This window comes from Periplaneta americana, chromosome 15, assembly GCF_040183065.1.
Source record: "Periplaneta americana isolate PAMFEO1 chromosome 15, P.americana_PAMFEO1_priV1, whole genome shotgun sequence".
Classification (NCBI taxonomy): Eukaryota; Metazoa; Arthropoda; class Insecta; order Blattodea; family Blattidae; genus Periplaneta; species Periplaneta americana.
The window spans coordinates 13,930,107-14,218,464 of NC_091131.1; the positions used below are offsets into that span (position 1 = coordinate 13,930,107).

General features: G+C 35.8%; 4 protein-coding genes, 1 long non-coding RNA gene and 1 other non-coding gene across 7 annotated transcripts; 3 read left to right on the forward strand and 3 right to left on the reverse strand.

Moving 5' to 3' along the window:
• The first annotated feature begins 34,592 nt into the window (after nucleotides 1-34,592).
• LOC138715606 (ionotropic receptor 75a-like) lies at nucleotides 34,593-67,767 on the forward strand. Its single transcript, XM_069848681.1, has 9 exons — nucleotides 34,593-34,731; nucleotides 36,077-36,240; nucleotides 45,081-45,371; nucleotides 45,478-45,491; nucleotides 50,761-50,934; nucleotides 54,674-54,894; nucleotides 56,077-56,285; nucleotides 60,250-60,521; nucleotides 67,383-67,767. The coding sequence occupies exons 1-9, from the start codon at nucleotides 34,593-34,595 to the stop codon at nucleotides 67,672-67,674; spliced, it is 1,776 nt and encodes a 591-aa protein (XP_069704782.1). The 3' UTR covers nucleotides 67,675-67,767.
• Nucleotides 67,768-87,632: 19,865 nt separating this feature from the next.
• LOC138715614 (uncharacterized) lies at nucleotides 87,633-90,025 on the forward strand. The gene is made up of 3 exons (XR_011336510.1): nucleotides 87,633-87,754; nucleotides 89,662-89,770; nucleotides 89,865-90,025. It is a non-coding gene; the product is annotated as an uncharacterized lncRNA (long non-coding RNA).
• A 6,832-nt stretch (nucleotides 90,026-96,857) lies between these two features.
• On the reverse strand, nucleotides 96,858-99,609 carry LOC138714654 (tigger transposable element-derived protein 2-like). Its single transcript, XM_069846717.1, has 2 exons — nucleotides 99,443-99,609; nucleotides 96,858-99,336 (listed from the first exon to the last, which is right to left on the reverse strand). The coding sequence occupies exon 2, from the start codon at nucleotides 99,318-99,320 to the stop codon at nucleotides 97,413-97,415; it is 1,908 nt and encodes a 635-aa protein (XP_069702818.1). The 5' UTR covers nucleotides 99,321-99,336; nucleotides 99,443-99,609; the 3' UTR covers nucleotides 96,858-97,412.
• Nucleotides 99,610-103,732: 4,123 nt separating this feature from the next.
• On the reverse strand, nucleotides 103,733-103,805 carry TRNAY-GUA (transfer RNA tyrosine (anticodon GUA)). Its single transcript has one exon. It is a non-coding gene; the product is annotated as a tRNA-Tyr (tRNA).
• Nucleotides 103,806-108,040: 4,235 nt separating this feature from the next.
• AlaRS-m (alanine--tRNA ligase, mitochondrial) lies at nucleotides 108,041-170,696 on the forward strand. 2 transcript variants are annotated; one of them, XM_069846718.1, is made up of 15 exons: nucleotides 108,041-108,226; nucleotides 116,326-116,548; nucleotides 120,486-120,659; nucleotides 122,341-122,486; nucleotides 126,490-126,684; nucleotides 134,359-134,503; nucleotides 139,273-139,412; nucleotides 142,490-142,637; nucleotides 148,579-149,377; nucleotides 154,301-154,512; nucleotides 157,158-157,336; nucleotides 160,142-160,361; nucleotides 162,389-162,537; nucleotides 165,744-165,939; nucleotides 170,275-170,696. In XM_069846718.1, the coding sequence occupies exons 1-15, from the start codon at nucleotides 108,198-108,200 to the stop codon at nucleotides 170,515-170,517; spliced, it is 3,198 nt and encodes a 1,065-aa protein (XP_069702819.1). In that variant the 5' UTR covers nucleotides 108,041-108,197; the 3' UTR covers nucleotides 170,518-170,696. The 2 variants fall into 2 exon arrangements, with proteins under 2 accessions (XP_069702819.1, XP_069702820.1); XM_069846719.1 differs by lacking the exon at nucleotides 165,744-165,939.
• A 4,995-nt stretch (nucleotides 170,697-175,691) lies between these two features.
• Nucleotides 175,692-221,749, reverse strand: LOC138714656 (kanadaptin). Its single transcript, XM_069846720.1, has 10 exons — nucleotides 220,947-221,749; nucleotides 218,656-218,872; nucleotides 216,621-216,798; nucleotides 207,572-207,714; nucleotides 203,934-204,100; nucleotides 195,156-195,341; nucleotides 192,545-192,730; nucleotides 190,767-190,971; nucleotides 185,053-185,261; nucleotides 175,692-178,661 (listed from the first exon to the last, which is right to left on the reverse strand). The coding sequence occupies exons 1-10, from the start codon at nucleotides 221,616-221,618 to the stop codon at nucleotides 178,545-178,547; spliced, it is 2,280 nt and encodes a 759-aa protein (XP_069702821.1). The 5' UTR covers nucleotides 221,619-221,749; the 3' UTR covers nucleotides 175,692-178,544.
• Nucleotides 221,750-288,358: the final 66,609 nt, after the last annotated feature.

Here is a 288,358-nt window from a genome sequence, read left to right on the forward strand (position 1 = left end):
TTACACGACCCTAAACAGGAATCTAATCGAATTTAAGTCCGGTGACCTAGGAGGCCACGGCACTGCCCCTCCCTCTGCCTAACACAATATCGCACGAAGCGGTTAATTCGCGGACTAATGTTTATCAGAGCTGTTTTGCTTCTTTGAGTTTGTACTTTTCATCTCTAAATTATTGACCATCACTTTTGAAACACTCTGTATTACGTCTTTATTTAAGTGAAATCAGCGTCACTTAATTCGCATATGTTTCTTACAAGAAATAACTGATTGATAATAAGGGTGTTCAAAACATAGAGAATATAAATACGGTGTACTGATAGTTGTTATTGAATTTAATGTCGTTACGCCTTTTGTTCCAGAGAAGGTACGGCTGAACAAACACCTGTCAAGGAGCAACATCATGTCGTCATTCCAAGACCCTGGCGCTGATGTTAACGTCTCACTCTTGCTGAAGTCTGAATACTTTCATACTGGAGTCGTTATAGACCTTGAGTGTAAAGGCAGTATTGATTTCATGTCAGCTGTAAGTGTCTACATTTTATTTATTTTCTTAACATATTTCAAATATTGAGAATCGTAATAAGTATGATGATAACTATCATCATCATCATCTCCTCCTCCTCCTCCTCCTTACGAAATTTGAACACGTTAGTCTAATTTTGAATTCATTTTAGTATTCAACGTAGTGCAAGATTACAGCTCAAGACAGCACAGTTTTAAATAAAATAATCTGTGGTAAGAAGTAGAAATATTCCTACTCTGGATATATTTTATGTTCTTCAAAAAAAATTAATTTCCTTTTTATGTTGGGAACATTGCCGTTTTTTGTTATTTTCTTCAATTATTATTCAAAAGACGCGCGTAATATTACATTACGCAACGAGCCTTTAATGGTAGTAATTAAGACGCGAGGATGTTTATGAAACGAGCGCAACCGAGTTTCATAATTTTCATACGAGCGTCTTAATTACCATTATAGGCAAGTTTCATACGACTTTTTATGCTCGACCATATTTCTAACTTGAAATTATTCATAACTATTCATGTTATTGTTATGTGAGTGCAATAGCCTACATCATAAATTGTGAGATGTGAGCGGACGCGAAAATATTGATTTTTTTTCCGGGAAACGAATGTCGACGACCTTGATATAATCTAGAGAGTAAGATGAACATTAGTCTTGATATAACCTTGAAATTGAATTCGACATTGAAAAACGAGATGACAAATTGAATTTATTTGAATATTATTTACAATTAACGATAATTATTATAGTAACAGAACATAACCTTCTGCGACAGTATTGGATTTCCAGCCTCCGTGAAGTTTTCGATACTTGTCTTTCTATTGCATATCCGAGAATAATCGTAAACCTGAACTTTGATGAATAGGTGTAATTTAATGACATGCATTAAAGGACTGCTACCAGGTGTATAATTACTACATTTCGGCATGGTCGAGCATAAAATAAATAAATTGAATATGCAGGCAAATAAGGTGAAGGATTATAACTTTATTATGCAACAGTCACTGGAATTAATATTTATTATTTATTGATTTTGTTTAAAAGCTTTGATTCAGTGACTAGAAAAATATCCATAAATTTATTTAATAAATTAAATTACATCCATAAATTTCTTAGACATCACAATAACAAAAACAGACAACAAACCTAAGTTAAAAATATGCAGGAAACCTACTACTACGGCAAAACACACAAATAACACCTCCAATCACCCCACTCAACACAAACACGCAACATTTCGAGAGAGAGAGAGAGAGAGAGAGAGAGAGACTAGCTCTGGCTGCACATGTGCCATGTAATAAAATATCCCGTGCCGCACTTAGACATTTTTGTGTGATTATCATTTCGTCTGTTAATATTACTGTATCTCCTTTTTATATTGGTTGTATTTTATTTCTATTTCTACTAGTGGCTTGTGCAGCAAATGCTGCTGCAAACTAAGTTCGTTAGATGTTCAAATAAAAATGTTTCAGATTTATTTTCAATAAAGAATACTTGTCTTTTTGATAGTTATTTGCTTCCATAATAATGAAACATACTCCCTCTGAATGGATTTTTTTATGCCAAATACTTTTTCTTGAAACTATCCAACTTCAGTTTTTGAGTTTCAACTCGAAAACGCAAGTATCAATGTCAGGACGATAGCAGTAGCTATTTCAGGTCATTGTGGATTGTAGGCAACAGTTAAAAAAATGTCAGGTTTGCTAAGCTTTCGAATAATAGCATTTTCGTATAGCTGCTGCATGTAGAACTTGAAATGTAGAGCGTAAAATCATTTTATCCTACTAAGAGATCTTGCTGAAATGATCTGGAGACTACATTTTCTAGCCCTCTTATTTTATCAGTAAGTAATACCTTTTGATCTTTCCTTAGGAACTGTAATTTTTGCGCTCTCTCGAGCCAATACTGAAGACAATGACACATATCAATATCTACACTACACCGCCATTAAGTATATGAAAAAGACCCAATCCCACTGGGTTAATAAGTATAAAAATATTTGATTTTTAATAACAATATTATTATCTTACTTAAGTTTTGTAGTTATATATAGCAGTCACTCAGTAAATTATAGAAACGAAGAACTAAATTAAGATATTCTCTACATTTACTTACATAACCTGAAAACGTTTCACTTTCAAGCCATCAATATAGCATCAATATTATGTACAATTAATGAAGAATAGACGCATCATGATATTAACTACAATAATATTTAATTTCTAATGGTAATAATGTCATTAAACCACCTCAAGTTTCGTAGATTTGAATATCCAATACACAGCTGTACTCAGAAAATTATACACTGCAGAATCAGTTTTTAATAAAAAATTGAATTGAGCTCTAAATATGTCGGCAATCCTGCAGGTCATGGCCTTCGTGTAATAGCCTATTGTTTATTGTAGTGTGTGTTTTGTTCTGAAATTCAATGAAGTCGGCCGTGAATCAATAAAATTAGTTCTGAAAACTGACAACAGATGGATTTTGGAAAATAGGAAAATTATGTACGAAAATTGACATTTCACTGAAAACTACTATATTTCCGAAAAACTTTGGATGCCAGGCATGAAAATGAGGGGTCACTCATTAAAATCCGTTCAGCCGTTTTCCCGTAATGTCCATTACCAGTTCAAATTATATATATAGATAGTTGTAATTATATTCTGTACTAGTGGCTTGTGCAGCAAATACTGCAAACTAAGTTCATTAGAAGTTCAAATTAAAATTTTTCAAATTTATTTCCAATGAAGAATACCAGACATTTTGAAAGATATTTGCTTCCATAATAGTGAAACATGCTCCCTCTGAATGCTTTTTATGCCAAATACTTTTCCTTGAACCTATCCACCTTCAGTTCTTGAGTTTCAATGCGAAAACGCAACTAACAATGTTTGAACGATCAGGGAATTTTTCATGTGGGAGTAATGCAGTAGCTATTTCAGGTCATTGCGGATTATAGGTGAGATTAAGAAAATTTCAGGTTCGATTATACCAAAAGAAATATGAAATTAATTTTGATTTAGTTTTAAGACGCAGCTAAAATAGGAAGCATGACTCATTACTACCTAGGAAAATTAGAGAATCACACATATAAACATCTACATCACACTGTCATTAAATATATGAAAAAACCTACATCACTTGACTAATAACTATAAAAATATTTCATTTTTAATAACAATATTGTTACCTTACGTAAGTCTTATAATTTTCAATAACAATATATATAGCTGTTACTCAGTAAATTATAGAAATAAAGATCTAATTTAAAATATTCTTTCTCTGCGTCTACTTAGGCCTACATAAAACCTCAAAAGGTTTCACTTTCATATCACCAATATAGCATTAATGTGTGTAATTAGTGGAAAATAGGTCTACTCACATAATATTGCGTTAACTATAATAATATTTCATTTTAATGGTAATAATCTCATCAAACATTCTTAAGTTTTGTAGTTCTTAATATCCAATACACAGCTGTACTCGGAAAACTACAGACCAGAGAATCAGACATGTAAATTATTTTCATACACCATCTGAACTCTAAATATGTCAGTAATCCTGCAGATCATGGCCTTCGTGTAATATTGTTTATTGTAGTGTGTGTTTTGCTTTATTCTGAAAAGCCATATTTTTCAAAACCTACGACAGATGGATTTTGGAAAATAGGAAAATGATGTAGGAAACTTGACATTTCACTGAAAACTAATATTTTTCTGAAAAGCTTTGGGTTCCAAGCTTCAAAATGAAGAGTCATTTATTAAAATACGTTCAGCCGTTTTCACGTAATTTCCATTACCAGTTCAAATTATATATATATATTCTGTATATTTAAATTTAAATAATAAATAAATAAAAATAAATATACTTGGACGGTCCCCCAAATAAAGAATTTGCAATATTTTAACATGTTAATGACCAACTCTGCTTATTGTGCGCAGGCTGAAAAGAGTAACCACTTGAAATTGCTGCATCAGTGGCTGGTGCTAGCGATGACTTACAAGCCAGCTCCACAAGGGGAAGAAGACCAGCTGACCTTGGCCCTAGAGCCACTCACACTGCCCGTGGACAATCAGCTGATGGTCGCACGTCCAGGATCTCATCCAGAACAAATTCTACTGCAGGAGATGTACAGACTGGCACCTCACTTACCCATCATAACCACACCTCTAGTGTCTTGGTCTCCAGGTCAGCTACTGCCAGACAGAGTTTCAAGACAAGACTACCACGGAATTATATTGAATTCTGCCTTAGTGGTGAGTGGTTAAAGTTATAGAATAAATTTAGATGTTTAAAGTAAAAAAAAGAAAATTGATTTAAAAATATTTATGGTAGTAAATTGTGAAAAGAAGCAGATAAATAAGTTTTAAAATCTTAATGGTTATTACGATTGGTTTAAACATGCACTGAAACCAGACGTAAGTGCAAGTTTGAACCAATAAATTATTAAGATTTGCGATAAATTAATTAGTTTAGGAAATTGTATATTAATTATGTATAACTATTTTTGTATATAAATATTTTTTTAATTTTTTAAGTTTTGTACGCCATGTATTGTGGGTCACTATCACCACGGCATGGCGCGTCCTCAGGTTGCGGATAGAGGAGACGGCCCCCAGATATGGAGGGTAGCTGCGAATATATTGAATAAGCAGTCGTGGACAGCCGATAAGGGGTGGTCCTCCAGCTTGGGGGTTGGGCGAAGGGCTAACAACCCATCACCGTAAAAAACAGCTTGTTACGAATCCCTACAATAAGCCTCGGAATAGGACTGATTCTCTGGCACGACCTTTGAGATGGGCAGGGCATGTAGCACGTATGGGCGAATCCAGAAATGCATACAGAGTGTTAGTTGGGAGACCGGAGGGAAAAAGACCTTTAGGGAGGCCGAGACGTAGATGGGAGGATAATATTAAAATGGATTTGAGGGAGGTGGGATATGATGATAGAGACTGGATTAATCTTGCACAGGATAGGGACCAATGGCGGGCTTATGTGAGGGCGGCAATGAACCTTCGGGTTCCTTAAAATCCATTTGTAAGTAAGTAAGTATTAAGTTTTGTACTTTTGTGAACTAATATCAATAAATCTATCAATCTATCATAAGTCCGTAAGAAATTCACCACAAATAAACTAAGCAACGGATATACATTTTATTACACAGAAATGTAGGTAAACTCTCCAAGGTTTTTCTTTACACATCTCACAAATTCTCGTACGGTAGACATCTAGTCGATAAACCATTTCATCTCACACACGTGTCACTATATCACGATCAATCAGTGCCACAGCCGCGGTGATACGGTCGCGAATTTCCTCAAGGTTAGCGAGGAATGGTGATACAGAAACAATGTCCTTCACAAACCTTCACAAGAAAAAATTGCAAGGTATTAAATCAGGTGACCCTGGTGGCCACCCCATTAAGGAGTTATCTTATTGTCCACAGCGCCCTATCCAACGTAGTGATAATTGTGAATTTGAAGTACAAAATTTTGGATCGTTGCATGTGTTTCGTTACAGGCAAGAGACGAACCTCTGGAGAACTTCCGGAATTTATACACCAAGGATAAGAACACCGTAGACAAGTGCAGCTACGAGCTTACGTCACTCATCTCAGAGATGCTTAATTTCACGTAAGTCATATAATCATGATCTGTCCTGCTTCTAGGTTAATCGTATTCTGTTATTTTCTTTTATAGTGCGAATATTTGTCCTTTTGTATTCACTGTGTTGTAAACAGCTCTATTTTTAACGTTGAATAAAACTGTTATTCGCGAATTAGGGCTACTAGGATGGAAGGGGTAGATTCCCAATTAACACTGATGTAGCGCCTTGTTTGAATTGTTCCTTGTCTCTGTATTACTCTCTTGCATATTACTGTGTTGTAGGCCTGCTCCTGTTTATTGTCATTCCATTCTCTATGCTACTCTGTTCTAGTATCTTGTAATTAAATTCTTCTATGAGACTTTACATCTCATTTAAAGAATAAACGCAGCTGCTTGAACCTGGTGTTATGTTTGCCGTAGCATGAACATAACCATTGTAGACGCGTGGGGCTACCCCAAGAAGGGCACCGACTGCTACGACGGCGTAGTGGGGGCCTTGCAGTGTGGCCACTGCGTCATCAGCGCCTCGGGCATCTTCTACAAAAACAGCCGCTGGGACAGACTGGACTACGCCGGGGAGTCTTCCTCCTACAAGTGAGTCGCAACTTTCATAACTTGAAAAGTACTGCCTGATTATTCGAAAAGTCGGAAAATCTGTCACGAACACACATGTTATGTTATATTACAATTTGATTATTGTTGTTGCTGTTGTTGTTGTTGTTGTTTACTCAGCTGTCCGAAGACAGGTCTGAACCTCACAAGTGATACCAATTTGACATCACTCATGAGCAGGCTTCGAGACTTCGGACCCGATAGAGCAGTTCAGTGGGAAATCCGCATAACTGCGTACTGAGTATAGTGGTAAAGCGTACAGTGGGTGGGGGTACTGTAGAATGAATGCCAACAAATACGCAAAGGAAAACGCTCTGGATTTGAAGGTTCTGGCGAATAATTTGGTTTTCACACAAATATATTTTCAAATTGTGCCTGAAACTATTACACGGTTAGAAAAGTCAGAGCAAGAGATGCCGAAGCCCGCGAATTAGTTGAGGAAATGACACAGAGAATTAATGAGACACCAAGTACACCGGTTACTGAACGTCTAAAACAGAAGTGAAATCAATTTTATGTAAAAATAACGGATATGGAGCATTGTGTAATATAAACAGAAAATTAGTGGACATAGAATCACCCGAGAATAAACGACTGCCTCTTAGAGACTGCAATGATGTTAGGTTTCTTCGTTTTGCTCCTGTGACGTCATGCGACGTAGAACGCAGCTTTTCACAGTACAAACTGTGTTTGGCAGATGACCGAAAAAGATTTACGTTTGAGACACTGAGAATGTATCTTGTAGTACATTGCAATTCGGTACTGTAACTGCACTACCTAATGACGACCAATAGGATAAATGAAGAAATTAAATTGCTACATGCTTATTTCCACCATTAACACTGTGTATAATTAAACAGAAATGCTTATAAAAGACAGGAGAATAAATGCTTTTCACATTCTTTGACATTGTCATTGTGTAATGTATATCTACTTTCAGAATGTGCATATGTGTCTGTTTCCCCATACTACCGTACTCTACTCTAAATAGCAACGTTATTACCTCAACACGTCTCTACCTTTCACTACCTGCAGCGAGTCAACAACCTATAGTCCATGCACAGTAAACTTATTGTATCGGGTCCCAAATCTCGAAGCCTGCTCATGAGGTAACTAAAACAGCACATGCTGAGGTAGGGTGGCCAGTTCCTTTCCCCCTTTCATTGCATACATCGCGGACTAGCTACATATCACACTAATCAGACTTCAGATGCATGCAAGCAATTGTTCTTCCTCTGACACATTTAGTCAAGTGAGATGTACTGCCTGATAATAGATGTACATATCAGCCAGAACCTATTATTATTATTACTTTCTTACTTACTTACAAATGGCTTTTAAGGAACCCGAAGGTTCATTGCCGCCCTCATATAAGATTAATCCAGTCTCTATCATCATATCCCACCTCCCTCAAATCCATTTTAATATTATCCTCCCATCTACGTCTCGGCATCCCTAAAGGTCTTTTTCCCTCCAGTCTCCCAAATAACACTCTATATGCATTTCTGGATTCGCCCATACGTGCTACATGCCCTGCCCATCTCAAACGTCTGGATTTAATGTTCCTAATTATGTCAGGTGAAGAATACAATGCGTGCAGTTCTGTGTTGTGTAACTTTCTCCATTCTCCTGTAACTTCATCCCGCTTAGCCCCAAATATTTTCCTAAGCACCTTATTCTCAAACACCCTTAATCTCTGTTCCTCTCTCAAAGTGAGAGTCCAAGTTTCACAACCATACAGAACAACCGGTAATATAACTGTTTTTATAAATTCTAACTTTCAGATTTTTGGACAGCAGACTAGATGACAAAAGCTTCTCAACCGAATAATAACAGGCATTTCCCATATTTATTCTGCGTTTAATTTCCTCCCGAGTATCATTTATATTTGTTACTGTTGCTCCAAGATATTTGAATTTTTCCACCTCTTCGAAGGATAAATCTCCAATTTTTGTATTTCCATTTCGATTATTATTATTATTATTATTATTATTATTATTATTATTATTATTATTATTATTATTATTATTATTATTTTGTCAACTGGCCGAACACAGGTTTGAACCTCATAAGCAACACCGAAAATGCATCGCTCATGAGGCAACTAGGTCAGGAGATAATGGGTTAGGGTGGCCAGTTCCTTTCCCCCTCCATTAATCACACTTCAGATGTATACAAACAATTGTTCTTCCTCTGATACATATCGTCAAGTGAGATGTACTGCCTGATAATAGATGTACATATCAGCCAGAACCTATTATTATTATTATTATTATTATTATTATTATTATTATTATTATTATTATTATTTCAGTACTTAGCATTGTGATTTTACCCTCTTCAGTGATATTTTATATTACAGTAGAGCATCGATTATCTGAAACAATTAAGGGCGAGGGGGTGTTCAGCGCGTCTGGCCGCGAAACCAGTGGCCCGGGTTCGATTCCCGGTCGGGGCATGTTATCTGGTTGAGCTTTTTTCAGGGGGTTTTCCCTCAACCCAACATGAGCAAATGCTGGGTGACTTTCGGTGTTGGACCCTGGACTCATTTCACCGGCATTATCACCTTCATATCATTCAGACGCTAAATAACCTGAGATGTTGGCCGACATCTACGGCCGACCACTAGGATCCAGAATACAAAGCAGATGTTAAATTAAAAAATAGGATACAATATGATTTGCGGAGAGAATACAGAACAATAATAAATTTAAAAATAAAGTACAATTTGATTTCAGAGAAACATGAGATAAAACTACAAGTAAGAGTAATGAAATGAAGTAACAAAAATAATATTACGTAGTGTTATACAAGTGATTGTGTAAAATGAATAATGAATCTCTCAATACCATTACACAAATTTTGTTAATGTCCTTATTATAAAATTTGAGAGGAAAGAGAATGGTTTTGTTTGACTTAAATGAAGTTCCCCTAGCGTCAAAGAGAATTCCTTTTACTTTCCAAGTTTTCTTTTTTTGGAATTATGCATAATATTAACATTACGTAAACAATACAATAATAACAAAATAGCTCACTTTGTTCAAAACCTAAATTATTAATATAAACTAACAGAGGTCTGCATCGGACGTTTTCGCTCGAGCGCCAAGTAGTTCATAGCATAATCCGATAGGTAGCGCACATGCATGATGGGTAAAATTGTCACGAGCGATAAATCCTCGAACGATATACGCCGAGCGTTAGACATTCGTCCTTGTTACAGTGATGAACTGTGTAGTAACATCATAGATATTTATAATTTTAAAACTTTGCAGTGTTTAACTAACCTCTCCATAGTACAACTACAAAACTTGCTTTAAAATGTAATATAAATGTTGTAGGTAAATGTTTTTTTTTTTTTTTTTTTTTTCACACAGGAGTGATTTTGTTTTTGCCACATCTGATAGATATTATTGGATATAAATGTAATTATTATAAACGGAGAACACAATCACGATAATGCAAGAACTGTATCAAGTTTTCTAGTAATAATAATAATAATAATAATAATAATAATAATTAGTGTATCAATCTTAGCGTCTGTAACAGTTGTGCAGCATGATTATTCGTTTTATTATATTTTCTGTGACGTTATCTCTGTACTAATATTGTTATTAATCTACTGCTATATCAATAATATTTTGTAAAACATTTCTACATTGTCGCAGTATATAGGCGGAACACTATGTATGGACCTATCATATAATATATGTGGTAAATCAAATATTGAATAATTATTAATTAGCAATAATAACTGTATATCGAAGTTTTTCATACTATTTTATTTGTAACTTCATGTTCCTGTTTTGGTACGTTCCATTGACTGTTCCATTAAACGTTTGTCATAAACGCAGAGAATAAAGCCTTATTTTTACCGTGTGAGCAAAACATATGTGTATCTTATCTGTCGCCTTCCATACAAGATAAGACATGTCGGTGAGATGACCTTGTATTGTGCTTCTATGTATTACGAGCGTATCACGACCGATCTTATCTCACTCGAGGGTGCGACACTCGACCGAGTTCAATCGAGCGATTTAACTCCAATGCAGCACTCTGTAAAGCAACAATATTCCTCAAACTATTCACGACTTACAGATCTCCACAAAATGATACTATTCGTGTTTATGTGAACGTATTGTGTATCGTTTGTAGCGAGCGGGAGCAGAGCGAGGCACGGGTGACATCTGTACTCCTCGCTGAAATCTATTGTTTTGGTACGAACTTTCTACCAATGCTGTGGATGATTCAGTATGTAGCGACTAAACTGTGCTCTATTCCAGACTTTCCTTCAAGTTCTTGAAGCCGTCGCTGTCAGAGGTCTCCATAATCTACACGCTTCCATTCAGCCGATCCGTGTGGATTACGTACATGTCTATGGTGGCCGTTCTGGCAGTGGCGCTGTATGTTACGGAGAAGCTGGAGCGCTACATGAACCCACGCGAAGAGCCGCCTCTGGTGTTTGGAGACGCCGCTCTCAATTCTTTAGCAATTGTGTGTGCAGAAGGTAAGAGGATGTTGTTGTTGTTTTCTAATGCCAGGCGTTTGACAATAAAGTCATTTGACCTCTTGCACTCCATTATTTTTCAAAGATATTATCATGGCCAGCCACTGAAGCACAGATTTTGAGGTGTTCCGAATCCATTTCTTGGTTTGAGTTGCACAATGGACACTTAGGGGACTGATATATTCCAATTCTATGCAGGTGTTTGGCCAAACAATCATGGCCTGTTGCCAGTCTAAATGCAGCTACAGACGATTTTCGTGGTAAATCGGGAATTAACTGTGGATTATGATGCAGAGAGTTCCATTTTTTTCCTTGAGATTGCGTTATCAAATTTTGTTTGTTGTAGTCTAGGTATGTAGATTTAATCAATATTTTCACAGAGTAATACGTAGATTTAGTAACAGGTCTGTAAGTAGCAGTGCTGCCCTTCTTTGCTAAAGCATCCGCATTCTCGTTTCCCAGGATTCCACAAGAGGAATGAGGATGTAGTGATGTAGAAGTCATGAACAAAATCAGTTCAGTTGAATTTTAAAACAGAAGACGGCTTAAATAGCTCTGGGGTAGTTCCCTTCGTACTTCGCTTTATACACCTTGCATATACGAATCTATGATAGGCTAGGTTTGGTTAGTTCAGGCTTTTGTTATACCTTGCATGTACAATATATATATAATTTTCACAATTATGGATTGCATTTATTAATTGGTTTGGAACATGACATTATTTCCTAATTTCAAATAACTTTTTTCTGTTAACTTTATGAAAAGCCTTTTCAAAATCGATAAAAGCCAAATATGTCTCTTTGTTAAAATCTCTTCGTTTTTCTGTTATCCTTTTTCAAGTTCCCATCAGCACATGATTTACCTTTCCGGAATCCATTTTGTTCTTCCATTAATTTTGTGGGACTATTTTACCTCCGGAGAATTTTACACTGAGGGACTCCATGAATCAGAAGCAGTGAAAAATATAGTGGGACTGCGTTGGTGTTAATGCAGCGTATGTGGGTACCTCTTTGTTACTTGTTAGCTTAAACAACTAGTTTAAGCCCCCTCACCACGACAAGGTGAGTACCCACGAGAGGGCTACTAGCAACAGGCATCTATAATGAACACCGATCAAAATACCCCTCATTTCTCGTGAAAAACAACAACTGAATAGACTACAGTGGACTATAGTGGACTTTACGTTGTCAGCAAACAGCTGGATACATTAAGAAGATTGATTATTCCATTAATTTTGTTTCATAAAATATATATAGTTTTTGTTTTAAAAGTTTTGCGTAAATTTCATATCCTGAATTTAGAACACTAATACAGTACCTCTGTAATTTTCACAGTTATTCCTATCTCCTTTTTTAAAAATTGTTATAACTAGAGCCTTATGCCAAATATCCGGGCGGTTTTCTCCAGCTAAAATTCCGTTATACAATGTTAATAGTCGTGCTTTGATTTCACTGCTGGCGTACTTCTAAAGTTTCATATTAATATTGCCACATCCTGGAGCTTTGTTCTTCTTGCATTGCTTTAGAACATCATTTAATTCATCTATGGTAAAGTGTTCCTGATGATCATTATTTGAAGTTGGGCAATTAGCCTACCAAGTAATATCTCATTATTCCATAATTGCTAAAAATATGTTATCCATCTATTTTTATCAGTTACTTCAATTTTGGTAGTATAATAATAATAATAATAATAATAATAATAATAATTTATTTTATTTATTTATTTAATTAGAATATTAATGTGCGAAACAACAGCACAAGGCCAATTACAGTTTAGCACGATACAAACAAAACAACAAATGATGATCAGAATGAATGACAGAAATGGCAGTGAGATGAAATACAATCAATATAATAGTCTACATTAATCAATTGACCAAAAGCACAAATAATAATTATTGAAATTAGTTCAGTGAGATAATTAAAATAATGACAATTGAATAGAATGAATTACAAATGTATTAATGAAATCAAATAAATGAAGACTGGAATAATATAAGTAATATTGTAAAGATATGAATTGGCAAGAATAATAACAATAATAATAACCATAATAATAATAACAATAATAATAATAACAATAATAGTAATAATAATAGTAATAATAACAATAGTAATACCAATAATAATAACAATAATAGCAATAATAACAACAATAATAATAATAACAATAACAATAATAATAATAACAATAATAACATTAATAATAACTATCATAATAACTATAATAATAACAATAATAATAATAATGTCTTAGGATATAAGGCAAGCTGACAGCTGACAAATTTGTGGTTCAGGAACTCCCCGCTCGCCAGACAACATGTCGTCCCGGATCGTGTTCCTGTTCCTGCTGCTGCTGGCGCTCTTCCTCACGACGTCGTACTCCGCCATCATCGTGTCCCTGCTGCAGACGCCGAGCGATGCCATCAACACTCTCACGGAGCTCCTGGACAGCCCCTTCAAGCTGAGCATGAGGAATATCAGCTACAACACCAAGTACGTCAATGTAAGTACAGAACAAGCAAAATATCCGCCACTGCTCTGCAATCACGACTTGTAAAATAGGCTGAAGACCCATTCACAAGAAAACAACATTAACGTGAAGACATAAACGTATGAAATGAAAATACGATTCACCTTACCATTCACAATGACAACAGAACGATAACGTCAAAATAACACAATAATAAATTATTGAAGAGTGTGACAAATAAAAATGGATGCTTCAGCAATGAAAGACAAAGTAGCAGTGCAATTTATGTTCCTGCAAACTAGGCTCATTCACAATGAAAATTAAACTTAACGTAAGCGTTAACTTAAAAATGTAAACGTTACGGTAAAATCAAGAACATTCAAGATGGGAACATAAACATAACCTCAAAGATATTTGGTAACCATGGAAACATAACAACGACGTCATTTCCCTATATTCTGTCGTATATTTCAGTGCACTACAATTGTGTTCTGTTTGCAAATCACGTAAGCATAAGCATGAAAGTTTGGAGTTCGCAAACTTTCATATTAACAGATCGTTAGACAACGGTAATGTTGTTGTTGTTGTTTTCTATTGCCAGGCATTTGACAATAAAGTCATTTGACCTCTTGCACTCCAATATTTTTCAAAGATATTGTCATGGTTAGCCACTGACGCACAGATTTTGAGATGTTCTAAATCCATTTCTTGGTAACGGTAATGTTAATGCCAGTGTTTATGTGAATCATTGTGAATGATCCCATTCGGTAGCCTGGGCGCAAACTTCTGTGTTTATGTTACGGTTATGTTTAATTTTCATTGTGAATGGGCCTTTTAGTTTGTGCAAGGTGTACTACTTTTGATGCTATAAATACTACCACAATCTACTATATACAGTCACGAAGCTTGAGTTTTGAGGGTGCTAGAAACAATAGATTGTGACGGTACTATTTTGCATTGCCTGTAATGAGGCGATATTAGCGATCCTAGTGGTGAGCAACTACTTAATGTTTGCATATTTACTACGTATTGAGCTTCGCGACTGTATATACTAGACTGTGATACTACAGTGACACTGTTTTTTTTAGCCCCGCAATTTTCATTTTCCAGTCGCCCGCCGTTAGGAGCTTATCTGCGGCCACCCGGTCTGCCGGCACTAAAACATTTAGTATAGGAATTTGTACTTACCAGCTCAAAGTAGGTGTTGAAAATGTCCCCCACTAACTGCTACACACTGTTGACATCTTCTTATGAAATTGTTAAATACTTTAAGAAGTTTTGCTTCACTCATTGACTCGATTTCAGTTCTTATATTGTCTTTAAGCTAATTTGTTATGTATTTATTCACACTGCAAATGGGTAAATATCCGGTGGCAGTGGTAACTAATTACACTCAATAATTACAATAATAATAAAATACAGTCATAATCTACACTAGTAATAAATCTGTAGCCGAAATTTTTCAGGTAATTTTCGATTTTCCAAAAATAATTGGTCCTAACATATATAATTAACAGCTATGAAACCGAAAATCGCTTTTCTTTATTTTTGTTTGTCTGTCTGTCTGTCTGTCTGTTACCTTTTCACGCGATAATGGCTAAACCGATTTATATGAAAATTGGAATATAAATTAAGTTTGTTGTAACTTAGAATTTAGGCTATATGGCATTCAAAATATTTTATTTAAAAGTGGGGTTATAAGGGGGCTTGAATTAAATAAATCTAAATATCTCCCTTATTATTAATTTTCATAAAAAATATTACATGACAAAATAATTTCCGATAAGTTTTATTCTATGCAAAATTTTGATAGAACTGATATTTAATGAGATAAATGAGTTTTAAAATTACAATAACAACGCAATCTAAGGCGGTGTAATGACTTCCTCTATAACAGGCCTTGGACAACAACAATCGAAAGCTATGAATCATAGCCTACAGAGAATGTTTCTGTGTTTGTATGGAGTAATATCGGAAGCTAAATTAACCCATTTGTATAATTAATTATTAATTCACCATTGGAAAGTGTAGTTTCTCTAGATGGACGTAATGCTATAATGTTATTACAGTAACTTCTGAGTGAATCGAGGACAGGTAAGATTGAAATAGCTTCTTATGCACAGAAAACTTGATAGGCTATTCTGTACATTCGTTTCCTGTATTTCCTAAAATAATTTTTATGACCAAATGAGTGGTCTCTGAATCAAAATGATCGCATTTTAATTATTCAAATATAATTTAAATTAAGTAACATAATAAACTATTTATCCTTATATCAAACACGAATGTTCCCTGGTTCAAATGTCCTATTTTAATTATGGAATTACTTTATATTTATTTCTAACGGGTGCAGCGGAGCGCACGGGTAGGCTAGTATTAATAATAAAGTAATAATAGCAATATATAATAATATTAACAAGCAGCATCCTAAATTAAATGAATCACTTAATATAACTTAATTAATTAAAGTAAATCTAATTTATATCTTAACCCTAAGTTAGAACTTAAAACCACGAGTATATATGATATATGAACAAACTTGCATAAGTATCTTTCAGCACTACACTCATTTCGCTATCAATTCACTCACTGCACTGGAACTAAGACACATTTAACTGACACTATCCTGATTTCACTAACACTTCAAAAACATTTCTTTGTTCAAATACTTTGCACTACCACTATAATCTATAGAACTTCACTGACACAAACTCACTTCACTGTCACAACACATTTCACAGACACAACACACTTCTTCACTGATACAACATTTTAAATAACATAACATTAATTACATCCTTATTATTCTGTAGAATTGTACTTACTGTATTAACCTCAAATCGCTAGCCTAGACCCCATTACAAGCAATTTAGGACGATCACTATAACTCACACCCGTTCACTATAAATTTATTTTTTCTGCCACTACAACTCTCAGAATCTATACTAATACTAATTCTGTAGCCAAAATTTTTCCGGTAATTTTCGATTTTCCAAAAATAATTTGTGTTAACATGTATAATTAACCAACCTGAAACCGAAAATCGTTTTTTTTTTTCTTTTTGAAATTTTTGTTTGTATGTCTGTCTGTCTGTTTGTTACCTTTTCACGCGATAATGGCTGACCCGATGTATATGAAAATTGGAATATAAATTAAGTTCGTTGTAACTTAGATTTTAGGCTATATGCCATTCAAAATACTTTATTTAAACGGGGGTTATAAGGGGGCTGAATTAAATAAATCGAAATATCTCCCTTATTATTAATTTTCATAAAAAATGTTACATAACAAAAGTTTCTTTAAAAATAATTTCCGATAAGTTTTATTCTATACAAAATTTTGATAGGACTGATATTTAATGAGATAAATGAGTTTTAAAATTACAATAACAATGCCATCTAAGGCGCTGTACTGAAATAAAAACAAATGACTTCGTCTATAAGGGGCCTTGGACAACAACAATCGAAAGCTATTAAACATAACCTACAGAGAAATTTTCTGTGTTTGTATGAAGTAATATCGGAAGCTAATTAATTGTTTAATTATTATTTAACCATTGGAAAGTGTAGTTTCTCTAGATGGATATTTTCTACAATGTTATTACAGTAACTTCTGAAACATATAGCAAGTAATATAAAGTATACACATTAAAACTAAATGATATGTCAATCTTCATTAAACTATGGTTGCATGTAATAACAATTAAGAAACATGTTAAAGGAATTGTCATTGCACCAAATGATTGCTCTCTGGACCAAAATGATCGCATTTTAATTATTTAAATACAATTTAAATTAAGTAACATATTAAACGATTTATCCTTCTATCAAACACGAATGTTCCCTGGATCAAATGTGCTATTTTAATTATGTAATTACTTTATATTTATTTCTAACGGGTGCAGCGGAGCGCACGGGTAGGCTAGTTTACTTATAAGCTCACTGCACTTTCACTACAACACACTGCACACCCAATATAAATCATTGGAGATTCACATGCGGGTATAAAATTTCGTCGTTGTAGGACTCAACAGATCCTGAAATAAAGAGGCTGTTCTACCAGAAACTGTACACACGACCTCCACATGAAGCGTTCACCTCAGAACGAACAGGCATTGAGAGTATCCGCAAGGGACTGTACGCCTTCCACACTGCACGGGAGGGCTACAGATACATGAGCGAGACCTACGAGGAGTATGAGAAATGCAAACTGAAGGAAATCCAGATAATTCCCTCCAGCATCCTCGGCTTCCCTGTCAAGAAGAACAGCATGTACAAAGAACACATCACGCTGAAGTGAGTAACAGAACAGAATTAGTCAATAGGTCACGAATATCCTTCACATTAACTTCAGTGTTTATTATTGTAATTAAACCTCTGTATTGTTTTTCTGCATGTGAGATGTTTAAAGTCCTTGCGAAAATCGAAATATTATCACTATAAAAACATCTTATCTATTGGTATCGAACCCAACAGTTTTTTCTGTTTTCCTCCCTTCTCTGATAAAGAAGCAGAGACGTAGTTTCGAAATGTTGGATCTTTCTGCATTTATGCCGTGCTGCATAAACCCAAAAGTATTGCTTCCAATCTGCTTGCCACTCGTATTTTGACTTTGATGTTTTATTCAAAATAATAATTATTTAGTTTGGCCTTTCTGTCTTGTTGATATTAAATATATCTAATAATTCGGAAATATTCGTAGATAAAACTATCAAGGTTTCTCCAAGACTTGAAGAATCGTATTCTGTTCATTCCCTATGTCTGGGTGATCCCAACAGAATATAGGATCCTTGCGGTCTTTCTATGAAATTGTTATTCTGATAAAGTGATAACCCAAAATGCTTGTACAGTAGTTCCAGCACGTTACTGTTATTATCTCTCGTAATGTGGTTACAACACGAAGTAAAAAAAAGTTTGATCTCGAGCGTATTTCTATCTGAGCACAACGGAAAAATAAATAATACAAATTCTGAAGGTAACAGCAACATGACACAGTACAATTTCTGGAGGTAAACAGTAACATGACACAGTATAATTTCTGAGGATAAACAGTAACATGACACAGTACAATTTCTGGAGGTAAACAGTAACATGACACAGTATAATTTCTGAGGGTCAAGAGTAACATGACACAGTACAATTTCTGGAGGTAAACAGTAACATGACACAGTATAATTTCTGAGGGTCAAGAGTAACATGACACGGTATAATTTCTGAAGATAAACAGTAACATGACACAGTACAATTTCTGGAGGTAAACAGTAACATGACACAGTATAATTTCTGAAGATAAACAGTAACATGACACAGTATAATTTCTGAGGGTCAAGAGTAACATGACACAGTACAATTTCTGGAGGTAAACAGTAACATGACACAGTACAATTTCTGGAGGTAAACAGTAACATGACACAGTATAATTTCTGAAGATAAACAGTAACATGACACAGTATAATTTCTGAGGGTCAAGAGTAACATGACACAGTATAATTTCTGAAGATAAAGAGTGACATTACACGGTATAATTTCTGAAGGTAAACAGTAACATGACACAGTACAATTTCTGGAGGTAAACAGTAACATGACACAGTATAATTTCTGAAGATAAACAGTAACATGACACAGTATAATTTCTGAGGGTCAAGAGTAACATGACACATTATAATTTCTGAAGATAAAGAGTGACATTACACGGTATAATTTCTGAAGATAAATACCAACATGACACAGTACAAATTCTGAAAGTAAACATTTACATGACACAGTACAAATACTGGGTGTTCAGTTCAAAATGTGTCTTGGCTCGCTGCATGCCGTCATGTGGCTAGCTGATGAGCATAGAGAATTCAATCTTCCTACACTTCCGCGGCTCAGGTGTATAACCTAAGAGGCAGAGAAGTTGGCTAGCAAGTACGGCGTTCATTCTGAAGAGTACGTGCCGATACGTACGGTAACGCCGGTAGTGGCAGGAATGTGAACTGTTTGGAAATACGTACTGTCGAGATATGGGGAGAGGGTTAAGACGATTACTTACGTATTTGTTGACATTAACTTCGACGGTCAACATGGACACGGAGCATTTGATTTGTGTTGTGGAATGTTACCATACGCAACCGATGATAACAAATACCCTGCGTACGACTTGCCGGCGCAAAACACAGTTCGAAAGAGGTTATGGTAGCACACAGACCGTACGGACCGCCATCTGTTGCTACGACGTTCAAGTTATACCGTACACATTCTCAAGTTCAGATTGAAGAACGCCTTGATTAATAGGCAACTTCTCTGACACAAAAGCTGAAACTCGCTTCAAATTGCTGATTCATCAACAGTGACGTCATGACACACTTTGAAATGAACACCCAGTACTGAAGGTAAATAGCGACATGACATTGTAGAATTTCTGAAGGTAGATAGCAACATGATAAAGTACAATTTCTGAAGGTAAACATCAAAATGACACGGTATAAATTCATTGTTCAGATTTCTGAGACGTAGTATGTCACCACTGGCTTTATCACTCTACTATTGTTAATTTTGATCTCCTGGCCATCATTTGTGATTTAAGGCAGTTTCTATTACCTGCAGCTATTCTATACCTTACTTCCGCATTCGTGTCATTATCGTCTGTGACCACTGATCCCAAATATTTGAACTGTTAACGTCTTTTATAACATATTCCATGTATCCCGACCTTATTTACATTCCCATTTCTTTTTTCCTGGTTGAATACATAATTGTATTATAACACATTTTACTCTTAATTGACCTTTAATAATATCTCTGTTGCAAATGTTTCCAGTCTTTGTTCTTCCACATCTTATCATCTCCCTGATGGGGAGTTAATATCATCTGTTTAAGTCATATGTGTGTAAATATTCTATTTAATAATGTTCTTCCAAAATTACTTTTCAACTTTTCTAATGCTACACTAATAATATTGACAAGCTAAACTAATGCGCTCGATATTGTTATCGCGTGTTATTCGTGGTTAGCGTTGAGATTTGTGTTTTCTTACACTTTGTTTCACGAAATTGATTAAACCAATGATGAATAAAATGGCTGCATTATGAGGTTAACTTGCCCAGAATACGTTCGTTGAATGTTACGTTGAACAAACAAAATTGACTTTACAGCCTACCTCAAAATGCTATTTGCTCTCTATCGCACGGCCCCCATCGCACTGAATTAAAGATTACTAGGATCACAATGGTATGATTGTTTATGAAGATCACCAACTCACTCACTGTTCATATGGAAACAAAAAGCACACCCTTCCTCTACACTTTGACACACAAATCACTTTAACATTTTTTTAATAATTTTGGCGTTATGCATTTTTCGATAAGCCTAATTTATAGACACAGGCTTCGATAGAATTTTGTTACCTTAATCAAGAAGTAACATACAATCTTTGAGTAATGTGGGTAATTCTTTCCTTTAGAGCTCGTGTTCTGAAAGAGACGGGCATGACAGATCGAGCGTTCAAAAGGTGGTTTCCTCAGAAGCCTATTTGTGGCGCCAACAGCCAAGGGTTCGTAAGCGTCCGCATCAAAGATTTCTACCCTACCCTGGTGGTGCTGTCCATCGGTCTCCTTGGCTCCATTGTGCTCATCTTCATAGAGTTAATATACCACAAGGCGAAGTATGGTACTTACTGGCCTGCAGTAAATCCGACAGACAAGTAACATAGTTATTATGATGAGAGATCGCTTAACATACGAGGAGCAACTAATCGAAACATAATATGTCACACAAAACAAAATTTTCAGAAAAAGCCAAAAACCTGTATTTTCTGAACTCTTTTAGTAGGAAACATGAACAAAACATTATAGCCTGGTGTTTGCTATACTGGCTGAGACATACAGAGCGGGCTATGACATTCTCTACGGCATTCGGCGGCAAGTGGGCCCGGCGTCAGCGCTTGTCATTCCCGGTGAACGGGGTCCGCTACAGTCGGTAAAGTCGGCTGTTAAAATTACAGTATTGATGTTGTTTAGTAACCTTGACTGCAGAAGGTGTTGAAAATGATGTATCTCTGCTGCAACACATTTCATTTTCTGTAATTCTCTCGATTTCTCGTACAATATTGTCTTTTTACCCACGGATTATATGCAGATTGTCTTTGTATACTTTATTTTTTAGATTTTACAATAAATAAAAATCGCATCCTGACAAATCGGGGGACCTATAGCGCCATGAGCCTCTACTAATAAACCTCTTCTTGAATATTTCTGTTATCAAACTCATTGTTTCGGCTGCTGTATGGACAGCTGTTGAATCCTGCTGGAAATAAGCACTCTGATACTCGATGTCTGTTAACTGTTCAAAAAATTGGGTTGAATAATTGTGTTTCTAAATGTCACCATTGATTGTGTCGTCAAAAAATATGGAGCCTATAATCCTATGTGCAGTTATAGTACACCATACGCCAACCTTCTCATTGTGTAAAGGAGTTTCATGAATGAGATGAGGATTTTCTGTACTCCAGTATTTATTGTTTTGCGTTATACAAGGCCATGTAAAATGCTTCATCTGTTAAAATAATTACTGTAGGCTCCACAACGCCATCGGCAACACTGTAAAAACCACAAAAATTCACACGACTCACATTATCTCTAGGCTGTAATCATGCACTGTTGTCTCTCTGTAGAGCTTAAATTTAAGAATATTTTAGTGGATTCTTTTTTCATTCTCTTCTTGGTACCCCTGTTTCCTGAATTCTCTCCTACAACCAAACTATCTTCAAACTCGTTCATAGTTACACAATTATTAAAACTCTCAAGATACCACAACAAGTCTGCTAACAATGAACATCCAATATAAAATAAAATAAATTGTACCAACAGTTGAAAAGCAGTAGTATTAACACCTTGGACATATTGCGATTCGATTCGTTTTCAGTGATGGACAAATTGCAATTCGTTGTGGAGGTTACTATTGTGACTAGTTTTTCAAGGGGATATAATCCGAATTGAAGCATTTTGTTAGTGCAGACTTGTAGAGAAGGCAGAAAACTAAAGGAAATCACATCAAACTCATTTTATATCGGAGGTGGACATTACGATTCGATTAGTTGCTCCTCATATGTCCATTGCTTGAAAAAATGCAACCAAAAATTATTCGATGTTCATTAAATCTCTAACTGCTTGATTGAAATAGGCTAAAAATGAAATAATGTATCATTGAATATCATCAAATAGACAACTGAACGACTAATTCAAACATTTTCTTTCATTCATTACGATCAGACAGCTAAAAATCTTAAACCAACTTTGGATTCGACATAACGCCGGTAACTCTCTGTAGTATCTCAGATGTAGCTGATGCTTCAAGAGAAACATTTTGTAATATCTCTGGAGTTATTTGTTCAACAGCCTATACAGTGTTAATGTTTTAAATATGGTAGGTTTGTAGTTCTTGACGGATAAACATACGACTTGATAGGGTATGAAGACAAAAATCCACAGCGATGTTATAGCCCTGAAAATGGTGTTTAAGACCTGTTGCAACACTTATTAGATCATTGAAATACAGGGTGTCCCATAAGTCTGGAACCAAATGCCATATCTCTGAAATACTCTTTCTTCTTGTTTTGAAGCCTGAGTGATGGTATTCAAGTGACCGTATTTGTTGACAACCGCAATTACAGACCACGGACGTCAACAGAGGTGCAGACTATTAGCAATTTGAAGACAACTTCCTTACGACTGTGGGTGCCAACAGACGGAATCACTTGACATATCACTCAGCTTCAGAAGCACCTATTAAGAAGAAGAAACAGTTCGGAACATGTATTATATGACTTTCCCGTGTTATATTCTATCCTACCTGGTTTACAGTTTCGACCTGTTATTGGTCATCTTCAGAACTGGTTGTTGCTGGTCTTGGCGCCTCTTATTTTGTTTCCTATGGGGGTGTGTTTGTGTAGTGTAATGTGGAGTCAAAGAGAGTGTGTGTTCTAAAATTGAGTTGTGTGTTGAGAATTTCATTTGGATGTGTTTTTGTGTGTCTGTATATTTCATGTTGTTCTATTGTGTTTAGTTTTTGGCTTTTTTGGCTGTGTAGAATTTCCATGTCTGTGTTGATGTCTCTGTCGATGTGGTTAGCATTTGTGATGTGTTCTGCATATGTGGAGGTGTTTTGTAATTTTGTTATGGCTGTGATGTGTTCTTTGTAACGTGTTTGAAATGACCTGCCTGTCTGTCCTATGTAGTTGTTGCAGGTGTTACATTTGAGTTGTGTGGTTGTATTTTGCTTGTTTGTGTGTTGAGATGTTTTTGTAGAGTGTTATTTGTTCTGTATGCGATGTTGTAATTTAATTTCTTGAATGAGGTTGCAATTTTGTGTGTGTTTTTGTTTTCGTATGTTAGTGTGATGTATTTTTTGTGTCCTTGTGTTTGTGTTGTGTTCTTATGTTTTTTGTGATTATGTTCTGTCTTTCGTATTATGTTGTCTATTATGTTTGGGTTGTATCCGTTTTCTTTTGCCATGTATTTGATACATATTCCGAAATGATACAGTGTTAAAAGTTGTGTAATCAAGATGTACGAAGAAGAAACAGTATTTCAGAGATTTGGCCTATGGTTCCAGACTTATAAAACACCCTGTACATCTGAACAATAGTTTCATAATGTCATGGCTCTCCTCCATCTTGCTGAAATACAACTCGGAAAGCAGTGCCTGTGTCTCCGGAAATTATTCGAACATAACGAGACAAAATAAATCCCGTTGAGGGTTTAGTGAAAACGAAAGAATCATTCATTTTATATGTGTTATTCCTAGATGCACATTGGTCTCAGGCGAATCTCTCCCATGACATGAAATCAACAATTAACACGTAGTATCTCCATGACTTACTTGAAACTGTCTACAGTAGTTTATCACACTTCGTGTTAACATAATATGCAGCTGAATGTTTTTCTTCCTTTAGGTAGTACATATTTAGCACTCTAATTTTTATATTAAAAGGTAAAAGGTATCCCCGCAACATGCCATGAAGGCACTTGGGGGGCATGGAGGTAGAGCCCCATGCTTTCCATGACCTCGGCACTAGAATGAGGTGGTGTGGTCGGCACCACGCTCTGACCGCCTTTTACCCCCGGGAAAGACCCGGTACTCAATTTTATAGGAAGCTGAGTGATATATTAACAATTGATAATACAATTTTGTCAGTAATATTCCATTAAAGACCTTCGCAAAAAAGTACAGAATTGAGGAGCGTTTTTGCAAAAGTCGATAGATGCAGAAATCAAGATTTTACAGAAATTACACTAAGTGACAGGATCTATCGAGTTTTGAAAAAAACCTGGAAGGTTTGGTAGTCTCTACATACGGTATGAATCAAGTTTTGGTAAATCTGATTTCATAGATCGATTCCAGAGGTAGAAAACATACGATATCCATATGTAACTCACTTTCGAAAATTTCTGCATCTATCGACTTTTGCAAAAAGCTCCTCAATTGCTATAGAGGATTCCAGGTTAAGAAAAAAGTACTGGTTTCATGGACTTTGCCTACTATACCACAGTCTAGTACAGCGATGGGCGTTGGAGTGCATTTGCCCTCCGTGCGCACGGGGAATTGCAAGAGCGAGCGCTGTAGTGTGCCAGCAGCTGTAACAGATCTTACAGCTTTTAAATGAGCTACATTTAGGACTTCAGGGAAAAGAAATTCTTAATACACAATTTTCAGATAGAATTGCAGCTTTCAAGGAGAAATTGCTGTTATGGATACGTCAAATGCAAAAGGGCGAAATATATCATTTCCCGTCCTTATCTAAGCGCATAGAATTTTGAACAATGAAAATTTCGAAATGTACGCATGTATTCTATCCGGTCTATTAGAGGAATTTACATCAAGGTTCCACGATTTAGATTGCCTGGAAATGGATTTGCGTATTTCTGCTACATGTTCTGATTCCAACTGATTATTGATAACGTCCCCCCTTCATTATAGTGTGAATTTATTGACCTGCGATGTGATCGAGAGATGCGAGCGAAATATGATTCAAGGTCGAGTCTTATACAGTTTTATGACGGATTCCCAAGAAGACGCTTTCCCAATCTGCATAAGCTGTGTGGGAAAGTTTTGTGTTTATTTGGTTCCACTTATAGATGTGAACAGTTATTTTCTATTACGAAAATAAACAAATCTCAAACAAGAAATGATGGGCTTTTAACGGCAGTTCTTCGCATAGCTTGTGCTAATACAGTTTCTCCAAATCTTGAGAAATTGAGTAATATGAATTAATGTGCAACAGACGTGTTTTGTTTTCTGTTTAAAAAAGTGTTTCATTACTTTGTGTTCTTATTTAGTTTGGTAGAATAACATTTTCTTTTGAAACATACAGTACGTATCACAACTTGAATAAACCGGTTTTCGTGCACTCTAGAAGCACACTTCTCTCGTAGTACACCGTGCAAACACAGAGTGCATAATTCTGCCCAACCCTGGCCTCTAGTATATACAGTCACGAAGCTTAAATTGTGAGGATGCTAGGAACAATAGGCTGTGTCAGTACTATTTCGCATTGTCTGTAATGAGGCGATATTAGCGATTCTAGTGGTTAGCAACTATCTATGGATGCATATTAACTACGTATTGAGCTTCGTGACTGTATACACTAGACTGTGACTATACTGTAGAAGCTATGTGGTAGATAGACGTTTCTATAGCAACTGGTCATTTGATGGAATAGCCCCATTTGCTGAATGCTTTTTTTCTCAACCTGGAATCCTTTACAGTATATAAAAATGTCATTCAAGACTAACCAGCGTTTCATGTTAGAAATAAGTGTAAGTTATACGGGATGTAACAGAATAACTATTTCTAGTTTTCTGAAGCGACAGAGAACATGAAAATAAACATTTTTTCTTAATAGAGTAGTGTCCGGAAATGCTTAGTATAAAATACAAAACTCATCATCACTCACATTATGGCTGTATTTATGTTTCATTTGTTCTTGTTACCATGGAAATAATAATATTGAAGTTAGTTTGTTGTTATAATTACAAAATATCGTCTGTGAGATCTGTAAATTTAATTTCATGGTATAAAAATGCATCGGTATACAAATATTGAACTTTCAGACATGCATAAGGAATTTGGAGCGACTTACAGCAACGCTAATTTGGCAAAGCGAATCTATGAGGAGAAACGCCCTCAGCGCCATATTCCATATTAATATTCGGAGAAACATGATCTTTCAACACGACGGTGCACCCGCACGTTTCTGTTATTGTCGAAATTATTTAAATGTGCATTTTTCCGAATCGTTGGATAGGAAGAGCAGGTCCAGTTGATTGGCCGACACGTTCCCCAGATATGACTCCAGTTGATTGCTGTGTTTGGGGTCATATTAAATCAATTGTTTATGAAACACTCATCGACATATCAGAAGAATTAGTTGCTAGAATATTCTTGTTCTTGTCTTTCTTCGTAATTGACCACAAATATTTCGAAGGATTCGTCGTTCAATTATAGGACGTTATACTTTGTGTCAACAGTACCGCTCGCAATTTTGAACAGTTCCTATAGTTTTTTAATATAACTGTCTTAATGTTTGGTATTAGATAAAAAAATTACTGTGAAAGTAAATAAAGCTGAGTTGAGTTTAATTTTTTTTCCTTCATACGACTATCACTTGAAAACTAAGCATTTCCTGACATTACTTTATTAATAAAAATGTTTAGTTTCATGCTCTCTGTCACATTAATGAAATTAGGAATAGTTATTCTGTTACACCCTGTATAAGTTTAAAAATTGTTGATGGATTTTCTCACTGTATAATTTCTACCTTAACATGAAAGTAGATAAACGAATGAAATGTACAGGACATCATTTTATTTTTACTTCAATTTTTGTTGTACCTGAGTTTTTAATGTACTTCACTCCCTCCCCCCTCTACTAGTAAACTTCCAACCGTCCTTTACACAGAACCAAGGCCGCGAATGCAATCAAAGTCGCCTTACGGTCATAGTAAACAGTACTGAGTTAGTGAGTATACTATGTTCCGGAAATATGTTCGCGTTTTCAAGTGACGAAAGAGCTTTCAATATTGAATCATATTTTCGCACAGGTACTGTCGTTCGTTTGCCTTCGTTGCATCCCGGTTTCCTCCACCCGCTTCTTCTCGCCCCTCTGCAAAGCCTAGTGGCTGGACTGTCTTAGCTCTTTTTTGAAAACATTAATTTCTTTAGGAATTGGACGTCTACGTAATATTAGACAACTGTTTAAAGTAACTTAAATAAAAGGGCCTCGTTAAGTAATTAATTGTCACGTGATTTCCCCCCTTTCTATTAACTGCGATAAAACCACTTAGGCGGACAGTAGATAGCATGTCTGAGTAATTTTATCTGTGCGGGTCGAGCAGAAGTGAAGATTGAATTTACAGTACGTAAGGTACTCTTTTATAGAGTAGGTGCAGAATTATTTCAACGTGAGTTACTAGTACGAAGGACGAAATTGGAATTAGGTACAATAATCTATAGTGCGATAATATGCACAAAAGAACTGAGGCCTGTATCGAAATGAACCGCCACCATTTTCAAAAATGTGTTTAAATATCCATATTATGATTATTTTTCAATTTAACTTCTTTCTCTATATTGTACGCTAATGTGCTGTAGACAGTATAATATACACTGCATAATGAATACGTTCGCATGGACAGCTCAGTTCGTGAGTAAAAACACTCATTGTTAATACAGAACTGTATTTTTATTAAACAGAAACCTAATGAAAATTATCAAACTCAAAATCGCGATATTTCCTAGTTTACGTAAATGGATGAAATACTTTTGTTCCCTCCTATACCTAGTAAAATGATATGTTTGTATTTTACGCCAGTATTATCGAACTCCAGTCGTGGAAGGGTATAGCAAACGGTGTTTCCGGTTCTCAACCGTTAATCCAAAATTATAGCCAGGTTAATATTAGAAATGTTAGTAAAAATAAAATGATGTCCCTGTACGTAAATGACATAAATGTGTTGATTTCTATCTGCTCCGTTGATATTAATGACTACAATTTGGTAAACAGAAAAAGATACGAAACATATCACAGAGAATTAATTTGACACAGTGTTGTTGTAAATCTCATGTAAAAATTCATAACCATATCCTGATTTTAGTTCTCTTGTGGACACATTTTGTTTTTTCATGAGAATCAATTATTATGATGATCGTCAAATTTGAAGTCTTGTACGTTTGTTATATTTTTATACCATTGAAAATAAGGCTGTCTTTGATTGTCATGTGTTCTGTCAGTCAGTTGAACAGAGAGATCAAAGAATATTAACATGTCGCTGTCTGTTAACATGTCTGTGTATGGGGACAGGTCAAAGAGGAAATGTAATAATTAATTACAAGACTTCAAATCCAACCGACAGGAGAAGGATGTATAAAAGCTTGTGTTCTGGTTAGAAATCTGTTTTGTCATGTAAGTTCTCGAGTAATAGTTGTATCTGTGATGTGTGTTTTATTGTCACGTGACGTATTATAGGCGTATGCACATTTCATACGAGTATTCTCATAATCAAAAATGTTATTACTGCAACAGTTTAGAATCGCTTTGCTTTAATATATAATTGTCTTATTTAGATAGTAGGAAAAATACAGCAAAAGTAGTTGATGAATAATACATTATGTAAATGCATATTATTCTCAGTAGTCAGACACAGAAGATTTGTTAAAATAATATCTAATAGTCTGTAACATAACATTATTTCATACTTGCATGAAATTACGAATTTATCCTTTATTTCTAGTTATGCATAATTTTTTTCAAACGAAAAGAAAAACGTGTAAATAGTTCTTGAATTTACAAAATATTCAACGTTAAAACACATTCACACGTTATAAAAATAAATATTTGAAGAAGTAAACATATTTCATCTTCAGATTTAGGTCTCAAAAATCGTCAGATTCAGCTGATATAAATGAAGGGTAAGGGGAAAAAAACAGGTACGTAAGTCAATTTTCTTCAGAATCGAGAAAAACGTAATTACAGTTTCAAAACCTTACTTAACAATTAAATTAACAGTGAAAAAACATATGCATTGAATAAATGAAGTTTCAAATGTAGTACATAAAATAAATCTGAAGTCCGGGATTTCATCAACTCGAAGGAAAGCCGATAAACCATTGAAACTATCAATTGTCTTGGGAGAAAAATCAGGCAAGTCATCTGAAAGAGACAAGAACCAGACTATGTCAACTAACAGAACTTCTTACGGAGATTTTATCATAGTTATAGGCTAGTTATAATAAAATAATTATTAATTTAATTGTTTTATGATCAACTCTTAGTATACAGGGTGTTTAAAAAATAGAGGACATAATTTCAGGTATGTATTCCCCATATGTAGACAATACAAAAAGTTAATTACAACATGTGTCCGGAAATGCTTGGTTTCCGAGTTATGGCCTTCAAAACAGTGATATTCTCCGGAAAATTTTTCTTCCCGCAGGTCGTTGCCTTTACAGCTGATGTTCAAAATGCCCACCTCCTGCTCGAATACAGGCCTCACATCATGGCTCTGTGAACACGATCCCAAATTCCAGGAGTATTGCGTATTTTCTCACAACCTGCCACAATTCGATTCCAAAGGGATTCCATGTCAGGCACCGGAGACGAATACACCAGTAATTTTAAATGACTCCACAAGTATAAATCGATAGGGTTTCAAATCAGGTGAGCGTGGAGGCCAAGCAATTGAGCCACCTCTACTTATCCATCGATCAGGGTACCTCTCCTGGTACAAACGACGAGGCTTACCGTACATGAAGTGCACTTCTGCCAGCTCCAGATTTGAGTACATGTCCCATAGTACAAGCCAAACACAACACTCAATGTACCCTTCGCCTCAGAATTAACTGTCAAAGTGTCCTCTGTTAATATCTTCAGTCACGGCACCTACGTGCGGAGAGAAAAACGTTCCGGTGAATATCACTGTTTTGAAGACCATATCTCGGAAACCAAGCATTTCCGGACACATGTTGTAGTTAACTTTTTGTATTGTCTACATATGGGGAATACATACCTGGAATTATGACTTCTATTTTTTAAACACCCTATATAGAATGTCCGGCCAAAATGTATACATAAATAACGATGTATAATGTGAAAAATTTTTCATTACAATTTTTTAAGGTAAAGCGCAATCGATAGGAAATCTCTCGAGATTTTTGTTCTGTCAATCTGTCATACTTGCTCGTCACCTGCCGCACAAGCGCAGAAACGGAATGAGGGCAGGTTATGATCAGTCGTTTCCAGTCCAGTAGAAGCTTCAAAAAGTAGTGCGCGACATAAAGATATCATCACCTTATCATTTTGGCCTTTTCATTTACATGGGTGGATTAGATTTGTGGAGTGACTGCTTCACTTAGCATACTCGTGCAAGCTGCCACTGAAAAAAATGACGAATTTAGAAGGAAGAAAAACATATTGTAACCAAAGAAATAAAAAACATTTTCAAAAAAGTCTAAAGACGAACTGGGCTTCGTGATTGATAAACCAAAGCAAACCAGAGTAGAACTACTACAAATTATTTCGTGCGGTCTAATGATAGCAGTAAGTCGGCTGCCTTAACTGGTTCTTTTACTTTTTCGCTTGACTTACGTGTTTTTTTTTTTTTTCAGTACATAAAAATTTTCGAAGCAAATAACTCTTGACTCTGTTTCTTTTCCCATTTCATAATATTTCTAATAGAAGCCCTTTTCATCATGGATCGAATTCCATCACTAACTCCATTTCGAAAAAAAAATAGGTTTACCTGTTTTCCCCCCTTACCCTTCAAATGTATTAGCAACAATACGTAAGGGATTTACTTTTAAAATTATTTTATTATGTGTATATACGCCTACTTAAATATTTTATTTTTATTTGTTGTATGAATAATGAATCTTTGACGACACATTCATAGATAATACACAGTTGCAGTAGGTACTGTTATTGATATTATGCTAATAACATAAATTGCATGTTTAATAAATATTCAGTCGAATGCTTAAAAAAATAAATTAGTTATATTGCAATTCATTTAGAGGTAATTTATTTTTCTTTACAGTCACAAATATGAAGTTTCATTGCGAGAATCATAATTGGATTTTATGCTAGAAACAATCACCTTTTGTCTGTAATTAAATTTGTCGAAATACTGTAAACTGAGGTGATTTTCACTCACTGAAGTGACTTCAGTTCATTTGAAAGAATAAGTGTATATATGTATATATATATATATATATATATATATATATATATATATATATATATATATATAGACACACACACACACACCACACACTGCATGTAGGCCTATGTATATCTTCCTGTGTTGTTTATAAATATATGAACTTGACTTTTGCACTATACTATGAAGAAAACCTGCCTAATTTATTGAATAGATAAAATGTTTATTATTTTAAAGTCAAGAAATACACTCTTTAAGGGGAGAGGATGGTATTTTTTGGTGAAAAATGAGTAAATTAAAAAAATCATTAAAATACTCTGTGATATGTGTGGAATGCATAGTATAACATTTTGTGGATATTTGTGCCCTTATCGGATGTTGAGTCGCCATTTTTAAACTTCCTACGTTATGGATTTTTAAATCACTCGCCCACTTTTATTGTTGTTTCCGGTAAATTAAATTTTCGAAAAATTTTTTTTTCTTTAAAATACCCTTTGATATGTGTGGGTATTTGTGCCCTTATCGGATGTTGAGACGTCATTTTTAAACTTCCTGCGCTATGGATTTTTAAATCACACGCCCGCTTTTATCGGTTTCCTGTAACTTTATTTTTTTGCTACATTACCAGACAAAAATAGATATAATTTCTGAACTATTAAAGATATATGCATGAAATTTAGAACACACATTCTTTAGACTATTAGAAAACCTTTCTTCGTAACAGTATTTTGTTAATTGATTTCATTTTAAAAATACGTCCGTTTGTTTGCAAGAAAGAAAATCAGAAAATTGTTATTAAATTTTAATTGTTTATTTTACAAACATAGGAACTAATATCAAAATTCTGTTACAAACAGTTTATAGAACATGCTTTTGCAAATACATTGCAAAAAACTGTTTGAATCTATCTTTAAAAATGATTTAGATATATCGGTTTTAGTACAATTCTGCATTGGGTATATTTTTTTTTTCAAATTTGGGCCCCCAAATAATTTTTTTAAATATTTTTAATTGGTTGAGTTGCCACAACTATGAGCTATCTACGTACAAAAAATTAATATTTTACACAAAATAGGAAAAAAGTTTTAAAAAATACCATCCTCTCCTCTTAAGTTCTTATAGAATAGTAGTCATTACAGGGCTGCTTGAATTAATGATTTGGAAAAATAAATTTCCGTTGAACATTAGTAAACATTCGTATTTTCACATCTCAGAATGATTGAAAGATATTAATATCCTACTAATGTATTGTTTTCATTTGCTACTGTTTCATTACAAGCTGCATAATATGTCGAAGTAACAACTATTTATGGGTGACTTTGTCCCAGAGCTCGTTATCACGAAAGGAACCAATACAAATATCAGTGAGACAAAGTGATCTCACTAGCTAAGGTGACTTTAACCCACAATATTTAATTTTTCTATTCATTAGTGTCTTAAGATTGAAATATAAATATGAGTGAATATGGTAAACAATGCTTACATCACTATTCGTCAAAAAATTAAAAACTTGGCGAAACAATTTTTGCAGAAAATCCTTAGCTTAATTTGAAAACTGAGCTGAAGTCATCCCAGTTTACGGTACCTTCAGGGTACGATATAATTATTACATGTCATTTCCCCACCTCCAACTTCATTATCACCGCCCTCCCAAGCTTTGTATCTAACAATCCTGGTACTTCAAGTAGAGAACTAGGGAATATCTATCGTTTTGCCTTGGCGTCCCTTCAGACGAGGCTACTTTTAGTGGCGCGTTAGTGGCGCTTCGAACGCGCGTCAATAGCGCTGCTGTCAGTAGCAACGGACGACTCTTGGGCCACCAATTCCCTACACCGTCACGACAATGTACAGGCTTAATTAGAAAAATATCACGACAGAATAATATAGAATGACAATAATAATAATAATAATAATAATAATAACAATAATACCATAGACTACTGAATTGCTGGACTAGTGCGAATTACAGATATATCATTTATGTAGTGAAATTCCCTTTATTTCACTTTACAATAAAATAACGCATCTAAAATAATGTACTAAATAAAATATTAACAAAGAGACGAAAAATTAGCTGATCTCAGGTTCGAACCTAGGTTCAATTACACCACGGCCTTTGATTTTGCCATTACCCTACAGACACCTATTTCTAGTATATTGGTTGAATTATTCGTACGTGCTATGGTTGGTTTCATGTTTGGTACTTATTATATTTAATTTTTGAATTCTTAAAAAGTAAACAAAAATATGTTTTATGCCATATCGTTCCTCATTTGCGTAATTTTAAATTAATGTTTTTTTTTCTTCTGATGTAAATCATCAAACAAGGTGTGGAACAATCCTCGATTCTGTCATTCCAAAACTAATGGATGGACTCAAACTCTTCTTCTATTTTTACGTCTATTCTTTCCCCGTATGAGCAAATTTGCCAAAAGTATATCTCCTTCAACGTCCATGTTCACTGGAAGACTGAAAAATTCTCTACAAAAATTTAGCAGCGCCACTAGAAGTGGCCTCGTCAGGAGGAAGCCTTACTGTTCATATAGAGTTCAGAAATCTAATTAGGGTCATATTATATCATAAACTCTTATGCAGATATGTGAAATAAATAAGTTCTATTCTTATGACATTATGTAAAGTGAAAATGTTATAGTTTAATCGACATAAGGAAGCAAATATGAAGGTAGCGGCATTTCTTAGTGTGTACTGGATCCAGGCTTTGGCTATAGATCCGAAAACATTCTCCCTAATCTCAGCGTTCACAAGTCACACCATTGCAAAATCTGCAGTTATCTTCTCGTGCTGGAGCACTTCAGGTAACGTATTCTGTTTGTTTTCTTGGTCAAACTATAAATAGAAATAATATGTATTTGCAGGCAAGTTATGTGAGCCCTACATTGCTTAAGTTAATCCTTTTCAACACTAAGGCCCGGTTTCTTTTGTTAAAATGCACCTAACATAGCGTTAGTTAATTAACTGTAAGTTAAAAGTATGAATTGCTGTTAAAAATATTGCGTTTCTTCAACTTTAAATTTCACATTTTAACATTCTGTTTGTTAACGCTCTGTTAGGACCAGAGATTCTAGAGTTTAACCATAACCTATAACCAAGTATAGGCTCAATTCTGTTTTCTGAACTCTGACAAATGCGATTCTCGCTTGTTTCCATTGTTTTATGCAGAGAGGATAGAAGTCTTTCTATTGTCTCAGGTTTTATTTCTGCTTCTTTCCTCGTCTGTATCACAGTAGCATGGAGCGGCGTATTGATATTGCTGTTATGAAATGGAAAACACTGGAACAAAAAGAAATCTTGGGACTAATTTCTCTTCGTTCGAAAGAAGCCTTCTGCTGGAAATTATTTCGCAGTATAAACCAATTAATGAGAATAAACAAACAAACGGATCTAAGTTGAAAGCGAAAAGTGAGGCTTGGCAGAAAATAGCCTATACCTTTGTATAAACTTCTGGTCTGTCAGATCACAGAAATCATCTGCTGTGTTTATGTATTCAAGGGTATCATTTTCTAAATAATCCAGATATATAAGTTCAGCATCTAACGCAACAGCCATATTGGATACTTCTATGCTAAGAGGGAGTTAAATTATTTAACTGCATGAAATTGGGCAGTTAAATTAACATAGGTTTTAACAGCCTGTTACTACTAACAGTAGTTGAAGAAATGCTTCAACTGTTAAGTTTACAGTTAAAATGGAATAACACACCATTATAATTTAACAAAGGTTGAAGAAACCGGGCCTAACACTTTTCTGGGCACTAGGTAGTGTTGTTAACAGAATTTTTGCGTATAAATACGATTAAATAACATATTTTTTCCTTCTGTTTCTGTCAAGCATAGACTAATGTCTTTATTTACATACATCGCATAAAATAAATTGTGAGATTTAATCTCCCTTATTTGTCAGAAATTTGGTCAACTATTTAAGCATTTTGTGAAATTGTCTTTCCATAATTCAGTTCTCTTTGTCAAAATAATATCAGCCCAACATCTTAAACTGATTTATCGAAATACCAGTGGCGTACAAATCACAGTTGAGTGTCCCTATGCTAGTATTTAACTCGCTATGATTTTAACGTACTGTGTGTTCATTTATAATAATTTCTTGACTTAACTGTTAATTGTCTGTTCTTTATTGTGTACCCAGACATGGTGTTCATGATGAAATTCATGTCTGCAAAGGGAATGTTTGTAAGTATTTATAATACTGATGAAGAAATAACAACAATGAAGATGCTGCAGACAAAATACGAGCATGTTGCAGTTATTGTAGATCTTCAGTGTGGAAGAAGTGATCGAATACTGGAAACTGTAAGTAAATTATTATTATTATTATTATTATTATTATTATTATTATTATTACCATCGTCATCATCATTCCCATCTTTTATTCGGGAGGTACGGGACTCGATCCCAGAGGCTGGCTATCTTGACTTGGGTTTTCGTGGTTTCCAAAGTCTCTCCACACGAATGCTGGGATAGTACAGGGACATCATTTTATTTTTACTTCAATTTTTATTGTACCTGAGCTTTTGAATGCACTTCACTCCCACCCCTTCTACCAATGAAGTTCAACCGTCCTCCACACAGATCCAAGACCGCATATACAGTCATAGTAGCCTTACGGTCATAGCGAACAGTACGTTCCAAAAATATGTTCACGTTTTCCAGTGACGAAAGATCTTTCAATATTGCATCATTTTCCATTTGCCTACGTCGCATCCCGGTTTCCCCCACATCCTTCTAAACGCCTCTCTGTAAATGCTAGTGGCTGGGCTGTCTTAGTTCTTTTCTGAGAACATTAATTTCTGTTAGGAATTGGACGTCTACGTAATATTATTATATTATACCCATACAATTGTTTAAAACAACTTAAATAAAAGGGCCTCGTTAAGTAATTAACTGTCACGTGATTTCCTTCCTTTCTACGACGCTGTGACGTAACCACTTGGTCGGACAGTAGATAGCATGTCTAAGTAATTTTATCTTTTCGGATCGGGCAGAAGTGAAGATTGAATTTACGGTAAGTAAGGTCTCTTTTATAGAGTAGGTACAGAATTATTTCAACATGAGTTACTGATACGAAGTACGAACCTGGTAATTGGAATTACGTACAATAGTCTATAGTGCGATAATATGCACATTAGAACTGAAGCCTATATCGAAATGAACGCCCACCATTTTCAAAAATATGTTTAAATATACATATTATGATTATTTTTCAATTTAACTTAATTCTCTATATTGTACGCTAATGTGTTATAGACAGTATAATACACACTGCATAATGAATACGTCCGCATGGAAAGCTCAGTTCGTGAGTAAAAACACTCATTGTTAATACTGTACTGTATTTTAATTAAACAAGAACCTAATGAAAATTATCAAACTCAAAATCCCGATATTTCCTAGTTTACATAAATGGATGAACTACTTTTCTTCCCTCCTATACCTAGTAAAGTGATTTGTTTGTATATTACGCCAGTATCATCGAACTCCAGTCGTGGAAGGGCGTAGCAAACGGTGTTTCCGGTTCTTAATCGTTGATCCAATGGTATAGCCAGGTTAATATTAGAAATGTTAGTAAAAATAAAATGATGTCCCTGTACTAACTACAATTGTCACGATGCAATTCCTTCCCAATCCTCATTTCCCCTTTATCATCATTTCTCGTCTGTCATTCTATCATCTACCCGCCGTAGGCTTGCCACCTGTCCGAATGAGTAGCGCACTCGGCAAAGTTGTGCCCGGTGGGTACAACGGTAAACTACTACAATGTGGAAAACCCTTACAAAAAATATATATACAGAGTAAAAGGTAAGAAATGTCAATTTCAGGTGGTTATTCTTTGAGATATTTCAAACAAAAAAGTTTAATACAGTTTTGCTCGTTTTTGCTTCCTTTTCGAGATAAAAATTGTTTTAGGCCAATGGTGGGCATTCTTGCGGCATTGCCGCAGTGACGTCAGACCTCAGCGAAGCATCAAACTTACCCCCTACCTTCCCCTTCCCCCACTCCATGAAAATACTGCGCATGTACGTGACGAATTATACTGGATTGCTGTACTTCGGAGTTTCATTAGTGATACAATGTCTTTCGCAGAATCATATGAATCGAGAGGATCTCACACTTACAAGAAAGGCGGTTCTTTCATTTCTCATGTTTAGGATCAGTTACAAATATTCAGGACGCGAACTTAAATATGTACATTCTTAAAACAGATCACCTGTTATACGAGTTCAAAGAACACAGATTTAGTGATTTTCAAAGGATGGAGAAAGATTTCAATATTTTTGGCACTCCTTTTCATGTTTAAATTGAAAATGTTATCCCAGAATTGCAGTTAGAGGTACTGGATTTGCAGAATGATGGGTTCTTGAAAGCAGAATGTGAAGGTCTACTGGGGGCTAAAATTTTTTAAAAGATGTCCAGTACTACATATCCACTGCTTAGACAGTTTGCTTAAAAATAATGAGTACGTCATTTCCCATAACTATGATCTTGGAACGTAACTATTGTCCACGATACTACTATTCAAATTTTGTACTCCATAACGTTGTACCTCGTGTATCTATATTCTTGCTGTACTGTAGTTTGAATTCAAGTCACTGCAGCTATGTACGAACGATCTATGTTACTTCAACAATGATCTTTGAATGGTTGTAACGTGAACCATAGTTGTGTTCCAGGACCATAGTTATGGGAAATGACGGCATGTATTCATCAACCTAACAGTGCGAACATCTGTTTTCTAGAATGAAATTTATAAAGTCCAGTCACAGATCCCGCTTAAGCGATGCTCATGTCCTTGCGCAACTGAAAATAGCATGCACAGATATTAATCCCAATTTCGAAGAAATTGCCTTGAAAAATGATTAATTAAATATCACGTGAATGGACTATTCTAATTGCATATGGTAGGTAGGAGTGTAGTGGCGCAACTGTCTATAAATCCGTCACTGCACTGTAGAGTGCAACCCCTCCCACAGTATGTAGTTGCCATTTAAATCCTGTCTTGTGGGTTGCGTTCATTTTGCCCACCACTGTTTTAGGCTATATGAAACATTTCATAGCGTGTTTTGGGATAGCCATAATATGCTCAGTCAACTTAAGACAATTATGACAATAAATGATTGAAAGAATTTTAGTTTTTTTTTTTTTCCTTTAAATGTGCAGAAATTTGATCTGAACAAATGTAACATTTTTTTATATCAATGCCGCCAGGTTGTCTTTTGACATTTCTGGTCTTCTCTCCTGGCAATGACTTATTTGTAACCCACTTCTGAGGTTGGGGTTCCTGGAAAGAGGAGTTACGCTGCCCCGATGATATTATGATAGGATGATTATGAAATGCCAGGAGAGGTCTTAAACCTAAGCCTAACCTAATTTCCCGTCCAAGGACGAAAAGAGGAACATTCATCTTTAAGGAAAAATTTATGTGGTTTTACCGGGAATCGAACCCGGCATCTCATGAACTGTAGTCAGAAGCTCTGATCACTGGCTCATAAGTTTGGTCAATGTAACATTTAAAAATCCCTTTTCAGAACGAAAAATTAAGTTAACTGAGCATATTGGGAATTAAATCAATGGCTTTCCCAAAACACGCTATGAAATGTTTAATATAAAATAATTTTTATCTCGAAAAGGAAGCAAAAACGAGCAAAATTGTAATATACTTTTTCGTTTGAAATATCTCGAAGAATAACCACCTGAAATTAATGGTATTATTTACGATTCACCCTGTGTATTATTATAATTATATGTCTGAGTTCCAACTTACCTGCATATTCACAAATCTGTGTCAGTATTCTACATGTCATGTGCTCTGTCCTTATCTTCTTTGATCCTCCGTTTTCTTCTTTTTGTGGTAGATTACAAAGATGTTTACTTGAATAATGCGTTTATCTCATTCTTAAACGACGTCTGTACCAATTTAATATTCTTGTTTTTTCGTTATTTGAAGAAAATAATAACTGTACAAATTTTAATATCTTATTTCTTGGATGGAGTATAATTTTAATACACTATCTACCAGAAAGTAATTGGGCACTGTTTTGCCTCTTTAGAACCTCGTGGTACCACCTCTTGTTGCTATAACAGCAGCCACCCTGTCAGGCATGCTCTCCACTAGTTTGTGTAGGATATCCACTGGAATGCGTCGCCATCCCTCTTGCAACATAGCACTCAGTTGGACAATTGAAGTTGGCCCCATGTTTCGGCGGCTATTATGCAGTGGTATGCAGACAATACTGTTCACCGGTTGGACTGGCCTGCACAGAGTCCTGATCTCAATCCCATTGAGCACCTTTGGAGAAAATTGGACCGGCGATTGAGGTCTCGGGAGATGCGGCCAACTTCCATTGTCCAACTGAGTGTCATGTTGCAAGAGGAATGGCGACGCATTCCAGTGGATATCCTACACAAACTAGTGGAGAGCATGCCTGACAGGGTGGCTGCTGTTATAGCAACAAAAGATGGCACCACGATGTTTTAAAGGGGCAAAAAAGTACCCAATTACTTTTTGATAGATGGTGTATAATATTAGTCCCAAATTAATACTTTTCTCAGAAAAAATCTCCCAAATATTAACGCCGTTTCACTCCAGAAGTATTATCCGTGCGATTCTGATTTTACCCTTGAGGTACAGACATCACAATAATCAAACTGGGGCATTAATAGTGTTTCCACTAGTATTTTTGTAGTGATAGCGGGAGAAATTTTCGAATGCTGTTTAAAGGATGTAAAGGCGCCTGAGATCAAAATGGGCTATATAACTTTTTTTTAGAAAATGAGTTATTGACGTCATTGGTAAATTTGAGTTGAAAACTTTACACAGTGAAAGGTTTAGTTTCGAAATGATTTATTTTAGACGTGTAAAATGCATAGAAAAAAATCGGTACATTGATCAGATGTAGGGAATTTTGCACTTTCCTTGACATTTACTTTGGATAACATAGTCCATTTTGATCTCGGGCGCCTCGCTATGAAAAGCACTTTTTTGATAATATGAGTTACTTGGTTGTTCCAAGTGTTGTGGGATTTAATCGATTAATCGATCAATTTCTGCTGTAAGATTAATCGATCAAAAACATTTAATCGAATAATCGAGTCTATTAAAATTAATCGATTGTAGTTGATATTAATTATTATTTTGTTAATACAAATTCATACCGAAAATTCCGACAATATTTCTCTCTCTAAAATTGCTTACTTAAAAGCAAATAGTACTGTTATTTTCTAACTGTAAACCAGGTAGCGTAGGAAAAACCTTTGCACAAACACTTCAGAAAGAGATGGAGCTATGAGGACAGTGATCTAGTCTACCTCTATTGGAAGTTCAAACACAATGCGGAACCCTTATTAAGTTTTATGGTTTTCCAAGAAAACGTTCATCTTGTTGTCAGCTCATCTTCCTAGCATATGAAATACATACTTTTCTGGGAATCGTTCCCCTCATTCCTTATAAAATAGCCATGTCTACACTGTGTGCAAGTGAGAACGTAACTATCTTTTTTTTTCTAAAATCTGGTAAATCGGATTACAATAGGGCCAGTCTTCTGTTTCGACCGCTGTACTTGCAGTTTTTGTACTGAGTTTATGTATGACGGTTGTGTGTTGAGTTTGATAAAGAAAGAAAATCAGTTTTCTGTGGTCTGTGAAAAGTGTAAATAAACTGCATTATGTCATATGAGAATTTGAGAGGTAAACTCGGTGAAACGTTTGGATTTAAATTGAACAATCGTGGAGAAGTGCTTCACAGGAAACATTGTTACTAAACGTAGAGCGGTACTTAATTCGGAGCATGTGAATGCACTCACATGTTTAAAACCATGAATCGTGAGTCTTCATACTTTTTCTTATTTATGTTTGTCTCAAAAAATTCTCGGAGAAAATGACATGATAAGTTATAAGCCCCATAATAAATATGTTAGTGTAATTAAAATATTTGTTTTGTAATATAACGATACAATATATTATACAGATATACAACATTTAATACTTATGCTTATCACCGAACGCAAGTTAGATTTAACAATAGTTGTGTATTACAGTATATTAAAACATTTTTTCAACTGGATCAAAACTCTATTCATCTATCATTATTCATTACAAATTATGACACTTCCATCTTTGTATATTTATGCATGTTTTTTATATGTTAAAAGAAATGAAACTCGGCTTCCTTTACGTAAAGACTATCACGAGCACGCTACCAGATATTGTAATGATTAAAGCTCGGAACTTGGGGACTTGTGTGTCGTGTGCATGAATAAGGTTACAGGTATAACGTACACAAAGCTCACGCTGTAAGTGCTCAGGGACAGTCGTATGTACTAAGAAAGTGATCACATCGAACGACAAGAAGACGGACGAGGGAATTGTGTCATGACGAAGCCAATGAATGACATTCAGAGAATTAGAGGTAAACGTTTATTTAAGGAATTAGAAAATACGTGTTATTCGAATGGGTATTATAGAAGTTTGAAAATACATTTTTTAAACTTTAGGTACAGAATTTCGTGGAGGACTTCGGAGGAGACACATTATTTTCTTCGAATGGAAAGTTTATATTTTGTAAATTGTGCCAGACACAAACTAGAGGTTGGAAACGGTGAAAGACATTGCAGTCCCTTAAATCGGTGGAAAATTTGTCGTCCACAGCCATGGAACAAGTCGCAGAGGGACCTGCCCCCTAGTAGTGACACACAAACTAGAAACTATTTTCGAGAAAAAATTTGGAAAATACTTGTCTTTCTCAGATAGCTAGCTACTGCTGAAAATCGAATAGAAAACAGTAACAGTGAAAAACATTCAATATTTTAAGTTTGTTCCCGTCTCTTCATGTGACGTGGAAATAAGTTTTTCTGGTTTCAAATCATGTTTAACTAACAGGCGAAGAAGTTATGGGTTCGAAAATCTTCGAATGTACGCAGTCATACACTGTAATAAAATGTACAGAGCTGAAGAGTAAATTTGATATATTTCTCGTGTTTATTTTCATTATACATATGCTGCAAAATTACGTGTTTCAACCTACCATAATACTATCAATACGTTGTTACAGCCAGAAACCACTTTTATAGCAGAACTGACTTACCTCCGTGCTGGAAGCGTGAGTTGTTGACATAGAAGTCCAGTCGCTTAGCCACGTGCAAAGGCACAAGTCCCCAAGTTCCGAGCTTTGGTAATGATATTCAGTTACCATTGATTAGACTTGAAAAAACGAATTCTTCATTTATGAAACAAAGTATAAAGTTTTATAACATGTTGGATAATGACGTTAAACTTTTGGATATTAGACATTTTAAGATTGTATTAAAAACACATTTTACTAATCATCGCTATTATAGAATAAGTGGTTTTCATGGTATGCTTAAGAATGTGTTGTTATGACTTATGTTGATTGTTTCTTGACTTAGTTTGATTGTCTGTAGACACAAGCCAAACTTAATAAAGCATATCTATCTATCTATCTATCTATCTATCTATCTATCTATCTATCTATCTATCTATCTATCTATCTATCTATCTATCTATCTATCTATCTATCTATCTATCTATCTATCTATCTATCTATCTATCTATCTATCTATCTATCTATCTATCTATCTATCTATCTATCTATCTATCTATCTATCTATCTATCTATCTATCTATCTATCTATCTATCTATCTATCTATCTATCTATCTATCTATCTATCTATCTATCTATCTATCTACCTATCTATCTAATCTACCTATCTATCTATCTATCTATCTATCTATCTATCTATCTATCTATCTATCTATCTGTCTGTCTGTCTGTCTGTCTGTCTATCGATTAATCGAATAATTCAAATACTTAATCGATTAAATATTTTGATTCATCGACAGCACTAGTTTAAATGCGTATCGAAGTAAACTAAGAATAAGTATACAAATAATAGGCCTACGTAACAGAACTGACTGCCTCATATTGCTTCCGCGTAGTGAGAATTAGTCTATGAATAAAACGTGCTTTCCACCCACCCGGACATCTGACCGTTTATTACTGTTATTCATTCCATTATGTCCTACGGAATAATAATTTGGGGAAATTCTGCAGGTATTAAAAATATATTTTTATTACAAAAAAGAGCCATTAGAATAATAGTTGGAGCAAAGGCTAGAGAATCATGTAGATTATTTTAAAAAAAATTAGAGATTCTAACCTTAACAAATCAATACATATACTCTGTAATAAATTTCCTCTTATGTAATAAAGAAAATTTTCCAACTAACTCAGCCATACATAGTATAAATACCCGCAGAAAGAATGATTTTCATACGCCTTCATCAAATTTATCATGCTACGTTACATGGCGACAAAAATGTTCAATAGTCTTCCTGAAGACATTAAGAATCATAGCCAAAACTCTGCATTATTTAAGGTAAAACTAAAAAATTACTTAATATCTCACACTTTCTATTCTGTAGATGAATTCTTGACATTTCACAGTACTGTGTATATATTTTAATACTATTAAATAGTAAACATATTACATTGTATAAAATATTATTTTTATTAAGGTATTAATTCTATACATATTTCATATTTGCATTTTATATGTATTGCATTTTTATTTAAACGTAAGAATTGGACATGTTCTTTATTCTATGCTATAAAGCAAATTAAAAATATTATGGAACGAATAAATCTATATATCTATCTATCTATCTATCTATCTATCTATCTATCTATCTATCTATCTATCTATCTATCTATCTATCTATCTATCTATCTATCTATCTATCTATCTATCTATCTATCTATCTATCTATCTATCTATCTATCTATCTATCTATCTATCTATCTGTCTGTCTGTCTATATCTATCTATCTATCTATCTATCTATCTGTCTATCTATCTATCTATCTATCTATCTATCTATCTATCTATCTATCTATCTATCTATCTATCTATCTATCTGTCTGTCTATATCTAGCTATCTATCTATCTATCTATCTATCTATTTACCTTATCTTATCTTGTCTTATCTTATCTTATCTTATCTTGTCTTTCAGTGTGGCGGGAATCACAGCGTTCTCGCCCGCTAAGCGGAAGAGTGAATTCCCGGCGTGTAGGAAAAAAACTTTTTCTGGAAATTTAATTAATTAACTTTCTTCTCAGGCACATGAGAGTAACTACGTCAGACGCTTGCACCACTGGCTACTTCTATCGTCTCCAGAATCTAGAATCACAAATACTCTAGATCCACAAAGCGCGCCGCTAGACAGTAATGTGATTGTAGCCAGTCTGGAGCCTAGTTCAAAGCATGTCGTGTTGCATGATGTATACACACTAGGAACACGTGAGGCTCTGACAGTGACGCCTGCACGCGTCTGGACTCCTGGACAACCAGTGCCACCTAGCCCTAGGAGGGATAATTTCGGTGGCGTTCTCATTAATGCAGCAACGATAGTAAGTCAGCGGGATGGATGCGTGATGGAAACTGAAGATGTGACTGGTTTAAGAAATGAAGTTCAATAATTTATTTAAGTTACATAATTGTACTTTTCTCTTACAGGTGATAGAAGATACGTGGGAAAACTTCTTTGATATGAGGGTTAGACATCTCAATACACAAAACAAGTGTAACTACGTCCTAATGTCTTACATATCCATAATTCTAAATTTTACGTAAGTTCCTGCAAACTGATATGTATAGGATTGTGTACCTCGTTTTTACTGTGACGTTTTTTTTTTTTTTTTTTTTTTTTTTTTTTTTTTTTTTTTTTTTTTTTTTTTTTCCCGCATTCTGGTTGTATTGGTTGTGTTTTATGTTTTGTGGCCAATTTTAGATAAGGGCGCAAAAGTCATAGTTGCTGACGCGCCCTTTTTAAAGCCCACTAACTATAATAATAATAATAATGATTTATTTTAGCTGGCAGACTTAAGGCCGTAAGGCCTTCTCTTCCACTCAACCAGCAAAAAGTGTATATACATATGCATGAACTTACAAAGAATCCAACAATTTGATTTAGCTGAGAGTTACATGTATACAAGAGTTATTTACAAATTAAACAACAAAATACTATGAACTATTAATTAAACACTGAAATAAACTGTGTAGCAGAATTAAACTAAAATACATAGAATGTTAATATATTTCAAATAATATTAGATAATAGAAAGAGATTATTACGAGACAATTAAAATACAGCACAATCAGGATGATCTCTAAAGAAAAAAGTAACAATGTAGTCAGTGATAGTTTAAATCAGTAAGATTGGAGTGAAATGCTAATAAGGTTATCTTTTAAGCTGTTCTTAAAGGTGTTTATTGTCTTGCAGCCCCTAATACTTTGTGACAAGGAATTCCATTGACGCGAGGTGGATATTGTAAAAGATGATGAATAACAAGATGTTCTATGAAGAGGTATACTTAGCGTGCCACAGATATGTGATCTGGTATTTACGTCGTGGTTAGAGTATAGATAAGAGAAACGAGACGAAAGGTAATTTGGTGTTGAAGTGTGCAGAATTCGAAAGAGTAAAGACAAAGAGTGTAAAGTTCTACGTTCTTTAAGTCGGAGCCACGAGAGACTTGCGAAGGACGGTGATATGTGATCATACCGTCGGATGTTGCACACGTATCTGACGCACATATTCTGAGCTCGCTGTAACTTGATTGACAATTCAGAACTTAGGTCACTTAACAAAACGTCACAATAATCGAAGTGCGGCGTTACTAGGGTTTGCACTAGGGTAAGTTTTAGTTGCTGTGGCAAGAAGTTTCTCAAGCGACTCAAACAGTGAATGGAGGAACAGATTTTTTTTATCGTTTCCAACTTAGATTATTATCAAAAAAGAAGCCAAGATTTTTTACGACAGATGAATAAGGGATTAGCGTGTTGTTAAGGGTAACAACTGAAAGATTACTGTTATTAAGGGAGTTAACTAAACGCTTATGTCCAATAATTATGGCTTGAGTCTTATGTATAAGAACAAATTATTTTTCTAATAATTATATTATTTTAATGTACCGAAGTACATATGAAGTTTCCATGCAGATATTCTGCGTCATCATACGATGAAAGAGTAATGGAACGGAGAAAAATTCTCTCCGACACAGGGATTTTAAGCCGGGTTTTCAGCTCTACGTGCTGATGCTTTATCCACTAAGCCACATCCCAGTGTCGGATCGAATCGTCTCAGTTTAAGTTCCACCTCTTGGGTTCCCTCTAGTAGCCTGCCCTTTTCACTATGTCATAGATGTCTATGAACGTAGGACAATGTCCACATATCTGCTTTCGGCTTTACTACTTTTCAAAATATCCCCCTTGAACTTATATTGAATTTCGGGAGGGGGCATATGAATCAACACTGCGATCTTTCAAGATCTATTGCACTAACCCTCAAGCTATAGGCCTACCCATTCCCAAACGCACACCGGCTGACTACACTAAGGTTCGCTGCGTACCCAGATTTCGAACAGGCAACCCCACTCGTTTCTACTCCAGCCTCGTTCGTGCGTCGCCAGTCAGCGTTAAGGGAATGCTATGGAATGATGACGAAATGGAGAAATGTTGACGAAATGATGTAAATGCCTAATAAGGGGAAACGGAAGAACCCCGAGAAAAACTACAACTGCGACCTTGTCCGCCATAAGTGTCACTATGGATTTTTCATTGAATGGGACTCGAACCCTGAATGCCTGCGTGTCAGGCTGAAGGTGTGACCACTCAGTCACTGCAGGAGTTAAATATCCCCCTTAAATTTATGCACTTGTCTATTCTATGAAACCAGACATCGAAGATTTGCACCCACTTTTCTAGGAGCACTTAAGACACCAGTTCGTTGAAGACCTCAATCGCAGCTTCAGAGGTGTTAAAAGAAAAATCCGTGTATTTTTTCGGCAATCTAATTTATTGTTACACATATCAGTTTGCATAAACTAATTACCCTCATCTCAAGAGTAAACAATTTAGTTTTCTTTGTTTTTAATCCTTAATTTCTGTGTGCCGCTGCTTCCTCAGTGACTAGATGTTGTTTCAACACACCTGTGGAGTAACGGTTAGCGCGTCTGGCCGCGAAAACAGGTGGCCCAGGTTCGATTCCCGGTCGGGGAAAGTTACCTGGTTTTCCGGGATTTTCCCTCAACCCAAGCTGGGTAACTTTCGGTGCAGGACCCCGGACTCATTTCACCAGCATTATCACCTTCATCTCATTCAGACGCTAAATAACCTGAGATGTTGATATAGCGTCGTAAAATAACCTACTAAAAACACTTCTGTTTGTGTTCTGTTGTTTCAAGCAGTGGTCTTGCGTCATGATCAACCCATGACCAGAGAATCCAACTACTTGTGAATAACTGTTGTTGGTCCATAAATAACAATCTTCAGGAAGAATTGAATCACAAAACCCAATCCTTCAAATGGAAGGAGCACTCAACTTTGCGATACAGCGCAAATAGGCATAATAAAATCACACACTATTTCAGAAACGTGTGTGTCAAAGATACATACTTTAGTGTTATACGCTTTGCAACACTTCAATAATATCCACACCTGTGGAGTAACGGCTAGCGCGTCTGGCCGAGAAACCAGGTGGCCTGGATTCGATTTCCGGTCGGGCAAGTTGCCTGGTTGAGGTTTTTTTCCAGGATATTTCCTCAACCCAATACGAGCAAATGCTGGGTAACTTTCGGTGCTGGACTCCGGACTCATTTCACCGGCATTATCACCTTCATCTCATTCAGACGCTAAATAATCTATGATGTTGATAAAACGTCGTAAAATAACCTACTAAAATTATTAGCAAATGCTGGGTAACTTTCGGTGCTGGACTCCGGACTCATTTCACCGGCATTATCACCTTCATCTCATTCAGACGCTAAATAATCTATGATGTTGATAAAACGTCGTAAAATAACCTACTAAAAATATGAGCAAATGCTGGGTAACTTTCGGTGCTGGACCCCGGACTTATTTCACCGGCATTATCACCTTCATCTCATTCAGACGCTAAATAATCTATGATGTTGATAAAACGTCGTAAAATAACCTACTAAAATTATGAGCAAATGCTGGGTAACTTTCGGTGCTGGACTCCGGACTCATTTCACCGGCATTATCACCTTCATCTCATTCAGACGCTAAATAATCTATGATGTTGATAAAACGTCGTAAAATAACCTACTAAAAATATGAGCAAATGCTGGGTAACTTTCGGTCCTGGACCCCGGACTCATTTCACCGGCATTATCACCTTCATCTCATTCAGACGCTAAATAATCTATGATGTTGATAAAACGTCGTAAAATAACCTACTAAAAATATGAGCAAATGCTGGGTAACTTTCAGTGCTGGACCCCGGACTCATTTCACCGGCATTATCACCTTCATCTCATTCAGACGCTAAATAATCTATGATGTTGATAAAGCGTCGTAAAATACCTACTAAAAATAATATCCATGGTGCATTATTTTTGGGTGTAGCTGTAAAAGGTTGCTCCTTTCACTTTCATCACGGATGATGAACTTTGTACGTAACTGCAAAACGTCTAAAGTCTCGAATCATAAATAGAATTTTCACACAACCAAACAATGATAAACGCTAAACGCTATTTGTACAGAACAGAAACAGAAACTTATGTCCTAGGAACGCACACTGTACATTCTGCTTCATTTTCATTCCTACCATTCCTAAGGCACTTATATTTAGATTCCAACTCATCGCTGAGTTTTCACTTTCGTTTTGGTTTTATCTGGCAATAATAACCACCTAACACAATCTTCTTCTTCTTCTTCTTCTTCTTCTTCCTTTCCAAGGATTGGGGTTTATCCCGTTCCGCGCCAAAGACATTTATTCTTGAAACTGGTCTCTCCATCTGGTTCTCGGCCGTCCTATATCCCGTCTTCCATTCGGTTTATAAAAGAAAGCTTGCTGCGGTAGTCTGTCAGAGGACAACCTAACACAATGTTACAATCACAAACTCATAAACATAGAAGCATGCCACAAACACGAGGCAAACAAGCGATGTGCGCTTAGCAGTGTTGCCAACTGTGTCATGCTGAAAAGTCTGTAAGCGGTGTGCAAAAAAATCTCCAAATTCATGTAAAATACCTCAAATTTGAATAAATAAGTAATTATACTTGTTTTTTCTTGAAAGATGGGACATGACAGCTAAGCGGCCGAGCTTGGAACTAAAGTGCTATGTTGCCAATATGGACTACCATCCTGCCAGCTGATGGAAGGTAGCAATTGTCGTTAAGATGGCTGACGTTAAAACATTCATTGACAAATGACGAGAAGGTAAGAAAACAACACAAAAATCGTCAGAGAATCAAAGACGAAACGTACCAATGCTAACATTGTGTGCACAATAAAAATGGCGCCAAGAGAGCTATTAAGCACTCGCCACGTGCGAACTGTAAGTTTGACAACTCAACCGTTGTTACCATAGCAACAGGCCTACCACGCTATGTGACATTCAGTTGTTTCTCCGATCGCAACGCTCCTGTCATGTCCCATCTTTAAAAAAAAACAAGTATACATTTATTTTACGTAAAATTCAGTACTATTAGTACCAGCCTTCTCGAGTCAAATGTCTTCGAACCATTTTAAACTCTCATCATCTATTGATTTTTAGCTTATTTCAACTATAGGCCTACCGTAATAAAAATGAGATGAAATTACGACGACTAGCTTTAACTTAAAAAAAGAGCACAATAGCGGACATTGTCGAAAGAAGAACCTGGACAAAAGAGGACGTCTGGCAGCCCTAGTTGAACCAGTTGTCTTGTTATATTTTATACCAATTCTATAACGCTGTGCAAAACTACATAAATCCATTTTCTTCTTTGTAGAATGAACTTGACTTTAACAGACTCGTGGGGCTATCCAAAGATAGGCTCCCGATGCTACGACGGAGTGGTTGGCCTCTTGGAATGCGGTGATATTGAAATCGGTGCCGTCGGCCTCCTGCAGAAAGATGCTCGACTGGACAGAATCGACTATGCTGGCGAGACTATCGATTTTGGGTGAGTGCACTGGAAATACTATAAATTAATTTCTGTATACAGATCACTTGCATTGCATTTCTAAACTGATGTGTTTCTTTAACTAGTAGTATCCAGCGTCTTGTATTTTATTCGTTATTATTGTTTTTTGTTTTAAATAACCTGTACAAAAACACAAACGTACTTCCTCCCTGAAGGAGTACAAAAAAAACTCGTGCTCAGGGAGTTATCCACACACATACTTAATAAGAATAAACATAATAATTGGACGGTGATTAGTAATAGTGATCCAAGCGGCAAAAACCTGTTTCGAAATATTGGCCATTGAAATAAATCTGTTTTTTATAAAATGTTTTATTCAAGAAGTATTAAGGCTCATTCACAATGAAAATTAACCATAACGTAAATGTTAACTTAAGAATATAAACGTTACGGTAAAATCAAGAAGTCATACCATCATTCACGATGGGAACATAAACATAACAGCAAACATACTTGGTAACCATGGAAACATAACAACGACGCCATTTGCTCATATTGTCGTATACTTCAGCGCTCCACAATTGTGTTCTGTTTGCAAATCACGTGAGCATAAGCATGAAAGTTTGGAGTTTGCAAATTTTCATGTTAACGTCTAACGGCAATGTTTATGTCAATGCTTATGTGAATCATTGTGAATGATCCCATTTGATAGCCTGGGCGCAAACTGCTGTGTTTATGTTACGGTTATGTTTAATTTTCATTGTGAATGGGCCTTTATAACATTTATACTATTACATAAAAATAGCACAAATAATACCAAAAAGAGCTAATCGAGTTTTAATAAGAGACCACCAGTTGAATTAATATTTAAAAGCAAAATAAATTAATTTTATGCAATAAACGAATTTTTGCTTGTAAATAAATAGCAGCAAAATTCAGATATCGCATTCTTGATTTTTTCCGAGTTAAATTAGCCTACCATCAACAGATTTGTGCAAATATATATATATTTTTTAAATTGTCGGTTCGTCTATTATTGCGTAACTCCATCCAATTATTACACACAACCGGTCTTACTAATGAAAACTCTTTTACAGAGTTTAACTATCTTATACAGTGAATAGCTATAGTCCCGTCGCTCTAATTTCCGGCAGCCAATCACGTTGCAGGTCGGCTACATTTAAACGTGTGCGTCTTGTGATTCGCTGATGAAGGTGTTATTCATTTCTTAAGGCTCGATAAATACTTAATATAATTGCCCGCCATTTTGGCTCTTTCGTTGGCGTTCGCAGAAAGCACACGAGGACGTTATTTGCCGCTCAATTATTTGCTGAATTACAGTGCGTTTGATTTATTATCATAGGAGCTACGACATGATAATGCTTAACAGTGTGGCAAATAGATTCCTCGTCTGGTAGCTCGGCAACGAAAGAACAAAAATGGCGAACGATACTACCTACTTAGACTTTATAGAGCCTTCACTTCATAAGACGTAAGCAAACAGAAGGAGTCACGTCGGGAATAACAGCGTCGCGACTATAGTTTATAAGTCGTGTGTAAATTCCTGACTACCTAATCACTACATACCTACGTCGTGTATAACAGTACAACTGTTACAGAGCTACGTCATAGTTTCGTCATTACTTCATTACGAAAGGTAATAGATTATCTGAAGTTCCTTTTTGCATCCGATAGTGTGCGCTAGTGTGCCGTACTAAGTATCGATAATACAATTGAGCCTGATCGATTACCACGCTATATTTTGATCAAAGAGTACAGCTGCAATAATATTATTCTAAAATTATTCTGTGCTCTTTATCTTGTTCTTCTGTGGTTGCAAGGCAACCATCATCATAAAATGACAATCGATGTAAACAGTCGTTAAAAAGCGGACATTTTTGCTCTATATACAACGTTTAAACAGAGGGTTTCACGTATATAATTACTTCAAAGCAATTCCCATATATAGTTACAGGCTGTTTATACATCCATAGCTTATGCATGGTTTATTAGTAACGTTTTCCGTCCCAATTCTGCATAAATCTCGTATAAAAATTATACACGGATTATTAGTAAGACCGAAAGTGGATTAAAAAGCTTAGGGATAAATTAACTTAAAATACAATTTCAATTTTAACAATTTAACTCATATAAATACATATACATACTAAACCAATATATATTCTTTAAAAATTAAATTCTAAATGAGATTCTTTAATTTTCCGACACTAAAAGTTTTCAAACTTGAACATTTATCAATTATTTTATTAAGTAACCTTGGACCAAAGTAGGTGCCATGGTTAAAACCTCTGCTTGTGAAGCACTTTGGTTCCTGTAGTTGTATAAAATCGGATCTTTTAGTTCCGTATTTATAATGATGCAATTTGAACTTATTGCGATTTTTACTAATTTGTTTAATTTTAAGAACATTAAAATAAGTGAACAATAGTTCGACTGAGTAATCAAGTGGTTTATTAAGGCATATTTTAACTATTCTTTTCTGAACTAGTATTAGTGGAGTGAGTGTAGAATTAGAGCACTTCCCCAGCAAAATAAGCACAAATTTAGAAAATTGAAACATTATTTTTAAGAGTTAAAAATAAAATTTCCATTTTTAATGATTTTTTTTCGTTATTTTCATCGATCCATAGTCTTATGTGCAATTATGGGTTTCTTTTGAAATACCCTGTATATTCGTTGGCCTAACAGAGCAAAATTATTATTATTATTATTATTATTATTATTATTATTATTATTATTATTACGTTATTAGGGAGATGCACTATCACCTTTACTTTTTAACTTCGCTCTAGAATATGCCATTAGGAAAGTTCAGGATAACACAGAGGGTTTGGAATTGAACGGGTTACATCAGCTTCTTGTCTATGCGGATGACGTGAATATGTTAGGAGAAAAATCCACAAACGATTAGGGAAAACGCGGAAATTCTAGTTGTAGCAAGTAAAGCGATAGGGTTGGAAGTAAATCCCGAAAAGACTAAGTATATGATTATGTCTCGTGATCAGAATATTGTACGAAATGGAACTATAAAAGTTGGAGATTTATCCTTCAAAGAGGTGGAAAAATTCAAATATCTTAAAGCAACAGTAACAAATATAAATGACACTCGGGAGGAAATTAAACGCAGAATAAATATGGGAAATGCCTGTTATTATTCGGTTGAGAAGCTTTTGTCATCCAGTCTGCTGTCAAAAAATCTGAAAGTTAGAATTTATAAAACAGTTACATTACCGGTTGTTCTGTATGGTTTTGAAACTTGGACTCTCACTTTGAGAGAGGAACAGAGATTGAGGGTTTTTGAGAATAAGATTCTTAGGAAATTATTTGGGGCTAAGAAGGATGAAGTTAAAGGAGATTGGAGAAAGTTACACAACACAGAACTGCACGCATTGTATTCTTCACCTGACATAATTAGGAACATTAAATCCAGATGTTTGAGATGGCAGGGCATGTAGCACGTATGGGCGAATCCAGAAATCCATATAAAGTGTTAGTTGGGAGACCAGAGGGGAAAAGACCTTTGGGGAGGCCGAGACGTAGATGGGAAGATAATATTAAAATGGATTTGAGGCAGGTGGGATATGATGATAGAGACTGGATTAATCTTGCTCAGGATAGGGACCGATGGCGGGCTTATGTGAGGGCGGCAATGAACCTCCGGGTTCCTTAAAAGCCAGTAAGTGTAAGTGTATTATTACGTTATTAGCAGCATGATATTCTCTTTCATTCATGTCACGAAATACTCATTTTATTTCAGAGGTAAGTTCATGTTCCTGAAGCCTTCACTGTCTGAGGTGTCCAACATCTACACACTTCCCTTCAACAGCTCAGTGTGGATTGCTTACACAGTGATAATGGCCATATTGACAGTTGCACTCTACATGTCTCAGCGTATGGAACAACATACGAATCCTGACGAGCCTCCTCTACTCTTTGGCGACGCCGCACTCAACTCTCTGGCCCTCATTTGCCAAGAAGGTGAGTTAGAAGCTATTTAGTATTAAAACTGAAACTAATTAGTCTACAGAAAAATAATTGAATCGTTTATTTTAGAAAGGGCACAAGTCACTTTTTTTTCAATTTTACAGGTGACACAAAAAACTATTTAAATTAAAGAAAACAATTTTTTTTTCAATTCTTTGTATTGCATCTGGGAAGGATACTAAAATACACTTTACACACGAGTTTGAAATTAAATTGTTTTTTGTCTTGGTCATGTGCCCTTTCTAAACTAAACACAGGAACAATGAGAGTTCAAAAAGTGGACACATTACGAATCAATGCTTTAATGGACAATTTTTTATTTTATTGGGTTATTTTACGACGCTGTGTCAACATCTAGGTTATTTAGCGTCTGAATGATGTGAAGGTGATAATGCCGATGAAATGAGTCCGGGGTCCAGCACCGAAAGTTACCCAGAATTTGCTCGTATTGGGTTGAGGGAAAACCCCGGAAAAAACCTCAACCAGGTAACTTTCCCCGACCGGGATTCGAACCCGGTCCACCTGGTTTCACAGCCAGACGCGCTGACCGTTACTCCACAGGTGTGGACTTTAATGAACAATATGTGTACAAAATATTTTCATTTTTCACATAAAAACTTTACTCTCCGTTACTCAGTGTTGTAGCCCAGATCACATATAACAGATTGATCAATCTTATGGGCTTTGAAGGCAACAACTTTTATCAATTGCACTATGCTGCCATCTAGCGACAGTAGAAGAAGTCACATTATAACTCCCATTTGAATTGCATGGAGTAACTATACTTCCATCTAGCGGTCGTTACTAATCGACAGAGGCGATCCTGGTGGTGGTTCTCTTCTACATATTATCGTTTTTAACATGGGGATGGCCAGTTTGTTATATAGGGCGATTAGGGGTTGTAGTTGGACAATTGATAATGATGTCATAGAAAGACTTTGCCTCTTCACTTACATTATTTGAGAACTTTTTGATGTCTCCAATTTCTTTTTCCGTTAATAGGATTTCTTTCCCGCATCACAATATTTAACGCGTAATCATAAATTCTATTAAAATTAATAAATAATTTTGTTCATGAACTGCAGGTTTATTATGAAATTATTATTAACTGGGTAAGCTGAGCTTTTTAGCTTACATTGACGCTACGCCACTGAACACAATGAACTTTTTTTTCAGGCACCCCCCGTTCGCCAGAGAGCATGTCTTCCAGGATCCTGTTCATGTTCATCCTGATGCTGTCTCTGTTCCTCACCACGTCGTACTCCGCCATCATCGTGTCTCTGCTGCAGATGTCCAGCAATACCATCAACAGTCTGTCGGAACTCCTGGACAGCTCCTTCACGCTCAGCATGAAGAACATTATTTACAACACCAACTTCGTCAACGTACGTGCTGTATAAGCCACTTTACTTAATATTTTTTCAAACTTAAAATATATTTTAAGCTTTCTCCCGTCGCTCTCAAAGGTTAACTGTTTACTGTGCATGCATCTGAACAAAGCATCATGGCTTCAAAACCCAACCGAGTGCTAAAAGTACAAAGTATATTATTTTTATCTAACAAAGAAGCAAAGTTTGGTTTTTATACCGCACTAAATCGTGGCCCACAATAGAATCTTTCGATATTCAACTAATAAAATTAATGTCAGAAGTAGAATAAAAAAAGATAATTGTATACATGACCAGGAAACGTATACCTACAAAAAATATGATAAATGGGATTTTGTTGTTTCGAATACGATATAATCCTAGATCATATATACCCAGATTGCTCGGCGTTACAGACCATTTCAATTTAGTAGCAATCCCACTTACAGTTATATGCTACATTATTATTATTATTATTATTATTATTATTATTATTATTATTATTATTATTATTATTATTATTATTATTATTACTTCTTTACTTATTTACTTACTTACTTACTTACTTACTTACTTACTTACTTACTTACTTACTTACTTACTTACTTACTTACTTACTTACTTACTTACTTACTGGCTTTTAAAGAACCCGGAGGTTCATTGCCGCCCTCACATAAGCCCGCCAGCGGTTCCTATCCTGAGCAAGATTAATCCAGTCCCTACCATCATATCCCACCTCTCTCAAATCCATTTTAATATTATTTTCCCACCTACGTCTCGGCCTTCCTAAAGGTCTTTTCCCCTCTGGCCTCCCAACTAACACTCTATATGCATTTCTGGATTCGCTCATACGTGCTACATGCCCTGCCCATCTCAAACGTCTGGATTTAATGTTCCTAATTATGTCAGGTGAAGGATACAATGCGTGCAGTTCTGCGTTGTGTAACTTTCTCCATTCTCCTGTACCTTCATCCCTCTTAGCCCCAAATATTTTCCTAAGAACCTTATTCTCAAAAACCCTCAATCTCTGTTCCTCTCTCAAATTGAGAGTCCAAGTTTCACAGCCATACAGAACAACCGGTAATATAACTGTTTTATAAATTCTGACTTTCAGATTTTTTGACAGCAGACTAGATGACAAAAGCTTCTCAACGGAATAATAACACGCATTTCCCATATTTATTCTGCGTTTAATTTCCTCCCGGGTGTCATTTATATTTGTTACTGTTGCTCCAAGACATTTGAATTTTTCCACCTCTTCGAAGGATAAATCTCCAATTTTTATAGTTCCATTTCGTAGAATATTCTGGTCACGAGACATAATCATATACTTACTCTTTTCGGGATTTACTTCCAACCCTATCGCTTTACTTGCTTCAACTAGAATTTCCGCGTTTTCCCTAATCGTTTGTGGATTTTATTTAAAAAAGGTAATTGTGTACATGACCAGAAATCATATACTTACAAAAATATGGTAAATGGGATTTTTTTGTTTGGAATACGATATAATCCTAGATCATATGTACCCAGATTGCTCGGCGTTACAGACCATTTCAATGTAGTAGCAATCCCACTTACAGTTATATGCTCCATTATTATTATTATTATTATTATTATTATTATTATTATTATTATTATTATTATTATTATTTATCGAACTAGGTTATACTTTTCGCAGAGTCCTCAGGTAAGCATTTAGGTTCAGAGCTTGAACCCTAATACTCCAGGGTATACTAATCGATAACTTTCCTAACTTCTTTGGAAACGAAAATGTGTTGCCTGCTTATTATATTCTATAGCAGGCCTGCACAAACAGCGCTCAACGAGCGCGCGCGCTCCTTCGTAGCGGGAGAGCTGTGTTTACTGCTCGCCGAAACGGAGAGGAAGATCAAAGACGTTTTATAGTTTAGGAAGATACATCAGAATGACATAGACTTGCTATAGGTAGAGGAAAGGGAAACGACCACTCAGTTATCTAGTGGAGTGCAGTGTGTAGGCCTATTCTCAGTAACTGCTTCACGTTGCTTACCTACTGCTACAGTACAGTATGGAGGAATCTAAAGGACGGAACATAACATTTAACATTTAACGATTTACAGCTCGAACTTATTGATCTTCAATGTGACCTAAGGGCTAAAGATCATTTGAATAATACTACTAGCCTGGTTGAGTTTTACAACATTACATTAGCAATAATATCCACGACTACACAGGCTGGCTGTGAAAATGATTGCTATGTTTGGCTCAACATTTATATTTGTTAGCAACTGTTTTCTATAATCAACTTTAATAAAACGATGAAAGAGTAATGGAACGGAGAAAAATTCTCTCCGGCGCCGGGATTTGAACCCGGGTTTTCAGCTCTACGAGTTGATGCTTTATCCAATAAGCCACACCGGATACCACCCCGGCGTCGGACAGAATCGTCTCAGATTAAGTTCCAACTCTTGGGTTCCCTCTAGTGGCCGCCCTCTGCACTACGTCATAGATGTATATGAACGTAGGACCGAAGTCCACACATGTGCTGAGGTGCACTCGTTATGAGTGACTAGTTGGCCGGGATCCGACGGAATAAGCGCCGTCTTAAATCACGAAGTGATTTACGCATATCATATATATTATTTTAATGTACCGAAGTACATATGATATTTCCATGCAGATATTCTGCGTCATCATACGATGAAAGAGTAATGGAACGGAGAAAAATTCTCTCCGGCGCCGGGATTTGAATCCGGGTTTTCAGCTCTACGTGCTGATGCTTTATCCACAAAGCCACACCGGATACCACCCCGGCGGCGGACAGAATCGGCTCAGATTTATTTATTTTATTTATTTAAATTTAAATATACAGAATAAAGAATATAATTACAAAACAAACAAGAGAAATAGAAAATAGATTAAGTTCCAACTCTTGGGTTCCCTCTAGTGGCCGCCCTCTGCACTGCGTCATAGATGTCTATGAACGTAGGACAGAAGTCCACACATGTGCTGAGGTGCACTCGTTATGAGTGACTAGTTGGCCGGGATCCGACAGAATAAGCGCCGTCTTAAATCACGAAGTGATTTACGCATATCATATATTATTTCAATGTACCGAAGTACATATGATATTTCTATGCAGATATTCTGCGTCATCATACGATGAAAGAGTAATGGAACGGAGAAAAATTCTCTCCGGCGCCGGGATTTGAACCCGGGTTTTCAGCTCTACGTGCTGATGCTTTATCCACTAAGCCACACCGGATACCACCCCGGCGTCGGACAGAATCGTCTCAGATTTATTTATTTTATTTATTTAAATTTAAATATACATAATAAAGAATATAATTACAAAACAAACAAGAGAAATAGAAAATAGATTAAGTTCCAACTCTTGGGTTCCCTCTAGTGGCCGCCCTCTGCACTACGTTATGGATGTCTCTGAACGTAGGACAGAAGTCCACACATGTGCTGAGATGCACTCGTTATGAGTGACTAGTTGGCCGGGATCCGACAGAGTAAGCGCCGTCTTAAATCACGAAGTGATTTACGCATATCATATGTACTTCATTTCATGAACACCTTGTGTACATTTTGTACGAGATCACCCCTTCTTCCAGTCCACCCTTATACAGAGCGCAGCTACACAGTTTATTTCAGTGTTTAATTAATAGTTCATAGTATTTTGTTGTTTAATTTGTAAATAACTTTTGTATACATGTAACTCTCATCTAAATCAAATTGTTGGATTCTTTGTAAGTTCATGCATATGTATATACACTTTTTGCTGGTTGAGTGGAAGAGAAGGCCTTACGGCCTTAACTCTGCCAGCTAAAATAAATCATTATTATTATTATTATTATTATTATTATTATTATTATTATTATTATTATATAATACCTGCATTCCGCTCATGAGCTGTGAGCCGGCTCGGAGAGCGCAAACCTTGTGCAGGCCTGTTCTATAGATAACAGAAGTGTGATGATTTGTTGAATTTTTTCAGGATTCCAAAGATCCACTGGTAAAGAAATTATACTACGAAAAAATCTATCGCCAACCGTTTGACCAGGCATTTACCACTCAAGCAGAGGGTGTTGAGAAGATTCGAAGGGGACTGCATGCTTTTTACGGTGATGCAGCAGCGTATAAAGTCATGAGCGACACATATGAAGAAGACGAAAAGTGTAGACTGAAGGAAATCACAATTAACCCTTCAAATACAATGGCAATTCCAGTCAAGAAAGGCAGTCCATATAAAGAACTCATCACACAGAAGTAAGCAGAGTTCTTTTATACCTTGTTTTGCCTCGTTGGCATCTTCTAATTTTGTGATTAAAATTAGCTTATTGAACTTGTCCGCCTTTAGCGCCTTTCCCTGTGGGTAATAATGTATTAAGCAGCGTGTCTCGAAACATCGATACCAATCAGACAATAGGGATATCCTGAACTAGCACCAACAGATAGCGCGCGTGTACTTTGAGGGATGCGCTTTGCGTGTGCATTTGTTTTTCGGTATATAAACATTGACGGTCTTACTAATAAAAACTCTATATACAGACGTTTAACTGTCTTATACTTATACAATGAGTAGCTCGTTTATACGTCGTGTGTAAATTCCTTACTAAAAATCACCACATACTAGAGTTGGGCAACACGATTTTTTTTCAGAAGTCGATTCCAACGATTCAATCACACATTACGAATCGATTCTATCGATTCGTTCACGATTCTTCTCAGTCTGCGATTCCAACTATTCTTTTCAATCGTCAACGAGTTCACGATTCTTCCCAGTCTGCGATACCAACTATTCTTTTGAATCGTCGCAAGACACTTTCCTTTGCAAACCACGCGTAGAACAAAAACGTTCTACATCTCTCGCATAGATGGCATAAGAGGCGAGACATTGGATTGTCTCTTTCTCATTTGCTGCAACCATTCAGTATGACCTCCATTAGTCTACAAAATTACCTAAGATAATGTCTCTAAATTATAATTTATCAACTGAACCTTATTACGAAGTACATTTTTTGCATTACACCTCTATTTAACTATGCAAATTTCAGGTTTGTGTTCATTATTTTCCATACTTAACAAATGCAGTACATATATTGATTCCACTCTCGCTCGGGAGCATTCGACACGGTTCCGAAATGTCAGTTGACAGGGTACATCAAACAACTAATAGAATCGTGGGTTACGATACCATGCCGATTCCTTACTATTGTTTTGAACGACGATTCGTTACGATTCTTTTCAACGACGATTCGTTGATACCACGAATCGATTCTTACGATTCTTCATTATTAGTCGTTCGAATGAACGATTCGTTCACGAATTGACCCAACTCTACTACATACGTCGTGTATAACAGTATAACAGTTACACAGCTACGTCATAGTTTCGTCATTACTTCATTACGAAAGGTAATAGAATTCTGAGATTCTCTATTGCATCCGGTAGAGCTCTCTAGTGTGCCGTGTTAAGAATCGATAGTACAACTGGCTCTGATCGATTACCACACTATATTTGGTCAAAGAGTACAAGCTACAGCAATAATATTCTACTTATTCTGTGCTCTTTGGTGTGTTCTTCTGTGGTTACAAGGGATCCATCATCATAAAATGACAGTCGATACGAACAGCTGTTAGAGGGACGGCCATTTTTTCTCTATATACAACACTTAAACAAGGGGTTTCGTATATATAACTACTGCAAAGCAATTCCCATTGTATAATTACAGATTGTTTATACATCCATCGCTTATGCATGGTTTATTAGTAACGTTTTCTGTCTCAACGCTACATAAGTCTCGTATAAAAACTATACACGGTTTATTAGTAAGACCGTGAGAAAATATATAGTGTATTAGTATTTAAATACTCTTAAAAACAACTAAAAATGGCAAATTTTTGTTATGTTTCTATGTATAAAAACCAGGGAAAGCTTTTTGTCTTCAATCATGTCCCGAAATATTATGAATATATGCTTCAAATCTTGAATAAATAAGTAATTAAATTGCGCCTCGAAAGTGCTAACTATTAAATAAAATTAACTACTTCGAGTAAGGAATTGTTGACTACAGTTTCATTTTGGAAGAGGAAAAATAAAAATTAATAAAAACATATGCAACCTCGACAGCGAGCTATGTTAGCTTAGATTATATGCAGGAGTTGTAGGAGTCTCCGAAGTTTACGCCTGCAGTAAACTCTCGATAAACTAGGATGTTTATTATCCAGGACGATCCGTAGTGAAATCCATTTCGTGAATAATGTTTTTAATGTACTGTACTCTAATTATGAAAATCATGTTTTAACTTCAAATTTTCAAAATCATCCTACATAGTATTCAAAACTGCATGTCCTTAACCTACAAAACGCAGATTAATCGTGCTACTACTGCGATCATATTAAAAATTGCATTTGATCTTTCTGTAACTACAGAAAAAATACAAAGAATTCAATCTCGATAATCCTTTCCTATAAAAAAAAAAAAAACATTGGTGGCTGCATATCCTGTTTTTAGCATACGGTTCTTAAATACTAATGATTAAAGAGGCAATATTCACCTTCGACATAGTTCCTATTTTTTTATTCATGCACCTCGTTCTCAAAGTTCTCGTTTAGGTTCATGAACATTCAATTTACTCGCATCCATATTCTGCATACTGCAGATTTCTCCATCCATCTCTTAAGGGAAATCCCTCAGTATTATACAGGTTTACGTTATTATTTATTGTAAATTAAATTATGAGGTAAGAAAATATTGAATTATATTAAATTATACTAGATTATACAAAATAATTGTAAATATAATTTTGACATGCACAGAAAACCAACAAGCGGGAAAACGTAATCAACTGTAGGATATGACATAACACAGCCCTACAATATGTTGCGCCGCATGGAACGCTCCTGCCATCTCGCGGTAAAACTTCGCATAAGATATCCCTATTGAAGATTTGAGGCAAACTGTTAGGGAAGGCATTCAGGGAAATCACACCGCCTTTGCTGCAGAAATTTCACACAGGACATGGCGGCGTATAATTTTGTGCCGCTACAATGATGGTGCCATACTGATGTTCTGGATCACTAAACAAGCTGAAACGTAAAGTATCAACCATTGTCACCAGAGGTCTGCATCGGACGTTATCGCTCGAGCGCCAAGTAGTTCATAGCATAATCCGATAGGTAGCGCACATGCATGATGGGTAAAATTGTCACAAACGATAAATCCTCGAACGGTATAAGCCGAGCGTTAGACATTCGTTCTTGTTACAGTGATGAACTGTGTAGTAACATCATAGATGTTTATCATTTCAAAACTTTGCAGTGTTTAACTAACCTCTCCATAGTACAACTACAAAACTTGCTTTAAAATGTAATATAAATGTTGTAGGTAAATATTTCCCCCCACCCCCACAGGAGTGATTTTGTTTTTGCAACATCTGATAGATGTTATTGGATGTAAATGTAATTATCATAAACGGAGAACACAATCACGATAATGCAAGAACTGTATCAAGTTTTCTAGTAATAATAATAATAATAATAATAATAATAATAATAATAATAATAATAATAATAATAATAATAATAATAATAATAATCTCTAATAATTTGGGTATCAATTTTTGCGTCTGTAACAGTTGTGCAGCATGATTATTCGTTTTATTATATTTTCTGTGACGTTATCTCTGTACTAATACTGTTATTAATCTACTGCTATATCAATAATATTTTGTAAAACGTTTCTACATTGTCGCAGTATATAGGCGGAACACTATGTATGGACCTATCATATTATATATGTGGTAAATCAAATATTGAATAATTATTAATTAGCAATAATAACTGTATATCGAAGTTTTTCATACTATTTTATTTATAACTTCATGTTCCTGTTTTGGTACGTTCCATTAAACGTTTTTCATAAACGCAGAAAATAAAGCCTTATTTTTACCGTGTGAGCAAAACATATATGTGTGTCTTATCCGTCGCCTTCCGTACAAGATAAGACATGTGGGCGAGATGACCTTGTACTGTGCTTCTATTTATTACGAGCGTATCACGACCGATCGTATCTCACTCGAGGATGCGACACTCGACCGAGTTCAAGCGAGCGATTTAACTCCAATGCAGCACTCTGATTGTCACACATCTGCTATGACATGTTCAAAATGAATGCACATCAACATACAAACAAGGGAGGGGGCTGGCAAGACTTTCGGATGTTACATTAATTCTTGCTTTCTTACAAATCTCCATTGCAATAAATTAATTTGGAAAGAGTACAGGTATAATAAGACATTAGTTATTTCCTCATAGCACATAGTGGTGCGCAACACATAATTGGTTACTTTTAAGTAAATAAATAAAAGTTGATTTGATTCATTTACTTACCGCACGTGTGTTATAAGTTTAACTTACAAGGCCTACCAACAACATCGGTAAGGTTGTTAAAAAACACGCTCGGGCAAAACAAACTACTGGATTAGCAATGGGTAACCCATTACCTGATTATGTATAAAAATAGTGAAATAGACAAACAGTTAATACAATCATTTAATAACTTACATTAAAATTTAAAACTCACACAACAAAATGAACAAGACAACTCATATACAGTATGCGCCAAAATATACAGTACTGGAACAATATGTTACTGTTATTTGTTGTTAGTTATCGGGATGATAATGTAAATGTTCAAAATATGCTCCATTGCGCTGTAGCCAGTGTTCATAACGATCACGCAGATTTTGAAACATATTCTGGAACATAGGTTGCTGCAGAGTCCTGAAAAACGAGACGATCTTCTGACGTAATGCAGGCACAGTTGTGGGTGGATCATTACAGTTGAAAATGTTCTCCTTTGTTTGGCGATTGATAAAACCGTCCAAGTGAATGTGACTTTCGTCGGAGAACCACACGTTGAGCAAGAAATCTGGATCCTCGTACACCATGGCCAAAAATCTTGCACAATATTCAATCCTGACATGCCTATCTTCCTCCGTCAATCGTTGTCCAACCTGTATTCGGTACGGAAATCCACCTAAGTCTTTAAACAATCGTCGAAGTGACGTATTGCTGATGTTTAATTTCAGGGATGTTCGTCGAAGACTTCGCTTTGGTGACTGCAACAGCTGATTGAGGACACGTCCATAATTGTCATTTGTGGACACAGTTATTGGCCTACCAGACCTTCCCTTCCGTTGACACAATACACTACCCGTACGACGAAATTTTGTAACGATAGACAGCATAACAGTTGCTTGGTGCCGGCTGATTAGTGTTCACGAAATTGTACCGCCACGAACTTTAAGCTCGGCCCGCCCTGATAACCATTTCCGTATGAGCGAATTATAATACTCCACTATGAACACTTTTTCCTCCGTCGCGAGACCCATCGTCAATTCCAACCACACAGCACAACGTTCGTTACACAATTAGCAATTCATAATGGTGATGCAACAATACGCAGACGCACAGGTATGCGGGCTGCGCGAAATCCAGTACTGTATATTTTGGCGCGTACCGTATTAAAGAAAAGTTGAGATTGAAAATCTTTAAAATAAATATTATAGATTTTTAATATTAGACGTATCGAATCTAAAATGAGTAATTGCAGAATACTCTAGATGTGCTAAAAGAAAAACATTGGAAAAGAAATTGGCGCAGAGGAACTGTCACGTGCAAGTGAACATTTAATATGTAGATTATGCATCAAACAAAATAACATCACCCTGTACCGGTGCCTTCTGTGAGAAGGGTGAGTGTCGAGTTAATTACAATAAATGTATTTATTTAATGTTTAGTATGCCGCAACTTTACGGACGGGAGTGTAGGGGAATACCCATGCAGTCTTCTTGCCCCATGAGTTCACGGAATGATAAGGTTTGTTCCAGCAAGCAATTCAGAACACATTCCGAAATAATGCCGAAATTCTTTCGACGCATGCGCCAGTTGTGTATGGTGCCAGAACTAGTTCGAGATTTTACATTGTTGGAACGTTTCTTGAACTCTTCTTTCACGGCCTTCGGAGTTTCTTCTCATATTAAAATTATATTCATTTTTCGAACTTACTTAATTCTTTATAAAATATATCACTATCATCTTTCAAATCACTCGTGATGGTCTATTTTTTATATTTTAACCTGCCTTGTCTCGAAGCATTTTAACCATACAGCGTATTCCGAATCTCACCGGAATGGTGGACAACAATGACGTCACGCTGCAGCGAAATAGGAACAAACTGCTGGAAGGATCGATGCTGTCATGGCGACTGTATAAGTTGTTGTCTGTGCTACGCTAGCAAAATTTTGCGAAATTTCCGTACTGCCATCTCGTTCAAAGAAAAGAGAGCATAAACAATTTACTTCTTGAACCGGTAGTAATAACGGGTCCGTTGACATGTTCGCTCATAAGCCATTAACATACTGTTTTTACGTTGTGCTAATTACAAACAATACAGCAGAACTAAAACAGAACACACCGCCATGACACAACAGTGCACGATGTCATTCGTCTGGTAATTCCCGCCCTATACAAGAACCAAGCATATTCACTGATGGCGGCTGATGGAGACTGCCACCACCTCTGCAAGCTGATGGCACCGGTGCGACACCGGTGGAGCATCAATGACGTCATCGGTGGAATTCGGAACACCGTGATGCCATCAGATTGCTCAGCGCTGAGATTCGGAATAAGTTCATAATTTCATAATGAACCATCTACGCATGCGTCAACAATTCAGAATTCCCAGTGCCTGCTCTTAATCGAGAACCAATTCACTCGTTCCGAACGAGTTCTAAAGCACGTCGGAATTTGGAACAGGGAGTTCAGTATCGGTTCGGAATCAATTCTAGTCTTGTTTGAACGCACATTGAGCTACTGTGCATGAGCAGGCAGTTCAGAATCGATTCTGAACGTGCTGGAACAAACCTATTGTAAGTGACCGATTTGCGAATCGATAGTTTTAAGAAAAAATCTCATTGCATTTCTTATATTTCATACGAAATTTGTATTGCCTTATTTGTTTGTGTAATGTGATCAATATCAGATTTAATAATATTGTTAAAATCCATTCTCGTTTAAGAACAAATCATACTCAGCTAATTTTGGTCAACTTTGCTCCCTACAGAGTTCTCTGGCTGAGGGAGAGGGGAATGATTGATCGTGAATACAAGAGATGGTTTGTCCAGAAATCCAAATGTGACTCTGATAGTCGAGGATTTGTGAGTGTGCGCATTGGCGACTTCTACCCAACGCTTGTGGTGCTGGGATTTGGCGTTGGAGGTTCTATTGCATTCTTCATTTTGGAATTTTTGTACCACAAGTTGAAGTATGGTACGTGCTGGCCAACCCATCCAACCACGCCTCGCGATAAATCGGCCAGAGTCACAGAAGTGCAGCAAAGATTATTTATCAACTAGTCATGTTTACCGCCTATGACTTGGGGGCTTAATGTTGAAGAAATTTGGGAGTAGATATAGCTGTCCTTCATGGGAGGACATCGGAAGTTAATTTTGATTCAGTAATTCAGTTATCCTTCATTATTATAAAAATCTGAAGTAGGTAATTTTATACGATGTAAGAGCAGTGGAACGGAGAAAAATTCTCTCCGACGCCGGGATTTGAACCCGGGTTTTCAGCTCTACATGCTGATGCTTTATCTACTAAGCCACACCGGATACCACCCCAGCGTCGGACAGAATCGTCTCAGATTAAGCTCCAACTCTTGGGTTCCCTCTAGTGGCCGCCCTCTGCACTACGTCATAGATGTCTATGAACCTAGGACCGAAGTCCACACATGTGCTGAGGTGCATTCGTTATGAGTGACTAGTTGGCCGGGATCCGACAGAATAAGCGCAGTCTTAAATCACGAAGTGATATACGCATATCATATATATTATTTTTCTCCGTTCCATTACTCTTACATCGTATGATGACGCAGAATATCTGCATGGAAATATCATATGTACTTCGGTACATTAAAATAATATATATGATATGCGTAAATCACTTCGTGATTTAAGACGGCGCTTATTCCGTCGGATCCCGGCCAACTAGTCACTCATAACGAGTGCACCTCAGCACATGTGTGGACTTCAGTCCTAGGTTCATAGACATCTATGACGTAGTGCAGAGGGCGGCCACTAGAGGGAACCCAAGAGTTGGAGCTTAATCTGAGACGATTCTGTCCAACGCCGGGGTGGTATCCGGTGTGGCTTAGTGGATAAAGCATCAGCACGTAGAGCTGAAAACCCGGGTTCAAATCCCGGCGCCGGAGAGAATTTTTCTCCGTTCCATTACTCTTACATCGTATGATGACGCAGAATATCTGCATGTAAATATCATATGTACTTCGGTACATTAAAATAATATATAGGTAATTTTAACTGAGTAAATGTATTATTAATAGGGACCGGATTTTTATGTAATTACATATTATATTCCTTTCAATCTAACCGTATATAAATAATAAATCTTTGCGAATCTTGTAATTACCATTAATATATTAAAATTTGATACTACATATTTTTATATATTTACCCCACATTACATATTATGGCTTGGTATTACATAAATCTACATATTTAGGGGTTTTATTATTTTTTACTTCTCTAAAAGGAAAAAAAAAAACTTCTGCAGAGGAAGTTTACATTTTGAAATACACAGATTTAAAAACCCTTTTTACCTACCCTAGAAAGGATATATTTCGGGACGAAACATAACGTCCTTAGTTCCAGGAAGTAATAGAGGCACTCACCCCATACCGCCCACTGTAAATATGAGTGAACAAAAGGCAACCTTTCTCATACAATCATCTTGTATTGTAAAAAAATCACTCAGAAAGTAGCGTTGCCTTCATGCGGTGGAGCGAGACGAGGGCGACAAGATTTGTCTCCAACTATAATTGTTCTGCACACGTCTTAACAAGCCGTTCCCATGCAATTTGCAACCTTACTCACCCTCTTCCTTATCCTTCCAGGGAAAACCCGTGTCAAGTCTGACATGAGCCGCAATAAAGTAGCCGACTTTTGAAAAGAAGCTGGAGTAAAGGAACAAACTGGAAAGATGTTGAAAGATTGAAATAAATAGCTTTTCAGGTTATTGCTTGACCTCTTCACTTTAAATTTAGTAGACCTATACGGAAATGGGATTTTCTGAGCAATTAGAAAGTATGGTTCTCGGCTGGAATAATCCTACCCTTCTGAATGAGACAGAAATGTCACTTTTCAAACAACAGTTTGTAAATGCCTATAGTTTGAGGTTTTAGTAGGTACTTTGTTTCTTACAGGGAGCAGCTAAAATGCATGTGTCCCACATCTCCTCTTATTTTCTCCTAATCCAGTAAAGCGAAACAGTGCTTGTTGTGTCATTCATTTCACTCAGTTCTCTAGTTTTAGTACCTACTTACAGTACCTATAAAGTGCAAGTGAGTTTATTTACTGCTTTTAACTAACTAAAATGGCCCCTGTATCTTCAACCCTAACGACAAAAATAAAATCATGGATTGCGATGGACGAAGCTTTCACTATAGATGGAAAAATAGTAATATGTCAAGTGTGCGGTAAAAAAGTCAGGTGCTCTATGAAATCATAACTGGAGAGTCTTACCTATCTATACTTGCCAGATATTGATATTTTACATATTTTGATACATATTTCACACCTTGATATTACATAAAAATCCGGTCCCTAATTATTAAGTTTAGTTTAGAGCAATAATAATAATGATAATAATAATAATAATAATAATAATAATAATAATAATAATAATAATAATAATAATAATAATAAATGTAGCCTACTGTTATATTGGCAAGTTTTTTTTCTCTTTCTCTTGTACGGAGGAGGAACCCGAAGGTTTACACTTAGGGTTGCCTTACAACTTCCCTGCATGGATTTGTTAACACATACAAATCATACATAAAATTCTTTGTTGCAACGTGTAAGTATGTCGAGGCATTATGTAAACTATAGCACAGCATTAATATAGAAATCACATTTAATACCAAGCACAATAACACTTGTAGCACTAATACAGAAATAACATTTCATACGAAGCACTTCAAAGCACGACCACGCTGAAGCAAACCCGCTGTGAGACTGACTGAAAGACTCCCACGCTCCTACGAAGGGGAAGGGATTCAAGTCGGCCGCAGTGCCGGGAGCTCGGTTATCAACGGTTGCTATCACCGGCCGCCGTGCAACGGGCGACACGACAGCGAAAGACACTGTATATTACAATACAAACTTAATACTAGGTAACATGCAAAAAATCGTTCTTAATTTTATTGTATAATGTTACTTAGAGTTCTGTAAAATGCTGCTGGAGCCAACTTCGGCTACAAAGCCCATCCGGGAGCATTCAGCTCGACCTCCCAAACTCTGTTGGAAGCATAATTCTTCCAGTCTCCAGGCTGATGCGGCACTGTCCTTCCAGTCTCTCAGTTTCCTCTTCACATAAGTAAACAGATGAATAGATTAATGTGTAAATGAATGAATTAATGTATTAATTAATTAACAAATTACTGAATGAATATATCAATGAGTGAATAAATCTGTGAAAGAATAAATAAATAATCCGTGAATAAATGAGCGAATGAATGAAAGAAGTAATTAATTAATGATTAATTCAGTAAAAAATAAATCTGTGAAGAAATAAATAAATACATATTATATAACTGAATCTATACTAATAATAAATCTGTAGCCAAAATTTTTCCGGTAATTTTCGATTTTCCAAAATTAATTGGTGTTAACATGTATAATTAACCATCCTGAAATCGAAAATCGCTTTTTTTGACAATTTTGTTTGTATGTCTGTCTGTCTGTCTGTCTGGATGTTTGTTACCTTTTCACGCGATAATGGCTGAACTAGAGATGGGAACGATATATCGGTTTTTACGAAATACCGATATTTTCGTTTCGATATAGCGATATCGAAATTTTGATTCGGTATATCGTATAATATATCGATTTTCTCAAAATTTATCGACTTTTTTTGTGGAATTATTATCATCAACAACAACAAAATCCACACTAGACAACTCCGATAATTCCCGAGAGATGGCGCTACTGAAGGTGGACAGTTACATAATTGTGCAACCTCACTCAATGCCTTGTTCTAATTGGCTGGACTGGAATTCGAATTCAAACTGTTTAATATGCAGCACCAAATTCAAAATGCAGCGTGTGCGAACGTGAGACATACAGGAGGTTCTTCTATTGTTTTAATATTGTTATTAATGTTCTCCAAGTCAGGAGCAACTCCCACCCTGAAAGGGAACCGTCTGACCTCAGAATGGGTATCAAAACTTTTATTTCTGTATTCTGAAATGGAAAGAGAAACAAGGATTTAATACCGATGTGACATTTGTTTACGTCTATGATTTCTATGCACAACCTAGTGCTGACATCCTGTTTTCTTTAATCTTTTAGTGCATAAAAATTCTATCCCTATAATCATCACAATTGTTGTTTGGATTGTTGGAGTATAACAATAACTTGCAATAGGAACCTACTATAGAAGGATTGTATCAAATCAACTGTGAAGTTTGTTAAAACTTATAACATTCAAAGTACTGTTTACTTACATTTAAAAATAATTACAAGTTCTGTTTAGTTACATTTAAAAATGATTACGTTGTTAGGTAGAAAAAATCATTATATATGTGTCCTGGATTGAATCCAATATAACTTACTTACTTACTTACTTACTTACTTACTTACTTACTTACTTACTTACTTACTTACTTACTTACTTACTGGCTTTTAAGGAACCCGGAGGTTCATTGCCTCCCTCACAGAAGCCCGCCATTGGTCCCTATCCTGAGCAAGATTAATCCAGTCTCTATCATCATATCACATTAGAATAATTTAATCGTATTCCAATATCAAATAGTCAACCATGTAAAGTTCACTTTAACTCTTTCCCACTGTATCATTTAACTCCCATCAAAATTTTTATTTTGGTTATGGTATTGAAAATGTATTGTTTATTGTTACAATTTTACATTTATGCTTTTGACTGTTATGATGTTAATTTCAATGGTAAAAAGGAATATTAAAATTTAAATAATTTTATTGTAATACAGTAAATGTACGCCTGAAAATGCAATTTGCTTACGGAATAGCGATATATCGATAATCGTTCGATATATCGATATATTTTCTGCGATATATATCGTTTATCGAAACTAAGTTAGCAATATATTGCAATATCAATATATCGGTATATCGGTATTTAATTTATTTCCTCCATCACTAGGCTGAACCGATTTATATGAAAATTGGAATATAAATTAAGTTCGTTGTAACTTAGATTTTAGGCTATATGTCATTCAAAATACTCTATTTAAAAGGGGAGTTATAAGGGGGCCTGAATTAAATAAATCGAAATATCTCGCTTATTATTGATTTTTATAAAATATATTACATAACAAAAGCTTCTTTAAAAACGCTTTCCAATAAGTTTTATTCTATGCAAAATTTTGATAGGACTGATATTACTATGATGTATCGAAGTACATAATATTTGCGTGCAGGAATTCTGCAATACCATATGGCGAGATATTTCTGTTTTAAAATAACAATGCTATTTATATGGTGGCCACGTCAGATTAGCCACGAATATGAAACAAATGACTCTGCATCTATTTAAGGCGGCCTTGGAGTCCTTGGACAACAATCGGATTGATGTACGGATGATATGATATGTGTTTATAATATGCTAAATATTATTATATTATAAAGAGAGAATGTTGGTGTGTTTGTGTGAGGCAATCTCAAGAAACTATTTAAATAATTCTTTCATCATTGGAAAGTGTACTTCCTTTAGATGGAAGTAGGCTTTACGTCATTACAGAAGCTCTTTAGTGAATCGAGGACCGGGCACAAATGTATATAAGGTAAGACTAAACAGAACCTTACGCACAGAAAACTTTATATAATATCGACACTAATAATTAGCTATATGTACTGCAGTTAAATTTAATGCTATTTGGAGGTACCGTACTGAAATTTGATGTCTGATTTGCGTTGCGTTTTTTATGAAAGAATGAAAGCCAGAGATGGAATAATTTTATAAATATACACGCGGCACATATTAGGTATTAATTATTGAGTAACGTAACTACATGTTTTTCATGCTTAATTACGTATTTGGGTGAGCTACGGTAATGTATACTTAATAGGTAACAGTTCCATGTAGTGCACAATACTCTGTATTGAATAATTATCAAACCAACATCTCTAGCATGACTTGTGGTTTGTAAACCATCTCAAACCCCGAACTCCAACCCTCTGAGCGCGAGTTATTATATACTCAGTCAGTTATGGTCGAATCTATACTAATAATAAATCTGTAAGCGAAATTGTTCTGGTAATTATCGATTTTTCAAAAATAATTGGTGTTAACATGTATAATTAATCATCCTGAAACCGAAAATCGCTTTTTTGAAATTTTTGTTTGTATGTCTGTCTGTCTGTCTGTCTGTCTGTCTGTCTGTCTATCTATCTATCTATCTATCTATCTATCTATCTATCTATCTATCTATCTATCTATCTATCTATCTATCTATCTATCTATCTATCTATCTGCCTGTCTGTCTGTCTGGATGTTTGTTACCTTTTCACGCGATAATGGCTGAACCGATTTATATGAAAATTGGAATATAAATTAAGTTCGTTGTAACTTAGATTATAGGCTATATGTCATTCAAAATACTCTATTTAAAAGGGGAGTTATAAGGGGGCCTGAATTAAATAAATCGAAATATCTCGCTTATTATTGATTTTTATGAAAAATATTACATAACAACAGTTTCTTCAAAAACGCTTTCCAATAAGTTTTATTCTATGCAAAATTTTGGGAATTTCCTAGTACCCGGTACTCGTTACATAGGTCGTTTTTATGTTTAACATAATTAGTATAACTTGTTGCTTGTCGTGACAACCTCATAAAATATCCTATCAATTGAATAATTGATCTCGCTACGTACAACATAATTATATTATATTATTATATTATCACCTTTGGGTTGAAGGTACGAGTTACATTTTATAATGTCTTCTTTCTTGTTTTGGGGGGCTCTGCCCCCTAAAAACCCCTGTTGGGGACTTAGTCCCCAAAACCTCATGCAATTAATTTATAGTAGCCTAATAAACCGGTCCATCACCTTTGGGTTGAAGGTACGAGTTATATTTTATGATGTGTTCTTCCTTGCTTTAGGAGGCTCCGCCCCCTAAAACCCCTCTTGGGGACTTGGCCCCCAAACCTTCGTGCAATTAATTTATAGTAATTAACCGGTCCAACACCTTTGGGTTGAAGGTACGAGTTACATTTTATAATATGTTCTTTCTTGTTTTAGGGGCCTCCGCCCCCTAAAAACCCCTGTTGGGAACTTGGTCCCCAAACCTTCGTGCAATTAATTTATAGTAATTAACCGGTCCATCACCTTTGGGTTGAAGGTACGAGTTACATTTTATGTGTTCTTTCTCGTTTTAGGGGGCTCCGCCCCCTAAAAGCGCCTGTTGGGAACTTGGTCCCCAAACCTTCGAGCAATTAATTTATAGTAATTAACCGGTCCATCACATTTGAAGGTACGAGTTACATTTTATAATGTGTTCTTTCTTGTTTTAGGGGGCTCCGCCCCCTGAAAACCCCTGTTGGGGACTTGGTCCCCAAACCCTCACGCAATTCATTAATAATAATTAACCGGTCCATCACCTTTGGGTTGAAGGTACGAGTTACATTTTATAATGTGTTCTTTCTTGTTTTAGGGGGCTCCGCCCCCTAAAAGCCCCTGTTGGGGACTTGGTCCCCAAACCCTCATGCAATTAATTTATAATAATTAGCCGGTCCATCACCTTTGGGTTGAAGGTACGAGTTACATTTTATAATGTCTTCTTTCTTGTTTTAGGGGGCTCCGCCCCCTAAAAATCCCTGTTGGGGACTTGGTCCCCAAACCCTCGTGCAATTCATTAATAATAATTAACCGGTCCATCACCTTTGGGTTGAAGGTACGAGTTACATTTTATAATGTATTCTTTCTTGTTTTAGGGGACTCCGCCCCCTAAAAACCCCTGTTGGGGACTTTTCCCCAAACCCTCATGCAACTAATTTATAATAATTAACCGGTCCATCACCTTTGGGTTCACGGTACATTTTATAATGTGTTCTTTCTTGTTTTAGAGGGCTCCGCCCCCTAAAAACTCCTGTTGGGGACTTGGCCCCAAAACCTTCATGCAATTAATTTATAGTAATTAACCGGTCCATCACATTTGAGTTGAAGGTACAAGTTACATTTTATAATGTGTTCTTTCTTGTTTTAGGGGGCTCCGCCCCCTAAAAACCCCTGTTGGGGACTTGGTCCCCAAACCTTCGTGCAATTAATTTACAGTATAGTAATTAATCGGTCCATCACATTTGAGTTGACGGTACGAGTTACATTTTATAATGTGTTCTTTCTTGTTTTGGGGGCTCCGCCCCCTAAAAACCCCTCTTGGGGACTTGGTCCCCAAACCCTCATGCAATTAATTTATAGTAGCCTAATAAACCGGTCCATCACCTTTGGGTTGAAGGTACGACTTATATTTTATGATGTGTTCTTTCTTGCTTTAGGGAGCTCTGCCCTCTAAAACCCCTGTTGGAGACGGCCCCCAAGCCCTTGTGCAATTAATTTATAATAATTAATCGGTCCATCACATATTTTGATTTGAAGGTACCGGTACATTCTTTAATAAATCACTGAAAAACAAATGTGAATATAATAATTATAGGATGTGGAGTGAGTACGAAATTATTATTATTTTTGGCGCATCATTTTTACGTAAATAACGACAAATAAAAACTAACATGCCACATAACATTACTTTTAAGAAATACAGGAAACAAGCGTGAATAATATTCACCATTCTTAATGATCGTGGGATAGAAAAAAAAAACATATGGAATAGAAATTACATACGTATAATAAACAATAAGCAAACCATCTTCGATTAATCATTTCAAAACAACGTGAATATAGCGTGCATTGTGTAGGAAAATAATTTCTTATATGTTGCTCCCAATGTGCATCATTGTTAACTGATGAAAACAAATGAAATTTAACATGGCATATAAACACTATTTGTAGAAAGATAGGAGATATTAAGTGATATTCATCGTTCTTAATTATCTTCGGATGGAAAATAACAATGAAATATATATAAAATAGAAATTACATACAGGTGAGCATATAAAAAACAGTAAGTGGATCATTTATTTGATTAATAAGTTTAATTTACTCCAGGTTTAGTGTAAGAGTGGTCTATGTAACGAGTACAGGGTACTAGGAAAATTTTTGATAGGACTGATATTAGTATGATGTACCGAAGTATATAATATTTCCGTGCAAGAATTCTGCAATATCATATGGCGAGATATATCTTTTTTAAAATAACAATGCTTTTTATATGGTGGCCACGTCAGATTAGCCACGAATATGAAACAAATGACTCTGCATCTATTAAAGGCGGCTTTGGAGTTCTTGGACAACAATCGGATTGATATACGGATGATATTAATTATATGTGTTTATAATATGCTAAATATTATTATATTATAAAGAGAGAATGTTTGTGTGTTTGTGTGAGGCAATCTCAAGAAACTATTTAATATGTTTAAATAATTCTTTCATCATTGGAAAGTATACTTCCTGTAGATTGACGGAGGCTTTATGTCATTACAGAAGCTCTTTAGTGAATCGAGGACTGAGCACAAATGTATATAAGGTAGGACTAAACAGAATCTTACGCACAGAAAACTTTATATAATATCGACACTAATAATTAGCTATATGTACTGCAGTTAAATTTAATGCTATTTGGAGGTACCGTACTGAAATTTGATGTCTGATTTGCGTTGCGTTTTTTATGAGAGAATGAAAGCCAGAGATGGAATAATTTTATAAATATACACGCGGCCATATTAGGTATTAATTATTCAGTAACATAACTACATATATTTCATGCTTAATTACGTATTTGGGTGAGCTACGGTAATGTATACTTAATAGGTAACAGTTCTACATGTAGTGCACAATACTCCGTTTTGAATAATTAACAAACATCTTTAACATGACTTGTGGTTTGTAAACCATCTCAAACCCCGAACTCCACCCCTCTGAGCGCGAGATATTATATACTCAGTCAGTTATGGTCGAATGTTACAATAAAAACATTTAACAACATAGATATTTCAATCATAACGTCATACAATACCACATAAAACAATGAAGTAATTACTTACTTACCTACTTACTTACTTAGTTAGTTACTTTCTTGCTTTTAAGGAACCTAGAGGTTCATTGCCGCCCTCACATAAGCCCGCCATTGGTCCCTATCCTGAGCAAGATTAATCCAGTCCCTACCATCATATCCCACCTCCCTCAAATCCATTTTAATATTATCTTCCCACCTGCGTCTCGGCCTTCCCAAAGGTATTTTCCCCTCTGGCCTCACAACTAACACTCTATATGCATTTCTGGATTCGCCCATACGTGCTACATGCCCTGCCCATCTCAAACGTCTGGATCTTATTGTTAGGTTTCGTAACAAGCTGTTTTTTACGGTGATGGGTTGTTAGCCCTTCGCCCAACCCCCAAGCTGGAGGACCACCCCTTATCGGCTGTCCAGAACTGCTTATTCAATATATTCTCAGCTACCCTCCATATCTGGAGGCCGTCTCCTCTATCCGCAATTAATTACATAATTAAAACATGACTATTTGGTCTAGGGAGCGTCCGTTTTTGTTGCAAGAATAATTCGGTTAACATGTTCGTAAATTAGCCTTCAATACGTTGCGCTGCTGGAAAAGTTTTTCTTCCTGAGATTTAACCCTCAACTGGTATCTATGGGTCAATATAGACCCATAAGGATAGATACCGTCAACGTACATTTAAAAAGCAATACCAGTTGAGGGTTAAGAGCCTCCACAACCAATTAAAAACTTAAGTACATCCGTTATCAACACCGTTTTAAATAATATAGGGCAGTAAAAGGTAAAAGGTAAAGGTATCCCCGTAACATGCCATGAAGGCACTTGGGGGGCATGGAGGTAGAGCCCCATGCTTTCCATGACCTCGGCAATAGAATGAGGTGGTGTGGTCGGCACCACTCTCTGACCGCCTTTTACCCTCGGGGAAGACCCGGTACTCAATTTTATAGGAGGCTGAGTGAACCTCGGGGCCGTTCTGAAAGTTTGGCAACGAGAAAAAATCCTGTCACCACCTGGGAACGAACCCCGGACCTTCCAGTCCGTAGCCAGCTGCTCTACCAACTGAGCTACCCGGCAGTATAGGGCAGTACAACACCTTATTTCTAATTATATCTTTTGGTGACAAAACCTTCTTCCAGCTGAGAGTAACAACCTTCAGTTCTTACAAATATATTCTATTTCAGACGCTGTTAGGTCTAACATAATACTAAGCTTAAAAGAAGTTGTTGTTATTGTTGTTTTCTAATGCCAGGCGTTTGACAATAAAGTCATTTGACCTCTTGCACCCCATTATTTTTCAAAGATATTATCAGTGAAAAATGGCAACTTGTAGCCGATTTAAGTGAACACCATATTTTAACGTTTTGGTGGCTACTTCATTCACACACAACCCCCAGAATGTCTGGAGGACCAACCTGCTGTTGGTCGACGGGTCCATTGGACCTAGCTGGGAGATCTTGTTAATCACCAGGTTTCCCTCCTTAAGCCACTGGAGGACGATTTTAGTGCCATAGCAGGTCAGCACTAGGAACAGAAAAGTAGAAAGAGGAGGAAGGGAAGTGAAATGAACCCCTAGGCCTCGAATGCTCTAATGCCGTCGGGGTCGAAGAAAGTAAGAGTTCAGTCAGAGGACTGGGTAGGAAAGGGTAAAGAGGGAATTAGGTATTGGTTAGAGGAAAATTATACCAAATTCAGTCATTAACTCATCAAGCTGACCAGTGCTAATTGATGAGTAGCCCCTCCCTTTAGTTCAGCTTGTAAAATTATGCTTACTAACAGCTGCACCACGGGAAGATAGGGATGGGACATTGGGTATTTGTCCAGGTTGGTTCCTTAAAGCTTTCAATGGGAAGGATTAATGGCTCTCCCCCCTGTATCCGACAGATACCCTTTTGCAGCCACTAAGCTTAAAAGTAGAATTAATCGAACAACTCCAGAACCTATTTCGTGGTAATAACATTTGAATTCATAGTTCTAAATACAACTTTGAAAGTAATTCAGGAGCAAACGATTTATAATTGATAATAAATTAATTATTAACTAACAATAAGAAAGCTCTGTATTTGGACATATAACAGATTTAAGTGAATGTTATTTATTTATAACAAGTGCAGCGAAGCGCGCGGGTATGGCTAGTATACTAATAAATAAATTAATTAATCACGAAGAGATCAGATAATAAACAAATTAATAAATCAAACATTGAACAAAACAATACATAAACGATTCTGTAAATAAATATACCAGTAAATAAGCGAATAAATACATCAGTGAATAATTGAGTAAACAAATAAATAAACTGAAGAATAAAAATGTAATAAATTAGTGAGTAAACAAACAAATAAATAAATCAGTTAATAAACTAATAAATACATCAGTAAATGAGTGAATATTACATGAGCGAATGGATGGGTGGATGGATGGATGGATGGGTGGGTGGGTGGATGGAAGGATGGATGGATGGATGGATGGATGGGTGGATGGATGGGTGGGTGGGTGGATGCGTGGGTGCTCGAATGGATGATTGGTTGAGTGGGTGGATGGGTGAGTGAGTGGGTGTTTGGATGGATGGATGGATGGATGGATGGATATTAACTCCATAATTAGGTTACATTAAGTCTTACAAAATGTAAAACATTTTGACCACTGCTACTTGAAGCGTAGCCCAGGATTGAAATTTCTGGATTAGTAGTACTCTATACAGTATACTTACTTACTTACTTACTTACTTACTTAATTACTTACTTACTGGCTTTTAAGGAACCCCGGAGGTTCATTGCCGCCCTCAATAAGCCCGCCATTGATCCCTATCCTGAGCAAGATTAATCCAGTCTCTACCATCATATCCCACCTCCCTCAAATCCATTTTAATATTATCTTCCCATCTACGTCTCGGCCTCCCCAAAGGTCTTTTTCCCGCCGGCCTCCCAACTAACACTCTATATGCATTTCTGGATTCGCCCATACGTGCTACATGCCCTGCCCATCTCAAACGTCTGGATTTAATGTTTCTAATTATGTCAGGTGAAGCATACAATGCGTGCAGCTCTGCGTTGTCTAACTTTCTCCATTCTCCTGTAACTTCATCCCTCTTAGCTCCAAATATTTTCCTAAGAATCTTATTCTCAAACACCCTTAATCTCTGTTCCTCTCTCAAAGTGAGAGTCCAAGTTTCACAACCATACAGAATAACCGGTAATATAACTGTTTTATAAATTCTAACTTTCAGATTTTTTGACAGCAGACTAGATGACAAAAGCTTCTCAACCGAATAATAACACGCATTTCCCATATCTATTCTGTGTTTAATTTCCTCCCGAGTATCATTTATATTTGTTACTGTTGCACCAAGATATTTGAATTTTTCCACCTCTTCGAAGGATACTCTATACAGTATAAACAGAATATATTCAAACCTAAGAATTCGGGCTTTCTCGTATGTATGAATTGCTGTACTCAGTTGAAGAAAATATTCTCTGCTTTCTGTTATGTTCAGGTACATTAACTGACAAGAATGTTAAGTATATTAATATATTTTGCTATTTAGAATTCAGAATAGACTACTATTTGAGAGAGGATATTTTAATGTAATATAATATGAGACAAAATATCTATATTATGCTCCATCTTTCAACGCACTCCTCAGCTAATACAAATCCTGGTCCAGTAGCGCACACACGGAGCTCAAGCGCCCCCCCCCTCAATCAAAAGCAAAATGGAGGAAAGAAAGAGAGAAATAAGAAAGCTTTTTAATCCCTTGACCCTTGACGTATATGTATCTATTATCGTGGAAAGTGTGATCTTTAAAATATTTTATGTTTAAACATTTATGTATGTGAATGGGTTTTTTACAACATACTTTTTTTTTTTTTTAAAAAAAGCTCGAACTTTCGATAATGTTCGAAATTCTGTAGCTTTTATTCGGAGCGCTTCTGATAGCTCCAACTATTCCAACCAGCCAATCACATCTCAGTGACGTAGTCTGTACTTCTCAAAACAGCCACGTTTCGCGTAAGGATACAACTACACAGCTTTAATGTTGCGCTATGAGATTGGCTATAAATAGTCCCCCAAACCATATTTCTGAGTGCGCCACTGTTTCGGTCATACCTGAAAAATTTCAAATGATATAAGCAACAAATGATTTCATGTACATTAAAATTTTTGTTACCTATACCCATTGTCTTATTATTCTTTGTTGAGTTCTGAAGAGTTAAATATAGGTGTGAAATTATATAAAAAAGAAAAGTATCTTATAAGTTATAACAAATTTTTCTTTATAACAAAATATATTATGTACTATTTCTTGCAACAAAAATTTAACTTTAATTCGTGTTGCTGACTCATTGTCTTGGATTAATGGGTTATTGTGTAAAGTGAACATTGTGTAAGTTAATAAATGTTGTTTGACTGTTGGTCAGCATGCTGGCTTGCAGATCCGGAGGTCCCGGGTTCGATTCCCGGGCTCAGCTCTCGGTGAATTTTTCTTGAAGAAGAAAAATTACCTGGTGTCTAGAGTCTGGAAATTTGTATGAATGTGAGTGTGCCGGGTTAATATTAATTAACCAATCATCAAAATATAAAATACATCAAGACTGTCGCTGAGCAGTAACCTGAACACACGTTTCAGTGTCACATTGTTGACAAGTAACTCAATCTGTTAGCATAACCATAAAGCATCTAATAGATGGTATAGAGTTACCAACAACGAAAAAAAAAATAAATAAATGTTATGTCATTTGTAATGCTTATGTTTCTCATCGTTCTTCTCCTTTCTTTCTCTTGTCTGTTTTCACTTCTAGTCCTCCTCCTGATTCTCATCTAGCTCTTTACCATATTCATCACAGCTAGTGTTCACCTTTTCCGTGGTTTCTTCTCAATAACGATGTAGCCGCTAGCGTAGCTCAGCCAGCTAAGGCGCTTGCCTGCCGATCCCGAGTTGCGCTTGGGCTGATTACCTGGTTGGGTTTTTTTCCGAGGTTTTCTCCAACCGTAAGGCGAATGTCAAGTAATCTAGGGCGAATCCTCGGCCTCATCTCGCCAAATAGTATCTCGTTATCCCATCGACGCTAAAAACCTAGTAGTTCATACGGCGTCAATAAATAATCAACTATAATAATAATAATAATAATAATAATAATAATAATAATAATAATAATAATAATAATAATAATAATAATAATGTAGGTCTACAGTTAACTTCCATCCTTTTGTGAAGTACATGGCTACGCCAGCATATTTAAGTTGATCAGGCTTTTTCTGGTGAACAGAATTTAATCATGGGCAACATTGCTTCCTTCCTCCTTTCTTTGTGCACATCACCATTGCAATTATTACCAGATCACATTTCTACTGATGAAGACAAATGTTTTATTATCAATTACTGTTCAGTGTAAGATTAATTTACTATTTTGACACCACTTAAATGTGATATGGATATTTATTAATAATGGTTAACAAAAAGTACATAAACTTAATAAATTACAATTAACATATAGGTACAAGAATAGCAATTATACGCAATAAATAGACATTTAATACCTCATTTTCCATCCTATAGGCTATTTCAATTTATGTTGGCTTTAACTTGCACTTACGTCTAGTTTTAGTGCAAGTTTCAACCAAGCGCGTTTATTTAAAACAAAAAAGAGCTTAAAGCTTATTTACATATTAGTTTTTTTTAATTTTTAAACTCTATAATAAACAAGTGTACACACTTAAATGTGAAATTTTAGGAAGATCTAACAAACCAAAATACGAGTACGAATATTAGACCCTACTGGTTTATGCACAAGGTTGACATAAAATGTGAAATAGTAGTTAAAGAAAATGTCTATGCTGTTGCACTTTCAATGTTTTGTGCACAGTAGAGATCAGAATAATGGATTTTGGTTGTGAATAGCTCTTGCTAGCATCGGCCCTGGTGACAAAATGTGATTGTTATACCTACAAGCCACTTTTTTTAAGGTATAAATAGGATATTATCCTCTGATTCAGGTTCTGACTGATATGTACATCTATTATCAGGACGATATGTATCAGAGGAAGAACAATATTGTTTGTAGCCTATGCATCTGAATTCTGATTAGTGTAATATGTACCTAGTCAGTGATGTATGCAATTGAGGAGGAAAGGAACTGGCCATCCTACCTAGGGTTGCCAGATATCCGGTCGCCCGGAGTGCCCGGTTTTATGAATCCATTTCCGGCCGACAGGAAACCTTTGCTCGGGGAAAACAATTCACAAGTTTGTGGGAGCAGGGGCGAAGCGTCAGGGGAGACATCGTGTACCCTAACATTTTGTGAACGAAAAGTTTTCTACTCATTCAATTATTTTCCTTTTGAATTCAGATAGAGCAACACTAACGCTATCTGGCTGTGAAACTATGACTTTCCTATAGCGAGATTTCACCGTCCAGTAGACAGTCGCACCAGCGTTTCTTCTTGCTCTCATTGGCTAGTATTTGAATCTCAGTAACAAAGGTTCTCTTATTGGCTACTATCTCAGGCATGCTTTTTAATGTAACTAATTTGAATTTACTTCATTATAAGACACATTTAAAATAAAATAATGATATAATATAATAATATTCAAATACGAAGTATAGCAAACTGACAACTAATGAATGATAGCATCACTCCCTTCAAGTACATGCCTTTTCTTTCCCGCCAATATTAGTTACGGTATTATAACGGAAACGAACAACGAGCAACACTAACGCTATCTGGCTGTGAAACTATGACTTTCCTATAGCGTGATTTCACCGTCCAATAGACAGTCGCACCAGCGTTTCTTCTTGCTCTCATTGGCTAGTATTTGAATCTCAGTAACAATGGTTCTCTTATTGGCTACTATCTCAGGCATGCTTTTAATGTAATTAATTTGAATTTACTTCATTATAAGACACATATAAAATAAAATAATGATATAATATAATAATATGCAAATACGAAGTATAGCAAACTGACAACTAATAAATCACTCCCTTCAAGTACATGCCTTTTCTTTCCCGCCAATATTAGTTACGGTATTATAACGGAAACGAACAACGAGCAACACTAACGCTATCTGGCTGTGAAACTATGACTTTCCTATAGCGAGATTTCACCGTCCAGTAGACAGTCGCACCAGCGTTTCTTCTTGCTGTCATTGGCTAGTATTTGAATCTCAGTAACAAAGGTTCTCTTATTGGCTACTATCTCAGGCATGCTTTTTAATGTAACTAATTTGAATTTACTTCATTATAAGACACATTTAAAATAAAATAATGATATAATATAATAATATTCAAATACGAAGTATAGCAAACTGACAACTAATGAATGATAGCATCACTCCCTTCAAGTACATGCCTTTTCTTTCCCGCCAATATTAGTTACGGTATTATAACGGAAACGAACGAGCAACACTAACGCTATCTGGCTGTGAAATTATGACTTTCCTATAGCGTGATTTCACCGTCCAGTAGACAGTCGCACCAGCGTTTCTTCTTGCTCTCATTGGCTAGTATTTGAATCTCAGTAACAATGGTTCTCTTATTGGCTACTATCTCAGGCATGCTTTTAATGTAATTAATTTGAATTTACTTCATTATAAGACACATATAAAATAAAATAATGATATAATATAATAATATTCAAATACGAAGTATAGCAAACTGACAACTAATAAATCACTCCCTTCAAGTACATGCCTTTTCTTTCCCGCCAATATTAGTTACGGTATTATAACGGAAACGAACGAGCAACACTAGCGCTATCTGGCTGTGAAATTATGACTTTCCTATAGCGTGATTTCACCGTCCAGTAGACAGTCGCACCAGCGTTTCTTCTTGCTCTCATTGGCTAGTATTTGAATCTCAGTAACAATGGTTCTCTTATTGGCTACTATCTCAGGCATGCTTTTAATGTAATTAATTTGAATTTACTTCATTATAAGACATCTAAAATAAAATAATGATATAATATAATAATATTCAAATACGAAGTATAGCAAACTGACAAGTAATAAATGATAGCATCACTCCCTTGAAGTACATGCCTTTTCTTTCCCGCCAATATTAGTTACGGTATTATAACGGAAACGAACAGTTTCTTATTTAGAGAGTTTCAAAGTTCCGAGTGTGGCGTAAGACGTGAGAGCAGGCGGATTGAAGTCATTTACAAGAATATTATTGAAGGTGAGTTGTAAGAAAACTATTTATTTCTTATTTCTCTTATTAAATCCACATAACAGTGAATTATATTTGTATTCTAAAACGAGTGCACGTAAGGTTATAAGTTGTTATAGGTTTTGTCCTAGTTTTGGTAATTCCCTAGTACCCGGTACTCATTACATAGGTTACCAATCTTACACATATTTAGTATAATTTGTTGCTTGTGGGCCATCCCAAACACCGACCTCCACCCAGCGGTCCTTATATATTGTCGGCACAGCATATCTTGAGGTATTAAGATGCAACTTCAACATTTTTCCCCCATTACGTGATCACCAGCTGAAATCTAGTGTTTTTGCAGCCCCCAGGTTCACTTCACTACTGGCAACACTTGTGCGTTGAACTCAATGTTCTAGATATCATGATAGTTAGTCATTTTGTAGTTCTTATGTTGGTACACTTGGAATTATTATTAAAGCGGAAAGCCCGCCTGCTACTAGATTTATTCAAACATAATATTGTGCGTGTATTTTATATCGCGATTATAATATGTTCCGGGAATTGCGAGTTGTACGTGAAGTTACTATTTCCATCAAATCACATAATACAACTCTGTGGTGCAAATTATTATTATCAGAACTACCGGTATTGTATGTTTCTAGGTAAGTAGAAATTTTGGAGCATTACATTGCAATATTACAATAAATTAACATTTTTATTTATTTATCTAAACGATAACAGCTCCCTTTATTAACAGGCTGCCACAAAGACAGAGCATATTGTGCAATAGGCAGTTGGAAGTATAAATAATATACATAATTATGTAATTATAAGTAGGTACTAATTAATTAGTTGAAGATCATTGTTGACCGTAAGGCCTATTACTTCAATTTGTTGTAGACCGTATTTGTCCATGAAATATGGAACGGTACGTACATAGATGTCGTTTTTTTCCCTATTTACATCTTCAGGTTGGCTCTTTTGTTTTTCAAATCTAACGGTGGGATCGATGATGTAGCCATTGTTGTTATTTGGCGGGATGGCAATCATGTCTATTCTTGTACTGCCATTGTCTGCCAGTCCGTGAACTTCTTCGAACACTTTAAAATTTATTGATCTAAACTGTTCGGCGATCATCGAACGAATTTTATTAATGTTGTGTTGTATTAAGATTCACTGTTATTTAATATATTGTATTAAGATATTATATTACATAGGCATACTTATATTCTAGAATAGTGAAATTTATAATTATGCCTACAGATGATTCTGCTGAGGTAAGAGCATTATTTTAACTTTAAAACATTATTCATATAAAAATAAGTAATATGATATAACAATTACATTTTTTACCATAATATAAGGTATTCTCCAGAGAAGCTACATCAAAGAGGGCATGTTTCACTGGCTTATGAGGGATGTATATAGTGATAAACACATGGTTTATTAGTTTGCTGTAATAAAAACTTCCAACTATCCATTAGAATATACAGGTAACAAATGACTTTTATATTGAAAGTATTTATAGCTCCAAACTAAATCCATGTGTTATCATCTCACAGAAGTCAGTGGAACAAAAGACAATAGTGTCTCATATGGTGCAGTTATTTTGGAGAATTGCGTAATATAATTTTACATAACCTTACAAATATTCGCTAATATGTTTTCGCGGGATATCAGCCGAGTTAAGATTTTGGAATGCTCCAAGCTTTCGACTGCTATCTCTTGGAGCATAGCTTGGAGCATTCCAAAATCTTAACTCGGCTGATATCCCGCGAAAACATATTAGCGAACCAACGCCGAGAAAGCCTCAAATCATACTTACAAATATTGTCTAATGAAAGTGAATAAAATCAAGGTTGAAGTTAGGTTAATGTGTAGTTCATATTTTAAAATGCAATAACCATTTTATTTTAAGGTTATAACATGTCCAGAAGGAAAGAGTCTGAAGAACTTATAGGCCTACATCAAAAAAGAAAATACAGTTTACAATAAGCAGTGGTTAATATGTACAAACAATTGAAGGCTGAAGCAGAATAGGAAGATATCTGTCAAACCAAAGCGGTTCTAATGGCAAGAATTGCAAATCTCTTGTAAGTAGGCCAACCTGTTTTTATAGATAATATTTGACAGGATCAGTACAGATCTTATTCCATAAGGATGCATCCATGATAGTGTGTTAAAAAATATTTACACATAATTTAACATACGAAGACTTTTCTGTAACCTAATCTAATGCAACTTCATGATAAACTAATGCATGTGGTTGAGTTTACATGCAACTGAATTTTGAAAAATTTTAAGCTTACTTAGAAATACAAGTCCCATCACTGATAACCTTTCGTATGTATAAAAATATTCTTGTTAGAAATTAAGTAAAAAAAAAATACGTATTCAATAACGCAGAAGAATATTTTTATTATTGTCCCAAGTACTTCAGTGTATTACCATAATCTTTAAGGCTATAGGTATAATTAAAAAGGAGCATAGTATATGTTTACTTGTTCCAGATATTGTTACACCACAGGCATGTATGTATAAGAAGCATTAAATTGGACTCTCACTTTGAGAGGGGAACAGAGGTTAAGGGTGCAAATTAAGCTTTCAGGAATAACTCCCTGTAAAGTTAATTTGAATAATTTCGAGGGAAAAATTGTTCCGGGGCCGGGTATCGAACCCGGGACCTTTGGTTAAACGTACCAACGCTCTCCCACTGAGCTACCCGGGAACTCTACCAGACACCGATCCAATTTTTCCCTCTATATCCACAGACCTCAAAGTGGGCTGACAACAGTCAAGCAACCAACATTTGAGTGCACACTAACTCTGTGTGACTTTAAATTGTGGTTTTCTGTTACGTACAGTGACGTGTATTATGCAAATTACGCTTTCAGGAATAACTCCCTGTAAAGTTAATTTGAATAATTTCGAGGGAAAAATTGTTGCGGGGCCGGGTATCGAACCCGGGACCTTTGGTTAAACGTACCAACGCTCTCCCACTGAGGTTAAGGGTATTAGAGTGTAAGGTTCTTAGAGGGATGAAGTTACAGGAAAATGGAGAAAGTTACATAACGCAAGCATTGTATTCTTCACCTAACATTATTAAATCCAGACGTTTGATGTGGGCAGGGTATGTAGCACGAATGAGTGAGTCCATAAATGCATATAGAGTTAGTTTGAAGACCTTTGGAGAGGCCGAGACGTAGATGGGCAGATAATATTTTGAGGGAGGTGGAATATGATGCTAGGGACTGGATTAATATTGTTCAGGATAGGGACGAATGGTGGGCTTATGTGAGGACAGCAAAAACCTCTGGGTTCCTTAAAAGCCATTTGTAAGTAAATACTGTAAATAAAATATATATATAATCTCCATACTTTTATCACAGCATTCATAGACTGCAGTAGAAATAATTATTACCAAATCTGAAAAGAGGCATATGCTGTCTACACCAGGGAAAAACAAGAAATATCCACAATCTATAACCTGCATCAGATAATTTTTCCAAGGAAGTCATTGCAAGATTTGTATATGATAGACCGAATCAAGATGAAGAAAATTATGGCAGTAACATTTTATTTTTTTTAATTTTAATAAGTTAAAAGACTGTAGACTTTACTCTTGTAATTACTTCTTATTTATCACTACCAGTACTATTTTCATTCCTGTTCAGGAAAAAGAGTAACAGCCATGCTGGTACTGGGCCATGTAACAGGAAAACTATGATACATACTTCATTTGAAGGATCACGTTCGTCATTAAGGACAATTTTGAAGGAAATATGGTTTAAATTGAAAAAAGAGGGCAATCTCACATAAGAGAAAGTAAAAATATTAATTTTAAGAGAATATGTGAGAAATATGAAAAGTGAGGGTCCAAAGTCTGTTGTTTTTCTGGATCAAACGTGGATTTTTATGAATGGCAGGCTTTATTACAATATTTTAAGATAGTAAAGGGAATAAATGTTGTAACATTATTAATTCCATGTATATTTCATAGACTGCAACACATTCATGGAGCAAACCAGTATCGTTGGTGGTAAGGTTCAAGGAGTTATGCATCAACCTGCTGTGGAAGGAAGACTGGTCATTGTACAAGCTGGAACCTGGTAATGTAACTACAATACTATTAAACTATATATAGTGTAGTAACTTTTATTATGTGTTCTATTCTAGAATCTAAATATCTTGTCTCTTTTATAGATGCAGATTTAACTTTTTGCATCCAATTTGAAGACTGGCCAAGATTACTATGGTGCCATGAATACAATCCAGAAGTGGGTGGAAATGATTATTATGGATAATGCTTTCTACCACAATAAAATTGCAGAATAGAAACCCACAACAAAAGGAGACGAGATCAGCTAATGGTAAATATAATTTCTGTAGAATCTGAGTAATGAACTGTGATGTTAAATTGCACTATTTATGTTTAAATGTGAATTTTGTAGACATGACTGAGACAGAATGGAGTCAGTCAGTCAAGGCCTTCTGACATACAAAAGTAATTGACAATAGATATCTCAGTTGTGACAATCTCATAAAATATCCTATCAATTGAATAATCGATCTTTCTACTTACTTACTTACTTACTTACAAATGGCTTTTAAGGAACCCGAAGGTTCATTGCCGCCCTCACATAAGCCCGCCATCGGTCCCTATCCTGTGCAAGATTAAGCCAGTCTCTATCATCATACCCCACCTCCCTCAAATCCATTTTAATATTATCCTCCCATCTACGTCTCGGCCTCCCTAAAGGTCTTTTTCCCTCCGGTCTCCCAACTAACACTCTATATGCATTTCTGGATTCGCCCATACGTGCTACATGCCCTGCCCATCTCAAACGTCTGGATTTCAAGTTCCTAATTATGTCAGGTGAAGAATACAATGCGTGCAGTTCTGTGTTGTGTAACTTTCTCCATTCTCCTGTAACTTCATCCCGCTTAGCCCCAAATATTTTCCTAAGCACCTTATTCTCAAACACCCTTAACCTATGTTCCTCTCTCAGAGTGAGAGTCCAAGTTTCACAGCCATATAGAAGAACCGGTAATATAACTGTTTTATAAATTCTAACTTTCAGATTTTTGGACAGCAGACTGGATGATAAGAGCTTCTCAACCGAATAATAACACGCATTTCCCATATTTATTCTGCGTTTAATTTCCTCCCGAGTGTCATTTATATTTGTTACTGTTGCTCCAAGATATTTGAATTTTTCCACCTCTTCGAAGGATAAATCTCCAATATTTATATTTCCATTTCGTACAATATTCCCGTCACGAGACATAATCATATACTTTGTCTTTTCGGGATTTACTTCCAAACCGATCGCTTTACTTGCTTCAAGTAAAATTTCCGTGTTTTCCCTAACCGTTTGTGTATTTTCTCCTAACATATTCACGTCATCTGCATAGACAAGAAGCTGATGTAGCCCGTTCAATTCCAAACCCTGCCTGTTATCCTGAACTTTCCTAATGGCATATTCTAAAGCGAAGTTAAAAAGTAAAGGTGATAGTGCATCTCCCTGCTTTAGCCCGCAGTGAATTGGAAAAACATCAGATAGAAACTGACCTATACGGACTCTGCTGTGTTTCACTGAGACACATTTTAATTAATCGAACTAGTTTCTTGGGAATACCAAATTCAATAAGAATATCATATAATACTTCCCTCTTAACCGAGTCATATGCCTTTTTGAAATCTATGAATAACTGATGTACTGTACCCTTATACTCCCATTTTTTCTCCATTATCTGCCGAATACAAAAAATCTGATCAATAGTCGATCTATTGCGCCGAAAACCGCACTGATGATCCCCAATAATTTCATCTACGTACGGAGTTAATCTCCTCAAAAGAATATTGGACAAAATTTTGTACGACGTCAACAAAAGTGATATTCCTCGAAAGTTACCACAGTTGGTTTTGTCCCCGTTTTTAAAAATAGGTACAATTATGGACTCCTTCCATTGTTCTGGTACAATTTCCTTTTCCCAAATAGCAAGTACAAGTTTATAAATTTCGCTATATAATGCACTCCCACCCTCTTGTATTAATTCTGCTGGAATTTGATCGATACCTGGAGACTTGTACTTTTTCAGATTTTCTATCGCAATTTCGACTTCTGAAAGCGTGGGTTCGGGTATAAATGGCTCAGCAGTTTGTATTTCAATATCGTCCCGATCATTTCTATTTGGCCTATGAACATTTAGTAGTTGCGCAAAATAGTTTTTCCATCTGTTTAGGATTGATGGAGAGTCTGCAAGCAAGTCACCATTCTCATCCTTGATCACGTTTACCCTTGGCTGATATCCGTTCTTAAATTCCTTTATACTCTTATATAAATCTCGAATGTTTTTATTCTTACTATTTGTTTCTACCTCATTCAGTTTTTCCTTCAAGTAACCTCTCTTTTTATTCCTAAGTGTACGACTTGCTTCCCGTCTTTCATTGAAATAATTATCTCTCTTCTCCTCAACTGGATCCTGTAAGAATTTCAATTTTGCCTGTTTCCTTCTTTCTACTACCACGCAACAATCTTCATCAAACCACGGTTTCTTTTTCTTAGTTTCATAATAACCTATGCTCTGCTCAGCTGCAATTTTGATACTATCTCTGATAGTTTCCCACACGCTATTAACATCTAATTCTTTCTCAACTTCTTCGGAACTTTCTAAAGTGGCAAACCTATTCGAAATTTCGACCTGATAATTTTGCTTAGCTTCCTCGTCCTTTAATTTCAAAATATTGAATTTAGTAATATTAACTTGTTGCTCTACTCGCTTGGCTACTGATAATCTTTCTCTTAATTCTCCAATCACCAAATAATGGTCAGAATTACAGTCTGCACCCCTGAAAGTTCGAATATCTACTATACTAGTATGTCTCCGTTTATCTATCAAGATGTGATCTATTTGGTTGTGTGTCAATCCATCTGGAGAAGTCCAAGTATATTTATGTATATCCTTATGGGGGAATGTTGTACTTTTGACAATTAAATTTTTCGATGTGGCAAAGTTGACTAATCTAACTCCATTGTCACTACTAATTGCGTGTAGGCTCTCTTTTCCAATAGTTGGTCTAAAAATATCCTCCCGTCCTACTTTAGCGTTGAAATCCCCCAATAAAATTTTCATGTGATACCTAGGGAACTGATCAAAAGTATGTTCCAATTCCTCATAGAAGCTATCCTTTATATAGTCGTCTTTCTGTTCTGTAGGGGCGTGAGCATTTATAACTATGATGTCGCACCATCTACCCTTAAGTACTAAATATGATAACCTGTCACTGATAAATTCGACCTTTTTTACTGCTGATTTTATTCTTTTATGTACAAAGAATCCTGTTCCTAATTGGTGATTATTGTTTCCTTCCCCATAATACAACAAGTAATCTCCTATTTGTGATATGCCATTCCCATCTAACCTAACCTCTTGTACTCCCACAAAGTCTATTCTATATCTAGCTAGTTCTTTTGCTACTAATGTTACCCCTCCTGTTCTATAAAGACTAGTTACGTTCCAAGTGCCAAATCTCAAAACCTTATTCCTTTGCTGTGGTCGTGCCAGAGAATCAGTCCTATTCCGAGGCTTACTGTAGGAATTCGTAACAAGCTGTTTTTTACGGTGATGGGTTGTTAGCCCTTCGCCCAACCCCCAAGCTGGAGGACCACCCCTTATCGGCTGTCCACGACTGCTTATTCAATATATTCGCAGCTACCCTCCATATCTGGAGGCCGTCTCCTCTATCCGCAACCTGAGAACGCGCCATGCCGTGGTGATAGGGACCCACCATACTTAATATGATCACTTAGGAGGCAAAACAGACGAAGACAAATGCCATTTCTCTAATGCAATCCATGGATTGTATGGATTTATGTGCTGATTATGACAAATAGTGCTTAATCTTCAGATTGTAAGTGATTATACATTCTATTTTACGTTCCAGTTAATGTGTGTCTTAAATATGATATAGAATACCAATTTAACGAAACAGTAGGTATTTACATTTTACATCAAATCTATAATGAAAATAAATAAATTCACACACAACTCTGTTCACAATATTCCACTAATAAATTAATTATCAAACTATAATAATTCAGTTATAGTAATTACAGATTCATAGATCTTCGAAACTGATGTCACTTTTGTTGTATGAACATAATTTTTAGATGTAATGAAACGTTCGTTATTTAATACAGAATGTTTCAATGTTACAGTATTCGTTATAGCATTTTAATGCATTTTCCTAACTAATTTTATACTAACTATATTATACAAATATTATGTTATGTCACAGTATAGTATATTACAGTTTATGATATATCATATATCATATCATATCATATTGTATCGTATCATATTATATTATATTATATTACTAGCCGTACCCGTGCGCTCCGCTGCACCTGTTAGACATAAATATAAAATAATTACATAATTAAAATGGGACGTTTGATCCAGGGAACAACTTTTACAACAGCGTAAGATAATCTGCTTCGCTCATTACCCATTTTTTTTTTGCATTGCATTTATTGCATATATATTTTATGTATTTTAACACGATTCAATTGAGCATAGTTAAAATTTGAATTATAAAATAATGGATTGCTAAGCTAACGTACTATTACTCCATACTAAATCAATACACTCTCGTTGTTCGTTAATTCTCTGAGATTAAAATGAGTGTACATAAATATTATTTTAAGAAATACAGAAAACGAATGTACAAAATAGCCTATCAAATTTTCTGTGCATAAGAAGCTATTTTAATCTTACCTGTCCTCGATTTACTCAGACGTTACTGTAATAACATTATAGCATTATGTCCATCTAGAGAAACTACACTTTCCAATAGTGAAATAATAATTAATTATACAAATCGGTTAATTTAGCTTCTGATAGTACTTCATACAAACACAGAAACATTCTCTGTAGGCTATGTTTAATAGCTTTCGAGTGTTGATGTCCAAGGCCCCTGTTTCGATTGTTGTTGTCCAAGGCCCCTTATAGACGAAGTCATTTGTTCTTAATTCATTGCACCATCTTAGATGACGTTATTTTAATTTTAAACTCATTTATCTCATTAAATATCAGTCCTATCAAAATTTTGTAAAGAATAAAACTTATCGGAAATCATTTTTAAAGAAACTTTTGTCATGTAACATTTTTCACAAAAATCAATAATAAGCGAGATATTTCGATTTATTTAATTTAGGCCCCCTTATAACCCCCCTTTTAAATAAAGTATTTTGAATGCCATATAGCCTAAAATCTAAGTTACAACGAACTTAATTTATATTCCAATTTTCATATAAATCGGTTCAGCCATTATTGCGTGAAAAGGTAACAAACATACAGACAGACATACAAACAAAAATTTCAAAAATGCGATTTTCGGTTTCAGGGTGGTTAATTATATATGTTAGGACCAATTATTTTTGGAAAATCGAAAATTACCAGAAAAATTTCGGCTATAGATTTATTATTAGTATAGATATGAAATGAAATATTTCTCAGCTTCCAGGGAAGCAGTAGAACTGAAGTTAAACAAGGATATTATAGCAAGCAGAAACGACTTGGCATCAACAATGGGAAATGAAACTTAAATAATACAGCTGCAAACCTTCACGCAGCTGGTTCATATCTGCCACCTGTGTTGCCAAGTCAGCGGTTTTGTAGCTAAATCTGATGTTTTCAGGACTATGGTCAGCTACAGAATTTTACCGTCAGGGGCTAGCTATTTCTTTGGCGGTTTTTTATGATTCCGACAAGGGAGATGATATTTTTAAGTTTTTTTTTTTGTAAAGATGTTATAAATTATAATTGTTTCTATGTACTTCCAGGGGCCTGTTTCTCAAAACTCATGGACTGGTAATACTAGTCTGTACAGTAGTAATATTAGTTTATTGTAAAAGTTTTTGTTTCTAGAAACTATAAGGGTAAAGTAGTAGTTACCAGTTCACAGACTAGTAATATTGGTCGATTTCACCAGTTCATAAGTGATTTTGTTTCTCAAAATGCTAATCTAGTTGATTACACTAGTATTCAACAGGAATATTCCTACAAGACTCTAAAGACTGATGATTTCTACATTATCAGTTACCAGTGACAACCTTTCCCAGATAAAACAAAATATTGTAGTTATTTTCTTTTAATATCTGGTTTGGCGATTCCAAATGAAGTGATGAAGAAGTTGTGAGAAGAGCTAAAACTATATCGAGTAAGAACAATCATTATTCCTTTACGGGAGCATTGTTTAAATATAATGAACGGTTTAGGTAAAGTACTGAAAAGCTTGAAAAGCTGTTAAATATAGTGGGACCTGCCATAACAAGACAAAAAAATAGAAGTCTTGCATTATCAGCAAAGCTTCAAATACAAATTGCTCTACAAATAGGGATGTTGATTATTTTCCAATGCGTCTAGTCTTTCTGTCCTAGACCAGCAACACTTGCAGAATTTTTTCCTAATACTATAATACCAATTCATTAACTGCAGTAATTTTTACTGGCTTTCCTCCCCCAGCCTACAAATTAAATATAAAACGACAATAATTTATGAATAGATCAAATATAAAACTGAAAAAAAAATTAGCGAATTTTTCATCAAGTCATAAGTGGCATTCATGTCGGCAGTAGACCCACTAGCTACATCATATGTTCATATTACGATACTGTGAACTTGAATTGGTACTTATCAAAATTACTTTCTTAATGTTGGGCCAGTAAGTGTCCCTAACGTATGCATAATCTTTGTTCTGAGGAATCAGTTCCATAGCCCCACACATTACAACACTTTTTGTCCATTCGTTTACTTCATCATTTTTTGTTAACATGCTTGAAAAAGCACCGAATGATAATCCTTCGATTCATTAATCATATTGAGTATAGTTAATTTGCTTTCAACTGATGGAATTTCAACCGAAAAGAGAAATCACAACCAAAACACAAACAACTTAGCCTTCTAATATCAAATAACAATACCTACCAATGGCTATAAACAAATGAACTCAATCAGCTGACTAGTGAAACAGATCATGTGACTAGTGAAAAATTGTCACAAGTTACTAGACTGGTAAAATAGTTTGAGAAACAGAATCTACTAGAGCTGGTGAAATATACTCTGGTAACTAGTAACTGGTGAACTATTGAACTAGTATTTTTAAGAAACAGGCCCCAGACAACAATATTAGTTACCGTAAAGTGGGGTGACTTTGAACACAAAAAAAATATTTTTGCGAAGTAAATGAAAACTTCTCTAGCTATTAATAATCAACTTTCTTCGAAAGTTGCAAGAGGTGCTACAGATTATAGAAATGCTAGTTCAATAATTTCTAAACCTTCAAAAACAATTTTAAAAAATTATTTTTCATTGTTCAAAGTCACCCCACTGGTCGGGGTCACTTTGAACACAAAAAGATTTTCCCATTCTATGCCCATCTCAGCATATGTTGTTCAATGATACCCCTTTCATATGAAAGGGCATAGTATTTTCTGTAGAAATAAAATTTTGAAGTTGCTAATTCAAAATATTTTTGTTATTATTTATGAGTTTTCTTCGAAAATCTGGAAGGTTCTGTTATGATTGTAGTTAAATTTTCACAGTAATGCAAATTTTATGTTAGATACTCAAAAAATGAGAAAAATTATTTAAAAACAGAGCTTTCTAGAACAATTTTATTAATCTGCTAGTAATCAAAATAGCACATTTTTGAGAAATACATATTTAACACAGCAGTGAAAGCAGTCATTGGATATTATAACTGTCAAACATGACACCAAAAGAAAGTCTTCCCCTTCTGTCTACTTTGGGATCAGGTAAAACCTTGCAAATATCACCTTTTTCAATTAAGGATTTATCAGGTACAGTAGGCCATACAAAAAACACTTCACTTAACTCCACCTTCGAATGCCATTTCCTCAGAAATGTAATTTCATCCTCACTCTCAAGAAGTCCAACATAATGTTTTACAGTTTTCTTCCCACAAAACTTCACTAGAACATATTTTCCTTGAAGCACACTGGTATGGTCATCAATATCTATGTCCTCAGTAGCTTGTTCTGTTTCATACTCCTTCAGAATGCCTTCTCGATAATCGTCTCCTTCTTCGCTATCTTCACTTGCACTTAGTTGGTGAAGCAATTCTTCATCCACTGACTCATCACTTGAATCTGGTAATGTCATTCTTTTTTTGTTTCTTTTTCCTTCCGAAGGATGAGCCACAGGCAACTGTTTAGGCGGATGACTTGTCTTCTTCTTGGCAACGACTTGTTTGTCTTGACTTGTCGAAGGCTCTGTCTGCTCAGTAAAATCCTCTATGCATATACTTTTACCAGGCTGGATTGCTACTTTTCTCCTTCTGGTGGTTGTAGCAGTCTTTCTTCTTCGAACTTGTAACATTGCCAAGACAGAATCGTTCAACTTCATAGAAAATTCATTGTCTTCTCCATTTTGAAACTGGCATTCAGGAAGTTTTCTTATTACTTCATACATGTTCAGGGGATGGATGCCAGTAGCTCTGAATCCAGATATTAAATTTGCAGGAGAACTGGCTTCATTTGCACTCAGTGTAGCTTTCAGTAGTGAAGGGAAAACATCTTTCGGTAAATTACCATTTATCCCTGATTCCTCTCTCCATTGCGCCAAAGTTTTTCTCCAATGACCCTTCAAAGGTCTGAAGAATGCCACATCAAGTGGCTGCATCAAGTGGGTGCAATTGGGTGGTAGGCAGAGAAACCTAACATCATTTTCATTGGCAGCTTTGATGACCTGAACTGAAAAATGACTAGACAGGTTATCTCCAATAATCACCTTTGGACCAGTTAGCCGTTTAGCATGAGGCAAGTAGACAGTGAGGAACCAATCTTCAAATGTACACCCATCAAACCACCCACTTTTTGTGTGGTTGTAACGGGCTTTTGAAGGACCTCCTCGGCACCACGTACTCCACATATTCTCAGATTTGTATACAACGTATACTGGGAGGAGAACACCTGTAGCTGTTCCACAAAACATGACTGAAAATCCAGTTTTGGAATGTGTCATTACTCTCTCAGGATATTTACTGCCACGTTTGATGAGAACATTCTTGCTCCCAGGGTCATCGCCGAAGTTTGTCTCGTCAAAGTTGGAGATATTTTCAGGTGGTACACCGTTCAGTGATATTTTCAAGTTGTCAAAATACTGTTCAACAACCTCCCTACTAAGAGATGCTCTGTTTGGATTGATGTTGGTGCTTTGTCGCAATGATAATATATTTTTGTGCCTACTTAGAAAGGACTTCGCCCAATCTAAACCAGGAAGGTTTGTAGGCCCAAACTTTGCAACTCTCCGTCCCATTCTGTCCAACAACATTTTAGTTATTATCCTGATATCAAAGAAATCTAATGGGTATCCCCAATCCCCCATTTGAATCACACAATCACACAACTGTTTTTCTTCTTCTGTTGTAAAAACAGTTTGTCCACCAGGATTTTTTGAATGTTTATTTTTCATTTTATTGCACAGAGTTCCTTTCGGTATTTTGAATATTTGGGACACCCTGTTCAGTGACATTTTGTTTTCTCGAATTAATTGCAGGGCTTCCTCAAGAGTACTTTCTGAGTAGTTCCTGTAGTTCCGAAAACCAGGACTTGGTTTGTAGTTCCTCACCATACCGGTATCTGTAGGCCTACAAATGAAAACAAAGCAATGTTAATTTAGGCCTAATTATTAAATAATGCCATTTTATAATAATATATTAGTAAATGCATGAACTTACTATTACATATACATACCTAGTAAATTTACAGATCAAATAAACACACTATAGCTTTTCAAAACACGCAAACAATTCACCATTACTGACCAGCTGATCTGTCATGGCAGCCACTCCCACTGTTCAAAGCCGCCCCGTGAATAACAAGCCCTCACATTTTATTTAATTATGTCTTGGCGAATAAACTTAGCGTCTTAAACTTTTAGTAGACTTTCGTTCAGATATTTACCTTGGACATAAAGGCTCAATTACAGTTCTATTACCTAAACTGCTTATTATACAGTGCAAATGTTTTTGGGGTATCGAAAAATGTACATTTCGGGAAATTTTATTTTCCCTTTTTTCAATTGGTGAGCATGACAATATCTTTTCGATTGTTACATCAAGTGAAAGTATCGATATTTAGCTACTTATAATGTTTGTGCAACTAGTTCAGTTTTATCGCAGCAGGGTACAGCATTTAATTTAGAAAGGCGCTAAATTACTGTTCAAAGTCACCTCGGCGTTCAAAGTCACCCCACTTTACGGTAACCATAAACCAGATTTTAATATGATATTATCATAATTTTCCACTGTGCGAGTATAAAAAGAAATATGAACGTTTTATGTTAACTGGATTTGGTACAACCAAATCCATTTCCTGCCTCACCCATTGTTGTTGTACAAATAAGGTATTATCGCCGCGCTCTCATGCTTAACATGTCGGCATCATACAATAACGTGCGGTGTGCTTTTAAAACATCATTTTGCCGACTGATTGTTGCTCTGTAGGTTTCACTCTAAGCGTTACATTGTCACGTCTACTTCCTCGATAAGAATAAGCACTAGTTTGTTATATTGTTAAATGGCTATTATTATTATTATTATTATTACTATTATTATTATTATCATTTTTTCATATACGAGTACGTTGACATTCTTAACTCTTAATAATAACTCTTTAATAATAATTTTTAATCACATACCTTAATGTTCGTCCTCAGCACAAGACATTGCAACCTCGGTTTTAGTCTACGTGGGTTAGACAAGTAGGTGTCATTTAATAATGGAAGCAGCTTATTGGTTGCAATATTGAAATTGAGGCGAGTGATTGGAGCGGCGACATAAGAAATTGAAAACAATAATGTAATTAAATTTCAAAGACCTGCCGAATGTTATGCACGAGGCCACTCAAAGTCCTGCCGAATGTTAACCATGAGAGCGCGGCGATAATATGCCACATTTGTTAAATTCTTAATCTAATTATGTATGAATTGTTTTTGTAAATGAATTTATATATTTATTCATAAAGAGTAGATAAAACTGAATTATTATTTTCACATATGATATAATATGTTATATTATTTAATTTATCATTCTGCATTATACTATCCAGTATATTCTTGATCTACTTCATTCAATTATGAAGGAATATGCCGCATATGTTCAAAAGTATAGATGTGGGAAAGCAAAACACAACATGTCGAAAGATTCGGTGGAAGAAGTTGCCGGTAATAGTTGGAAAGCTCGATGTAAATGGTGTAAGGTGATATTGAATGCAAAATATTCAGATTTAATTGTCCATACGATTTGGCATAGAATATAGAGTCTACAAAGTGATACACACTTTCCATAATTTAGTCTACATTTTTTTTATAAAATTCTCCACAGAAAAATCTGGAGTTTTTGAACTACAGTTTAGCGGTTTCTTTAAGCTTGTGCAGCGGTAAATGCAATTCACAGTTTGGCAACACTGTCTGCCACATTATTAGCTTCGTAAATAACATATTCTCCGACATACCTCACGATATAATACAACAAGAGCTACAATCTTTTAATGAAAAAGCAAAATGATCGGTATTATAACACTACTAGTGGCTTGTACAGCAAATGCTGCAAACTAAGTCCATTAGACGTTCAAATAAAAATTTTTAAGATTTATTTTCAATAAAGAATACCAGACATTTTGAAAGTTGTTTGCTTCCATAATAATGAAACATACTCCTTCTGAATGGTTTTTTATGCCAAATACTTTTTCTTGAACCTAACCATCTTCAGTTCTTGAGTTTCAACGCGAAAACGCAAGTAACAATGTCAGGACGATCAGTGGGTTTTTCATGTGGGAGTAAAGCAATAGCTATTTCAGGTCTTTGTGGATTGTAGGTGAAAGAAAAAAATATTTGCTATGTTTTCGAACAATAGACATAGCATCTTGGTATAGCTGCTCCATGGAGAGCTTGAAATGTAGAGGGTAAAATCATTTTATCCTGCTAAGAAATCTTGCTGAAATGATTGGGAGGCTATACAATTTTCTAGGCCTCTTATTTTATCAGTAAGTAAATACCTTTTGGTCTGTCCTTAGGAACAGTAATTTTTGCGCTCTCTCAGCCAATATTGAAGAGAGTGATTAATAACTATAAAAATATTTCATTTTTAATAACAATATTATCTTACGTAAGTTTTGCAGTTGATATACATACTATACTCGTATAGCTGCCACTCAGTAAATTATAGAAATGAAGATCTAATTTAAGATATTCTCTACGTCTACTTATATAACACCAAAACGTTTCAATTTCATATCATCAATATAGCATTCATGTGTATAATTAATGAAAAATAGTCGCATCATGGCATTAACTATAATAATATTTCATTTCTAATGGTAATAGTGACATCAAACCATCTCAAGTTTTGTAGATTTTAATATCCAATACACAGCTGTACTCAGAAAATTACACACAGCAGAATCAGACCTGTAAATTATTTTTAGTAAGCCTTGAAGTTTTTAATAACCAATTGAATTTGAGCTCTAAATATGTTAGTAATCCTGCAGGTCATGGCCTTCGTGTAATAACGTATTGTTTATTGTAGTGTGTGTTTTGTTTTACTCTGAAATGAAATTAGCCCTAGTTCTCAAAAGTGACGAAAGATGGATTTTGGAAAATAGGAAAATTATGTAGGAAAACTAACACTTCACTGAAAGTTACAATTTTTCTTAAAATCCTTGGATGCCCAGCTTCAAAATGAGGGGTCATTTATTAAAATCCGTTCATTCGTTTTCCCGTAATTTCCATTACCAGTTCAAATTATATATATAGATATCGGAATTACCCTATAGTCCCGACGCTGTTATTTCCGGCGTGACTCCGCCTCTTTGCTTACGTCTTAGAAAGTGAAGGCTCTATAAAGGCTAGGTAGGTAGTATCGTTCGCCATTTTTGTTCTTACGTTGCCGAGCTACCATACGAGGAATCTATTTGCCACACTGTTAAACATTATCCTGTCGTAGCTACTATGATAATAAATCAATCGCAATGTAATTCAGCAAATAATTGAGCGGCAAATAACGTGTTCGTGTGCTTTCTGCGAACGCCAACGAAAGAGCTAAAATGGCGGGCGATTATATTAAGTATTTATGGAGCCTTAAGAAATGAATCAGCGAATCACAAGACGCACACGTTTAAATGTAGCCGACCTGCAACGCGATTGGCTGCCGGAAATTAGAGCGACGGGACTATAATTTACGGTATGTGTAGCATTAATAAAAAAAATTTAAACAGTTTATCTTAATGTATCTCCTTAAATGATCGGTAAATCTTTCTTATGTCACAGCCACTAATAAATAAATATAAAATTCCTTGGGTTTGAAGTAATGAGTAGTAGAAATTGATGTGATCACTGGGAGAGCTGTAAGCTCATCCAATCCGCCCTAAATACGTACCTTACTTATATACGAAAATCGTCGTGCGTGAACGAAGAACACCACCATATTTCTTTAATGTAACAGTGGGTTTCAGTGTTGCCAAGATAATAATATACACACCTAATCAAACCTAATCTAACCTGTCACATAATACTACACACCTATGGTAACATTCCTCACATTTAGTATCATTTCTTTTTCATGTATTGCCGGCTCTGCCAATCGTGTCGGTTTCCATCTAGTGGAAGTGGATCATACTACTAATTCGAAGAAGAAGCAATGGCGACTTTCATAATAATTACATTGTACATGTTTCGTCATATACTAAATGTGTTAATGTAGTAATAATAATTCTCTATATATAATACAATAAGATTTGAAATGTGTTGTGGTTGTGATAAAAGTATTGGAAATTGATTTATAGTGTCACATTATAGTGTACAATATTCGTTCAGTGGCTGTTGGATGCTCTAGATTGACCTCTTTTAAGAGAGTAATTAAATTGAGGAAAAGCCTCAAAGACCCCCGCCATGCATTCCAGGGTTAAGCCGAAATGTTAATGCTTTTTGTCCAGAAGTTTCTAACACAAACCTATTATTTATTAATATTTGAGGAGAAAAATTCGCTCCGACGCCGGGGATCGAACCCGGGTCCTTGGTTCTACGTACCAATCGCTCTGACCACTGAGCTACGCCGGATTCAATCCACAGCACCGGATCGAATTCTCCTCCTTCAATGTTTCCCTTTGTGGCCTGACTCCAAGTTAGGCATATATGTTGACATATATGTCCAATGTCAACTGCCATTATACTAGGAGCGCACTCAGCTGAGTGACTTGTTTGGCCGGGATTCCGCAGTTAAGTGCACAGAAATCTGTACAGACATATGCACTGCAGCTATGAGAATATTATAGATTTATTAATTTAGAGTGTTATTTTAATGTGATTCAATTCTTTCATCAAATTGTATAATTGAGGGGCGTTTTCACAAAACTCGTTATCTACAAAATCTTCTTTTTTTCAAGACAACTCATTTCTAAAATACACAACTGTAGATACCGAGTTTTGAAAAATCTCTTATATTTCAAGATCAATTTACTGATATACTTATCAACTTTAGCTTAATTCTGATAGCACCATTGGATTCTCCTGACCCAAAAACATAAGGAGACGCTAAAACCTCAAAATCGAAAAAAATGTAGATAACGAGTTTTGTGAAAACGCCCCTCAATTTAAAACCTGGGATCACTTAATTTATAATTTAAAATGCTACTTTTATTTTTAAGAAAATTTGTATTCTGATCGCTCAACAATTCTCACTCAGTGGAATGTGCCAATGAATCTCACCTGGTAGCATGATAATTATCTTCTTTTTTTTTTAAATTCCAGTCTTGCAGTTTTAAATTTACTATATGTTTACACTCTTTACAAATGTCTGTATAAGTTATTCCATTTTCTTGTCTCCTAATAATAGTTAAAACAAATTTTATCCATCTTTGTGATATATTCTGACCTATATTCATAGACTTACTAAGTGCTAGACCGCTCACTGGCGCTAGCGTTATGCTCCCAAATTGAACAGCCGACGAGCGGCCATTTGATTGGTTGAGCTGAATAAGTAGGCTATGGTTCGTTCGTGTGCTGCTTTTAATTGCAACAATCCACACTGATGTAAAGATAAAGTAGGAAGGAATGCTACATTTCACTGATTAGTTAATCTTTAATTTCTACAACGATTTTTCCTCCGTATTATGTTACAGAAGACAAACTATTGTACCTTTATAGGGACATCACTTTATTTTTACTAACATTTTTAACATTAACCTAGCTATACTCGGAAACACTGTTACCCCCCTTTCATTACAGGAGTTTGGAGTTGCTAGTGCAATATGTAAACAAATCATTTTACTAGCTATAGGAGGAGAGAAAAGTAGTGTATCCATTTATGTTACAGGGAAATATAGTATTACGATTTTCAGTTTGGTCATTACTTTACAGTATTTTATCAAAAAACAGTAGAATAGTAACATTTTTTTTTTCACAAACTCAAGTCTTCAGGCGGTCATATACATTATGTAATGTCTACTTTATTCAGCATATTACTAACCTAATTTATTCCTGAAAATTTTGTGAGCACTTCCGTAAGAAACCCCAATTTCTACAGCTAACTTCTCGACCGACTTATTAGGACCTCGCTGCATCCTTTCTCTAGCATCTTCTACAGCATCTTTTGTCACCTTTGTTGGCCATCTTACACATTTCTTCCTTTCTGTACACTCTGTTGCTCTAAATTTATCTACCAGATTAATGACATTTCTACGAAAATATCCCGTAATGATATAATCAGGAAATTGTGAAAAAAAAAGAAAGAAAAACTGCTGTTCACATTAGGTTATATTGTAATTCCAGTTTCCATCATCGTCCTTCATACCTATAAACAGTAAAACAAAACTCTTGTTTAAATAATGCTGTTAAGTACCGCACCATATTATAGGGTAACTCTAATCTTCACTTGTGCTCAGTCCAGACAGATAAATTCAATTATGCTACACACCATACTTGTGTGAAAATAAACTTCAATAATATAAGCTTTTTCTTCTACAGAAAATGCAACATATTTCTGAAACACACTGTACTCTGTACTGTTTATTTCACTGCTAGCAACAGCGACCGTAAGTTTGTGTGACTGACGTTAGCAAGGATATTAGTGAAAGGGGTGGGAGTCAAGTACATTTAGAAACGCAGGTACAATAAAAATTGAAGTAAAAATAAAGTGATGTCCCTGTACAACTATTTGTGTTTCAGGTTTCCTCTGAGTAAAGATTTCCTTAACCGAAAATGGATAGGTGCAATCCGCAGAGAGAATTTCTACCCTACAATGAATCATTCAGTGTGTTCAACGCATTTCGAAATAGTTGTTACCAGTGGCGTAGCATGAAATTTTGAGCAGGGGAAGCTAATTCAAGTTGTCTTTCATGCAATATGAGAAAACGTATTACAAAAATATAGTCTTAAAATAAATAGTAGTCAATGTCAAGTCAGCAGTCGAAGATTGGTTGGAACCTCGTAACACCAATAAGGCATGACCTCAAATGGTACGTAGTAAAATATGATTTCACGGTTTACACATATCTCTAACAAATAGACACGTATACGTATAACATTAGCTGACTCCCTGTCATAGAGGAATCACAATATTAACGGTCAATAGATACAGTATTAGTATCATTACGTAAGTATGCGTCTCTCTTTTGGTTGTATCCTTCATTGACAGCAAGGGAGTCGGTCATTTGTTTTTTAGATCACACTTTTGTTCGTAAGTCAGTCTTGATAATAGAATTGTCCTAAAAAATTCAAGTAAATTGGTGTCAGGAACTGTTATTTCACTCATTATTTATTATATCAGCCACAATGCACACTAACACTTCAACTGAACACAACTGATGAAAAGGGATAACTCGGAAACTACTTATTTTCAATGTTAAAGCTAGCTTCTTGATAGCCTTACGACCAGGATAGTTAAGTTAGAAAGGGATGGAAAATCTGCAGAAGAATGAGTGTGAGAAACCAGTCTGCTTGGAAGCTGGTGTGTGCAGGCTTCTAATTTACTGCTGCATCACAAATCATCCTGAGCTGCCGCATCACAATATTTAACGCGTAATCATAAATTCTATTAAAATTAATAAATAATTTTGTCCATGGACTGCAGATTTATTATGAAATTATTATTAACTGGGGAAGCTGAGCTTTTTAGCTTACATTGACGCTACGCCACTGGTTGTTACCTTTCAAACTACGCTATTACCATACACATTGTTATTGTCCTTCATTCACTCCATTGTGTTCAAACAGCTGTTGTTTCAGTGCATACATGAATAATTATTCACCGAATTTAAAGATCCAGAAACTGTATAAATTATAAAAAGTTAATTTTTTAATATGACCGATTGAAAGTAACTCTTATCTTAGTTACGGATTAATTAAGCAGTTTCTCATACTACTACTACTACTTATTGCTGCTGCTACTACTACTGATAATAATAATAATAATAATAATAATAATAATAATAATAATAATGTATCCCCGTCACATGCCATGAAGGCACTTGAGGGGCATGGTGGTAGACCCCCATGCTTTCCATGACCTCGGCACTAGAATGAGGTGGTGTGGTCGGCACCACGCTCTGACTGCCTTTTACCCGCGGGAAAGACCCGATACTCAATTTTATAGGAGGCTGAGTGAACCTTGGGGCCGTTTTGGAAGTTTGGCAACGAGAAAAATCCCGTCACCACCTGGGATCGAACTCTGGACCTTCCGTAGCCAGCTGCTCTATCAACTGAGCTACCCTGCCGCCCAATAATAATAATAATAATAATCTTATAATATAAAAATGTGGAGTAATGGTCAGCGCGTCTGGCTGCGAAATCAGGTGCCCCGGGTTCGATTCCCGGTCGGGAAAAGTTACCTGGTTGAGGTTTTTTCCGGGGTTTTCCTTCAACCCAATACGAGCAAATCCTGGGTAACTTTCGGTGCTGGAGCCCGGGCTCATTTCACCGGCATTATCACCGTCATATCATTCAGACGCTAAATAACCTAGATGTTGATACAGCGTCGTAAAATAACCCAATAAAAAACTCTCACCAGTATCAGGAACGAATGTCTAACGCTCGGCTTAGGCATATACCGTTCCTTATACCGACTAAACAACAAATAGAATATCCAGAAAATGCATGAAAATCTGTATATCTGTTAAAGTTCTAAATCACATTCCCTATCAATTCAGATAAAATTTGGAAAACATGATTGGGATTCTTCGCATGAAATTTTGTGTACAATACCAGGGCTCTCGTGGTAAGAAAGTCCATGGTTACTTAAACATTTTAGCTGCGAAGAAGACATTTTATATTGAAATCGACACTAGAGTGCACTGGTGTATCCACTTTGTAAAATGTATAGAAATGGTGGTGTCTGTTCTATTATTACTTCACATTTTGTTTGATTTTATTGCTGAACTTATGCGAATGTGATATGACTAACTAAGATAGAACATGTGAATACATATTCTAAGATAATTACCAATTTGCTGACGGATGTATGTAATGTCTTCATTACAATTTATGTAAGTACGTATGACATAACCTTTTTTTTCGACATGTAATTTTGTAATGATTTGATAAGCAATATATAGACATTTACTTCATAAGATTGCAAATATGATTTGATAAGCGACATATAAATATTTGGCCCAGCTGCACCAAACATTTACTTCATAGGGTTTGATCGTAATCGGATTAATAGACTGATCGGTCAGAATACCATGGTAGGTCCTAATGTGATTAGATTTGTTTCTGTGTGTGGTTAAGTGGACACGAAGAGACCTTCCGACCTTCGCTACTCGCCATCAACATTAATATTGTGTAAATGTAGTTTTATGGTATAATTTATTACGGTGTAAGTGGTGTAATGAATTCTGCATTACAATAACAACGATTTTGTGAATAAGACAAAGTTAGATTTTATGTGCACTGATAAATTATGATAGCTAAAGTCAATTAGCTACATTTAAACACAAAGGAAATAACATACTGTCATATTCCAGATTTCAACCTTTCAAGTTACTTCTGTCGGGACACTTACAAAAATGGAGGAACAGCTATTTTTGTGAGACAACATTTATCACATATAGAAAAAAAGAATACGTATTATCTAAACCAAGACAAAGTATTCGAACATGCTGTGACTGAAATTAGCGGTCAGGATTATAATTTAACTGTAGTGTGTGTCTATAGGTCCCCAGATGGCTGTATAAAAACCTTTTTAGAAAAGTTTGAACTTCTTTTAAATCACCTAAAAAGCAAAAAGAAACAATTAATTTTGTGCGGTGACTTCAACATAGATTTTTTAAATAGTGATGCTACCATAACAGAATTCAGATCACTAATTCGATCATATAATCTGATAGAAACAATAGACACTCCAACTAGAATAGCCTCTAATTCTAAAACATGCCTAGACCAAATAATTATTGACCATGATTCTTATCCATTCTCAGTAGGAAATATTGATATGGGTATCGCAGACCACAATGCTATATTCTTAAATATTTATGCATTTGAAAACCCTAAACCAAATAGCATTAAGCCAATTAGGTATAAAAGATCTTTTAATGATGAAAACGTTGAATATTTTAAACGTTTGCTAAGCAAAGAAAATTGGATTGAAGTAACCAACTTAACAGATGTGGATGCGAAAACAAACGAATTTATAAACTCAATAACTCATTATTTTGATGTTGCTTTTCCACTAAAAAAATGTACACTTACAAATAAGCAGTTCAACAATTCAAAAAATTGGGTAACGAAGGGGATTGTAACTTCTTGTAGGAGGAAAAAGGAGTTATATAAATTGTGCCAAATTACAAATAGCCTAGATCTTAAATTACATTATAAACGATATACCAGCATATTCAAGAAAGTTATACATGCAGCTAAACTGAAATTCAATGGAGAATTCATTATGAAAGCACAGAACAGAGGTAAAGCTATATGGGAAGTTGTAAAGAAAGAAACTTGTAAAAATACCAAAGTCTCAAATCAAGACTTTTCAATAATACATAATGGTCAAACAATTCAAAATTCCTTCGAAATAGCTGAAATTTTTAATAAATTTTTTGCAAATGTAGCAGACAATCCTAATAACCAGGTAACAGGTAGTCAGGAAACAACCTTACATGGAACAGGAAATGTAAACACCATATTTCTATCTCCCGTGACTGCAGATGAAATTCTCGATATAATAAAAAAATAAAAAATAATCTTTCCTGTGGACCTGATGACATTCCGGATGGTATTGTAAAGAAATGTGCCGTACTACTAGTAGCTCCACTAGTAAACATCTGCAATTCATCTTTAATTAGTGGTAAATTTCCCGAACAATTCAAACTCGCAAAAGTATGTCCTATATTTAAGAAGGGAGATAAACAAAATATTAACAACTATAGGCCGATATCTCTATTATCTACATTCTCCAAAATCCTTGAAAAAGTTATGTATAATAGATTAGTTCGGTTTTTAGATTGCAATGGTGCACTATCTAATGCTCAATTTGGATTTCAAAAAGGCAAAGGAATTAATAACGCCATATTCACTTTCACGGAATTTATTCTAAATTCAAAAGACAACAAGAATCAAACAGTTGGGCTATTCCTGGACCTGAGCATTTGACACAGTTGACCACATGATACTGATCCAGAAACTACAATGGTTTGGCATAAGGGGGTTAGCTAAAAGTTGGTTTGTTTCTTACCTAAGTGCAAGGCAACAATTTGTTGAAATAGGCTCAATGAAATCATATCCCACTATCATGAAAAGCGGGGTGCCCCAGGGTTCCATACTTGGCCCAATTCTATTTCTCCTGTATATAAACGACCTTCCCTCAAGGATAACACAAGCTAAAACCGTTCTCTTTGCAGATGACACCAATATTGTTTTCAATGCTCTTGATAAAAATAATTTACAGGAGAAAATAAATGAAACCTCAAGACAACTAGAACAGTGGTTAGCTAGCAATAGACTAAAACTGAATGTCAGTAAAACCGTTTGTATGTATTTCAGTCAGAAACAACTACACGACTCCATTGAAATACTACTTAATAATACTGGAATAAAGGACGTCGATTGTACAAAATTTTTAGGGATATGGATTGATTCCAACCTCACGTGGGAAAGTCATATTCAATTCTTAACTGATAAACTAAGTCGTTTGTGTTATGCTTTCCGTGTCCTAACCAATATAACTCCCAAGGAACTACTTAGAGCGGTTTACTTTGGCTATGTTCACTCTGTATTATCATATGGGATAATTATCTGGGGGTCATCATCAAAACTTGCACAAGTGTTTAGACTGCAAAAGAGAATATTGAAAATTATAAAGAAAGTACCTATTCGCTCGGATAGTAAAAAAATATTCAAAGAGTTTGATATTTTGCCCCTATCTTGTATTTACATTCTTGAAACAGTCTGTTTCATCCACCAAAATTATGATAGTTTTAAAATAAACTCTGATTATCACAACTACAGCACAAGAACATGCAATAATTTACATTTTAATCATCATAGGTTATCCAAGAGTCTCAATAGCTTATCACATACAGGGATAAGACTTTACAACAAACTCCCTGTTGAAACTAAAGCCCTTAGCTATGCTAGATTTAAAAAGTCAGTGAAACATATTTTACTTTTCCACATGCCTTTTACTGTCAATGAGTATCTTAGTTTAGCACTCCAAATTTAGCTTACAGTAGTTAGTATCTCCTTTTGTGTTTACTGCTCTTTTCTATCTGATTCATGTCTGGGGTGAGACTGCCCAAGAAGATAAGGAAACCAAGAACCTTGTACAAGTAATGGTCTGAAGAAAACTGTGGAGAATTGACTTCATTACTGAATGTGTTGATTGTATATTATTGTAGACATCTTGTATGTCGGAAAAACATGTATGTAACCGCATATTTATTATGTATTCACTCTGACGATGCCATGAAATCATTGTATTTCCTAAGGCTAATAAATATCTATCTATCTATCTATCTATCTATTTTTTATTATTAGTATGAAAATTACATAAGCCGTCTTATTGCCAACTTGTAAATTATTTTGTCTTTTAGTCTCTATGGAAGGGAGTTAGACCTCCTGCTGCATCTGCTTACTATTACAAGAACAGGAATTTCTTTTGTGGTGATCTTGTGATGGAATTGATGTTACACAGTTTATTGTACAACATTTATGATTCATGTAGTAGGCTTCTCAGACACTCCACTCGACAAGTGCAAAGAAGGTTTTCAGAGAATTTTCGGTTGTCAATAGTCATCCTACTGTGTATGGTGTTGTAAAAAAATTAAGGTGAAACGTTTATCCTGCTACGCACTACACACAGGAGAAAGAAACATACTTAAGTTATTGAAAATAACCTTAAAATTTTAGTACACCACTCTAGAGACACGATGTAATCACTTTAAAAGTTATAAACACACCCAAAATACCTTCATTTGTAATAAGTATACGTGACTATGATTTTCTCCAACATTTTCACGTGCAATGGTCTTCACATGCATGTAGTGGTTCACTGTGCAGGAAAACACTTCTTTCTTCGGTCCAGAATAAATCTATCTGTGTACCTACTAGCTACCAAAATGTGTACATGCAAGGCATACTGAAAGCCTGAACAAACCAACCAAACTTAACCTGTCACTGATCGTAGACTTTGAGAAAACTCGTTTTCTATCTGTGTACCATCATATTCCACCTCCCTCAAATCCATTTTAATAATATCCTCCCATCTACGTCTCGGCCTCCCCAAAGATCTTTTTACCTCAGGTCTTCTAACACCACAGTCTAGTATATACAGTCACGAAGCTCAATACGTAGTAAATATGCATATATTAGATAGTTGCTCACCACTAGGATCGCTAACATCGCCTCATTACAGACAATGCAAAATAGTACTGGCACAGTCTGTTGTTTCTAGCACCCTCAAAACTCAAGCTTCGTGACTGTATACAGTGAAACCTCTCCTTACGGACAACCCCAAGATACGGACACTCTTCATATACGGACAGATTTTTATGTTCCAACTGAAATAATATAGAAATAATGGTAAATTTAACTCTCGTTTACGGACACTCTCAGACACCAAAGTTTAATATTCACGAAATAGCTATTAATAAACAAACATCCCCAATTCGATTAGATAATGCAGTAATTATTCCTGCAGAGACACGGACACGGACAGCTGTTTCACAGTCCTAAAGCTTGCTTTACCTCCTGACTGCGGACAGAACTTGCATTTCAAGACCTAATGTGTTACAAAAATGGAAAATTTAGTTTTGAGAATTGTACAGAAATTCCTTAACATGAAAGAAGACAATAAGCGTCTCTTAGGCTACTACTAGCCCAGCCGGCTACCCCTTGTTAGCTCGAAGGGGGTGGATAAACAAAGTCATAAAATTTAACCTGTCTGATGGGTCCAAGATTTCCGCGATCGTGAAATTGTATTCGACACATGATGGGGGCTATATAGTAGGATTATTCTCTTCACTTCAATCAGTTGTTCTGCTTTGAGAGACATGGCACCTGAACGTAAAGATTAAGTTGAAAACTGTAATTCGCAATACTGCATAACTGTAGACCTAGAATAAAATTGCATGGCACAGTACTGCATTTTCCTTTTTTCAGTTTTATCAGCTGTAGTTCAGAGTTGCAAAGAATTTACTGTAGTACTGTATACTGTATTTAGAATTAAACTACAGTAATACATTTCATTTAAAGAGTGAAGGGATACATAATGCATATTATAAATTTACTGTTAGATTGGGGGGGCCTCCCTCCCAATAAAGGACACCTCCCAGATGCGGACAGGTTATTACGTCCCTTTGATGTCCGTAAATGAGAGGTTTCACTGTATAGTAGACTGTGCTAACACTATATGCATTTCTGGATTTACCCATATGTGGTACATGCCCTGCCCATCTCAAACGTCTGGTTTTAATGTTCTTAATTATGTTAGGTGAAGAATACAATGTGTGTAGTTCTGCGCTGTGTAATTTTTTCCATTCTCCTGTAACTTCATCCTTCTTAGCCCCAAATATTTTCCTAAGCATCTTATTCTCGAACACCCTTAACCTCTGTTCCTCTCTCAAAGTGAGAATCCAAGTTTCACAACCATTCAGAACAACTGGTAATATAACTGTTTTATAAATTCTAACTTTCAGTATTTTTGAAAGCAGACTGGATGACAAAGGCTTCTGAACCAAATAATAGCACACGTTTCCCATATTTATTCTGTCTTTAATTTCCTCCTAAGTGTCATTTATGTTTGTTGCTCCAAGTTATTTGAATTTTTCCACCTCTTCAAAGGATAAATTTCCTGTTTTTATATTTTCATTTCGTTACTATGTTCTGGTCACGAGATATAATCATATACTTTGTTTTTTCGGGATTTACTTGCAAATCTATCTCTTTACTCTCTTTAAGTAAAATTCCCATGTTTTCCCTAGTAGTTTGTGGATTTTCTTCTAACATATTCACGTCATCGACATCTGACCCTGTACCTTACGAAAAACACTTTTATTTTTCCTGATATTGTAAATTTATGAAGTTTAATTTCATCATGAAATAACGCAACACAAATCAGACATCAGTCCTGTGTGTGGTGTGTAGCAAGATCGAAGTTTCAATAAAATTAGCAGTGATCAGAAGTGTACAAGAGGAAAAGTGTAGAAAGAGGCGACATGTTTTGACACAGAAATCTCTCAGAAGGCCGCCAGCAGTGTATTTCTATTGTGTCCAAATGCCGTCATGCAGAGCAGTGGGTTAGTTTCAGAAACTTCTATCAGCACAGATATACCAAATTTAGTATTACACAATAGTAGATTTTAAATGATTTTCTCTGGTTTAAAATGTTTCACCAATACCCAAGTCGGGAATTTTATGAGTCTCTAATGATGAGAAAGAGGAATAGGATGACCTTCACCATCATCATCATCATCATCATCATCATCATCATCATATAGCCTAATGTTTCTAATTTGACTAGGTTTACAAAACATATTCCTATATGCCATCACAGTATTCAGTCAATGTTATTTATTTATTTATTTAATTACTTAATTTATTTATTTATTTATTTTATTTATTTATTGATTTATTTTATTTACTTTATTTATTTTATTTATTTATTTATTTTATTTTATTTATTTAATTTTATTTATTTATTTAATTTATTTTATTTATTTATTTATTTTATTTATTTATTTAATTCATTTAATTAATTTATTTATTAAATTATTTATTTATTTAATTTATTTATTTAATTAATTAATTTTATTTTATTTATTTATTTATTTAATTTATTTATTCATTTTATTTTATTTATTTTATTTCATTTAATTAATTTATTTATTTAATTAATTTATTTATTTATTTAACTTAGTAGAGATAAGGCCATCAGACCTTCTCTTCCTCTCTACCAGGGGATTACAACTACAATATTAAGAATACAATTACAATTAATATTAAATTTACCAATACAATAAAAATCGAAATACTAAAAGATTAACTGATTAATAAAAGCTAGACAGTTTATTGTAAAAGTTAAGAAGAGAGAAGCCCACACCTGTGGAGTAATGTTTAGTGTGTCTGGCCGCGAAACCAGGTGGCCCAGGTTCGATTCCCGGTCGGAGCAAGTTACCTGGTTGAGGTTTTTTCGGGGTTTTCCCTCAATCCAATATATAAGGCGTTCAGAAGTCAACATGATTAACTCCTTTTCCAAAGATTTTGAGATATTCAAGGTTAAAGTTAAACACACACTATTAATTCTGTGATGTAGTCGAGAAGAATACTGCAGTCTGTGGGCTTTTTACTGAACTAAGGAACAAATGACATTGACCACTGAAAATATGGTCAATTTAATACATTGCCAACTTATAAACTCTGAAATAACCAAACGTAGAGTTAATCATGTTGACTTCTGAACGCCTCATTTGAGCATATGCTGGGTAACTTTCGGTGTTGGTCCCCGGACTCATTTCATCACCTTCATCTCATTCAGACGTTAAATAACCTAGATGTTGATAAAGCGTCGTAAAATAATCTAAAAAAAAAAGAAGAGAGAAACATTTTTTTTATTAATTAAGTAAAAATTAAACCTACTCTATGCAGTAATAAAATGCTTAATAAGCTTCTTTTGAACACTACTAAATTCCTACAGTCTCTGATGTCACTGGGTAGGGTATTCCACAAGCGCGAGAGCGAGATTGTGTATGATGATGAATACAATGATGTCTTGTGTGTTGGTATGGCTAGTATGCGGCTATTTTGCGTGCGTGTGAAGAGATTATGATAAGATAACAGATAACTGAAACGGGAGGCAAGGTAGGTAGGTAGGTAGGTGTAGAGGTGTGAAGGACTTGGAAAAGGAGAACAAGAGAATGAAAATTTCTACGTTCGTTAAGCCTTAGCCAGTTTAGAGTTTGGAAGGATGGGGTAATGTGGTCAGCGCGACGGACATCACAGACGAAGTGAACACAAGGATTATGAACACTTTGTAATTTTTGCGACTGGTTGACATTGAGGTCAGTCAGTAGAAAATCACAATAATCGAAGTGTTATATGCAGTGTTAGAATTGACATGTTTAATCGTAACAGAGAAGTGGTTGTCTTTCAGGAAAATGTGGGGGCCAGCTCTGCCTCACAATCTCTCTGTGCTTCATCTCTTCCTGCGACTTGCAAGGCATTGCCACACTGCTGGTTCCTTGTCTGGGAAAGCTATTCGGCAGTCGTTCATAGACTATTATGTCAAGGAACATGATCACACATTCCTGAGGTCAAGTCCAGTTGTGCCATTCTGCGACCCAACTGTGGCTTTTGTCAACGCTGGAATGAATCAGGTACGTATCTATATTATGAAGGCCTACATTTTGTGTTTTTCATGTTTTTAGTATGTGTATGTTGCTGTTGTTTAGCCAACTGTCTGAAGACAGGTCTGAACCTCATAATTGATGGAGAGAGTGGAACGGAGAAAAATTCTCTCCGGCACCGGGATATGAACCCGTGTTTTCATCTCTACATGCGGATGCTCTATCCCAGTGTTTCCCAATCTTTTTAAGTTCACGGCACCCTTGAGAATAACATTAAAAACTGGGGACACCCTTTCTTGAATTAAAAAAAATTAGGTTTAATATATTCATTTATTGAAAGATGATATAATAAGTAACATACATCATAACATAATACGGTAAACCTTACTACAATCACTTAGTAAAAATACATCAATTTTATATATTGTTCTGTCGAAGTCTCGGGAATGTTCATGAGGAAGCGAGTAGTCTATACTGTTCTCCAACCAGGAGATCAACCGTGACAGGAATGTGCTTACTATTGCGTCATCTATTACAGCAAAGTAGATAGATAATATTACCACTATAACGCCAGTTTAAAAACCATGCGCCCTTCTGCATATGTTATTTCCTGTATGGAGGGATTAAAAGATCAGGGGTGCTATTCATAGACATTTCGCTAGCCCGGGCTATGAGCGTGCTAAACAGGATTCATATCATATCACATCGCTGACACTGGTTTATGAATACGAAAAACGTTAGTTCTCTGATCATCCACCGAAAGCCCGCGCTAAGAATGTCTATAAATACGGCCCCAGGAGATTAACAGTGATCTAATTTTGTAACTAGGGCAGTATAAATATGTGTATCAACGTTATCGTTTGTGCTGTGAGAGCTAGCCAATAGAGATACGAGTACCCACGTGTGTGACCTTATGACATCTTATCACATAAACATTCATTCACAGGATTACCCCGCTGCGTCTCATTCCCCAGAGACTTTCTCGTGGTTGGAGTACAGTACTACTGTAGTATACTGAATCGGGAATGTTCGGCAGGGATTGGCTGTAATGCCATCTGCCAGAGCCGGATACAAGTATAATTGAATCATCAAAATGAACCGATCTATAGTGCATGAGAGTAATTAATTTGACTTATTTTATTTCAAGACCTTACAAGACTTTATACTTAAGTAGACACTAATTTGTTTGGTTTATTTCAATATCTCACGGCACCCCTTAGCCGATCACGCGGCACCCGGGGCACACCGGTTGGGAACCACTGCTCTATCCACTAAGCCACACCGGATTCCCATTCTGATGCTGGACAGAATCCTCTCAGTTTAAGTTCCACCTCTTAGGTTCACTCTTAGGTTCCACCTCTTAGGCCAACCTTCATGCACTGTGTCGCAGATGTTTCCAGTGATACAATGTACACACAGTGTGCAGAGGTGCACTCATTACGAGTGACTAAGCGGCCGGGATCTGACGGAATAGTGCCATCTTAAATCACATTAAGTGATTATTTTTCGCATATCATATATTACGATGTACCAATTAATGTGATTTAAGATGGCGTTTATTTCGTCGGATCCCAGCTGCTTAGTCACTCGTCAGAGTGCACCTCTGCACACTGTGTATACATTGTATCACTGTCACACATCTGTCACACATCTGCGACACACTAGAGGGAACCTAAAAGGTGGAACTTAAACTGAGAGGATTCTGTCCAGCATCAGAATGGGAATCCGGTGTGGCTTAGTGGATAGAGTGTCAGCACGTAGAGTTGAAAACCCGGGTTCAAATCCCGGTGCTGGAGAGAATTTTTCTCCGTTCCACTCTCTCTTCGTCATACGATGACGCAGAATTTCTGCATGGAAATATCATAGGTACTTCAGTACATCGTAATATACTCATAAGTGATACCAAAAAGCACCATTTATGAGGCAACTAGGCCAGGAGATAATGGGGTAGGATAGCCAGTTCATTTTCCCCCCTCAGTATATGTATAATCCAGAAAAATGTAGGAAGTAAGATTTTTAAAATGAAGAACCTGGAATATTGTCAAAGTAAAATGCAATAAAATACAGAAACAGAAGTTAATTGAATCAAAATGTATTTCTATAATAATGTGACATTTGTTTACTGTCTACAATATCATATTTTCAGAAATTAAGGATTTTTTGCACAACTTGGACTTATCTCTTATTGTATTTTAAGAATTCTTGTTAGGATAAGTATTTCGTTTATTTATGCTGTTGAATTTTGTATATACTCACAGGATATCACTTTTGTAAGATATTACGATGATACAATAGTGTTCTGCCCAATGGAAGGGCCTTCACTACAAGCCCAGTATTCTAAATCTTCCCTCTTGTCTGCCTTCCTCTTTGTCTCCACAGATGATCCATGTAGTCTATCTTAATTATGTCTATCATGTTATATCTTGAATTGAATTCGATTATTATTATTATTATCATTATCATTATCATTATCATTATCATTATCAATAATTGTCTTATTTTTTTTTATACTTTGTCTCATTTATTTTGACCTGCTGTTCACATTTTATTATGCTTTTTCCTTTCTTTCTGTATGTTATATATTATGTTTGATTTCTACTTACTTATTGTTTACATTTTATTATTATTATTATCTTATTCAGGTTTGTGTGTAAAATTGTAGTGTAAAAAAAAAGGTAAAGGTATCCCCGTAACATGCCATGAAGGCACTTGGGGGCATGGAGGTAGAACCCCATGCTTTCCATGACCTCGGCACTAGAATGAGGTGGTGTGGTCGGCACCACGCTCTGACCGCCTTTTACCCCCAGGAAAGACCCGGTACTGAATTTTATAGGAGGCTGAGTGAACCTCGGGGCCATTCTGAAAGTTTGGCAACGAGAAAAAATCCTGTCACCATCTGGGACCGAACCCCGGACCTTCCAGTCTGTAGCCAGCTGCTCTACCAACTGAGCTACCCGGCCGCCCAAAATCGTAGTGTACTTTGTAAATTTGTAGTGTTTTTTGTAACGCAGTTTTACTACTGGTTGAGTGTTAGAGAAGGCCGTATGGCCTTAACTCTGCCAGATTAAATAAATCATTATTATTATTATTATTATTATTATTATTATTATTATTACTTACTTACTGGCTTTTAAGGAACCCGGAGGTTCATTGCCGCCCTCACATAAGCATGCCATTGATCCCTATCCAGTCTCTACCATCATATCCCACCTCCCTCAAATCCATTTTAATATTATATTATTTTGAAGTTACAGGAGAATGGAGAAAGTTACACAGCACAGAACTGCACGCATTGTATTCTTCACCTGACATAATTAGGAACATTAAATCCAGACGTTTGAGATGGGCAGGGCATGTAGCACGTATGGGCGAATCCAGAAATGCATATAGAGTGTTAGTTGGGAGGGCGGAGGGAAAAAAATACCTTTGGGGAGGCCGAGACGTAGCTGGGAAGATAATATTAAAATAGATTTGTGGGAGGTGGGATATGATGATAGAGAATGGATTAATCTTGCTCAGGATAGGGACCAATGGCGGGCTTGTGTGAAGGCGGTGATGAACCTCTGGGTTCCTTAAAAACCAGTAAGTATATGTATCTTTGCAAGTTTTGCTAAGTTTTCGATAAAATATTATGTAAATTCGTTTATACATTTTTTCGACATGAAAAACACAGTGAACTGCTAAGCCTATGTAAGAACAAAACACTGCTGTAAAGAAACTGACTGACAAGAATAGGAAACCTGACTTAGAGCACGCACGCACGCACACAAACACACACACACACACACACACACAGTACTGCGACAGACTTCTGGGCTGTGCCATTCATCTTTATGAAATCAGTTAGGATAATTTCTTATTATACATTATAAATGTACGAGGTGTACTAATTAAAATCTGATCCAATCCATGTGTAATGATGCTATTTTCCTAAAACGGTTTAATGCTGATGATTTTCTGGTTGCAGTTCAAAGGTGTGTTTCTGGGAAACGCAAAAGCTCCATGTGCACGTGCTGCCAACAGCCAGAAATGTATCAGGGTAGGAGGAAAACACAATGACTTGGATGTCGTTGGTGCAGATGGCTACCATCACACTTTCTTTGAAATGCTGGGTAGTTGGTCGTTTGGAGATTATTTCAAGGTTTGTTATTAAGACATTACATTAACTCTTAATTTTGCCTATTACTTACTGTTAAGAGACGAAGAGAAAAACAACCTTTAAAAAAATGGCATGAATATGTCGAGACCACATAGCAGTGATGTCAAAGTAAGCGCATTTTTCTGACCTTGATGTCGTGCACAGGCATCAAGCGCTAGGCATGGAAGGAGAAATAAGCAGCCTGTTGGATTAAGAAAACAGTGGTGCACAAACTTCAAACGGAACGTGAAATTTTATGTCGTTATTTTTATATCGCTTTTTTCGGTTTGATATTATCTGTATTGTCTGTAAAGCAAAAGTACTAACATCAATTTCTTAATATTGCAGTTCTGTTTGAAACGTTAATAACATAATAAAGAGTTAAAAAGGAATATTCACATAAATTACATAGTAGTACAACTGTACCGTACTAAGTAAATGAAACACATCATTCATAAAGAAAGTGATATCCAAAAAAATAAATAAATAAAAGAGACTGAGTATGATATGATAAGTTGGAATTATATTGATGGTATCTTTAGCCTTATAAAAGTAATCAATAAACTAATCAATACAATATTATAGTACAAAGTAAAGTTACCTAGGTACTGTAAATGTTTTAAGTGTAACTAATATTCCATAAAAAATTCTTATCGCATTATGCTTTTAAAGTGATATTGGTGAGCAACTTCTTATCATCAGAATATTAAATTATTTTCTCGAAATCTGCTGAAGCTATAGAGCTGACATTTTTACAACACATGGGCACGTATCTTTTGCTTATGATGTACCAGTAGTTGCTTTGTTAATTCATTTCCTTACAAACAATTTCCATGCGAATATCTTCAAAATTTTCGATACACTATCTTCAGTAATACGTATATACGGTATATTAGATTTACGAAAACATTCTGTAAGGCTACTAAATAAATACGCCTATACCTGAAAATTTCACTTTTCTATACGAAAAGTTGAGAAAATATTTGTTTTGAATAAAAAAATCAAACTTGTGAAAAAAGAATATTAAAATTAAAACTTACATTCTTATAATGCACTTTTACTTCTCAGGCAAATCTAAAAATTAACATGGATATTTTTAATAAGTTCTCTTCCCTTTATCCATTGAATCAGTGCTGGCCATCCCTGAATATAGCTCGACCAAGCGGCATATACTACCTCTTTCGTCTGTCTCTTTCCTTTCCACTGTAAAGCGCTCAGGCTCTCCTGAGCTCTAAAGGGCGCGCTTGCGCCTATGGGCATCATTTGACATGACTGCCACATAGTATCACTAGGTTCAAAAAAATTTTAAATTATGGTTTATTTAATGATGCTGACAACTGCTGAGGTTATATCAGCGTTGTAGGTGTGCCGGAATTTTGTCCCGCAGGAGTTCTTTTACATGCCAGTAAATCTACTGACATGAGTCTGTCGCATTTAAACAAACTTAATGGCATCGATCTGGGCCGGGATCGAACCCGCAACCTCGAGCACAGAAGGCCAGCGCTATACCGTCTAAGCTACCCAGGCCGACTACTAGGTTCAATGCATGAGCTTGAATGAAAATTATTTTTTTTATTAATCACTTTCTTTCATTTTGAAGTTTCTGTCTCTGATTGTTTCATAAACAGTTAATGTTACATGTATGTGAGTAAATTGTACAAACTATTTGACTCCTCATTTGCAGAAGGAGGCATGTGAACTCGCCTGGAACCTGTTAACAGACCGTTATGGTCTCCATCCATCCAGATTATATGTCACATATTTTGGAGGTGACCCTGCTATGGGTTTGAGGCCCGACTTGGAGACTAGAGACATCTGGAGGCAAATAGGGTGTGTACTTATTAGAAGAGACTCGTTAGGAAAGTATGTTCAACAGTTTCCTTATAAGTAAAAAGATTCTGCATTAATAATATTTTTTTCACCCATTCTTGAGAATCTTAACCATTATTTTGAAGCATTCATATCTGAATATAAAAAAATGCTGTATTGTTGATGTGATTTTAGATAAACATTTCAAAAATGTCTATTTTCATAATCTTTCTTTCTTTCAGCCTTTTCTTAATATCTTGTCCTTTCTTTTTTGCTTCTTTTCTTCACGTGTTTCTTCCTTTCGCTCTTTCTTCAACCTTTCTTTTTGGTTATCTTCTTTCTTTCAATCTTCATTTTCTTTGTCTTTAGCTTTTCTTTTTTGTGTCTAATCTGTTTCTTTTCTGCTTATTGTCTTTCTTTCTCTGTATATTTTCCTATACATCTCTCTCTGGCCCCCTTTACTCTATTCCTTTGCTCCTTTTTTCTTTCTCATTCTCATTTTATATATATGTTTCAAAAATACGGGGCATAATTTCAGGTATGTATTTCCCACATGTAGACAATCAAAATAGTTCATTACATGTGTCCGGAAATGCTTCATTTCCGAGTTATGGCCTTCACAACATTGAAATTCACGGGAACGTTTTTCTTTCCGCAGGTCGTTGCCGTCAAAGGAGACATTAAGAGGGCACTCTGACAGTTCATTCCAAGGCAAAGGTTACGTTCAGTGTTGTGTAGGCGTTAGACTGTGCGACATGTATTCAAATCAAGAGCTGGCAGAGATACACTTCATGTACGGTAAGGCGGACGGCAATGCTGCGCTGGCTCGTCGTTTGTACCAGGAGAGGTACCCACAGCGACAATGTCCAGATCGGAAGACATTTGTACGTCTGTGCGAGTATGGAAAATTTAACTCTCCTGGTTTGGGAAGGGGACGACCAAGATCTACAACTCCAGAAGTACAGGAGGAGATTCTGGAGGCTGTGAACATGACTCCTTCTATCAGCACATTTAAAATCATTGGTTTATTTGTCTCCGGTGCCTGATTTGGAATCCCTTCGGAATCGAATTGTGGCATGTTCTGAGGACATACGCAATACTCCTGGAGTTTGGGATCGTGTTCGCAGGTCAATGAGACATCGATGTGAGGTCTGTATTCAAGCAGGAGGTGGACATTTTGAACATCTTCTGTAATGACAACGACCTGCGGAAAGAAAAACGTTCCAGTGAATTTCAATGTTGTGAAGGCCATAACTCGGAAATGAAACATTTCCGGACACATGTTGTAATGAACTATTTTGATTGTCTACATGTGGGAAATACATACCTGAAATTATGCCCCGTATTTTTGAAACACCCTATATATATATATATATATATATATATATATATATATATATATGCAGGCTATATTTTTTTTTACTTTGTTATTTAACGATTCTTGGCATCTCTCAGTGCAGTCCCTACCGGAGATCCGATTGAGGGACTATTTTACCTACGGAGAATTTTACACTGAGGGACTCCATGAATATAAACAGTGAAAAATATAGTGGGACTGCGTTGGTGGTAATGCAGCTTATGTGGGTACCTCTTTGTTACTTGTTAGATTAAACAACTAGTTAAGCCCCCTCACCACGACAAGGTGGGAACCATGAGAGGGTGCAATTGGCTCTCTTCTGACAAAGGAAAAATTTTACAGTCTGTACAAAAGAAACCAAATGACCTGGAAATGTACAAAAACTTGCCCAGACATGTTCAAACATTTTTAATAAGAGCCAGAACAGGTCACATTGTCACTCAATTGTACCTACACTGATTTCACATTTCTGATAATCCTACCTGTCTGTGGTGTAATAATCATGATGAAGATCTGGAACACATTCTTCTATATTGTCCATCCATAAACCACAAGAGAAGTAAAATAAAATCATCAGTACCAGTTGCAGAAGACACAGCCCTGCAGTGTATATTGACTACATCCCAACTCTGGCTACTAGCAACAGGCATCTATAATGAACCGATCAAAATACCCCTCATTTCTAGTGAAAAACAACAACCGAATAGACTACAGTGGTCTTTATGTTGTCAGCAAACAGCTGGATACATTAAGAAGATTGATTGATTGATTGATTATTTAATGATGCTGTATCAACTACGATGTTATTTAGCATCGATCGAGTTGGTGGTAATAAGGTGAGGCCTACGATTTGCCATAGATTACCTGACATTTGCCTTACAGTTAGGAAAAACCTCGGTAAAATGCAACCAGGTATTCAGGCCAAGCGGGAATTGAACCCGTCCTCAAGCACAACTCCAAATCAGCAGGCAAGTGCCTTAGCCGACTGAGCTAGACAGGTGGCTCTCATTCTCTTTCTTCTTACCTTTATTTCTCTTTGTCTCTTTCTTTCTGCTTTGAACTTCTCCTTTTCTCTCATTGTTTTGATCTCCTTTTTACCTCTTTGTCCTAATATGTCTTTTCTATTTTTTTTCTCTCGTTCTTCATTTTAATTTTCTTTCATTTTATCTTCTCTTTTAATTTTTTTTATCTCTCCATTTCTTTCTGTTCCTTCTGTCACTTTTTCTTTTTTCCTATCTTTGTCTCATTCTCTTGTTTGCCTATACTTTTCACTTTCTCGCCTTTTGTTTTTTCCTCTCTTATGTTTCTTTTTCCAATTTAATTAATTCATTCTTTTTTCTCCTTTCTATTTGTTTTTCTTCTTTTAATCTCCCCCTTTTGGTCTGATTTTTATGTCTCTCTTGTTTTATCACTTGGCCTTTCTTCCTGACTTCAATTTCCCTCATCCTCCCATTATTTTTTATTTTCTTACTTTTTGCCTTATTTCTCTGCTTCTTTTCTTCCTGCACTTTTTAGGCAAAAGTCCAGCATTGATAGTAAGTCATCATACATCATTTGCTGTGACTGTAAGAGCTGTAAATGACCACTGTTAGTAAATTATTGCATTGAAATATCACAGAAAAGAGTTATCTTGGTACATTGTACAAAATTGGTATTCTTCATGAATATAGAACAAGAAAATGCACTTGTCTTCTGTAAGTTAAAATATTTTAGTAGTTGCTATGGTAATTATAAGTACTGGTATTATAACAAGAGTCAACTGTTTCCCAGTTTCGTTTTGGTTCCTGCTTAAGGGGAGTCTGTACTTCCATATCTTACAATGTTAAATTCCTCAATTTTGAGTACACTTTTCTCAGAAGTTATAAAAGAAACAAATGTAGAAAAAATAGGGCATATATAACATACCTTTATGTACACAACCGGTTGAATAAATTTAAAATCCCACTGAGCGGTTGGCAAAAAAAAAATTGATAACATTTTTTGCATTAAGAATTACTACAAATTATTTTTTATTTTTGCTGAAGATAGAAATAAACACAAATTTTTTAACCTACTGTGTAAAATGTCATCACATTGATGTTGTATATTAATTTCAGCCGTCTGGGTACAATACTTTCTGAGAAAAGTGTACCAGAGCCACAAAAAATAAGAAAATGCAGAAAAATGGTGTCAAAGTTTTCATATCTTGCAATGTTAAATTCCTCAATTTTGGGTCCACTTATCTCAGAAGTTATAAAAGATACAAATGTAGAAAAAATAGAGCTTATGTAACATACTTTTAGCTATAGGCCACAACTGGCTAAATAAATTTAAAATTCCACTGAGCGGTTGGCAAGAAAAAAATTTTCATTGATAACATTTTTTTGCATTAAGAATTACCACAATATTTTTGCTGAAGATAGGGCTAAAAGCTTACAACTAGAAGAAATAAAATCATATCATTTTACACATATTAAACTACCGAAAAACGATAAAAACCAAAATTTCATTTTTTGTCAAAATTCGGTGTACAGACACATTCCAAGGCACTAGTGTATTTAAACTAATTAAGAGGAAAATGTAGTGTAGACTACAAAGGAAGTGTAGAGTAGAAATTGTCAGTAATATCAGCAGTATTCTATGTACAAGTTTGTGTGATGGCATATTTTTTTCCATTTGCCTGCCCAGTGTTTCATCAGATCGCATTATGCCGTTTGGTTCAGATGACAACTTCTGGGAAATGGGAGTGAGTGGACCATGTGGTCCATGCACAGAGATTCATGTGGACCACATTGCCGGCCGGAAGCAAGCAGCAGACAGGGTCAACAAGGGACATGACGACCTCACAGAGATCTGGAATCTGGTCTTCATACAGTATGACAGGTAATTTTGGCAGGAAGTGTTTTGTGTACAAATTTGATGCATGGTTCATCTTCTGTGTTTGGTACTACCTTTGGATGCAGGTATTACAACTAAGGACCTGTATTTTTAGAGAAAAAATAATCTTAAATGTGTCTTTCACTGCATGAGAAAGTAAAGGTTGGTGTCTTGTAGTGATTGGGTGAATAGAGGGTGAGACAAAGCCACACACACTTATGCTGCCTTTACAGTTGAATTTTAACGAGGGCAATGAATGGCCACTAAATTTTGTATGACGCCCTGTTGTTCAGTGCCAGGGTTTTTTTTTGTCATAAATATATGGTACGGGCTTTCTAGCTTTCTTTTTCTTTGAGTCATGTTAAAAGATTTTTATTGCTTGGTTGGATTTGAACTCTCATATCTTCATTCCAGTGCAAAGTGTGGTAGCCACTAGACTAAGAGTGGATGGGTAAATTTATTTACAGGAGGGTCAAATGAAAAATCAACATTTTTTGGCTGGCCAGAGGCTTTTATTCTGTAATTTTACTTCAGTGTTCATTTTTAAAAATCTGAAAACGAAAATTATAGATTGTCATGAACCCATGAATGAATTAAAGTTAAACACTTTTTCTGAATACTGCGAGAATCATACATAGCCTATCGAAAAAAATTGTGTAATTCTGAAATACAGTAGAACTTGGTTATAGCGACCTCGTTTTGTGCGACACCTCACCTATAACGTCAAATATTCTGTGGTCCCAACTAATTCCCCATAAAACATATGCTTTTCTACCTTGCTTAATACGACAAACGCATATGCGTCTACCTCGCATATAACGTCATTTTCAACCTCAGTTTGGAATACAGTTTTCTAAGAACTAAAGTATTTTAAGAAATATTTTGCTGAAATCTGGCAAATCCTTTACTGTTCCCTTCTATCATAGACCAGGCAGATTCCCCATCCCATTGTAACCTGCCCGAATTCATGTGATATTAATGATACCTGCATGCGGTCAGTTTCGACAGAAAGTTTCACTAACTGCACGCATTTTAACGCAGTATGGCCACTAAAAGAAGTGAGTGGCACTTTAGAAGCCATTAGAATTGTGAACATTTCTATGAAGCTAGAGGAGGGAGTATGAAGGTAGGAGAAGGAGCAGTGAAATTGCAACTGAAATAATGAACATAGAATTTAATTTAGAAAGTGTATATTGGGCAAGTAGGAGACAACAGAGTAAAATGACTGATTACTTCACTCCTCAGTAAATAAGTTTGTGAGTAATGAACAAACTGTTTTAATACAGAATACTGTATTTATAATTGTACATGTATTTTATTGTGTTCATGGTATGCTTAAAAGTGAATACATAAATCTAAAATAAGCCTAATATTATATTTATTATTTTTCATTTTCCACCTCACTAGACTGATAATACATATGAATCTCGGTTACTACGACACTCGTTTATAACAACATAATTTTCAAGGTCCCGTAGATGTCGTTATAACCAAGGTCTACTGTACTTAACTGTGGTATTACCGTATATACACAAATACTCCGCGCCATTGAATAATCCATGCACCCTGATTTTAGGAGAGAAAAATTAAAGCAAAAAATAAAAACAAATAAAATTGGCTGTAATTTGTGTTTTAAATAATGTATGCACCCCAGTTTTTCTTCGCTAAATTTCAGAAAAATATGCGCGGAGTATTTGCGTATACTATCAAACAGGGTTTCGCACCAGAAAATCTACAATTAACCAGATTTTTATTTTACGACAAATATTAGAAAAAATGAAGGAATTTTGTATCCCAATTCATCTGCTTTTTATCGATTTTAAGTGTGCCTATGATAGTATTAATAGGGAAAGGCTCTACGTGGCAATGGAAGAATTGAATATCCCAACTAAATTAATTAGAATGGTTAAATTGCTAATGAGTAACACATACAACCAAGTTAAAATACAGAACCTAACATCGAAACCATTCCAAATACACAATGGAGTTCGTCAAGGAGATGCGTTAGCATGCCTCCTATTCAATATTGCATTGGAAAGTGTCGTCAGGAAATCTGAAGTGCAAACACGGAGCAACATTTTTTATAAATCCACACAAATATTGGCATTTGCGGATGACATTGTCATTATTGGCAGATCCGTGAAATATGTAAAGCAAGTGTTCCTTTCCTTGGAACAGGCTGGAAAAGAAATAGGCCTTATTATCAACGAGAGGAGAACAAAATATATGTTGGCAGATAATGGAAAGATAGTTGACAAAATAGACAGCCTGCAGATATCAGATTATAATTTTGAGAAAGTTGACAACTTTACATATTTAGGATCAGTGGTCACTAGCGATAATAACATGTCCAAAGAAATCTCTAATCGATTAATGAAAGCAAACAGAGCATATTTCGGCTTGAAATATCACTTTAGTTCGCATGCTCTATCCAGGAAAGTAAAAGTTATTCTTTACAAAACATTAGTGAGACCAGTTTTGACATATGCGGCAGAAACGTGGTCAATCTCCAAAAATGATGAAAAAAGACTGGAGATTTTCGAAAGAAAGATTCTGCGAAGGATCTATGGCCCAACATTTGAGGAAGGTCTCTGGAGGAGGAGATGCAACTATGAATTATATAGACTTCTAGGAGAGCCAAATATAATCAATACAGTTAAAACTAGCAGATTGAGGTGGGCAGGACATGTAATACGCATGGACCCAAGTGAACCTTGCAAAAAAATTGTAATAACAAATCCGGGAGGTCAGAGAAGACGAGGTCGACCGCACTTGCGATGGATTGATGGAGTGGAAGAGGATGCCAGAAAGTTGGGGTGCAAGAATTGGAAGGCTGCTACACAAGATAGAGACGGATGACGACAATTACTAAGGGAGGCCCAGGCCCACCAAGGGCTGTAGCGCCAATGATGATGATGATGATCAGGGAAAGGATTTATATGTAAATACATATTTACTTATAAAGCTAATATAATTTATATTTTGCATTATCTTTATGTTTCACAATGTGTAGGGTTGAAAAATCCTACTTTTATTTTCCATATTTTTCCATATTTTAGAGTTTAGTACATATTTTCGTTAATTTCCATATATTTTCCATATTTCATATAAAACAGTCCATATTATATTAGGTTTAACAATAAAACAAAACAAAATTCCATTAACTTTTAAAAATACATTTCAACAATAGAGATTTAAACACATGTTCAGTAATCCCTTTAACATCAGAGTTATTTGAAAATTAGCAGTCCTATCAACAATGGGAAAGTAAGTTACAAAACTGTATTAATTTAATTTAAAATTTTTAACAGACTTCAGTTGTGCAGCTCAACAGTTAAATGCCAGTCAGAGTACACATAGGTTCAGTTTTGTAAATCATACTATAAAGACGGTAAATATGCCAAAAGTACGTCATTCAGTCAATTTAAAATCAAAACTAACAAGTTACATTTCAGAATTTAAAGAAGATGGTTTATCAACTGACAATAAAATATTATTTTGTAATTTGTGTCAGTGTGCAGTATCATCTACACAAAAGTTCCTGGTGCAACAACACATTACAACTAGTAAACATCAGGCCAACAAACAACTAAATTCCAAGCAGAGACAATTGTTTTTAACACAACCAACAACATCGAATGTAAGATCTGAGTTTAACATCGACCTGTGCCGTTCTCTCATCTCTGCTGATATTCCTCTCTACAAACTAAAGAATAAGGTCTTCAGGGAATTCCTTGAAAAATATACTCAACATACAATCCCGGATGAGTCAACACTTAGGAAGACGTATGCTCCATCCATCTACGATGAGACAATACAGAAGATAAGAGATGAAATTAAAGATAGTTCAATTTGGGTTTCCATTGATGAGACTCCCGACAAAGAAGGTAGACTTGTTGGTAATGTAGTTATCGGTTTGTTAAGTGAACAATATTCTGAACGAATTCTTTTACATTGTGATGTTCTAGAAAAGTGCAATAACAAAACTATAGTTAAACTGTTCAACGAAGCTATGGGTATCCTGTGGCCAAAGGGTATTATGTACGATAATGTGTTATTCTTTATTAGCGATGCTGCCCCTTATATGGTCAAAGCTGGACAAGCATTATCTGTTGTATATCCTAAATTGACTCATTTTACTTGTGTGGCGCATGCATTTCATCGTGTGGCAGAAGTGGTCAGAGACAATTTCCCTAAAGTAGATTTGTTGATTTCATCAGTGAAAAAAGTATTTCTCAAAGCTCCCAGTAGAGTTAACGTGTTGAAAGAAATGTACCCTGAAATTCCATTGCCACCAAAGCCAATTTTAACTAGATGGGGTACATGGCTAGAAGCAGTTGAATATTATGCCGAACATATAGACTCTATTAACAATGTTCTCCTTGCATTGGACTCTGAAGATGCAGTCTCAATTGATACTGCGAAAACAGTTACCTGTGACATAAGTGTGAAGAATGACTTAGCTCACATTCAGCATACATTTTCATGCATCATAAAAACGCTCAAAAGTCTCCAAAATAGGCACCTTTCACTATCTGAAAGTTTTGAAATTATAAATAGTACTGTGGAACAACTGAATCGTGGTAGAGGTAAAGTTGCAGATGCAGTAAGAGCTAAGGTGGACACTGTACTTTCAAAAAACCCTGGATATGAAGAACTACAAAAGGTTGTTGCTGTGATGAGTGGTGAATCAACAGTGAAGATTAACTTGGACTTATCCCCAGCAGACATTGTGAAATTGAATTATGTACCAGTTACTTCTTGTGACGTCGAACGCTCTTTTAGTCAGTATAAATCTATCCTCAGAGACAATAGAAGAAGATTCACTTTTCAGCACTTGAAAGAAATGTTTGTAACCTATTGTTATGGTAACAGACAATAAAAATTGTGTTTTGTTGAAACTACATTGGAAGATAAGGTACGTCCATTATATTTTTTGTTTAGCTTGATTAAAATGTACCAATATTTAACGTACATAGTCATTTTTTTATAATTTTAAGTCCATATTTAATTCCATATTTTGGTAAAAATCCATATTTAATTCCATATTTTGGTAAAAATAACTACATATATATTTACATATTTCATATATTTTTAGTCCATATAAATCCGTTCCCTGATGATGATGATGATGATTTGCGTATATATGGTAATTTCCAAATGAACCAGTTCTCTGTTATGACATTATTATTCATTGCAATTGAGGCATTCTCTGAAACAAGAATTTAACTGCAAAATATTAAATTTGAGATACAGAGCACCAAACATTTTAGAGTTCGTATAACATTTAAAATGTTTCTAGAGGACGTTGGTTGTGTTTGTTGCAAGGAAATAATATTTTGTTAGAAGGAAAATGTGTTATTAAGTATTCAATATATGCTGGAAATGGAAAAACGACATTAAATAGGTACATTCAGTTGTTATTTCAGAAAACACCTCAATTCCTAACAACTCATTGGCATCAATCGTTGTGTGAATCGTTTCGACTATCAATTTCATTGTTATCTCGAGACTGGTCTCATGGAATGAGGACACAATTATGAAGTAATTAACGAGGCTATTAAATTTAAATGTGGGGACTATGAAGACAGAAATGAAAAGAAATATCAAACTTTTATTTCAAATCCCAAACACTTTTACAATCTCAATAATTCTCACAATAATAATCAAGAACAGCATAAATGTTTCACGCAATTATAGAGATTTGATGAATTTCCTCTCACTTTTTTTTTGTCCACAAAGTTTCCTTTTGTGCATAGAGATGTTTCTACAAGTAAAATTATATGGGAATGCGGATATTTCTGATGATGTAAAAGGGAATGTTTTTACAAAATAAAGAAAATTGAGACAGGTCATTCACAACTGATTAGTGGAATGTCTCTTAAAATACCACTAGAATTCAGTTTGAAATTATATCAGTATTACGGAATTGCTAAGGTAAAATGAATCCCATGAGACAAATAACAACTTGAAAACTCTGAAATTTGTCCCAATACCTAGAATATGGCAAACAACGAAATCACTTCTCGTAAATTTTTTGCAGCTGTGATGTCTATCAATATCTTTATCCTTCACTTGTGCATGTAATTCATATATGTTTAGATCTGATTTTATGTCGCCTGTTTCGATATCAGTTTTCTTGGATCTCCTAGAATATAAGGTTATTTGAATAATGAAATTATTAATAATATAATTAAGACAATAAATTGTAACTAATTTGCTAAGATGTCTTTGATTGTAAAATTATGAATGAAATGAAATTTTATCCTTATACATCTTGATTACACAACTTTTAACATTATATCACTTTGGAAAACGTATTATATATCTTTCACGTGTTAAATTTTATGTTACCTTGTTAACATGTTTCGGCTTGCTATTGGCCATCATCAGAACTGGTCGTTGCTGGTCTTGGCACCTTTTGTTTTGTTTCCTGTGGGGGTGTGTTTGTGTAGTGTAATGTGGAGTCAAAGAGAGTGTGTGTTCTGAAATTGAGTTGTGTGTTGAGAATTTCATTTGGATGTGTTTTTGTGTGTTTGTATATTTCGTGGTTAGCGATAGTGTTTTGTTTACTTTTATGGTTTACTCCAAGGCTTCAATAGGTTATCTCATTTTTCATTAGCCAATCAAATGGCTAATTGGCTTATGATGCGCGAAGAGTCTATGCTCATTGGTCCTTTATTTTCAAATTGATAGCGACATCTGTGCTTCAGTGGCTGGTCATGATAATATCTTTGAAAAATATTGGAGTGCAAGAGGTCAAATGACTTTATTGTCAAACGCCTGGCATTAGAAAACAACAACAACAACATATTTCGTATTGTTCTAGTGTGTTTAGTTTCTGGCTTTTTGGTTGGATGTGTAGAATTTCCATGTCTGTGTTGATGTCTCTGTAGGTGTGGTTAGCATTTGTGGTGTGTTCTGCATATGTGGAAGTGTTTTGTAATTTTGTTATGGCTGTGATGTGTTCTTTGTAACGTGTTTGAAATGATCTGCCTGACTGTCCTATGTAGAAGTTGTTGCACATGTTACATTTGAGTTTGTATACGCCTGTGTGATTGTATTTGTTTGTTTGTGTTGTGTGTGTGTTGAGATGTTTTTGTAGAGTGTTATTTGTTCTGTATGCAATTTCTTGAATGACGTTGCAATATTGTGTGTGTTTTTGTTTTCGTATGTTAGTGTGATGTATTTTTTGTGTTGTATTCTTATGTTTTTTGTGATTATGTTAACCCAATTTCAGAACACACACACTCTTTGACTCCACATTAAACTACACAAACACACCCCCACAGGAAACAAAACAAAAGGCGCCAAAACCAGCAACGAACAGTTCTGATGGTCAATAGCAGGCCGAAACATGATAACAAGGTAACATAAAATTTAACACGTGAAAGATATATAATACGTTTTCCAAAATTAAATTTTATCAATATTTCTATTTAATTCGTTTGGATTATTTAATTCTGTTTGGTGTAAAAATAATAAATGTATGACTCTGCATGTTTTACTGTGCCTTTACAGTTTACACAGATTCACTTTTAAAAGCTGTTATTACATGAATCCTAATACCACTAAGTTATTTTTTTATTACATGCCAGTTTATTTTAAATTATATTCTTTATTAGAAGCATTTCCACACTTGGTTTCCATTTTGTTAGGGATTGAATTTTGTGTGTTTAGGAATATTGATGGAAGTTTAAAAGAGCTGCCCTGTTGCCACGTTGACACTGGTATGGGTCTGGAACGTCTTGTTGCAGTACTTCAAGGAAAGAGATCCAACTATGATACTGATCTATTTCGGCCTCTATTCAGCGCTATTCATAAGGTTAGAATCAATGTGCTATTCTTTATTTTATTTTTTTCGTACTTAGCCTTATACCATATGGATGTACACATCAACACAAACTAAGTTACTGTAGTACATGCTGGACAGCCATATATGTACATGACTCATCTGTTTCATCTTGTATCTACAATGGACTGTTTTCGTGACTGAATGGGACATTGTTTGGCTATGAATGATTTTCATTTTAAGCATCTGTTGTCAAGTTTGGTTAGCGATAGTGTTTTGTTTACTTTTATGGTTTACTCCAAGGCTTCTATACACTCAATAGGTTATCTCATTTTTCATTAACCAATCAAATGACTAATTGGCTTATGATGCGCGAAGAGTCCATGCTCATTGGTCCTTTATTTTCAAATTGATAGCGACATCAGCGTACATTATAAACATAACCACCTGAAATAAAAACATTACAATTGGTATAAACCAATTGTGTACATATCATGGCATCTTTACTAATAATAAATCTGTAGCCGAAATTTTTCTGGTAATTTCCGATTTTCCAAAAATAATTGGTCCTAACATATATAATTAACCGCCCTGAAACCGAAAATCGCTTTTTTGAAATTTTTGTTTGTATGTATGTATGTATGTCTGTCTGTCTGTCTGTCTGGATGTTTGTTACCTTTTCACGCGATAATGGCTGAACCGATTTATATTAAAATTGGGATATAAATTAAGTTCGTTGTAACATAGAATTTAGGCTATATGGTATTCAAAATATTTTATTTAAAAGGGGGATTATAAGGGGGCTTGAATTAAAGAAATCGAAATATCTCGCTTATTATTAATTTTAGTGCAAAATATTACATAACAAAAGTTTCTTTAAAAATAATTTCCGATAAGTTTTATTCCATGCAAAAAAATTTTGATAGGACTGCTATTTAATGAGATAAATGAGTTTCAAAATTACAATAACAATGCAATCTAAGGCGGTGTAATGAAATAAAAAAAAAACAAATGACTTCGTCTACAAGGGGCCTTGGACACAACAATCGAAAGCTATGAAACATAGCCTACAGACAATGTTTCTGTGCTTGTATGAAGTAATATCAGAAGCTAAATTAACCGATTTGTATAATTAATTATTAATTCACCATTGGAAAGTGTAGTTTCTCTAGATGGACATAATGCTATAATGTTATTACAGTAACTTCTGAGTGAATCGAGTACAGGTAAGATAAAATAGCTTCTTATGCACAGAAAACTTGATAGGCATTCGTTTCCTGTATTTCCTAAAATAATTTTTATGACCAAATGAGTGGTCTCTGGATCAAAATGATCGCATTTTAATTTTTTTAATACAATTTAAATTTAGTAACATAATAAACGATTTATCCTTCTATCAAACACGAATGTTCCCTGGATCAAATATCCTATTTTAATTATGTAATTACTTTATATTCATTTCTAACGGGTGCAGCGGAGCGCACGGGTATGGCTAGTAATATAAATACTTTGAAAGTGTTCATACCGTGTATATAAAAACTGTACTTACACTTGTCATGGCATTATTTTTCTGTATTTCTTAACAGTTCGTCTGCTCTCAGTGCCTGCCGTCCATTTTCGCCTGCTAGTTTCCAGTCTTGTGTTTATGAAAATCCTAACATTGAATGTTTTTTAATATCTCTTTCTAAAGTTTGGAAAAAGGAGCGTGTATCGGTAATGAAATGTCAGCCACATGTTCATTTGCAATAATCATTATAAATCAACAATGAATTGTCACTGGAGGCTTTTATGATTAACCCACTGAATATGCCATAAGGACAAAATGTCATAAATCGTTAATATAAAATCAATATAATCAGAATTATAGCGAAAAAAAATTACTGGTATCAGTCGCTAACTCTTCACCCTTTTGGTATGCAACTATTAGTATAAGTAGCATGATTATTTTGTAAGTAATGTACGACCCAGCAAAGATTACAACAGAAAGAAAATAATAATAATTTGAAGGTTAACATAGATGAACTTAATCTAATTATTATGCAAAGCTGGTATTAATGTAAGCTATATGATTTATTTAAACTTACCTGTAGGCTTTAACATTGTCGGTCGCTTCGGCTTGATTTTCATTAAAGCTGCTTGAAAATCAGGAACAAAATCGTCATCTTTAAAATGATCAGAGCATAATCTGCTTGTATCAGGATTGAATTTATCCCGTTTTTGCACGCAATTATCCATTTTTTTTCTAATTCCTAAATCTTTAGAAATAGTAAAGAGAGACAACTCTTTATTTTTATCGTTAGAATTGTTGCATACCGCAACATAATTTGACTGGCATAATGCATTCAAAACAACATAAACATGAAAAAAACACGAGATACTGCTTTGAAGCATTTGAGCTTTGGTGTGCTCAGTTATCTTGTGACGTCAGAATCGCTCTCCTTTCCCCGTCGATCCCTCGCCAACAAGCTCGATAATAATGCAACCTATGAGAAGTTTAGAAGCCTTGGGCTTACTCAACATGATTTTACATATTTTTATGCTCGACCATGCCGAAATGTAGTAATTATACACCTGGTAGCAGTCCTTTAATGCATGTCATTAAAGTACACCTACTCATTAAAGTACAGGTGTTCAGCCAATGACAAGTCAGCTTTGTACCGTTATAAAACCGCAAGTATCGATTATTCTCGGATATGCAATCGAAAAGTCACGGAGGCTGGAAATCCAATAATGTCGCAGAAGATTATGTTCTGTTACTATAATAATTAGCGTTAATTGTAAATAATATTCAAATAAATTCAATTTGTCATCTCGTTTTTCAATGTCTAATTTAATTTCAATGTTATATCAAAGTTAATATTTAGTTTACTCTGTAAGTTCTTATAGGCTATCAAGGTCAATGTGGACATCTGTTCCTCGGAAAAAATCAATTCTTTCGCGTCTGCGCACATCTTACAATTTACAAGGTATTGCTCAAGGTCAGTTAGATACAAATAAAATTAATAATATCAAGTTAGAAATATAGTCGAGCATAAAAAGTCGCATGAAACTCGCCTATAATGGTAATTAAGAAGCTCATATGAAAATTATGAAACTCGCTTGCGCTCGTTTCATAAACATTTATACTCGCTTCTTAATTACTACCATTATAGGCTCGTTGCATAATGTACTAATTTGTTTCAAGTTTGAAGTTCACGAAACAAGTTTAATAAATAGTTAAAAGACTGAAATGGATGAATGGGTAAAATTTCTACACATTCATATGTAAAATTTAATGGAGATTTGGAATATGTAAATTTTAATATAGGATACCATTTAAAAAATAAGGTTTACTGTCACACCCTGTATGCCTGAATAAGTCATTTTTTTCGAACACAGGTATTATTGTATGGCTTATCTCCAACAATTTTTGTATAGAACTATTTTTTTGTAAAATTAAAATTTAAGAAGTTATTAGTAGGGAGCGGATTTTGATGTGCTAAAAATTTTAAATATATTTATTTTTTATGTGCTAAAAAGTACGAAAATATTTGCTAAAAATAAAAAAAAAATGTTACTATGTTCTCACCAGCCACACTTGAGTGCTAGTAGTTGGCCAAGAATTGCAGTGAACAACAAAGGTCATCTCAAATTCTCCATTACAAATGCATGCCGATTATCTCTCAACAACGACTTATACTGTGAAAACGATCTTTCCACGTCATAGGACATCAGACGTGTATATTTAAAGAGAGAGGAATGTCACAAACACAAACACTGTCAATTTCACCTACAGGCACACCCTCCAATACTTGAGAGCAACTTTACACATTTTTTTATATCCACTGTTTTTCCCAAACACATTCTGGAATTTGTCCCTTAGTACTTGTACTTCTGAACCTGGTAGCGAGTCTAGTTTAATTTTCACAGCACGCACCTCCCTGTTTCAGACAACAGGTTTTTGGATGTTTCGAGTTTTTTTATGGAGTCACACAAAAAGCTTAGATTTGCTAATAGGAAAGCCAAATCGTTTTTTAAACAACCATCTTTCAGTGTATCTTCAAGGATATTGATTGACGAAGCCCGATAACAGGGAATCACAAGATATATTGCCTTACTTGATAGACATGAGCGAGAGGTCAGAGATTTGTTTAAATTAAATAATGTTCATACCCGAGCTCTTATCTGTTGTGTTTCACAAACAAAGCGTGGAATGAAATCATCTTCAGCAACAATAAACATTCGTAATTATGTGTTGCAAGATCTCTCCTCCTTGTCCATGTTAATTTATTCTCGAATAATAACATTGATTGCTGCCTAGCAGTTCTCAGAACTTGAGGCGATACTATTAGAAAAATGGATCACGGATACACCACACAGCGCTTAGAAACACGAAGCAACCAAGAATTCTTAAAAAGATAACGTACTTCTGAGTGACATGATTGATTTAGTTTTAAAATATTTAAAAGTTCTTGTAAAAAAATTATTTAAGTAAAAAAAAAACTCAAAGATTTATGTGTTTATAATAGATTTCCTGAAAATATGTATTTATATAATTTTTTTGTGAAAATGTGTGTTTTTATGTGAAATAAAATTCGGATTTTAAACTTGAAAGTTCATGTTCGGAATGTTTAACTTCGTTAATTGTGTTTTATCATACGCAAAAAGAATATTTAATTACATAGGAATCCGCTCCGTAGCTATTAGCAATATTCTATAAATTGTTCATCCTGTTTGAAGTTCTGTTTAACAAATTTTAAGCTGTTAAAGTCTGTTCCCGGTAGTGGTAGTGTAATGCCGACTATAATTTTAATGTGATTCAGTATTGTAGGAATGTTCCAGTTTATCAGGGACGCTTTGGAGACCAGGATGATGCTGGCATTGATACGGGATACAGAATACTTGCTGATCACACCAGGATGATGACAGTTGCATTGGCGGACGGCATGTTCCCAGATCAAAAGTGAGTAGACTCTTTTTTTCAGCTATTATTGTTAAAGATTTTTATTTGAATCAAGTGTCTTGTATAAAAAACAGACACGTGACACCTATATCTACACCCTTTGCCTTGGCGGAGTGGGGAAAAAGAAGGTGTTTGCAAGCAGGTACTCAAGTTGCTCGTATTGTTTGCAAACTGCAGTGTGTGACAAATTGTCAATGTAAAGCTGAACCAGTAATGTAAAAAGCGTGACATTAGGTCATCCCAAGTAGGTTACTTAGAGATGGTTCACAACAAAAATATAAATATAAGATAAACTGATGCAGTAGTTGATAGAGCATCGTTAAATAACCAAGTAAAAAAAGATAAACTGATGGTAACATATCTCACAAACAGGGGCGGACGCAGGATTTTTTTTCGGGGAGGGATTTGAGGAGATAGTAAAAATGGAGGAATGCGAAATAAGTTTATATACTCACAATTTGTTTCCGAGTCACAAACATTTACAAGTTGGCCTGAGTAGCGTAGCCGGTATAGCCTTTTGTGCTCGAAGTTGCAGGTTCTACCCCAACCCAGCTCGATGGCATTTAAGTGTGTTTAAATGCGACAGGCCTCATATCAGTCGATTTACTGGCATGTAAAAGAAGTCCTGAGGGAAAAAATTGCGGCACACCGGCGACGCTGATATAACCTCGGCAATTGCGAGCGTTGTTAAATAAACCATAATTTTTTAATTTTAACATTTACAATGACTGCAATACAAAAACAGTGACAGAATGGCATTTACAGAAGAAGGCGACGAGGCTTCTTAGACATTTCATCCAGTACTTCATGAGCTTACTTCTACATTTTTATGTATATACATCAAGGCCAGTCCATTTAATCTGTCTGATCCCATCGTGCTCCTCAAGTAAGTCTTCAAATTCCGCAAAGTTGAGAATGACCGTTCTGGTGTTGCTGTAGTTACAGGCAACGTGCAGTAAAGTTTCAGCGCCTTGTGAGTGCAGGGAAAAACAATTTCATTGCACCTGTTCAAAGATGATATAAAATCAGTAGGCACTATGTGAAGATTTTTCTGATCAAGGAAATTTCTTCTCCGCATCCTCAATTCATTGAAGAAAGACTTTGGTGATGCATCAACATCATTGGGCCACTGATTTACTATAGCCTCAACACTAGTTTCTAAATCTTCATCTGATGCTCGCACTATGGTTTTAGGCAGAAAAGTTTGTATGGACTTTAGTATTCCCTTATGATTTAAAAACCTATCCTTGAGCTGACTAATGAAATAGTCTAAGAAGAGAAGGAAAATTAAAAGCCTAAAATACTCTTCATGACTCTCTGTCTTGAAGTAAGAATGCTTTGTTTGTCTTCCTGCAGTTCTTGGAATTTAACATTTTAGCAAAGAGAATTTACGTGGAAAACTCTCTAATTCCTATGTACATTCACGAATTAAAATTAATATTATTTTTTGTTTCTTGTTTCGTATTTTTCTCAAAATTTCGGGAGGGGATATATCCCCTTAATCCCCCCCCCCTTGCATCCGCCCCTGCTCACAAATGAATAAAGTGACTCTGTAAAACCTTACAATGTAAACTAAAGAAGAAACAAATAATTAATTGGTTGGCCTCTAAAGAGAATATCAGATGGAATTCATTTGGTGATTGGAACAGGCCATATTAGTCTAAATTCTTGAAGGATAACTGTGAGGGTGATAATAATGTGTGGATTTTATGCTTATCTACAGTAGAATCCCAATTTAGGCGACCTCCATTTAACGTTTTTCCACATTTAACATTAAATTTTCCAAGGTCCTAATAATTATTACATATGATTAATGTATTTTTAAATTCGATTTAACATTCTCCTCTTTGCTGTGAAACCCGCATTTTACGTTAAAAATATTTCGGAATATGAATGATAAGAACTTTCTTGTGTTAGATATTATTAACGTACCTTGTTAACATGTTTCGACCTATTTTCGGTCATCTTTGGAACTGGTCGTTGTTGGTCTTGGCGCCTCTTGTTTCCTGTATAGGTGTGTTTGAAGTGTAGAGTCAAAGAGTGTTGTTGTTGTTTTCTAATGCCAGGCGTTTGACAATAAAGTCATTTGACCTCTTGCACTCCAATATTTTTCAAAGATATTATCATGACCAGCCAATGAAGCACAGATTTTGAGGTGTTCCGAATCCATTTATTGGTTTGAAGAGAGTGTATGTGTTTTGAAATTGAGTTGTGTGTTGAGAATATCGTTGGAGTGTGTTTTCGTGTGTCTGTAAATTTCATATTGTTCTAGTGTGTTTAGTTTCTGGCTTTTTGGTTGGATGTGCAGTATTTCCATGTCTGTGTTGATGTCTCTGTAGGTGTGGTTGGCATTTGTGATATGTTCTGCATATGTGGAGGTGTTTTGTAATTTTGTTATGGCTGTGATGTGTTCTTTGTAACGTGTTTGAAATGATCTGCCTGTCTGTCCTATGTAGAAGTTGTTGCAGGTGTTACATTTGAGTTTGTATACGCCTGTGTGGTTGTATTTGTTTGTTTGTGTGTTGAAGTTGTTTGTTCTATATGCGATGTTGTAGTTTAATTTCTTGAATGAGGTTGCAATTTTATGTGTGTATTTGTTTTCGTATGTTAGTGTGATGTATTTTTTGTGTTCTTGTGTTTGTGTTGTATTCTTCTATTTTTTGTGGTTTTGTTTTGTCTTACGTATTATGTTGTCTATTATGTTGGGGTTGTATCCGTTTTCTTGTGCTACGTATTTGATTGTGTTTAGTTCTTCGTTGTAATCCTGTTGGTTCATTGGTATGTTGAGTAGTCTGTGTACCATTGTTCGGAATGCAGCTTGTTTGTGTTGTGTTGGGTGGTTGGATGTGTTGTGTATGTGTGTTGTTGTTGTTGTGGGTTTTCTGTATATTTTGAATGTGTGTTTGTTGTCTACTTTTGTTATTGTGATGTCTAGAAAATTTATGGATTTGTTGTTTTGAATTTCTAATGTGTAGTGTAGTAGACAACAAACACACAACCTCCATTTAAGGTTAATTATTCTATATCCACAGAAAAACGTTAAATAAGAGTTCTGCTTTACCTTTTGTTTATTACAGCTATAAACTGCGCCGTATCATGCGAAAAGCAATGCTGGTGTCACAACAGAAGTTTGGAGTGGAGAGTGGGCTTGTGACAGAATTAACCAATCACGTGGCAGAGTCACTGGGAGATGTTTATCCTGAGATACGAAGCCGTCTTAAACAGGTAATTCTCAGTCTCAGAACTAGTATTAATATATTTTTTTTATGTTACCATTTCGTGTTTGCATGCGCCATTAGCTAAATTATACAGTAGAACCTCAATTATCATAATGGAGAGGAAGAGGTTGACTGTTAACCGGAAATAACGGATAACCCATTTTAGTTAGATAATATTATAGTTTAACTAGTGGCTTGTGCAGCAAATGCTGCAAACTAAGTTCATTAGACGTTCAAATAAACATTTTTCAGATTTAATTTCAACGAAGAATACCAGACATTCGGAAAGTTATTTGCTTCCATAACAATGAAAGATACTCTCTCTGTCTCTCGAGCCAATACTGAAGAGAACCACGCATATAAATACACCACACCACCATTAAATATATGAAAAAGACCCAACCCCACTCGATTAATAATTATAAAAATATTTTATTTTTAATAATATTATTATCTTACGTAAGTTTTATAGCTGTCAGTAACATATTACTATATATACTATATAGCCGCCACTCAGTAAAATATAGAAATCAAAATCTAATTTAAGTTATTCTCTACATCTACTTATATAACCCCAAAACGCTTCACTTTCATATCATCAATATAGCATCAATATGCATAATTAATGAAAAATAGTCACATCATGGCATTAACTACAATAATATTTCATCAAACCACCTCAAGTTTTGTAGTTTTTAATATCCAATATACAGCTGTACCCAGAAAATTACACACCACAGAATTGAACCTGTAAATTATTTTTAGTAAGTTAAATTTTTAATAACCAATTTAATTTGAGCTCTAAATATGTCAGCATTCTTGCAGATCATGGCCTTCGTGTAATATTGTTTACTATAGTATATGTTTTGTTTTATTCTTAAATTCAACACGACCGACTTGATGCTCGCCTCGCTTCTCCTTTACAAAAAAGCGAAGGGTATATCAAGTCGGCCGTGAATGCTATTAGCTAGTTCTCAAAACTGACGACAGATGAATTTTGGAAAATAGGAAAATTATGTTTAAAAATTGACATTTCACTGAAAATTACTATTTTTCCGAAAAACTTTGAGTTCCAAGCTTCAAAATGAGGGGTCATTTATTAAAATCCGTCGAGCTGTTTTCCCGTAATTTCCATTACCAGTTCAAATTATATATATATATATATATATATATATATATATATATATATATAGATGTTACTTTGCAACGTCCACACCTGTGGAGTAACAGTTAGCACGTCTGGCCATGAAACCAGGTGGCCCGGGTTTGATTCCCGGTTGGGGCAAGTTATCTGGTTGAGGTTTTTTCCCCTCAACCCAATATGAGCAAATAGTGGGTAACTTTCGGTGCTGGACTCCGGACTCATTTCACCGGCATTATCACCATCTCATTCAGACACTAAATAACCTAAGATGTTGATAAAGTGTCGTAAAATAACCTACTAAAATTAAAATACTTTGCAGCAGTTTTTTTTTAAATTATGAACTATACCTGTTTTTTTCTAAAGATGAGACATGACATTAGTGCTATGATTGGGAAAACAACTGGATATCTCACAGCATTTTGTACTGTTGTGCTTGTAGGCATTAGATTTTCCTTTGGTGATTCATGTTTCTTATATACTGTTTGCTTATTAAAAAAAAAAACAACGAAACAGATGGTTAATCCACAAAACTGATAACTGGGGGGATGAAAAACCGAAGTTCTACTGTATATCATGGAGAAAAGGAAAGTGTAAATTTGATGTAATGGAAATCTAAAATAATTATTTATACATATCCCAAATTGAGGGGGTAAAAATGGAACAACTGAGATGTTGGACTTTGTAGCACCTGTATTTAAGATTCATATTCCCAGCCTTGCCTAATCCAGAAATGCATATAGAGTGTTAGTTGGGAGGCTGGAGGGAAAAAGACCTTTGTGCGAGATCGTGCGTATTTGCTTGGTTTCCGCACAAAACCAATCCGCGGTAAGTCTAAAATTCCACATTCAGTATTCCCAACCTAACACACATAACAATTTCCCTCTTCTTACCGCTTAAGTGACATATTGATTTTACTGCTTTAGGCTTTTAACATATTATTTTTAGAGACGTTCAATATAGTAATAATTATAAATTGGAAACTTACCACTACAATTTCACCTAAATTGCACTGTTAATTATTGTTTTTAAATACTTGCAAAAATTAAGTAAACTCTACAACTCCACTAAAGTTACTGCATTCGTGATGCAAGTAACATTAAGGAAGCTGTGAAAAAATCAACAAGATTCCAGATGCCGATGTTATTACTGCAATATGTTATATAAATAATATTGTTAAAATATTAAAATGAAAAATAAATCATTACATAACCTTACCGTTTGTTTTAAGTTCGCATTTATAGACCGGGGGGAAAAAAAAAAGACAGACGTATATCACGGCCTGCTGGAGTATAGTAAACACAGAAAACATTTTAAAGCAACAATGTTGAAGATAGATATTTTTGTTTTGCAAATTTGCCGTCATTGAACAGAAACCAAGATGGAGATTTCATTGCAACTAATTAGAAATTCCTCTTTCAGGTATGTAATAAACGATCTTCGCACAAAATAATGTGCGATACACGAGCGGTATGTTTTCTTTCAATTCTCGGAAATTAAAAAAGCTCAACTAAGTTTCGCTTTTTCAAACTTTTCCTCGAACATGAAAACTTCAACATACCGCTCTTGTAACGCATATTACTATTGTGGAGCCCGAGACGTAGATGGGAAGATAATATTAAAATGGATTTGAGGGAGGTGGGATATGATGATAGAGACTGGATTAATCTTGCTCAGGATAGGGACCAATGGTGGGCTTATGTGAGGGCGGCAATGAACCTCCAGGTTCCTTAAAACCCAGTAAGTAAGTAAGCCTTGCCTAATCTCGTAGGCAATGGTATTAGCAATCTTCTAACAGTAGGAATATCTTATGCTTTTACCGCTAGATGGCAGGAGCGTTCCATGCGGCGCAACATGTTGTAGGGCTATGTTATGTCATATGCTACAGTTGATTACGTTTTCCCGCTTGTTGGTTTTCTGTGCGTGTCAAAATTATATTTACAATTATTTTGCACAACCTAGTATAATATAATATAATTCAATATTTCCTTTCCTCATAATTTAATTTAATTTAATTTGCAATAAATAATAACGTAAACCTGTATAATATTGAGCGATTCCCCGAAATGGATGGGGAAATCTGCAGTATGCAGAATATAGATACGAATAAATTGAATGTTCATGAACCTAAACGAGAACTTTGAGAACGAGGTGCATGAATAAAAAAATAGGAACTACCGGGATGTTGAAGGTGAATATTGCCCTGTTTAATCATTAGTATTTAAGAACAGTACGCTAAAAACAGGATATGCAGCCACCAATGTGTGTTTTTTTTATAGGGAAGGGACTATCGAGATTGAATTCCTTGTATTTTTTTCTGTAGTTGCAGAAAGATCAAATGCAATTTTTAATAGGATGATATAATATGATCGCAGTAGTATCACGATTAGTCGTGCGTTTTGTAGGTTAAAGACATGCAGTTTTGAATACTATGTAGTATGATTTTGAAAATTTGAAGTTAAAACATGGTTTTAATAATTAGGGTACAGTACATTAAAAACATTATTCACAAAATGGATTTCACTACGGATCGTCCTGGATAATAAACATCCCAGTTTATCGAGAGTTTACTGCAGGCGTAAACTTCGGAGACTCCTACAACTACTGCATATAATCTAAGCTAACATAGCTCGTTGTCGAAGTTGCATATTGTGACAGCGACGTGAGATTCGAACTCACGACCAGCGTCCCACAAGAGAGCAGACCGCGCGTGAGCCGACGCGGGCTTCACGGATCACTTTGGGATGGCGCGCGGCGGAGAGAAGTAAGAGGAAAGGGCCTACGTGGCGAGGGAGTTTGCGCGCGCATCTTCTGCTTGCCTAGAGAGGCCGAGAAATCCGTCGAAGTGGAAGAATCGCGAATTCGAACTTTCGAGGCTACGTCGCTGTGGTTATAAATTACGGACGCGAAGGAACGACAGCAGTTTTCAGTTGATTAATCAGCCAGTCAGTGAGAAAGCCAGAGCAAGCAAGCCAGTCTTGTGTACTGGAGTTCGACTCGAGTGTGCGTCCGCATCTGCGTCAGCATCCGAAGGCCTGAGTTCGAGTGCAGTGGACCGCAGTTGGAGGGACCTGAGTTCGAGTACAGTGAACTGTCTCGGGAGGTCTGTGGTTCGAGATACTGTGAACTCGAGTGACTGAGCTAGAAGAACTGTGAACTGAGAACTGATAGTTCTGATTTGTAAATAGTGCTTTGTAAATATTAGTTAAGATTAACAGTTCATTGTTGTTCGTACTAGTCCAAGTAAATTGTCATTGTCGTCGGTGGAGTGCTATAACGAATACTGTGTTAAGTGAAAATCCAATTGTTGACGAGAGCGTTTAAGGCGAATTGTAGAAAGGAATTATTGTTGTGGTGAATAAGTTACATTGTTGTTACTAATAAAATTCACAATATGTTTTTATTAATTTTCCTTTTTCCTCTTCCAAAAGGAAACTATAGTCAACAATTCCTTACTTGAAATAGTTACTTTTATTTAACAGCTAGCACTTTGGAGGCGCAATTTAATTACTTATATTTTTTAAGGTTTAAACCATATATTCAGAATATTTCGGGATCTGATTGAAGATAAAACGCTTTCCCTGGTGTTTACATATAGGAACATAACAAAAATTTGCCATTTTTAGTTGTTTTTAAGAGTATTTAACAGGGACAAATGCTAGTCACGAAAGTTAGGCTTGCTCTTTTATTCATAGGGGAAGATGGGAGGATATAATAATTCATAATTAATAAAAATAATCAGACCCACATAAATAATTTATTTTATAATTATGAAATCATTATGAGTCATGGATCATATTCACTTATCAGATGTAGAAGTTCGATATGATATAATATAACAAACATGGCCAACAAAACAGTTTATTTAGTTTTTTCGACCCTGCCAACCAATGCACATTGTTGTATTGAGATGCACTGAACGAGCGCACACATTCTCTATAATGTCTGTCTTCTCTTGAATAGTCCTTCGGGAAAATGGATTTAATAATAAGGTTTCAATAACACACAATTCCGAACTCATTGCAATACTTCAAATTAATGTTTAAGAATTAATAATACATGCAGCAGCTAACACATGCATTCCGCTCATATAATTACATTGCACTCGCAAATCACAGCACATTCCTGCTGTCAATACTGCTCTGTGTAACGTTAAATAGTCGTTGGTGTAGCTCTCAGACCAGAGCTTCTAACAACACATAACAAGCATGGGCGCCTAGAACGGACTAAGGAGGAAGGCACTTGCGCGCGCATCATATTCTCGCTGTTTCTACGTCTTCCCTGTAGCTCTGAGAAACGAGCAAGTGTTGCGATACTTGCGGTGTGCAACCTGCGGATGGTATTACGCCTATACAGTATTCCAAAAATCAAAATAAATTTTAATGTACGTAACGCCATTTTGAGAAATAAACATTCTACGAAAATATTGGGCTTGCGCAGCAAGCATAGCATGCCCTGAGAAATCGCCCCTGGTGAAATGAGTCCGGGGTCCAGCACCGAAAGTTACCCAGCATTTGCTCGTATTGGGTTGAGGGAAAAGCCCGGAAAAAACCTCAACCAGGTAACTTGCCCCGACCGGGATTCGAACCCGGGCCACCTGGTTTTGCGGCCAGACGCGCTGATCGTTACTCCACAGGTGTGGACCCGAAAAATAAATGCACATGCAAAGCGCATCCCTCAAAGTACACGTGCGCTATCTGTTGGTGCCAGTTCAGGATATCCCTATTCAGACGGTATTCAAAAGAGTTGCTTCCTTTTATGTTCCTTTTATGTAAACAGTAGTAATTCTGTTATTTGTTCTTGCCAGATTCAATTGATGGTGAATCATGAAGAGGAATTGCTTCGTTCTCTTCGACTAGGAGCTACAACCAACTGGCAGAAGATTCTCAGTGTGAAACCTGAACTTGCTGAACTGGACATTGTGGAGATGCCAGGTGTGGTCGCAGGCTACCATGAACTGGCCTCTTACGCGAGATCATCAGGGGTTGTGAAAACAAGCGACAAACCTCAATCGCAAATTGAGTTGGAGCAAAGTGAAGGAAAATCGAAGAAGGCTGCGAAATCTGAGAACGACAAGAACTTGGGTGAAACAATGCTATCTAATGACTTAGCATTTAAATTGTATGACACTTATGGCTTAGAGGAGAACGTGATAAAAGACCTAGCTAAAATGGAGGGTCTTCAAATGGACGTAAATGGATTTAGGAATTTATTAAACATGGCTAGATTTCGGACGAAAGAAAGCTTTAGTTCTGAAGTAGAAAATGAACAACTGCTAGAAGCGATTGCCCAGCTCGATAATTCAGGTTTGGCCACTACAGAAGACTCTTTAAAGTACAGTTATACTAAGCAGCAGGGAAAGTACCTTTTTCCACGCATAGAGTGTGAAGTGAAAGCTATTATTGTAGGAGGAAAGCTTGTGGCAAAGGTAGAACCCGGAGTAAAATGCAGTGTTGTGCTAGACAAGACTAGTTTCTACCACGAAGCAGGGGGGCAGGCCAGCGATGTCGGACATTTAGTGCTGGAAAATGGGTCACTTTTTCACGTGATGGAAGTGACGAATTGCAGAGGATATCTTCTTCACCACGGATATGTCAGCACAGAAGGTAATTTACTACCAGGAGTTAAATAACCTCGATGTGTATTTTCTAGTTGTATTTCATGTTCATAGCTTTCTCAGTTACAGCCCAGTTACTTTATGGTGATAGCTCGTCGACGCGAGAGAGAAGGTTCGAGTGTGGGAGGGAGACCGATCCGAGACGGAGGGAGCGTCTTATGAATGAATGGAGGGAGGGAAATACAGTCATATTAGAAATGAAGTCTCACGTTGCTCTTGCATGTTGCGGCGTCTGCATAATTTTGAGCTCCTGTCACTGTGTTCACTTCATACTCCGGAACAATAGTCACTAATAAACACTAAAGTAGTAAACTAATGGAAATACAATGAGCAGGAGTTCGGAGCAATAATAAACACTAAAGAAGTAAACTAATGTGAAAATACACTGAACAGCAGTTCGGAACAATAGTCACTAATAAACACTAATGTGGAAATACAATGAGCAGCAATCGAATCATTATATTTAACAGTTAATCATTAATTAACAATGAACTATACTCATGCGGAAATACCGGTAATGTTCATCAGTGCTTCACTGTTACCTTACCATCATCATCATCATCATCCATGTGAATGATGGGGCGGCCTTCTTCTCTGTACTTCTTTATTTTCCTCAAATACTGCAAACTTTTGGCACTAATGCTGTGATTCTCCATCACAATTTGGCGATTATTTTGTGTTTTTTTTTTTTCCAATGAAATCCTAATTTGAAAATAGGCCTAACTTTCCTTAAAGTCGAGATACCTCCCTGAAAGTCGATAGTCTTTCAATTTCAATTATATATATATATATATATATATATATATTTTTTTTTAAGTGTGGGCCGCTATTTCTGTGAAATATAGAACTCGTGCTTTGGTTCGTCTTATGACAGCTTCATTAAAGTTGTCCATAGTTGATTTCGGCGCTGATTATCAATGTCTTTACTCTCCCTTATTATTTGGCTAACACAGCTCTCAGACAGCGGTAAACTCTGCTACAAGTTTTCCAACATTTGTTACGTTTTTTCTTCCGACGCTATCTTCATAAAGCGCTATACGTTGCTCACGACTTCTCGCGACTGTGAATGCAATACCCGACCTTTCAGTTTGCTTCTAACAGGCAGCATTTTCACAAACAGAACATAGCAGTGAATCTAGACAATAAATACTAGGCCTACATACTAAACAATACAAAACAGAAGCACTACAACTATTTAAGTAACTAAATGAAATGTACGTAACAAACACTAAATTGCAATATACAAGATAGTGGTGGTGTAGTAGGTCCTTAGCACGACTGTACGCCCACACTAACGCTCCCGAGATGTGACTGCTAAGGCAGCCAGGGGAAGACTAAAATGAACACCCCTTCGAACAAACAGTGAACTCGCCCAAACCACTGCGTCGCCAGGCCAGAGCTGTCACCATAAAGTAACTGGCCTGTACCTGTATCTTACTAGACGTGGTAGTGTGTATACCGTAAAGAATGATATGGGACACCTAGAATTGGTCATTCCATCGTCCTTCTTCCTACAAGCTTCGAGAGTCATGGGCTTCAATAGCACGGAATTTCTTGTAGACTTTGGCAGTGTGTAATCATAGACTTGTTTGTTAATTCAGTGTAGTGTCCCTTTTTAATGAAAGTATTTATGCATATTTGTCATCCACAGACAAAACTATGTTTTATTATTACAGCCAAAGAAAGATAGATTAATGCTTATAAAGTCTCTCCTATATTGGAGAGCAAGAGAGTTACATAATGGGTTTATTGTCTAGAACTCAGCATTTGTTAACAACAACAACATGTTTACAGAGAATATTGTTTTTAACTGCAGTCATGAGAATTTTCGTGTATATATAAAAATAATAGAACATTTCATTTTTTTTTTTCATTTCATTTTATTTATTTTATTCCATAGATCTTACATTAGCAATGAAGCTTTAAGATGTGAAACAAGTCAAAATTTTACAAGATTACAATTACAATTTTTACAGTTTTGTAATTTTCTACAATTTCTAAATATTGGGAAGCAAGAAGGATGATGACTTCATTGTTAAATCCAGAGCATTAGAAACACACACACACACACACACACAATTTCTTACAATTTTCTACAATTTTTTACAATACTTTGGCGAGATGTAGTGAGATGAGGTGAGGCCCGAGGATTCGCCAAAAGATTGCCTCGCATTTGCCTTATGGTTGGGGAAAACCTCGGTAAAAACGCAACCAGGTAATCAGACCAAAGGGGGTGAAATGAAGTGAGGCTGAGGACTCGCCATAGACCATCCAGTTCAGTCCCATGGCTGGGGAAAACCTCGGAAGAACTTAGATTTATTTTATTAAAATGCCTTTACTGTTAGTCTGTAAACCCAAGTCGCTAAAAACTTGTACTTAAACCTACGATAATCTAACCTGAGGATCTTTCCATGTAAAATGATCTAATGCAAATTTCGTTACCGGTTTTTGTGCACTAATTCTCTGCACTCATTAGTATTATGAGAGAGAGTATATAAACTAAAATTTATTGTAATTATCTGTTATAGTTTTGACAGTTTTATAGTGCAGAAAATTGAACATTTTTGTTAGGCTGTAATTGTTATGCTATATTTAAATAAAATGAAGGAAAAAATTTTGTTCTCCATTTTGTTAGTGTTTATTTGGCGTGTTGCATAGCTGGATTTGAGGAAGTTGAAAACAGATACAGACTGACTGCCTCTGTTTTCATTACCAGGCACCCTCTAAGTCTGTCTTATCTTTCAAGTATCAAAAACCATGATTCAGTTGTGTCAAGTGAAGTGGGATGTGGCCTGCCGGTCTGGAGTTGCGTTCGGGCGTGGGTTCGATTCCCGCTTGGGCTGATTACCTGGTTGGGTTTTTTCCGAGGTTTTCCCCAACCATAAGGCAAATGTCAGGTAATCTATGGCGAATCCTCGGCCTCATCTCGCCGAATGTCATCTCGCTATCACCAATCCCATCGACACTAAATAACCTCGTAGTTGATACGGCGTCGTTAAAATAACCAAGTAAAAAAAAAAAAAAAAAAAAAGAGGTATTTGGTATAATGGATGGAAACCAAAGAAGTACTTCATGTATACTAGGTATAGAAAAGTGTGTATAAATTCTATATTTACAATGTTAAATTATTGAAATTTGTTTCATGTGTACCTTGTTAAATGGGAATACGTATTCAAGATTAAACGTAGGCACCTGTGACTTCCACCAATTTCCTCAAGCGACTGGTAATGGAATCCACTGTCTTCCAGAGGAATTTGCATGGGGCATTGGTGATAAAGCCCTGAATCTGTGCTTTCAATTCTTTATTGTCTCTGTACGGATTGTGGCATTCCTTCCTTTCACTGTATTCCACAATCTCTGAACGAGAACGACAGAATTCCACACTTCATAGCATGCAGCTCACTTGCGAACAAACAGGTGATCGACCGTCTTTGCTATTGTTGCAACATCCTCTCACGGCCACTGTCTGTACTTCGGACATGCAAAAGTTGAAACCCTATTTAATGATCTATGTGTACACACTATTTTCATCACAGTTCCATCGATATTAAAAATTCTACAGCCAATTAATATCTAGTTACTTCCTGCCCACACTGTATTATTCAAATTCATAAAATATAACATTGTAGCAGTACTTAGAAACCTGATGTGATGGGAAAAATCTGATTACATACCAGTATTCATAATCAGCGCATCAGACTTGGTAATAATCAGCATTGTGTTTGTCGGCACAAAAAATGTTATTGACATGTGTAATCAACCAAAATTATAGACCCATAAACCTGATTCTAACCAAGTTGAAAACACAAACAAGTTTCCTGTCCAAAGTCACGGAAATAAAAACAGAATTGAATCTCCCTAAATCTAAAGAAAACATTTTAAGCAGAGAAAACCCTCTAACCTTCGAACCAATTAACATTCAACTAGATTTAGAAGAACCAGTTACAAAATCTGAAACTTCCAAACCTGTACTAAAAGCACTGGCATTAGAAGCTGTGAACAATAGAAACACCAGAAGAATGGTTACATATCTACACAGATGGGTCTACTATCGATAACAACTCAGGATCAGGAATTACGTGTGCGTTATTCTCATTTTATCAACCAGCAGGACATCATACAACAAATTTTGATGCGGAAATAATGGCTATTCATATCTCACTCCAACACCTACTGTACAGAATAGATAAATTTCAAAATGCTGTCATTCTCTCTGATTCTAAAGCAGCATTATATGCAATAAATTCATATCAAATGATGTCAATCCAAATTAAAGAATGTCACAAAATGATCCAACAACTTTAAAAACTACAGAAAAGAATTCAATTGCAATGGATACCCGCACATTGCGGAATTGCTGGAAATGAAACTGCTGACTTTCTTGCCAAAAAAGGATCCAATTTAATTCAGAATACAAATACAAGCCTACCTTTTACATCCATCAAAAGACTAATTAAAAATAAATATAAAATCAAGCAAAACCAAGCACTATGTACCAAAGCCAAAGATAAAAAATGGAGCATTTTAATAAAAAAAAAAACAGAAATTATTCCAGAAATCCCACGTAAATCTGCAGTAGCAAAATTCAGACTGCTTACAGAACACGATTATTTGGCCAAACACTTGAATAAAATAGGAATTTACACAAATCCAAATTGCCCTCTATGCAACAAAGAAGAAGAAATGACTGAAGATCATCTACAAACCTGTGAAGTTCTACCTGATGGATCCACCACAGAGAAATATTGGAGAGCAAGAACGTTAATGGCTTCGTTGCCAAAGCCCGGCATTAGATAACAACAACAACAACTAAACATGATTCTTTGCATCAGTCTTCTTCCCCCCTCCCTAAAAAAAAGTAACTGGGAAATAAAAGAGAAATTAAATAAAAATTTTGTCTTGGGCATTCCAGGAGCTAGAGTGTGTGTTGGGGATAGAGCAGTAACAGCAGTGGATGCAGAGTGTCGGATAGGCAACATGCGCAACCACACAGCCACCCACCTGCTGAACGCAGCTCTGCGTGGGGTGCTCACTGTCACCTGCCAGAAGTCCAGTCATGTCACGGACTCCAGCCTTGTCTTCGACTTCTCAGTGTATGGAGAGACCTTAAATTCAGAGAACATTGTAAGTTCACTTCAGAGCTTATATGCGTATGTAGGTGATGCTGCTTTATTTAATTCACAAATATCTTGTAGATACATACAGCCATTTGAACGTTACGCATAACAAGCGTTACAAGTAGCAAGAAGAAAAGACAAACGATTAAATGATTACTAAAGACCAGATTTTAAAGGGAATCCCTTTTTTTTATTTCAACACGAAACATGAAATATAATTAATTACAATGTTCAAAACTATCTTCCACCGACCAGATTATGTGGTTTTGATATCCCTTTTTTTTTTTCTTCTTCCTTTTCTAGTCCATATTCCCTTTTTTAAAAACATCTATTATTTTGGTCCTTTTTTGACAGAATATCACGAACATTTAGATAATTTTCCTATATTTTTTTCTGATAGGCCTATAACTTCCTGAGCAAGTGAATATAAATATTGTTCTTCTTCTGATTCCAGACGATGAAAAACTAATAAAATGTGCTGATTTAGAGTTCAGAATAAAAAGAAAATTGTTACCTCTGGTTTCGGTTGACATTGAGTGGTCATTTTCTGTTTATAAAGACATTCTGCATTCAAAGATGTAGAATCATATTGAAATGTTGAATGTGATCAAATACAACACTTTCCTTATGTTGTGAAGCGATAAATATAAGTTTGTGTGTGCTATGTGTATCCATGAATGTGCTGAAGTGTGTTTTCAATTAAAATAGCACCCTTTTGAGGAAGTAATATAGTCTTTTTTTTTACTATATCAAATACAACACTTTCCATATATGTTGTCAAGAGATAAATGTAAAATTGTGTGTGCCATGTAGATCCATGAATGTGCTGAAGTGTGTTATATAGTCCTTTTTCAAGTCCTTTTTTTTTTTTGGCTATATCTTTCCCTTTTTTGTCCTTTTTTGATGAAAAATTTTCCCTTTAAAATCCTGTCTCTAATGATTACATTTGTTGCTTATTATCACGATATCAATACATTGCAACAGTTCAAAGCACATTTTCCACTCTGTTAACAACAGTAGTGTTTCTCTTCCTTTAGACGCTCTCAGAAGAGCGACACATGCTATTCCTTTGTGTGTAGTCATTTGTCATTCATTCATACCATTTGTAAGATTTGTTATGTGCAACATTCAAACAGCTGTATCTCCACGCTCAGTGAAAATTGGATACATGTTTATATGAACTTTTTTACTCAGAATTGTCCATACTACCGCACCATAAAATATTTACTTATTATTCTGAATCACTCTGTATATCACTTACAGGCTTGTTACAAATTGTTGAAACAGGAAAGTATTAATATTCAGATAAGATAAATAAATGGGATCTGAAGAACCATTGCAGAAGTTATGAGATTTCAGTTACAGAATTTCTTTCCTCCTCTTCCTTCTTCTTCTTCTTCTTCTTCTCCTTCTCCTTCTCCTTCTCCTCCTCCCCCTCTTTCTCCTCCTCCTTCGCTTCCTCCTTTTCCTTCTCCTCATCCTCCACCTTCTCCTTTTCCTTCTTCTCCTTCCCCTCATTCTTCTCCTTTTCCTTCTTCTCATTCTTCTCCTTTTCCTTCTCATCCTCCTCCTTTCCTCCTCATCTTTCTCCTCCTTCTCCTTCGTCTTCTCCTCATCCTCCTCCTTTTCCTTCTTCTTCTCCTTCTCCTCTTCATTCTTTTTCTTCTCCTTTTCCTCCTCATCCTCCTTTTCCTTCTTCTCCTTCGTCTTCTCCTTTTCCTTTTCCTTCTTCTCCTTCTCTTCATTCTTTTTCTTCTCCTTTTCCTCTGCATCCTCCTTTTCCTTCTTCTCCTTCGTCTTCTCATCCTCCTTCTCCTCATCCTCCTTCTTTTCCTTCTTCTTTTCCTCATCCTTCTCCTTCTCCTTCGTCTTCTTCTCATCCTCCTTTTCCTCCTCATCCTTCTCCTTTTCCTTCTTCTCCTTCGTCTTCTTCTCATCCTCCTTCTCCTCATCCTCCTTCTTCTCCTTCTTTTCCTTCTTCTTTTCCTCATCCTTCTCCTTCTCCTTCGTCTTCTTCTCATCCTCCTTTTCCTCCTCATCCTTCTCCTTTTCCTTCTCCTTCGTCTTCTCATCCTTCTTCTCATTCTCCTCCTCCTCTTTCTCCTCCTTTTCCTTCTCCTCTTCCTTTTCCTCCTTCTCCTCATCCTACTCTTTCTCCTTTTCCTTCTTCTCCTTCTCTTCCTCATTCTTTTCCTTCTTCTCATTCTTTTCCTTCTTCTCCTGTTCCTCCTCCTTTTCCTTCTCCTTCGTCTTCTTCTCATCCTCCTTCTCCTCCTCCTCCTCCTCCTCTATCAGAAAATATGTGTTGCCTTCATAGCACATTTCTTAATCCCACTTTCAAACCAAAAGTATGTAGCCACTTGGAATGAATTTTTTCCAGTGACAGTGTGAGATGGTAAGACCCACAGTATATCCTAATCTGCAGTATAATCAACCGTATCTATGGACGAGTGTATATAATTCAGTGATCTCCAAAAGCATGTCACTCTCCATATTTGTGAATACAGCAGATAGTTTTCTTGTCTTCCTTAAAGAGATTCCATACAAAGTTTTTAAATGTTGTTATAATTCTTTCTAAATATTCTGATTTAATTTTATCCTAGATTTTGGCGAGACTTCGTTAAGAAATGTGAATGTTTTCTCTGTGTGCAGGAGCAGCTGGAAGGCCTGGTGCAGGAATGTGTGAAGGCAGGAGTTCCTGTGAAGCGACACACACTGCGTGCAGATGAATTGTTCTCATTTGAAGACGTGACCCTTTTACCAGGAGAAGTGTATCCTGATCAGGACATACATGTCATAGAAATTGAAGCTGAAGGAAAGCTTACATCAAGGTCAGTGCAGTGAAGAGAGGAATATTAGTACCTATATAAATTCGATGTTTGTCTGGAAGGCATCCGGTCATTTTGAATTGCTAGAGGACCAGTTGTAAGACATGATTTCACATGACAGGCAGTTGGAAAGTATGTTTTTGTAGAGTATTATTTGTTCCGTATGTGATGTAATTTAATTTATTGAATGGGGTTGCAATCTCATCTCAACACAAACAAACAAATACAACCAGGCATATACAAACTCAAATGTAACACCTGCAACAACTTCTACATAGGACAGACAGGCAGATCATTTCAAACACCTTACAAAGAACACATCACAGCCATAACAAAATTACAAAACACTTCCACATATGCAGAAAACGTCACAAGCTAACCACACATACAGAGACATCAACACAGATACAGAAATTCTACACATCCAACCAAAAAGCCAGAAACTAAACACACTAGAACAATACGAAATATACAGACACACAAAAACACATCCAAATGAAATTCTCAACACACAACTCAATTTCAGAACACACACTCTCTTTGACTCCACATTACACTAGACAAACACACCCACACAGGAAACAAAACAAAAGGCGCCAAGACCAGCAACAATCAGTTCTGATGATGGCCGATAGCAGGCCGAAACATATTAACAAGGTAACAGAAAATTTAACACGTGAAAGACATATAATACGTATTCTTTTTTAGTAAGCAACTTACTGCCCAAGATTTATCATTACTGTTTTCTTGAAATTTCTTTAGAATTTTGGTTTGAAATTGTTTGTATGAACAATTTGGCACTATGATAAGATGTCTTTTTCAAGGGTACCGGTACTTATAATATTTTAGTTCCTTTCTTTGCCAAACAATCTGCAGTCTCATTGCCCATAATACCTCAATGGGCAGGGATCCATTGGAGATACAGGTTTTTATTTTGTTTTGTCAGTATGTGTATGGATGATTAAATTTATGCGATTTTGAAATTTGTAGGAATATTGATTGAGCTATGGCTTGGATTGCAGAAATTCAGTTGCTAAATATAACAGCATTTTTAAACATATTAATTTGATAAATAAGTTGTGTTAGTGCCATGTCGATTGTTGTAATTTCTCCATGAAAGTGAGTAGAAGGACTCCCTGTAGACAAATAAAACTTGACTAGTTTGGAATATATTTCAGCCCCAGCTGGAATATATTATGGGAATTAATGATATAGAAAAATGACATTCATTTCAGTCCTGTAAATTTTATTAAAATAGTTTGACTTCTTAAATGTTCCTTCATCCATTTACTTAACTTTTTATTTATTGTACGTGATTCCTAAGCTTGTTTTCTATATAAAACGCGTCTTTTTTCTTTAGAAATTTCATATTTGTGAATTTACTAATATTTAGAGTTTCATTTTGTTTATTGTTTAAAATAATTTTCTCATGTTGTTGTTTTCTAATGCCAGGCATTTGACAATAAAGTCATTTGACCTCTTGCACTCCAATATTTTTCAAAGATATTGTCATGGTTGGCCACTGACGCACAGATTTTGAGATGTTCTGAATCCATTTCTTGATTTGAGTTGCACAATGGATATATTCCAATTCTATGAGGTGTTTGGCCAAACAATCATGGCCTGTTGCCAATCTAAATGCAGCTACAGACGATTTGCGTGGTAAATCGGGAATCAACTGTGGATTATGATGCAGAGAGTTCCACTTTCTCCCTTGAGATTGTGTTATCAAATTTTGTTTGTTGAAGTCTAAGTATGTAGATTTAATAAATCTTTTCACAGAGTAATATGTAGATTTAGTAACAGGTCTGTAAGTAGCAGTGCTGCCCTTCTTTGCCAAAGCATCCGCATTCTCGTTTCCCAGGATTCCACAATGGGATGGTATCCATTGGAATACAATTCTTTTATTGAGTGATATTAATCGAGAGAGCATTTTAGTTATTTGTGCTGTTTGAGATGAAGGTGTGTGTTTAGAGACTATTGATAGAATAGCTGCTTTGGAGTCTGACAATATAACTGCATTCCTAAATTTATTGATGTGGCATAGAAGATTCCTGAGACTTTCACTTACTGCAGTGATTTCTCCATCAAAACTTGTTGTTCCATATCCAAGAGATCTATAAAGTGAGAAGAGACAGCACATAACACCTGCACCGGCACCTTGTTCTCTGGAGATCAAGGATCCGTCGGTGTATAAATGAAGCCAGTTTTGTGATTAATCTCAGTTGGTAGAGCAGCTGGCTACGGACTGGAAGGTCCGGGGTTCGATCCCAGGTGGCGACAGGATTTTTTCTCGTTGCCAGACTTTCAGAATGGCCCCGAGGTTCACTCAGCCTCCTATAAAATTGAGTACCGGGTCTTTCCCGGGGGTAAAAGGCGGCCAGAGCGTGGTGCCGACCACACCACCTCATTCTAGTGCCGAGGTCATGGAAAGCATGGGGCTCTACCTCCATGCCCCCCAAGTGCCTTCATGGCATGTTACGGGGATACCTTTACCTTTACCTTACCTAATATTAATTGTCTCTAAAGACAATTGTTTCATTATTTCAGTGTTTACTTCTGATTTCAGTATTTCTTCTGTTAAATTTAGATTATACTCTATATTTAATAGTGTTAAAGGGTTTGATTTAATTTGTAAATTTTCTTTTAAATTCGGGACGTTGATTTTCTGTTTTAATTCTTGATCTCATGAAATGTGAAACGAACTTAGTGATTTATTGATATAAAAAATTCTGCTTCAAGTTACATTGCATGTGAATGTGTATTTTCAGTTCGACATAATGTTAATTCATATTGTGTGGTTGGCAGGGAGGCATGTTGTGGCACTCACGTGTTGAATACAGCTGACATCAGGGATTTCTGCATTGTGGGTCTGAAGACTGCTGGCACTGGGGTTCGCAGTCTGAGAGCTGTCACCGGCGACCATGCGAAGTCAGCCCACCAAGAAGGACGCAGTGTGATGGCCAGAGTTACCGATCTGCTTGCTGAAGTAGATTCGTTTCTCAGTGCAGATGGATCTGCCCATCAAGTGTGTAGCCTCCTATCACTGTGTTACCTATAAATAAAATAGTGTACACTAAAATACCCTTTCAAGGAATGCATAGCTCATGAACTATTTCTCCACTAGTGGAATACACTAGTGTTACAATGCATCCTCATTTTCTCGACCATGCCCTCATTTCCAAGGGTTAAATTACTATCCGGAAGGTTTTGTGATATTACTAGTAATATTGTTTTTATTATTTTTATGTAGTCCACACCTGTGGAGTAACGGTCAGCGCGTCTGGCCGCGAAACCAGGTGGCCCGGGTTCGAATCCCAGTCGGGGCAAGTTACCTGGTAGAGGTTTTTTCCGGGGTTTTCCCTCAACCCAATACGAGCAAATGCTGGGTAACTTTCGGTGCTGGATCTCGGACTCATTTCACTGGCATTATCACTTTCATTTCATTCAGACGCTAAATAACCTAGATGTGGATACAGCGTCGTAAAATAACCCAATAAAAATTTTTTTTTTTTTATGTAATTCTCTTTTGATAAATTTCTCGGTTTTTTTATATTGGGATGTAATCTGTGAGAGTTTGAGTAATGTTTATTAAATGCGTTTGCTATATCTCTACTATCTGTTAGCGTTTTGTTATTATGAATAATAGGTTGGCTAGTATTTTCCTGTGTATTGGAAATATTCTTCAGAAATTTATATGTTTTAGCGCTATCGGTTCTGTAATTAATATTTTAAATAAATTTATTAAAACTGTTCTTTTTTGCTGTTATGATTGCTTTTTTAAGAATGGCAGTCTTCTTCCTCCAATCTTGAGTATCTTCTGGTGTTTTGCTATGTTCTGCTTTGGTTCTTGCTTTATCTCTATCTTGTTTCAATAAATTCAGGTTTTCTGTCCAGAATGGGATGTATTTTTTTGGTTTGCCTCGTGGAATGTGCAGAGCAGCTATTCTATCAATAGTCTCTAAACACACACCTTCATCTCAAACAGCAGAAATAACTAAAATTCTCTCTCAATTAATATCACTCAATAAAAGAATTGTATTCCAATGGATACCATCCCATTGTGGAATCCTGGGAAACGAGAATGCGGATGCTTTAGCAAAGAAGGGCAGCACTGCTACTTACAGACCTGTTACTAAATCTATGTATTACTCTGTGAAAAGATTTATTAAATTTACATACTTAGACTTTAACAAAAAAAATTTGATAACACAATCTGAAGGGAAAAAAATGGAACTCTCTGCATCAAAATCCACAGTTAATTCCCGATTTACCACGAAAATCGTCTGTAGCTGCATTTAGATTGGCAAGAGGCCATGATTGTTTGGCCAAACACCTGCATAGAATTGGAATATATCAGTCCCCTAACTGCCCATTGTGCAACTCAAACCAAGAAATGGATTCGGAACACCGCAAAATCTGTGCTTCAGTGGCTAACCATGATAATATCTTTGAAAAATATTGGAGTGCAAAAGATCAAATGACTTTATTGTCAAACGCCTGGCATTAGAAAACAACAACTATCCAGAAGGAATTTTAAAGGTCAACACGAATGTTCCGAAATTAGACATGTGGATTTATTTTTTAAAAAGCTTGGTTGTTAAGAGGGGTTATGGATGAAGTTTCTATTTTCTACATTTTTCAAGCTACAGTCTTGATTCTTTGTACACATAATCACGGTGTGATAGATAATGATGTGGTGGAGTTTCGTTTCTGTGAGTCAATTAGTTTCTGAGTTAACAAAAATATTCTGAAAAATATGCATATTTCAAAATGAAATGTGTTGCTCAATTTTTCAGTAAAATGTTTGAAATTTTTTTTCCAAGATCAGTGGCATATTAAGAAAAATATCACGCATCAGTTTTCCTATATCTTTACTACAAAAGGGAGAACAATTTTTTATAATCACTGCATACCTAAAAATAGAAATTTTCCAATGCCACTATATATACACACACTGATAATCCTAGGACTGACTATTTGAAATTATGACGTGGTTTTAGTCTGACTACAACATCTCATGATGTCATGAATGAAGTATTATTTGTTGCACAGGCAGAAGTTTTGGATGGCAAGCTGCACGGCCTGAAACAGAGTCTGATGAACAGCAGTCAAGCTCTGCCATACTCAGTGCGTGCAAGAGAGCTGCAGAAGATGGAGTTGACAGGCAAACGGCTGAAGGAATGTGCACGAGGGAATCTCAGGTATGGATTCCAAGTGTGAAATTTACAGTAGAACCGCTTTTTAACGAATCTCTGAAGGATTACTTCTCTTCCCCCTTAAATAAGAGATTTCTTTATAAGGGGATTCTTTATTATTATTATTATTTTTTTTTTTTTCTTTTTTAGTTAAAACTTGTATACCGGTATGTATTTTCCTGTATGTGCTTTGATCCTGGTTGAGTGGAAGAGAAGGAATGATGGCCTTAACTATGCCAGGGAAAATACAGTGAAACCTGTTCAAATCGGAACCTGAATAATCCGGAATCCTGTCTATTTCGGAACAATTTATTGGTCACAGCGAAATTCGTATGTATTATGTGTAATTTTTCCTGAATAAAACGGAAACTACCCAACGCGGATACGGAAACTGCCTGCTACTGTTCAAAATGGAAGTAATATTTTGGACACACTATATTTTGAAACAGTGTGTAATTTCAAGGAATATACGAAATATGGACCCCAAGATAAAAACAAGTTTTCTTTGCAAAATTTTTGAGGGTACGAGGGTGTATTGGCCTGTCGGTCATAAATTTTATTACCCTGTTGACTAGGCAGACGAGTCCCTTCAAAGATTTTCAATGCTTCACACCCATATACTGTCTTATAGCTAGATAGAGCGCAAGTGTAGTGATTTCCTAGTAAAAAAAAAGTTGCGTAAAATGTGGCATTGACATTAAGTGACGAAGTAAAAGTTATCGAGTTAAAGGAAAATTAGAAACAAAGTGTATATGAAATAATGTTGAAGTACAGTTGAGGAAAACTCAGGTGTGACACTTTAAAGATAAAGATCATAATGAGTGAGTGGCTTGCGGCCAATATTGGTGACACAAACTGTTTATGTGGAAATAAATGAACTGTTGTGGGAGTGGGTTCTTCATGACCTTCCAAAGAACATATCAATTTCTGGATCTATTCTGCAAAGCAAGCCATTGTACTGGGAAAGAAATTAGATAAACCAGAATTCAAGGCTTCTAATGGATGACTCCTAGTCCAATTAATTAATAATGTGTAGTGATATACAGTCCAGTATTATAGTATAGTGTTAGATATTAACTTGAATGAGATCAGTAAACTTTAGCAGTGTTTAATGACTAATGAATGAGTTACGATAACATTTATACAGAAAATGAGATTTTAATCAAGATGATTCACCAACGGAATAATCGACAGAAATCTGTTTTAATGTGAGTAATGTTAAATAGAATATTTTGTACTGCTTGCAGTTTGCGACATACCATTTTGTTTTTCATGTATATGAATGATAAAATATTCCATTTTAATGTAACACCTGAATAATACGGAAACCTTCCACAACGGAAAAGAAATTAGGATCATGTCATTTCCGTCTTGAACGGGTTTCACTGTACAACTATTATTATTACTATTATTATAAAATAGGAAGGAAACGCTAAAATAACTAGTACTAACGTGTGTTATATACCAAACATAACATTTAATTAGGCCTACAATTATCATTTACAGTAAATTAAATTTTATAATATTTTCTAACTCTTCAAATGGTGAGGCATGAATGTTTTTCCCTTTTGGTTGAACCTGAACCACACTGAAACTCGGCATTGAAAATTTCTTCTTTCTTCTTTATTATTACCCATAATGAAGTAGTTGGCAAACCATGCCTTTTTGCCATTTGTGATAAGGTTATTTGAGGATTGACCTCAACATTCCTTATTATTTTCACTTTCCGTCCTGTAGTTCATTTCTTCTATTTAGTCGCCATTATAATGTTGCATAAACTAACAAAATAACTTGGAAACAGGATCCACACAACTCGCGAGAACAAAGCAAGCAAAGCAACCAGTCTGTGAAAGCAACGCAAACCAGACCATAAAAAACTATAAAGAATAACACCGCCATGTGACACCACATTGCTATTGATTGAGATGTGCTATCGAATATGCCGATACTATTGATTGTATTTATTGAAAGTCAAGTCGATATTTCAGGCTTCATTATCACAAAATCCATTACATTCAATTACATGAATGGAGTTGTGGATCATGGTAACTACACCTCCATCCCCTCTATCTTCACGAAACAGATTAAAAATTTTGTAGTTAGCAAATTTGTAAAAACGAGAAAGTCGATAATATTGCAAAACAGGAAACATACTTGCAACCAAGGCCTCTTCAAGTGATATCTCTATCCAGTGCTTTTGCTTCATTAAAGTCTCATTTTACAAACCTATGGATCAACAATTGATGGATTTGAGGGAGGTGGGATATGATGATAGAGACTGGATTAATCTTGCACAGGATAGGGACCGATGGTGGGCTTATGTGAGGGCAGCAATGAACCTTCGGGTTTCTTAAAAGCCATTTGTAAGTAAGTAAGTATGGATCAACAATTGGCTCTCTTCTGACAAAGAAAAAATTTTACAGTCTGTACAAAAGAAACCAAATGACCTGGAAATGTACAAAAACTTGCCCAGACATGTTCAAACATTTTTAACAAGAGCCAGAACAGGTCACATTGTCACTCAATTGTACCTACACCGATTTCACATTTCTGATAATCCTACTTGTCTGTGGTGTAATAATCATGATGAAGATCTGGAACACATTCTTCTATACTGTCCATCCATAAACCACAAAAGAAGTAAATTAAAATCATCAGTACCAGTTGCAGAAGACACAGCCCTGCAGTATATATTGACTACACCCCAACTCTGGCTACTAGCAACAGGCATCTATAATGAACACCGATCAAAATACCCCTCATTTCTCGTGAAAAACAACAACTGATATACTACAGTGGACTATAGTGGACTTTGTTGTCAGCAAACAGCTGGATACATTAAGAAGATCGATTGATCACAAAATCCATTCGAAAAATGTTCCTTAAAAGCAGGAATTAGTTACGTTATTCTTATGGAAATTTGGCTGGTTCAGTACAGATTATTCCTTAAAAATGGAAATGTTGAAACGGGGTTTTACTGTAGTAGTAATACATTCAGTTCCAGTTGAAACATATGGAGATATAAACTTTCATTAAATGTTGTTTGAAAGATGAACTACGAAGTTACTTGTGAAGCTTATAATTGCCTTGAGATTAACTTCGAGTCACAGAGTCTTTCCTGCATACTGCAGTGAAATATCATTTTAGGAAATGTCCAAGTACAAAATATGAGTGAAGAGAAAACAAAATATACTGTATTGTCTTTTCCACAGGGATGCTTTGGAAACAGAGATGCAGGCCCTATTGAAAGGTGAAAAGCAACCTCAGTTTCTAGTCCACTTCTTACAATGTTCCTCCACCATGGACTCTGTTCCCCTGCAGAAGGCAACCAAAATGTGCTCCACTACGCCTGTGTTACTTTTGGCCCACAGCGAGGGTCTCATCAAGGCACGATGCTGTGTCCCAAAGGTATGGATCTCATTAAAGATATTACTTATGGTTCACCATGTAGAAGAGTGCTTTAATCAGTCAAGTTTATTCCATTCAGTCTTATCAAGCTCCGCAAATATATTGTAAATTTTTATACTGAACAACAATGTAATTTTTATTATCTCAACAATAACTCTTCACTCTCTACAACTTAATTTCACTCCCGTCAACAATGGGATTTGCTCTCCGCACAGCAACACAGCGTTCGTTATTGCACTCCACAAACGACAATGACAATTTACTTGGACTATTACGAACAACAATGAATTGCTAATCTTAACTAATATTCACAAAGCACTATTTACAACACACAACTGTCAGTTCTCAGTTCACAGCTCGTTTGTCTTGGCTAGTTCTTCTAGCTCAGTCACTCGCGTTCACAGAATCTCGAACCCCAGACCTTCAGAGACGATCCGCTGAACTTCGAACTCAGGTTCCCCGACTGCGGTCCACTGCACTCGAACTCCGGGCTTCAGGCTCCACAGTTACGGACACAACTCAAGTCGCGCTCTGGTCTCGAAGCTGGCTTCACTGCTACACAAGACTAACTCGCTTACTGTCCAAAACTGCTGCTCCTCTCGGAGGCTGGCTTCCTTTTTATTTGCTAGGCAACGCTTCGCGAACCTTCGATCTCTGGTCATTTCCGTCACTCGATGATTCGGCTTCCAGAATAATCTGTCACGCTGCTGCTCCCCTCTCTACTCTCCCGCGGTCGCTCTTTCCCCTTTCTCCCCTCTACTCCCTAAGCCACAGCACATGCCACAGGAAGCAGATGCGCGCGCAACCTCCGCGCCGGCCGACCTTGCACTTCCTTCTGCTGGTCGTGAGTTCGAATCTCACGTCGCTGTCACAATATATTTCATCTCTGCAAATATGCTTCGCGGTCACAACAATAACTATTCCCACCCTTTTCCCCTCCCCTACTGTGATAGCTCGGGTACTATTTTTCGTGTGCGCGCGCAGCACTGAGTACTCTGCGCAAAACTTCAGGCACACTCACTCCTCCACAGCTGGCACACTGTTCATTTTGTACGTACCTCGGCTTGCAGCAACTAGAAGCAACATGATTAAAATGTACAGTCAAAGAAGGAAGGAACTAACTGTAGTTGATGGATATAAATACAAGAAGTATTGCAAGAACAAAGAAGAACAGAAATGAAGGTGCATAGTGAACATGTGTAATGCCAAAATAGTGACAACTGTTGAAGGTGGCATTCTTTTAAATACAGGAGGAAACCACAACCATGAAAAAAATGTAACTGTACACCGTCAGATGATTACAAATGCTGCGAAACGCAAAGCCAGAAGACTTGTTTGACAGATCTTCAAAATTAATCAGGAGAGAAATATGCTCAGCCTCACAAGAAATAACCGAGAAAATAATGACCAGGGATATAAATCTAACAAGAAGGAACTTAAGGTACGGTCACACATCTCTACTTTTGCAGCGCAACTTTTGTACTGCAGCTGCAAAAGTTGCGTGTCGTGTTCACACCTAAGCCAAAAGTAGCGTGCTGCACGCTACTTTTCGTGCTGCGCAACCCGAGTGCAGCAAAAGTTGCAACTGGAGGTTGTGAGTCTGTTCACACACAAGGTGCTACTTTTGCAGCCGCAGTCATGCTGCAGGTTTCCATCTCCGTGTTGACTTCTCAATATACATTTTGTTATAAAATAATGTTATAAATTTCAATCAAAGACACAACTATCTGCAAATGTTTATTTGCTACATGAATATAAGGTATATAAACGTTTTCGCCTTGTGGGGCATCATCAGATATATTAAAATTATGTGATCTGAACTTAGATTAAATTGGATTAATAAAAGCAAATACGAACAGTGTGTGATACATGGTGATAAAATTTCATGAGTTATATGTATACTAATTGTAAACAGGAAATAAGATAAAATGATGAATTTCAATGTAGTGTAAATTCAAATATGATTAAATTGGAATTGTGTGTACATATAACTCATGTTACATTATAATACATATTTATCAAATAATGTTATGCAAATTATGATCATGTTGAAATCAAATGAATAAATGGATAAAATCTTGGGTTAAAGTTATTCATTGTTTAGAAAATGACACGTCTTGGAGAACTATGTATCATACCGAAGTTTGCAGTAATCGATGTTGTAGGTTGACTGTGATGTGCGTATAAATTATCATTCATATACTGTAAACAAAGAAGTATGATTTATTTATACAAATTATGAGCATTATTTAGTGATCAAATGGGATAGAAGTCTATTTTGATTTTGGAGATGTGAAAATAAACGTTTATATACCTTATATTCATGTAGCAAATAAACATTTGCAGATAGCTGTATCTTTGATTGAAATTTATAACATTATTTTATGACATTACTAGACACATCTGAAACATAAAATGAATTGCAAATTATACATTTTGTGGTTATGTTCGCGTTATTAAGAAACTCATGCGAAAGCTTACTTATCTATTATTTGCTTTTCTGTCATATCTAGTATTCAGAAATTGACATTATCTTTACTATAAAGCTTTGAAAAACGCCTATATACTTAAATGATAACCAACAGTCCTATTCACGTAATCAATGTTGGCAACCCTCCTGTTTGGAACTAAGCTACGGAAAATTTAAAATAATTTATTTTCATCACATTTAACATTAAAATATATTTATACAATAAAAGTGTCATTGGCACATTTGGGTGGTAACACTGGTCGCAACCTCTGTTGTTCACACGTCGCAGTACAAGAGTTGCGCAGTTTTTTGTACTGCAGCCCTGCAAAAGTAGCGACGTGTGACTGTTACCTTTATACACGCAAAGAAGAAACTTCATCCAAGACGACCTAAAATTAGCAAGAAATTCATGAACTTCTACAAGTAGTCCTAAGCCTAAAACAGAGTACACAATTTTGATATTACTAATTTGTTTACCGTCCTCTGAAGTGTGAAGAGAATTTGCTTAGTATTGATGTGAAAGAATGGGAGTCACTGATGAGGGGAAATAGTTGCACACTTTGATACAAGGTTGAGGAGGGTTTTTTTTTTTGTTGGGGAGCTTGATATTGCCCATTCCATTTTACCACTGCTCAGCATCATAAATTAGGGAGAAATGTAGAACTTAACATCTAGCAGACTTTCTGACTTTCTTGCCAAAAAAGCATCCAATTTAATTCAGAATACAAATACAAGCCTACCTTTTACATCCATCAAAAGACTAATTAAAAATAAATATAAAATCAAGCAAAACCAAGCACTATGTACCAAAGCCAAAGGCAAAAAATGGAGCATTTTAATAAAAAAAAACAGAAATTATTCCAGAAATCCCACGTAAATCTGCAGTAGCAAAATTGAGACTGCTTACAGAACACGATTATTTGGCCAAACACTTGAATAAAATAGCAATTTACACAAATCCAAATTGCCCTCTATGCAACAAAGAAGAAGAAATGACTGAAGATCATCTACAAACCTGTGAAGTTCTACCTGATGGATCCACCACAGAGAAATATTGGAGAGCAAGAACGCTAATGGCTTCGTTGCCAAAGCCCGGCATTGGATAACAACAACAACATCGACCATGCCGAAATGTAGTAATTATACACCTGGTAGTAGCCCTTTAATGCACCTCATCAAAGTACACCTATTCATTATAATTCAGTTGTTCAGCCAATGAGAAATCACCATTGTACCATTATAAAACCGCAAATATCGATTATTCTCGGATATGCAATCGAAAGACAATTAGCGAAAAGTCATGGAGGCTGGAAATCCAATACTGTCGCAGAAGGTTATGTTCTGTTACTATAATAATTAGCGTTAATTGTAAATAATATTCAAATAAATTCAATTTGTCATCTCGTTTTTCAATTCTAAATCAATTTCCAGGTTATATCAAGCCTAATGTTCATGTTATTCTCTAGATTATATCAAGGTCAATGAGATTCGTGCCTCGGAAAAAATCAGTACTTTCGCGTCTGCGCACATCTCACAATTCAGGTCAGTTCCGCTCCTCACTTACATAACCATAACATGAATACTTATGAATAATTTCAAGTTAGAAATATGGTCGAGCATAAAAAGTTGTATGAAACTTACCTATAATGGTAATTAAGATGCTCGTATGAAAATTATGAAACGAGCGCAAGCTCTCGTTTCATAAACAAACATACTCGCGTCTTAATTACTACCATTATAAGCTCGTTGCATAATGTACTATTATTTAATCTCTCATAACAATATGACTGTTGAAAAGTTGTCATTGATTTTCTGGCTTGCTGAGAGAATAGTATTGAGTAACATGTATGTCACTTATGTTACAGGAGTTGGTGTCGCAGAACTTCAGTGCTCAGTTGTGGATGCAGTCTGTACTGCAAGTCCTCGGCTCCAAAGGGTCTGCTCCTCGAGGTCAGGACCCCAGCCTTGTGTTCAACATGAAGGGCAAGAAGATCTCACAAACTGAACTCAGCCCTCTGATGCAGAGCGCTATCCAGAAAGCAGCTGAGTTTGCCAGGAGCCACCTGGCACACGTGGACTCTCAGGTTCAGTCCTCCAGAACACACTAGGTGTAGCAGAGTGGTGGAGGTGTGGTTGGTAGATGGTAGATTGTATCCTGAGGTCTAATAAGAACTTGTATCTACAAGGTGGAGTTTTGTAGGGAAGACTGTTGAAGTTTCTATTATTTGTACAGTATGATAGAAATGTATTGTAGTTTCTGAGCATTAAAATAACATTGTAGAAAAAACTGTGTGGCACATCACACACTAAACGTCATTTCTTGCAAGTTGAGAGGACGCGAAGACATTCTTTTCCCCCCTCCCTATTCCCCAGATACCGTTAGCGACCGAGCAGTAGCTGTTACTTCTTATACCTGCACCCCCTACGCTGTACACAGAACAAAATAAAATATTTAATAAAGTACACCAGGGGATATAAAATGCAGCCATACAGATGTTTGACAATGACTTGTTTCAGTATATTTTAGTGTCATTGTTATAATATTTTCAACTGGCTACTATTAAAATTAACGAATGTTGGTTTGAATGTTGGGGAGCGACACAGTGCAGATTATCCCAGTGTGTATGTCGCAGTGTAGCAACTAGCGGTGGAGAAAACATTTATCTTTTGTCCTGAGTGGTTTGAGATTTGTTTCATCCTTACAGTTTACTTCGTAGTGTTTTGTGAATATCGGTATAGGAAATAGTGTACATAGTGTAGTGTTAATTTCTTATATAAGTACATAGTTTTTTTTATTTAGGCTTAGGACCGTATTTTATTGTAGTTTGTAAATTATTTAACGAACATTATAGCTTCCAGCAGTGTTATAAAACAAAAAAAGGTAAACCAATGCGAAGTGGTCAGAAGAGATGTGTGTTGAATTTATTACAAACATTATGTGCTGAAAATTCAACTTACAATTTAGAAAAGGTGGCTGAGATGACGGGAGTGGGAAAAGCAAGTGTTTATCGCATCAGAAGAGAGGCGAAGATGAATGACAATAAATTAGAGTCCGGTGAAATTTCGCAAAACTGTTCCACTATTAGAAAAATACGACGAATTCACAAAATCAGCAATAAGATCTAAAGTTCACCAATTCTTTTTTCGTCAAGAACTGCCAACTTTAGATAAAATATTAGGTGCGGTGAACGGTGATGAAGATAATAGTGATAACAACCTACCAAAATTCTCGAGGTATGTTAATTTAAATTAATGCTTGATTTCCGCACAAAACAGATTATGAAAGTCTATAAAAATATTTCCAGTTCTAATTTTATTATAATGCATGTCATAATACAGGCTTTGTATTATGTTATTATTCATAATTCCACATAAATTCACTGCATAGTACTATAATTTGTGTAGCTGAACGTAGAAACGCATTACTACTGGTTCAGTAGACCTATGCTTATTAAGATCGAAATACTTACATTTAATATGTCAGTTGTAGGCCTGTTTTAGTATTCATTTCTTCTTACGTCACAAGTAACTGTCGTATATTGAACTCATTAAATATTTTAATATGCAAATTATTGATATAGACAGTAATAAAAATAGAATTGATTTCTTGGTATAGACTTTCGAAATATAGATTTTGACACTTTGTGTTGTAAGTCAATTAGTCGAACGTTAGTAAGATAGACAGTAGCAGCTTCCCCTTCACTGACGGTAGAGAGTGTGAGTAGAGAGGAAAGCCTATCAACCAAACTGAAATGGGGATTAGTGATGCAATTTCCATGAAATTTTGGGTAACTGAAGTGCAGCAGAACTTGGAATAACATAATTTCTGAAAAATATTACTATATTAAACCATGTGAGATCTTTTTTTAAGTACAACCCATTTATGTGGTTTTTTCTTTTTGCACCATATCATAGATGTAAAAATATTGAATGTTCCAGACCTACATATCAGATTAGGCTTAGTCACCAGAAAAAGCAAGGAAAAGGGTAGTCTTATCTGTTGAATATGTTACCAAGAGTCATTCCCCAAGACCAGAAAAATTAAGACTGCTTTTATTTGCAGTGGAGACTTATATTCGAGTAAAGACAAGTAATACTCTTTTCATTGGTTGTGAAACTTGGACTCTCACTTTGAGACAGGAACATAGGTTAAGGGTGTTTGAGAATAAAGTGCTTAGGAAAATATTTGGGGCTAAGAGGGATGAAGTTACAGGAGAATGGAGAAAGTTACACAACGCAGAGCTGCACGCATTGTATACTTCACCTGACATAATTAGGAACATAAAATCCAGACGTTTGAGATGGGCAGGACATGTAGCACGTATGGGCGAATCCAGAAATGCGTATAGAGTGTTAGTTGGGAGGCCGGAGGGAAAAAGACCTTTGGGGAGGCCGAGACGTAGATGGGAAGATAATATTAAAATGGATTTGAGGGAGGTGGGATATGATGATAGAGAGTGGATTAATCTTGCTCAGGATAGGGATCAATGGCGGGCTTATGTGAGGGCGGCAATGAACCTCTGGGTTCCTTAAAAGCCAGTAAGTAAGTAATACTCTTTTCATTGGTTGTGAAACTTGGACTCTCACTTTGAGAGAGGAACATAGGTTAAGGGTGTTTGAGAATAAAGTGCTTAGGAAAATATTTGGGGCTAAGAGGGATGAAGTTACAGGAGAATAGAAAAAGTTACACAACACAGAACTGCACACATTGTATTCTTCACGTGACATAATTAGGAACATTAAATCCAGACGTTTGAGATGGGCAGAGCATGTAGCATGTATGGGCGAATCCAGAAATGCATATAGAGTGTTAGTTGGGAGACCAGAGGGAAAAAGACCTTTGGGGAGGCCGAGACATAGATGGGAAGATAATATTAAAATGGATTTGAGGGAGGTGGGATATGATGGTAGAGACTGGATTAATCTTGCTCAGGATAGGGACCAATGGCGGGCTTATGTGAGGGCGGCAATGAACCTCCGGGTTCCTTAAAAGCCAGTGAGTAAGTAAGTAGTACTCTTTTTATAGTTTGAGATGTGAGTCTGTTGCGTTGGGAATGTGATTCAGGGACATTGATGATAAGTTGGTAAAAAGGTAAACGGTAAAGGTATCCCCGTAACATGCCATAAAGGCACTTGGGGAGGCATGGAGGTAGAGCCCCATGCTTTCCATGACCTCGGCACTAGAATGAGGTGGTGTGGTGGGCGCCACACTCTGACTGCCTTTTATCCCCGGGAAGGACCCGGTACTCAATTTTATAGGAGGTTGAGTGAACCTCGGGGCCTTTCTGAAAGTTTGGCAACGAGAAAAAATCCTGTCACCACCTGGGATCGAACCCCGGACCTTCCAGTCTGTAGCCAGCTGCTCTACCAACTGAGCTACTTGGCTGCCGATGATGATAAGTTGAGGGAAATTAAATTTTTCTGGGGAAATTTTTCAATTGTTTCAACAGAAAAGGGAAATATTGAATATTCTGCCTAAAATTCGGAGATGTTCATAGTTTGGGAATATACACGGTGAATAAAAAATGGTGCAAAACTGAAAGGACGTTGTGAGAGTTGCAATAATGAGAAACAATTAACAGCTAAATTATGAAAGCTACTGGTCTCAAGTTTGTGTGTTTACTTTTGTTCATTCATATCGTCATTGATAGAGACGTAATGTAGTGCTACATAAGATAATAAAGGTAGAAGAAGCTTAGTGTGTGTTTGAATTCGCACAAACAGGAGTCATTGTGACAGTCCAACGAAACTGGGTTGTTCGACAGTACCTGAATGACATCCTACCACAATGTTGGATTGGGCATGCAGCAAGCAATTGTCTGACCTCCCTGATCGCCGGACCTAACATCCTGCGACTTCTTTTTTTGTGAGGGTACATTAAAGACTCCGTGTATGTTCCCCCCCTTGCCAACTGAGCTGAATGACCTGAATCAATGCAGCAGTGGAGTCAATAACAGATGACATGCTTACACTAGAGTACCGTCTCGAAATCTGTCGTGTCACCAACAGGGGTCATACTGAACACTTGTAGTGCAGGTAAAAAAAGAACTTGGACAGTTAATGTGTTGTTTCGAGACAAAGTTATTTTTAGTTTGTTTACTTTCGAATAAATCAGTATTAATTTTGCACCATCCTTTTTTAATTATGGTGTATAACAAGATTTATAACATTAACAAGCCATTATCTCTGAGAAAATTAAATTAAGTTCTTTTATATTTCATACTACACTTACAACTTACTTACTTACTTACTGGCTTTTAAGGAACCCACAGGTTCATTGCTGCCCTCACATAAGCCCGCCATTGGTCCCTATCCTGTGCAAGATTAATCCAGTCTCTACCATCATATCCTACCTCCCTCAAATCCATTTTAATATCTTCCCATCTACGTCTCAGCCTCCTCAAAGATCTTTTCCTCTCCAGTCTCCCAGGTATTTCATACTATGCATAATGAAATTATCAGACTGAATAAGTAATATTCATCCATTCACAGTTTTCTGCCCAAAGACAGGTCTTTCACTGCAAACCTAGCATTCTCCAGTCTTTATTTTCTGCCTTCCTCTTAGTCTCCGCATATGATCTATATAATCTTAATGTCTTTTATCATCTGATAACTTCTTCTGCCCCGAACTCTACTCCCGTTCACCATTCCTTCCAGTGCATCCTTCAGTACGCAGTTTCTTCTCAGCCAGTGACCCAGCCAATTCCTTTTTCTCTTCCTGATCAGTTTCAGCATTATTCTTTCTTCACCCACTCTTTCCAACACAGCTTCGTTTCTTATTATGTCTGTCCATTCCACACGCTCCATTCTTCTCCATATCCACACTTCAAATCCTTCTAGTCACTTCTCTTCACTTCGTCGTAATGTCCATGTTTCTGCCCCATACAATGCTACACTCCACACAAAGCACTTCACTAGTCTCTTCCTTTGTTCTTTCTCCAGATGTCCGCAATGGTGCTTCTTTTTGTATTAAAAGCTTTCTTTGCCATTGCTACTCCTTTAAATTAAATTAATAAATTTTCACACCACAATTTTAGGGACCAAAAATGTTCATAAAGGAACATAATATGTTTATTTAATTGTTTCCAATAATAGTTTTCAGTGATTATTTTCATATTTTTCTACAATGTCGAGGAAATTCGGATATGAGAAGAATTCCAATTGAAAGGAAAAGGAAAATTTTGCCAGAAGGACACTTATCAAGGAGACACTGATGTTACAAGTTGAGCTTGCTCGATTGGGGACCAAATCTGCAAAGCAATTGAAATGAAAGAGCATGAAGTATCACAGTCACTAATATTTCTTTATTCAGCTTGTCAGATATAAATAGACTTCTATAAACAGGCATTGAATCAGTGCATAACAAAATACTGTAGTGATTATAAAATACACTTATATAACAAGATTTTCACATCTGACCAGCATTGTAATTAATGATAATACAATAGAAAATAGAATATCCTGATACACTAAGGACTGAGATCAACTGATAGGACCATTCTAGAAGGGAATTAACTATGAGTATGATTACATTTTAAGGTTACATAAAGTGTCGAGAAGCTTAATAAATGGAGGTTATTACTAAAACTTCGCGTCAGATGTGTACTGTAAGCTAGGACACATGTTTGTTGCACTAAAGAAAATGACAGTCACATCTGGAACATAACATTACATATGACCTTCTCATAATGTTAATTTGTGGGCATGAAACTAATAGATTTCCACGAAAGAGACTAAAAATTAAGGATCATATCTGGAACAGAATATCGTTGCTTCAAAGTGCAAATACTCATAATCCTTAAATTTTCGAAATTGAGTTTCAGGTACCGTTGAATTCGTTTTAAGTGATGCACATTACCTGCAAAATCTCGTAAACCTCAATTTGATATTAACCACGGAAGGATAAAAATTTCAATACAACATAAGCCAGAAATTATTGGTGACAAAGAACAGTCTTTTTCTTCCACTGTGAAATTATGATTTTGTGGGATATGAACATTTGCACCTTACACAACGATACATTGGGTGGTAAGAATAAACATGAGTATATAGTATATACTGGACTTTTTTTTAGTAAATACTCTTATTAGTAAAAATAAAAACATTTGAGTACCTACTCATTTTTGATTATATACTCATAACATGGAAGCATAGTAGAATATACTCAAGCGTCCATCTTATACAGAATATATACTCATGCTTGATGAGAATAAAAGCTAGTATATTCTCATATTTATAAGTTCGTTCTCATGTTATTCTGAGTATGGTTTGTAGCAGGCTCCATTCTGAGTATTTGTTGATTTGTTTTCAGTTTAAAGTTAAATAAAAAAAAAAAATGGCATAATTTATGAACGATGTAGTGCCTCATGGAAAAATATAGAAAAAGACGTGAACTTCAGAAGCCTTTAACGCTTCACAAAAGTAAATGTGAAATTGGTTAAACACGTATTTGTTATTCATAAAAAACATAACCTATAAAATTATGAATGACTATTAAATTATAAAGTTAGATTGTATTGTTAAATATAATTAACAATTACAGTTTATTTTGTAAAATTTGAATTGCAAAATGTAATTACTTGTAACTTTAAAATTATACATATATATAAAACTGCTCCATAATAAAAAAAAAAACAATTAGCATAACTGGAATTCTAGAAATGGATTGTAATCTCTATTCAACATCCCGTAACGACTATTTCCCAGTACTATTTTCTTGTTTTCTGTTTTATTAACGTCACTTATCTGATTCATTCTCTCTTTCATATTTATTTATTTATTTATCCATTATCAAAATTTACAAAAAGCAAAACACAAACCACTACAGCATGCCGCTAGCATGTGAAAGTCTATAAAAAAAACTGAGCATCACGGTGCAATGTGGTCAAAGAGGATAGGTAACACGAGTATATACTAAATGTTAAACGATCAAGAAGGCTGTAGAGATGAGTATATATTCACGTTAGGCAGAATGTCTTTATTCTTACGGAAATGAGTATGTTCCAGTGGTTACGAGTATATAATCATAGGAAGTGCTCATACTCACAGTACAAACCTTGAGAAAGTACTTAAGCTTTATTCTTACTATCCATAGTATCTGATTTTTAAGATTAATTAGATTTATCCATTTTAATTTATTCGAACTGAACTGAACTAATGGACTTTCAGAAAAGAAAAAAAAAAATATATATATGTATCACACTTGAACATAACAAGTTGCGTATGATCTGTAACATTTGGATTTACTCGGAATTTCAAAAGAAGAGAAGAAAAATAAGATCATATCTGACATGTAACATGTTGCATTTGTTCTTCTATAACATCTGGATTGATTCGTAAAAACTCAACTAATACATTCTGAATCAAATTATGTACTCAAACAGCAACTACAGACGTGGACAAATTATTAGCAAAATTGAAGATTTTTATTATATATTTTTACAAAACATGATTCTTCAATTAAGACTACAGTTGACATTTTTGTGTATTTCCAAATTATTAGCAAAATTGAAGATTTGTATTGTATATTTTTAGAAAATTTGACTCTTCAATTTGGACTACATTTGATATTTTTGCATATTTACAAATCATTAGCAAAACTGAAGGTTTTTATTATATATTTTTATAAAATTCGATTCTTCAATTTGGAATACAGTTGACATTTTGGATATTTCCAAATTATTAGCAAAATTGAAGATTTTTATTTTACAGTTTTACAAAATTTGACTCTTCAATTTAGACTGTAGTTGACATTTTTGCTAATTTACAAATTATTAACAAAATTGAAGATTTTTATTATATATTTTTACAAAATTAAGCTCTTCAATTTAAACTACAGTTTAAATTTTGCATATTTTTGTCTACTGTAATGATAGAAATATGTAAAATTGTCAATTGTAGTCTAAACTGAAAAGTCAAATTTTGTAAACAGAATTATCATAAAAATCGTCAATTTTGTTAATAATTTGTCCACGTCTGTAATTCCCTTAGATATTAAATAGCATTATTTACCATTTACGTAACAATAAACATTTTCTTTTGTCATACAAATATTAATCTCTCAAGAATATTATAAAGTATTCCTTCAAAAAAAATGCGACTGGCTGAAAAAAATTAATATTATACCGAAACAAATTCAGTAGCCATATTTCTCATTAAGTTTTGTTCTGCCGTCTCCAGTCTGGCCCTCTGGTGGCACCCAGACTGAGTAATCAGGGTCCGAAGGATCATAATCTGCCTTCTGTCGACTTGCCTGTAACGAAAATGTATGCCATTAGAAATTCCTGAAAAACAAGTTCGCTCATTGCCTCAAATGCCACCTAGTATGCAACTAAGATATTACTAAAATGCGAGAGAGGAAAAATATAGTCCAGAGACTCTAATTTAGGCTTGGAGATCTTTAACATGCGGAAAGCTCCGACATGGGACATACAGCTTAAAGTCCCTCTCAGAGAACTATTGCTCCAGATTTTTGCATTCTGAAAAGCCATCGACCCCAGCCAGGTTTGAACCCGCAACCCTTGAGTCTAGTGGAGAGCGCTTTACCTCTAGACCACTGGGGGCGACAAATCCTGCTTAGCAGTAAGGAAATAAAATAGTGCACTGCATTATAGTTACTATTATGTTTGCATTGGTATTTCCCACTGACACAAATTCCACTTGAACTGCCCGAGATTTGAGTTCAGACCTCCAGTGTGGAAAGCCAATATTCCAGCAGTATGGCTAATAATGTATTAGAGCAGCGTTTCTCAAACTTTTTTGAACTGGGGACCACTTCTTTAAGTCAGAACAGTTCCGCGGACCACCTTACTCTTGTTCCCTACGAAAGCAAATTTATAATTTTTGTAGCATATTTTAATACCAGTATACTTATATTTTAAAATATAATTTATTTATTTATTATAATACTTTTGTAATTATATTTTTTGTAGACAATCACAAGTAACTTATAACAAATTCTGTGCATTGTTGATTCATCGCTTGCCTGTTAGCAGTTAGTTGTTTGAAATCTTTCTTATGTGGTACACACTAGTAGTTGTCCATGTCTCTGTTAAATAGCACCCATTATAAATAATGGAAAACTGATTTCGATCTGGATCTTTAAAAAGAAAGGAACATGATGATATGCTTCATTAGGCAGTGCTAATAGTTCAGAAGCTGTGTGTGAAGAAATATATTAATATCAGTGATTATAGTGCCGTTAAAGAAATTTCTAGTCCTAGTGGTAGCTATTCAAAGAAAAAATACTTTCGTAAATATGTCGAGAGTTATTTGGAACTTGGATTTGCTTGGTGTGGCAATGAGAGTGAACCAGAACCTCGGAGCGTTGTTTGTTACGAAGTGCTTTCAAACGATTGTATGAAACCCGCGAAATTGAAACGGCACTTAGAGACGAAACACGCAGTGTAACAAGTAAACTTGTCGGATTTTAAAATAGGCAGAGTCTAAAATTTGTTATATAGTCATTTGGAAAAACAAATAACAAATTAATGGTGAAACATGCTCGATTTTCATCAAGTAAAAATGCAATTTGGCATGTTCTGTTATTGGTGTACAACATACAGTTACGTGTTCATTTCAATGTTCAGACTGGATGTCGGCAAAACTATTAAGAAAGTCATAAATACATGAAAAGGTTCGGTACTTTGGTCCTCTGTTATGAATTCAAATGGCCCCTGGCTGGGTTACAGGCTCGGCGCCAGATATGCAGGGAAAAGATGGCGAGAAAATCCACGTTCATAGTGCTTTAAATCCCTCTTTTGTTGCTGAGAGTAGAGTGGGAAGTGGGTAAACGAGTAGGGTAAGAAATTTCATAAAATATCAGTACGATACTGGGAGAAAAAGTGAAAGGCGATTGCCATGTATCATTTCCAAACTCAGGTTTTCAGCTATAGTGTGATATGCAATTCGTTTGAATTTTATTTTTGTTCTGTCTTTTTTTAAGGACCAAAAGGGCAGAACTCGAGGACCACAGGTGGTCCACGGACCATAGTTTGAGAAACGCTGTACTAGAGTATATTTTTATTGGTGATTGTACTTTATTTTTAGGTTAACCTTTGTTTTGTATTCTGGATCCTAGTGGTCAGCCATATATGTCCCATTTGTGGAATGTATATATCTGAAATTGCCATAAGAACTGAACGCGGAACTACTAGCTGGACTTCCATCAACCAAGGTGTTACATAAGGGTGCAGTCTTTCCCCTCATGTACTCCTCCCACAAAGGCTCGATTTTCTTGGACATTGCTACTGTGATGCGCCGTGCACTTTGATTATGAAATCACTCACTACTGGTCTGTCACCTCTCGCCGCATTTCAGCTGTCGGTGTGATTCCTGACGCACATGACGTCATTCAATCGTTATCAGAGATCGAAAACAACCCTGTAGAGTTTATTATATATATGAACCATATTTTATACATTTGGAGGCAAAGTTATCACGCTGGAATTCAAATTAATCGAAACACAGTTCTTGATACACTAATGTTTGCCGATGATCAGGTTATTATCGCTCAAACAGAAGATGCTTTACAAAGAGCCATTTATAATTTGAAGAGTTCGCGGGAAAAACGATGAATGTCACAGTTTTGTTAAGGTTGATGTCATCATCTAATTCAATAGATCACTACGAAATTTAATGTTGTTCTTATGAAAAATGGTAAAAAGGAGAATTATCACCAGGAATACAGTAATCCTTTCCTTGATTTCCTATAGAAACAGCACTACATCTTGCAGTTATAGACTCAATTAGATCATTATCTAATCCTTAACAGAAATGTGACATTCATTGTTTTTCCCGTGAACTCTTCATTTGCAAATAACCGCCTCAGATTTCAATATGGAAATCTCAAAAGAGAAAACAAAAGTCATGGCATTTTTCGGGAGAGAATCCAATTCCAAGTAAGATCATGATAAATAATACTTTAATTGAACGTGTTAATTCCTTTAACTATTCAGGTTATAACCTCTCTTACATCACTGATGAAGATATGTCAAATAAAATTTCTAAGGCCCAATTGTATAAATAATTTAATCTTAGATCAGAGGTTAAATTGATCCTTGTTTCAGCTGAACTTGGAATTTTGTGTTGTATAAAGTCTAATCTGAGATTAATTTGACTCAAACTAAAGTCAACTTTGACTGAAGAAATTTTTCCGATTAAGTTAGGTGATCCAAGTTCAGTTATTTCTTTTCTGTTTGAAATATACGAGTGACAGATGGTGCAAATAAAATATCCATTATTATTAATTTTAATAGATATGTTAGGTGCATTTATATATATTTCTTTAAATTTCTTGCCTTAATACACAAACATTCTTATATTTTATAAGGCTCTATCGTGTTCAACAGTATCAAATAGCATAACCTATAATTATATTATGTTTATAACAACCATTAATTATTAATGGATATGACAGGTACATTCATAAATGTTCAATTAACTGTATTACTAAACGAAAATTGTCGTTTTATAAAGCTTTATTATGTTTAGCAGTATCAAACACCATAACATGATAACAACTTGGAGAACAGTCAACCTTCTTCTTATTGTCCGCCATTATTTATATAGCACAAAAAACCAGTGTCTCCAATAGAATGTAATACGGAAAGTCGCCAAAAAGTAGTTGTAAGGTCGCTAGATTTCTCATTATCAACAAAGAAAGATCAAATTTTGTCACTATGGGATGCTAAAAAGGTCATTAACACCCTATTTAAGCAATATAAAAGTTAAAAGAAATTGTTGTTGAAAAAGAGTTAAAGTCACTAAATTGGCAACACTGAACAAACCTGTGTAACATGGTCCGCGCATCACGTATTTCACCTGTTTATGCGATGTTGCCAAATCCTTTTCACGTGAACTTAGATTGCATTTGAACCAAGGTAATTTGATCGCAGAAAAGTTTTATACAATAGAAGAAGTATCTGAACTCGGTTCACTTTTCGATCTTCGATCAAAGTTGATCTTTAGTCAGGGAGTTTTATACAATTGGGCCTAAATTTATAAAAATCACTGGTGTAATTAACGCCGTCTTCAAATCATCCCATGTTTAGAAACATACAAGGCTAAAGGTATATAAGATACTAGCTCGACCGGTCCTCACTTACGGTAGCGAGGCATGGACAATCAGAAAAGCTGATGAGCAAAGGCTGACGACAGCTGAAATGAGATTCATGAGACGAACAGCGGGATGCTCTTTGCTGGAACACCGTAAAAATGTGGACATATTGCAGGAACTAAAAATAGATCCTATAGTTAATTTTGTTCAACAATATCGACTTCAGTGGAAAAAACATGTCGAAAGGATGGATCGCACTAGATGGCCTAAACAGATTCTTACTTATGTACCACGAGGAAAGAGGAAATTGGGAAGACCACGCAAGCGCTGGCATGAGACCGTAACAGATCCTGTAGGGTCTATAGTAAAGGTAGAAGAAATAGATGGGTTTTTGGTCTTGTGCGGGAACTACTCACTCCACACTTCCTCTAGCGGTTTATGACCTGAACAGAGAGACCTTCCTGTCGCTGCGTTCGAATGCTGGTTGTTGACAAGTGCTCGTCTGTGATACTACTGTGTTATAGACTGTTCGCAAATATATATGTATTAATAAACAGTATTTTAAAATATTAATCATCCAAGTAATCGCTATCATGTCTCAGTCAAGCCCTGATATCAGAAGTCATACTAGAGGCGTTATTTATCAAGTTTACTGTTTTTGAAAGAATTTAAAGATTGTGAGGACATTAAAAGTCTCCTATCATCAACGCAGATAGCCACTGCTAAGGCGTGTGGTGTTTCTCTAAGATCGGTTCAGAGAATTTGTGCAGAACGATTTTTTTAGTCATACTTAGGCCCAATTGTATAAACCATTTAATCTTAGATCAGAGGTTAAATTGATCCTTGTTTCAGCTGAACTTGGAATTTTGTGTTGTATAAAGTCTAATCTGAGATTAATTTGTCTCAAACTAAAGTCAACTTTGACTGAAGAAATTTCTCCGATTAAGTTAGATGATCCAAGTTCAGTTATTTCTTTTCTGTTTGAACTATACGAGTGATAGATTGTGCAAATAAAATATCCATTATTATTAATATTAATAGATATGTTACATACATTTATATACATTTCTTTCAATTTCTTGCCTTAATACACAAACATTCTTATATTTTATAAGGCTCTATCGTGTTCAGCAGTATCAAATAACATAGCCTATAATTATATTATGTTTATAACAACCATTAATTATTAATGGATATGATAAGTACATTCATAAATGTTCAATTAACTGTATTACTAAACGAAAATTGTCGTTTTATAAAGCTTTATTATGTTTAGCAGTATCAAGCACCATAACATGATAACAACTTGGAGAACAGTCAACCTTCTTCTTATTGTCCGCCATTATTTATGTTGCAAAAAAAAAAACAGTGTCTCCAACAGAGTGTAATACGGAAAGTCGTGAAAAAGTAGTTGTAAAGTCGCTAGATTTCTCATTATCAACAAAGAAAGATTAAATTTTGTCACTATGGGGTGCTAAAAAGATCACTAAATCCCTATTTAAGCAATCTAAAAGTTAAAAGAAATTGTTGTTGAAAAAGAGTTAAAATCGCTAGATTGGCAACACTGAACAAACCTGTATAACATGGTCCGCGCATCACGTATTTCACCTGTTTATGCGATGTTGCCAAATCCTTTTCACGTGAACTTAGATTGCATTTGAACCAAGGTAATTTGATCGCAGAAAAGTTTTATACAATAGAAGAAGTGTCTGAACTCGGTTTACTTTTCGATCTTCGATCAAAGTTGATCTTTAGTCAGGGAGTTTTATACAATTGGGCCTTATTGTGTTATTTGTTTTATTAAGCTAAACCATTCTTAAGTGTGCTTCTAATACGTAAATATTTTTTTATTACGGAACTCGTTCATGTTATAATGTGTGCATTTTCTACACAAAGCAAAAATATATTAATTTCTTTGCACTTTAATTTTTAATTTTCTCATGATTCACAAAATTGATGACTGTATAAACATTACAGTATTTAGTATTTACTTTGGTATTTACTATTTCAATAGAATATTCTGAAAACACCTAAAAACAAAATACTTGTGTGTAATGCTAAATATTTTATTTCTCGTATTAGATTTACATTACATAAGAATTATTATTACATTTGTGAAATTGCTAACTTGCGAAATATTATAAATGATAATATCATCTAAAGTCTGTTTAGTGTATGTGATGTATGCAATGGAGGGGAAAGGGAACTGGCCACCATAACCCCCATTATCTCCTGGCTTAGTTACCTCATGAGTGATACCTTATTGTTGTCACTCATGAGTTTCAGACCTGTGTTCGGACAATTGAGTAAACAAAACAACAATATTCAGTAAGTCAAGTATTTGTAATCATGTTATTATTTCATTTGTTCTTTTAAGTTTTCCTATAGTGGAAAATGTGTGAATGGAAGAGTAAGTTATTTGGAACAGGACCATACACCAATCAGGTTCTGAGGGGTATAGGAGTCGGGGTAGTGAATGAGGGGTTCGCCATACCCGCCTATTTCTTCTGCCCCTAGTATAATACGTGAAGGATATGATGAAGATGATGATATATCTGAATATGATGTGGCAAATGAAGTATCGTACCTTTTCATTTCTTTGTTGCAATCTCCTCTTGTTTCTGTTCTTTTTCCTCTCACTAGACTTTTCTTCAGTCTTACTTTCGTCATCAGCATCTGGGTGAGCAGGCTCTAAGATTTCGGAAGGAGGAGGCAGTGTGGGCCCAATGACTTTCGTCTTATGTTTGTCTTCACTCAGATGTTCTGGATTCTCCACTTGCATAACTTCAGCTTTGCCTGCAACATATTAGTAAATAAATTTAGCTTCCCTTATGAAAAGGTTGCCAGATTTGACAAAGCGTATTACATATAATTTGGAGACACACCTAAAAGGTAAAATGATATCCATTTGAAACGGTTAGGGAATCGAATATACAAAATTTCAGAAAAATTTACACCTAAGTAGCGTTTGTGCTCACTTACAGTTAAGAAAGGGGGGGGAAAAAAAATATCATCAGATAGGTTAGAATGATTTGAATGCCATATACCGCGAGAAAAATAATAGTACGGATTTATTGGCATTAATATCTAAACCAATCAACAGCCATCGGTTAAGATAACTTGAAATTTCCATTATCACTCCCATACAAATGATTTCTCAATATCTGAACCGATCCTTTGAGGACACTAACGGCTATTTCCTTCACAATGCTGTGTGTTAGCCCCAGGTTTTTACATTTGTTGACAAAGAAGGAGGGTATGGTACCTCGTGCTCCCACCATCAGACCTATTACATCAATGTGGGACAGGCTATATTTATCTTTATAAAACGGGATTGTTGTTTCATAGATCCGTTTCTTTTCACTGTCCACCTCATGCGGTTGATCTGCATGTGTCTCAAATCTGATGGTGGGATCGAGAATGTATGCCGAGTTGTTCTTAATGGCAATGATATCAATTCGCCGAACACTTCCTTGTGTGGCTAGTCCCTGCACCTCTTGATGGACTGTAAACCCTACTTCCTTCAGTGCCTCGGCCAGCATAGAACGGACAGCATGGTGACGGATGTTGCGAAGGGCCTCACTATAGGGGCAGAAGCCAAGAATATGGGGAAGAGTTTCAATCTCGCTGAGACAGCGCCTACAGCGGGTACCATCCCGTCTTCTACCCGGTACAGCTCGGACCGGAGCGACATAGCCTACCATTTTAAGGGCGTCTATCCATTCCAAGAGGGTTAGACCTTTGTGATTTCTTATCCAGCTGTTTGCTGGGGGGAACTCTTTGTTAAGAATCACTCCTTTACACTTTTGTTGCAATGTAAATGGAAAGTAAGGCAATACTTAAGCGGTATTAGTGCAAAAGTATATAACAGAAGTGTTCGAAGCTTTAAATTTTTTAAAGCCGAGATCTTGTAAGTAGGTACTAATTTTAAATTGCAATGTCAATACAAAACTAGCAGTAGAACTAAGAATTACGGTATATATTGACAAATACGTTTTTGTTCACCAGTTCGACTCTGAATGTTTTCGTGTAAATATGGGAGACAAAAGAAGGGCTGCAATTTGTTGTTTGCTTGTCACTTCATCTATATTATCTGACAAGGAGAAGAAAAGAAAGCGAAATATGAAGTAAGATGTGGTACATAAACATAAGTGTTTCATGCGATTACCATCTGCTGAATCATAATATGCAGCTGCCTCTTTTTATTCGGTTACTTTAGTGTGGATGTTCTACATTCCAAAGCTAGGTAACGATCGGTACATTTGAATAAAAGCGAGGTGGACACTATCTTCCTGCCCACCAAGCAGATACACAACAGCCTACGCTCAGCCAAGGACAAACGCGACAGATTATCTTCTACGGGGGTCTACAGGATCCCGTGTTCATGTGGAGCAGTCTACATAGGGACAACGCAGCGGAGCTTCAAGACTCGGATCTCCGAACATAGAAGAAACTGCCACCTTGGCTACGTAGATAAGTCGGCTGTAGCTGAACATGCTTATCTGGAAGGCGAACATAAAATTAGGTTCGAAGACACCGATACACTCAGCGACACACCACATTTCTACGCGAGGCTACACCGAGAGGCGATTGAAATATATAAACATAAGAACAATTTCAATCGAAAAGAAGAAGGCCTCAAGGTTAACAAGGCCTGGTATCCAGCATTAAGGAAAACCAACATCAAACCCGCCCGCGTAGCACAATTAAACAACACAACCGCGGACGCGGAGCGCGTGGAAAACAGCAACCCGCCCGCGAAGCACATTCGAGCGCGGACCGAGGCGACAACAGCAAGCCCCCCCCCCCCCTCCCGCACTATATATACAACGATGCAGCCAGCGCAGACTGTAATCGGCACATGCAGTAGAACCAGCCGCACCAGCAATAGACACCACTGAAGATGTTCACCGCAGCAGTGAACGAAACGTTTGGTCTCACAACCAACAGACCACGGCCTCATAGCCCGGAAAACTTTTCTACTATTGACGCCGGCCGTGAAAGCCTACACTCCAATAAAAGCGAGTGTTACTTCTTTCTTTGTAGAAGTTGCAGTCATGGTCCCAGTGGAACATAGACTGAGGAAACCTACAGGTTAACTGTGTGGACTGCACAGTTTATCATAGCTAAAGTGGCTCAGTCATACATGATAAACTGCACAGTTTAACTGAGAGTGTATGGGGGCCCTTTACATTATGCCTACTCTGTTTTTATCGAATCATCCCTCACATAGACATATCTAAAAAAGATTAGTAAAGAAGTTGACACATACTTTCTTATACATTTAGGTGTTTCATAAAAATTCAGTTTCTATGTCATACTGCAAATGATATTACTGTTTATAGTTAATTTTCTTGAACTATTACTCGGAAAGACTTAAATAAATTTAATCACTTAATATTTTTTTAGTGGGTTATTTTACGATGCTGTATCAACATCTTAGGTTATTTAGCGTCTGAATGAAGTTAAGGTGATAATGCCGCTGAAATGAGTCCAGGGTCCAGCACCGCTAGTTACCCAAAATTTACTCATATTGGGTTGAGGGAAAACCTTTCCCTGACCAGAATTCGAACCTGGGCCACCTAGTTTCGCGGCCAGACGCGCTAGCCATTACTCCAGAGGTGTGGACTATCACTTAATATGCACCAAAATAAGGTAAACTACCATTTTCTGCACTGTATATGAAAAAGATCTTGTTTACAATCATAAGAGTGGGACATTTAATTCCATTTATAAACAATATGTTTTAAGTAGATAAATGAAACTAATTTTTCACAAATTTACATAAAATAGGTGTACAGGTATTGTAATAATTTTAAATATTTTTTTCTATTCATGATTATGGATATTTAATTATATTAAATATAGCCCCCTTGGAGTCGGTAAGTATGCAAATAGATTTTTCAGGAATTTGAGTAACACACTGAAGAGCAGCATCAATAGCTAGCAATTCAGTGTCAAGACTGGAGGAGGATGAACATGGTATGAAATAACTTTCTTGATATTTTGGAATATAATACCCTGCTCCTGATGTCCCATTATTAGAATTTAGAGATCCATCTGTATAAATTTGAAGGTGATCCTTATATGTACTGCAGAGTAGTTCCATGGAGTCTAACTTAATGTATGGAGGATCATTTTTGGAATGATTTCCTGGAATTTGTATGCTATGTTCTGGAATCACCCATTTCCATGGAGGAATTTCGTTCACAACTGGAGTTTTAGCAATGAGTGTGTCTGTGATATGAAAATATGGACCTGGAAATGTACAAAAACTTGCCCAGACATGTTCAAACATTTTCAACAAGAGCCAGAACAGGTCACATTGTCACTCAATTGTACCTACACTGATTTCACATTTCTGATAATCCTACTTGTCTGTGGTGCAATAATCATGATGAAGATCTGGAACACATTCTTCTATACTGTCCATCCATAAACCACAAAAGAAGTAAATTAAAATCATCAGTACCAGTTGCAGAAGACACAGCCCTGCAGTATACGTGGTACAGTCATTAAGTTCTAATACTGAGCGCATAGTGGCGTTGTGGTGCACTATAGCGCATAGGTGGCGCCATGGTATGATACCTTGTCAGTTAGTCTCTCGACCCAACAAGAGACAGTTGAGTGCATGCACTGTAAGCAGAACTACGGTCTTTGTTGTGACGGTGATTTGAATGCGCACATCGGAACCCGAGATGTCACAGTTTGGGCAAAGGGCAAACATCAAGTTCTGCCAGAAATTAGGCAAAACTGCTGCTGAAACGTTTCAAATGATGCAGCAAGTTTACGGTGAGGACGCAGTGAGTCGCAGTGTTGTGTTTAGGTGGCACCGACGTTTTTTGCAAGGAAGAGACAGTTTGGAAGATGATGTGCGTACTGGTCGGCCACAAACAATTCGAACTGAACGCAAGATCCAAGAAGTTGAACGTTGGTGCGTGCTAACTGCTCCCAATCGGTACACGATATCGCAGCAACAGTAGGGGTCAGCCATGGTACTTGCTACAAAATTCTGTCTGATGATCTGAACATGTCTCGTGTTACCCAGCACAGTGTGCCACGAATCCTGTCGCAAGACCAACGTGATGATCGCATGACGATTTGTGGTGACCTCATCAGTAGTGCTGACAATGATCCGACGTTTCTCAACCGGATAACTGGAGACGAAACTTGGTGTTTCCTTTACGATCCGCAACTGAAACGACAATCCGCCACCTGGAAAACGCCATTATCACCACGACAGAAAAAACCGCGACAAGACAGGTCAAAAGGCAAGGTGATGCTTGAACTGTTTTTTGATTCAAATGGAATTGTTCACATGGAATTCATCCCAGAAGGAGCAACTGTGAACAAAACCCGCTACAAAGAGATCCTTGGCCATTTACAAGATTCAATTCGCCGTAAGCGACCTGAGCTATGGCGTACAAAGAATTGGCTGTTGCTACATGACAACGCCCCTGCACATCGCTCTGTCCTTGTCCAAGAGGAACTTGCAAGACAACAGGTGACAGTTCTTCCACATACTCCGTACTCACCTGATCTCGCACCATGCGATTTTTTCTCTTTCCTCGCATGAAAGCAACCCTATGTGGGCGTAGATTTCATTCTTCCGAAGAGGTCATGACTGCCACAAGAGAAGCCATACGGGACCTTCCTGCCAACATCTTTCAACGGTGCTTCCAGCAGCTATACCAACATTGGCAAACATGCATAACGGCCAACGGAGACTATTTTGAGGGAGGATGTGGTTCTGTTTAAATGTACGCCGTGTTACGCGGCATCTTGTGATAAATCCAGATTCTTGTGGGAGCCTACCCTCCAGGCGTCAAGTCTTAGAACTTAATGACTGTACCACGTATATTGACTACACCCCAACTCTGGCTACTAGCAACAGGCATCTATAATGAACAGCGATCAAAATACCCCTCATTTCTCGTGAAAAACAACAACTGAATAGACTACAGTGGACTACAGTGGACTTTATGTTGTCAGCAAACAGCTGGACACATTAAGAAGATTGATTGATTGATTGATTGATTGATTGATTGATTGATTGATTGATTGATTATGGGTATTTAAAAGATGAATACTTCTCATCACACTGTTGGATATCCAACATTCTTATCCTAAACACAATCACTGTGAAAACCTAAATTCTCATGTTATCTTCTCGAGTAATCTCAAGATATTGAAATCCTGAAAGCAGATGTAACTATCAAACATAAGAGAAATCAAGTCTAAATCCTTGTGTGCAGAATCCAAACTCTTCTTCACAAATTTCCAGTTGTTTCCATTTCTTACCTTGCACCTCTGGATGATCTTCAGGTTCTGTTTGCACTTCTTGATCAGGTACTGTACTGTCTGGTTCGTTTTTAATTTCCCGAGATTCTCTTTCTTGTGATATACCATCTTCTTCATCGTCGTCATCTTCCTCTTCTTCTTCAGCATCATGGCCTGGTTCTACCTTAATTTCTGATGAATCTGAAGAGAGCTCGGAAACATTTGGCTGGAACATATGTAATCATGAATAACTTCAAGGAAAAAATTGTCTCGGGGCCGGGTATCGAACCCGGGACCTTTGAGTGTGCCAATGCTCTACCAACTGAGCTACCCAGGAACTCTACCAGACCTCGGCTCAATTATTCCCTTTTATATTCACATACTTCAAGTGAGTTGACAAGACATCAAAGGCTCAATTCAGTGCACACTTTTTCTGTATGACTTAAATTGTGGTTTTCTGTTAAAGAACAATGATATATAAAATACAAATCTGACTTTTCAGGAAGCTATTCCTGAAAAGTTAGATTTGTATTTGTAATCATCTTTATTATATAACAATCTATAGAGGATTTCAGGTTAAGAAAAAAGCATTGGGCACATGGGACTATTCCATCAAAGACCAGATGCCATAGAGATGCCTACTGTCGGTGACTCAGGAGAAGACGAGAGCGGACTGAGGAGGAAGGGATGTGAACAGATAACGTACAACAACATGTGCAATTTTTTGTACTGCAGTAAGCGGAAACATTAGGTCTCCTTCTGTTCAACTCAGCTTTAATTTCCATACGCATTGTTACTCATGTTTCCTGCACGAGTAATAACCTGGCTACTGGGATGCTTATCTGAGCGATGTTTATAATAATCAACAGCGATAGTCAAGAAGGTCACATTCTTTCCGCTCGTCTTCTCCTGAGTAACGGACAGTACTTATCACACAGGCATAGGCATAGGCAAAGCCCATAAAACCAATGCTTTTTTTTTCCTTAATCTTGAATCCTCTACAGTAGTATGTTTCACAAATCCATGTACTAAAACATTCAAATAAAACTTGATTCTGTATCCATGTATAAAATAAGATTTATGTTTGGTACAAACCAAAAAGGATTAATTTGAATGATACTAATTTTGATAGAGTTTCCTGTTTTAAGTATCTGGGTTCCATGGTGAAAGACAATAATGATGTTATGACTGATATAAAAGAGAAGATTGCAGCTGGGAATCGAGGTCTTTGGGCACTGAATAAAACTATGAAGTCCAGGTGTATCTCAAGAAAAGCTAAAATAAGAATATATAAAACTATTATCAAACCAATAGTAGTATATGGAAGTGAAACCTGGACTCTATCTGAAAGGGCAATAAAGATCTTAAATGCCTGGGAAAGGAAAGTATTACGGAAAATCTTTGGGCCTACTTATGAGCAAGGGTTTTGGCTAATTAAAACAAATGCTGAGTTATATGAATTATATAAAGATATCAACATTGTTGTTGACATAAAACTCAGAAGGTTAGAGTGGCTGGGACACGTAGCCAGGATGGAGAACAATCGCACACCCAAAGCTCTACTAGATGCGTTGCCAGTAGGAAGAAGGAAAGTCGGACGACCTAAATTGAGATGGCTGGATGACGTTCAGGCTGACCTAACAAAAGTTGGAATTAGAAGATGGAGAACACGAGCATTAGACAGGAGTGATTGGTCGGATGTTCTGAGGGAGGCTAAGGCTAAACTATAAGGGCCGTAATGCCGATGATGATGATGATGATGATGATGATGACAAACCAAAAAGATGGAAATCACTTACTTTTGTTCTGTTGCTTGGCTTTTTCCTCACCCCTACAAGCGGGAGGGCTTTCTTGTTCGTTGCAGTAGAGTTTACAGGTACAGTAGCTTTGTTTGGTGGTTGCAGTTCTGGAATGTTGGCTGGCCTGGCTATGTTCACCAGTTTCCTCAGTCGGACTTCTTCTTGTTTAAGTGCTGCTATTTGAGACTGCAATACACAGTATCATACATATGATATCGATGGTGATTAGTAAAGGAGCTTGACCTATTTCTTTAAGGTTTACTTTTTTGCTGTAATTAGTGAAGAATCTTATGTACTCTATCAGCCATGTTTATTGCAATTTTTAGGATTATATATATGTCATCATCATCCTAGCACTACAGCCCGGATCGGGCTTCGGCTTCCTTAAGAATTCTTCTCCATCGGTCTCGATCTTTAGCCACCGTATTATATATATGTAATCATTTTAAAACTTAAAACTTGTGTTAAAATAGTATTTTAATGTAGTGTACCTTGGGTAACCAGATGGTACCATTTCAGTGTGACATTCACCTTAGCCAACAGTTAGTTAGCAATCGACTGTATCAACTATAGTGTTCGTCTCTTGCTTTGATGTTCTGTCTTCTATGGAAAGGGGATGTTTAGGTGGTAGTGGGTATGATTGTGTCTTACGTAGTATTACCACAGTCTAGTATATACAGTCACGAAGCTCAATACATAAGGAATATGTATCCATAGATAGCTGCTAACCACTAGGATCGCTACTATGGCCTCATTACAGACAAAGCAAAATAGTACCGGCACAGTCTATTGTTCCTAGCACCCTCACCAACTCGAGCTTCGTGACTGTATATACTACTGGGTGTTCATTTCAAAGTGTGTAATGACGTCACTGTTGTTGGGTCACCGATTTGAAGCGAGTTTCAGTTTATATGTTAGAGAAGTTGCCTATTATTTAAGGCGTTCTTCAATCTGAACTTGAGAATGTGTACGGTATAACTTGAACGTCGTAGCAACAGATGGCGGTCTGTACGGTCTGTGTGCTACCATAACCTCTTTCGAACTGTGTTTTGCGCTGGCAAGTCGTACGCAGGGTATTTGTTATCATCGGTTGCGTACGGTAACATTCCACAACACAAATCAAATGCTCTGTGTCCATGTTGACCGTCGAAGTTAATGTCAACAAATACGTAAGTAATCGTCTTAACCCTCTCCCCATATCTCGACAGTACGTATTTCCAAACAGTTCACATTCCTGCCACTACCGGCGTTACCGTACGTATCGGCACGTACTCTTCAGAATGAACGCCGTACTTGCTAGCCAACTTCTCTGCCTCTTAGATTATACACCTGAGCTGTGGAAGTGTAGGAAGATTGAATTCTCTAGGCTCATCAGCTAGCCACATGACGGCATACAGCGAGCCAAGACACATTTTGAACTGAACACCCAGTAGATTGTGATATTATGTTGAATAGTGTATGTGTGTTAAACTGTACTGTAATTGCATTGGAGTATGGATATGTATTGTTTTATAAATCTGAGGATGACCCATAATAGATCGAATCATGTAAACCAGGTACGATAGAATTTAACCCAAGAAAGTCATATAATACATATTCCAAAGTTTTATAATCCTGGCTGATCACAATAAGAGTGATATATATTCAGCATTTTCAGCATTAATTTTCAATTTTCACAGTCACGGTCTTACTAATAAAAACTCTATATACAGACGTTTAACTTATACAATGAGTAGCTCGTTTATAAGTCGTGTGTAAATTCCTTATTAATAATCACTACATACAACGTGTATAACAGTATACCTGTTACACAGCTACGTCATAGTTTCGTCATTACTTCATTACGAAAGGTAATAGAATATCTGAGATTCTCTATTGTATCCGGTAGAGCGCTCTAGTGTGGCGTGTTAAGTATCGATAGTACAACTGGCTCTGATCGATTACCACACCATATTTTGGTCAAAGAGTACAAGCTACAACAATAATATTCTACTTATTCTGTGCTCTTTGGTGTGTTCTTCTGTGGTTACAAAGCAGCCATCATCATAAAATGACAGTCGAGACGAACAGCTGTTAGAGGGGCGGCCATTTTTTCTTTATATACAACACTTAAACAAGGGGTTTCGTATATATAACTACTGCAAAGCAATTCCCATTGTATAGTTACAGATTGTTTATACATCCATCGCTTATGCATGGTTTATTAGTAACGTTTTCTGTCTCAACTCTGCATAAGTCTCGTATAAAAACTATACACGGTTTATTAGTAAGACCGTTAATGTAGACTTTAATACACAACTGCATTTGTTTGTTGACAAAATGGCAGGACAAAATGAAATGGAGTTTTTATTTATTTTTTACGTAAATATTGTTGTTCACAATGACTCAGTGATTTAAAAAGTGTCTTACTCTTGAATATTTATACACTGTGCATTACAGCATATCCTTTCACACAATCACACGTTTTCTGTCTCAGAAAAATGATTTTCAATGTATCAATACGGGGAGAAGTGCAGTCTATTAATCTTAGTAGGGTGATTGTGTTTAGCATAACAATAAAAAAAACATTTGCTCCTTTCTACAAGCATCATACTGTAACAACCGCACGTACCTTGATTTTTGTTACTTGTTTCCTATCAGCAGCTGGGGCAGACAGTTTCATCATGAAGGCATCAAGAGCGTCTTCTTCATCATTTTCGTTATCTTTGGTACTAGAACTGGCAACGTTTACCACAGCCTTCTGGAGTTGAAGTTCCAGTTTCTGAAGTTCTAACAGTAAGTCACTATGTTTTTTCAGCTGAAAAAAAGTTAAATAAGTGAAAATTAATTTATTTGAGAAAGCACATCAAAATCAATGCTGATGATAATATCGAGAAGGTTTTTATATACGCATATAAATAATTTTGTCCCTGGGAAGTAACTTGCATGTATGGTGACACATCACTCTATCTTCATTTGTATGTATAATATTAATATTCAAAACGTGTGTACAGATACGGAAATAAAATTTGGAGCTCCCGTATTGTATGTTTCGCTTACAACACACTGCGCATGTGCAGTAAACAAGAGCCTCTGTATTACGAGGGGGATCCAGGAAATAACGACCGTTCGCCCATACCCGCCGCACAGCTGACTCCCCTTCCTTGTTTGAAGGTCAACTGGCTTCCTTAACATGTTTTCTCATAATGTTGTGAGTACTGGTTGCAACAAGTCGCCATTGTGCATTTTGTGTTACTTCAAAATGAACGACGTGATTGATAATCCCGCCGACTGTGAGGTGAGGAGTGTGATTCGATTTTTGAATGCCTGACATTTGAAACCTGCAGAAATTTACCGGCAATTGAAAGAAGTGTATGGTGATACTGTAATGAATGAAAGAAATGTGAGAAAAGGTGCGAAATGTTCAACAATAGGCGAACAAATGTCCACGATGAAACTCGACCCGGACGCCCATCACTCATCACAGAAGACCTGAAGACTAAAGTGAACGACAGAATCTTGCAAGACAGGCGCACATCACTCGACGAATTGCATATTGACTTTCCTGACATTTCTCGTTCTTTGCTTGGTGAAATTGTGTCGCAACATCTTGGCTACCACAAAATCTGTGCACGATGGGTTCCACGGCAACTGAGTGACCAACACAAAACTCAGAGAATGGCCTCAGCATTGACATTCTTGATGCGATATCACACAGATGGAGATGCCTTTCTTGATCAAATTGTGACTGGTGATGAGACCTGGGTGTCTCACAACACCCCAGAGACCAAGCGCCAATCACGTCAATGGCATCATCCCTCATCACCCAAGAAACCGAGAAAATTCAAACAGACTCTCTCAACACAAAAAGTCATGGCTACTGTCTTTTGGGATCGCAAAGGTGTTCTTTTGCTGAATTTCATGCCAAAAGGCACTACGATCAATGCAAATCGTTATTGTGTGACTTTACGAAAACTACGGTGAGCCATCCAAAACAAGAGGCGAGGAATGCTTTTGAGAGGAGTTGTGCTTCTTCACGACAACGCCCGCCCGCACACTGCTACTTCAACTCGAGAATTGCTGGATCAATTCGGTTGGGAAATCTTTGATCATCCGCCCTATAGTCCAGACCTTGCTCCTAGCGATTTTCACCTTTTCACTAAGCTGAAAGACTTTCTGGGTGGTACGCGTTTTGGAAGTGATGGAGAGTTGAAGAAGACAGTGAACACCTGGCTTAATGAACTGGCGGCAGAGGAGTATAACACGGGAATTCTAAAGCTAGTGAACAGATACGACAAATGTTTAAATGTAGGTGGTGATTATGTAGAGAAGTAAAGGAAGCTTCAGTTATGTAACAGACTTTGTTTTTTCAAATAAATATATTTTTTTTAATTATTACAACAAAACGGTCGTTATTTCCTGGATATCCTTCATATCCTACTTGTGGACTGTTGTGTGAAACTGTTGTCTACATAGAGGTGGACTCCCATCAAGGCTCGCTCTAAGTTTCAATTTTGTGTTTGTACATTTCATTCCCAAACCATTTATAGCAAAAAAATGGAAACATGATAAATCAATTAGCATATAATCTACATACATATATATATATATATATATATATATATATATACAGACGTGGACAAATTATTAGCAAAAGTGAAGATTTTCATTACATATTTTTACAAAATATGATTCTTCAGCTTAGACTACAGTTGACATTTTTGCGTATTTCGAAATTATTAGCAAAATTGAAGATTTGTATTGTATATTTTTTTACAAAATTTGACTCTTCAATTTGGACTACATTTGATATGTTTGCATATTTACAAATTATTAGCAAAACTGAAGATTTTTATTATATATTTTTACAAAATTTGACTCTTCAATTTGGACTACATTTGATATGTTTGCATATTTACAAATTATTAGCAAAACTGAAGATTTTTATTATATATTTTTACAAAATTTGACTCTTCAATTTGGACTACATTTGATATGTTTGCATATTTACAAATTATTAGCAAAACTGAAGATTTTTATTATATATTTTTACAAAATTTGACTCTTCAATTTGGAATACAGTTTACATTTTGGATATTTCCAAATTATTAGCAAAACTGAAGATTTTTAATTTATATTTTTTACAAAATTTGACTCTTCAATTTAAACTGCAGTTGACACTTTTGCATATTTACAAATTATTAGCAAAATATGAAGATTTTTATTATAAATGTTTACAAAATTTGACTCTTCAATTTAAACTACAGTCGACATTTTTGCATATTTCTATCTATTGTAATGATAGAAATATGCAAAATTGTCAACTTTAGTCTAAATTGAAAAGTCAAATTTTGTAAACAGAATTATCATAAAAATCGTCAATTTTGTTAATAATTTGTCCACGTCTGTATATATATATATAATTTGAACTGGTAATGGAAATTACGGGAAAATCGCTGAACGGATTTTAATGAATGGCCCGTCATTTTGAAGCTTGGCATCCAAGGATTTTCAGAAAAATAGTAACTTTCCGTGAAGCATTAGTTTTCCTACAAAATTTTCCTATTTTCCAAAATTCATCTTTCATCAGTTTTGAGAACTAATTGCATTTCAGAATAAAACAAAACACACACTACAATAAACAATAGGCTATTACACGAAGGCCATGACTTGCAGGATTGCTGACATATTTAGAGGTCAAATTCAATTGGTTGTTAAAAACTTCAAGACTTGCTAAAAATAATTTACAGGTCTGATTCTGCGGTGTGTAATTTTCTGAGTACAGCTGTGTATTGGACATTAAAATCTACAAAACTTGAGATGGTTTATTGACATTATTACCATTAGAAATTAAATATTATTATAGTTAATGTCATGATGTGACTATTTTTCATTAATTATACATACGAGGCGCATCCAGAAAGTAAGTTTCCCTATTTAAAAAAAAAAAAGAACACACACTTTCAGGAAAACATTTATTGGCAACAGGTACAGCAATGTTTCAGCTATTTTTCAACATAGCCACCATCAGAATTGAGACACTTGTCGTATCAACTTTTGTATCCCTCTGTCGTAGAACTCTGCCGCCTGTGATGGAACCAGCGTGTGACAGACGTCTTCAGCTCTTCGTCGTTGCCAAAACTCTCACCGGAGGACAGGAATTTCTTGAGGAGAGAGAGAGAGAGAGAGAGAGAGAGAGAGATGTTCGGCCCATAGACCTGACAGAACTGCCGATGAATTTCAATTGGTGCAATGCTTTGTGCATTAAAGAACTTTATCACCGACCGAACCTCGCAGGCGGCGGGAGAAGGAATAAGAGCTTCCATTTCGGATCACTGCTGCCACGCTACTGACACCAGGCGGGACCTGTGCGGCTGGCATATGATTGATACGTCATAGATCTGTTACGCATGCGCAATTGACACGGCTAATCACGTTTACTTTCAAGGGGAAAAAATCGGGAAACTTACTTTCTGGATGCGCCTCGTATTAATGCTATATTGATGATATGAAAGTGAAACATTTTGGGGTTATATAAGTAGATGTGGAGAATATCTTAAATTAGATCTTCATTTATATAATTTACTGAGTGGCTGTTATTATTTATAGGCTATATAAAACTACAAAACTTACGTGAGATAATAATTTTGTTATTAAAAGTGAAATATTTTTATAGTTATTTTAAACAAGTGGGGTTGAATCTTTTTCATATATATAATGGTGGTGTGGTGTAGATATTTATATGCGTCATTCTCTTCAGTATTGGCTCGAGAGAGCGCAAAAATTACAGTTCCTAAGGAAAGACCAAAAGGTATTACTTACTGATAAAATAAGGGCCCTACAAAATTTTGTAGTTTCCCAATCATTTCAGCAAGATCTCTTAGCAGGATAAAATGATTTTACCTGCTACATTTCAAGCTCTACATGCAGCAGCTATACCAAGATGCTATGCCTATTGTTCGAAAGCATACCAAACCTGACTTTTTTTTTAACTTACACCTACAATCCACAATGACCTGAAATAGCTATCCCTTTACTCCCACATGAAAAACCCACTGATCGTCCTGACATTGTTACTTGCGTTTTCACGTGGAAACTCAAAAACTGAAGGTGGATAGGTTCAACAAAAAGTATTGGCATAAAAAAACCCATTCAGAGGGAGTATGTTTCATTATTATGGAAGCAAACAACTTTCAAAATGTCTGGTATTCTTCATTGAAAATAAATCTTAAAAATTTTATTTGAACGTCTAATGAACTTAGTTTGTAGCATTTGCTGCACAAGCCACTAGTAATATAGAAACAGATAAAGGATTGGAATTCTGTGTGTTTTCTTGAAAAGTAGAATGGAATCTTTTCTCCAGGAGTGTAGATCGTCCTGACATTGTTACTTGCGTTTTCACGTGGAAACTCAAAAACTGAAGGTGGATAGGTTCAACAAAAAGTATTGGCATAAAAAAACCCATTCAGAGGGAGTATGTTTCATTATTATGGAAGCAAACAACTTTCAAAATGTCTGGTATTCTTCATTGAAAATAAATCTTAAAAATTTTATTTGAACGTCTAATGAACTTAGTTTGTAGCATTTGCTGCACAAGCCACTAGTAATATAGAAACAGATAAAGGATTGGAATTCTGTGTGTTTTCTTGAAAAGTAGAATGGAATCTTTTCTCCAGGAGTGTAGATATAGGACTGTGGTAAGAAGCGTTATCTACACAATTGCAGAGGGTTCTTCTAAACGTTTAAAGACTTTACTTCCAAATTTTTTTCTGCATTTCACTGTGCCATGGTTTTATTTTTATTTTATTGGGTTATTTTACGACGCTTTATCAACATCTAGGTTATTTAGCGTCTGAATGAAATGAAGGTGATAATGCCGGTGAAATGAGTCGGGGTCCAGCACCGAAAGTTACCCAGCATTTGCTCGTATTGGGTTGAGAGAAAACCCCGGAAAAACCTCAACCAGGTAACTTGCCCCGACCGGGATTCGAACCCGGGCCACCTGGTTTCGCGGCCAGATGCGCTGACCGTTACTCCACAGGTGTGGACCTGTGCCATGGTAATTAGCTGGAACATCGGTCATCTTCCTATCGCTTACAAACATAGCATCAGACTATGTTACATTAACTATTTCTGTCTTTATACTCCCCATAATTATTAATCACCTCCATTTCTGTACGAATAATAATGCATTCATTATGTCAAATTTATTTGTTTCTCCTCTATGTTTTATATTGGCTGCCTGGATTCAACTAATTTGTTTTAAACGCATCATAATTTCAGTAATTTAAGGCCTACTGTAATAATTAATGACGTTAACATATTAGCAGAAATTGTGACCAGATTTCTCAAATGGCAAGCACATAAACGTTTCATCACAGTCTAGTATATACAGTCACGAAGCTCAATACATAGTAAATATGCATCCATAGATAGTTGCTAACCACTAGGATCGCTACTATCGCCTCATCACAGACAATGCGAAATAGTAACTGCACAGTCTACTGTTCCTAGCACCCTCATAAACTCAAGCTTCGTGACTGTATATATTAGACTGTGGTTACATGGTCTGCCTTACGGCCTGCATTAGATCACGATGGCAGTGGCACAGTCTATTGTTCCTAGCACTCACAGCGCTCCAAGCGGCTAGCAACTATAGCGAGAAATGCAAAAAATCATCCCAAGCTTCATGACTGTATATACAGTAAAACCCCGATAAGATGCTGTTCAAGGGACCGCGTGTAAACTGCGTATTAACCGGGACCGCGTATTAGGCAGGTATACTAATCTTGACTTATATACAGTATCTTTTAGCATTCTTCTTTTTGGAAATACATGAAAGGTAATACAGTATTACTCCATTATGTAATTACTGTACTGTACGTTAATAGTACATTATGCAACGAGTTTATAATGAAGGTAATTAAGAAGTGAGTATGGATATTTATGAAACGAGCGCAAGCGAGTTTCATAATTTTCATACGAGCTTCTTAATTACCATTATAGGCGAGTTTCATACGACTTTTTATGCTCGACCATATTTCTAACTTGATATTATTAATTTTATCGTATCTGACCTGGAGCAATGTCCCGTATGTTGTGAGATGTGCGCAGACGCGAAAGTATTGATTTTTTCCGAGGAACAGATGTCCACATTGACCTTGCTAGGCCATAAGAACATACAGAGATAACACTGAAATAAAATTATACATTGAAAAACGAGATGACAAATTGAATTTATTTGAATATTATTTACAATTAACGCTAATTATTATAGTAACAGAACATAACCTTCTGCGACAGTATTGGATTTCCAGCCTCCGTGACTTTTTGCTAATTCTCTTTTGATTGCATATCCGAGAATAATCGATACTTGTGGTTTTATAATGGTAGAAAGCTGACCTGTCATTGGCTGAACAGTTGTAACTTGAGTCGTCATTGGCTGAAAGACCTGACCTTTAATGAGTAGGTGTACTTTAATGAGATGCATTAAAGGTCTGCTACCTGGTGTATAATTACTACATTTCGGCATGGTCGAGCATAAAGATATTTACGATACTGTATGTATGTACTATACTTAATTCTTTCGAAAAGAGTTCTTTATAGTTGTTTGCCGTGTGCGTGTTCTCCAAGTCCTCATGTTCGCCACACTTCACTCTCTTGCGCTTACATCCTTCCGACCTCGCAGCTGCAGTGATTGAGTCGCGATTTTTTATTATCGTTATTAATTTCGATGATGGGATTCCTAATGAATCAGACAGTTTTTTCTGATTAAGAGTACTGGTTTCATCGTACTTTCGTAAGATTCCGAATTTTTCAGACACAAAAAGCGCTTTTCGTTTAACACTCATTGTAATCACACAGACACTTCAATACACTAAAAGATAACAAACTGACCAGCAAAAATTTCCAGAATTTTATTACAGCCGAGTGAGGAATGTTGCTTGAGAAAGAGAGGATTAGCAAGAGGGTGGATTATTGTAACTAAGCTGCGCAGGTAAAGGGTCGAATAAGAGAGCATAACAAGAGGGTGGGGTATTGTATAGTATGAAGGTTTAAATGCGCAGGTAAAGGGTCGAATGCAATACTTTTCAGGTTAATGGCACCAGTAAGTTCAATGGCCAAAATGATTCATTGCTGTTACAGTACATTGCTGAAAATTACATCGAAAATATTCCACAACAATAGCGTATTATGCGGGATTTGAGCGCAACAAACGGGGTATTTTATAAAGGCGTTATATATGAAAACATACAGCAGAGTCCGTATAGGCCAGTTTCTATCTGATGCTTTTCCAATTCACTGCGGGCTAAAGCAGGGAGATGCACTATCACCTTTACTTTTTAACTTCGTGCTAGAATATGCCATTAGGAAAGTTCAGGATAACAGGCAGGGTTTGGAATTGAACGGGTTACATCAGCTTCTTGTCTATGCGGATGACGTGAATATGTTAGGAGAAAATACACAAACGATTAGGGAAAACACGGAAATTTTACTTCAAGCAAGTAGAGCGATCGGTTTGGAAGTAAATCCCGAAAAGACAAAGTATATGATTATGTCTCGTGACCAGAATATTGTACGAAATGGAAATATAAAAATTGGAGATTTATCCTTCGAAGAGGTGGAAAAATTCAAATATCTTGGAGCAACATAACAAATATAAATGACACTCGGGAGGAAATTAAATGCAGAATAAATATGGGAAATGCGTGTTATTATTCGGTTGAGAAGCTCTTATCATCCAGTCTGCTGTCCAAAAATCTGAAAGTTAGAATTTATAAAACAGTTATATTACCGGTTCTTCTGTATGGTTGTGAAACTCGGACTCTCACTCTGAGAGAGGAACATAGGTTCAGGGTGTTTGAGAATAAGGTGCTTAGGAAAATATTTGGGGCTAAGAAGGATGAAGTTACAGGAGAATGGAGAAAGTTACACAACACAGAACTGCACGCATTGTATTCTTCACGTGACATAATTAGGAACATTAAATCCAGACGTTTGAGATGGGCAGGGCATGTAGCATGTATGGGCGAATCCAGAAATGCATATAGAGTGTTAGTTGGGAGACCGGAGGGAAAACGACCTTTAGGGAGGCCGAGACGTAGATGGGAGGATAATATTAAAATGGATTTGAGGGAGGTGGGGTATGAAGATAGAGACTGGATTAATCTTGCACAGGATAGGGACCGCTGGCGGTCTTATGTGAGGGCGGCAATGAACCTTCGGGTTCCTTAAAAGCCATTTGTAAGTAAGTAAGTTAAATATGAAATGTGCAGGGACCGGACAAAAAAAGCATATTACACGGGATAGCGTAATAAGCAGACGCGTCTTATCGAGGTTTTACTGTACTAGACTGTGGTTTCATGATAAAAGTATGTTAGAATTATTCTAATAGCTAGCTAGACCTTACCAAGGAATCGTATGTCTCGACAACTTCGGTGGGGTCTTTCTTCCCTGCCGCTCGCATCCTCTGCTGTCTCTTCTTTTCCACTGTGCCAGTCCTATCCAAGAAAGTATCTTCATCACTGTCGTAGAAGTCCTCTGCCTCCCAGTTCTTCGCTTTCCTTTTCTTGCTTTCTGTGGATTCAAGTTTACACCAATCATAATTCCCCTTTGTACATATTACCCCCTCACATGACAGGACAGTCTACAGCTTAGCGTGAACCTTAACTCAAGTCGAGAAGTGAACTTCTTTTGTCCTAACACGCAGTAGGATGGATGGGTCACAGGTGGACGCACACTTAGCACATCTCTTAAGGTCCAATTAGTAAAACTGACAAGCAAACGTTCTGATGGGGGCAGATAAAAAAGTTAAATTTTTTTCTTCCACCATGTTAATAATGTCAAAAGAAGTGCTTATACAAATTTTTGCCACTCGACCGCAATTACGAGGCCGTCCAGAAAGTTATTTTCCCTGGGGCCGTTTATAGAAATAAGCACAATTGCATGGAAATATTTATTGAAACAGACACAGAAATTGTTGCGCTATTTATCAACATATCCCCCACTGGAACTGAGACATTTGTCATACCATGAGATCAATTTTTGTGTCGTAGAAGTCAGCCGCCTCAGATCAGAAACAGCGTTTGACTGCGTCTGCACCTCTCTCTGTCGATCCCATGATATGAGAAATGTCTCAATTCCGATGGAAAATATTGTGACGGCCACGTGAGGTTCGATCTCACGACCGACGGAGGAAGGGCTAAGTCGGCCGTGACGGGCAGGTTGCGCGTGCATCTGCTTCCTGGGGCATGTGCTGTGGGGAGAAAGGGGAAAGAGCGACCGCGGCAGAGAAGTGGAAATATCCAGATTACTCGAGAGTGGAATCTTTTGCAAACTCTCCAGAAACTATAGTTTGGTTATAAATACAAGACGAGAGTGAACGACAGGGAGTCAGCCCGTCAGTAAGCCAATGTTGTTACAGGCAGATTTGGACAGTAAGCGAGTTAGTCTTGTGTAGCAGTGAAGCAAGCTTCGAGACCAGAGCGCGACTTGAGTTGTGGCCGTAACTGTGGAGCCTGAAGCCCCGGAGTTCAGCGGATCATCTCTGAAGGTATGGGGTTCGAGATTCTGTGAACGCGAGTGACTGAGCTAGAAGAACTGTGAACTGAGAACTGACAGTTCTGTGTTGTAAATAGTGCATTGTAAATATTAGTTAAGATTAACAGTTCATTGTTGTTCGTAATAGTCCAAGTAAATTGTCATTGTTGTCTGTGGAGTGCACTAACGAATAATGTGTATGTATGTATGTATTTATTTACACTGCAAGTGGGCAAGCACCCGGTGGCAGTGGTATATACAATATTAACAATACACAATAAAATGATAACCAATACACAATAAAATTTACAATACACAATACAATTTTACAACACATATACAATTTTACACACAATACAATAATAATACACAATACAATTTAACACAATAATAATAAAACATAAAATAAAATACCTAATTTTACAATACAACCTACATAATTATGTATAGGCCCTACATAAGTTTCAATAGTCTTTCACTTTACTCTCATCTCATTCCCTGTAGTTGCACTATGACGCATTTCACTGACACTTTAGCACACATTTCACTGACACTCTGTAACACATTTCACTGACACTATAGAACACATTTCATTGACGCTATAAATTATCACTGATCGGAACTGTTCACTGCACTGTAAAACCATAACTTCACTGACTCACCTCGCTTCACTGATACAACAGTTCAAATAAGTCAAATAATTACACCCTTATGCATACTTATAAACAGAACTACATTTAAACTAAACATTTCTAGTCTAAGGCTGTGTGGAGAGCAAATCCTATTGTTTAGATAATAAAATTACATTGTTGTTCAGTATAAAACTTACAATATGTTGAAAAATAGTTTAACAATTGCTGTGTCCGTTCCGATAAAGTTGTCCAATGAAATTGTGTTTTTTTTTTTCTGTTAGAGGCCCCAGGTGAACTTATTTTTTTATGGCCCTTGTAATTGCGGTCCAGTGACCAAAATTTGTATAAGCACTTCTTTTGATATTATTAACATGGTGGAAGAAAAAAATTTAACTTTTTTATCAGCCCCCATCAGAACGTTTGCTTGTGAGTTTAATTTTGACGAAGGTGGTAAATAGTCAGTTAAGTTTGTCTAGAGCCTTGTCACTATTACATGATGTAAATCTATGTCATGGGCCTCCCAGCTTTACTTCCCTCTGAAGGAAGCTAAGGATTTCGATCATCCATCATTCAAAGCTAGCTTTGAACCCTTGAATCTCTGCTTCAGCGGCAAGCATTGCAACCACTAGACCTCCGAGAGCATATCATTGGTGTTCGTGCAAAATGTCGTATGTTAAAATTACCCATTTTTCAGGAAAGGGAGAAAACTGAATATTTTTGTTGGTTTCAGATCAATTACTTTAAAACTTGAAATATTATCATAAAAATACATCTTGTGATATTTTGCAATTATATGTGAGCACCAAAATAATGCATGTCTGGAGGGAAAAAAATTGTTTGAATTTTTTGACATGACATTTTGCACGAACACCGACGATATGGTAGGCCTCTTTTTAAAGTCTCTAGTGAACATTTTCGAAAGTCAAGTGCATGGGTAATTCTGAAGTAAGTAAATCTTCATTTGACCAATTCAGTTGAAAATTTCAGAGAAGGTTTTAATAAGTACAAAGATTAAAATATGGTCTCGGTTTTTATGTCAAATTAGTTTAAAATATAAATTTCAATGGATTAAATTACAATACTAATTTTCTTTTAATAATAAAAGTGAAAGTTAAAAGTTTTTATGCTCGACCATGCCGAAATGTAGTAATTATACACCTGATAGCAGCCCTTTAATGGACCTCATTAAAGTACACCTATCCATTAAAGTTCAGGTGTTCCACCAATCAGAAAACACCATTGTAGCAATATGAAAGAACAAGTATCGATTATTCTCGGATATGCAATCGAAAGACAACTAGCGAAACATCATGGAGGCTGGAAATCCAATACTGTCGCAGAAGGTTATGTTCTGTTACTATAATAATTAGCGTTAATTGTAAATAATATTCAAATAAATTCAATTTGTCATCTCATTTTTCAATGTATAAATCAATTTCAAGGTTATATCAAGATTAATGTTTATTTTACTCTCTAGATTATATCAAGGTCAATGACATTTGTTTCTCGGAAAAAATCAATACTTTCGCATCTGCGCACATCTCACAATTTACGAGGTATTGCACAAGGTCAGTTCCGCTCCCCGTCAGATAAGAATAACATGAATACTTATGAATAATTTCAAGTTAGAAATATGGTCGAACATAAAAAGTCGTATGAAACTTGACTATAATGGTAATTAAAACGCTTGTATGAAAATTATGAAACTCGCGCTCGTTTCATAAACATACTCGCATCTTAATTACTACCATTATAGGCTCGTTGTATAATGTACTATTGAAGGTTCAACCTTGTCATGAACATCTGTCTTAGGCCTTATAGGCCATTACTTTCGGAATGACCCAGTGCCACATGGAAGTGTACAATCATCACTCACCATGGGTGGCCTGGCGAAGCAGTCCGTATCTATCGAGGATGCGGCAGGCCTCCAGGGCACACTGAACTACGGATTCCTTCTTCTTGCCCTTGACCAGAGCTTCTGCCATCACGTTGCAGCCCCGTGTTGATTCAATTGGTAGTCTAGAAGAGATAATCTCGTATTATTCTTAGGCCAATTTTCTTTCCTCCTCTGAAAGCTCATTTGTTATTCAGCTTCAAATGCACTGCAATCTATTGGCTTATTGTGCCCGACCTCGTATTTCTACTCAGCTGTTGCAATGTCCGCTAAAGATTCTTGTAGTCTCATGAGATGTCCTGCATAGAAATCTATAAATTAGAGAACTCGTGGAATGAGAAATGGCTGGCTGGTAAATTTTGTCTGGAATTATTTCAATCAGGAACAAGGTTCGAGTCCAGTAGATACGGAATTATATTTGGAACAGATGCATTATAGAACCATGTGTATATATCCGTAAAAAAAAAAAGTGGACGGACATAGGAACTGAATTACTAATTGATGTTATATTGATGTTATTAAATGGTGAAGTAATTTTAATTCTGACAAGTCCTATGGCTCTTAGTTCTTTTACGGACTAATAAGGGAATAAATAAATATTTTTTGCTGTAAATGAATAATTAATAGCTGCATTATTCTTTATTTTGGCTCAAGGGTGATGAGTTTGTTCGTCCAGGAAAATATATAAATATATATATCAATGGCAAGGCTCAAGAGTAGGTAATGAGTTTGTTGGTCCAGGGAAATATATATCAATAGTAAGGTTCAAAGTAATGAGTTTGTTGGTCCAGGGAAATATATATCAATAGTAAGGTTCAAGGGTAATGAGTTTGTTGGTCCTGGGAAATATATATCAATAGTAAGGTGCAGGGGTAATGAGTTTGTTGGTCCAGGGAAATATATATCAATAGTAAGGTTCAGGGGTAATGAGTCTGTTGGTCCAGAAAAATATATATCAATAGTAAGGTTCAGGGGTAATGAGTTTGTTGGTCCAGGGAAATATATATCAATAGTGAAGTTCAAGAGTAATGAGTTTGTTGGTCCAGGGAAATATATATCAATAGTAAGGTTCAGGGGTAATGAGTTTGTTGGTCCAGGGAAATATATATCAATAGTAAGGTTCAGGGGTAATGAGTTTGTTGGTCCAGAAAAATATATATCAATAGTAAGGTTCAGGGGTAATGAGTTTGTTGGTCCAGGGAAATATATATCAATAGTGAAGTTCAAGAGTAATGAGTTTGTTGGTCCAGGGAAATATATATCAATAGTAAGGTTCAGGGGTAATGAGTTTGTTGGTCCAGGGAAATATATATCAATAGTAAGGTTCAAAGTAATGAGTTTGTTGTTCCAGGGAAATATATATCAATAGTAAGGTGCAGGGGTAATGAGTCTGTTGGTCCAGGGAAATATATATCAATAGTAAGGTTCAAAGTAATGAGTTTGTTGTTCCAGGGAAATATATATCAATAGTAAGGTGCAGGGGTAATGAGTTTGTTGGTCCAGGGAAATATATATCAATAGTAAGGTTCAAGGGTAATGAGTTTGTTGGTCCAGGGAAATATATATCAATAGTAAGGTGCAGGGGTAATGAGTTTGTTGGTCCAGGGAAATATATATCAATAGTAAGGTTCAAGGGTAATGAGTTTGTTGGTCCAGGGAAATATATATCAATAGTAAGGTTCAGGGGTAATGAGTTTGTTGGTCCAGAAAAATATATATCAATAGTAAGGTTCAGGGGTAATGAGTTTGTTGGTCCAGGGAAATATATATCAATAGTGAAGTTCAAGAGTAATGAGTTTGTTGGTCCAGGGAAATATATATCAATAGTAAGGTTCAGGGGTAATGAGTTTGTTGGTCCAGGGAAATATATATCAATAGTAAGGTTCAAGAGTAATGAGTCTGTTGGTCCAGAAAAATATATATCAATAGTAAGGTGCAGGGGTAATGAGTTTGTTGGTCCAGGGAAATATATATCAATAGTAAGGTTCAAGGGTAATGAGTTTGTTGGTCCAGGGAAATATATATCAATAGTAAGGTGCAGGGGTAATGAGTTTGTTGGTCCAGGGAAATATATATCAATAGTGAAGTTCAAGAGTAATGAGTTTGTTGGTCCAGGGAAATATATATCAATAGTAAGGTTCAGGGGTAATGAGTTTGTTGGTCCAGGGAAATATATATCAATAGTAAGGTTCAAGAGTAATGAGTCTGTTGGTCCAGAAAAATATATATCAATAGTAAGGTGCAGGGGTAATGAGTTTGTTGGTCCAGGGAAATATATATCAATAGTAAGGTTCAAGGGTAATGAGTTTGTTGGTCCAGGGAAATATATATCAATAGTAAGGTGCAGGGGTAATGAGTTTGTTGGTCCAGGGAAATATATATCAATAGTGAAGTTCAAGAGTAATGAGTTTGTTGGTCCAGGGAAATATATATCAATAGTAAGGTGCAGGGGTAATGAGTTTGTTGGTCCAGGGAAATATATATCAATAGTAAGGTTCAAGGGTAATGAGTTTGTTGGTCCAGGGAAATATATATCAATAGTAAGGTTCAGGGGTAATGAGTTTGTTGGTCCAGAAAAATATATATCAATAGTAAGGTTCAGGGGTAATGAGTTTGTTGGTCCAGGGAAATATATATCAATAGTGAAGTTCAAGAGTAATGAGTTTGTTGGTCCAGGGAAATATATATCAATAGTAAGGTTCAGGGGTAATGAGTTTGTTGGTCCAGGGAAATATATATCAATAGTAAGGTTCAAGAGTAATGAGTCTGTTGGTCCAGAAAAATATATATCAATAGTAAGGTGCAGGGGTAATGAGTTTGTTGGTCCAGGGAAATATATATCAATAGTAAGGTTCAAGGGTAATGAGTTTGTTGGTCCAGGGAAATATATATCAATAGTAAGGTGCAGGGGTAATGAGTTTGTTGGTCCAGGGAAATATATATCAATAGTGAAGTTCAAGAGTAATGAGTTTGTTGGTCCAGGGAAATATATATCAATAGTAAGGTTCAGGGGTAATGAGTTTGTTGGTCCAGGGAAATATATATCAATAGTAAGGTTCAAGAGTAATGAGTCTCTTGGTCCAGAAAAATATATATCAATAGTAAGGTGCAGGGGTAATGAGTTTGTTGGTCCAGGGAAATATATATCAATAGTAAGGTGCAGGGGTAATGAGTTTGTTGGTCCAGGGAAATATATATCAATAGTGAAGTTCAAGAGTAATGAGTTTGTTGGTCCAGGGAAATATATATCAATAGTAAGGTTCAAAGTAATGAGTTTGTTGGTCCAGGGAAATATATATCAATAGTAAGGTTCAAGGGTAATGAGTTTGTTGGTCCTGGGAAATATATATCAATAGTAAGGTGCAGGGGTAATGAGTTTGTTGGTCCAGGGAAATATATATCAATAGTAAGGTTCAGGGGTAATGAGTCTGTTGGTCCAGAAAAATATATATCAATAGTAAGGTTCAGGGGTAATGAGTTTGTTGGTCCAGGGAAATATATATCAATAGTGAAGTTCAAGAGTAATGAGTTTGTTGGTCCAGGGAAATATATATCAATAGTAAGGTTCAGGGGTAATGAGTTTGTTGGTCCAGGGAAATATATATCAATAGTAAGGTTCAAGAGTAATGAGTCTGTTGGTCCAGAAAAATATATATCAATAGTAAGGTGCAGGGGTAATGAGTTTGTTGGTCCAGGGAAATATATATCAATAGTAAGGTTCAAGGGTAATGAGTTTGTTGGTCCAGGGATATATATATCAATAGTAAGGTGCAGGGGTAATGAGTTTGTTGGTCCAGGGAAATATATATCAATAGTGAAGTTCAAGAGTAATGAGTTTGTTGGTCCAGGGAAATATATATCAATAGTAAGGTTCAGGGGTAATGAGTTTGTTGGTCCAGGGAAATATATATCAATAGTAAGGTTCAAGAGTAATGAGTCTGTTGGTCCAGAAAAATATATATCAATAGTAAGGTGCAGGGGTAATGAGTTTGTTGGTCCAGGGAAATATATATCAATAGTAAGGTTCAAGAGTAATGAGTCTGTTGGTCCAGAAAAATATATATCAATAGTAAGGTGCAGGGGTAATGAGTTTGTTGGTCCAGGGAAATATATATCAATAGTAAGGTTCAGGGGTAATGAGTTTGTTGGTCCAGGGAAATATATATCAATAGTAAGGTTCAAGAGTAATGAGTCTGTTGGTCCAGAAAAATATATATCAATAGTAAGGTGCAGGGGTAATGAGTTTGTTGGTCCAGGGAAATATATATCAATAGTAAGGTTCAAGGGTAATGAGTTTGTTGGTCCAGGGAAATATATATCAATAGTAAGGTGCAGGGGTAATGAGTTTGTTGGTCCAGGGAAATATATATCAATAGTGAAGTTCAAGAGTAATGAGTTTGTTGGTCCAGGGAAATATATATCAATAGTAAGGTTCAGGGGTAATGAGTTTGTTGGTCCAGGGAAATATATATCAATAGTAAGGTTCAAGAGTAATGAGTCTCTTGGTCCAGAAAAATATATATCAATAGTAAGGTGCAGGGGTAATGAGTTTGTTGGTCCAGGGAAATATATATCAATAGTAAGGTGCAGGGGTAATGAGTTTGTTGGTCCAGGGAAATATATATCAATAGTGAAGTTCAAGAGTAATGAGTTTGTTGGTCCAGGGAAATATATATCAATAGTAAGGTTCAAAGTAATGAGTTTGTTGGTCCAGGGAAATATATATCAATAGTAAGGTTCAAGGGTAATGAGTTTGTTGGTCCTGGGAAATATATATCAATAGTAAGGTGCAGGGGTAATGAGTTTGTTGGTCCAGGGAAATATATATCAATAGTAAGGTTCAGGGGTAATGAGTCTGTTGGTCCAGAAAAATATATATCAATAGTAAGGTTCAGGGGTAATGAGTTTGTTGGTCCAGGGAAATATATATCAATAGTGAAGTTCAAGAGTAATGAGTTTGTTGGTCCAGGGAAATATATATCAATAGTAAGGTTCAGGGGTAATGAGTTTGTTGGTCCAGGGAAATATATATCAATAGTAAGGTTCAGGGGTAATGAGTTTGTTGGTCCAGAAAAATATATATCAATAGTAAGGTTCAGGGGTAATGAGTTTGTTGGTCCAGGGAAATATATATCAATAGTGAAGTTCAAGAGTAATGAGTTTGTTGGTCCAGGGAAATATATATCAATAGTAAGGTTCAGGGGTAATGAGTTTGTTGGTCCAGGGAAATATATATCAATAGTAAGGTTCAAAGTAATGAGTTTGTTGTTCCAGGGAAATATATATCAATAGTAAGGTGCAGGGGTAATGAGTCTGTTGGTCCAGGGAAATATATATCAATAGTAAGGTTCAAAGTAATGAGTTTGTTGTTCCAGGGAAATATATATCAATAGTAAGGTGCAGGGGTAATGAGTTTGTTGGTCCAGGGAAATATATATCAATAGTAAGGTTCAAGGGTAATGAGTTTGTTGGTCCAGGGAAATATATATCAATAGTAAGGTGCAGGGGTAATGAGTTTGTTGGTCCAGGGAAATATATATCAATAGTAAGGTTCAAGGGTAATGAGTTTGTTGGTCCAGGGAAATATATATCAATAGTAAGGTTCAGGGGTAATGAGTTTGTTGGTCCAGAAAAATATATATCAATAGTAAGGTTCAGGGGTAATGAGTTTGTTGGTCCAGGGAAATATATATCAATAGTGAAGTTCAAGAGTAATGAGTTTGTTGGTCCAGGGAAATATATATCAATAGTAAGGTTCAGGGGTAATGAGTTTGTTGGTCCAGGGAAATATATATCAATAGTAAGGTTCAAGAGTAATGAGTCTGTTGGTCCAGAAAAATATATATCAATAGTAAGGTGCAGGGGTAATGAGTTTGTTGGTCCAGGGAAATATATATCAATAGTAAGGTTCAAGGGTAATGAGTTTGTTGGTCCAGGGAAATATATATCAATAGTAAGGTGCAGGGGTAATGAGTTTGTTGGTCCAGGGAAATATATATCAATAGTGAAGTTCAAGAGTAATGAGTTTGTTGGTCCAGGGAAATATATATCAATAGTAAGGTTCAGGGGTAATGAGTTTGTTGGTCCAGGGAAATATATATCAATAGTAAGGTTCAAGAGTAATGAGTCTGTTGGTCCAGAAAAATATATATCAATAGTAAGGTGCAGGGGTAATGAGTTTGTTGGTCCAGGGAAATATATATCAATAGTAAGGTTCAAGGGTAATGAGTTTGTTGGTCCAGGGAAATATATATCAATAGTAAGGTGCAGGGGTAATGAGTTTGTTGGTCCAGGGAAATATATATCAATAGTGAAGTTCAAGAGTAATGAGTTTGTTGGTCCAGGGAAATATATATCAATAGTAAGGTGCAGGGGTAATGAGTTTGTTGGTCCAGGGAAATATATATCAATAGTAAGGTTCAAGGGTAATGAGTTTGTTGGTCCAGGGAAATATATATCAATAGTAAGGTTCAGGGGTAATGAGTTTGTTGGTCCAGAAAAATATATATCAATAGTAAGGTTCAGGGGTAATGAGTTTGTTGGTCCAGGGAAATATATATCAATAGTGAAGTTCAAGAGTAATGAGTTTGTTGGTCCAGGGAAATATATATCAATAGTAAGGTTCAGGGGTAATGAGTTTGTTGGTCCAGGGAAATATATATCAATAGTAAGGTTCAAGAGTAATGAGTCTGTTGGTCCAGAAAAATATATATCAATAGTAAGGTGCAGGGGTAATGAGTTTGTTGGTCCAGGGAAATATATATCAATAGTAAGGTTCAAGGGTAATGAGTTTGTTGGTCCAGGGAAATATATATCAATAGTAAGGTGCAGGGGTAATGAGTTTGTTGGTCCAGGGAAATATATATCAATAGTGAAGTTCAAGAGTAATGAGTTTGTTGGTCCAGGGAAATATATATCAATAGTAAGGTTCAGGGGTAATGAGTTTGTTGGTCCAGGGAAATATATATCAATAGTAAGGTTCAAGAGTAATGAGTCTCTTGGTCCAGAAAAATATATATCAATAGTAAGGTGCAGGGGTAATGAGTTTGTTGGTCCAGGGAAATATATATCAATAGTAAGGTGCAGGGGTAATGAGTTTGTTGGTCCAGGGAAATATATATCAATAGTGAAGTTCAAGAGTAATGAGTTTGTTGGTCCAGGGAAATATATATCAATAGTAAGGTTCAGGGGTAATGAGTTTGTTGGTCCAGGGAAATATATATCAATAGTAAGGTTCAAGAGTAATGAGTCTGTTGGTCCAGAAAAATATATATCAATAGTAAGGTGCAGGGGTAATGAGTTTGTTGGTCCAGGGAAATATATATCAATAGTAAGGTTCAAGGGTAATGAGTTTGTTGGTCCAGGGAAATATATATCAATAGTAAGGTGCAGGGGTAATGAGTTTGTTGGTCCAGGGAAATATATATCAATAGTGAAGTTCAAGAGTAATGAGTTTGTTGGTCCAGGGAAATATATATCAATAGTAAGGTTCAGGGGTAATGAGTTTGTTGGTCCAGGGAAATATATATCAATAGTAAGGTTCAAGAGTAATGAGTCTGTTGGTCCAGAAAAATATATATCAATAGTAAGGTGCAGGGGTAATGAGTTTGTTGGTCCAGGGAAATATATATCAATAGTAAGGTTCAAGGGTAATGAGTTTGTTGGTCCAGGGATATATATATCAATAGTAAGGTGCAGGGGTAATGAGTTTGTTGGTCCAGGGAAATATATATCAATAGTGAAGTTCAAGAGTAATGAGTTTGTTGGTCCAGGGAAATATATATCAATAGTAAGGTTCAGGGGTAATGAGTTTGTTGGTCCAGGGAAATATATATCAATAGTAAGGTTCAAGAGTAATGAGTCTGTTGGTCCAGAAAAATATATATCAATAGTAAGGTGCAGGGGTAATGAGTTTGTTGGTCCAGGGAAATATATATCAATAGTAAGGTTCAAGAGTAATGAGTCTGTTGGTCCAGAAAAATATATATCAATAGTAAGGTGCAGGGGTAATGAGTTTGTTGGTCCAGGGAAATATATATCAATAGTAAGGTTCAGGGGTAATGAGTTTGTTGGTCCAGGGAAATATATATCAATAGTAAGGTTCAAGAGTAATGAGTCTGTTGGTCCAGAAAAATATATATCAATAGTAAGGTGCAGGGGTAATGAGTTTGTTGGTCCAGGGAAATATATATCAATAGTAAGGTTCAAGGGTAATGAGTTTGTTGGTCCAGGGATATATATATCAATAGTAAGGTGCAGGGGTAATGAGTTTGTTGGTCCAGGGAAATATATATCAATAGTGAAGTTCAAGAGTAATGAGTTTGTTGGTCCAGGGAAATATATATCAATAGTAAGGTTCAGGGGTAATGAGTTTGTTGGTCCAGGGAAATATATATCAATAGTAAGGTTCAAGGGTAATGAGTTTGTTGGTCCAGGGGAATTATAATCAACAGTAAGGTTCAAGGATAATGAGTCTGTTGGTCCAGGGAAATATATATCTCAATAGTAAGGTTCAAGTATAATGAGTTTGTTGGTCCAGGGAAATATATATCAATAGTAAGGTTCAAGGGTAATGAGTTTGTTGGTCCAGGGAAATATATATTTCAATAGTAAGGTTCAAGAATAATGAGTTTGTTGGTCCAGGGATATATATATATATATATATATATATATATATATATATATATATATATATATATATATAGTAACATTATTCAACCAATGAGATGGGTAGGCAACCCTAACAGAATAATTTTATTATTGATTACATTGAGATACTATCGACTAGACTAGTGTGTCCTATAATGGATCTGTTCCTTTTATTTTGTCACAACTTTCAGAAAAGCTCAGAGGCCTTCTCAACCTTTTATACAATTCCTGTGAAGTAACACGACTGAAATAAAATAATGTAGGCTAAGATATTTAGTTATTTTACTGATCGGTGAGTGTATTTTCCAGTTCTGCATTCACACCCATTACAACAGATGAACTTTAAAGAAAAGTTCTTTCATAGGAGTTAGAAAATACTTACTCTACTCTGCACAGAAACTGTCCGAATCCTTTCTCCTCAACGTCATACTCCAAGTCATATCCTTCTCTCTCAAACCAGCCCCGCAGAGTTTTCTTTGGGTCGTTGATGTACAACTCTTCATTCTGCGTTGCAGCAAACGGGTTCTCTGTTAAGTCTGTCTCTTCGTCAGCATCCTCACCTTCAAACAGAAGATGCTATCAAGTTTTTGTTATTTTATGGTTACCGTTACTGTTAAATAGCCACGAGAACAGTTTGAAGGAAAGTGGTATTGGAGCAGGTCAACTTGGAGTAGTCCTTTTTTATCCAGTAGCGTTTGCTCTTCATATGCTAGCGAACTTTAAAGGGGTCCGGAAAGGTCCTATCTTACTAATGTTAAAAATGCATACATATAATTTTCTTTTTCTCAGAGACTGTTAGGATTACAATGTTGAAAAAATATGAGTTGTATAATATATCTTTCTGACTGCTTTAACACAGGAATTTTTAAAAATATTAATTATCTCCAAAATTAATTTTTCTTTTTTCAAAAAGTGAACATTTTTACATTTTTCAATGCTTTCTTTATTAATTGTTTTATAATACTGATACAAAAAAATAGCACATGAAACACGTTAATAATGTTGTACAGTTATTGCATTCGTATGAAATTTTGTGTCGTTTTTCGAACTTCCTTTAAGTAATGAACATGAAAGTAAAACCTCTGGAAGACTGTGGATATTGTTCCGACTATAGATGACAGAACAACTACATGTGGAATGAAACAGGGTTGTATTCTTTCTCCAATCATATTTCTCATTATTATGAATGATATTATGGAAAGGTCTGTTGGCAATGTTAGAAGCGGTATAAGATGGGGATTAAACGATACCTTGGAAGATCTGGATTTCGCTGATATCTGTTTGCTCTCCCATAGTTTTGGTGACATGCAGAATAAAGTTAATACTTTATTAGAAGTAATGAAAGGGGCTCATATGAAAATAAACGTAAAGAAAACTAAAGAAATGAGATGAGATTAAATAGTAAAAAGACAGATAATGTTATAATAAATAATAATACCATTGAATGTAAATATTTGGGTAGTAATTATAATTGACAAGGATGGTGGAGCCTTTGAGGATGTAAAGAACCGAATAAAAAATGCAAATAGTGCATTTGTCCAGTTGCACCCAATATGGAAATCTTATATTATATCTATATCTACAAAAATTAAAATCTTTAACAGTAATGTGAAATCAGTCTTATTATATGGCTGTGAGACATGGAAAACAAGTAAAATTATACAAAATAAACTGCAAACATTTGTTAATAGATGTTTACGAAGAATTTTAAAAATTAGATGGCCAGATATAATCACAAACTCAGAACTATGGAAGATAACAAATCAGAAAGAAATCACAATAGAAATCAAAAGACGAAAGTGGAATTGGATAGGGCACACAATCAGGAAAGAAGATGGAGCAGTAGAAAGAATGGCTTTGGATTGGAACCCCCAGGGTAGTAGAACAAGAGGAAGGCCAAAAAATACATGGAAGAGAACAGTTTTGGAGGAAATTGCTAGGGAGGGGAAAACATGGAGCGAAGTGAAGAAGTTGGCTACAAATAGGGTCCGATGAAGGCACTTTTTGAATGCCCTATGCTCCTCATGAGGAGATACAGGAGTTTGATTGATTGAGAACAGAGTAAGAGAACAAACATGTGGACTTGAATAGGGTCTTTAAACCTATTCAGACTTAGTTGCTGGACTTCTTGCTAGCTGTATGATAGTTTTCTTTTTTAGTTGGTTATTTTAAGATGCTTTATCAACTAGGCTACTATGATTATCTAGTGTCTGAATGAGATGAAGATGTTAATTCCAGCGAAATGAGTCCAGGGTCTAGCGCCGAAAGTTACCCAGCATTTGCTCTTAATGGGTTGGGGGAAAATCCAGAAGAAACCTCAAGCAGGATTTGAACCTGGGTCTGCTCATTTCATGTTCAGGCATGCTAACTGTTACTGTATGGTGGTATATATTTGATTTTGTTAGATCCGCACTCACCCATGCCCCAGTCGATGCCTTCTTCTTCCTCCCGCTGCTTCCTCTCTTCCTCTATTCTCTGCTGTTCCAGCTCTTCAAGTTCTCTAGCTGCAAGTTCCAGTTTTCTCTTTTCTTTCATTTGTGTCACAGTAAGTTCCGATTCTTCTTCCATGTCCTTCTCTGGTCCTTGCAGTACAAACAGCCGTGTGCTGAGACCCAACTTGAGTATATGCCCCACCTTTAAAATAAGAAACATAAGAGATGTTAGGGTTTCGTCTCATATAGAATTAAGTTGAAACCATCAGAAATATTGATCACCATAGCAACATGTATTATTAATCTCTTAAGCCGGAATTTCAACAAGTTGTGATTATCTACGTTGTTTATATAATATATGATATATGATACTATGATTTTTTTTTCTTTAAATGAAGAATAGTATCTAGTTTAATAAAAATTTATATTTTCCTGAACAAAATACTACTTGTTTCAGTGTATATACCAATAACAAAATTCTTTAAAAAGTAAAAATGAAGACAAAAATGTCTATAAAAGTAATTTCATAATAATAAAAATATGTCCTCCATTATGCTTTAAATACCTGTAAACCATTAATTTCACAATTAGTTTATAAAGTCTACAAACAGAACTTCAAACATTCTTCAATCCAACCATAGCAAGAAAATACTAATGTGAACAATTATTTAAAATGCCCTTAAAATATGAAACAAAGGTGGTAATTTGTATGCCCTAAGAAATAGCATAATTAGTTACACATTTTGGCAGTGAAAACATAAACGTAAATATAAAACCTGATTTTTCCAAGCACTTTGAATATTAAAATGCAATTATCTCAAAAGTAAGATTTTGCACATTCGTGGTTTTGGCATTGGACCGACGATATGTTATCATTTTTACTTCGTTTGGTAATAGATTTAAATGCCAATGGGCACACCATTAACTAAATATATAAATAAATGCACTTCCCCTTCTGCAGATGTGTATTCAAATTCCAGGACGTTCAAGTGAAATTTGTGGCAGGCAGAGATGGTGTTGGGGCTACTTTCCTTTGGATACTCCTGTCTTTCTCGTCAGAAATCAATTATTGATGTAGTAATATTTTCCCCACACAGATAAATTTTATGGTATTTGCATTCTGAACGTTATTATGAACAAATAAAGGAACACTTTTGGTATTAGTTAATAGATCACTAAACAATGATCTAAACTCTTACTAGATCTAGGGTACTAGCGGTACTTCATATGATATAAAATGAAATATAGCCTATCTGAACTATTAATTACGAACTATATGGTTTTCCAAAGAACTATGGAAAATCTTGGAGTTTGTGCTGAAGTGCAGGCCTATAGGTATTCAAAACCTAATTAATCATTTGCAACTGAAGTGCATTATTAATATTTAAGGGCAAAATCTAATAGTTGTATGGCTAGTTTCGTCAGAAATTTTCACCATTACTCCATTACTGCTCTAAATCGCAATCTTCTCTTTTCTTGATAGGTAGCTTCTTACTTACTGGCTTTTAAGGAACCCGGAGGTTCATTGCCGCCCTCACATAAGCCCGCCATTGGTTCTTATCCTGAGCAAGATTAATCCAGTCTCTATCATCATATCCCACCTCCCTCAAATCCATTTTAATATTATCTTCCCATCTATGTCTCGGCCTCCCCAAAGGTCTTTTTCCCTCCGGCCTCCCAACTAACACTCTATATGCATTTCTGGATTTAATGTTCCTAACTATGTCAGGTGAAGAATACAATGCGTGCAGTTCTGTGTTGTGTAACTTTCTCCATTCTTCTGTAACTTCATCCCTCTTAGCCCCAAATATTTTCCTAAGCACCTTATTCTCAAACACCCTTAACCTCTGTTCCTCTCTCAAAGTGAAAGTCCAAGTTTCACAACCATAAAGAACAACTGGTAATATAACTGTTTTATAAATTCTAACTTTCAGATTTTTTGACAGCAGACTGGATGATAAAAGCTTCTCAACCGAATAATAACAGGCATTTCTCATATTTATTCTGTGTTTAATTTCCTCCCGAGTATCATTTAGGCCTATATTTGTTACTGTTACTCCCAGGTATTTGAATTTTTCCAACTCTTCAAAGAACATGATAGGTAGCTTCTATAATTTAAAAAGTTGTTCGTTATTAATAGTTAACTACTATATATTTTTTTTCTGTAGGTAGATGTGCTTAATAATTATTCACTTCAGTCACATCATAAAACATTAGACCTACCGCTATTTTTGTTATTCTCTGAAAAATATATCGGTTGCAATGAGAGTACTCACCTGTACACGCACATACATGTTAGGTTTTATCCTATTTTTATTCAGAAAAGTTCCATGAGTGCTGCCAAGATCATATATGTAAAACCCAACACCATCATTCTCATTTTCTTGAGATCTGTATTGAAGCACAGCATGATATCGTGATATTGTTGGATGTGCCATGCGAATATCACAGGTTGATAAACGACCAAACACGTAAAATGACTTAGAATTCAACTTAATGTTTTCTAGTATTTTACCAGATTTCAGAACCTCAAAACCATAGTCTTCTTCAGGAATGCCACTCCACTTTGGCTCCTTGTAAGGTAATGGAATTGAGCTTTCTTTTATCTTCTGTGCAGGTGATACTGTATTACAACTCTTTATTTCTACTGTTTTCACAACACTTGCGTCTGTTTCAACACTGTCGGTAAGGTTAGAATCTGTGACATCAATTTCTTTTTCTTCAGTTTCCGCTGGTTCTTCCTGGGGTTTATTCTCTAAACTCCGTATTTTTCCAATGACTTTACCTCGTCTAGGACCAATGATAAGCTGTGGCTTCTTAAATATATCTGAAGTTGGATTCTCGAAATCAGGAGTATCCTTAACCTCACTTTCATTTTTAGTCTCAAATTTCGCACTTTCTTCCTCCAAAACACTTTCCTTTTCTGTTTCTTCTTGAGCTACTTCCATGTCAAAATGTTGCCAATAATGTTAGTATAACAAACACGTGTTACACACTTTATACATAACAATATTTACAAACAAAACTTCAGAACAATATCACGATGCGCATGCGTTTTTCAGACAGTGCAGCCAACATTTAATCCATGCGTAAGGTTGTTACACATGTATATTGCTGTCAGTGTTGCCATATTGATTAATCCCTCGGTGTAGGGATATTTTGCCCCGGAAGGGATTAAGGGATTTTACCAATGATTTTACACAAAATAAAAAAAAGGAGGATAAACTATAAAACGTCTTTGGATAAATTTCACAACACGGTTAAGTCCCTTTCCCTCTTACTCCGACCTTGTGCACACAAAATAAATTATTGGCACTGAAAAGTGTTTTTTCGTAAACATGATGATGCGCATTCGACAAACACATAGAAATCTGCCCTTTTTAGTGTTTTAAGATAATTATTGTTGTCAATAGATATCCGTATACTGAAATTAAAAAATTAGGGATTTTTCAAAATATGAAAATAATAATAAAAAAAATCAATACATAGGGATCCTCGTGTGAAGTCATAAAACGGATTAGGCCTATGATATGATTAACGAAGCGTCACCATTATAGCTTATGGCGATTTCACAATATGTTGTAGGTAGTCCTATACTGAATTCCAGGTAAAAATAATGAGGTAAGCAGACATTTGATGCAAAATGTATTACGCCGCTGTGATAAGTAACGTGATTTGTCATCTAACTGCAGCGCGCGAACTTTCCACGCGTGCGTACGATACAGTCTGTTAATATGGAAATTACGAAATCAGTTTCCGTTACTATGAAGACAGGCATTGAATTCTATAAAGTAATGCATTTTTATAATACAGTACTTTGTTGATGATTAGTCCGACTTTTCCACACACCGATTTGGAAGTAGGAACATTTGATAACTGTATGAAAATTGTATTACAGAGTCGTCTTAATGCTCCTGCTTGTGCAGTCCACCACGCTACAGCACAGATTTCGATCTGTGCAGTGTCAAGTGTTTTTGTTGATAGCTTATGTTTAGTAATAATGTTTATGCGCTTAGGCAAGCATAGGAGAGATAACATTGTAGGGCTACGAAAGAGATGTCTCGACATTACATGAGAAATGGTATAGCCTAGATTATGTTAGTTCGTGACGCAAGTTCTATTTGCATGAAATGCAACAATATAGTCTAAGGTGTAGTAATATTTACTATATATTAATATTAAGTTTGTGAGAATGGTTTTGTGATAACTCATAGGCCTATCTGCATTCTGAACGTATCATGAATCTCGCAATCTCAGTTCATGATTTTATCATATTTCACTTCTGTCTAAATTATCATAAACGATCAACATCTCGATAAGGAACTGCGAACTAATTTCTAGCGCATACGTCAACACTAGCCAATAGGAGAATACGTATTATTTGGTACGATGGTATGGGAGGTAGTAAAACTCTACCATTTTGTTTATCTCAATAATTTTCTTATCTGAAATTCATTACACTGTAGTGATGACATCAGCGAATAGGGATTATAAAGAATGAACACTTCGCGTCGGTACCTTTGATGTAGCCGGACTGATTTCAAGGACCTTCAAGGCAGCTAGAGCGTCAGATTCTGCTTTCTCCCTAGAGTTGGCGCTGACATCACACCAGCTAGCAGTCGACACAGCGGAAATATAACACAATTAATACATCTAGGTACATTATGTACTCAAAATAAATTGGATCCATAAAATAGTAAATCCGTCATTAACTGTAATGTCTAGACTCTAGAGTTCCTTTATAATGAGACTTCAGACGTTGACCCCAACAACAATTAAAATATGTAATGATTTGATAGCGCTGAAAATGGAAAAACAAAACTCTTACGAGAAGTAAAACCATATACCTATATTATATTATATACAAATATTAAACGAATTCGATACTTAATTTTATAATGTATTATATTATTTTATAATATAATTTATGATATCTGAAATATAAAATATTATTATTACAACTAGTTTGTCATTGAGAAATAAGGAAAAGCTGTTAACTTGAATTTATTTGAAGCAAAGCGTTACTGGATTATGCAATAAGGTAGGCGATGTTTGGATCCTGTGCCTTAATTCTATTCTCAATTATTATCTTAGCGTATGCTCGATTACACTACCTCTAGCGCTTGAAAGTGGAACTAGCCGCTGGCGCACAGAGAAACAAAACACAGGAAAATTCGCTCAGTGTCCATTCTTTATAATCCCTATTCGCTGATGACATGTTTGGTGGGTAGGCGATTTCCCTTGCTAAAGCTCTGTTCAGACTGTGTTTATTTTCTTGCTGCCAGCAAGCTTGGTGCTGTGTTAGCCACGCTCCTGGCTCTTAGTTTATTTTGGTAATTCATTCTCTGAATAGTATAGAGGCAAGTTTCTTTCCTGTAGCCGCAATTTAGTCATAACTCGATCATCCTCCATCCGTAGAGCTAACTCATTTTGAATACAAACTTTTCAGTTGGTCTCTTCAGTTGTAAGATCGTTCTGCTTCGTTTGTTGCCAACACTCATAATGAATAAGAAACTATGTAAATCATAAGTGGAAAACAACTGAAGTTCCGCATTAACAATAGTAAATGTTGTGATAAAGTAACCAGACCAGAAGTGTAAAACAACTAAAGTCCTGTACAGGAATAATATGGGGTGGTGCTTAATATGGAGTACCTCAGACTCGCAGCTGTTTGTCGCTGATATCATCTGCAAACTTAACAAACCACAAGAGCAAAGGCAACAACATATTGTGTGAGTGATGTCACCATATTCCTGTGTAAGAAGCCTCTCAGTGAGCCGAGGAAAGAAGTTGGCACTTTGAAATTTTTTGTTGATAGTGACGTCTGTGTATAGACTATAATGTAAGACCGAAATTTTTATTTTTAACAAATTAAAATGGTAGTATTAAAATTTCGCTGTCTGACGCTACTCTGTTCTTCATCTAACTCCATTCTAGAGAGTAGCTGGAAGCCTTACTAATTTAACATGGCCAGTTCCCTATTATGTCGTAGAGCGGAGGGCCTAATATCGGACCCCATATTAGGGAATATTTATTTACTTATTTATTTATTTATTTACTTATTTATTTACTTATTTATTTATTTACTTATTTATTTATTTACTTATTTACTTATTTATTTACTTATTTATTTATTTACTTATTTATTTACTTATTTACTTACTTATTTATTTCTTTATTTATTTACTTATTTATTTACTTATTTACTTATTTATTTACTTATTTATTTATTTACTTATTTATTTATTTACTTATTTATTTATTTATTTACTTATTTCTTTATTTACTTTTTTATTTATTTATTTATTTACTTATTTATTTATTTACCTACTTATTTATTTACTTATTTATTTATTTATTTACTTATTTATTTACTTATTTATTTATTTATTTACTTATTTATTTATTTACTTATTTATTTATTTATTTATTTACTTATTTATTTATTTATTTACTTTTTTTATTTATTTATTTACTTATTTATTTATTTACTTATTTATTTACTTATTTACTTATTTATTTATTTACTTATTTATTTATTTATTTATTTATTTACTTATTTACTTATTTATTTATTTATTTATTTAATATAGACTTACTAATTGTATAGACTTACTAAGTGCAAATGGAGCTTCCTTATCTACATGTTTTCAATTTGAATCTTCATACTCATGCGAAGATTATATTTAAAAAAGAAAATAAAATAGAGACATTATGAACTACTGAAATGTTGAGAATAAACCATTGTAATCGGTCGGGATTTGAACCAGCGACTTTTACTCTGGACGCTAACCATTCACATTCATTAAATACATTATTTAGTGTAATAATTGAAATTGTTATAGTATATGCATATTTACTGTACATTATAAATACCATCTCGTATTACAAACCTCTATCACCCCATATTAGACACTACCCCATATTAGCAAACCAATTCTCATATATTTTTTAACTAGTTTGTAGCGTAAAGTAGTGTATTTCTATAGAAATACAACATAAGGAGAGTTGGAGAATCAATTTACACTAATCTAGGGATAAAAATATTTGCTATTCTTGACGGTATTAAATAAAAAAAGGTACCCCATATTAGAGTACTTTCCTCTGTGTAATTGCTGTTTTTTTTTTTTAGAAACTAAGGAACATAGAAAAAAACAGATTTAGTTCGAAAACAATTAACTTGGTAATAGTGTCCCATCATGCAAGTAAACTCAAAAAAAGCAAGAAACTTAAACTGGAAATCCAGCATGATAGTTACAAAAGCAGCCAGCAGCAAACAAGTACGCTGAACTGCCATCAGCGCTCCCAGCGAGCTATCAAAGAAACACGCACCATGGGAACCGGGCTTTATTCAAACAACTACACGCGTAGACTATTTGTAATAGTTCGTCGATGACCGATACTTGCAGGTAGCCTAATGGGTTATGTTACAATGTACACTGGCATTGTCTAAGTTTTGAATTGAACTCGTCTTTCGAAATGAGCCCCGAAATTTTAGTTTTTAAATTTAATTATCAATGACCTTTTAATGATAGACCTTAAAGAATATGAAGGTGATTTATATTCATATGCTGATGATACTGTTTTACTTTCTAGTGGAGAAACTTGGACTGATGCTTATTATAATGCAAATTGCGGCTTAAAATTAATAAAAAAAAGGTTCGATTTAAATTCACTTGTAATTAATAAAGATAAAACAATAGCTATCCCATTTTCTTTAAATAATAAAGGTAACAAACCAATTTCATCTATACTACAAATTAAAATGCATAATTCTGATTGTTCCGAAATAAATTGCAATTGTTCAGTTATTAGTGAAGTTAATGAGGTTAAATACTTAGGTATAATTATTGATAATCATTTGAAATGGAATAATCATATTCATTATATTTGTAATAAATTACGTAAAACATTATGTTACTTTGTTATGCTAAGAAATATTTTGTCAATTAACTGTTTACGTATAATTTATTTAGCATTATTTCAATCTATATTTATGTATGGTATCATAGGTTGGGATGGAACTTATAAATCCAACCTTTATCCGTTAATTTTACTACAGAACAAAGTATTAAAAATTTGTTTAAAAAAAGCAGAAAGATTACCCAACTGAATTGTTGTTTAAACACTTAAAAGTTTTCAATATTAAACAAATGTATTATTTTATTTTATTAAAATATTTTCACAAAAATTTTAATAACTTTGAAAGGTGTATACATAAATATAGAACTAAAAATATGAATTCTCTGCGTTTGTGTGAACCAAAATGTAAAACCAATGCAGCTTTTTATCATAGCATGAGTCAAGGTCCCAGATTATTAAACAAATTTTATTCCAATATTATTTTAACTACGAATCCTTTCCAAATTAATAATAATAATAAAAAATGTATTGGATTTATAGTTTGGGTTTAAACATATTAAACACTTTTTAATCTATATTCACTCTCAATTTTAATTTTATTTTTGTCTGTATTGGAATCCCCTCCTGAGCACGAGTCTTACTCATTCAGGAGTGGGTTAGTTTATCTTTCATTGTATTTATTAACTTGTATTCATTTCAAACTTACTAGCAATAAAATAAATAAATACATAGATAAATAAATAAATAAATAAATAAATAAATAAATAAATAAATAAATAAATAAATAAATAAATGTTTAACATCGCTTTTTTATCGTATTTTAAATTTCGGATTAGTTTGCATGACATATGAAAGAGACAACTCAGATGAACTTATGTCTGCTTGTTAAGTACAAGGGTCCCGAAAAATGATATTAGGTGAGGACTAAGACTTCTAGAAAAGCCACCGATTACAATAATCTATGTGAGATGTGAACGCCACTACTTTAGAATAATTACGTTCTTAAGGATGTTTAAAGAGGAGGTACACATTAATGGAACAAAAAGTGACACTTTTCTGTTTATTTGCTTCTTATAGAATATACTTTTCTTTTTCTTATCAATCAATCCATCAATCAATCAATCAATCAATCAATCAACCAACCAACCAATCAATCAACCAACCAACCAATCAATCAATCAATCAGTCAGTGAATCAACCACTGTGGCGCATCAAATGCCTCAATCATAATTTTCTTCCAAGCTTCTCTATTTCCGCAATGGTTCTATTTCCTACTATTCGTTCCTTAACCCTTTGCACCCCGTCATAGTGTGCGAGATAATTATGCCCCTTAATAATTCCTGCATGTTACACTTCTGTCCCTTAAAATTTTCTCTCTGCCAATCGTTTTCCGAAACTTTAAAATGTACACATAATTTTTGTATAAACTTTTTCAGAATAATATATATTAATGAGATTTTGTATGCTTGCGTGATTTTCATATCTCAACAACATGATCTTTATAATCTTAGCTCTAGCATTTGTTATCTATATATTAAAACATAATATGGGTAATGAATATGTTAAAATAATAATGCCTTACATAAAAATTGAAAAAAAAATAATAATAATTTTCCAAGAGGCAAGTAAAATATTTCAGTAAGTTGTCCATGCAGTTATAACAAACATTTCAAATAAAAATAATTTTTAAATCTATATATTTACGGAAAATATGAGGAAAATGCTGTACAATTTTTATACAATATTTTGGAAACAAATTACAATTAAGTAAAAACGGTTCTCTTATGGTACTACAAATTGAGAATAAAGCGGAAGGAATGTATTGAAATTTTGATAAATTTCATTCCGAATGGACAGAAAGATATTGTGTTATGAATGTTTTACGTACACTTAAATTATACTCATACAACTGGAAAGGTGTACCCCTCCCCTTAAATGTGATTACCGTTATCATAACAAATTCTATAACGATTTCAAATTGAAAACAAAAATCTGTCGTAATTTGACATGATTGCGTTGTCATAATAGCATTGTCACTATGAGGGTGAGAAAGTGATTAACTTATGTTTTGTTTTTATAGTGAAGAAGAGTTGTGCTTGCGTCAGTACTCCGTTCCGTAAACCCTGCATTCTGGAAGGCTGTGGTAGCCTTTCTTGTGTTTCATGCGTCATTTGCAGTAGTGGTGGGAGCAGATCGTCACGAACAGCTGATTTTGCCGTTTTCTAGGTAAGCAACTGAAACAAACTTATAAACCAATGATTTGACATGTTTTTAACCTATACAAAGTTTTATCCAGGATCGAAACTATTTACATTTAACAAAACATGAAGCGGAAAGCAGGCCTACTATATAATTCGCTGAACTAGCTTCTGTATACAAGTTAAAACATAAAATAACCTAAAGCTGTGAATATATGTATTCGGGTAACAAAAACGTTTCAATTGAACTCTCGTGTTTCTTAGCAGTTTTAGAAATTATCGGCAGTTATTATCTATAAAAATGAGTCGATAGTTAAGATACAAAATGTGAGCTAAACATAATTTTCAATACTGTGTCATTTCACTAAGAATGAGATAAATTGCTACGTCGATTTTTAAGAAAATAACTCTTATTATATAATAAAAAGGTTATGTGATTTCAGTCAGCAACTTATCGAAGTGTGAGTACAGAATCATATAACCTTTTTATTACACTTCCAACTTATCTGAAACTAAATATGACCTTCAAGCTTAATTCATATTGGCTTACTTTGAAGGTAACATAGCTACATACATAGTAACTATCTCGATTTCTCAGCGTACTTGTCCAATTTACATTAAGGCATCTCGTAGAGCTATCCTTTTGAAGTCACTCAAATAGTTTCTCTTTGAACATCTTTCCACTTACAATTATTTTACAATATGTCGATTTCAGCTTAGAGATAACTTGCTATATCGACTTATTTATTACTACTTGCTATATTGAATTAAGATAATTGCTATTTCGATTTATTTTTAAATTAACTTACCACATCAATAATTAAAATAACTTCTTTATCGATTTCTAGGTCTATGGGATAATTTGCTGGAACATCTTATTAGGTCCTAAATATATCGGGCTATTTTTAAGATTATCTCCATGTCGATTACAGTTAGAAGATAAGGTAATTTCTCGATTATTTTAAAGTCTGGACCAAGTTCTTATATCGATTCTAATTAAGATACCACTTGTTTACTTGGTTATTTAACGACGCTGTATCAACTACTAGGTTATTTAGCGTCGATGGAATTGGTGATAGCGAGATTAGGCGAAGGATTCGCCATAGATTACCTGATATTCGCTTTACGGTTGGGGAAAACCTCGGAAAAACACAACCAGGTAATCAGCCTAAGTGGGAATCGAACCCACACCCGACCGTAACTCCGGATCGGCAGGAAAGCACCTCAGTCGCTCAGTCGACTGAGCTACGCTGGTGGCTAAGATATAATTTTATAAACAGTTTGTACTATTTACTATCATATTATTTTCAAGTTCACTTACTTACTGCATTGATAATTAAAATATTTTGCGATTTCATCTACGCGATAATTTGCTGAAAAATGTTATCGAATAATTTTCAGTATAATCACTATGTTGATCAATTATAAAGTAACTCACTTTCATCGATTATTTTCAAGATTACTTCTTACATCGATTAAAATTACGAGAAGATTTTTATACAAAATTTGTATTACAATATTTATTTAATTATTTGCAAGAAAAACACTATACAGGGTGTTTCATAATTAAAGGTACAAACAACATGGGTGAGTAGAGAACAGTGAAGCAAGGTAAAAAGTTATAATAAATATATGTTCGGAAACCAGCAGTTTCCGAAATCTGTGGAGTTTCATTATGTCTCATCAGTACACGTCCTCTGGGGGTAACATAACATCCGATATGCATCGGAGAAAGAGAGCGTTATAACATGCATTCAATATGACCACCGTCATGATGACGCAGGCAACAGCACGTTTCCTCGTCGACAACCTTACACGTTCGAATATCCCTGGCGTATTTCTAATGCCTTGAAAATCACTGACAATGCGTTCCTAAAATTCGTTAATATTATCAAAAGGACTGGATTACACAATACATTTCAAATATTCCCAAACAAAAAATCCAGAGGATTGAAGTCGGGAGACCTGGGAGGCCGTGGTGTTGGCAAGCCATGGAAGCTCGTGTTTAAGAACTCTTGAATGTTCAAACAAAAATGAGCCGGTGCTACATAATGCATATACCATAACAGCTGCCTTTCCCAAAGAGGTTCATCATCCGGAAGATCGCGTAGGATCATGTTGGAAAAATGGAGGTACGCACGACCAATAAGTACGCCAGGTAATAAGTGAGATTGCAAATGTACGATATATATTCAGTTGGTGGCTTTGTTGCTTTGCACTTAAATCTTTTTCCAACAATGATGCAAGAACTAGGAGAATCGCAATATACTTTCTCGTCACACATTCTGTTCAACTTTGAATTTTAGCTTCCGGCACTTGTTTCTATATATCCATGAGGTCATCACGAAGCGAGTTTAATCTTCAAGGCATAGATTTGTTTTAGTAGGTTATTTTAGGACGCTTTATCAACAGCTTTGGTTATTTAGCGTCTGAATGAGATGAAGGTGATAATGCCGGTGAAATGAGTCCGGGGTCCAACACCGAAAGTTACCCAGCATTTGCTCATATTGGGTTGAGGGAAAACCCCGGAAAAACCTCAACCAGGTAACTTGTCCCGACCGGGAATCGAACCCGGGCCACCTGGTTTCGCGGACAAGGCATAGATAAACCACAGTCTATTATATACAGTCACGAAGCTCAATACGTAGTAAATATGCATCCGTAGATAGTTGCTTTCCACTAGGATCGCTACTATCGCCTCATTACAGACAATGCGAAATAGTACCTGCACAGTCTATTGTTCCTAGTATCCTCAAAACTCAAGCTTCGTGACTGTATATACTAGACTGTGGATAAACGATGTAGCCCATTTCCTTGTTGACATTGTGTATTGTTCTTTTGTTTTGTGAACAAATGAATGCAGCCATGTATTTAAAAAAAATAATATCATCCATGTTGTTATTACAGTCGAACTTGATTAAATTTTTTATATATTTCTCAAGGGCGAAATGAATCCTACAAAGAGGAATACAAATTTATTCTTGAAACTTACTTCCGCACAGGAGTTTTAGTTTGAGAACAGTATCGTTATGATGTTGACCATTGCGCGAATGAATTTCTGGCTACTTGGTCACAATTTCAGCAACTTCCTCGACGAAACCTCAGAATTATTAACACGTAAATAATTCAGTGTTTTCTTGTTCATGTGACAAAATAATACATGTTTTTAGAAAGGAACATACTTTTAAAAGTTAAAATACTAAATGCGAAACTCGTTCAGAGATACCACACATGATTAAATTAGTATACTCGTCTGTCTTTTGTTAGGCGATTTCACGTTAAGAAAAAAAGCATTGAGCATATGAGGCTATTCCATCAAATGACCAGTTGCCATAGAAACGCCTACCTACCACATAGCTTCTACAATGTATTAGGCAAGGCCCTTAAAATCAATGCGTTTTTCTTAACGTGGAATACGTAAAAATAAATAACGGTAGCTCCAATTCGAAATTGAATATTGGATATAATAATATTGATCTAAAAATCACTTTTCATAACACGTAATCAAGTATTTTTTTATTAACATTCCATGGTAATCATACATTGCTTCACAGCTACAGTCTTACTAATAAACCGTATATAGTTTTTATACGAGACTTATGCAGAGATGATACAGAAAACGTTACTAATAAACCGTGAATAAGTTTTGGACCTATAAACAGTCTGTAACTATGCAATGGGAATTGCTTTGCAGTAGTTATATACACGAAACCCCTTGTTTAAGCGTTATATATAGCGAAAAAATGGCCGTCCCTCTAACAGCTGTTCGTATCGACTGTCATTTTATAATGATGGTTACCTTGTAACCGCAGAAGAATAAACCAAAGATCATAGAATTGTTAAAATAATATTGCTGTAGCTTGTACTCTTTGACCAAAATGTAGTGTGGTAATCGATTAGAGCCAGTTGTACTATCGATATTTAACACGCCACACTAGAGCGCTCTACCGGATGCAATAGAGAACCTCAGATATTCTATTACCTTTCGTAACGAAGTAATGACGAAACTATAACGTAGCTGTGTAACAGTTATACTGTTATACATTACGTATGTAGTGATTATTAGTAAGGAATTTACACACGACTTATAAACGAGCTACTCATTGTATAAGTATAAGAGAGTTAAACGTCTGTATATAGAGTTTTTATTAGTAAGACCGTTAGAATATGGAACAAGTCAAAAAACTTAATACTATTATAAAGTCTTAATTTATAGTCACAGTCTAGATGAAATATATACAGACGGGATTTACAATATAGTCTACTAGTACAACACAAAGTTTTAGTATCAATTTCATGAAGCGTTATTGAATGTCATGAATTCACCTACAGAATATAAGGCGTGAGAAATTAGGTACTTCTCTAATTTGGCCCTAAATAATCTTATGTTTTCAGTTTCATTTTTATATCGATAGGGAGACTATTAAGAATTTTTACTGCCATATAACACACTCCTTTTTGATAGCACGCTAGACTTTCCGATGGAGTATGAAAGTCATTTTTTTGACGTGTATTTATGCTATAAACTGTTGAATTAGTTACAAAGTTTTCACGATTACATACGAGGAAGATTATTAATGAAATGATATACTGACAAGTCAAGGGCATTATTTGTAGTTTTTTTTAAATAGTCCTACACGATTCCCTAGATTTGGCACCTACTATTATTCTAATTACTGTTTTTTGCAATAGAAATATACTGTTAATATCTGTGGAATTTCCCCAGAATATTATTCCAAAACTCATTACCGAGTGGAAGTATGCAAAGTATATTGTTTTTAAGGTATTGATATTTACTATCTTTTGCATAGATCTAATAGCAAAACATGCTGAATTTACAAATGTAATCTTCATCTTACGATGTTTGATGACGTATGCACGTCCGTTGATGTGACATATTAATGAATTTAAATACTATTATAGTCACAATCATGCCATGGTATGAAAGAAAAATTTCACAACCTCGAGCGGGAATGAACCTGCGACTTCCGGGTCGCAGGTTCGATTCCCGCTCGAGGTTGTGAAATTTTTCTTTCATACCATGGCATGATTGTGACTATAATAGTATTTAAATTCATGCTGAATTTAGTTTGGGGGTAATTTCTTTAATATGATTTTTCCAATTTAACACATCGATTTTTAAGCCAAGAAATTTGGTTGTTGTTGTTTCTAATAGGGATCTATTGTTAATTATTGCGCTAGAAATTTGCAATTTGTGGCAATAGACGAGTGCATTCAATAATATTAAACGCTTATATTACATTGTAGTAATCTTTCAGAAATCTAATATTAAATAATCTTGAGGTTATGTATACTTAGTTTTTATCGAATCAAATAATAATGTAGGTAATGATACCAAAATATCTTCTACTTCTCATTTTATTACAGAAGTTCGTGTGCAGGTTTCCCTTTTGAAAAAAAAAATCATTTTATTTCGCAGCCTGTCATTATAAACGTATAGCGTAGATATAAAAATTAAAATGATGAAACCGAACTTGAATGTAATGAGAGCATTTCTATTGTTGACGGTATTCCTCGCCATAATAATTTAATAAAGCGTTCATAGAGAATTCTGAATGTTCCCTCGCTCTGTATACAGCATCAATCAGGGAGACTCAACAAAATTTATTATGCCTCCTATAAAGTCCATAAACTACTTTTTTATAGATGGCTGTCTTGATGACTCTAAAAGTACATTTCATGAGGCATAATCCTCCGCCTTACTTCGCTACCACTCGGCTGTATTATTAAAAAAACAAAAGAGGGACGCTCTGCGTTTATATTCTAACAGCTGTGGCGTTCAGGAGGTCGTTATAGTCGTTATGAAATAACGGATGGATTTAGCATGCAAATGTGACGGCCATAATTTCATAGATATGAAAATGGCGTCGTATGCTTACGACACCATCTTGCAAGAACAAATGAGAATCAAGTGGTCGGAAGAAAGCAGGGAAAGAAGAAAGGGTTAGTCTAAAATAAAGATAAAACACAAGAGTAGCGGATCTGTAAACAAAATATCTTTTTTATTGATAAAATATTCATTTTATTTCCGCTCCAGTAAAAAGTCCACGAGGTGAGTCAGAAGAAAGGAGAAGGAAATTTTTGAGGATACCACTTTATTTTGTAAGCCCAATTGCAGTTGTGTATTGGCCCTACATGTGTTTTATTAGGGTTGCTAAAGATGTGCGGTGTATACATTCAACTGTACTTTTTCAATACAGAATTTACGTACTGTATTTCGTTTCATATTTCATGTGTGAGATTTTTATTTCACATACTTAGCCACTCAAATAACTCTGTTGGTAGAACGACGGTCCAGAGTTCAAATCTCGGCAATAGCAGAGTTGTATTTGTGGTAGACAAAGATTGTGAGGGATTTTCTCGGGGTTGTCCTGTTTTCTCTCGTCATTCCACTAACTACTAACACCATCTACAAATTTATTCTTCTTCCATATAATCTCTACTATGAAAAATAGGGCATCTCCTGTGTTGTATAGCGCCGAATCCACCGTCCGTCACAATAGCTGTTTGTTTCTCACGGTTCCCTCGAAATTATTCAAATCAACTTCACAGGGAGTTATACCTGAGAGCTTGATTTGCATAATATACGTCACTGTTCGTTAACATAAAACCACAATTTAAGTGACACAGAGTTAGTGTGCACTCAACGTTGGTTGCTTGACCGTTGTCAGCCCACTTTGAGGCCTGTGCATATAGAGGGAAAAATTGGAACGGTGTCTGTTAGAGTTCCCGGGTAGCTCAGTTGGTAGAGCGTTGGTACGTTAAACCAAAGGTCCCGGGATCGGTACCTGGCCCCGGAACAATTTTTCCCTCGAAATTATTCAGTACTATTGTAATATAAGCAAGTAAATAAGTGTAGAAATTATTTATTAATATAGAGTTGTAATATTTCATAATAAGTAATAATTATACAGGGTAATCCATTTGGGTATGGATAAAATAAAAACACCGTAAAACATTTACTACTGAACTTTATTTGTTGAAACTTTGTGCATACAACACTAAAAGATGAGAGATTCCTCAGAGCTCAACATGACCCCCATTGCGCACCCTGTACAACTCATAACGGTGATGCAATTCAGTCCATGTCCGTTGTAACATAAGAGCGGTGATTTATTGAAAAGGTTGAGTAATTTTTACTCTCAGATCATCAGTGTTCCTGGGTTTCTGTGAATAGACAATGTCTTTAATAAAACCCTACACGAAGAAGTCAGGAGGGGTTAGATCTGGGGAGTATGGGGACCAAGCCAAGAGATAGCTGCTTCTCGTACTGGATTTCGCGTGCGACCTCCTTCATGTTTTTTTTAACACAGAACCTGTTTCTACAAATGTTCGATACCACAACATTATGGAATCGTATTTAGGTACATTACGCACACCATACTCACGTCGAAATTCCCTTTGAACTCTTTTAACACTTCCAAATTTAGCATACCAAAGAACACATTGTGCCCGCTGTTGATTTGTAGTAGCCATTTCAATCATCTACGATTTTCATTTGTCCTTTCATATGGTTGATTGTCATATCTGGAAACTCCCATCTTTTAATCATAATATAACCAGCAAGAAATTTTTCCTACTATCATAATAGCTTTATAATAATAAATTAAAATTATTCATACCCAAACGGATCAGACTGTATATTCAGTGCTGTGATTATGGTTCTCACAACAGAGGAGAAGGTGTTCATCATCGAGCATTATTTCCGGTCATACGGAGTGGGGCGTCAGAATGGACCAGCTTGCGCCACTTTAAAGAGCGGCACCAGGAGCGATTTAACAATGCGGAACCAAATAACACAACAATGTTAGCTGTCGTCGAGAAGTTCCGTCGTACGGGATCAGTTTTATGTCGCCTTGCATGTTATAATGACTTATCTTGATTTTCAGAGTATGTTTGTAGTTTCAGTACTCAGTATGACCGGAAATAATGCTCCACAATAAACACCTTCTCCTCTGTTGTGAGAACCATAATTGCAGAAATCAACACAACACTGAGTTCACAATATCAGTGGCGGTTCCTCCATGGAACAGAGGGAACAGGCTGTTCCCTTCCTCCCTGCCCCCTTAACTGAGATTGTGAGATATACTTCATTCTAAAGGATAGGCCTACTTGCAGTTTTCGAAAAGCGAAAACAGCTATCGTTAGCAGGCTTATTGCAGTGAAGTGAAAACGACTCGAGCCACTGCCATCGTGATCTAGACCAGGCCGTAATGCAGGTTGTGTGACGTCACTCGATGAGTCGGGCTTTTCTATTTGAGTATACGGAGCTGAGTGAAATATATTACTTTATAGCGTGTCGGCGCTCAATTTTATTTAGTGTAATGTGTGTATAAGACCCCTTCACACTTCTTATTGCATAATATGTTGCAGAAATAATTACAAAACTGTGTTATTTTAATGTGAACGGAGTTTTACATGGTAACATAACCTGGTTGCATCAACATTTTAAGTTTGGAATGGAAGCTATTTTTAGATTTAATAAAGAAGAATTATTTATATTGTGATTTTAATTTAGCACGTCTACCTTCCTTACTTGTAGGTACAAAATTTACCACAGTCTCTCCTATGAAATTAGTGTATGTACAGTTGTGTGTTAATCTGGTAGGTTAGATAAATACAATTCATTACAACCCAGTATACTAGGGAACAAATAAATAATACAATTAAATTTTTATTCAATGTAATGTGTGCATAAGTTCCATTTATGTGTTGCATAATGTGGCAGGAATAATAAATAAAACTGTGTTATTTTTATGTGAAGAGAATTACCATGTTAACATAACCTATCTGCGTCAACATTTTAGGCTTAAGTTGAGAACGAAAACGGTTTTGAGATTTAATAAAGAAGAATATATTTTTAGGATAAACTTCAGAACACGGTTACCGTCCTTACTTATAGGTAGAAAATTCACCACAGTCCCTCATATGAAATATACATACGTTATATTACTTAGTAGCGCTGAGGTATAGTTTCGGTAATTTCTGAACTGAAAACAGTTGAATTTATTTTTTGTGGAGATGCATTTGATCCTATAAGCAAGGCATATTAAAATCCTGAACGAACCGAACTAATTTGTATATGCAAGATGTATGAATACGAAGGGAACTACCTCAGCGCTAGTTTAGCCCTAGTAACATATTAAACTAATCAGACTTCAGACTGGAGTACCGTCTGAAACGAATAAATACAATTGAAGTGTAGACAAATTGCATTTATGAGTTATACGTAGCGTTATGCTTAATTATAATGCATAATTGCGAATATGGAAATAAGGCAAGTACTGATAGAATAAACATAACCTATAACTTCAACACATTAAAATATGCGTGCGATGCAACTGAAAATTGTTGAAACGTGCATAAATGAATGTGCAAGAATTTCGTAATGAAGCATGAGTGCTTTATTTCAACTAATTACAATTCTAGATCCTGTAACAAATGAAAACTATAGGGTATAATTTTTCGTAATATACTATATGTATCTCTTTTTTAGTTCAAATTGTGTATATTATCAAACGTCGTATTATTTACTCGTATAATGTAGGTTATTCACAAATAAAAAGGGCGCAATAATTTAAATTTAATAAGACAAATACGTTAAACTAACAATAATTGATTAGACAAGAGTAACATTGGTAACGCTGCACTCAGGCCTAATCACAACTTACTTCACATGCCAGTCAATGTTTCACTTTCACGTATATATTATTACACATATTTAGTCTACTGTTTATAAGACCAAAATTTCACTTAACCACATAAGGGCGCAATATTTAATCGAAATAAAGGCAGGTATTACACATACGAACTTTGCCTGCAACAACGTAATTTTCACACCAAAAATAATATTATACCTTAAATTGCAAGTAAATTGTGTCTCAAGTGTCTCACAATCACTGTTTAAAATTTTACTGACGCAATTACACTGCATTTCAGAGAAATATATGTTATTCTTCATGCACTGCAACTAATTCATATGGTTGAAAGACCGCCTTTCGCGATCAGCTGTTAAGCGAGTCACGTGGTCTGCCTTACGGCCTGTATTAGATCACGATGGCAGTGCTCGAGCCCTTCTCGTCTGCTGTGAGTGATGATGTGAGTGGGAGTCTCAAGCAATGTTTTCTCCGAAGCAGCTCGAGCGGACACGAACTTACCCGAGCATCGCTGGAAGCTGTAGGGTTACCTCTTCCTTCACAGAGTATTGAGAAGTGTGTAATATACTGTTTCATTAAGCTAGTTTATTTATATAGTGATAATTCGGAAAACAATTAAGTTCGAAGAGTTTTTCGTGTGACATAATATTGTGTGTGAAATTATACAGTAGTTCTTAAAAAAATCCGTACGATTTACGCATTCGCGGCCTGAGTTAAATCTGACGAAATAATGGCAATGGAACAGGCGACTCCTGCCTGTTCCAACTTCAACGAGACCGAGCACGAGCGCCTGATGCGAACCCTAGGTTCGAACCAAGACAGCGATCGTTGTATCGATCAGCTGAAGTCGAGCGCGTTTAGTTCGATCAATTTTGCTGAGAAAAGCGCGGTTATTTTGAATGGGAAACCTATTCCTCTCCTTACATAAATTAAAACTAAAACAAAATCTTATACAAGACATTTTCAAATTAGTTACTATAATTCTGTGAAATAGTTAACTGGGTCAAGCGGTAAATTGTAGGTTTAATTTAGGTTTATTTATTTTTAGTTAACGGTATTATATATTTAGGCCTAATAATGATAATAATAATAATAATAATAACAATAATATAATATCATTAATTTGTTTTATATTTATACATTCTTTTTCTGATTAAGTTGTTAACGAAGTAAAAAAAAAAAGGAATTGGTAATGTTGCAAAGTCATAATACAGATTTTTATATTATTATTATTATTATTATTATTATTATTATTATTATTATTATTATTAGTGTTATTTCTGATCTGTTCCCCATCGAGAAATAACACCGCACGTCATTGCACAATATGTCAAACTATTGTATACAATCAATATAGTAATATGCGTTACAAGAGCGGTATGTCGAAGCTTTCATGTTCGAGGAAAAGTTTGAAAAAGCGAAACGTAGTTGAGCTTTTTTAATTCCCGAGAATTAGAAAACATACCGCTCGTGTATCGTACATTATTTTGTGCGAAGATAGTTTATTACATACCTGAAAGAGGAATTTCTAATTAGTTGCAATGAAATCTCCATCTTGGTTTCTGCTCAATGACGGCAAATTTGCAAAACAAAAATATCTATCTTCAACATTGTTCCTTTAAAATGTTTTCTATGTTTACTATACTCCAGCAGGCCGTGATGTACGTCTGTCTTCCCCCCCCCCCCAGTCTATGATGAGTCTGGAATCTTGTTGTTTTTTTATTGGGTTATTTTACGACGCTTTATCAACATCTAGGTTATTTAGCGTCTGAATGAAATGAAGGTGATAATTCCGGTGAAATGAGTCCGGGGTCCAGGACCGAAAGTTACCCAGCATTTTCTCGTATTGGGTTGAGGGAAAACCCCGGAAAAACCTCAACCAGGTAACTTGCCCCGACCGGGATTCGAACCCGGGCCACCTGGTTTCGCGGCCAGACGCGCTGACCGGGAATCTTGTTGATTTTTTCACGGCTTCCTTAATGTTACTTGCATCACGAATGCAGTAACTTCAGTGGAGTTGTAGAGTTTACTTAATTTTTGCAAATATTTAAGAACAATAATTAACAGTGCAATTTAGGTGAAATTGTAGTGGTAAGTTTCCAATTTATAATTATTACTATATTGAACGTCTCTAAATATAATATGTTAAAAGCCTAAAGCAGTAAAATCAATATGTCACTTAAGCGGTAAGAAGAGGGAAATTGTTATGTGTGTTAGGTTGGGAATACTGAATGTGGAATTTTAGACTTTCCGCGCATTGGTTTTGTGCGGAAACCAAGCAAATACGCACGATCTCGCACAATAGTAATATACGTTACAAGAGCGGTATGTTGACGTTTTCATGTTCGAGGAAAAGATTGAAAAAGCGAAACGTAGTTGAGCTTTTTTAATTTCCGAGAACATGAAAACAAACATACCGCTCGTGTATCGTACATTATTTTGTGCGAAGATCGTTTATTACATACCTGAAAGACGAATTTCTAATTAGTTGTAATGAAATCTCCATGTTGGTTTCTGTTTAATGACGGCAACTTCGGAAAACCAAAATATCTTTCTTCAACATTGTTGCTATGAAATGTTTTCTGTGTTTACTATACTCCAGCAGGCCGTGATATACGTCTGTCTTTTTTTCCTCCAGTCCTTAAATGCGAACTTAAAACAAACGGTAAGGTTATGTAATGATTTATTTTTCATTTTAATATTTTAACAATATTATTTATATAACATATTGCAGTAATAACATCGGCATCTGGAATCTTGTTGATTTTTTCACGGCTTCCTTAATGTTACTTGTATCAGGAATGCAATAAGTTTCGTGGAGTAGTAGACTTTACTTAATTTTTGCAAATATTTAAAAACAATAATTAACATTGCAATTTAGGTGAAATTGCAGTGGTAAGTTTCCAATTTATAATTTTTACTATGTTAAAGGTCTCTAAAAATAATATGTTAAAAGCCTAAAGCAGTAAAATGAATGTCGCGCTTAAGCGGTAAGAAGAGGGAAATTGTTATGTGTGTTACGTTGGGAATACTGAATGTGGTATTTCACACTTACCGCGTATTGGTTCTGTGCGGAAAACAAGCAAATACGCACGATCTCGCACAAAATATTTTGTTGCTAGGGAAACGTGGACAGCAGATGAGCGATAATTTCAGTAGGCTATTGTTTGTTTTGGTGCATACCGTATTTTTAATTGCGTTAGTTTTGGAAGAAGAAAATTATAAAAAATAAGGTTCGTGTATCCATTTCATTTGTGCCTTCAATATTACCACGATATATAGTTATAGCTTTCTTTATTTCGATCTTGGACCGTATGGAAACCCGTTTAGAATTCTCTGGCCAGAATTCTGGACGGAATCCGGTCATGCGGGCAGAGGCGATACAGTCAAGTGAGCGATGCTCCATTTAATAATGCAAAGAATAGAAATCCGAACATGCCGAACAAATCCGTTACGATAAGTAATCGCCTACTATAAACTCTGTGTTTGAAAAGATGCGAAGGAATAGGAGTGATAATGGACTATTTTTAATACCTAAATCTCAGAAGTTGGCAATTATTTGAAATAAACCTTCGGACTGCAGAAGTAGAGAAAGGGTTTTGTGGAATTGATGGAAATTTCTTGAAATAGTGTGAGGGGCTTTGTTGATTACGTGCTAGATAACTTATTATATTTCTGAAGATGCAACATTCCCATCTGTACTCTGTGCTGTTCCTCCGACCGAAGATCCAAGAACTAATGGTTTTTTTTAGTAGGTTATTTTACGACGCTGTATCAATAACTTATCTCAGGTTAGTTAACGTCTGAATGAGCTGAAGGTGATAATGCAGGTGAAATGTGTCCGGGGTCCAGCACCGAAAGTTACCCAGCATTTGCTCAAATTGGGTTGAGGGAAAACTCCGGAAAAAACCTCAACCAGGTAACTTGCCAAGACCGGGAATCGAACCCGACCACCTGGTTTCGCGGCCACACGCGCTAGCCGTTACTCCACAGGTGTGGACGAACTAATGGTCCAGGGTCTTTTCATTGCTCTTACAAAGAACAGGTATTACTAACCCCACCAATAACTTCTCATCTTCCAGACGTTAATAAAAATCCAAGTAGGAAGGCAAATAAAAAGAAATTCAGTTGGCAAAAATATAAAACAGATTGAGGAAAAATACCATAGAAGAATTAGAGTAATGCAAGATATGCGGGAAACATTCCAGAAAGGTGAAATCAGTCGCTTGGATTACATTCAGCGTTTGGGTTATACAGGGTGTTTCCGGGCTAGTGTTACAAACTTTCAGGGATGATGGGGAAGGGCACATGTATCAATTTGAGATTAGGAACCCTTGTCCGGAAATGACTGAGTTGAAAGTTACAAGCAAAAATAGTTGTGTGGAAATGAAATAATTTTATTCCGCTGTACAACTTATGTATATTTATCTGTAGGCCTACATCTTACACATACTGTATTCATCTGGCGTTGTTTACGTACAGTATTCCATTCAGTGCGCTGTCTGAGGGGTGGGGACAGGAAACTACACTAAAGCAATGCAGATAGCGTAATGTGTAACGGACATGGTCGGTCCTGATATGCACGTCTGTAGACAGCAGTGTATGTGTACAAGTTGCAGTGTCCAGTCGATCGGTCCTAGTGAAATGGAGGTGTACACGAGAGCGGAATATGCAGACCTGATTTTCGAATACGGATGAGCCAATTGGAACAGTAGACAAGCTCACAGATTGTATCGGGACAAGTACCCACGTAGCATACATCCGGCCCATACCATCTTTCCACGACTGTTCCAAAGGTTAAGGGAAGGAGGGCACGTGGTGACAAACTACAATTCCATTTCCACACAACTATTTTTGATTATAACTTTCGACTCAGTCGTTTCCGGACCATGGTTCCTTATCTCAAATTGATACATGAGCCCTTCGCCAACATCCCTGAAAGTTTGTAACACTAGCCCGGAAACACCCTGTATGTATATACCAAGGCAAGAAATTACATTAGATGGGTCCTGAAATATTATTTACTTTTCATGCTTGTTTGGTATGGGATTATATGTTTAAATGTGGGTTGTAAGGAGTAGTGAAGTGCATTCCATAACCTCTCCTACTCAAATCCCATCCTCACCTTCCCGTGGTGCAACCTGTTTTTAACAAACGAGGCTCTGGGGACCGAGTACAGCGGTATAACTGTTCCACCAAAAATGGAGGAAATGCCATTTCAGCAATAAATAAACTTGCATTCACTGGAAAATAAAATCATCGCTTATTTTTACTTTTATTTCTGTGTCTAAATATACAATAGTACATTATGCAACGAGCCTCTAATGGTAGTAATTAAGACGCGAGTATGTTTGTTTATGAAGCGAGCGCAAGGGAGTTTCATAATTTTCATACGAGCGTCTTAATTACCATTATAGGCAAGTTTCGTACGACTTTTTATGCTCAACCATAATTCTAGCTTGAAATTATTCATAAGTATTCATGTTATGGTTATCGAATGACCTAAAATGTGAGATGTGCGCAGACGCGAAAGTATTGATTTTTTCCGAGGAACGAATGTCATTGACCTTGATATAACCTAGAGAATAACATGAACATTAATCTTGATATAACCTGGAAATTGATTTAGAATTGAAAAACGAGATGACAAATTGAATTTATTTGAATATTATTTACAATTAACGCTAATTATTATAGTAACAGAACTGACTTTATTTCAAATATAGGTGGATTATTGTGCAATTAGTGAAATCTCGCGCTAGTTGTCTTTCGATTGCATATCCGAGAATAATCGATACTTGCGCTTTCATATTGCTACAATGGTATTTTCTCATTGGTGGAACACCTGAACTTTAATGAATAGGTGTACTTTAATGAGGTCCATTAAAGGGCTACTACCAGGTGTATAATTACTACATTTCGGCATGGTCGAGCATAAAAGTACAAGGCTCATGCACTCCTTTCTACTTCGACATTATAATTTAATGACAGAATTACTTCTAAAGGAAAAAAAATTGAGAAAACACTAAATTCATGATGATTGCATGATGATATTTTGAGATCTGTTGCTGTGTTACAGTTACCTTGAAACTCTTCCCACGGATTTGTTTCTTCATTGTTGAGGAGGGTGTGCTGGACGGGAAATTTTAAGGGTAATAATAATAACTAGAAAAGTACAAGTGATGATACATTTTATTTAATTCTTTTGTGATTCTTTTGGCGGGAATGTACGATATAATATATACTCATTGGTACACAGACCGTTACAATCTAGGGATCTATATTTACATTATACTTTAATAATACCTTTAGGCTTATAATGGAGGTGACATCAATGCAGCAGAAATGAATTACACCTCATGTGAACAGCGCCACTATGAAAGGTTGGCATCATTGTTAAGTTTGTTATTGTTATTTGTGGCTCAGTTTTTAGCACTAAGTATATTTCTGTGTTTTAATTTGGCTTGTTGATAAGTTATCATTTGTCAACCAGTGCCATTCTCAAATATAGTTTGCGTTGTAAATGCAATACTATAAACTGGTAGCTGATGACGTCAGAAGGTTTTTTTGCTAGTGGTACATGTTGTCTTTATACAGGGACATCATTTTATTTTTACTTCAATTTTTATTGTACCTGAGTTTTTTAATGTACTTCACTTCCACCACCTCTACTAGTAAACTTCCAACCGTCCTCTACACAGAACCAAGGCCGCGTATGCAGTCAAAGTCGCCTTACGGTCATAGTTAACACTACTGAGTTAGTGAGTATAGTACTTTCCAGAAATATGTTTACGTTTTCCAATGACGGAAGAGCTTTTAATATTGAATCATATTTTCGAACAGGTACTGTCGTCCGTTTGCCTACGTCGCATCCCGGTTTCCTCCCACCCGCTTCTGCTCGCCCCTCTGTAAAGGCTAGTGACTGGGCTGTCTTAGCTCTTTTCTGAAAACATTAATTTCTGTTAGGAATTGGATGTCTACGTAATATTATACAAAAGTCCACATCTGTGGAGTAACGGTCAGCGCGTCTGGTCGCGAAACCAGGTGGCCCGGGTTCGAATCCCGGTCGGGACAAGTTACCTGGTTGAGGTTTTTTCCGGGGTTTTCCCTCAACCCAACACGAGCAAATGCTGGGTAACTTTCGGTGTTGGACGCCGGACTCGTTTCACCGTCATTATCACCTTCATTTCATTCAGAAGCTAAATAACCTAGATGTTGATACAGTGTCGTAAAATAACCCAATAATTAAAAAAAATATATTATACAACTGTTTAAAGTAACTTAAATAAAAGGGCCTCGTTAAGTAATTAACTGTCACGTGATTTCCCCCCTTTTACGACCCTACGACAAAACTACTTGGACGGACAGTAGATAGTATGTCTGAGTAATTTTATCTTTTCGAATCAGGAAGAAGTGAAGATTGAATTTACAGTACTTAAGGTACTCTTTCATAGAGTAGGTACAGAATTATTTCAACATGAGTTACTAGTACGAAGGACGAAACTGGTAATTGGAATTAGGTACAGTAGTCTATAGTGCGATAATATGCACAAAATAACTGAAGCCTCTATCGAAATGAACGGCCATCATTTAAAAAAATGTGTTTAAATATCCATATTATGATTATTTTTCAATTTAACTTCATTCTCTATATTGTACGCTAATGTGCTGTAGACAGTATAATATACACTGCATAATGAATACGTCCGAAAGGACAGCTCAGTTCGAGAGTAAAAACCCTTATTGTTAATACAGTACTGTATTTTTATTAAATAAAAACCTAATGAAAATTATCAACTCAAAATCGCGATATTTCTTACTTTACGTAAATGGATGAACTACTTTTCTTCCCTCCTATACCTAGTAAAGTGATTCGTTTGTATTTTACGCCAGTATCATCGAACTCCAGTCGTGGAAGGGGGTAGCAAACGGTGTTTCCGGTTCTCAACCGTTAATCCAAAGGTATAGCCAGGTTAATATTAGAAATGTTAGTAAAAATAAAATGATGTCCCTGTACAAGTGGTGACTGACTGAAAACAGTGAAACTATAAATTTACAATGCAAACTCAAATGTAAACATTAAAGTCTGACATAAACAGAAACATACGAAGTATATAGGCTACCAGAAAATATGATAGATGTATTACCCTGTGCTAAGATTCGCCTCGATTTTCTACCTTCTATTAGCATGTCATTCCCATCTTGTGGTTAGCCTTGACTTGACTCTGACTTAAAAGATTGCTAGCAAGTTAATACACGGTTAAGCTGTACTTAATAAAGTTGTTCATAACTTTCAAATCAACGTAGCATTCTAAGAGATATAAACAAGAAAATCTGGGCTTTCAGAATGAGGAAGGTGTACGTAAGAAATAAACAATTGTATTGATTCTCAAAGTAACATTGTCCAGTAATATCATGGACTGTGATTAGAAGTCCATTGTATATAATTCCCAGAGCAATAGGTCTACGTTTTGTTTTCATTCCGTTCCATGGAGTTTGAACGAAATTCTGGTCAGTTTCTTGCAGACGTCTTTAAGGATAGAGAACTCGCAGTAACGTACGATGAAAGTTTCATTTTGTGCCTTGAGTTGATTCTAGATCTCCCATTACCGCGTCACTCCTGTCTTGTGGTAGATTGACCTAACTAGAACTCGAGAGCCTAGCATCTAGTTTTACGACGTTAAATTATTTCGTCTGCGTGTATGTATTGTGTGAAACGATTAGGGAAAACACTGGAATTTTACTTGAAGCAAGTAAAGAGATAGGTTTGGAAGTAAATCCCAAAAATATAAAGTATATGATTATGTCTCGTGACGAGAATATTGTACGAAATGGAAATACAAAAATTGGAAATTTATTCTTTCGAGAGGTGGAAAACAACAGGAGGAGCCTAGAATGATAGTAATTAAGACGCGAGGATGATTATGAAACGAGCGCAAGCGAGTTTCATAAGTTTCATACGATCGTCTTAATTGCCATTATAGGCAAGTTTCATACGAGTGCGACTTTTTATGCTCGACCATATTTCTAACTTGAAATTATTCATAAGTATTCATGTTATTCTTATGTGACTGGGGAGCGAACTGACCTTGTGCAATCTCGTAAATTGTGAGATGTGCGCAGACGCGAAAGTATTGATTTTTTCCGGGCAACGAATGTCGACGACCTTGATATAAATTCGAGAGTAAGATAAACGTTAAACTTGATATAACCTTGAAATTGAATTCGACATTGAAAAACGAGATGACAAATTGAATTTATTTGAATATTATTTACAATTAACGCTAATTATTATAGTAACGGAACATAACCTTCAGCGACAGTATTGGATTTCCAGCCTGCGTGACGTTTTGCTAGTTGTCTTTCGATTGCATATCCGAGAATAATCGAAAACCTGAACTTTAATGAATAGGTGTACTTTAATGACATGTATTAAAGGACTGCTACCAGGTGTATAATTACTACATTTCGGCATGGTCGAGCATAAACAAATATAAATGATAGTCGGGAGGAAATTAAACACCGAATAAATATGGGAAATGCCTGTTATTATTCGGTCGAGAAGCTTTTATCATCCAGTCTGCTGTCAAAAAATCTGAAAGTTAGAATTTATAAAACAGTTATATTACCGGTTGTTCTTTATGGTTGTGAAACTTGGGCTCTCACTTTGAGAGAGGAACATAGGTTAAGGGTGTTTGATAATAAGGTGCTTCGAAAAATATTTGGGGCTAAGAGGGATGAAGTTACAGGAGAATGGAGAAAGTTACACAACGCAGAACTGCACGTATTGTATTCTTCACCCGACACAATTAGGAACATTAAATCAAGACGTTTGAGATGGACAGGGCATGTAGCACGTATGGGCGAATACAGAAATGCATTTAGAGTGTTAGTTGGGAGGCCGGAGGGAAAAAGACCTTTGGGGAGGCCGAGACGTAGATGGGAAGATAACATTAAAATGGATTTGAGGGAGGTGGGATATGATGGTAGAGACTGGATTAATCTTGCTCATGATAGGGACCGATGGCGGGCTTATGTGAGGGCGGAAATGAACCTCCGGGTTCCTTAAAAGCCAGTAAGTAATTAAGTATGTATTGTGTGAATTATAGAATTTAATGGATCGTCAATCCATCACTTACAACAATGAGACATGTTTTTGCATGTACTAATACATCCCTCGCATGCTCCTTGATGGACTGAGTGAAGTTATGAAGTACTTAACGTTGAGCTAAATATAATAATAAGTATTATAATAATGACTAAATCGGTTTGAAAGTATTCTTCAACAAGTTTTAACTTCACTGTCAATATCTGTGTGGAGTAGAGAGCTAGAGACGCGAGCACTGGTTAAACTTGGATGGGCACTAAAAATATCCGTGACGCGAAAGTCCATGTATCCCAAGGCAGGCTAATCAGTCACCACAGGGTAGGTAAGGGATGAGACGATATTAGCTCCCAATCACGGTAGAAGAGCTCGACCTTGATCACGAGCGCATAGCTCATTCACTGTAACGCAGGCAACAGGGATGTACAGTACATGCAGCGAATAAAGACAGCAATTATTAAAATAACTTGCGTTACTAAATTTCTGGCTATGTAATAGGGCTAATTACTAAGTTATTTAATATACATGTACATATATAAACAAATCGCAGGAAGTGTTTTTAGGAACAAAAAGAGAAATAGGAAAAGTTAATTGTATGTAAATCATTTTATTGTTAAAAGCAATTATTTATTATGTAAATACTTCACTTCATTGGTTAGGAGAAACTAATAGGGTCTACCTGCTCCACGTGTGTGATCTCTAAGTACTTTTGAGTATTTGTTGAAAAAATAATAATGGCAATATTGATTGAAATAGAGTATATTGATTGTGTGATTGTGAAAACGTAGTCTTTACTCTCCAGTCGTGATTATGTAATGAGTTTTCTTAGAGTGATTTGTGAGATGCACGTAACACGAAAAAACAAATTGATTAAATTAAGATATTGAGAGCCATCGTAATTTTTGGGGTCAATCATTTAAGGGGATATGTATGACTTTTAAAACTTCCACAATTTCGGCCAAAATTTGTGAAATTTAAACTAACTTATATAAACAGGTCTATAATAATATAATCTGTACAAAATTTGGTGCAATTAGGTCTAATAGTTTTGAAATTATATTTTTAAGTATATTTTATATTGACGTTACTAAAAAAGCTCCTTGCATCAAAGTTTTCAAAATGTTTAGTTCATATTTGCTCAAAATCCTGAAAAATAGTTATTGGAATAAAAGTGAATTAGCATTTTGAGTTTAGTAATAGTATAAGTTAAAGTGCAATCAAAGATAAAATATTATTTCTAAATTAAAGAAACACGTAGTCTAATAAAATTAAATATCCAGAAACAAGCAACAAATAAAATATCAACAATACATTTAAAATAAAGAAATAAAAGGAATCTAGATACAATCTACTGATCCAAATGTAAATTAATTTACCTTCGATGTCAATTCCGAAATGAATTTATTTCTCTCTTCTCCTGAATAATGCCTATATATTTTTTTTCATGTTGCGTCTCATAATGCCGTTTTATGTTGGTTTTTTTTGCAAATGATATATTTTTTACACAACAAACACTGGACTTCATCACCATGTTCGAAGCATAAATATTGTATCTGCCACTCTTCCTTGAAAGCTTTAAGCGCTTCCGCTCCGTCATGATGCGCTCTGTTCTAAGATCTGTACATCCTTTAGCAATGTTTACAGGTAAAAGAGCTCCGCGCGCGCGCAGCGGGCATAAAAGAGCTCTCGCTCGCAATTCGCAAGACTGGGGCAGGTCATTCATCCCTTACATTCCGTTATCTACCAAGTTTACAACTTCCATCGTCATTCTTCGTCAATTCGGTAGTGTCGTGTCAGGTTTACTTAAGTGCAAAATATTTTCGAAATGATGCAAGGTTGATAGTGAGTATAGAAAGTGTAATGAATTTTGGCTCGGTAATTATTTTATGAAAGAGTATGGAAACACAGTGATTTGTGTTATTTGCAACGATGTCATAGCTGTAATGAAGGAATACAATATTAAAAGACATTACGAGATAAATTCAAGGGAAACGAACATGAAAAACCAAGCTCGGCGTTTGATCTCCATGTTTTCTTGAACATGTGTATGTGAGCAAACATTTTCGAAAATGAAAATTCAGAAATCAAGATTAAGATCAAGCTTAAATGACGAGCGTCTCCAAAACATGTTACATCTGAGCACCACAGAGCAGAGAGCGGGTATCGACAATTTATTATCTTCAAAACACCAGTTCCACACTTCTCATTAGGTGAGTAATTATGCATGCCCTTTCATTTAAGTATTTTTCAAAATTAAGTAATCCAAATTTTATAAAATTAATTAACTAAATTATATTCTGTTTTTTCGTAATATTAACAAAAAATTATGCGTGCGTCTTTTTAATATTAAGCACACTGTAACGTGGCCCGAGAGTAATTATTATTGGCCCCTCATGGTAGAAAGTTTGGGCACCCCTGTGGCGCTGTGAGCTGTAATCCACCTGCTGCACCCTCCCGCCTCCGCGGATCGGCGTCATGTGCACCCTCGTACTTCAAGCGCCGTCGTCCCTCGCGGCCACACGTTTGAACCGCCATCCTGTGAGCGCCAGCGTGTCTCCATCTCATTCTTCTTCTTGTCACGTGACATTGATCTCCTCGTCGTCTTCGTCGTCGTCCTCTCCGCCCGAGTCCTCGTCCAGGTCCTGGTCGTGGTGCCGCAGCAGCTGCTTCTCGTCGGGCGACGCGTCCAGCATCAGCAGTTGTCCGTCATGGTCCATCATGACGTCGTCCTCCACCTTGTGGTGGTTGTGGGGCGGCAACTCGGGGGACGTGAGAGGCGAAAGGTCCGAGAGGTCGATCTTGGGTCTGTCGCCCTCCGCGTCGCTCAGATCTGGGTTGGGGTTGTTCTTGTTGGGCAGGGTCTGCTCCCGGGACCCCCCGCTGGCGAGTAGCTCCCGCTCCTTGGAGTTCCGCCACTTCATGCGGCGGTTTTGGAACCAGATCTTCACCTGAAACCATCAAAATACCAGTTGAAACTTTCACTGTGGTTGAGTTTCAGTAAGATTTCGGCTTTTGCAACCATATCCTGAGATTTAGGATCGAATTCATAGTCGTTACTTATAAAATGAGGAAACACTTAAGTAATAAGTGTTTCCTTAGCACTTATTTCAGATCGTATTGCAGAGACGCTACTCTTCCATATGCCCTGAGCATTCCCTTGACATCGAAAGAAATATGACAACATGGCTAGACGTGAGCGCTTTCCTACATTCACTTGTTTTCCAGCGCCTTCAAATTGTTAAATCGGCATTATTGTCATACACAAATACAGAAGTAAATATTACAGAACTAAAAATTATACAAAATATCGAGAAACATTTTACAGGAGAAGAAAGAAGTGAGCTAAAAGAACTAGTTATGAAATATAGAGATATCGTCGAAAGTAAAAAATCCGATAATTGTTCTCTCCAAAAGAAGAAATTAACATGGGACGAAACTACAGTTGAGTTTAATGCAAACTCCGGAAATATTCCTGTAAGCAAATCGTTTTAATTTATTTTTCAGTTATTTTTATGGTAACCAAAGTGGAAGTTATATAATTACGCAAATTTTGACAGCTTATTCCTTGAGTAGAATAGCCTACAAACGAAAATGCAAACGTGAATACTTTTCGAAAAAAAAAAAAAATACCACTCAAACCTATCTGAAATGATGCTGTAGCATAAAATCTCGAAGCTACCAATATTTTCAGCAGTGGTGAAGTCGGTAAGCCTCATGATTGTATTGTGAATTTCAGTGAGAGACACCAGAATATTCACAACAGTGTTCTGTCGAAGCGGTATCTCCTCTTATATTGTTAGTCATTGTACATCCATAAGGGTTTTCCATATCTCTGACATAAGTTATCTTTTGTTTTGCCGAAACATTTTTATTTTCATTATGAGACTCAATAAATTCATCAAAATCATAATCATCATCTATTGTATACCGAATCAGCTGATTACAATACATATGAGGAAACACTTGAGTAAGCTGACAAGCTACCTTATTTGAATAAGTGTTCACTTCAGTGGGATTTATGAATTGGAAATTAATTATAAGCAACTGCTTAAGATTTTACTTACGATAAGTGTTGACTATGAATTCGGCCCTTACAGTTCCAGCTGTGAGATGATGTGAGAGACAGAAGAAAATACACCAAGTAGGAAGAAATACCTTCATTCAAAATACTAAACTATATTCTCAGTTTACAGAAATACAGTATTCTTATCAAGATATTTTGAAATAGCTTAGTATAAAGTCCGTTCTCGTCCCGACCCTTTTCGCTAGCTTACATCCCGTGATCAATTTTGAATGGAAGTTTGACGTCATAGATGAACGAAACCGATGACAGCCAATGTTACTGATTTTATAATTTACGATACTTTCGAATGTCTGAGTTTCGCACGTAGTATTTCATATTTTTTTTAATTATGTTCGTTTTTATCATCATCATCATCATCATCATCATCATCATCAATGGCACGACAGCCCTTCATGGGCCCTGGCCTTCTTCAGAAGTTTTCGCCATTCCTCCCTATCCAATGCCAAACTTCTCCAATTTCTAACATCCAAAGTTTAATGTCATACATCACACAGTCTTCCCATAACTCTCTTCACAACTCTATCATCTTGCATTCTCACAACATGCCCGGCCCAATCCAATCTTCTTATTTTTATAAATTTAACAATGTCCGGCTCATTATATAATCTGTACAGTTCGAAATTATATCTTCTTCTCCATGTTCCGTTTTCTCTAACTGGTCCAAAGATTTGCCTAAGAATCTTTCTTTCAAATGTACATAATAATGTCGTAGCTGACTTCGACAATGGCCAAGTCTCAGATGCGTAAGATAGTACAGACCTTATAAGAGTTTTATACATCATAATTGTTCGTTTTTATAACATATATTATTTTTAGTACTGTCGATCGATCAAATCATTTAATCCATTAATCGAGCTTTGATCGATTTGAAAAAAGTTTTAATATACTGTAACACACAATTATTGTTAAATTTAATTTATATTTGGTGATAAGCATAAGTGTAAAATGTAGTAGTATATAGCCTATGTATATACTGTACCGTTCTATTACAAAACAATACTATTTTAGCTATTTACTAACATATTTATTACGTAGGGTTATAATTTATTGTGTCAATTCTCCGGGAATTTTTGAGACAAACACAAATAAAAAAGTATGAAGACTCGCTTAGTTAATACTGCTTCATCCAAGATTTTAAACATGTGAGTGCATTCACATGTTCCGAATTAAGTGCCGCTCTACGTTTAGTAACAATGTTTCCTGCATCACTAAACACGAAAAAACTTTTTTTCTGTCAAGCACTTCTCCACGATCGTTCAATTTAAGTCCAAATGTTTCACTGAGTTTACTTCTCAAATTCTCATAGGCCTCTGACATAATGGAGTTTTCACTTTTTTACAGTTCACAGAAATCTGATTTTTTTTCTTTAGCAAACTAAACACACAAGCTTCATCTAGAAACTCAGTAAAGAAACTGCAACAGAGCCGTAGACTGGCGTTACTAAATTTCTGGCTATGTAATAGGGCTAATTATTCAGTTATTTAATATACATGTACATATATAAACAAATCGCAATGAGAAGGGTGTTTTAGGAACAAAAAGAGAAATAGGAAAAGTTAATTGTATGTAAACCATTTTATTGTTAAAAGCAATTATTTATTATGTAAATACTTCACTTCATTGGTTAGGAGAAACTAATAGGGTCTACCTGCTCGACGTGTGTGATCTGTAAGTACTTTTGAGTATTTGTTGAAAAAATAATAATGACAATATTGATTGAAATAGAGTATATTGATTGTGTGATTGTGAAAATGTAGTCCTTACTCTCCAGTCGTGATTATGTAATGAGTTTTCTTAGAGCGATTTGTGAGATGTACGTAACACTAAAAAACAAATTGATTAAATTAGGATATTGAGAGCCATCGTAATTTTTGGGGCCAATCATTTAAGGGGATATGTATGATTTTTAAAACTTTCACAATTTTCGGCCAAAATTTGTGAAATTTAAACTATATAAACAGACCTATAATAATATCATCTGTACAAAATTTGGTGCAATTAGATCTAATAGTTTTGAAATTATATTTTTAAGTATATTTTATACTGACGTTACTAAAAAAGCTCCTTGCATCAAAGTTTTCAAAATGTTTAGTTCATATTTGCTCAAAATCCTAAAAAATAGTTATTGGAATAAAAGTGAATTAGCTTTTTGAGCTTAGTAATAGTATAAGTTAAAGTGCAATCAAAGATAAAATATTATTTCTAAATTAAAGAAACACGTAGTCTAATAAAAGTAAATATCCAGAAACAAGCAACAAATAAAACATCAACAATACATTTAAAATAAAGAAATAAAAGGAATCTAGATACAATCTACTGACCCAAATGTAAATTAATTTACCTTCGATGTCAATTCCGAAATGAATTTATTTCTCTCTTCTCCTGAATAATGCCTAATTTTTTTTTCATGCTGCTTCTCATAATGCCGTTTTATGTTGGTTTTTTTTGCAAATGATATTCTTTTTTACACAACAAACACTGGACTTCATCACCATGTTCGAAGCATAAATATTGTGTCCTCCACTCTTCCTTGAAAGCTTTAAGCGCTTCCGTTCCGTAATGATGCGCTGTGTTCTAAGATCTGTACATCCTTTAGCAATGTTTACAGGTAAAAGAGCTCCGCGCGCGCGCAGCGGGCATAAAAGAGCTCTCGCTCGAAAATACTAGTCACCATCGCAAGACTGGTGTAGTAGAAGCGCGTTTACATTTATCGTCAGAAAGTTTGTGACACTAATTTTTACTATTTATGTAGCCCAGTGGTTGCCAAACACCACGAAATTGTGACGTAATAGAAATGAAACCCGCACACCACTATCGCAGTGAGAGGGATGGAGTGGGTATCTCCTCAGGTAATGCAGTGAATAACAGTGCAGAGACGGACTGTGACCAAAAACGAAAGCAATATAATATTCTTCTACTTATTAACTATACACACTTTTTTCATTATTAATTTTTTATCCTCCTATTAATTATTTTTGTATTATTAATAAAATGACATAAATTTATTTTCGTATTTAACATAGAAAGAGCGTGTATTTTACATCAGCAGTAATCTGAAATTAGAAAAACCTACCAGGCTGGTCACGAAGTTGTAAATTACACTACATACTTAAAGAAAAACGTTGAAGTATTTTATTCCGATTAAGACATAGAAGCCAATACTTTTTATTGTTTATTTATTAATGAAATATTCAAATTACACTACATACGTCGAAAAAAAAAGTCGAAATATTTTACCCCGATTAAGACATAGAAGCCGTTACTTTTTATTGTTCGTTTATTGTTCAAGTTACAGGTAAGGGCGTGGTAGTCTTCATAACAAGAAAAATAATGACAACGTACATTGTTCTTTAATAGTTCATTTAAAATTTTACAACAAATTAAGTATCTCATATTTTTGCCATCTGCACCTTTTCTACCATGCTCCTTAAAATTACGTTTTTACTTACTATCTGTTTTCGAAAAGACATCGAAACATATTATCCTACACACTTGTAACATTACATGCGTACGTCCGCTTCTGATAAATGTCTTTAGGCCTACTTATATCGAAGTGAAGGCTGTAAACAGAGGGTAGGGATATGATGTCATGGTTACGCTTGAGTGGAGGCAGGGGCATGTGTCGCGACACAGCTTTTGGCGATCACTGATGTAGCCTATCGTTTGCTGGTTACTGTTTACTGAGTAATAGCACAGTCTACTATATACAGTCGCGAAGCTCAATATGTAGTAAAAATGCAAACATGGGTAGTTGCCCACCACTAGGATCGCTACTATCGCCTCATCATCGCAGATCTCTCTCCTAGTAGACGACAAAATATGTTACACTTTCGTTATGTTCTTTTGGAAAAATTAACACCTTCCTTCCATTATTGAAATATTAAATGCATAAAGTTAATTTATTATTTTAATGAAGTATATTAAATTCCACCATAAACTCGAAGATACCTGCAAGAAATAGGTTAATATTATTTTTGTTTGTGCAAAACGAACTGAAATTTACTATAATCGCTTCACTCATTCAAGATTATAGCGATAATTAACTATGAAACCAATAAATATTAATTTTCATTTCCCTTTACAACAATAATAATGGAAATATGAATTAATGGAGTAACTTACGTGTACCGGTACTTGTAGTGTAGGCTTACGTAGTAACAAAGTGGGATGAGGTTAAGCAATAATAATCACACCAGAATTGGAAATAAAACGTGATCAATAAATTTTATTCTAACAGACTTTTTCTACGTCTCTAGTAAAGTAACAAATAAAAATAACAACAAAATTAACAGCTACAATTAAAAACATACCCTTTAAAAAAAAAAGTAGGCCTAAGCAATAATAATCCCACCAGAATTGAAAATAAAACGTGATCAATAAATTTCATTAAAACAAACTTAACGTTTCTATATCTCTAGTAAAATATTATTATTCCAATTATTGTATTTTAGCCATTACTTACTTACTTACAAATGGCTTTTAAGGAACCCGAAGGTTCATTGCCGCCCTCACATAAGCCCGCCAGCGGTCCCTATCCTGTGCAAGATTAATCCAGTCTCTATCATCATACCCCACCTCCCTCAAATCCATTTTAATATTATCCTCCCATCTACGTCTCGGCCTCCCTAAACGTCTCTTTCCCTCCGGTCTCCCAACTAACACTCTATATGCATTTCTGGATTCGCCCATACGTGCTACATGCCCTGCCCATCTCAAACGTCTGGATTTCAAGTTCCTAATTATGTCAGGTGAAGAATACAATGCGTGCAGTTCTGTGTTGTGTAACTTTCTCCATTCTCCTGTAACTTCATCCCGCTTAGCCCCAAATATTTTCCTAAGCACCTTATTCTCAAACACCCTTAACCTATGTTCCTCTCTCAGAGTGAGAGTCCAAGTTTCACAGCCATATAGAACAACCGGTAATATAACTGTTTTATAAATTCTAACTTTCAGATTTTTGGACAGCAGACTGGATGATAAGAGCTTCTCAACCGAATAATAACAGGCATTTCCCATATTTATTCTGCGTTTAATTTCCTCCCGAGTGTCATTTACATTTGTTACTGTTGCTCCAAGATATTTGAATTTTTCCACCTCTTCGAAGGATAAATCTCCAATATTTATATTTCCATTTCGTACAATATTCCCGTCACGAGACATAATCATATACTTTGTCTTTTCGGGATTTACTTCCAAACCGATCGCTTTACTTGCTTCAAGTAAAATTTCCGTGTTTTCCCTAACCGTTTGTGTATTTTCTCCTAACATATTCACGTCATCTGCATAGACAAGAAGCTGATGTAGCCCGTTCAATTCCAAACCCTGCCTGTTATCCTGAACTTTCCTAATGGCATATTCTAAAGCGAAGTTAAAAAGTAAAGGTGATAGTGCATCTCCCTGCTTTAGCCCGCAGTGAATTGGAAAAGGATCAGATAGAAACTGACCTATACGGACTCTGCTGTATGTTTCACTGAGACACATTTTAATTAATCGAACTAGTTTCTTGGGAATACCAAATTCAATAAGAATATCATATAATACTTCCCTCTTAACCGAGTCATATGCCTTTTTGAAATCTATGAATAACTGATGTACTGTACCCTTATACTCCCATTTTTTCTCCATTATCTGCCGAATACAAAAAATCTGATCAATAGTCGATCTATTACGCCGAAAACCGCACTGATGATCCCCAATAATTTCATCTACGTACGGAGTTAATCTCCTCAAAAGAATATTGGACAAAATTTTGTACGACGTCAACAAAAGTGATATTCCTCGAAAGTTACCACAGTTCGTTTTGTCCCCCTTTTTAAAAATAGGTACAATTATGGACTCCTTCCATTGTTCTGGTACAATTTCCTTTTCCCAAATAGCAAGTACAAGTTTATAAATTTCGCTATATAATGCACTTCCACCCTCTTGTATTAATTCTGCTGGAATTTGATCGATACCTGGAGACTTGTACTTTTTCAGATTTTCTATCGCAATTTCGACTTCTGAAATCGTGGGTTCGGGTATAAATGGCTCAGCAGTTTGTATTTCAATATCGTCCCGATCATTTCTATTTGGCCTATGTACATTTAGTAGTTGCGCAAAATAGTTTTTCCATCTGTTTAGGATTGATGAAGAGTCTGCAAGCAAGTCGCCATTCTCATCCTTGATCACGTTTACCCTTGACTGATATCCGTTCTTAAATTCCTTTATACCCTTATATAAATCTCGAATGTTTTTATTCTTACTATTTGTTTCTACCTCATTCAGTTTTTCCTTCAAGTAACCTCTCTTTTTATTCCTAAGTGTACGACTTGCTTCCCGTCTTTCATTGAAATAATTATCTCTCTTCTCCTCAACTGGATCCTGTAAGAATTTCAATTTTGCCTGTTTCCTTCTTTCTACTACCATGCAACAATCTTCATCAAACCACGGTTTCTTTTTCTTAGTTTCATAATAACCTATGCTCTGCTCAGCTGCAATTTTGATACTATCTCTGATATTTTCCCACACGCTATTAACATCTAATTCTTTCTCAACTTCGTCGGAACTTTCTAAAGTGGCAAACCTATTCGAAATTTCGACCTGATAATTTTGCTTAGCTTCCTCGTCCTTTAATTTCAAAATATTGAATTTAGTAATATTAACTTGTTGCTCTACTCGCTTGGCTACTGATAATCTTTCTCTTAATTCTCCAATCACCAAATAATGGTCAGAATTACAGTCTGCACCTCTGAAAGTTCGAATATCTACTATACTAGTATGTCTCCGTTTATCTATCAAGACGTGATCTAACATTTTCATTACAACCAATAACGAACATTTCACAAGCATCAATGTGAAATACGCAACGAGCTAGCACTCGATGGAAATACGACACAGTCCAAAGTCGACCGTGGACAGTCTATTGTTTCTAGTTGCTAACCGCTTGGAGCGCTTTATCACGAGATTTGCAAAAAAACACCTCAAGCTTCGCGACTGTATATAGTAGACTGTGGTAATAGTACAGCATATGACGCATCCAGGAAGATTTCTACATGTCTTAAGTGTAATAAGGTGATGTATAAATCACCAATATGCAAATAGATTTCAGTAGACAGTACACGGTATCTATAAACATTTAGCGCTCTGTCCAGGCCTTGAATATCACGTTTGATTACGACAGACAGATATCCTGACATCGTCCGTTTGTTTTAATCTTTGATGCGATCGTAGTACGAGGGTTTGATCCGTTGCAGAGGACAGCTGTGTGCAACACTTGTACCGTTGGTGATTCCATTCTCATCAGTCAACATTTGTCAGCAATCACTACCAAACAATACTTTCCTTCGACAATTCCCCGCGGCCCCTTTAAACGGCCACCCAAGCTCCAATCTGAAATCCATTTTACTTCAAATGATGTAATAATCGATTCGATATCAACGCCATCTTGTGACCAAGTCTGTAAAAACGAAACACAAGACTATCAATCATATTTTTTACCCCCGATAGCGAGAGGTATAAATGGTAGTTTTGGGGAAGGAAACTGGAAGAATGGAGCGGATTCAATGGATAGAGGGGAGCGACTTCTGTTCTTGAAAGCGCTGAAAGAGAAATCGACTTAAATGTGGTGACAAAGAGATCAAATGCAGCTGAGAATAATCTCGCTGCACCTTGAGATTACCATGCGAATAACACTTGGGAACAGTTCGAGGCTCGTAGCAATTGAAATAATATCAGACTCCCGCATTTCTCGTGCCTCTGCTACAGTATTGCACTTCTGGTTCTTTTATGTAGCTTCAAACACAATTTCTTTTAGTACAGAAATTAAAGCTGTTGAAATTTCTGCACTAGTGTCTCGAACATTCTGCTGCCATAGCACATCAGCTTCCACGCTGGGGTCTTGGGTTCATTTCCCGGCAGTACAAGTGGAATTTTCCTGTATAAGAAGACTAGGCTATGTTAAAACATGATTTCTCGGGATATTTCCGTTTCTATTATCATTCCATCATCGTCAATTTAGAGCAGTCGTGGCGAAAAATGTGACTCACGAGCACATTGTGGCTCGCAATGACAGCTGTGCATTTCTCTTACTTCCTACCTTCCCCAACCCCCACCCTCTCACTCACTGGAGTCAAACTCCGTTCCATTTGAATTTGTCTCTGACCTGCGAGTGGCGTATCGTCCAATATCTCTCTCGAAACCATGCACTTCTACAAAAACGAAAGTTTCAAGTAGGATGGGAGGACGCATTTTTTTGCTGCCAATATGATGAGAATATTAAATGTATGATTTGTTCACAAGTATTACGAGGAAACGGTTGTATAACATAAAACGGCATTATACTACATGTCACTCATGAAATATTATAAGGTGAATTATTATTATTATTATTATGATTATGATGATGATGATGATGATGATTATTATTATTATTATTATTATTATCCAGACGTTTGAGATGGGCAGGGCATGAAGCACGTATGGGCGAATCCAGAAATGCATATAGACTGTTAGTTGGGAGACCGGAGGGAAAAAGACCTTTGGGGAGGCCGAGACGTAGCTGGGAGTTTAATATTAAAATGGATTTGAGGGAGGTGTGATATGATGATAGAGACTAGATTAATCTTGCACAGGATAGGGACCGATGGCGGGCTTATGTGAGGGCGGCAATGAACCTTCAGGTTCCTTAAAAGTCATTTGTAAGTAAGTATTATTATTATTATTATTATTATTATTATTATCATCATTTTATGTTATTATTATTATTATTATTATTATTATTATTATTATTATTATTATTATCTCTGTACGTCGAGCCTTTTTCAGCAGTTGTACGAATAATGCGGTTAGCTCTTCAATTTGAACTCACTAATTTACTATGTGATGTCGAATGAAAGCTAGATGTAAGGACTTGACAAATGTTGAACTTTTCAAATCTTTGCCAAAAAATAAATATCCGAAGCTTCGTTCTTTCGTTTGCTCTGTTGAAGCCATGTTCGCTACAACTTACGTTTGTGAAAAATTATTTTCAACAATGAAAATAGTAAAAACCAAATTTAGATCACGACTGACAGACAAATACCTTCGTGATCAACTACGACTGGCAGTAAGTGACATAATTCCTGATTTTGAAACTCTGTCGCAGAGACATTCTGAAGACAGTTAATTTTAGGTTCTGATATTGTTCATTTCTTTCCTCGTTACACGTACTAAACATTAGTTTGTAGCCTTATACTGTATACAATTATATTTAAGTGCTTGACGTAAGGAAAATGAAAATCCGTTAATAAGACAGACAGTTGCTTCATTTCCGCTTCAGGTGTCCGCCTCCCTCCATAGGTGCTATGCACGTTGCAGGTTACACAGTGGCTCGGCGCACTATTACATTTTTGCCACCTCTGATTTAGAGAAACCTAAGTTTCAATGCCATTGCTATCTCTGGGTGGATACATAGCCCTAATGAAATGAAACCATCAACGTCTTATAGATATTTCATTAGTCACTGAGTTTACATTTCTCTACTTGTTTATAGCCTATCTATCTCCATGTTTATATTCATGATTAGGGACCGTACTTGTCCCACGAGGCTACAAGGTTAAGTAGACGACGCGCTTGCATACGAAGTACTTGATTGGCTGCTCGCGCGACTTCTACTTGGTCAAGTTGGGCAGAACAAAACATGGACCACTTTAAGAATACACTAATGTTTACTTACTTACTGGCTTTTAAAGAACCCGGAGGTTCATTGCCGCCCTCACATAAGCCCGCCATTGGTCCCTATCCTGAGCAAGATTAATCCATTCTCTATCATCATATCCCACCTCCCTCAAATCCATTTCAATATTATCTTCCCACCTAAGTCTCGGCCTCCCTAAAGGTCTTTTTCCCTCCGGCTTCCCAACTAACACTCTATATGCATTTCTGGATTCGCCCATACGTGCTACATGCCCTGCCCATCTCAAACGTCTGGATTTAAGGATTTAATGTTCCTAATTATGTCAGGTGAAGAATACAATGCATGCAATTCTGTGTTGTGTAACTTTCTCCATTCTCCTGTAACTTCATCCCTCTTAGCCCCAAATATTTTCCTAAGTACCTTATTCTCAAACACCCTTAATCTCTGTTCCTCTCTCAAATTGAGAGTCCAAGTTTCACAACCATACAGAACAACCGGTAATATAACTGTTTTATAAATTCTAACTTTCAGATTTTTCGACAGCAGACTGGATGATAAAAGTTTCTCAACCAAATAATAACAGGCATTTCCCATATTTATTCTGTGTTTAATTTCCTCCCGAGTGTCATTTATATTTGTTACTGTTGTTGCTGTTATATTTGAACTTCTCCGCCTCTTCAAAAGATAAATTTCCAATTTTTATATTTCCATTTCGTACAATATTCTAATCACGAGACATAATCATATACTTTGTCTTTTCGGGATTTACTTCCAAACCTATCTCTTTACTTACTTCCAGTAAAATTCCCGTGTTTTCCCTAATCGTTTGTGGATTTTCTCCTAATATATTCACGTCATCCGCATAGACAAGCAGCTGATGCAACCCGTTCAATTCCAAACCCTCTCTGTTATCCTGGACTTTCCTAATGGCATACTCTAGAGCAAAGTTAAAAAGTACACTAATGTTTACAATTGAAATAATTATTTATACTATGTACACTAGAATACGCTAATTTTTTTTACTATTTTAACTGCTATAAAGAATGTAGGCCTACATTGATCACACATTATTTACACTGTAGATGAAATTATTGGGGATCATCAGTGTGGTTTCAGGCGTAATAGATCGACTATTGATCAGACTTTTTTGTATTCGACAGATATTGGAGAAAAAATGGGAGTATAAGGGTGCAGTACATCAGTTATTCATAGATTTCAAAAAGGCATATGACTCGGTTAAGAGAGAAGTTTTATATAATATTCTTATTGAATTTGGTATTCCCAAGAAACTAGTTCGATTAATTAAAATGTGTCTTAGTGAAACTTACAGCAGAGTCCGTATAGGCCAGTTTCTATCTGATGCTTTTCCAATTCATTGCGGGCTAAAGCAAGGAGATGCATTATCACCTTTACTTTTTAACTTCGCTCTAGAATATGTCATTACGAAAGTTCAGGATAACAGAGAGGGTTTGGAATTGAACGGGTTACATCAGCTGCTTGTATATGCGGATGCCGTGAATATGTTAGGAGAAAATACACAAACGATTAGGGAAAACACGGAAATTCTACTTGAAGCAAGTAAAGCGATAGGGTTGGAAGTAAATTTCGAAAAGACAAGTATATGATTATGTCTCGTGATCAGAATATTCTACGAAATGGAACTATAAAAGTTGGAGATTTATCCTTCGAAGAGGTGGAAAAATTCAAATATCTTGGAGCAACAGTAACAAATATAAATGACACTCGGGAGGAAATTAAACGCAGAATAAATATGGAAAATGCGTGTTATTATTCGGTTGAGAAGCTTTTGTCTTCTAGTCTGCTGTCAAAAATCTGAAAGTTAGAATTTATAAAACAGTTATATTACCGTTTGTTCTGTATGGCTGTGAAACTTGGACTCTCACTTTCAGAGAGGAACAGAGATTGAGGGTGTTTGAGAATAAGGTTCTTAGGAAAATATTTGGGGCTAAGAGGGATGAAGTTACAGGAGAATGGAGAAAGTTACACAACGCAGAGCTGCACGCATTCTATCCTTCACCTGACATAATTAGGAACATTAAATCCAGACGTTTGAGATGGGCAGGGCATGTAGCACGTATGGGCGAATCCAGAAATGCATATAGTGTGTTAGTTGGGAGGCCGGAGGGAAAAAGACCTTTGGGGAGGCCGAGACGTAGATGAGAAGATAATATTAAAATGGATTTGAGGGAGGTGGGATATGATGGTAGAGACTGGATTAATCTTGCTCAGGATAGGGACCAATGGCGGGCTTATGAGAGGGCGGCAATGAACCTCCGGGTTCCTTAAAAGCCAGTAAGTATTATGTAGCGTTGTATATTGTAATGCAAGTTGTTTTATTTAATAATGCTATAGCCTACTTATTTTGTAAATTCTGTATATATGTTCGATCATCCTTCATAATAGTGGAAGGAATAAAAAAAAAAAATACCGTATTCTACTGTACAAAGCGTAAAATGACTATGAGACATTGACTACTTTCAAAAGTCAATTGTCAAAAAACCGCTTTTCATCTCTAGAATATGATCTTTCTTCAAATATTACTTCTGTACATTACGATTTTTATTTTTAATAAATTACATCAATTTTCCTTCATTATGCCAATCCTTCATTTGGTTCAAATTATCTTATTTAATAATAAATAAAATTATAACTGTTCAACTCTTAGACTTACATGTATCTAAACACATTATATTATTATTATTATTATTATTATTATTATTATTATTATTATTATTATTACTTAAATCATCAAATCATATACAGAGTTAATTAAGTACCGGAATATTTATTTTGACTATTAGTCTACACTTTTACTACGTCATACTACTTTTGACAAATAAAACGGTATGGAAAGATGTGTTTCAACCAATCATTGCTGTTTATCGCTACAATTTTATCACTTCCCCAGCATTTGCTTATTTTTATCTCTTCCCTAGCATTTGTTTGTTTTTATCAGTTTCCTAGCATTTGTTTCCTTGTTTGCCAACATTTCAAACTGAAAATTCTTTATGGTACTATAAAACACGCTTTGCGGTAGTCATTTATTTTACGCATAGATAGTCAACTGAAAATGGCGGCTCCGTTCAAACGTTTTGGTGAAGCTATCATTAGTGAAATAGAATTTTATTAAGCCAATTAATATTTTATTATATTAGAGACTTTATTTCTTCTAATCTTTATATACTTTCTTCTAGTCGTATAATATCCCGTTCGAGTTTTGATTTTTTTTCAGATAAATCAAAACCTCTAGTGAGATTACTGTTTACTATTACACGTTTACTACGTCATATTATTTTTGACCAATAAAACAGTACGAAAGGTCGTCTTTCAACCAATCATGGCTGCTTTCTTTTTATCACTATCCTAGTATTTGTTTCTTTGTTTGCCAACATTTCAAACTGCACTGGTCTGGACGTCAAAAAAAAAAAAAAAAAAAACAGAAAATTACAAACCACTCCAGTCGATGCACAGCACTTTCAAATATGACTCGCATTGGCATTCAAGAAAAAGAATTAATAAAGATCACTGGTCATAGCTATGCATCTTCCCTGAAATCCTATTTACAAATAAATGAAGAGCACCATTCGGAAATCGTGAATAAGTTGAGGGATACACCATCTACATCAACGAGTTCCACTTCTTTTACGCACACGTCCAATATAACATCAACTGAACCACCAACCACTAAAACATTCAAATTTGAAAATTGTACTTTCAATAATTGTTCCTTTTAAAATTATTCATGTTTATTTTTTATTTCATCATCCCTAATTAAAACCTTTCTAACATTTGTTTATATTATTTAGGTTATGTTATTGCTTCTGCTATGTGATATTATGGATAGTCACATATCAGAGATTGTTTAATACTAAGATTTATTGAAAATCATCTGTCAAGTGATGTTGATTAATGGGATCCGGATGATTGAAGTGGAATGGACCTTTTTAATAAAAATGAAACTGAATCAACAAAGCCTTCTTGACTAGTAACCGTCCACAGAGTTAAATGAAAATTCCATAGTTGGCACAACTGATAACAAGAATACAGCTAATCATAACACACTACTGCCATCTAGCGTACTATTTGTAATACATTTGAAGACAGTTTTGTATTTTCGTAAGTCAATTAATATTTTATTATATTGGAGTACTTTATTTCTTCTAATACTTTCTTTTAATCGTGTAATAGTCTATTAAATCCCACTCGAGTTTTGGTTTTCTCTAAATAAATCAAAGCTTCTAGTGAGATTACTGTTGATAGCTTACATAAATATTTCCTTCCGTTTCTCCAGTTTGTGTCGTCGGAAATGTCCGCGATGTTCTGGGCATTATTCAAAGAGACTTGTTCCCTTGTTCTTATGCGCACATCAATTGCAAAACTTGGCTCCTGATGTAAATTCAGAAGAAGCCAACGATGCTTAACATTTCTGTGTTCATTAAGAGAATTCTATCCCCCGCTCTCGCTTATCGCATCTATATGCATTAGAATAAGTGGGTTCTTAGGGGAGGGGTCTAGGTTTTACACACCACAATGGCGGGTAAGGTTTTCAGCTAGAATGTGAGAGAGGTCAAATGGAAAACTTAAAAAAAAGAGCCGAGATTTCCATCCCATGAAAAAACAACAACGTATATAACTAGTGCCTACTTCCTAATATCTCAGGAATAAAACGTTCAGCGGAGCGAATAGAATTTCAATTTAAAAAAAGAATGATAATATAAAAAAGGCTTTAATAAGCGGAGGGCCGTATGGAAATGACATCAAAAACAGTTTTATTCACGCCCTGCTAACTTTGCTATCAAAGTTAATGCGTAGAGAAGAATGAAAGTACGGGTTTTATTTTCATTTTTTTGTTTTGATCTCCCAACAAACGGGATTACCATTATTTATACGTGTCAAAACAATTAAGGGAGCGAACGCAACCGAATCTCTAACTTCGAGGGGCGTAGACCTACTGAATGTTGATGCATCCTCGGTTTAAAACTGAGGTCGGAATGCGTTATCTTGGTAAAATAACACCCGGAGGCCTGTTATCTGAATATGAATGTTTCTGATAACTTTTCCCACTCCACTGCTTTTTACGAACAGTTCAATTAGTCGATATAAAATAAATTCTGCAGAACCTTTCTTGGTTTATTTAACAGTCCTTTGCAAACTGCAATGGTTATGTAGCGCTGAATTAAATCGCGAAGCGGTAGTGGGAAGCATTCTGGCCAGCTATGGAATAACACACTCCCATTTATAACAAGCAGGGGTAGAATGAAAGATCGTCGCTAAGATGTCTGAATAGACAAAATCGGGTGTCTAGATCAGCGGTGACCAAAGCGGGTGTCGTGATTACATCGTGTAATCACAGACATTCAAACGGGTACGAGGAGTTTCCTGTACATTGCTGTGTTTTTCATTCACGTACTGAAGGCAAGCAGTGGCGGTATCATGTCGCTATATAAACTCCGTCTCTACAAGAAGTAAGAGTTGGTTTCGTAAAGAATGAGAAGAACTTCTTTGTTGTTCTGTCGGACAAAATGTAATAGGCCTATGTTTGCTTTGCTCAAGGTTCAATTAGGAGTATAGAAACATTAATTGCCACGCAGAATAATGTATTATTACTTACTTACTGGCTTTTAGGAACCCGGAGGTTCATTGCCGCCCTCACATAAGCCCGCCATTGGTCCCTATCCTGAGCAAGATTAATCCAATCTCTACCATCATATCCCACCTCCCTCAAATCCATTTTAATATTATCTTCCCATCTGCGTCTCAGCCTCCCCAAAGGTCTTTTTCCCGCCGGCCTCCCAACTAACACTCTATATGCATTTATGGATTCGCCCATACGTGCTACATGTCTTGCCCATGTCAAACGTCTGGATTTAATGTTCCTAATTATGTCAGGTGAAGAATACAATGCGTGCAGTTTTGCGTTGTGTAACTTTCTCCATTCTCCTGTAACTTCATCCCTCTTAGCCCCAAATATTTTCCTAAGAACCTTATTCTCAAACACTCTCAATCTCTGTTCCTCTCTCAAAGTGAGAGTCCAAGTTTCACAGACATACAGAACAACCGGTGATATAACTGTTTTATAAATTCTAACTTTCAGATTTTTTGACAGCAGACTAGATGACAAAAGCTTCTCAACCGAATAACAACAGGCATTTCCCATATTTATTCTGCGTTTAATTTCCTCCCCAGTGTCATTTATATTTGTTACTGTTGCTCCAAGATATTTGAATTTTTCCACCTCTTCGAAGGATAAATCTCCAATTTTTATAGTTCCATTTCGTGCAATATTCTGGTCACGAGACATAATCATATACTTTGTCTTTTCGGGATTTACTTCCAACCCTATCGCTTTACTTGCTTCAAGTAGAATTTCCGTGTTTTCCCTAATCGTTTGTGGATTTTCTCCTAACATATTCACGTCATCCGCATAGACAAGAAGCTGATGTAACCCGTTCAATTCTAAACCCTGCCTGTTACCCTGAACTTTCCTGATGGCATACTCTAGAGCGAAGTTAAAAAGTAAAGGTGATAGTGCATCTCCCTGCTTTAGCCCGCAGTGAATTGGAAAAGCATCAGATAGAAACTGGCCTATACGGACTCTGCTGTGTTTCACTAAGACACATTTTAATTAATCGAAATAGTTTCTTGGGAATACCAAATTCAATAAGAATATTATATAAAACTTCTCTCTTAACCGAGTCATACACTTTTTTCAAATCTATGAATAACTGATGTACTGAACCCTTATTATTATTATTATTATTATTATTATTATTATTATTATTATTATTATTATTATTATTACTGAGCACTAAGTATGTGTTTCTATAATTCTTCTGTACGTGCATGAATATTATATTTTTAGATTTTCTGCCTAGAAGGATAAAATTGTTAGGAATTGACATGTCTTAAATCAATGGTCGTCAGCAGTCGCTAAAATGGGTAAAGGATACGCGGAGCAACGTGTTGTGCACTGTCGTGCAGCAGAAAGAGGTAGAGAACATACCCGCCAGCAGCTACGAATGCACAATACTGCAGTGTCTTCTCCGCGGGTAAGAGACGCTAGCCCGAGGTGCTGTGTGCTGAGGACCGCTGTCTTAAATCATAGCCAGGAAGGGAAAGATGACATAAATAAATTTAAGGACGCCTGTTACCTAATGAGGTTTGAAATATCTCGTGCTCTAAAGCCTTTTAAAACAACAGAATTTTTCAAAAGAGTAATGATTAAAATAGCTTAAATAACTTGTCCATAAGAAGTTTTTAATTTTGAGAAACTACGAATTTCTCGACCAAGAATCGAGAGAAGAATTTAGAAAATTCTTGATTATATTCAAGAGGAAGGTTAAAAAAAGAAGCAAGAAAAATCGTATATTATTCATTGGCTCTTGATGACAGCAGTGACATTACTGATACAGCAAAGCTTGAGATTTTTATCCGCGGGATTGATCAAGATGTTAATACAGGAAACACCACTGGTTGTAGTTTTCATGCCAAGTACCTTTCCTCCGTCTCCTTACTTCATAGGCTGTCTGTCGCATCTAATCACTGCAGCTCGAGTTTTGGTCACCGCTGGTCTAGAGTTTGTCTAACGAAAGAATAAAGTAATATAAACACGTGCACTTGATCTTGAGGTCACTGATTGGTAAAGATAGGAATTTACTCAAAGAGACTACAAGTTTAGATATGCAAAGAGTGTTTGTTGTTGAAAAAGAGAGTAGCTAGCAATGCAGGTGCATGGGTACCTGTTAGAGAACTCTGCCGTAGTATAAGCAGGGTGAGGTTGTAGCTTTATGTGGTTAGCCAATCAACGAATCACAATGCAATGTATTATTTTGTTTTATTGAGGAATTACTTATCAATAAGTTTATTACGCACAATATATTTAACTTTATTTTAATCGGTAATTATGTATGGAATTATAAGATGGGGCAGCTCATTTAAATACAATTTAATGCACTTTATTTGCTACAGAAGAAAATAATTAAAATATGTCTTCATAAACCTATTGATTTTCCATCTCAAAAATTGTTTTTAGACTTTAATGTACTTAACATAAGACAAATTTATTATATTGTATTAATAAAATTCATACATAAAAATCGAAATAATTTTGAATTGTATTCTCATAGTTATGAAACAAAATACTTTAAGATTGTTTGAACCAAAATGCAACACTGTTACAGTATTTAATCATAGTAGCAATTTTGGCCCAAGAATATATAACAAATGTATTTTTAAATATCCTAATCTTGTCAGTTCTAATAGTTCTAGTATTAAATTTCAAAAGTTACGTATGGATTTATAAAATTGAAAAATTGTAAATTTAAATTTATGTATTCTAAATGCGTAGTAGACATAAGACAAATTGTATTGTATATTTATTAATTTCAATTCAGGAATCCGCCCCTGAGCACGAGTTCTACCCTTTCAGGGGCGAGCTAATGTTTTTCTGTATATATAATATTTTGTTACAATTATTAGCAAAATAAATAAATAAATAAATAAATAGATAGATAAATAGATAAATAAATAGATAGATAAATAGATAGCTAGATAATTTTTTTAGTTGGTTATTTAACGACGCTGTGTCAACTACTAGGTTATTTAGCGTCGATGAGATTGGTGATAGCGAGATGATATTTGGCGAGATGAGGCCGAGGATTCGCCTTGGATTACCTTGCATTCACATTACGATTGGGGAAAACCTCGGAAAAACCCAACCAGGTAATCAGCCCAAGCGGGGATCGAACCCGCGCCCGAACGCAACTTCAGATCGGCAGGCAAGCGCCTTAACCGACTGAGCCACGCCGGTGGCTTTAAATAAATAAATAAATAAATAAATAAATAAATAGATGGTTGGGTAGATAAACAGATAGACAGATAAACCAATTGCCGGAGCACAACGCTGAATCCTACGCACGAGAAACGTATCCCCATTCAATTGCCGCGACACGCAACACATTTCAGTTGTAACCTGGCCATATCTCAGGCTTCGCGTCACCATGACAATCTATGCACAACTAACCTAATATCCTCATGTTATGGTATAAATTCCTGTCTTTACTGATTGGCTCTTGGACGTATAAAATAGTCCTGGCGAAATATTTTAATTTTATTTTTATTACATGTTTTAAAGATGTCTTTAAATAGAATCTTTACTTTGTCATCTGAACCAGAGACATTATTTTAGTTTTTGCTTGGTGGGAGCAAGATTTTTTTAGAGAAATTTAAATTATGGTTTAACGACGCTCGCAACTGCAGAGGTTATATCAGCGTCGCCGGTGTGTCGGAATTTTATCCCGCAGGAGTTCTTTTACATGACAGTAAATCTACTGACATGAGCCTGTCGCATTTAAACACACTTAAATGCCATCGACCTGGGCCGGGATCGAACCCGCAACCTCGAGCACAGTAGGCCAGCGCTATATCGACTACGTTACCCAGGCTGACTTCTTTTTAGAGAAGGCTTATAGGCTAGGCCTAGGCCTATATGGAGTGTCATGCTCCCTATTTTCTCTGAAATTAACTATTTTTAGTAACATAAGGTTAGAATTGACAATAAAAAAAGATTTTAACCATGATACCACATGCGTGTGTGTATCCATCCAATGCCTACCCACTTCACTTACGTGATTCGGGTTCTGCGTATTGCGGACAGATGGCAGGACTGTGACTCATTTTCAAGTTGCACACCACTTCGGCAGGCCACGCTGTGCATGTATGTATCTGTGAGAGTTATGTTGTCTACTAGGGTGAGTGTAGGCTATGTGTGTATGTGTAAGTGTAGTGTAGGGAATGGGTGAGGATGATGATGAAGATGAGGAAGGGAGAAGGAGAAACCCGATGCCCGCACGTAGCCTATTCCTGTCGAATAGCACCAAGGGGGCCACCAGGCTTAACGTCCCCGTCCGACGGACGAATCACTGTCAACAGTGACATATGCCTTCTCTTCATATGCACTGTGGAGTGATTAGGATTTAACCAGGCATATTGGCGCACAATCTAGTGACTAGAAGTTGTGCACCGCCACCTCTCCTAGTCTCGAGTTAGAAATTTTACAAGAAAATCTCTGATCCCGCCGGAAATCGAACCCGGTCCGGTTAGTCCGGAGCCAGACGCGCTTCCATAGAGCTAACTCAGCGGTCTATATCAGATGCACTGGACATATTTTTGAAGTTAACTTAATTATTTTCCTCAATTTCTTCAGTATTTTTTATTATTGCAAGTCACAAATAGAGTTGATACTAGTGGCTTGTGAAGCAAATGCTGCAAACTAAGTTCATTAGACGTTCAAATAAACATTTTTCAGATTTATTTTCAATGAAGAATACCAGACATTCGAAAAGTTATTTGCTTCCATAGCAATGAAAGATACTCTCTCTCGAGCCAATACTGAAGAGAACCACGCATATAAATATCTACACCACACCGCCATTAAATATATGAAAAAGACCCAACCCCACTTGATTAATAACTATAAAAATATTTGATTTTTAATAATATTATTATCTTACGTAAGTTTTATAGTTTTCAATAACATATACTATATAGCCGCCACTCAGTAAAATATGGAAATCAAAATCTACATCTACTTATATAACCCCAAAACGTTTCACTTTCATATCGTCAGTATAGCATTCATATGTATAATTAATGAAAAATAGTCACATCATAGCATTAACTGCAATAATATTTCATTTCTAATAGTAATAATGTTATCAAACCATCTCAAGTTTTGTAGTTTTTAATATGCAATACACAGCCGTACACAGAAAATTACACACCACAGAATCGAACCTGTAAATTATTTTTAGTAATTTAACGATGAAAGAGTGATGGAACGGAGAGAATTTTTCTCCGTTCCATTACTCTTTCATCGTATGATGACGCAGAATATCTGCATGGAAATATCATATGTACTTCGGTACATTAAAACAATGTATTAGTAATTTAAGTTTTTAATACAAATTTAATTTGAGCTCTAAATATGTCGGCATTCTTGCAGATCATGGCCTTCGTGTAATATTGTTTACTGTAGTGTGTGCTTTGTTTTATTCTGAAATGCAATTAGCTAGTTCTCAAAACTGACGACAGATGCATTTTGGAAAATAGGAAAATTATGTTTAAAAATTGACATTTTACTGAAAACTACTATTTTTCTGAAAAACTTTGAGTTCCAAGCTTCAAAATGAGGGGTCATTTATTAAAATCCGTTCAGCCGTTTTCCCGTAATTTCCATTACCAGTTCAAATTATATATGTAGATATGAATAATCTAGCTTTCAGGTATAGCTCCCTGTGAAGCAGACTTGAATAATTTCAAGGGAAAAATTGTTCCGTTGCCGGGTATCGATCCGGGACCTTTGGCTTAACACACCAACGCTCTACCCAGCTACCCAGGAACTTCACCCGATACCGTCTGAAAACCCGGTTTCGAATCCCGGTGCCGGAGAGAATTTTTCTCCGCTCCACCCATCCTTCATCATATGGCAACGCAGAATTCCTGCACGGAAGTATCATATGTACTTCGATACATCGCAATAATATATGATACGCGTAAATAATCACATAGTGATTTAAGACGGCGCTCATTCCGTCGGATCCCGGCCACTTAGTCACTCGTAATGAGTGCACCTCTGCACATTAGTGTGTTGGACATTGTGCCACTGTCACACATCTGTGACACAGTGCATGACGGTTGGCCACTAAAGGGAAACTAAGAGGTGGTGCTTAAACTGAGAGGATTCAATCCGGCATCGGAATTGGAATCCGGTGTGGCTTAGTGGATAAAGCGTCAGCACGTAGAACTGAAAACCCGGGTTCGAGTTCCGGTACCGAAGAGAATTTTTCTCCGCTCCACTCACCCCTCGTTTCTAATTATGTCAGGCGAAGAATACAATACGTGTAGTTCTGCATTGTGTAACTTTCTCCATTCTGCTTTTAAGTACATCCCTCTTAGCCCCAAATATTTTCCTAAGTACCTTATTCTCCAACACCCTTAATCTCTGTTCCTCTCTCAAAGTGAGAGTCCAAGTTTCACATCCATACAGAACAACAGGTAATATAACTGTTTTGTAAATTCTAACTTTCAGCATTTTTAAAGCAGACTAGATGACAAAAGCTCCTTAACCGAATAATAGCAATATTTCCCATATTTATTCTGCGTTTAATTTCCTCTCGAGTGTCATTAATATTTGTTACTGTTGCTCCAAGATATTTGAATTTTTCCACCTCTTCAAAGGATAAATAATGACACTAGTAACCTTTATGTAATTCTTTAGTTTATTATTAATATCAAATTCAGTATTATATGAAACAATAATACCTAAATATTTAAACTCATATAGCTGTCCGATCCAGGATAACAGACAGGATTTGGAATTGAACGCGTTACATCAGCTGCTTGTCTAAGCGGATGACGTGAATATGTTAGGAGAAAATCCACAAACGATTAGGGAAAACGCGGGAATTTTACTGGAAGCAAGTAAAGAGGTAGGTTTGGAAGTAAATCCCGAAAAGACAAAGTATATGATTATGCCTCGTGACGAGAATATTGTACGAAATGGAAATATAAAAATTGGAAATTTATCTTTTGAAGAGGTGGAGAAGTTCAAATATCTTGGAGCAACAGTAACAAATATAAATGATACTCGGGAGGAAATTAAACACAGAATGTCTGTTATTATTCGGTTGAGAAACTTCTATCATCCAGTCTGCTGTCAAGAAATCTGAAAGCTAGAATTTATAAAACAGTTATATTACCGGTTGTTCTTTATGGTTGTGAAACTTGGACTCTCACTTTGAGAGAGGAACATAGGTTAAGGGTGTTTGAGAATATGGTGCTTAGGAAAATATTTGGGGCTAAGAGGGATGAAGTTACAGGAGAATGGAGAAAGTTACACAACACAGAACTGCACGCATTGTATTCTTCACCTGACATAATTAGGAACATTAAATTCAGACGTTTGAGATGGGCTGGACATGTAGCACGTATGGGCGAATCCAGAAATGCATATATAGTGTTAGTTGGGAGGCCGGAGGGAAAAAGACCTTTAGGGAGGCCGAGACGTAGATGGGAAGATAATATTAAAATGGATTTGAGGGAGGTGGGATATGATGATAGAGAATGGATTAATCTTGCTCAGGATAGGGACCAATGTCGGGCTTATGTGAGGGCGGCAATGAACCTCCGGGTTCCTTAAAAGCCAGTAAGTAAGTAAACTGTCCGATAATTTGGTTATTTATAACAATTTTGCTTCTTAACTTTCAGTTCCCCACGTGCATGATACATTTTACTATGTATTGCCATAGTATGAGCCGCTTGCTTTAACACACATCAACATTTAAATGCGTTGATTTGAAATATTCTTGGTTATGCTACTGCACTCCAGCTGACAGCATCAGAACCCACACTTTTCATCAATAATCCTTCCCTCAGGCTTTCTATAACCGAAAGCTACCCGGCCTGTCGTCTGCACCAGTGCCAAATAAAATTTAATTATACGCGGCACAGATTGTGTAAGTTTCCTCATTTTGATTCCCCTCCCCTCCGCCCCTTCCCCCCCCTAACCTCCCCCACCTCCATCTTTCTTCCTTCCTTCTTAGTCATTCTTTTAGTCAAGATGGCGCGAGTATTACTATGAATAGACAATCGTATTATCTAAAACTCCTCTCTCGTACTATTCCGCTGCCTTCTATATACGTATGGTTATACCTCGATGCATTAAACATGAGAGGATCTGTTGGCGCAATTCCACTCGTTTCTCTCTCCCTCTCTCATATCCCACCTCTCTCCTCTCTCCCCCCACATCCGCATTTTTTTTTAGAGAAAAGTCGTTATCATAAAATTGATTTCGACTCCACGAAAAATACGATTGAGACAGCATAAAACATAGATGAAAATGGAGGTTATATTCGGCAGTGGGAGTCTGAATAAGCAATCTCAACAAAATGAGGATGGATATTGAGATGTTCAAATTATCCCCGGAGCTGTTAAAGGAAGTGATTTGCAAACCTTAATGAGAAAGAGGAGATTGGAATTAAAGGCGGAGTGCATTCCTGCGATCATGGACTTGACGGATAAAGTAATTCAGCGCTTGCAAACTTGGGCTTACCAGAAAAGTTAGTTCGATAAAAGAGCGCAAGCGCGCGAGAACATTGTGGTCATTGTAATCACTGGTACACTATTAAAGTGTGCTCAAACCGCGTTGAATGTAAACATTATAATGTATCACATATTTAGGAAAAAAGTGTTATGTTTTAAGAGGGGAGAGAGACTCCTGTCGCTAGTATAATTTTAATATACATTTCAACTTTTTTATCTCAAATCTACAGGTCCTTTGGAAGTAAAATTTAGATGCCTAATATACACTAGAATCGTACACAACCGGTTACGAAAAATAGAAATGATATATTGGTACAGAACGCCTGGCGCTATAGGCAGAATGCAAAGCTCTTCCGTCTCGCGGAGTGATCCAATGTTCGGTTTAACGAATATTCAAGTCTTTCTCGGGTGGACGGCTCTGGGTTATGAAAGACAGTCATTAGAGCTTGTGAGTGTTTTTTTTTTGTTAATAACTTTTTATCTCCTTAAAAATGATTTATTACTGAAATAATAATACATCCATTTAGAATAATTATAAGACATAGGCTATATTAACTACTACTCTTTTAGAGGTAGCCTATGTATTTTGAGTTTAAAGTATGAACGTTACAGTAGTAAGTTTGTAAGTAATTGTAATTTATTTTATTCTTGCATTTGTTTACACGTCAGATTTCATCTATGCATTACGCTTATGCTGGGTAACTTTCGGTGTTGGACCCCGGACTCTTTTCACCGGCAGTATCACCTTCATCTCATTCAGACGCTAAATAACCTAGATGTTGATAAAGCGTCATAAAATAACCTACTAAAAAAATTACGCTTATTTCCTTTGTTGTTACCGGTGTCCATTAGTTGATTCATATATTACAGTAGTTATGAAGATAAATGTATTTTTTTTATTTCATTGGGTTATTTTACGATGCTGTATTAACATCTAGGTTATTTAGCGTCTGAATGAAATGAAGGTGATAATGCCGGTGAAATGAGTCCGGGGTCCAGCACCGAAAGTTACCTAGCATTTGCTCGTATTGTTTTGAGGGAAAACCCCGGAAAAAAACCTCAACCAGGTAACTTGCCGCGACCGGGATTCGAACCCGGGCCTCCTGGTTCCGCGCCCAGACGCGCTGACCGTTACTCCACAGGTGTGGACAGATAAATGTACCAAAGTGCCCAATCAATTGAAGGGTTCAGAACCACAGTGAACCAAGCGCCATTTTGTATTGTATACTTATTAATTTCAATTCAGGAATCCGCCCCTGAGCACGAGTTCTCCTCTTTCAGGGGCGAGCTAAAGTTTTTTCTATATATATATATATATATATATATATATATATATATATACTTACTTACTTACTTACTTACTTACAAATGGCTTTTAAGGAACCCGAAGGTTCATTGCCGCCCTCACATAAGCCCGCCAGCGGTCCCTATCCTGTGCAAGATTAATCCAGTCTCTATCATCATACCCCACCTCCCTCAAATCCATTTTAATATTATCCTCCCATCTTAATTCTCCAATCACCAAATAATGGTCAGAATTACAGTCTGCACCCCTGAAAGTTCGAATATCTACTATACTAGTATGTCTCCGTTTATCTATCAAGATGTGATCTATTTGGTTGTGTGTCAATCCATCTGGAGAAGTCCAAGTATATTTATGTATATCCTTATGGGGGAATGTTGTACTTATGACAATTACATTTTTCGATGTGGCAAAGTTGACTAATCTAACTCTATTGTCACTACTAATTGCGTGTAGGCTCTCTTTTCCAATAGTTGGTCTAAAAATATCCTCCCGTCCTACTTTAGCATTGAAATCCCCCAATAAAATTTTCATGTGATATATATATATATATATATATTATATTATATTATATGCTATGTTATAATTATTAGCAAAATAATAAATAAATAAAATAAAATAAATAAAATTTATTAAAACCGTAGAAAACAAGGGTTAAAATGAAGTTATTACCACAATTCAATGAAAACATAACTTATAGCAAGTAATATAAAGTACACCCATTAAAACTAAATGATATGTCAATCTTCATTAAACTATGGTATTCACTTAACTTTAACCCTTGCTTTCTCCGTTTTTAATAAATGGCGCTTGGCTCATTATGGCTGTGAACCCTTCAATTATAGGCCTATTTCAAACTTACTTACTTACTTACTTACTTACTTACTTATTTACTTACTTACTGGCTTTTAAGGAACCGGGAGGTTCATTGCCGTCCTCACATAAGCCCGCTATTGGTCCCTATCCTGAGCAAAATTAATCCATTCTCTATCATCATATCCCACCTCCCTTAAATCCATTTTAATATTATCCTCCCATCTCCGTCTCGGCCTCCCTAAAGGTCTTTTTCCCTCCGGCCTCCCAACTAACACTCTGTATGCATTTCTGGATTCACCCATAAGTGCTACATGCCCTGCCCATCTCAAACGTCAAACTATTTCAAACTAACACTTTTTTTTTTAAATGAGGAAAAGTGAATTTCCTTGAATTGTTATTACTTTCGTGTAGTCAGAAAATGTCATCAGAGTTCTTGTATGGTGAAGTGCACCTGCCGTTCTGTCTACCCTGCAAAACATTAGGCGCAACCACTTGAAAATCGGATATTCGGTCGGATGTTCAACCGCGCTGGTCGTTCTCCGATCGGTCGAATATAAACCGGTTCTAAGCGCCGTTCTGCAGCACTCTAATATACACTATCTGTACACTAAGCAATTTTAATAGTTTTAATAGCTATTCTTGATTATTTCTAATACTGGAACTATTTTCAATTCATCTACAAACTCTGTATTGGTTTTGTGACCCATCGAAGAGTAATCGGCTGTTCTAGAATGCCAGACAGGTTCGATAACCGGCGTACTCCCGATTTATAAATTGTGTTGGACAAGCCCGTAGTCCAGGTAGTACAGGGGGTTCCTCCGGTTCCCCAGTGGCATACCAACAAATCTTCATCATCTCGCCTCATCGCGGGTATAGCGTAGACCAACCTCATGCGGCGCATCTTGGGCAATAACTAAGTCGGTAAATTGGTCTACACAACTGGCTTCATACTGGTGAATGGCGATCATTCAAGTACCCGACATTACAAAAAATGGTTTAAATATGAAATTACACGAACAGATTACAATAAGTGAGACCAGAACAGGTCAAAAAGTGGATTAAATTCATTAAAGATCATGATGATGATGATGATGATGATGATGATGATGATGATGTCTGGCATTCTGTGGAAATATTCAGATTCCAGTTAATTTGTTTTTACGAAGTTACGGTAATTTGAAAACTGCAGAAAAAAACTTTTATTTCAGGATTTTACTAACAAAAATGCAATAAATAAATAAATAAATAAATAAATTACAAACAATTGATTGTTTATGTATCAGTCCCTTTCATTTAGAGTGGATTTAAATCACATTTTTCGAAAATACCTCCCTGAATCTCAAGGCAATGGTCCGCACGGGTGTGAACCGCACTTGTAGCATTTCGCAGCTTCACACGTTTGTTCCTTATTGTCGCTGCGGCATCCAGAATTGAGCTGGGGACGGAGCGAGTAGAACTGCTGAATTACTCTGTTCTGTGCTTGGCAGCGGAGCACCGAAGTTACTCGGTTAACCATAGCCGTTACCGGTCAGTTCAAGCGTTCAAACAGAGTTCACGTGTTTTACTTAATTCTAGCAGGCAACAACGTAGGTACTGTTGCATTGAAATATTTTCTGCAGAGGACAAATTATTTCCTTATCCCCAAGGCGGGCTGAGAGGCCTCTAGTATTGAAGAGGAGTTCATCCTATTGTATGACCTGTCAAGTGGGCCTAATGAACATTGACAGTCTGAACATATTACTGTACATATTTATTATTATTATTATTATTATTATTATTATTATTATTATTATTATTAAAATCCAGGATAACAGAGAAAGTATGGAATTGAACGGGTTACATAGGCTCTTTGTTTATGCGGATGACGTGACTATATTAGAAGAAAATCCACAAAAAATGTTATTTCAAGCAAGTAAAGAGATAAGTGTGAAAGTAAATCCCGAAAAGAAAAAATATATGATTATGTCTCGGGACCAGAATAATGTACGAAATGGAAATATAAAAGTTGGAAATTTATCCTTGGAAGAGCTGGAAAAATTCAAATATCTTGGAGCAACAGTAACAAATATAAATGACACTCGGGAGGAAATTAAACGCAGAATAAATATGGGAAATGCATTTTATTATTCAGTTGAGAAGCTTTTGTAATCCAGTCTGCTCTCAAAAAACCTGAAAGTTAGAATTTATAAAACAATTATATTACCGGTTGTTCTTTATGGTTGTGAAACTTGGACTCTCACTTTGAGAGAGGAACAGAGGTGAAAGATGTTTGAGAATAAGATGCTTAGGAAAATATTTGGGGCTAAGATGAATGAAGTTACAGGAGAATGGAGAAAGTTACGTAACTCAGAACTGCACGCATTTTATTCTTCACCTGACATAATTGGGTGACCTCATCAGTCATAATTTTATTTGTATTTATTTCTACGAATTATGTTATCTAATTACTTTAATTAATCAATAATATTACTCTTAACGAAAGAGAACATGATTGTATTATGTTCTTCAGTTTAAGATTCCAAGTTCTATTGATTATTTTATCCACTTTCCGTAATAGTAAATCATTCTGTGTGTTATTTTTAAGTGTTTTAGGCAGCGCTTCATGGAGCCTGTTTCTATCTTTTTTTTTTTTTTTTGCTTAGCTGCAGCGTTTAACGTTTACATCACATGTTAATTTATTAGCTGTTAGTATTATAAATTATTTTATCAATTTTATTTCGTCTGTCATATATAACAACACCGAAAGTTAAATAGGCCTTTCGTACAAAATAACTCCAGAAATAGTTGTAATTACGCAAATGAAATTTGCAACCGCCATTTTGCAATGAAGAGAAGCGCTTTTTTCTCGTCAATTGGCGGAGCGAAAGCGCTTTAAAACAACTCTTTTAAAACACGCTTGGTTCCACTTTCAAAGTACGTTCTAAAATCGACTCAATCTATCTAAATTTTAAATCTGCCGCCACTAATTTGTACTCGGTTCAAGCGAGTAATGACGTCACAGTAACTGCTCCGAACCGAATCGCTCCGTCCCCAGCCCTAATCTAGAATGCGCTGAAGCAACTCTTCGCGTATTTGTGTCTTAAACAACGAGCTTTCTAGCTCGTTGGTCTTAACCTATGCACCAGCGTTGTCAGACACAGCCTAAACGGAGCGGAGCGCTCCACTATAACTCGTGCGTGCTCCGGTGCTTCCACAGACATAAGCAAGTTCACGCTCCGACTGGACGTCTCTAGCACCACAACCGGTTTCGGAGCTTACAACTCTGACACTACTGCTGTACACGATGTCTTTCATCCACCGGCCGTTGTTCGTGCACGTAGTTATGGCAACGAACATACCTAGCGCTCCATTCAATATGACGCGTTTCGAAAAATGTGTTGCAATTATGTATGTATTTATTCACACTGCAAATGAGTAAATACCCGGTGGCAGTGGTAACTAATTACATTCAATATTTCGCGGGTGCTTGTGTCAAATGGTAAGGTATGTAAACTTCTCTCCTTTGGTACTGAACAAATCCCTTTTGTCACAAAATAAGGAGCACTGTAACTGCATCATGGATGGAAGAATGACTTAACGCCTTTAACACAAAAGAAAAGTAATTGAGAATAGTTCAAATCTGTACTTATTCCAGTTTAGCCAATTCATACTTAACCCCCTTTACACGAGCACCCGCGAATTACAATTAAGAATGAACACCATTAATAATTAATGAATAATACTAATAATAATAATAATAATTAATATGAATAACAAATAATAATAATAGACTACTAATTAATACTAATATTAAATACTAACAATAATAATTAATACTAATAAATAATAATAATAATAATAATAATAATAATAATAATAATAATGATAATAATAATAATAAAAACTAACAAGGAGCATCCTAAATTATAGTGAGGATCACGTAAGTTCAGTTCCCAAACAGCAAATATTCCCGCCTTGTCAGTGTTGCCAACTGTTACCAGATATCACCACATGTAGTAAAATCACGATCCTATGTACTGAATGACTTCTTTACTCACCGTACTTTACCTTAATGTTGGAAGGTTATTCTAAATAGTTTCAATAATAATGAGAATAATAATAATAATGAGAAATGTATTGCTATGTTCTATTCTTTTATTCCTTTACATTATTATTAGCATTAGCATTAATAGGTTACTATACGTAAATATACAACAAAGTATAGTATATAATATTCAAGAATCAAATCTGTTCCAAGACCAATTAAATTATTGTCACTTCACTTCAAAGATTCCAGCGTACATATACTGTACTTCCTAAAGGTAGATAAATTAATAACCAATTGACTTTTGGTTGGAATTCGAATGAACTTCTGATTATCTTTTGAAATTAGTAAGGAAATGGATAATACAACTAGGCTAAAACTGAAATAATAATAAATCAACTTACAAAAATAATTTTGGTCCTTAAAAGCCATAAGTAATTTCACTTCTAGATACATGCATTATCACGCCCAAGTATATTATATTCATTCGTACTTATCTGACTATTCTTGAATTATAACCACAACGCAACACATAAAATAACTATTATGTATTAATATTAATACTAATATTAATTAATTATTAATAAGTTCGAATTTCACTATCTTCCAGTAACCGGCTGAGAAATCTAGTACAATTTTAATTTCATGGAACTCCAGTACCGGCAAATATTGTCGATATTTGCCTCAGCTGCCAACATACCGGTTACAAAATCACTACCATTTATAGTATTTGTCAGTATCGAAATTCGAAACGAAGTTGGCAAAAGAAAATTCAACCTTCAAACTAGAAAATCACCATAATCCACTAGCATTTGTAGTAATGGGGGAAAAATGGTTAGGTTTCACCCTTAGGGTATCAAGTTACCTGGTCTTCCCTATAAATGAAGCACGATCACTTAAAGTAACTATTAGTATGTAGGCCTATGTGATCCCATTAATTTATTTACATTTTTGTTCCAAATAACCTCAGGAATCGCCTCCATAAACTGGGGGAGATCTTAGTGAATCACTCTGTAGAGCTGCAATAAATTAATACAGAGTGACGTGGAATTAGCACTACTCCAAACCTCTATTTGAGAAAGCGTTGTGTGAATGGTAACAACAGAAAAGGTGCCCGCATACAAGCCATTGAAGTGTAGGCCTATGGAAGACAAAAGGTAATCTTCCAGGCATTCTTGATCTCGGCACTAGGAGGGAGTATTGTGGCCATCACCACGCCACGACCGTCTTTTATTCCCTGGAAAGAAACAGTACTGAATTGTGTAATAGGCTGGATGGACCCCGAGTCGGTTTGGCTTCGTGCTGGGCTTGAACTCGGGTCTCTTCCAGTCCGTAGTCTCAGGCAGCGGACTACAAAACGTGGCGTCGAGCGCAGAGAGCTGCTGCCACAAGATATTGTTACATCTTGGTCCGAATCAATCGCGCAGCACTCACCGACATCTGTGTGTGTTGAGAGCCGACCCTTTACAATGAAGCCATCAGTCAAGATGGCCGGCCAGACTGACCGTCCAGTGTTTGTGTTCTCACGGGGTAGGGGTCTGGAGGCTACAGCTGCATCTATCCCATTCCAGTATTTTTCTTCGTTCACCTTTTATTTTCCTCTCTTTCGCCTTTCTTCCCTTCTCTTTGTAATCTTCGTTCCTTTTCCTTCTTTCTTACTCTTTGTTTTTCTTGCTGTCTTTCATCTCTCCGCTCTGTTTCTTCTATTGTATTTATTTTTACTTTCTTTCCTTGTCCCATTTTTCACTTTTCTTCCCTTCCCTCTTTCAGCCCTTTTCACTCTTTTTGCCCTTATTTTCTATAAATTTGTCTCATTTCTTTCCTTTTTTTCTCCTTCGCATTTGAACTACGTTCCTTCATTTTTTAATCTCATTCTTCTTCCGTCTTCTATTTCTTTCTCTTTGTCATCCATTCTTCTTTTCTAATCTTTTTTTTTCTTTTCTTTCCAGTTTCCTTTCCTCTTTTGTTATCTCTTGTTTTTTTTTTTTTTTAATTTGAGGCATACAGTTCCAAAACCCTCTAATTCCGCTTTTTCAGCAAAATTATTTTTGTCTCGTTACAACCCATAGTGAAAAGTTCATCTGAAAAATAGTTACTTTTCAAAATCCTCTAAGGCCCGATTGTATAAACCATTTAATCTTAGATCAGAGGTTAAATTGATCCTTGTTTCAGCTGAACTTGGAATTTTGTGTTGTATAAAGTCTAATCTGAGATTAATTTGTCTCAAACTAAAGTCTACTTTGACTGAAGAAATTTCTCCGATTAAGTTAGATGATCCAAGTTCAGTTATTTCTTTTCTGTTTGAAATATACGAGTGACAGATTGTGCAAATAAAATATCCAGTATTATTAATATTAATAGATATGTTAGGTACATTTATATATATTTCTTTCAATTTCTTGCCTTAATACACAAACATTCTTATATTTTATAAGGCTCTATCGTGTTCAGCAGTATCAAATAACATAACCTATAATTATATTATGTTTATAACAACCATTAATTATTAATGGATATGATAGCTACATTCATAAATGTTCAATTAACTGTATTACTAAACGAAAATTGTCGTTTTATAAAGCTTTATTATGTTTAGCAGTATCAAACACCATAACATGATAACAATTTGGTGAACAGTCAACCTTCTTCTTATTGTCCGCCATTATTTACATTGCAAAAAAAAACCAGTGTCTCCAACAGAGTGTAATACGGAAAGTCGCGAAAAAGTAGTTGTAAATCCGCTAGATTTCTCATTATCAACAAAGAAAGATTAAATTTTGTCACTATGGGGTGCTAAAAAGGTCACTAAATCCCTATTTAAGCAATATAAAAGTTAAAAGAAATTGTTGTTGAAAAAGATTTAAAATCGCTAGATTGGCAACACTGAACAAACCTGTATAACATGGTCCGCGCATCACGTATTTCACCTGTTTATGCGATGTTGCCAAATCCTTTTCACGTGAACTTAGATTGCATTTGAACCAAGGTAATTTGATCGCAGAAAAGTTTTATACAATAGAAGAAGTGTCTGAACTCGGTTTACTTTTCGATCTTCGATCAAAGTTGATCTTTAGTCAGGGAGTTTTATACAATTGGGCCTAAATATCTAGTCGTTTCAGAATAAAAAACAAAAGCAGTAAGAGTTGTTTGTTTTCGTTTCCTGAAAAATTTGCTCGAATGGATTTAGACGGTTTTGGAACTGCACGCCTCAGTTTTGATTCGTTCTTCACTTTTCCTTCATTCTGTTCTTTTCCGAACTGCTTTTACATTTCTTAGTTTTTTTAATTGTTTTTTACTATTTCTTTCAACCGTCATTACAGTATTTATTTTTATATTTATCTGTTTTTTTGTTTGTTTTTGTTTGTTCGTTTCTTTCTGTCCTTGCTCCATTTTTCAGTTTTCTTCCCTTCCCTCTTTCAGCCCTTTTCACTCTTTTTGCCCTTATTTTCTATAAATTTGTCCCCTTTCTTTCCTTTTTTCTCCTTCGTATTTGAACTACATTCCTTCATTTTTTAATCTTATTCTTCTTCCGTCGTCTATTTCTTTCTCTTTGTCATACGTCCTTCTTTTCCAATCTTTTTTCTTTTCTTTCCAGTTTCCTTTCCTCTTTTGTTAGCTCTTGTCTTTTTTTTTAATTTGACGTGTAGGCTACAGTTTCAAAACCCTCTAACTCCGTTTTTTCAGCAAAATGATTTTTATCTCCTCACAACCCATAGTGAAAAGTTCTTCTGAGAAATAGTTACTTTTCCAAATCCTCTAAATATCTACTGTACTCATCTCAGAATAAAAACGAAAGTAGTAAAAGTTTTTTTTTTTCCGTTTCCTGAAAAATTTGCTCGAATGGATTTAGACTATTTTAGAACTGCACACCTCAGTTTTGATTCGTTCTTCACTTTTCCTTCATTCTGTTCTTTTCCGAAGTGCTTTTATATTTCTTAGTTTTTTTAATTGTTTTTCACTATTTCTTTCAACCTTCATAGCCTATACAGTATTTATTTTTATATTTGTCGGTTTTTTGGTTTTTGTTTGTTCCTTTCTTTCTTTTTTACGGTCTTGCAAAGGGAAATAGAGCTGACAAGAATTGTCCATGTGAGTTACAAATCTGTTGGTCATTTAGATACTATGCAGCGAAAAATGCAACGACAATCCAATCCATTACGGAAGAGAAGCGTTTCGGACCGCGCAGTCAACACATACTCGTACCATGGAGATTAGAAATGCGGAATTTCATACATGCAGATCTACAGTTCCGAAGGTTATGAACACATAAACAAATAATAAAAAAAAAAAAGTGACAGGAGATTTGAGGAAATCCCTGTGATTGCGTGTAACGTCTATATAAGAATTAGGGTGATGGAATTAGGACAAATAAATAGGCTAGATCATGCAGTAAGATTTAAGAGTGTCTAATGAACGGAATAAAATAAACCGTAAATAATAGTCAAAATAATAATAATAATAATAATAATAATAATAATAATAATAATAATAATAATCTCTGATTGAAGTTCTTTAGTGCTCGGGAAAAGTGGCACAAGTCAAAGCTGTTAATTTTACAGAATGAAAAAAAAACTGTCTTCACACAGGTTTATGTCGATTTGATTTTCTTCTGTATGAATTATTGTAATGGGAGAAATACTTATGTCTCTTTTCCCAAGCGAGCAGATGTTCCGTAAGTTGTCAATAAATTATTTAAAAATGTTTGTGGAAACTGACTTATGCCACTTTTCCCAAGCACTGCAGAGTTCTGAATGATATATAAGTCTTATACACAAAAATGACCGATTTCGTGTAGTGTGAATTTCTGTCAAGTCCACTCCGGACATCGCCTGGTTCACGTAACTGGGGAAAGGATGTTTATTTTGTACCTAATTTACACCTTGAATATATCTTTGTTATAGATTATTGATAATACTTCATCTATAAACAGACAGAATAAGCAACAGAAAAACAAAACAAAGGAAAAATAAAGCGGAGTCTAGCATAAGGAATTCGTTGACGTGTAAACTTAACCTATTACGAAATCAGCCGAAGTTTTCCGAAGAGGACTTAGCTATGGTAGGCAGTCATTTTTTTTTTGTCTATGATGATACACCTGTTATCATGCAGTACATATCACTTGACGATATGTGTCAGAGGAAGAACAATTTATTGTTTATATAAGCTTAAGTTACATCTAAGTCTGACTAGTGAACTTCGGAAGAGAATTTAATGCAATAAAATATTGTAAAAAAATAAGGAATTTCAGTGTTTGATGTTTTCACATGGCCTGCATCTTATGCGACAATCAGATTCTCGCGACTTTTCCTTGTTTATTTTTTTCATCCATTATTTTCTACTTTCTTTCTTGTATCTCCACTTTGACTTTTTCACTTTACTATTTCCCGTTTCCTCTCGTACTGTTTTCTCCTTTCTCTCTTTCTACTATCCTACGAAATGTTTTGCTTATTTTTTGGTTATCTTTTCTCTGTTTATTACTTTCGTTAAATTGGATTATTATCTCTTGCTGTGTTAGTCTTGTCTTTCATCTCGTTCTTGTCCATTTTCTCGCTCACTCTTCCTTTTCCCTTCCTTTCTTTCCCACAAGCTTTGAATCGCGAATCTCTCGTCCCCCTTCCCCTCCCTTGTCATTTAGTTCGGATCACTTAATTGCCCAGTGTTTAGACAGGGCTCGCTGTAACTGGAGGCGCCTCGCTAAATATTTGCAGTGCTAAGAGGACATGTGTTGCGATTTCAGTTTGCATCCAGTCACGCTGATGAAGCGATGCACGCCAGCCTCCGTTTGTCTGTAACGGCGAATGAAGTAATAGGATTAAGACTTGGCAGCAGCAAGATGCGGGCAGAT

Excerpts from the sequence above, each read along its gene's own strand:
- LOC138715606 (XM_069848681.1), top strand. The coding sequence starts at position 34,593 with ATGAAGGTAGCGGCATTTCTTAGTGTGTACTGGATCCAGGCTTTGGCT. Across the intron at positions 36,241-45,080 it reads GTGATCGAATACTGGAAACT|GCACATGAGAGTAACTACGT; the intron begins GTAAGTAAATTA and ends CTTTCTTCTCAG. Across the intron at positions 50,935-54,673 it reads GGCGAGACTATCGATTTTGG|AGGTAAGTTCATGTTCCTGA; the intron begins GTGAGTGCACTG and ends ATTTTATTTCAG.
- LOC138714654 (XM_069846717.1), bottom strand. The coding sequence starts at position 99,320 with ATGGTGAGGAACTACAAACCAAGTCCTGGTTTTCGGAACTACAGGAAC.
- AlaRS-m (XM_069846718.1), top strand. The coding sequence starts at position 108,198 with ATGTATGTAATGTCTTCATTACAATTTAT. Across the intron at positions 116,549-120,485 it reads TCAACGCTGGAATGAATCAG|TTCAAAGGTGTGTTTCTGGG; the intron begins GTACGTATCTAT and ends TTCTGGTTGCAG. Across the intron at positions 142,638-148,578 it reads TACGAAGCCGTCTTAAACAG|ATTCAATTGATGGTGAATCA; the intron begins GTAATTCTCAGT and ends TGTTCTTGCCAG.
- LOC138714656 (XM_069846720.1), bottom strand. The coding sequence starts at position 221,618 with ATGGAAGTAGCTCAAGAAGAAACAGAAAAGGAAAGTGTTTTGGAGGAA. Across the intron at positions 218,873-220,946 it reads ACATGTATGTGCGTGTACAG|GTGGGGCATATACTCAAGTT; the intron begins GTGAGTACTCTC and ends CTTATTTTAAAG. Across the intron at positions 207,715-216,620 it reads CAGTTTCTGTGCAGAGTAGA|ACTACCAATTGAATCAACAC; the intron begins GTAAGTATTTTC and ends TATCTCTTCTAG.